A 224213-nucleotide genomic window follows, 5' to 3' on the forward strand; every position below is an offset into this window, starting at 1 on the left:
ATACAAAATGTGCATGAAAAATCATACATCCTTCCTCATTAACATTTGAAACCATACTGAAATATGAATTTGAAATTTTTTTTCATTTTTTCTTTCCTCCTACCTTTCTTTCTTTTTCGTGCAATAGAATTTAAATGGGAAGCTTTTTAAAAAATGTGTATAATATCCTGAGATTTTTTAAAATATTAATCTCTTTTTTACGTAAAAAAAAGAAAAAAATAATAAAAAATATGACACGATCAGTGGCATTTAAAGAAAAAACCAACAACGAGACCAAAAATTCGTAACATTTCGTAAAAAAAATTGAGTATTGGGACTTGTTAGATATAAAGACATTACCCTGAGATTTTTTAAAATATTAAACTCTTTTTTACTTAAAAAAAAGAAAAAAATAATAAAAAATATGACACGATCAGTGGCATTTAAAGAAAAAACCAGCAACGAAGCCAAAAATTCGTAATATTTCGAAAAAAAAATTGAGTATTGGGACTTGTTAGATATAAAGACATTATAAAGACATTAATTGAAGTAAGAAACCTAGATGAAAAAATGGAAGAATGTAAATAAGAAATGAAATATTCTATGTTGAATGATTTTTTTTTCTTCCGTGGAGTGAAGAACTGAAAGAAAAAATTGGATTTAATTTTTAAACGAAACTAAAAAATCGGAGCAGGAATTAAATACATTGGTTAAATCGGTTTGTAAAATTTAATCGATTTAACAAATTTTTTGCTTCTTGCTTATAGAATTAGATCGATAATTTATTAATTTTATTTAATATTACAGGAAAATTTACGTAATTATTTACTTAGTTTATAAATGCATACACGAAAACATGTAAACAAAACAATATTTTAAAACTAGATAATTAATTAATTCCGATTTCAAATAGTAACGTTTTAGGAATATTAAAATTATATTAAAACACCAAATACTTTAAGTGGTTTATTTTATAACAAATTGCATGTATGAATTTACTTAAATATGCAGGCTATAACAAAATTTGATTTTTTTCTGATAACTCTAAATTAATAGATTTTAAGGCAGTTAAATTAGAGTAGAGAAAAAGTTCCCTAGAAAATTTTATTAAGTTTTTCTTTTTGGTTTAAGATAGTAAATTTTCTTTTTATGTTTAAAAATTGTTAATAAAGGTTCTTGAACTAAGAAAAAAATAAATATTCAAGTAAAAATATTGATGTGAATTTAAAAACTGATAAGTTACATTGACAGGACTTTGAAATCTTTTAGAACTTAATTTTTGTACATATTTTTGTGACTAATTTAGCCGCAGATCGTCATGCCTTATTATTAATTGTACAAATTGAAATAAGATCCCTTTTTCAAATCAAATTATCTTACTTCTGAACTTACATTAAGCTCTAAACCATTATACAATAAATCTTAACATAATTAAAAATAAATTCCATATTTCGTTTTCCTTTTACTCTTTCGTTACATATTTACTTTACTTGGTTATGTGGTTTTATAGGTTAGAGTTTTTACTAAATATTTGGATTTCTCATAAATTTAAATATTTCGATAAATTTAATAAATTTTCAAAATAACACGAGCACACATTTCTAATAAAATATTTGTATTTTGAATAATCTAATTTTAATATTTTAAAATTTCAAAAGCAAGAAAAGGATTAAATCCTTTATTATAGTATTTTGGTGTAGTAATTTAACAATATTTTAAAAGAGCATAAAATACATTAAAACATATTAAGGTCGTTAAATAGAAAATTTCGTGATTACCATTCAGTATGATTATTGGTTTGCTTGCAAATAAAACACAGTTGAATAAATAAATTTTTAAACGTTACTCCTACTATTATTGTTTTATTCGAATCTATAGGTGTATAAGACAATCGAACTCCAAAGAGATTTTGGTTAACATTTATGACAAAACCAATCAAAATTAAATAAGTAATTATAATATTCCTTTAGTTTCAGGCTTCCACAATTAAATTTTTATAAAATGTAATAAAACGCATATATCTGTGAAGGGTTTATTTTCGGTCGTTGCTGTATAATATTATAAACTGTAATATTATGACTAATGAAAGACCTACATGTAGGAAATATTTTGTTTATGTACATTATTTAGGTACATAACAAATATATTACAAAACTTACCACAGTTATATGAAAATTTAATCGTAATAGAATAAAAAGGAATACAGAATTTGTATTGAAATTTAAAAAAAATTTACAAATTGTTGAATTCTTAACAAAAACGTGTTGTTTTAAAATTTGCGAAAATTGATATGTGACACTTTACACTATAGATCATATTCTCTTTTTGGCATCACTTGAGGCTTCAAATACAAATATTGTTTAAAACTTTTTAAGCTTTAAAACAAAATTAAATTCTAAATTTGATTTTATACAATAATAAGGTGGGTCAAGTGAAAATACAGCTTTTAAAAACAATCTAGTACACAGAATACTATTAAAATTAGTTGCATTCGCGTACAAGTGTATTTAAAAGATTGGATACATTTAGGACGAGAAACGCATGCAATCTTTGAAATACAAAAAAAAAATTTAAAGATGCGTTAATAGTTCGAATTTAACGTCATGGAATTTAGGGTTAGCTTTCCGTATTAATAAAAATTTGGAAAAGCTTGCAGTTTCGGAGAAATAAGGTGTAAAAAAATCCAAATTTTACAATTGTTGAGTGGCGATAACTTAAGAGGGGTTTAGGTAGAAAAAAATATTCTTCTAGTGAAATGAAGTATTTATGAATATCTTAGAGCTATTAAAATTTTAGACTTCTACAACCTGGAGGCCTTCTATGTAGTGCTACTTTCGCTAAATGATCCTCGCATTTTAAATTTTGACGCTATGTAAATCGAATACAGCAAATTTGCGTATTCGAAAACAGAAGTGGTACTACAGAATACTACTTTCGCATACTTTTCATTCATTTGCGATTTTGTTTACGAATCTTATTGTGAAAACCTAAGTTTTTGAAAAAATAAAACTGAGCAATGTAAATTTTATTAAAAAACTTTCCAGTTTTATTTTTATGCGACTTAACTTTTTATCTATAGTCTTACAAACTTCGATTATAATAAGTGAAATGGTTTGTTAAGGAAGAGTAATACATAAATCTGAGCCGGCTTAAAAGTCTCTTGCTATCCATATTTTTCTTTTAAAAAATTAACAATAATCGCCTTCTTCATATACATGTATATACTGTATGAATATTTTAAAATAATTCAACTGTTTACTTTGAAAAACTGAGAAATGTCAAAAACAAAAAATTTTAAAAAATGCTTTCAATTTTAAATTTTTTGCGATGCGATTTTTTTACATAGTACCAAACCACTTGCTAATCGCAAATCAACAAACGAAAATTTGCGACTTTCGCATTTTTACTTATAGTAGGCTTCTTGAGGTCTAGAAGAAAAACGATATCGAAAATTTGAAAAAAAACGGATTTTAAATAACGGTATATTTTAACGGCCATTTTGTTTTTTTAAAGTTCCAAAATGGTGCGTTACGGCTGAACTAGGTAGCCGCTATGTCTGGTTTTGCTACAATAAATAGTTAAAAAATGGCATTTTTGGGGTTTTGGGGGGGCTAAAACTTTTATAAGAAGAAAATAAGTAAAAACTATCTTTAATGGTGTAAAACTTTTGTGAACAAGTCCAGTGACGAACAGAATAAAACTAATAAGCACTTTTTCCAAAAAATTTTCTGAAAAGTGCTAAAAAGCACCATATTTAAATAATAACGCATCACCAAGCAACAACTAACGTATTACTCCTACAAGAGAATCTGGGTATAGATAAATATTCCGATATAATATTTACGATATTATTAATTTATTTATGACTTGTTGCATTTTAGGGTATCCTCAATGCGTTGTCTTGATGTCAATTCACTTGTCTTATACACTAGGAATGTGCAATTCAATTGTGGTATTCATTGATACTCGTTACTTTTTACTCGTTACTTTTAACCCATTACTTGACATGTTCAGTATTTCCGTAATAATGGAAAAAAGTAAGATTTTTAATCACAGTGATTAACTCAGTTCAAACCACAGTGAAAAAGAACAGTGATTCCAATGACTACTCTTTTCGTCCTAACTTAATTATAATGACAACCTATATAATATATAATAAGTAAACCTATATGATCAGTGAATATTAATCAATTATATTTGTAACGAATCTAAGATTTGGTAATGAATCTCTGTATCTTAGGAGCAAAACGTTGGACAGACATAATTCAAAAAATATATTTCTGGGTTCTCATAAAGAACTTCAATTTGCGAAAAGAAATTTGAAAAGTCGCAGGCCTCTTCGCAAAAGTAAGGTTCAAAAAAATAATGCCACTTTTATGTTTTTTTTTAAGTTTTTGTTGTTTTTTAGCTTGTATTAAAGGATCGGGGAGCACATTTTTTGAATTAAGTTGATAGAAACTATGGCTCCAGGATGTTAGAACCTCTTTAATAAAAAAAATTGAAGCTCTTTCGAATGTTTACGTTATTTCAATTAATTTTAAATTTACCATTGCATACATAAAAAATTGACAGTATTTAAATGTAGAACAAAAACATTTCTCCGTTTATAGGTACATAAGTACAATGAGCCTTATTCTAGTTGTCGCGCATTTGTCGTTGTCGCTGTCACATCATTTGAAATGTGGTATTCTGGTTGTCGAGTGACGTGAGTGCGAGAAATAATCGAATATAAAACATTTCAAGTGATATTGATACATTTTAAAAAGAAATTTCGGCGAGTAAAGTTTAAACTAAAAAAAATTTTCAGGTTATATATTTATATTTTTAAATAATGAAAAATGTCATTTGCATTATGGTTTACGATGAAATTATGGTAGTGATGCATTATGGTAGTGATGAAATTAAAAAAAGACAACAATTAAGGATCGAAAGATTTAAGATTAGCCATTGGATTTGCCACATTTTTTTTAGTAAATTAGTTGCAAACATTTTATTTTATTCACAGATTTATAAACTATTACAGACTTCCAAAGTAGGCCTTTGTATATTTACTGAATATATTTGAGGGCAAAACGAGTACCCGTGAAAGGCGTTCTCTGTCATGAAATTTCCAATTCTTCAAATTTATAAATACTTTCACTTTAAAAACAAAAATTAAATTATATATTTTATGACTTGATTTATGTATAAAATTAATTTTTTTTTGATTTTGTTAAATTGTTTTGTTTTAACTTGCATTTTTGGTGTATCCTTTTTTCTTGTCACTTGTAAATACTTTTCGACAAAAAACGTCGTTTCACTACGACATATCTCGCATCAGAACGACAACTGGAATATAGCTGAAACACATTTTCCCGCTATTCCCCGATGATTATCACTGCGATCGCCGCTTAGAATATCAAATTGAAGTCCTAACGACAATTGTTGCTCTACTTCGACAACTAGAATAAGGCTCAATGTTTTAATGTAATAAACATTACATTTATTAACCGCTACCATACAACAACACATAAAAAAGTTCTAATTCTGAAAATGAAACACATGAAAAAATTCTAATCAGAATGTGACAGGTCTGTCACATGGGATATTAAGTACATAACAAATACAATACTAGTTAATAGTAGGTACATGATACATGAAAAAATATGTGTGAGCATTAAGTGCGAGTTGGTCTATAAAATGTAACTTCGAATCCTTGAAGTAACGAGTAGTTAGTATTCTAACATCACTATTACACACCTAGAATATAACGTATTTGAAAATGCGGACTAAACTTTTGATTCAAAATTTATATTATATAACTTATGATGAAGTGTAGCAATTGCAACTGTTAAAATAAAAGAGAAAATGAAGTCCTTAAATGAAATTCAATTTTAATTTATTCAATGTCACCGAATATTTAGCAAATATTAATGGTATCCCTCTTTCCGTGCGTCTGTCTGTTCATTTGTTGGTTTACAAAACTTCTACCTTTACAATAGAAAATTTTAATTTTGTTCACAATTAGATCTTGGCTAGAAACTTATTTCTGTTCTCGCTAAATTTAGTTAAAGAAACATTTAAATAATGTTTCAGATTTTCACAACCAAAAGTCGTATTTGTTTCACCTGTATTTTAATAAGAAATTAATATTTTTGTTTCAAAATTAAAAGTTGGAGAACGCATAATTACATTTTTCTTTAAGTAACAACAAAATTTTAGGAATTTTCCTACTTGTAATAACAGTGTTCAAACCGTACAGGTAAAATATTACAAAAATGTTCCTCCGCAACTTTCCTCTGTTACTCCGAGGAACCTGCAAATTTCACTTTTAGTTAAATGTTGTCACATATTTAAGTAAACGTAAACTTTATATTGCATAGTATGTATTAAGCATTTTTTAAAAGAGAAACACATTAATAATTTTTTTTTAATTGTATAATTTTTAAATTTTCTTTCATAGTTTTATTTTTATTTATTTTTTTCTTCTTTATTTTCTTTTAAATATTTCTAGTATATTAAAGAATTAATTAACAAATTTTGCTTTTTAATTTTAAATTCTTATTTTGCTTATCAAAATAATAAAAAACAATTTTTTTTTAATTTCAAAATTAAATATTATCAATATTCATAACAAATTGAATGTTATATTGATAATGAAATTAATAGATGATTATTATTCTAATTGTATAATTTTTTTAGGTATTATGAAATCTTTGTATATAATTTTATTTTTTAATGAAATTAAATCACAATATTTCTTAACTAGAATAAAATATGAAATTCTAATTGAAAACTATAAATTATTTAAAAATTAATAAAAAATATATATAATAATTTAAAATTTAAAAACTAAAAGCAAACATATTCAAAATTTGTTATATTTACTCTAACAAAAAATTATTTTTACATTAATTAAATCTAAGTTTTATTAATTTTTAAAATTATACATATATGTTAAGAATTTCACTTTCTTTGGGGATTCTGTTTTAAAAAGAATTATTAAGAAATTTACAAAGAATTTAAAAAGAAAAATAAACTTTAGCCTATTCATATAGTTAAAACATAAAAACATAGTTAGGAAACTATTTAATAACACTTAAAAGTACACACATTATTATTTAAATAACATTTTTTATTTTATTTTATTACAACATATCTTACGGCGAATTCTAATAATTTAATTTTATCAAATATGTATGAATGTGTTTTAGAGGTGAAAATATTAAAATTTGAGTACTTATATGCAGGTATGTATATTAAATAAGACTCTTATAAAAATGAAACAGAAAGGAAGAGAGAAAATATTATTAAAATTTATCTACAGTTAATTTTGCTTTACTTCTGCAATTCGCCGTATTAATTATGTTTTTTCTATTAATATTTAAAATTAGCTTCAAATAATTAGTTTATTATAATTATAATTAAAATATTAGTTAATTATAATTGAACATTTCAATTTTATTTATTTTACTTAAATGTATGTAAAGTTTTTTCTTTAAATAATGAATTTATTGATAATATTTACAATTGCTTTTTTCATATTACTTAATTAATATATTTTATACGTCCTTATTAGAAATATTATTAAAATTATTAAGTTGTCTATAATAAATTAAACGATTTTTCCTTTTTTTTGTAAATTCTGTTGTAGAATTATTAATTTAAACTAAAATTTATTCAGTCAAGTAAGAAATAGACTGTTATATGATAATTAAAAAGATTATAATTTGTAAGCACATACGTATGACATACATAAAATATACATATGATTTTTTTTGAGACTAGAACAAAAAAAATTTGATAATAACAAACGATATTACAAATAAATTATGTGTAATCTTGAAAACCAATATTAAAAAATATACATTTTATTCCTTAAATATTTGAAATAATTTAATTTTATTTAATTAAATATTTGGATATTAAGAAGTACTATGTATGTTTTTTTTATTAAATTAATTTTAACAACGAATATTACATGCATAAATCAAAAAATTTGGGTTTGACTTTATTTCGACTACTTCAAGGTTTTAGAACGGGACGAGATTTAACTTAAAATTTTAGAAGTTGAAATTACAAGATGCACATACAAATACGATTGAATAATGATATTTGAATTATATAAAATTTTGAAAATAAGTGCTACATAAGAATTATTCTCTAACAAAAGCAGATTTTGATAAAATTTAAATAAAATAATATTTTAAGCAAGATTTCTAGAATTTTCACCCAATTTAAGACTAATTTTCAAAAACAAAACAAGGAAATTCAATAAAAATTTTACTTATTTCTTTATTTTTAATGTACTAACAGTTATCCATTCCGGTGCTTATAATTGCAATTTATTGCATTGACGATAATTCAAATTGGATTCTAAATCTATTATTTGTATAATTATTACAATTAATACAGAGAAAAATAATTTCTGTAATAAAAATGTGATATTAAATTGCTAATATACTCTACCATATGAAAAACAAGAAATAAAAAAAATGTTATTCATACTTTGACATGTAAAATATCAATTCGTAATTTTAAATGCTTTTAATTAATTTTATTTTTCATTTTCAAATTTATCTTAACATTTATATTATATTTTTATGTTTTAATTTAATGTTAATTGTTTAATGTTATAATTGTATATATATACTTATATATATATATATATATACATTTAGAGAATATTTTTAATTTATTTTTAAACTTAATTTTCTTTTCTTGTTTTTTTCGATTAATATGCATTAATATTATCCTTTTTATTGTTTTATTTTTGTTTAATTTGACTAGCACAAATATTTTTTCTTCGGTTTCATCATACGAATACGTCATTTTGAGCCACCAATTGAACCAGTACTACCACTACCAGAATTAACACCATTTTGAATTGAATTATTTGATGCAGATTGTGTTGAATTAACGACTGCATTACGATCACCGCTTGCACTCACAGAATTTTGTGTTACAGTTGTAGTTACATCACGATCTCTGTTTGTTACTACAGGAGGTGACCGTGCGATTTGTCCTTGTCTTACAGCTGCCACAGCTGCAGCAGCAGCTGCCGCAACAGCTACTGCACTTGAATGTTTTGGAGGGCAACCGGCAGTTGTTACATCAGATCTTGTATTACCACAAATCTGTTTGTTTGCAAAAAAAAATAAAATAGAGAGCAAAACAAACGCCGAAAAAATTAGTTTTTTTTTGTTATAGAGAAACCAACAATTTAAACTACACTCATTCCTTGCTTTACGAAACTAATATGTTCTGGAAATGTTGTCCGTAAATCGAATCTTTTTATTTACATTACGTTACAACCACAAAAGTTTTTATCCAAATTATATAGGCGCTTATATTTCTTGTTTATTTTATTATTATTACAAAACTAGACATCAAGAATCAACAAATTTTAATTTTTGGAAAAAAAGCAATTACATACATAAATTATTTGCATTTTTTTGCTCTGATCTCTTTTTCATATAAAACATTAGAGTATATAATATATACTCTATATTATATACGTACATATATAATCACAATGGTTTTTATGTACCTACATAATATTTAACATATATGTATGTACGTTATGTATTTCTTGTACATGGATACATTCAAACAAAAAAATTCCTATGAATAAGATTTTTTTATAAAAATTGTAAATTTTTAGACTACTTTTTTTTTGCATATTAAAAATTTTCCGTAAAGCGTTTTTTTTTCCATAAAAAGCGACTTTGGTTTAATTTTTGAATTCCGTACAACCGAAATTTCGTATAAGGAGCTTACGTTAAGCGAGTGATAAGTGTATAAGAAAAGTTTGTGAAATAACCATTACAAATTATTTACCTGATGATGATGTTCCCAATCTTTGTGTTGACAAAATGCCCCACAATATCTTGCCATATTACAGCCTGAGCATGTTTCGTTAGCTTTACGCCCACAATTCCAGCAAGCCTAGTTAGATGATAAGAAAAAAATTTTATCATATTAAATTTAAATGTGTCGTTCACTCATTAACTAATTCAAAATTTTTACCTTCCAATTATTTTTAATAACAAAATAAAAAGGGAACAAAAATAAAGTGTAATTTAAACAAACTTACACTTTGCCCTGTTGTTATCGATGGAGATTTATTTTCAACATCTCTATTATCACCTGTATGTCTCGTCATATCGACAAAAAATTTTTCCATTTTAAGTCTCTCTTGTGCCATTATATCAGCTGCACGACTTTCAGCAGCTGCAACTGCCCTTTGAATTTCTACAACAGCTTGCCGTTTCACCTGATAACGATGTGATGTTAATAAAAAAATAAAAAGAAGAGAAAAGATAAGAAATTAACAGAAAGAGAAACTTATTGTTCTATTAAACTAATGTTATTGTTCCGACGGGAATTATTCCTAACTAATAAGATTATTATAATAAAATAAAGTAAGGTACAAGTTTACTTAAATAATATATAAAGTATATGAAAATTTGCTTGTAACTTAATATATTCTATTATAATATAACTATTATGCATAAGTATGCACTTTTTCCAAACTAGGCAAATATAAGAAAATGTGGAAATCATTGATAATACCTGATTAACAGCTTCTTCAGCATTTCTTTTTAATTCTGCTACTTTTTCTTCAGTTTGACGACGTATTTCAGCAGCTATTTCTGCTGAATAATTATTATTTATACTACCACCACTATTGCCACTCATTAACGTATTTGATTGTTGAGGATCAACACCGCGTTGTTGCAATATTGTAATAGCACGTTTTGTCTTATCTACCATTGCCGATATACAATTTAACATTGTATGAATATTTTTCCATTCATCTTCACCACTACTGTTACCACCTCCAACGCTATTCCCAACAACACTTCCGCCGCCACTACTGTTTAATCGATTTGCTGCAATTCTTTGCGATTCAGTTAGACTACCAATACCACCAAGACCACCGCTACCACTTAAACTGCTACCACCACCACCAATACGTAAATCTCTTTCATCAGTAATTCTATGACTAGATGACTGCAAGAATACGATAAAACATACAAGAAAAATGTTAAATGACAACGGAGTAAAAAAGATTATTTTAGTACGTTAATATTTATCTCTTTTTTCATGTAGATAAAATGTTGGAAATTTTAACGTATTCTATACAAAAATTGGAAAAATGTTATAAAAAATTTGCATAAAATTCTAGTAAAAAAATGCTTTTTTTGCTCTCTTAATTCTGATTATTTTATTGAAATTGATTGTAATTTCAGATAAAAAAAATTTTACCACAAATATTTACTTTTGAAATTGATTTTTTTACAGGATTTATTTTTGACGACCCTCTCAAATATAAATTTATTTTATATAATATTAAAGAAGGAAAAAAATAAAAAGGATTTTTAATAAACGAGTGTTACAAGCTAGATATTTATAAGCTTAAGCATGAAACATAATAATGAAGGTCACAATTATTTCTAAAGAAATTTAAGCAAATTTCAGTGGTTTTAACAAGGGGATGTCATATACGTATATGAAAACCGCAATCCCTGTGTGGTAAATAATTTTGTTGTGATAATAAATTATAGGGGTAAAAAAAATCCTAGTGATGCCCAATTATGAAACGCATCGATAAAAACATAAAAAAAAAAACAAAATTTTTCTTACTAAAATTCCCAATTTGCTATAATATTTACCTTGTCTAAAAGAGCACCGAAACTTTCATTTTCAGCAACAGAACGTTGAAATGAATTAACCGCCGCAGCAGCTGCGGCTGCAGCATGCTGGTATTCAAATAATGATGAATGCTGACTGCTAAAAATACTATTTACTGTTGGATTTGTTGAGCCTATATGTGTTGTTGGACCATGACCAGGATTTGAAGTATTATTACTCGAGCCACCTCCTCCACCTGCATTTCCACCACCAGGAACAGTGCCTCCACTTGGCCGACCCGCTTCACCGGCATAATGTCGTTTTGCAGTAGGTGGATAAATATAATCGTTCCAATCTTGTATACTTCCGCCACCATTATGTGGGTGATCCAATAATGTATCGGATGGGCGACGTTTAAACACCAAACCGCTAAGTCCACCATTTGATGTATTACTATTACCACCATTTCCAGCACTACCATTCAATGCTAGAGGACTTGGTCCCGTTTCAATTGGTAAAAAGATATCTGGATGATCAGGTGGCCCTTGAGTGAATTCCATTGCACATGTATCATTTGTGGTAACATATTGTAAAGTCGTCTAGAAAAGTTTATTATTAGTAATTTGATGCTTCAACTTTCACTTTTTTTTAATTATTCTTTGTTATTATGATAATTGAAATTATAAAAGTAATTTTAAAAGGAAACCTTTCTTAAATTAATTTTTGTTTTAATGTTTTTATTATACTAACTTGGTTATTTGCTCTTGCTAATGTTGTTATTTCTCTTTGCAATAATGGTAGGTGACTTTTTAAAAACGGAATAACATATGATCTAAATGGATAATTTGTAGCCTCTTGTAATGTTATACGGAACTCATCAATCGAAATCCCTCCACTCTACATTGAAACAGATCAATAAAATTTGATGTTCAAAAATATAGAAGAAATAAACTTACAGCTAACGATAAAACTAGAGCACGTATTCTATCACTGGCTTCTGGGTGGGCTTCTTGCCCAAATTGTATCAATGAACCAAAAAATCTTCGTATTTTACATAATGCTCTTGTTTGTTCTAAATGTGATAATGAAGCTGATGTCAGCGCACTGGCACTTATTGGACCATTACCACCAGCTATAGGACCATTTAAAGCACCTGTATTATTACTACCATTACTATTCGAATTTGTTTGCTGTTGTGTTTGAGACGATGGAGGTGGTGGAGTTGTTGTTGCGCCATTTACAACTGGCGATGAGCTAGAATTACGAGTTGGTCTTTGTGTTGGTAACGGGGGCGCCAATGATGATGACGATGAATGGTGTATTTGTGGTGACATAGGTGAGCGGGGTGCAATAGCACGAGCACTTTCAGGAGAATCTGGTGTTGTACGGCAATTATCTTTGGTACCGTTAGCAGCTGAAACAAAATTTGGGAATTAAATATTATTTTTCTATGTGTGCTATGCAGAGTATTTCAATGTATAAAATCATTATCATAGCTGAAGAATACTGATAACCGTTACATTTATGTATATGTACATAATGTGTATTTTGAAATTTATGTTGCCTATACTAAATGATTTTTTTATATTTTATAAATATTACTAGATATTAGATATGACTATTTAATTATTACATACTTATATATACAGCAAAATAAGAAGCACAAAAAAGAAGAGAAACCATAATCTTCATGGGATTTTTGCCACATGTTTGACATAAATACCTTTTTGATCGGAAACATTTCTAATCTTCCGGCGGATGAAATGAAATATAAAAAAAAACATCGGAATTATAATGGCCCAGCAAAAAAAGGAACAAAATCAATATTGTTTTGTGCTTTGAAAGGATATTGATGAGATCCTGGAATTGTTTTCCGTCATATTTTTTCCCCTTTTTGTTTTACTCAATTCTAGTTCATAGTATAAAAACAAAAGAAATAAACCCCTATTTTGTAATATATTAATGCTTTGGCAGATTGTACAGGTTCCCATCAATTATACGTGATTCTCGAAAAATTAAAAGCAAAGAAAAAGAACAGAACGACAACGAACTAAAACAAAACTAAGATAAAAATTGAGCTGGTTAAATATTTTTGAAAAACTAAAGATTTAATTTATTGATTGAACGATTATCTTTTGTAGATACACACCGATAATATTTTGTTACTTATTTTACCACTGCATTCTAGAAAAGGATATCATTTTGACAATATGGGGTTAATTATAAGTAATTTGTTTAGTTGCTAGTTAAATTTCAATTTATCAGTGCATATTGTCTTTTTTAATACCATTTCTGACTTATTTTTCAGTTCATTTAATGACTGCATTTTTACAACTGCAACTATTTATAAAATTTTTGTTTCATTTATTCTTCATAGTAGAAAATATCTTTTTCAGCAAAGTTTTTATTACTATTACTCAGTGTTTGATTTAAAAGAACAAATTGCTTGAAATATAGGATTAATCGAACATCAAATTCCATGAAATAAAGGATTAATCGAATTTCGATCATTTGAGTTATACAAGTTTTAAAAATATATTCTTTTTATAGAATATATTATTATTTACCAACGACACTTCTATCAAATGCCACTATATGGGAATTATGTAAGACTATTAAAAGGGAAAATGCGATCAAATTGGTTAAGTATGCAATTTAATATGTGTGCATGACGTCCTTTGGCGTTTGAAATCATTGTCATTTTAAATGCTTTGTAAATGATTTTAAATGTTATAGCAAAATTTGAGAACAAATTTTGCTTTAATCGTGTTCAATGTAAAATTTTTAAAGTCATTATTAAAGTTTTACATTATTAAAATTTGAAACCCAAGGCAATATTTTTTTTAAGTTAACTGCAGCTCAACTTAGCTAAACTTGTTGCGTTCAAATATGATTCAATTAAGAAAAATCCAAATTTTAATTTTGTCAACTTTTTTCAGGCTACAATGAGAAAAAAATTCATCATACTCCAGTTTAGATTTCCAATATTTATTAGAAACCAATTCTGATATATTTAAAAATTAATGAATTAAATAAACTTAAGAATAATTTAAATTAATTTCTATTGAATGTGATATAGTTTTGCTTTTACTTTTACAATGTTAACTAATTTTGTTAAATTTAAGACCAAATTTAAATTATTAACTTAATTCGTTCGTAATTAGCTAGTTAAAATACCTAGAAAAATGTAAAATTAGGTCTTAGTAGAGTTTCCGTTTGTGCCATCCGAGTTCCCTGAAATGTTAGGTTTCGGTAACAACCAGAACTCAAATATCAAATTTCAAGAAATTTCATCAGTTAGCTCCATAGATATGATAAAAATGTAAATTCGGCCCCTAGTTCTATTTCTGCACCCTGATCGTTCCAAAAAAATTATATGTTCATTGTTTTAACTTTCTAAATTTTAATTTTAAACTTTAAGGAAATTGGTTATTATTTCTGTTCATATGGACAAAAATCTAAAATTGACCCGCAAAAAAGTCCTGTATTCAAGGTCTGATTACAAAAGTTTGCGCCGTTTGTTTAACAATCATAATTTTTTATTAAAAGTGATTCATTAAGAGACTTTTCCGAAATCCAAATATTCTTGACCATGAAAAATATTCATACTGTTAGTGCATTAGAAACTGGCAAGCGCAAATGAAGTTCTGCAAGTACAATTTTTATTGTAATCATTTAGAAATTTTTGTTAATAAAGGAAAAAAAAATTTTCAATATGTTTTCGAATTCAATATTTTTTTCATTAAAATATCCAAAAATTTCTACCATTTTTTTGTTAATATATTTTCTTTTGCCCACTTTACGATTTTTTCCGCATGTGCATGATTTTTAACATTCGCTACTTCATCACTTATTAATTTTGAAATCATCTCTTAATTCAGTTACGTAAACTAAACTTTTTTCAATACTTTTTTTGAGATAATTGGAAAAAAAATTAATTTATTTCAAAGGCAAGTAAGGCTTAACAACTCAAAATTTTAGGAACTTTGTTGAAAAGTTAGTGGTTTCAACATAATAAAATCATATGAAAACGTTATTTTCACTTTGTACAAACAGAATACAAAATTTTTCAACTTCGAATATAATTATTCAATAGAAACATAAAAAAAAAAACAAATTGAATTCAAAATTTGTGTTACATAACTCTACACATCACATAAATTTAAAATATATCAACATACAAACTTACATTAATACGTGCAATTATGTACATATAAACGATTCTATAAAAAATCTTCTGTTATACAAAAATTTAAAAAATAAAAGAACAAATATTATTTTTAAAAATCCCACAAAACAATTTGTTATCCTCATGATAAAATTTTGTAAAATGTATGTACATATATACAACCGAATCTGTACATAAAAACATTGCATTCATATATGAGAAAAATTATACAAACATACATCATATGCATAGATACATTTATACTGACAAGGATATACGAAAATATTCATCAAATACATCAAACCATTATCATGTCCTGAATTATGGAAATGTTTTTTCTTTTAAAATTTTTTGTTAGTATTTTATTGTCATTATTTTGCGTTTTTTTCTTCTTTTTTCTTCTGTTCTCTAGTAAATGTGTGAATTTTATCCATCTGTTGACGCTTTTCTTTACAAAATTTTTAGTTCGTGATCTTTTGTTATATTTTCGTTTGTGATTTGTAATAACCTTTTAGTTATTTTTGTTGCCTTAAAGGAATAATATTTTCATTAAAAAACATAAATTGAGTTTAGATGTTTTTTTTTTCATTTTGTATGTAATACAAAATAATACAATAGCTGCGTGCAGGTTTAACGCCTACTTTACGCGGTAGGTAACGCTATATTTAAAAGCATAAGCAACTGTGACAATATTGGGCTGTTATTTTAAACAGTTTATTCTAGAACATCAATTTATCTTAATATTAAAATAAAAGAACTTTGAGTTTAGGATTAATCCTAGAATTGTTACAAAGGACATTTAAAAGCTCACTTTTAACAAATCGCCTAGCATATTTGAAAACAAAACTTTTCATATATGCGAGGCGATAGGAGGGACCTTAAATAGAAGGACGTTGATACCACGACTTCATTCCAAATTGCGGAAACTATAGTCCAGCGGGGTACGGTGAGAATCTGCACTGCTGGGGGGGTGACCGCAGGGTAGAGTTCTTTCTCCACTGATGTGGAACCTGGTGGTGGATGTTCTGCTTAAAAAGTTTGGTTGCCGAGGCATCGGCGACCAGGCCTACGCTGATTATGTTGTTATCATCGTTAGGGGAAAGTTTGAGGAGTTTCTTTGCGACATTGTACAAGGGAGCCTGTGGTCAACACAGTTTATCTAAAAGTTAAAATTTGCCAACCGATTTTTTTTAAATTTAAATTTTAAATTAAAAAAAATATGTAGATTCAATAGAGCCAATAATATTGACCAAATTTCCTTCACACAAATAAATTCCGACTCGATATAAATTTGGAATTTATTCTTGATTTGCTCTCTGAGCTTGATGGCCTGATAGATATATATGGCATTAGAAAAATCTATATCGAATGATTGTGAGCACAACGAATGCCATGTTTTATTCAAATTAATGAAAATTATTTACTTTATAAAACAGAAGAAGAAATTCGTTTGGCACTGAGCAAGTCCTAGTAAAAAAAGAAGATTAATTTCGAATACGCCTTTGTGCCACAAAAGTGACTAATGCACTTATAAAGTACTAACTGCTACATCATTAAAATTTTTTACCAAAATTTATACAATTGCATGTAAGTGTTCACTTGATAAAATATTTTAATTCTTTGATATATACATATGTATATCAACTTTCAACATCGTAATAACTTTATATAACATATGTGTTTACAGCAAACACGCATTTTACTTAAAACGTCGGAAACTTTCTCAATAATCATGAAATAATTTACCTTCTGCTACATAAACATAGAGAATTTTCATTTGAAATATAATTTCATGGAATTTTTCTTTTATTCATACATCTATACACACAAACACATCCATGCTAATATAAAACATATAATTGTATTTTCAGTTATCTCACTTAAGCAATTGTTCGCCAGTATTAACATATTATGAACACATGTATGTACCTTACCATATTTATTGAATATTATATGTGTATGCATTCAAGAGATATTTACTGTTAAGTCGTGTATATGAAAATTTTGCTACAAAATGAAAATCATTCTACTATATAAGTGTTGTCATCGCTTTTTATACCCTGCATCTTCGTGGAGGGTATATTCATTTTAGTATGGAGTTTGTAACCACATGAAGTAGTCGTCTCCGGCATGGACATGTATATATTCTTCTTCAACGTAAAATTCTGCGTTGATTTAGTCATGTCCGTCTGTCCTTCCGTTCGTTCGTACGATATCCCAAAAACGAATAATGTTTTCGACACCACGTTGTTTCTTTTCTGCCAAGGACGGCTGCTATTGTATTTGGAACAACTCCGACAACTCTAAAAGCTAATTATAATAATTGGAAAAGTAATAAAGTCAGATTTATGAAAGTCGTGTCTCCAATTAAAGGTTACATATATTCCTGAAGTTTTGCTGGAATGACTTGACAGGTTCAGGTAAGTGCCATACAACTCCAAAAACTAATTTTAAATATTCAGGAAAAAAATAAAGTCAGATTCATAAAACTTGGCAGTCATTTCATGTAACATATGTCTCTGAAGTTTTGGTGGAATGGCTTGGCAGGTTCGGGTAACTACCATACAACTCCAAAAGCTAATTTAAAATATTCAAAAGAATAATAAGATTAGATTCATGAAATTGGGCAGTTGTGTCTGCAATTATAGGTCAGACATATTCATAAATTTTGAAAAATAAATTTTTAAACTAGGTCTAGGTGCATGGTATAATTCGATCGGTTTATATCGCCTGAAACGATTTTTCTTGTTTTTACTCATTCATTTCCATTAGTTTAATAGTCCAGTTTAATTCCATTTAACAGAGTTCAGTCAAAATGTTCTTTATATATGAGCAAGAATAAAAAGAGCAAAAAAGTATAATATAGTAACATAAACAACAAAGTAGAATTATCTAATACGAAATGAAATCTATTTTGTCTACATGTTTGTTATCTAAGGAAAACTTGTAAGGAGTGAAACGATTCAAAATGAAGTGATAAAATTAAACCTTTGAAGAGATTACGTTCAAGGGATATTAGAATAAATGAAGTATTGGATGAATGAATCAATCAAACAGCACAATTGAATGAATTTAAAAATTTTTCTTCTTTTTAAATTTTATATATTGTAAAAATGCAGGTAAGTTTATTCATGTAAAATTTAAAAAAAAAAGTCTATATAAATGAAAGAATTTATTGCTTCAATTTGAATTTTTATTAAACAAAACTAATTCCATGTTTGTAACTAAATTTTTATATGAATTAAGTTTATAAAATCAAGCCTTCGCTATTATAATATTTATAAAAAACAACTTCTTTCTATATTATGTTTGAAAAAAATCACTCCAACTTTCAATAAAAACACATTTTTATATATACAATTTATATCATCACGAGTCTTTCGAAAATTGAATTCTTAAAAGTAGAATAATTTCAAAACTTAGAAAGCTATATGTACAAATATAAAACCTCTAAGGTTATGCGACCTAAAAAATAATGCTAGCAATGAGGAAGATAAAATTTTCGCATTTATTTTTATTTTACTCGCATTTAGATATCACTTAAGTTGCAGTTTTATTTTTATTTTATTCACTTTTATGCAGAAAATCCATCTGGAACTTACACTTCTACATGTATAGTGGAATAAACTTAGAATTAGAACTTTCTATTTATTCCCTGAAGGTTTAAAATCCTTCATATAAAGATTCTAGATGCGTATTTTTTTACAAAGAACATAATATATTCGATCAGTATGTTACTAAAAACTTATTTATAATTAAAATATAAATAAATTTTATAACAGTCAATACATTAAGACTGATTGCCTCTAAAGAAAATATTACCTTTTTAAGTTTCGATGAAAAACAATAATTAAAAATAGACATTATTTTATCAATGCTTTTAATATATTAGTATAAAATTAATTTCAAGTAATATCTTCGCCTCTAGATTTTCTTGACTTAAATGCTGAAAACTAGGTTTCCTAAAAAAAGTTGGCAATTCAATTAAAAAATTTGAAAAAACCAATTTGCTCTAAAAAATTTGTCCAAAGAACAATTATTTAAACTTTATGCGCTTATAAATTACATACATATGTATATGTACTTTATATTTTATCTATTAAAAATTTATTTCATTGTCTCATGTTTAAAATAACAAGTGAAAAATTTCTCATCTGTTCTTATAAAGTACGGAATAAACATATGCGTACGTACAAAGCATTATTTAAATTTTGTATCTCTTAAACAATAAATCCTATTTTCCATCGAATTAATCTATATTCCTACAATCAGAAAAATTCACAACAATTAAAAAGGGCACATATGGTAAATTTTACATGTAAATACATTCATGTACATATAAATACCATAAATTTTTTCTACAATATAGGGTTGAATAAAAAATTCTTCACTCCAATTTTTATATTTTTAGCAGTCTAATACTAAAAATGATAATAAAAAAAAAAACAGTGGGGAAGAACTTGTGTTTGGGAATTTTAAAAATTTTTTATGAATATTTTATAAATTAAGAACTAAGCAATTTTTTATTTATTAAGCTTAAGTATTTAATGATTTTTTCATATTAAAGAATATGGAAAACAATTTTCTTATACATATGGACGATAATTGTTATGGCACGGAGAGTATGAAATAAAAAAAATTATTTATTAATAACGTAAAATTCTCGATTTAATGGACGACACGAAAACCTATCATTATTAAAGAAAAAAAAGTCATTGCGAATGGTGGGATCTATCACAAAAATATCCATGCTAAACTTAGAAATATTACATGATATTCGGGGGTATAAAATAAAAATAACAATCGGCTAACAGTTAAATGGTGTATATTTGATCCCACACTTGTTAAAACTGCTGCCTCTGACTCGTTTAAAGCAAATTTCAATAAAAATTTTGATATCGACAATATGAAGCAACTTATGTTAGCTATCCAAAAATCATTCTCGGTCATCGATAAATAAAACTATATAAACATTTTTTTATTTTTTGTATTGTTCCTTCCTTTGGTACGAGTATTCTTTTAACTTTTTGTAACCTTCAGGTTCTTAACTACAACACATCAAACTAATGTATTATTGTCATATTGGAATTTGGAGTTGTATGGTAACTATTTGAACTTTTCCAAAAGTTTCAAAGAGAAGCGTGACCTTTAATTGGACACATAATTTCTTACTTTTAGAATATAACTTTATTATTTTTTCGAGTATTTAAAACTAGTTTTTGAAGTTATATGGCAACTACCTGAACCAGAGCAGTCATTCCATTAAAAATTTTAGAATATACATATGTATGTTCTAATATTTGTTTAACTAATAAATTTCATATTAATATCATTATTAGTTTTTGAAATATTTAAAATAATCTCTTTGAGTTGTATGAAAGCTATCCAAATGCTTTATCTAAATATTGATCTAATTACAATATGAAGGGCCCTTATTGTCCTTAGCACAAAAGAAAGAAATTGTGAAAGTTTGGTGGTGCTTGCTTCCTTCGTTTTTGAGTTATGGTGCAATCGAACAGACGGGCAGACGGACATGTTCATATCGCAGAAGACTTTTTTAAGTGGTTATGAACTCCGGAATAAATTTAGTTTACACTTCACGAAGGTGCAAGATATAAAAAATCAGCTACGTTATTTTGAATGTGATGCATAAGAAAACCAAATCTCTTAAACGAATTTAAATACCTTTTTATTATTTTAGTACATTATATTGGACAGAACTTTATTTATTATTGCAAAAAAAGTAAAAATTGTTTTACAAGTAGATTAAACGAAAATATTTTTAAAAACAAATTTCGTTTCAGTAAACTTAACGTTTTATACCAGTTAAAATTAAACATTAAAAACACAAAAAAAAATTTAACCCCTATAACGGTTAAAAAAAATTACATTTAAATGAGAAAAAATAGGGTTTCCTGTGTCAACTCGGTGATACCCGCACGAATTTGTTATCTTACCATGAAACTCGGTTTAACGAAATTTCGATATTATAATTCCAATAATTTCTGAGATAATTCCAAATAACTTTTGGAGTTGTATGGTAGCTACCAGAAAGAGCCAAGCAATTTCAACGACTTTTATTAAACACATTGGCCCAACTAATGTATTTCCTTGTGTGAAATTTCAATATCATACCTTTTAGAGTTTCTGAGACTAAGCCAAATAAATTTTGAAGTTCTATGGCAGCTACCCGAAACAGTACCTCAATCATATCCTACTTGAATAGGGTTCTGGCATTTAGTATAATAAAGCTTTTGTGAAAATATGGTGAACTTAGTTCAATTAGTTTTTGAGTTGTCGTTGGGACGGACGACCGGATGGACAGACAGACATACAAAGCAAAATCGACCCAGAATTCGACGCTGATCAAGAACATATACTTGAGTGTATATCTTAAACCATTATTTCTTAGCGTTAAGGTAAATTTATACCCTTTGAACATACGTTCGTACGGGTATGAAAATTGATATATTTCCCATTTTAGTTGCAAATACGTTATGTTATGTAAAGATAATGAAGAAAAAATAAAAAGGAGGAAATAAACAAAATCATACAAAAATAGTTGCACACTTTCACACGCAATCAATATCATATGTACATACATATATGCGGAAACATAAACAAAACTCACCCTCGATGACGTTTTCTCTTCCAAAACTATCGACACATTTTAAACTCATTTTTGCATGTCTATTTAAATGTCAAGTGATGTTTAAATTATCAAAAAATTAAGATTTTTTGTCAACATACAAATTTCATATTTGGTTTTCTCTTCCATACGAACGTATGTTCCAAGGGTATACTAAATTGCCTGACCGTTTGTAACGCTATAATTTTCTGAGATATAGACTCAAGTTTTTGATCAGCGTCGAGTTCTGAGTCGATTTAGCTTTGTCTCTCCGTCCGTCAAAACAATAACTCAAAAACTAATTGAGCTAAGTTCACCAAATTTTCACAAATTATTTATCATAGTAAATGCCAAAATTGGATATGATCGCGGTACTGGTTCGGATAGCTGCCATACAACTTCAAAATTTATTTAGCCATATCTCAGAAACTGTAAAAGCTGTGATATTGAAATTATATCGCACATGTAATTATATAGGTAGAACCGATGTGTTTGATAAAATTCGTTGAAATTGCTTGGCTCTTTCTGGTAGCTGCCATACAACTTCAGTAGTTTGGCCATATCTTAAAAAATATTGAAAACACAGTATTGAAATTTTGCATAAACTAATATGGTAATATGCCAACTAAAGGTCATAGTCTATCAAATAGTCAGCTATGACATATTTATTCACGCATAGGATAACAAATTCGTACGGGTATCACAGAGTTGACACGGTCAACTCTATTTTTTCCCCTTTTTTCTTATTTTCATTTATTCTATTTCTTTTACTGCACTCAAAAAAAAGGCGATTGTACAACAAGGGTTTCTCTTTAAAAAAGAAATTACCACATGACACAAAGTATTTTGTTTAATTTTTTTCACTATCTTTCTTTTCACACAAACAATTTTAAATACATGCGTATACTATGTATGGTTATACACGTTTGTTTAGTTGTTAAATTTCCTAATTTGTGTGCACTTCAAATGATAGGGGTGGAAAATATCAGTAAAAATAATAGTAGTAATAATAATAATCATAATAGTAAGAGGAAAGCAAAAAAAAGTAAACAGAATAACACTATAATAAAAATCCTATTTCTATAATATTTTCATTTCACATTATAATGAAAAAGGACACTATTATAATGTTTGTACGTGACTATGTGTACATTCAAGTATTTTTATAGAGAGTGGTATAACAATTTATTGAACAATTAACGGGATCTTAAATTTTAATATTTATAAGAGTTGCCGGATTGCCATTTTTTAGCCCTTTTCCAAAAATTTTTTGAAAAGTGTTTAATAGTTTCACTCTGTCCATCCGTCCGTCTGCCCTTGGACATGTTTACAAAACTTCTACACCCCTGAAGATAGAGAAATCTTTTCTAGAAACTTATTCCCGTAGAACATTCGTTATTTCTGAAGAAGAAAATTTTTACCTATCCCCCCCCTCCCCACCCCCCCCTCCCCCCCCCCCCCCCCCTCTAGAATTAATACCCCTCCAAAACCGTAAAAATGCCATTTTTTAACTATTTGTTGCAGTGAAACCATAAGCATTTTTCAAATATTGCAAACGCAGAAAGGCAGTGGCTTGCTTCTCTTATCGCGGCATACTATAGTTAAATTTAAAAAAAAAAAAAAAATGGTCTAAAATCTTTTTTTTTCAAATTTTTGATGTCGTTTTTCTTTCAGACCCCAGGTTGTAACAGTCTGAAATTTTAAATCAGCTTTTAAATACTAATAAATAGTTCATTTCGTTAAAAGAAAATTTTTTTCCATCTCCACCAAGTTATTACCTCTTGAAATTTGTAAAATTTGAATTTTTGACGCCTTATATTTCCGAAACCGCAAGCTTTTTCAAATTCTATAAACGCAAAAAGCTAACGATAAATTCCATGCCATTAAAAATATAATTATTTTTCTTAACTAATGCAAATAAACCGTTAAAATCGAGCATTATGTTAACCCCTCTTTGCATTAATTTTTGCTTTATTTCAAAGACTGCATAAATCATTCATCCTAAATATATCCAATCCTAGAACCAATGGTTTGACCCAACTTTATTTATGTAAATTTTTGCACAGACCTTCGCGTACTTATGATATTTGCACCCCAAAAAGAAACTTAAATGAAAAGGAACGAGTGTAAGAAATGTTCAGATGTCCTTTTTTTATAATTTATGAAATAGTATAAAAAATATTTATTTCCGGAACATAAATGTACTGATATTCATTTTCTATTGATCGTATTATTTTTTTGTTATTTAAAATTTGCTTTGCTAATGGTAAACAAGAAACTAAAATTGTTGATTTAATATCAATTTTTAGATTTATACTTCTTATATGACTTACTTTGTAACTCACAAATTACCCATAATTGGTATCTATAATAACTGATACATATTTTAGCTATAGTTGTTCGCGAAAAACAATCTTACTGTTTCTGAATTAAATTATTTATATATTCTTATAATGAATTATTTTCATTTAAAAAATTCATATAACTACCGAAAATCTCATGAAAATTGAGCAATTTCTTTTGTTTTATGTCAGATAATAGTTGTTATAAAAGATGGTGCAAGAACTTTCACAAGACTATTTGTTATTTCCGTAGCTCTTGAATTTTTAAATTCAATTTTTTTAGAATATTTACCAAAAATGAACAAACTCAAAATAGCATAATTTCAGCCTAATTTTAACATTTGTTCTTGCCGCAATAATTTAGTTTTTGATTAGCTTAAATTCTAAATAAGATTTCGCTTAACGACGAAATGTCGTTAAATTTCGTTGGACTATACGAGAAATTGTCATAATTTTTACCTGGAACAAATCAGGTATCAGCAACTGAACTTTTACTGCAGTGCAAATTTTTATTTTTGGGCAGATAAAGAGAGAAAAAGTGGATTTTCTTCAGATTTATTATTTAAATGCAGGGTGTTAAAATAACAACATTTATAACTTTTTTGGGAATAGCAAAAACATTAAAAACCGAACTTTAACCAAGGGTCGATTTCACACTTTTTACTATATCTTGAAATTAATGAAATTTCTTGAAATTTCATGTTTTAATTTTCTTTTTTACCTAAACTAACTGGTGAACTTTTGAGGGGATCCGTATGGCATAAAGTGAGTAGTGGCTTAAGCTTCTATATAAACTAAAAGTTTACTAGCAAAATTTGAAAAAGGTTTTTAAAGAGTATTTTATTTTAATCTTGTGCATCACTTTTGTTAAACTATGCACTAAGCCCTGTGGTCGTAATTCACAAAATTCATGTTAAATGATTAAATTTTAAAGGGAATAAACCTTTTGTTTGTTACAAATACTTTATTACAAATATTTTCGAATTTTAATTTCAATTTACATGAATTTGATCATCTGGTAGCCTTTATATATTTTATACTTTATTAAAATCCTTAAATGCAATTTTCATGCTATTGACTGCCGATTTAATGATTTGTTTGTTATTGTCGTTTATACATACTCTTTTAAAAAATAAAAAAAACAAAATAAATGTACTAATGTAAAGAAAAACAGGGAATTTTTGTTAACAAAAATGTTTACGACACTTTTATGTTAGGGTGTTTTTTTTTACATTTATTTTTTGTTGTCACTTAGTCAATGAGCTTCTATTATTTTTAATGCATGCATTATAATCGTGTTTTTCTGTATACTTATGTACACAAATTTTGAACAAAAGTGTAAATATGGGAAATAATTAGCTTAATCGATTTAATGTTAGAAATAGTAATTAGCGTAATCGCATCAAAGTTTTGCAAGTTTAATAGTTTTATGTTTTATATTATAAAACATAATTGCGTGCAATAAAAATTTTTATGTATTTTATAAAAATTAAAAATTATTGTTTAGGTATATATGAATTAATGACTGAGATTCATAAAGAATATAATATAAATAAATAAATGTTCGTGACAGTAAGATTATTATTAAAAAACAAGTATAAATAAAATGTATAATAATACATTAACTATCAATAATTATGCGTAATTTCGGATTTTTAAGGCAATTCCTATAGAAAATAGGAAAATCGCGATAATTTATAATATTTAAGAATAATTCACGTTATTCCAATAATGAAGGAATTAATTAGAGAGCTCAGAATTAATATTAATGTTAACTATATAAAATTTAATTAATCACGCAATACGAATATAGTAAATAAAGTAATTCTAAAGGGAAAAGTATATCAAAATTAGGTAAGAAATTCCAAAAGAATTAATTTGAAACAGCGGAAAAACAGCGGAAATTGCCTTCCTTGTCGTTCACCACTCTGCTTTCTGTTTTCCCAGGATTAATTAGTTAAGCTATTCGCAAAGACTATCAGTTGCTGAGGCATTACTTTTCAAAACTCAAACATTAATGTTTTATTAAATCTGTCTACAGCAAAAAGTGAAACCTAAGAGCACATGATGAAACCCTTTGCGAATTTAAGATTCCTTTCCCCCCTTTTAAAACTTAGTTTCTTTTTTGCATAATAAGTTTCAGTTTCAATTAATGATTTAAATTCAAGAGAATTATTTAAATTCTCCAAACAATTTAGGAACACTTAATACTTCTACTTATGGCGTAAAAAAATAAAACTAAGTAGAAATTTTATAAATCTCGTTTAGGTATGCTTTTCGCAATTTTTATGAATGAGTGCAACGGGAATTATTTGTCAACAAAATACGAGTAGTTAATAAATCGAATGCAAAGTTCTATATAAACTATCTTAAAAAGTATAGTATAGAACAGTTGAAATCAATCAAATACATAATATCAAAAATAAAAAAGAAATTTTAAATTATACTCCTACTTTTCTTAATACTATGTCTTATTTTGTAATGGCATATTTAGAACGTCGAGATAATTTAAAGAGATTTAAATTTAGAATTTATTATTAACCATCATGGAACTCTTAGCCATTTTTGTTACTGTTCTCATCCGTTTGTTCGTTTTCTTCAGCCACAACTGAGAAACATATTGAAGCCTTATAACAAAAAACATGAAACTATTTCCGCGCGAAATCTATTTAATTTGTATTTAATCAAAGCACAACTCAACTCTAAAAACAACCCTAAAAATATTTTATTTATATCTTAGAAACTATAACTCACAAAAAAATCAAATTTTGCAAAAAGAAGTAAAAGGACCAGTTTTTCACTAAAATTTAGTCGTGATCGTCTAAAATCTTGCAATATCTGCCATAAAGCGCCAAAGACAATTAGGAAATTTTGAAAACTATATGATATATTTATCTGGAATATTGTAACACACTTTTACAAATAATGTGCTCCAAAATGATTTTGTGGTATTTTATAGAAAATGTTAAGAGATTTTAATAGAGATAAATGTTTCGTTAGATGTTGTAATCCTAAGAAAGGCAGGCTTGACAGGGTTAGCTGTATTTTTCCTTATGATATTATTTTAAGTTACTCTTATAATATTATTTTGTATTTCTTATTTTATCAAATAGGTTTTCTCATATGCCTCTGATTAACAGATTCATAATCTTGAAAGCATCTTGCCTACCAAATGTGTATATATTTAAATTTGCTATCATAAATTTCCTAAATGGAGTAAATAAATTTCAATTAGTATGTGAATTGTAAGAGCAACAAAAATTTTAAATAATTATATATCCATAGGCGCTTTAACTATCATTTTATTTACATTTATAAACGAAAATTAGTTATCAAGGACATTCGACACAAATACACATTCGAATTTTAAATGTATATCTTTTTGTTTGTTATTCTATTTATTTTACAAATGATTAATTAAATATAAAGTAACAACGAATAACAATAAAAATAATTATTATTTATGTGTTTATAAAAATAACAAAAAGGAAAAACAACTGTTTTTTCCCTCTGTTTATTTTTTATTTAATTTATTATCTTTCCTTATTTAGTATCCATAGGAAAAATCAAAAATCGCGTTTAATTCATAATAAAAAGCGCAGAGAATTTGTCACATGTTATTTTATTTGAATTTTTCAAAATAAAATAAAAAAACTGTGAACTTTTAGATCTAAAGGCACTTAGAAGAAGGAAAATAAAATAAAGTTGGGTCAAACCAATGGTTTGTATTGTAGCGCTTTTCCCTTCAACAAGTGAAAATACTTCTTTTGAAACTTACTACACTGTTAAAATTTTTTTATTCATATATGGAACCACTAATAGGATTGCATATATTTAGGATGAAAAATTTGTGCAGTCTTTGAAATAAAGTAAAAATAAATTTAAGGACGGCTTAACATAATATTCTCAATTTTAAGGTTAATTGTGGTAGTTAAGAAAAATAATTATTTTTCTAATGACATGGAATTTACCGATAGCTTTCTGCGTTTATAGAAATTTGAAAAAGCTAGCGGTTTCCGAAATATAACGTGCCAAATATTCAAATTTTACAAATTTCAAGAACCGATAACTTGAGAGGGGGTGGAGGTTGAAAAAAATTCTCTTCTAATGAAATGAACTATATATTAGTGTCTAACAGCTGTTACTTAAGTCAATTTCAGACTTTTGCAACCTGTGCTATAGAAATATACGGCCATTTGGTTTTTTAATTTTAAATATAGTATGCCGTTGTAGAAGAAGCCGTCCATTATATTTCTGCGTTGCAAAATTTGAAAAATGCTTATGGTTGCATTATTAAATAGATACAGTCAAATAGTTAAATAGTTAAATTGTTAAGATCTATGTACATATAAAATTTCAACTTTCCATTTTTAGAGGGGTAGAACTTTTGTAGACATGTCCACGGATGATCGGACGAACGGAGAGACGGACAGTGTGAAATTAATAGGCACTTTTTTTCAAATTTTTTGGAAAAATGCTAAAAAGGAAAATTTCAAACTTTTATTCTTTTTTTTGCAGTTGTTGTTTCTTTATTGTTTTTATTATTTGCGAAGTAAATTGTTAAACATGAATTTAGATTTATGTGTAGTTATTTATATTATTTATGTAAGAAAAAGACATTGTTGTTGTTATTTTAACAAATGAATAACAAACGAGAAGAAGTGAAAACCAACCCAATTATAAGAGTTACTCACATTAGTCATTACAGCAATCTCGGTAGTTATTTTTGTTTTTTGTAGACACCGTGGGAATTTCGAAGTTTGGTATTCTGATTTTTATACTAAAGTATAAAAGTTCATTTAGTATGTTCGAAGAGTATACTAAATTTGCCTTACTGTTTGTAACGCTAAAAAACAATGGTCTGAGATATAGACTCAAAAATATGTTTTTGATCAGCGAGTCGATTTACGTTTGCCTGTCCGTCCGTCCATCCGTCCCAACGATAACTCAAAAACTAATTGAGATAAGTTCACCAAATTTTTACAAATTATTTATTATAGTAAATGCCAGAACTCTATTTAAATTGGTTAAGATCGTAGTACTGGTTCGGGTACCTGCCATACAAGTTTCAAACTTATTTGCCATTGAAATTTCGCACAAGCAAATATATTAGTAGGGCCAATGTGTTTGATAAAAGTCGTTGCAATTGTTTGGCTCTTTCTGGTAGTCGCCATACAACTTCAAAAGTAGTTTTGGCAATCAATATTCATTATCTGAATAAAAAAAATACCATAAATTGAATAAATGAATAAAAAAAAACTTTTTTTCTATTTTTATATATAGCTTACAAAATGTAGTTATCTATTAATTAATAGAGTCTGTAACTTGTGTATAAGTAATATGTATATGTATAAATATTTAATACACTTGTAACTTTTTAGCACTTTTTCAAAATATATTAAAACTGTAAACTGGACTAAATTAAGTGAACATACAAATAAAAATTCTAAAAAAATTCAATACCTATAACAATACAATTTCTTTCATGAATGAAAAGCATAATAATAATGTGTAATAGAACACATTTGAAAATTAATAATAAAAGAATAAGATAACCGAAATAAAATTTAAGCGAGAAAGAAAGGCAATCAAAGTCTTTTTTTCTCCTTTCAACCCATTTTTATATATGTACGAACTTTCGTTCGAAACGAATACTAAATTTGCCTTACCGTGTAACGCTAACAAATAATGATTTGAGACATAGACTCAAGAATATGTTTTTGATTACCATCAAATTGTGAGTCGATTTAACGACGTCTCTGCGTCTGTCTGGCCATCATTTTCAGCAAAATTCTTTTAGATTGTATGTGTTTATATGGCAACTACCATATAAAAAGCAAGAGGTTTTTATCAAAATGTATGATAATTATCTCCGATATTTAAAATCATTTATTCGTTCGGCTATCATAGAGTTAAATAAAAACCAGAGAACTAATACGTAATTTGATTTTAGAAGTACGTGTTGAGTAAACAAAAAGTTTCGGTCATAATGTTAATGAAGGATGAAATAACAAGAGCAGAGAAAATAGATTTTAGTAGGTATCATATAAAATAAAAATATTTTTACCATTACTTTTTTTTCTTATGACAAACCAAAATAAAATATTAGAAAAACCTCTTTGAAAACATTGAAAATTAAGATCTATTGTACTTTCTTGAGTCAAACCGAATTGGAACGAAGTAAAATGTACCTATTAGTTTCACTTTGTTTCAATACCTGTATAAACATGCACACCCTTTAATAGAAAACTGAACTTATTTACAAAAACTGCTTATTGGGAAAATTTCAATACTTGGCATCAAAATTCTTGAAAACCATAAATATAGTAAAATTTATTTAGAAGGGAAAACAACGCTACAGTAATATGATTTAAAAATTTATTTAACCGTATAATTCAACGACATTATGTTTTGTTTCAAAATTATAAATTTCGTGCTTTGTACGTGCAATGAAGTTACGCTACTTTACTTCAATAATTAACTACATTTTCTGATTTTAAAGCCTTTATTTCAATCAAGTTAGTAATTATGTAATGTAACATAAAATGTAAAATCAGTTAATTTCTAAAAATAATCTATAATGTTTAATGAAACTCTATGAAATGTCCACTTTATGCCAAACATAACGAAAACTCAGTTAATTCATTTCCCAAAAATAACATTTTTCATTGTTTTCCTAGCAAAAGCAAAAAAGAAGTTTTTTTCGGTTTAAAATGCGCAGAAAATAAAACTGAACAAATTTGCAAAATCTATACTCTCTTTTCTCTCCTCTCTTAATACATAAATGTAGGTATCGCTATAAGAACATTTTGTGCACCATCAGGTGTTCCCTAACAAAAACTTAAATAATTTTAAACAGTTTGGGTTTATTTTCTTTTAACTAATGAACAATAAATACATAAATTTTTGTACATTATACTGTCATTTATGCTTTAATGTTTGTTAATGTAAAGATAACGTATACAAGTTGAATGAATTTGTTGCATGAAAATGAGAACTGAGAGCCAAAAAGAGCAAAAATAGTAATAAGAAAAATTGTTTTTTAATTTTTTTAATATTTTTTCTTTTCCTTTTTTTGTTCCTTTTTCGTTTGCAAAATATTGTGTACATAAAAAATCAAGATGACAGCATACCGCTGGTGCTGCAATAGTGTCATGCTGTTACCGTATCGTGTATTTTTCTTTAATTTTCCATCTGTTGTTCAAACTAATTTTCTTCTCTCAAAACAATTTGTTCTAGTGTCCAATTTTTTATTTTTGTTTTCTTTAGTTTCTTTTATATTATTTTATCAATTTTTCGTACAACATCGGCTCCAAAACAACGCGAAACACGATATGAAAATAAACAAGAGAAAAATGAAGAATTTCTATTTTATCTTTCCTTTTTTAAGAATTAACTGAAAAAATCAAAAATAACAAAAATAATAAGTTTTCCCGGGCTTTTTGCTTTGTTCTTCTTTATTTTGTTTTTGTTTGTCTCGCTTACTTTCTGTGTTTTCTAGATAACAAAAACTGGAAAAAATCATCAGCATCATGCTGAAAATTCAATATATAAACTGATGTTAAATAACAATCTTTGTAGTGTGTTCTAAATGATTCCGTACTATAAAATGTTTGTATGTGCTAGAAAAAACATAAATATATAAAGCAAACAAAATATTTGAAAAGTATATGAGCGAATAAAAAAAATCAAAATGATGGAAACTGCAAAACGGCAATGTAATGTTAGAAATGAAAAGTATCGTAATATTAAAAATACATTTCAGTATATAAAAGTATTAATTATTGAGTTATTCATTAAGGATCAATTTTCTCCTACTTAACTAGAAAATAGACTACAAACTCGTGAGGCACGTATTGCTTAAATCATTACTTATGAAGCAATTCCAGCTGAATTCCAAAATACAAAGTTTAATATTTAATATATATACGTATATAATTATATAATTTTTTAACGGGTAAACCTAAATTTTTCTTTAGTTGAGATTAGAATTTTGGTGCAAATAAGATTTCTTATAGTTCTTATATAAGAACGGCTGAATATATATATTGTGGGAATGTGAATGGTGGATGACTGCCCTCAAGCTAAGATATGCTTTCGAGTCGTTTTTGTAGTAATTATTAATGAAGGCATATTTTCATCTTGTAATGTTAATCTTTATGTAATTATGATTTTTATAACCGTACGAACGAATACTCGAAGGGAATTGCAAATTTACCAATCCAGTTGCAACGCTATGATAGACATCTGAGATATAGATAATTATACGTTTTTGATAAGCATCGGATCATCTGTCGATTTAGTTTTGTCTTTTTTAATATTGGTTTAATATACTTAAATTTTTATCTTTTTATTGAGTAACTCTGTACAAGACAAAGTATTCAATTTTAATTTCAGAATGTTTTATCTATATACACTCTTTTCTACTCATTTTTCTTCCTTTTCTAGACTATCTCTACCTTTAATTCTATATAACAATAAACTATATGTGTTTTTTACCTATGTATGGATATGTATAAATTGTTATCACAAGTGGTAGCGTATGTGTTTATGTATATGTGTATATTTGCATATAATATAGAAAAGCATATTATTCGTGCTTTTTGTTTGCCTTTTTTCTTTCTTTGTGTTTTATTTTATGGTTTTTATATAATTCACCATATTTCTTACATACATACTTTTATAAAAAGGAACCAAATTGAATCATGGCAACAGCAAGAAGCAACATCATTCATCTCAATCTAACATATTTATACACTTTTAATATAAACTATATTTAAATCTATGTATTATAAAAGTAGGTATAAATAATATAAAATGTGAATGTATGTACATATATATAATTTTATGAATGTCTAGTATATTCTTATATAAATAATGTGAATATAACTAAAGAGCATTGACAAACATGCTTTCAACTATGATGTCGCAGCTGGCAACACAAGATATTTCCCATAAATATATTTGTTTTTCATTCTTGCACATGCTGTTATACTACATTACATATATACTATGTATGCATAAAATATTTATATACTATATAGATCTATAAAAATTTAAAAATATTATGCATATTTTATAGGAATATATGAACAAAAGTACATTAAATTCTTTATTCTAACATTCGGAGAAATTGAAAGCAGTACAATTATAGGATATTTTATAAAAAGTTTCTCGAAAATGTAGTTTTAAATTTGACACAATAAAATTAAATCGTGTTGCTGAAAATGCAGTTATATCCCGTTCAATATACTTCTTCATTAAAATATCTGTTCTATTTTACATGGATATTATATTTACAGACTTTTAATAAAAATAGAAATCGTGGTGTATAGGAATAAAATTTACCACTAATACAGAAACTATTTTTAATTTTACAAAAACACAGTAAGAAACTATTCCCAAATTACATAACTCAATAATAAATTTTATTATGTTGATGCTTCTTTCAATTATTTTTTCATCCTAATTATATGGAATCAACTGAAATATTTAAAAAATATGCAATCATTTGAATCGTAAAATTGAGAATTATTTAAATGGTATTTTAAAAAAGAATATTTTCAATTGTTCAAGGGAAAATGCTAGCTTCTTTTGCAAAGTTTTGATTCAAACGTATTGATTCTTATTTTTGTAAGCGTAAGAAAGAATTGAAATTCACTATAACATATTTTGTCAATAAATTGCTAAGCTTTTTTGACTCGAACGCTCGCAAATGCAAAAACTTGTATAAAATAGATAAATAAATAGATAAATAAAAGTTTGATTAAAGCTTATCATATTAATGATTGGTTTATTATTTTCCATATACATTTACTATTTAAAAAACAAGTTTGGAGTGTAACATAATTGTAAGAACTTTTTTGGAACAAAAAGTTCATTTCATTTTTGAGTCTTGTTGCTTAATTTTTTGAAACCCCTTAGTTCATTTTAACCCTACATAACAATTTTACCCCTGTGCATGTTTCATTGAAAATCTGTCTATTATATAACTGAAAAACGACTAAACAAATTAAGAACGCAAAACTAAAAATCGTTTTGTGTTACAATACTTTGTTTAATTTTTCTTTAAATTATGCTAAACTTTAATTTCCTAAAGGACAAATATGTACATACATATATAATAATCTGCTTTTTTTTTCTTTTGCCTTTTGGCCTTAGCTCTCTTAAAAAATTCAATTTTTATATTTTAATATACACGGTGTTTCGTATAAGGTGGCAATTTCCAGCAAAAAATTGTATGGTTGGGGGCTGCAGATATACTCGTTTTCCAGTTACTGCCTCTTGAAAAATGGTTTTATCGCACGTTTTTAAGTACATTCAACACGGTTTACTGGAAAAACTATAAGAGATAGAGAAAAATGTTATATGGGTAAACTTTTAAATCTCTTTGCAGCGCATCAAAAAAAAAAGAATAATAACAAAAATTTTCGAGAAATTTCGAGTTTTGTAAAAAAAAAGTCAAAAAAAAACATTCTGATTGCGACGAGCTGTATGTCGAAAACTTTGACTAAAATCAAATTAATTGTAACACCAAAAATAAAGAACAATCAATCGCCTATAAAACAAGCTTATCATTAGGAGCTATATGTTGTATGGTTCCGAAGTTATTGGCATTTATTTATAACCAGAAAAAGTCCGGTAACTTTGAAATTGATCAAAGAATCATACCTGAAATTAATGAACATTTTTTGTTTAACACATACACTTACATACATATTCGAAAAAAACCACCAATAATTTTATATCCTGATATATTATTTTATATATTTGAATATTATCTCGTATAAAGGAAATGAGATCAAATTAAGGATTATTAAAAGTATGATATATTACATTTTTTACATTTGTTCTATTCTACTATAATTTTCTTTTCTTCTTTTTCTTTACATTTCAATTTTAAAACCACCCAAATAACCAGCAGAAAAAAAAAACAAAGAAACGAAAATAGTCAAAAAGAAAGAAGAAACACAAAAAGAAACATTCAAAAAATAACAAGGATTAAACCTCCCATATAAAATGTTTCAAAATATATTAAAAATCTGAATTTATATGAAATGTTTCCTGTATCCAGTATTTTCGTATATGGAAATTATACATATAACATCATCCACATGCTTACGCATATTTTATAGATCTCTGATTGTATTTTGGAATTTTTTAAGTAAAATTTACATTTTGGAGCATGTATTATTTATAGGAATATTTTTTAATGATGAAATTTAAAATAAAACAATTTAATTAAAGAATTAAAAATAAATTTTAAGTGAATTTTATTGTACCTTACTAAAGTTTAATAAAATACTATAATGCATGCGATGGATAAAAATGAAATTGTAAAAAGAGACAAATACAAGGAAAATTTTCGGCTACTTTATTGTCTAAGTGTTTGACACTTAGCGGTAATCAGTTTTGCATAAAGCTCTGTATTAATCGAATTTTAGCATTTTTTCGTAATTAAAAATTATATCGAAAAAGCTTAACAAGTCAGGTTTCATGACGAAATGAGATTTATGCTCCAGCCATAAGAGAGAAAAGCACAGTTTCAAATGCATGCTCAATTTTCTTACCTTTTCAAGAAGATTAATTATCGCCTTTGAAGAAATTAAAAGGAAATGGCTTTTTATATAGATAATTTATAAAAGTAATTTAATTTAATTTTTGAAATTTTATCGGTGAAGACCTATCATTTTAGCCCTGTCTTTGCCAATGCTAAAAGAAAATTTTATATTTTACTAAAGGTTATAAGACTCTTTCATTGCTTGCTCTTTCAAAGCTTAATTTGGACTAACAAATTTTATAATTCATAGTGTATATCAATTATTCAATCGATGAAATTATACTAAGACTAATATTTGATTTTTAAATTTAATGACTAAGTTTTATTCTTCTTTAAATGAATTAACATATATATATAAAAAAGCTTTTAACAAATTTTACAATTATGACCACGTCCCCAATTTTGCATTTCTTAATGCCTATTACACTTTAGTATTTTATAACCTTCTTATCTTCTTTACATTTTTCTGATATTCGGAAAATGAACAAATTGAAATTAGTTCACAATTAATTAGTAAACAATTTGATTTTATTTTGTATTACATATCATAAAGTATGCTAATTTAACAGTTTTCTTTCACAAAATGTCACAGAAACTATATCATAACAAATTACAACACGCACACATTGGGAAATATTTAAAATTATTTCAAGTGAAATTAAACTCAAATTTTGAATTTAATTTTGTTTTAAAACAAAAAGATAAAATAAAATTTGTAAATTTTAGGTGTTATATATTAAATTATTTAATTTTAAAAATTTAATCAATTAAAAATTATACAATTTTTGTATAAAATATTTTAGTTAAAAGTAAAATAAATATTTACTTTTTAAGTGGAATAATTTAAAAGGGAAATAGAATAAGAATTATATTCATATTAGTGTATAGTGCTATATGCACAAACATACTGAAAATAACTATAATTATAGGAAAAATTTACAGAATTATTTTCAAAAATTTATTATAAGCTCATGAATTTTTATAGAAATTTAATTTAATAGTTATGTAGAAATATTTAATGAAATAAATTTTAAAATTTATTTTTTTTTTATTTTTGTATATACAAGTAATAACAAATATTGTTTCAATATTGAAACACTTAAGTGAAATGAAATGGAAATAAAGTGTTTCTACAGTTTTATCAGTTTATAAAAATATAATTTAAATAAAAATTTAATTTCAAATGAATAAGTATATAAATAAATATATACATATAAGTATACCGTATACTTAATATCATGTTTATGTTACGTATTTCCATACATATGTATGTATATTTAGTACATGAAAAATAAATCTTCAAATAATTTAATATTAAATTTAAACTTAAATTAAATGCAATGAATACATGAAATATTTATTAAAAATAAAATATTAAGCACGACGAATGAAAAACTATATAGGCAACAAATTGTATTGAAAACAAATATTTCAGAAGCAAAAAAATGAAAAATTTAAAAACAAACATGATTTTGATAAATTATATATAAATTTGCAATATACGAAATATATAGAAGATAAATTCAATATTGAGGGTCAAACTTAAAGTATTTTTCTTAAAAATTTCTAAAAATCTAATTTTTCTTTCATTGTGTAAGAGCTGAAACTAAAATCTGCTATGAATTCGAGTATTAAAATAGGTTAATCAATGAAAAATAAAAATTTATGCTAATTCTCAAATTAAGCAAATATTGGAGATATTTTAAATTGGAACGTCAATATCTGAACTTCATTAATCAAGAACTAAATGATTAATTGAGATTATGATTGCAAATAAAAAAATCTGAAGTGGTCAGATGAAATATAAGCGACCGCAATATGTAATACTTACTTCAATGAAAGTTCTACAGAAGATTATGAAAATGCGTTTTAAACACTTCTTTACAACTTTAAGGACACAAGGAAGCTCTTAGTTAACATACCTAGAAAAGTGTAAATTTGGCTTCGTGCCCCTCAGATTCCCTGAAAAATTTACTAGTAACAACCAGAACTTAAATATCAAATTTAATATTTAATATCAAAAATTAAAATCAAATTTTAAATATCAAATTTAATTCAGAACTTAAATATCAAATTCAAATATCGAGAAATGCTATCAATCCGTTCCGTAGATATGGTAAAAAATGTCCAAATAACCAAAATAAATTCACATATGAAATTGCATCAAAATCGGTTCAGCCGAACTTGAGATAGACGATTGCACACACAAACCGACAGACCGATATCTCTCTAAACGTAGTTCATTTACGCTTTCTTACTATGAAGAAGTGCGTTCCCGCTGAAAACTCAATATGCAAAATTGGTTGCTATCACATGACCTACCTATTGTATACACAATACAGCCGGTAAAAAATTATTTGAAATACAAATAATTGATGTAACTAAAAAGATTTATTTCTCCATAAAAAAAATTATTGCGCACGAAAATTCCATCTTGGTTCATACTGGAACAATAGAAAAAATATTATTTTATATGTTAAAATTATAAGATATGCTTAAAAAAATCTGTTGCAATAAAGAATATCTGTCTGCGTTATTTTGTATACAGTCAAAAATTATGCAATATATGAGTTCACCGTATTCAAATAGGCGAAATATGTATCAAATCAGACAATTCTAAGGTAGTCAAGAAAAATCGAATAATTTTAAGGTGATCAAATCGTAACCAGAAGAACAATTCTTGAAAAAATTCACCAAAATTTTGAAAATCCAATGTAACTTTAAATATGCATCTGTTTTTGCCACAGAAGTAAGAAAACTTTAAAAATTTTTTTAAATAATAATTTCTTCTGCTTACATTTTATTCTGCGATTGTTATTATTTGCTGTAATTTCGTAAACTTCCTTATCGGGAATTTCTTCTTTGATAATTGTTTTGCCATCAAGTGCCATCTGTAATATAGATGAAGAAATATAAATAATGATGAAATTAAATTTTTCTTCATTAAAAATTAAAACAAAAAAATTATTTTAAGAATCTTTAAAATTTTCAATGTTAAATTTTTGGTGTGAATTTTTTAAAATTCTATACTCATCTCATTAAAATTTTTGAGTGCTTACTAAAAATGAATTGAAACGCATACTAAAAATGAAAAGTGAAACGCACAAAAATATTTTGTGGGAGACAACTTTTTTTTTTTTGTAATAAAAATAGCAAAAAGGAAAATGTTATTTTTTGCCATTCAATTTCAAATTTTTCAAAATACAATTGATTAAATAACATTTTTGTTAGCATTTCTTTATTGTTCATTTTAAATGTAAATAAAATACTGTCATTTTCAGAAGAACAACGACAGCATTGCAGCACAAGTTTGTACACTAAAATTTGAATGGAAGATAATAACATTTTGTTATTATGCTATTGTTTGGTTCATTATTATATTGTTTCTGTTACTGCTGCTGTTGCTATTTGACTATTGTTTTTGGCGCTTTACTCCATATTATAAGTATAGGTTCTTGTTGCTATTGCTGTTGCAATTCAATTAAAAGGTCATTTAAAAAGTAATACATAATTCAAAATAATAATGGTGGTGCCTAGTGTATCTTTATCTGAAATAATACGGACTTTTATTTTTTGTTAAATATTGGCCCTGTTTCTTACTTTTATGTAGTTTTTTTATTGTATCTAATAATATCTGTATATGTGTTTAAAGTTAGGTTAATTAATTTGTTTGTGATCTATGAGAAATCATTAAGAATCAAGCAGTTAAATTTAGTTATTAAGATCGCCTTGTGTCAAACACATTTTTCTTTATTTTTTTTCATCCTTTCTTACATATTACGTATATGTATGCATGCTTTCCGTTTTGTAAATTGAAAAATATACTTATAAATAAAAGATTTCCCTTTATTTCCTTCAAGTAAATTTAATTAACGATTTCCAACCTTGCGATATAGCTTGGTATGAAAAGTCAAATACAATTCAATACTTTCTTGAAATTATGGTTTTTTAAATGCTTTAATAGAACTAATTGCATATTTAAAATTTTTTTTGTGTAGTCTGGTGTAGGACAAATAAAACAATGTTCTTTAACTTTTCATCAACGTTTAACCAAAAATTTTTAAAAATTTTATTAATTTCATTTATTAGAGCTATTGAGTTAGTAAATTATGTTAAAATCAAATTAAAATTTGTTCAATAACTTAATGTAAATATATATGTACATATAAGAAATGTACTAAATATTGTAAAAACATTATTATCATATAAAATTGTTATTTTAGCCCTGATGAAGATTTAAAATTAAATCGAAACGTTGGTAAAAAGTTAAAGAACCTACACCGGACTACACAAAAAAAAATTTAAATACTAAAAATAAAGGACGTTACAATTAGAACTTCTAATTGCATATATTTAGGATGATTACATGTATTTATAATAGATTATGTTTATTTAAAGTTTCTTAGTGTAGAAGAAATATGTTTACAAAATTTGTCCTTCTCTACAAATGATGGCAAAAAAGGCCCAACAAATTCCTGGTCAATTCAAATTAAACTTAATATAATAATTAATGACTAATTTAGAGAGTTAATACAAGAAAACTTTTACTACATTTCCGAATCTGTGATTGCTTATTACTTTGAAACAATAAACTGTCAAAAAATTTTATTTTCCTGACTTTGCTGACTTTAAATTTAAAGTTAAATATACACATATAAACCAACTGTTTAACTTCAAAAAACCACTTTTTATAATTAGTAGTTATCCTCATTTTTCCTTTTATGTAATAATTATACTAACTTTTATACATATAATAAATATACTTTTTCTAAAATTTTGCTATTGAATTTCACCATTAAAGCTATAAAATTCTACTTTGTGACTAATAATTAATATAGTCCGATTACGTATTATTAATAATCTTGAAAAAAATCTATTGAATGATGAAACTGGAAAAAATTTATTCCCTTAGTTAATGGCTTATACAAAAATAAAAATTAATCAATATTATAATTTACATTTTGATAATTCCCAAAATTACGGTATTATTGAAGAATTTATTAAAAAACTCATTTAAAATTGTTGTTAAAATTATTGAATGTTTAGGTCGTTTCTTTATATTTATTGTTTATTTAACTTTACCGAATTCGTTAAATATTTTTGACTGTTCTACAACCCTGTTTAATTAACATTAAACAAACATTAAAATTAAGTATGCATGTACGAAGAAAAATAGAAAAATTGTTTCTTACGATTTTCGCCACTTTTTAAAGTTTTTTAAAAATATTATTGTTATCAATATCAGTCATATCATAGCAAAAAAAAGGCAAAAAAAAATAAGTTTTGCTCTTTTTTTTGCCATTTGATTAAACACAGATGTTTGCCATATGTTTATTGATCTTATATACAATTCTTACTGTATGGGCACACACTTTTGTTCTACGTAAATTGAGGAATAATTTTATTTTCTTATTTTGCTTTTCACTTTAGTCATGAGGATGGTTATATTCTCGTTTTCCTTTTATTATTAATTGCCTTGTTTTTTTTTCTTTCTTAGAGTTTTATTTCACGAACTCATTTATTTCAAAATTCATTCAATACCTGAGCTACTTACTATACACTTAAGAATAATTAAAACTGTATGTACGTGTAGTTTGTACTGAGCTATAAGTAATATATTACAATAAGCTATGATTATAAGAAAAAGGGAGAAAAAAATAAAATTATGAGCGATTTGTAATAGTTTTCACTTTTTTCTAGCCTCTATCAGAAAATAATTGTTTTTTTTTTTTTTGTGAGAGCGTTTTGGAACAATCATTCCGTTATTTGTATATTAAAAATATGATTTTTAATATATAAATAACGGAATGAAACATTTTGTACGTACATAAGTTCATATACATGTGTCTTTACACATGTGTATGTATCTTGTTAAGTTGTCGGGCGTCGGTTTCTTGTGAGAATTTTAAAATAGCGCAAAATAGTTTTTATTTTCTTTTGAACTTTTTGTTTTTTACGTGTATTTATTATGTGTTATTCTTTTTTAATTATTTATTCTTTATTTTTTTTTATTTTTTGGAATTTTTGGCGGTAATTTTTTTGAAAATCGTGTTTGCCTTTTCAATGTTGATTTTCATATTAGATACTACAATTAAACAACCAAAAACGTTTCAGTCGGTATAAACCGATTGGATTACACCTTGCACCTTTCATTGTTGTACAGCAATTATTCAAACCTTTAAAACCAATTTATACAAATTTCACGAATATATTTGACCTACAATTGGACTACCAAGTTTTATTAATCTCACTTTATTATTTTTCCAAATATTTCAAATTACTTTTTAGACTTCTATGGCAGCTACCCGAACCTGACAAGCAATTCAACCAAAACTTAAAGAATATGTCTGACCTATAATTGGGCATACGACTGCCAAGTTTCGTAAATCTGACTTTATTATTTTGTATTTAAAATTAGCTTTTGAAGCTGTATATATATATATATATATCCATACCGCAAATGACTACTTCAAGTGATTAAAAACTCCATAACAAAGTTAATACATCCTTCACCAAGGTGCAGGGTATAAAAATATAGACTTGTGTTCGACACGAGTATTTTAATACACTTTATAAATTATAAATTTTGTTAAGTTTTACTATGGTTTTTCTGCCTTTTTTATACCCTGCACTTCGTGAAGGTTATATTAACTTTGGTATGGAGTTTGTAACTACTTGAAGGAGTCATCTGCGATATGGACATATATATATATTCTTGCTCAGCGTAAAATTCTGCGCCGATTTAGACATTTCCGTCCGTCCGATCGCACAATAACTCAAAAACGAATAATGCAATCGACACCAAACTTTCACAAGTTTTTTCCTTTGTGCCAAGGACGAACCCTATTGTTATTGGACTAATTCGGACAACGGGTTCGGGTAGCTGCCATACAATTCAAAGAGTTTATTTTAAATATTTCAAAAACTAATAAAGCTATAAATATAAAATTTGATATACAAGTGTACAATTATATTATACATATGTTCTAAAAATTACAATGGGATAGCTGCACCGGTTCGGGTGGCTACCATACAACTCCAACAGCAAATTTTTTATATTCGGCAAAATAATAAAGTCAGATTCATGAAACTTAGCAGTTGTGTGTCCAATTATAGATCAGATATATTTGTGAAGTTTTAGTGGAATTGCTTGACAGGTTCGGGTACTTGCCAAACAACTCCAAAAGCTTATTTTAAATATTTGGAAAAATAATAAAGTCAGATTCATGAAACTTGGCAGATGGATGTCCAATTATTCATCAGACATATCCGTGAAGTTTCTATAGAATGATTTCACAGGTTCGAGTTATTGCTACACAATAACGAAAGGTGCAGGGTATAATTCAATCGGTTTATACCGACTGAAACGTTTTTACTTGTTCTATTTTAAAGATGTTTTGAATAGAACAATAACTAGTAAATTGAAATTATACATACTTTGAAGTAAATACAGGTGTACTTAACTAAAAACTAATTAAATTAGGTTATTTATGTTATTGTGGTTAGATAAATTTTGAAATATTAAATAATTATATTTGTAGAATATACATACATACATATTATTAATTAATATATAATATGAGTTTCAGGTATATTCTTATATACAATGTATGTATATGTAGATACACATATTTGAATATATGTATATGAACATATGTACATATGTATTAACTGATATTATTCATAAATTGTTAAAATTAAAAGTTTTGAGAATTTTAAAAGTTAAGTTTTAAAGACACAGTTTTTTCTAAATCGAATGAAAATATGGCCGTTTTCAGCATCTTTCCCAAATGTTTTTGAAAAAAGTTCTTATTAATTTCACTCTTCTTCCGTGGACTTGTTTAATAAACTTCTACACCCTTAAAAATTTAAATCTAAAATTTCACATGTACATATAGATCTTTGCTAGAAACTTATTTAGAAAGTTATCTGTCTCCCCCTCTTATAAAAGTTATAACCCTAAAAAATCGCTAAAAGTGTCACCGCAGCATAAAATAAATATACAACTAAATATATTAATACGCAGCAATTGATTAATACAACTGCTAATTAGTTACGCAGCATGCAATTAACTTAACAAAAAACTATATGGCCGTTAAAATTTACCATTATCTAAATTCTAAAAACCGTTTTTCCCCAATTTTTGATATCGTTTTCCTTCTAGATTTCACGCTGTAGGAGTCTAAAATTTTACACTAATAAATAATTAGACACTAATAAATAATTTATTTCCTTAAGTTTACAATTAAAATTACTTTTATGCATCTACAAATATATTTCAAAGATTGCATAAATTTAGCATGAGCAATGTAGGCAATTTTTGAAATAAGACAAAAAAACATTGAAAAAGGCATTAACATAATACTAGAATTTTAGAGTTAATTGCATAGTTAAGCGAAATATTTGCCGACAGCATTGCATGCGTTGGTCTGCCCGTCTGTCGGTCTGTGTGTACATCCGTGCGTTTTAAGTTTTTAAGTTTGGATGAACCGATTTTCATTCAATTTTATGTGAGTTTATTTTGGCTATGGCACGGATTGATCAGCTTTTGGGATATATCAGACCTCGGGAATTGAACCGTTTTGCGGCAATATACGGGTGTACATAAAGACCGACTGACCAACATATCAATTTTACATTTTTGCATGCATAAGGAGAAATTATTAACTAATTTCTTTGAAATTTATTATTCGGGGTACGAAAACAATGACTCTATAAACTTTTTTGAAAGATCAGAGAGCGGAAACCGAAATTGGGATCGAATTTAAATTTTTTACCAAATCTACAGGACAAATGGATAGAATTTCGTGAAATTTGATATTTGAGTTTTGGTTCTTACCGAAACTAACTGGAGAATTAGGGTGGCACAAAGCGAAGTTCTACTAAGAACCAAATTTACACTTTTCTGGGTATGGTAGCTTAAAGCTTGTTAAGTTCCTTAAAATTGAAAGGAAGTGTTCCAAAGGCATTTTCATAATCTTCTGTAACACTTTCCTCAAACTAGACAATACACACTGCGGTCAGTCATGTGCTGATCACACTGTTAGCACTCTGCACTTACAAAAATTTGAAAAACCTTGCAGTTTCGGAAATATAAGGTGCCAAAAGTTCAAATTTTACTAATTTCGAACACGATAACTTGAAAGGAGTTGGAGTTTATTTAAGGGTGTGCCAAAATACACGCAAGATTTGAATTTTGCGTCATTTGTGCAGTAAAGTGGTGCCAACCAAAAAAAAAAAATACCACGTGACAGCTGACAGTTCAGGGTTATTAAAAATGAACCGCTGCACAAAAGCACAACGCATTTTTATTGTTGAGCAATATTTTGTAAAAAATGAAAGTTTGGCAGCAACAACTCGCAATTTTTGTACAAAATATGGTAGGAATAGTGATTTAACTTCATGAACTATGAAAAGACTAACGTAATTAAAAAATTTTGAGAGACTGGATCAATTAGTGGTTTTAAAAGGTCTGGCCGTCCTTCAACAAGTTGTTTAAGACAAAACATTGAAGTAGTTCGAAAGAGTATTGTTGAGAGTCCAGGAACATCAATTCGGCGCCGTGGTCAAGAATTGGACATTTCGAGAAGGTCAATACAGCGTATTCTCACGAAAAATTTGAATTTTCATGCTTACAAAGTTCAATTGACTCAAGAACTGAAGCCTATTCACCACGCATAGCGAAGACAGTTCGTTAAAAGTATTATAGAAGAACAAAAAGTGGATGCTGATTTTTCGAACAAAATGAGGCTCATTTTCATCTTGATGGCTTTGTTAATCGACAAATTTTTCGCATTCGGGGTAAAGAGAATCCACAACTGATTGTTGAGAAACAAATGTATCGACAACGTGTTGCTGTTTAGTGCGGGTTTTAGGGTGGAGGCATCATCGGATCATTCTTCTTCGAAAATGTAGCCGATCGGTTAATGGTGTTCGCTATCGCGACAGATTATCCAGTTTTCTTTGTCAAAATTTCAAGATATTGATGTGAACGACATGTGGTTTCAACGAGACGTTACCACGTGCCATACAGCTCGAGAAACAACTCAATTACTGCATAAGTAATTTCCTGGTCGTGTAATTTCCCGTTTTGGTGATGAAAATGGCTGTCTAGATCATGTGATTTAACTCCATTGGATTTTTTCTTTGGGATTTTTTGAAGTCTATGATTTACGTCAACAAGCTTCAACGACCACTTATGCCTTGAAGCAGGAAATTGAGCGCTGTACCAACGAAACATTTATGCAAAAAAGTTAGAGAAAATTTCAACATAAGAGTGCGTATGTGCCAACAAAGTCGTGGAGGCTATTTACCCGATATGCTATTCCATACATAACCCTATACTGTATACTATATAAATTAATTAAAAATCGACAATTTTTAATTATAACCCTGTGTTTTCTATCAAAATTGTTTCTTACGTGAATTTAGGGACACCCCTTATTAGTGTTAAAATATGGGATTATTCCAGACTAAGATTGGACAGAAAAAATTGGATTTTAGATAACGGTTAAATTTTAACTGCTATTTTGTTTTTTTTAAGTTTAAGTATAATATGCCGTTGTAGAACAGGCTATAGACTATATTTCTGCGTATGCAAAATTCCACCAAAGATGTTTTAAAAATGGTATTTTTGGAACCTCAAGGAGCTATAACTTTAAAAAAGGGGAAAATAGGTAAACATTTTCCTTAACAAACTAAGTTTCTTGTGATGAATTTCAGTATTCTATATTAAACTGTATAGAAGTTTTGTAAACATATCCACGAACGGGCGGACGGACGACGGATTTTTGACGATGCTAAAAGTAACTATTTTCTTTTTATTCCTAAAAACTAATTTAAATTTGAGTTCTTTTCCAATTCCACCATATGCATCAATATTTCATAAAGTACAAAAGTATGAAAAGAAGTACAAATAATAAAAAGCTTGAAATTAGCTTAGAAAGTCATAGAACCAAATCAAAGCCACAGATTTAAATAGCTAATTGAAAATTAACAAAAAAAAACTTTAAACTGCTATTTTATTCTTTGACTTTCATCTAACTTAATTTTAGCTTTTTGGTTTAAAAATTTATTTATTTTTTATTTCATATTTGCAAGTATATATGAAGTTTTCTATGTAATGTATTTATTTAGTTGATCTATTTACAAGTTTGACTGACAAATTTTGGGGTTCAATATTTGAATTAATTAATTTTCGAGACTTTTTCGCAAAGCTTTCAGTTATTCATTTTGATGTTGAATTTTTTTCAAATTGTATATGAAATATATTCAGAATAAATAAAATATTTATATATAAATAGCAAATAATATCATTATTTCTTACATACTTATATATTATATAAGTATGTACCTAATTTTCATTTAAAATTATAGAACTAATAAAATTCCTGCAATAATATGTACATATGTACAGTAAATAAACTGAACTTTGTAGGTGGCCCTAGTGATTTCTTTCATATTGAGAGCACCAAACAATTCTTCATAAGTACTGAATAATAAAATAGCTTCGGATTACAAATTAAGCAGACCTTAATGACGCGTGATGGTAAATTATAAAAATATGTAAAATGTTAAAAATGTACACTGTTTTCAAAAATTTTTATATTTTTAGTTCAACTAATTCGATGTTTCTTAATTTTTTCTTAATTGCAATAATAAATTCAAGAATAATCTCTTTAAAATAATCTGTGATATTTCAATAATGAAATGTTGAACTTTTTTACGTTAATATTTTATACGTTCACGAAAATTAAAGAAAATCTTTGTTTTATAATATCTTTTACTTTGTATACAAAATAAGTGATTAAGATAAAATCCAATTTCTTTCAGAATTCTTTTGATGAAAAACATTTAAATTTATAATTTGTATATGAGAAAAAAAAGGAAAAATTAATTTTGAACATTAAACAATTTAACACCCGTTGTTCAGAGTACATACATATATAAATTATGTAGAATAATGTTTTTTCTTTTCAAAAATAAAAATCTGTTATTTTTTTATCTTTTATTTTTAATGAAATAGCGTTTCTCATATGGCATGCAAATATTTGACATACAACATATACCCTATATTTTAGGAAAATGGAAAAAAGAAAAAAACCATTAACAAACAAATTTTTCTAAATTAAGTTCAGTTCAAGTTTTATTTTAAATAATATAAAAATTACAATATTTCAGAAAATGCAGCAGGTTAATTTAAAATAAAATTCCAACAAATTTACACTCAAACATAATTTGTGTATTATTGTAAATGGATGTATAAACAAATATCGTGTGAGAATAGTTGTCAGTGTACATTTATTGTGTACGAATTATCTAAATTTCTTTATGTAATTTATGATTATATTAATAAATGTGTATATAAAAGAGTTTACAACTTTCTATATAATTATATACACAGATCATATAAAGAAAATACTATTTTTATTTTAAATTAAATCCAGAATTCATAGGATCATTTTATTTTATAATAATTTAGACACATAAATATACCTAATTTATATATGTTACGTGTCAAGCAATATGTTGCGTGTCAATCGGTTTTACGTATTTTCAATGTGATTTAATCACTACGATCATCATGATCATTGTTTCATTACAGCACAATAAATAATAAATTTAAGAAGTGAAATACCTGTTTTAAATTGAAGAGGTAAGTGGACAAAGAAGTTAAGTAACATTTTTACGAAAATCGACCTTTTCGGATAGAACATCATTAAATTTCATATATTTTCAACTATGATTACTCTTATAGCTAGAAACTTAATAGAAGGCAAAATTGAGAGTGCACATAGTAAATAGATGCAAATATAAGTTAACCCCTTTGTCCATTCACAGCCTCAATTGTTTTTATAGTTTTAATTATTACACTTTCCTAGATTTCAAATTAACTGGATTTTACTATTATATTTGCAGCGATATAAATTTTTTAGATTTTCATTTTACATCCTTGTGTATTGGATAGCAAGGCACAGTGATTTAAAAATTTAATATATGTTAAGTTAAGTAATATAAGCTAAGTTTTTAATTTATAAATACACAAATGCTGTGTTACAAATATAGGAACATTATTTTTATTAAAATAGTTTTAGCATTCAGTTTTGAAATTTCCATATTTGAAATCGTCTATATTGTAAATAATTTTTATAATATATTTATGTCAACCAATAAACCAAAAAAAATTCAAAAAAATTCAGATTATTAAGAACTTTAACTTCAGCAATAGAACTTACATACCAAGGTATAATTTTGCATGTTGAATTTTCGGTAGGAACGCACTTTTCCATAGTAGGGAAGTTTAAAAAAACTATTTTTAGCAAACTGTTGTCTGAAATTTTATGTATAAACTGCATTTGACAGTACGCGAAACCTCCTAACTTTTGGAAGAAATCAGGTGTCAGCAACTGGACGTTTACTGCGGATCAATTTTTGCGTATATAAAGAGAAATAATCAACCGATTTCATTGAAATTTAATATTCGAATTCAAGATGTCAAAACAATGAACCCATAAATTTTTTTGAAATATCAGGGCTCGGAAACCAAAATGGGGGCGGATTTTACATTTCCTATTATATCTACCGAAAGGAGTGACGGAATTTTTGAAGTTTAATATTTGAGTTCTGGTTGTTACTAAAATGAGACTCTACTAAGAACCAAATTCACCTTTTTTTAGGTATGTTAACTAAAAGCTTATTAGTGTCCTTAAAATTGTTTAAAACGCATAATACTTTTACTAATCTGGACATCAGATTTTTTTTTAATGATTTAGTATTTGTTTTAATGTGGAACATTTTCATTGTGAGCCACTGTATATAGAACATTTTGCATGGGCTTGTTCCAGAAAAATAAGAAACAAAAGAAAATGCATTAAAATACAAAGTGAAACGGCTGTTTTATTTTTTTTTTCCTTTCCAAAAAAAATTTTTTTTTTGTTTATTTATAAAATTTAGCAGCTGATTTTTCTCAGAAAATTTACATTTTATTTTTAGATTTAAAAACAAAAATAAGATATTCGTTTAATGATGTACAATGATTTTTTTATTAAGTAAATGTTATTCACTTTTATTTAATTGGTGGAAAAATCGTACTTTTTTTCATTCAATAATAAATTTAGTAATAAATTACATTTGTACATATAAAAATTTTAAATTTGATACTAAAAATATTTTCAGTTTTGATTAATTTTTTATTTATAGTAAATTTTATGTACGTACACATACATATATACTTATCGAGTACTACATGATAAATTCTTTAAAATCAATTATACGAGTAGACAACAATATTGTCTATATTATAGACAATATAGAACGAAGATTTATTAGAAACGTTCAAAATTTTGTAATATTTAGAATATATATTATTTGCTTATTAAAGTAAGGCATTATTAAAAAAAATATTTCATACCGTTTAAATTTTAATCAATGAGTATTTTGATTTTTAAGGACAAGCAAACATTATCATTAAGATCATACAACCAAATACTATTAAAAACAATTAAATATTAATTTTTTGCATTCGATCTATATTCAGTAACTTTAATAAGGATTGTTCTATCCAATTGTTTCAAAACTTTGACCAACATTATATTAGTTATTGTTGGAAAAAAATTCTTAAAAAAAGCATTTTAATTCAAAACTTATGGCAAAAAACGATACTATCATATTACAATAAATTCTTTAATTTTCAAGTTTAAATTGAACAATAATTGACAGCAGTTGGTTGAATTACATTAAATTAAAATAGTTTTAAAATCCAAATTAAAACACAATCATTTACGATAGAAAAAAAGGAAGGATTTTAGTGTGTAAGTGGTATATTGCTTAAATACATTTTTAAAGCCTATCTTGAAAGGTTCCAATGTTCAAAGGGCTTAACTCGGAAAGATTGTAAAGATTGTATTACAATTTATGATAAAATTTGAAATAATTATTTTAATTCCTCTTGCAGGTACGTGACACAATTTTCGTTAAATAGAAATAAGTACATGCTGACAAACAATCGAGCACAATACAAAAAATCTTGAACATAATGCACACAGGCATAAGTACATCAAAAAAACTATGAAAATACTCCGAGCTGAGTTCTTCATACTACTGCAGAACAGATGGATGACAAAATCAAAGGAGCGAGTTAAAGGCAGAAAAATTAAAAATTTTTTCTCCTTGAACTGGACTCGAACCGAGCGGTCTACCAACTGAGCTACAGAGGCATGAAGAAATTGTCGACAAATTTTTCTTCACAATGTTTTATACTGTAATCCACATGATTAGCAAGTATTGTTTAAATGTGATGCTACGAGTACATGCAATCTTCTATTAGAGACACATCAATCACAACAACGTATTAACAGGTAATTAATAACATTACTGAAATACTAATACAACGTGCAGCTGTTTAGTTAATAGGTATTGTGCAATTGAGTTAATAATAGAAATTTATAAAGATTTAATTATTAATAATTATAAAAATTGTAACAATAACTATTAATTAAATAACTACACGTTGTATTAGTAATTCAGTAATATGAAAATAGCCCTTAAAGTGTACTACCATTTTAATATTAAATTATAATCACATACACCGCTCTCAAAAAAAATATGAACTCTGGTTTTCCAAAATAAAAGAAGAAACCAATTAATTTTAGTAAAGTAGAATTCAACTATTTTTAACCCATTTTTTTAGAGTTTTTAAAAATATTAACAATTTTGAATAATTTATCATTCTATTCTAAAAAAAGTTTTACAAAAACAAAATTTTTCTCTGATTTTGTATTAAAAAATAAATAAAAATTTCATGAAAACTCTCACTGTATTTATGAATTCACGACATATAAATTAATATATTGCTTTTGTTGTGCAATTAAGACTTAGCAAAACACACTCAACAAATTTTATAACATTTGTTAATAATATTCAAGAAATAAGAAATTTAGAAAAAATTACGAAAATTTATAATAATATATATATGTATAAATTTTTGTTGGTGTGGCTACCATATTGTGGTAACTTTCTTCTTACGACTATAAAAGAATTTTCATCTTTTCTTTTTTATTAACTTGATATTGCGCTGAATTAATTTATATTTTTTCCTTAAATATTCTTTTATATTGTTTTACTTAAACGTACTGTAAAAACTTTGTGAGTAAATTCTTTCGAAGGTCATTTTCCAAAAAATATTAGAAATCTGTTGAAAATAAATTTTGTATTTTTGATGTTATTTTGAAAAAGTTTTTTTAACTTTTGCTATTTATTTGTTTAGGTTTTTTTGTTTTCTTAATTACATTCAATTAACTGAACTCCTAAGAAAATCATAAACAAAAAAATAAATAAAAAGTAAAATTTTACTCTTCTTTTACTCTTGAAATGAAAAAAAAATACTTCTTAATTTTTCAATCAAATAGCTTTGCAATGTGTTTTTGTAATTTTATGTACATTAAAAATAACAATAAGTTGCAATTAATATACACATACATCCATTACGTATTTTTCACTAGATATAAGCCATAACAAAAAAATTTTGGAGAGATCTTAGCTTTCTCTTATTTTTATATACATAGGTATATGTACATTACATCTCAAAAACAAAGAATTTAACCTAAGTGTGTAGTCACCCTACTCTAAGTGTATAATTTATAAATCATATAAAATTTTAAAAGCCAAACCATAGCGCTTGCTCAGCTTACAGGTATAATTTAAAAAAAATTAAAGTAAAAGCAAAAATAATAAGCCGTCTGAAAAATCGTTTTATTGCGGTTGTAAGTATAAAAATGTTGTATATTAGCTTAACTCTACGCCAGTAACTCACCTACATGTTTTAAATATAACTAAATTCTCATTTGAAAATAAACATACATATTTAATTATACAATATAACTAAAGATATTTTAAAATTTTTAAGAAAAATTTAAAATCAGATCAAGTTTTCCAAGAGTAGGAAACTCAGCGTGTATAAAGTTTTTCTACACAATTGTTACTCTTACACTCTTACACATTTTCAAACTTCAAAACCTAAAATATAGAAAATTTATTGTAAGAATTAGATTTTAAAAATAGAAAAAAATATGTCTGAATTAATGGCAGAGTTTTTCGTTTACAGATTGTTCAAATCACTTCATAAATACTCCAAAATTATTAAAGTGCGAATAACGAGGACAGCAAGGCCAATTTTTGTATATTTTTCCTTGTATGCTATATATGCATTGTTTTATATGTATGTCTTCATAAATATTTGGTTGTTTTAACAAATTTTAAAACGAAAATAATAATGGAACATAAAAGTTTTTTTTTTATTATTTCCTTTCATTTTCATACCTTCTTCTCTTCTTTCGCCGGCAAAAAAGAATGGTTTTTTTGTCGTTTATAAAATAACATGAAGAGGAAAAATCATAATTTTCCTCTCCTATACTTTTCTGTATGTCATATGTCAACGACAGTTAACATCTGGTTTTTGATTTGGATTTTCATTTTTTTTTGCCCATTATACATATACTCTAATTTTTTTCTATTTACCCCGAAGGAAACTTTTAAAATATGAAACTATGGTAATATATACTATATATATGTTACTATATATGTTACAGATTTAGGACTACACTATAGAATTATTGTGTATGGATGTATATATATGTGAATGCATATGTAAATATAAAAATGAGCTTTTTTTTCGGAACATATGGTGTTTTTGATGAGTAAATTAATAAATAGCATAAATAAGTTCCTCTTTTGTTTTGTTTTCTGTTATAAATTTAACTTTTTATTTCAAAACTAATATTATTAAAAATATTATTAAATTTTATAGGTTACCACTTTATTATAATGAATTTATGCCATATGTATGTACAGTTCATTATAATGCCGTGCTTTTATGAAGTTTTTGTGTATATTTTTCACTTGAATCCAACTTTTAAATGCTTCTACCCCTACACAAGGACAAGTATCAAGAAGCTACATTAAATTATAATAGCCGTTTTATATGTTTTTTAAATTACCTATATATGGATCAAAATAAGGTTACCAAGGAATAAATTAATTTTAACAATGGACAAACAGTATATATACACACACATATGTAGACATGCAGATTGGTTTACATAAAAGAAGATTTGAACAGAAGCTCGATTTTAAGATATTGTAGAGTGCATAAAGATAAGTACAGCTAAAATAATTTGTGAATAATCATATGCAACCGTCATTAATAATAAATTTTCCCAACTTAGAAATTTGCTTTCCGGTTTTTGAAACGAACTAAATAACTAAAATTAGTTTAATCATAAGTGTGCAAAATTGAGAAGCAGCGCTCAATTTTCAGTATGCAAAAATTCCTCATTTAACTTCAAAACCTTAGTTGAAATTTAATTTACATACATTGCAAACTTATTAACTTTTTCGTTTGCATTTTATTTAATCCTTATTATTCTTCCAGATATTTAAAATTAGCTTTAGAGTTGTATGACCAATAATTGGGTACACAACTGTCAAGTTTCATTAGACTGAATTTGTTATTTTTCTAAATATTTAAAATTAGCTTTTGGAGTTGTATGGCAGATACCCGAACCTGTCAAGCAATTCCACTAAAACTTCAGAAATATATCTGACCTAAAATTTGACATACGACTGCCAAGTTTCATGAATCTGAATTTATTATTTGTCTAAACATAAAAAATTATTTTTTGGAGTTGTATGGCAGCCATCCGAAACGGTGTCGTCATCCCATTAAAACTTTTAGAGCATATATATTTATATTTTTCATATTTATACGTTTATTAGTTTATATTATAAAATATGAAATATTTAAAATAAATTCTTTGACTTGTATGGCAGCTACCCGAACCCGTTGTTCGAATTAGTCCAATTACAATAGGGTTCGTCCTTGGCACAAAAGAAGCAACTTGTGAAAGTTTGGTGTCGAATGCATTATTCGTTTTTGAGTTATCGTGCGAATTTTAAGCTAAGTAAGAATATAACGTATATATATATGTCCATATCGCAGATGACTCCTTCAAGTAGGTACAAAATCCATACCAAAGTTAATATACCCTTCACGAAGTGCAGGGTATAAAAAGATATCAAAAATTTCTAAAAAAACGGATTTTAGATAACGATAAATTTTAACGGCCATTTTGTTTTTGTAAAATTCAGATGTAATATTTCATGGTAAAAGAAGCTAGCCACTACTTTTCTGCGTTTGCAGAATTTAAAAAATGTTTCTGATTTTTCTACAATTATTTCTTAAAAAATATCATTTTGAAGGTTTAAGAGGGAGGTATATCTTTTAGAAGAAGGAGAAGGTAAAAATTTTCTTCGACGGAAGTAGGTTTCTAGCACAGATCTATGTTTATTAAAGTAGATCACGGGCGGACGGACAGAGTGAAACTAATATGCACTTTTTTCAAATTTTTTTTGGAAAAGTACTAAAAAAGGAAAGAACAAAATGTTTTACTGCGTAAAAATGGCGGGGACAGGTAAATTTATTTTATAAGTTCGTCAGTTTTAATTAAATTTCACTTTTTACTTGTAAAATGTTCTAAAAATCAAAAATATTTAATATTTTAATAGGAAGGATAATTTAAAAAAAAAGGTTGTCAGTCTAAAATTAAAACCGTACAATAGTGTTTCTGGCCTGTTTTTGACAGAATTTCCTTTATATAGAAGCAATCCAGCAAAAAATATTAAAATATTTTTATTTTAAGGCTAAAAATTTTAAAAGAAAAAAAAACATTCATGAAATAGCATTAATTAATTTTATGGTTTTGACACTACAAGAATTTTTGAAGTACGTAAAAAATAGAGAAATGCTCTTTAAATATTTTTAGCTGAAATAAATTTCTTTAGCATTCTTAACAAAATTTTTAATTTTATTAGTTTGTAAGAAAGTTTTATTTAACTTTTTTGCTTTTGAGGCTAATAATATTTTCACCAGGATCAATTATAGAACAAAACGTTTTGATATATTGTACTGTTTGCTAACTGTAATCAATGCAAATCATTACAAATTTGCTTATTTGTAATAATTTGTAATGATTATGATGGTTTAATCTTTTTGGTCTTATATCCAGAATTGATGTGAACACAGAGTGACACAAAATTAATTTTATTATTTTAACTTATTTTAATTCTTAAATTTTAACATTGATTGTTTAAATTTTTTTTTTAAATAAATAAAAATGTTTTATTTCACGCTTCTGTAAATGTTTTGTTTTTTTTTTTTTGCTCATCCTGAAAGTATGCAATAATTTGATATAAATCACTTCACTTGTTCTGCTTTACAAACCTTTGGTTTCATCCAACTTTATTAGTAAATTTTTAAATCTTTCCAATATTTAAAAATTTAATACAATTTTTACAAAATAATTTAACATTCAAATTCAACGTTATTTGCAAAAGGTTTGGAAAATATATAGAATGGTAGATAAGGTGCTTAAATATATATTTTCAATCAATTTCATAATTTTTTAATATATTTTGTTAAAGCCTAATTAAACATATAAACTTAAAATTTTAAGTTACGTATGCATTAGTACAATATATAAGTATGTAACCATTCGTAAACACGAAATGTGTATCTTGTTATACGTTTATGAATACATTTATGAATATGTATTTGTACCAAAGTTAAAAATTCAAGACAAATGCTATGCTACACTATTTAACATATTTTCATTTTCAATATTTTTTTTATATTCCATATTTTTACTACGTTTTTCTAAAAATAAAACGAAAAAAAAGAGACGAAAACAGGTGTTTTCAAATTGTTTTTCGAATATAAGAAAACGAAAAAATAAAAATTAAATAAAACTTATATTTTAAATACAGATGCTGTACCAATATATTTACATACACATAAACATGTATATTTATGTAAATTATATAATTGTTTTTCCTCTAAAGCTTATATACAATCATTTAGCACGCATTTACATATTAAAACATTTTATGTAGAATAAAAACAAAACATTTGGAGCGAAGCTATTTGTAAAGAAAACAAAAACAAAGGAGTAAAAATTCATAATTTCCCATAAACTTTCCAATAGAATTTTAAATGAATAGTCCAAAAAATAAAAAGAAACACGTTTCAATTTAATTCAATTTTATATAAAATCGAAAATTTAAGGCGAAATTATTGAAATTTCATGTTCAATACATGCGCAAATGTTTATATTTTATAATTTAATGTAAGCCAAATTTTTCGATAAATTTACTTGGAATTTACGATTTGCAAAAATTTACTTAGAATTTAGATTAGACATTTTTATATTCAGAACAAACTGCATTGGCAGAACAAAAGGAGCTGTAATGTTATTCATCTATATTCTACAAAAAACACAAAACTGGAATCGAAATTCAAAAAAAAAAACATATCTATATCTACCAACATTTCTAATTTGGTAGATATTTAACATTCAATTTGAATACAGAATTAAGTTTGTGTTAAAATTGAGAAAAATTACCGACAACTAGTAACTTTGCTTTACAATCAATGTGATTTCACAATGCATTTTTAAAATCTTAAGTTTAACGTTACTTACCATAAACAATTAAGATTCACACTGCGAGCTCTTCATGGAGAATAACGTTCTATTTTCAGTTAATTTACTTCGTAATTTATTAAAAAAAAAATTCCAAATTTTTTTTCTCTTCGGGATTTTTACTGCAATAGTTTTTGTTTTCAGCGATTGAAAAGGAACAATATTAATTAAAAGTCCTAATTTTAATTGCTTGTTGTACATTTTTATTAAAAGTCAGAAAAACGTTTGATTTTTTTCGTTTATTCAAATTAGCTATAATTTAAAATAAATTGTAAGAAGATGCAATGTGCATAAAAACGAAAATCGCACAATCAGTCTTATTCTATGGCATTATTACTCGTTTTTGTTTTTTGTTATTTGTCTTCATTTTTATTTCATTATGGCAATGTGTTACTCCTTTATCATTTTCTTCACCGAAAACCCCATCAAAACAGTTGTCATCGACGAATAATAGTAGAAATAATAAAATATAAGAAAGAAGTATAGAGAATAAGAAAATATTTAATAGTTTAAATAATAAATAATGTATAGATATGTAAAATCAATAATAAATAAGATTTTTACAATTTAAATTTCAATTTAAAGTCAAACAGGAAGAATAAACGAGGAAAAATTTACCATAATTTACCAAAGTTTGTTAAAGAAAATTATATTCAACGTTTTAATATAGTAAAGCTTCACAAATTCGAAGAAGATATCTGAAAGTTGTAATTTGAAACAGGGTAACACAATTGACCCAAATAAGAAATAAAAAAAAAAGGTATAATAAGGAACCTTTTCTTCTCTTTTTATTTCATTCTCAAATAATTGGTCTTCCTCAAAGCTACCCTCTTTTTAGATCAATTTTGAAAACGACATGTCAATGAAGTTTGAATTAGCCTGAAACCGAACAGAATTTTAAAATTTTAATATAAATTGGTGGTTGTGAGGGTGTTCGGAAAATTATTGAAAATATACCACTAAAAGAAGTGACTCTTTTGTATCAATTATTTATCCCTCCTACTTCTTTTCTAATTTTTTCAAAAAAAAAATGATGGTGATTTGATTACAAGCAATTAAGAGAATTTTATTTTCAAATTGGTCTTTGAATTTTTTCTTATAGAAATATCCTACAAAAATTATTTCTTTCTTCTTTAATAAATGCTTTGTTAAGTAAATTGGCACAAACTGTTCTTTTGGATAACTATAGTATGGATCACGTATAGACGTGTGTCTGGCTACCAAGAATATAAAGAATGTAAATTAGATGCATAGTAGAGAAGAGTATGAATAAAAGTATTTACCAATGTATGAGTATACAACTCATAGCAAAAAAACTTAAAAAAATTTCTGACCTGAAAGAATCTTACAAAATATAATATAAGTATGTAGATTCCCAATTTTTTTTGGACATTTTACAAGTTTTTTAAGTGTTTAGCTAAGATACTTTACATTGTGATTAAATTTACATAAATGTTAACAGAAGTAATGTGCATTATACAGAGAAGTTAACAACAGGAAGTACATAAGACGGGAAGTAACGCACACCCGACACCACAAGTGCTAATCGATGAATTCTGCGTGGAAATTTACTTCGATAAATTTCCAAAAATGAATTTATTATTTAGAACTTAAATTTGCTTGATTCTTGATAAATATTAAGTTCAATATTATAATATACATCCATTAGATAAAAATCCAAAAATTATTTTTTAAACCTCTATACGATTAATTACATTTAGGGGACGTGCTCTAAAATCTACTACACCCACAGGACCGTAGGAAAGATTCTAAAGCAGATGACATTCACCGTACCACAAAAAGGCCAGAAATGATTATTAAAACTTCCGGTTATAAGGACACTCATCCAGTCAAATCACCACAAACAAGAGCCGAACCTTCGACGTCGGAGAAAACGTCAATCCAAGGAAAACACTTTAACTTCTAGAAAACGTTATCTAAGAAGAACAAACTTTGCACCAGAATCAAAGAGGCAACCGATGAAAAATTGAGCCTGCATTTTGTAAGTGCAAAAAAATAATCAAAATTAAAATGATCCAGCAAGCTTTAACACAATTAATTGGGTGTGTTAATGTCTTAGAAATGATAAGAAAAATAGACTTTAGATTACTTAAGACTAAAGTTGAACAAGATAAAAAAACTATTGAAACTACAGATAAAAACGTTTCACCAAAGAAGCTACATGGGGCTTAAGACAAAAAAAAAATTACAGGAAATTAGTAAGCTCTACGACATAGTCAAAAGTACCTAAACCGTTCGATGCAAACTCGACAGAGTATGTCCGTGGATCCATACTGATGAGAGTTTGTTAAAGATGAGAGTTTGCCTGCTCTTACATAGCCTTGCAGAGAACGTGAACTCCGTACCGTATCCAATCTATAGGAAGGTATCCAATCTTATACAAAGAAGACGCGGTATTGATAAATTTCTTGCTAATGTAAATCACCAATACCTTTAATAATCAACAAAATAAAGCGAGAGAAAGTTTTACAGCAGATACACTAAACGCCCTTAGTGTCACATAGAGAAATAGGGCACTGGATGTATTTATAAGGGACTGAATGGAGATGTATCACATATGCTAATGATCCAAAGAACGACTACACTACCTGAAGCCCATTCTCCATTCATGGAGATTCAAAACCTGAATTTTAGAAACATACCTTATAGAATTTTAGAATAACAGAAGACAAGCAATACCTACAACAATAGCGCAACGAAGCAACAATTTTTTTCAAAAAACAAATGTAAATTGTTCATTACCAATAAGACAAACAGAATCAAAACCGCTGCACCAATAACCCGTTATACGATAGACGGTCCCGTTAATGTAAATTAAATGAATAAGTCAAAGGGAGATCCAGATCAGCTATTGGCCATATTTATGGCCAATGCAATAAAAAACTGCACCTGCAATTGTCACAATTCCAACATTAACAAATACGGCATTAATTTGAGTCAGAAAAAAAAACTAGAAAGAGAAAGATGAAAACCTAGAACAAATCAAATTTGGCGGTTTATGCCAAAATAAAACAGATAAAGGGAAAAACCAAGCCTCTTTTTAAAACTAAATTGATGTAAGACATAATCGAGTGAAAATTAATTAATATTTTTTTCCCTTCAGAACAGGAATGTTTGTATTAGCAACATCCTCTTATATTTTCCAACATTGCACGCAGCATTTTTTCAGAAAATGCAAACAGAAATTTTCTTCTGGCAAATAAAATAAATCTACACAACTACTAAACAGTCTTGGAAATAATTTTGAAGAAGTCCATCAAATTAACAAAAAATAAACTCAACTCAATATCAGATACACCAAATTAAAAACACCAAACTGGTTAGGCCATGCATGGAAACGGCCAACCATCTTCCATCATAAAGGATGGGAAGAAATCAGAAAAAGCTAAAATACCATAATCGAAAATAATAATTAACAATATAAGATTAATGACGTTTTAATAAACATTACACTGGAGATAATAAAGAACTGCAACCAAATATCGAAAAAACTAAAAAAAAAAAATATCAATTAATTCTCCTAATCAATTTTCTTTGCTAAATTTCCACAAACAAATTTATTATTTAGTAGTTAATTCTGCTTATTAATCATTTTTATGTATAAATAATCTGAAATTAAGTTCTTGAACTTAATGTATTTTTAAGACTTCTTATGTATAAATAATCTTGTAACTTGAATTAAGTACAATAAAATTTTCGATAAAAATCCAAAAATTATTTTTTAAAAACTTCGATACAATTTATCTGGTTAACTTACATATGCAAAAACAAAAAATAAAAAAAAAATTTAAAATACTTAATGATTGTGTAGCATCCATTACGATATTTTTAAAAGACATCAACATTATACTAAGTAATTATATGAACTATATGTTACATAATTTAAAGGGTTAACTCTTTTTGGAAAAATTATGTCGAAAGTTTTGCTTGTAACATGTGTTAGAATTGAAAGGGCATTCTTTTTGTTTTGAAAAAATCAACAAAAAAAAAACTAAGAGCACAATGAGCTTATAAAATGTGCAGTTAAACAATTGAATTCAATTAGTCATATTTTATATAAATAGTTCAGGATGACTTTGATGAAATAAAGATAAAAAGAATAATTTTATACATGCAAAACGAAAATATAGGAAATACTAGCGAAAGTGTGAAAAAAGTAAGCAAACCAAAACTTTCAACAAGAACTGGTGACATTTGCTTTGAACATGGACCAAGTATTAAAAAATCTGATGTGGTCAGCACATAAGCGACCGCAATGTGTATTGTCTAGATAAGTGAAAATGTTACAGAACATTATAAAAATGTCTGTTAAATACTTCTTTTCAATTTTTAGAACATTAGTAATATACCTAGAAAAATGTAAATTTGGCTCAAATTTTTAGAACATTTGAAATTCTTGTAGCTTAGAATTTTGCTTTGTGCTACCCGAATTCCCTGAAATGCTCGCCAGTTAGTTTCGGTAACAACCAGAACTCAAATATCAAATTTCGAGAAATTCTATCAACTCGTTCCGTAGATATAGTGGAAAATGTAAAATAGGCCCGCAAATGATCAATCCGTGCCATGGTCGAATTAAATTTACATATAAAATTTCATCAAAATCGGTTCAACCGAACTTGAGATACACGCGTGCACACACAGACCGACAGACCGACGGACCGACAGGTGGCTAAAAATAGTTTACTTACACTTCCTTACTATGGAGAAGTACGTTCCCACCGAAAACTCGATATGCATAATTTGTTGCCATCACATAAGCTATACCTACACAACACAGTCGGTAAAAAGAAAAGAATAAAAAAACACAAGATAAACGAAACACAAAAGTGATAGAAGACCAACCATTTCATTTTAAAGTGAATTAAAACTTTTACTGTTGCATTTTCGTTAATTTGTTTTGATTTATCCTTTATGCGCCTTCACGGAATACTACTCAATAAATCTATTTTTCCGGTTTCTCGTCTGCTCAAAAAGAATTTAAGTTTGTTATCTAAAAATACCAAACAATTTTAACAAACTTCTAGTAATTCTTTTAGTATTTTTAAATTTTAAATATTTTTAAACAATCAAATTATTTTGCTAGTTGTTTGGTAATAAGCAATAGCAAATATTAATATTTAATAAATTTTATAAAATCATATAAAATTTTGGCACATTTATAAGACAGAAAGATTGAGATTTATTCTGAATTAAATTTTTCTCAATCAATTAATATGTTTATATTTTACTTAAATTTTGTTCTTTTTAAAAACTTTTGAAATACTAAATTTATTGCTGAAAAGTGAAAAATTTTTGAACAGTTATGTGAGCCCTGTCGTGAACGAAAATTTTTCACGTCTTACAAAATTGTTATACATTCAAATTTTTTTAGAAATCAATAATGCTATAATACTTGGAAGGAAAATAAAAAACGCTCATTAAGATGAAAAAAATTAATTTATTTAGCATTGCGATTAAGAAACTCCTAATATGACAAAATTGTGGTTATCAGATCAAAAACATTTATAACTTTCATACTTTAATGAAAATTAATACTCAAATGTATCATTATAAAAAATGGCAAGCGGATCTGTTCAAAACTTGACCAAGTTTACATGAAAATAAAAGAATAAAACCAAAATATGAATTTAAGAATTTTATGGATTTTTGTTCTTTAAATAATTAGTTGCTTTATTTTTCTTATTTATTTCACAAATTCATTGACAGATGATGCACACTTTTCGGCAATTAGTGCTAATGAAAACTAATGTTTTACTCTGTCCGTCCATCCGTCCTGTGTCCATCTGTTCCTGTGTCTGTTTACAAAACTTCTACAACCTTGAAAATAGAAAGCTGAAATTTCATACGTACATGGTTCTTTACCAGAAACTTATTTCCGTAGGAGAAACTTTTTATTTCTTTCCCCCTTCTGAAAACTATATCCCCTCAAAGACCTAATAATGGCATTTTTTGACTATTTTTTTAAAGAAACTATAACCAGAAAAATAGTGACTGGCTTCTTCTTCCGCGTCATACCATTTTTGAACTTTAAAGAACAAAATGACCGTTGAGATTTACCGTTATCAAAAATCTGTTTTTTCCAATTTTTTTATATCGTTTTTCTTTAGCAGCTTTTAGACACTGATAAATTGTTAATTTCGTTGGGAGAACATTTTTCTCCAACTCCTATCCCGCTCAAAAGATCGTCTTCAAAATTTGTAAAAATTGACTTTTCGGCACTTTATATTTCTGAAACTGCAAGTTTTTTAAATTTCTTTAAATGCACAAACGTTAGCTTTTTCAAAAAATTATTCCAATATAATATTCCAACATATTTTAAAATTATTTCAGCATATCATAAAATTATTTTTCTTAACACTTAACGGACGGGTCGAACCTGCTCTGTCTTTTCTAGTTTCCGGGCATTTTTCAAGGGAATTTAATAAACATGCATGTATGGATTTAAAGCGTTGTAACTACATTAAAACTTTATTAAATCAAATATATTTCTTATAATATTTCATAGCAGTATTGGGTATTTGTTGTACCCCAGTAGAACCAAGAAAAGGTTCTAGAGACATTAACTTGTCTTCAGATGTCCATTCCTTTCTATTTAATTCACTCTTTTAGAGTGAATTAAAGAGATAAAAATTCGCTTTCATTACTTGAAACATCACTTTCTTCATCAAGGTTTTTAAACTCAACATCACTTCCCGATAAGTTTTCTAAAAACTCTTTGCTGCTTGCCATTTTTACCGTTATACAATTATTTAGAAATATTTCCTAAAATCAATACTACGCTGTAGGAACAACAGACGGATGGTACTTTAAATAAATGTATCAAGAAAAGATAATGTAAATCTACGTGGCCCGTAAATCTACGGGATCCGTGCGTTAAATGTTAACCCACCTAATAAACTCTTAAATTTGTGCATTGTCCTAACGCCTCTTTCAATTTTTCTTTCGTTTTATTTTAAAGATTGCATACATTGCTCATCCTAAAGGTATACAACCTTTGAAATATACACGTATATGAACGATAGTAGTTTTAATAATGTATTACATAGCCTAGATTGTTTTAAAAGCAGTATTTTTTCTTGTTGAAGGGAAACGTGCTACATTACAAACCATTGATTCGACCCAACTTTATTATAATAAAAAACTTTATCATGGTAAAAAAAACTTAATTCAAGTGGAACATAAGTGGATACAAATCTTTCCTTAGGGATTTATTTAATACAAAAATCAAAATTATCTAAGGGGAACTAAACAACCGCAAAATAAAATAAAGGGAAAAGACAAAAATAAAATACAAATTGGAAATAAAAAACAATTGATGTTTTTTTATATTGACGTTTTTAATGTAAAAAAGGTCCCACCATAATCACCAAACATACATGACGCAGATTTTTTATAGGTAAACTATTCTATAGGTATACTACTCCTAGGTAAACTCTGTATATTTATTGTGCGTGTTTATGTTGTTACAAACATAAAATTGCAAAATATTCTCTGATTATAATATTGTATTATTTTTTTTTTATTTTGAAAAAAAAATAAATAAATATAAAAACTAATAAAAAGGTGTCATACCAATAAAATAAATTTTATATTTATGGCTCCCAAATGGATTTACCCTGTTATAGTTAGTGCCCTGTGTAAATTACAACTATACACATTTATGCAATCACTTGTGTATGCGAGGGTCCATAAGATAGTACCATCTACCTCTAAATAGCATACACACATCCACACAGACGTGCTAACATACATACGTACGTACATACATATATGCATACATAATGTGTCCTTATTCAAATAATAACAAAAAGAAAAATGAAATAACCAAAATATACAAACATAACATAATAATAGAATCAAAATGGTAAGAAAAAAAACGTCATAGTGTATTGTATGTAATACGTATAATGTACGTAGATGTGCAAATAAAAAAATATCTCACTTTAAACACATTCATACATATATACATCAATATATTTTCAATACACACATTTACAACGATTTAGCGAATACAATATATTGGATTGGAACAAAATTTACACGATTTTTTCAATTAGAGTTATCGTATACGCATTTGGGAAGAAATGCTTAATAAATGCGTTTTAAGTATCCTTTTCAAAGAAAAGAATATTAAAGACAAGTTTAAAGAACAGGAGGAAAATTCCCAGTTTAGTTACTGAAAAAGACATTTAATTTTTCCATTACAAAGAGCTTAAAAAACTAGATTATATATAACTGCAAAAATTTTACTTAACACAATTCGATTGCATAATAGAAATTACAGCTTTATTACGGTCACATCGCCATACATATGAAACATACACGTTCACATAAATAATTTTGAGATCAGATATATCAAACAGAATTCTTCTTTATCAAACAGAATTTTTCGAAAGTTTATGAGGTCCTAAACTTATTTGGATATAACATAGCGGCAGCTCTAATGAAATAATATTAATTTATTTGCAATGATTTGGTGAATACCGACATAAAGCTCACATGATTTTTATATGTGTCGAATTATTTTTTTTATATTTTTTTGTTATTTTCTTGTGCTATTCACTATTTAATAGCCTTATATTGTAGTTTACACGAAAAAAGTGTCCCATGTTGTGGTTGCCATCAATTGTGGTATTAATGGAAATTTTGCTATCCAATATTCATTTCCCTTGGTTTTCTTTTGCTGTTTTGAAAAGTTATTTTCCTAATGTATATATGTATGTATATATGCATGTATATATGGATGTATATGAAACAACATTAATATTTTTTTAGATTAGTTTTTTTTTTTTCTTGGTAAAAATTATACCTACACACTTAAAATAAAATGTGTGTAGATAATATATTATTTTTTATATATAGGTACACGAATAGTTTTTTTAATTCTTTTTGGTGTTATATATAGTGGTACATAAAATTTTATTTATTTTCATTTCATTTTTAGACATACATAGTTAGATATATTGTGTAATATCTGCATATGTTCCCATTCACAATATAGATAAGTACTTGGAGCAAAACTGAAAGGAAAACGGTACAACACGACAACAACTTTGGGCATATACATACATACATATTATGTATACATACAAGTATATTATGTAGATCCACCAATTTAGGATCAAATTTTATTATTACTTTTTACAGACAACTAACTAACATAATATTTTAGTTATAACTGAAATGTTATATTTATTTATTTATTGGTATAACGGTAACAGAAGAAAGTCACAAGAATAAAAGAGGTTTATTATATTTTCGTGCACAAAAATATGGTATACCACTTGATGTACATGTATATATATATATACAAAAACCAATACCCTCAAAGGAATAAAACTAAAACTATTAAATACGAATGGTACACAAATAGAAGTAAGAAAAAAATATATTTTATGATAAGCCATTGGCGTTTTATGATGTTATGCAGTTTGGCATTAATTTCGATATATTGATATCTGGGAATTTGTAATATCAAATTTTTGAAAGGCAAAAATAATTTTTTTTATTCCTTGTTGTTTTACGATAAATTTTCTCCAATACGCGTTAATTTATGAATTATGTTAAATATAATTACATAATTGCACATTTTACGGATATTATAAATTATACTTTTGATAATTTATATACGAGTATAAGTTCGAAAGAGCTGACAGTGCAAAAAAATAAAACGAAAAATTTTGCAAAGCATTGAGAAATATACACATATAGTTCCGAAGGTGAAAGAATAAAAAGGAACTTTATTTTAATAAAAAACAAAAAATTTATTAAATATTCTAAAATTTCAAAAAAAACATGGATTGCAGTGTAGGCCAGAAATCGCCACAAAATTAGTAAAAGCCCGTTTGAGATAACAATAAATTTTTAGGGTTAATTGAAGAGCCTAATATACCATTCCTATTTTTATGATAGATGGAATGATTCGTATTCTTTTTCCTGTACAATATTAACAAATTACTTTTGTTTTGAAATTTAGTTTGTTAAAAATATAATTTTGAAGAGAAATAACTTGAAGGAGAGATGGACAAAAAAAATTAATTCTGAAGAAATAATGCTTTCACACAGATTTATTTATGTACAAATTTTCGTATAGAAGTATTGCAATTCGTCCGAAAAACATATGGATTTTTTGGAAATTTTCAAAAAATCAATAAACATAGACCACAATGAATTTTGCAAAAAAGAGTGAGCAATAACCATTACGGAAAAGGTCTTGCTTTCCTCAATCCGTTGTTATTTTGCTTATACCGTTTCAACAAAAAACGTAATATATTCAATAAAAAACGTAATGCTTAACGTAAAAAAACGTAACAAGACCTAATGCCATCCACATCACAGGGAAAAAAAAAACTTAAAATTTAACCCATCTTCTCGTTCTACAGTGTACTAAAACTCTACTATGTTTGCCATAACTAATTAACAAATAAAATTTGATTACATATAAAAAAATCTTATGTGGTCAGAACATAACCGATCGAAATGTGTATTGTCTAGTTAAGTGAAAGTGTTACAGAATATTATAAAATTGTCTGCTAAATATGTACTTCTTTCCAATTTTGAGGACGTTAGTAAGCTTATAGTTAACATACCTAGAAAAATGTAAATTTGGCTCTTAGTAGAGTTTCGCTTTGTGCTAACCGAATTTCATGAAATGCTCGCCAGTTAGTTTCGATAACAACCTGAACTCAAATATCAAATTTCAAGAAATTCCATCAATTCGTTCTGTAGATATGGTGAAAAATGTAAAATCGGCCCGCAGATCAGTTTTCGAGCCTTTTCGAGTTTTAATACGAAGAATTTAAATATTAAATTTCAGTGAAATCGGTCGATTATTTCTCTTTATATACACAAAAATGTATATTTGGCCTGTAGTAAACGTCCAGTTGCTGACGCCTGATTTCTTCCAAAAGTTAGGAGGTTTCGCGGACCGGGTCGAGCTTATATATGAAATTTCAAGTAAATCGGTTGAATATTTTCTTCAAAATGTTTAAAAACCTGATATATCCCAAAAGAAGATCAATCCGTGCCATGGTGGAAATAAACTTACATATAAAATTTCACCAAAATCGGTTCGTCAGAACTTGAGTACACGCGTGCACACACAGACCAACAGACCGACAGATTGCTAAAAATAGTTTATTTACACTTCCCTACTATAGAGAAGGGCATTCCCACCGAAAACTCGATATGCAAAATTTGTCGGTAAACGGTCGGTAAAAATATAAAAGCTATAGCGTGGTGCATTTTAGGTTGCATCACACGTATACTTTAACAAATATAATAAACAAACTACTACACCTGTGAACATACTCTAAAAAATTAAATAATTAAAAAACACCAATACATTGTATATTGCAGCATCTTAAAAAGTTAGAAAACCAAAAAAAAATTACAAATTCCTGTATCACAGGTGAAATTCTTGAATTTAAGGAAACTAAATAATTAACGAGTTAAAACGTTTCCGTCGGTGTAAACGACCGAATTATACCCTACACTTTGCCGATCTGACTTTAAAACATATGTTTGAGTTTACAAAGTTCATATGCAAGTTCTATTCCATATTATGTGAGTATAAGAACAAAACCAAAGCGTTGAACTACAACGCGGGCGGTTTCTGTAGCTAGCGCAGAACAACAATAGAACGGCAAAATCAAGTTTTCAATATTTTGCATATAAATGAAGTTTTCGCTTAATTCTAGGCAGTCCCATGCATATATAAATGTATATTTTATAAGAATTTGGACATTTTGCCGCGGAAAATCTATTTTACTTGAATCTTACAAACTTGTTGTGACATCGTACTTCGCAAGCTTATACTAAAAGAAAAAGTAAAATGCAACACAATATTATAACAGATTACGGTATGTGAATAATAATAAGTTCTGCAGAAAATCGGTATACATTTCCTGAAAATCGGTATACGAATTCGATATAATAATATATGTATGTACCTATATGTATTCATGTACATCCAGGTATGTATTCATGGGCCAGGTGCGGAAGCTCCAGATCATTGGGCGTGCGGATACTTCCCGTCTATCATCAGGTGGATATATAATACGAGGATGGTGCTGCACCTCGCATGTGGGGCTAACTTGGGGCAGAAGTTACATTTAAAACAGCAAAAAGACACCTGGAACCTTGGAAGAGAGTAGCATGCGTCTGCATGACAGGGACTTTAAGGACGTGAACATGGACTATGAGTTCGTGACTATGATGACAGGGACTATGAGGCATGGGAGGTGATTTTGGAACAAAGCCCACTGCATCTTGTTGTCGAGATGGCGGCGAAGTCGGCCGCTCTGAGCTTATTTAAGAATAGGGGGAACGTCTCACCGGCAAGGTTCCGCTCCTTGAACTTCCTAGGGATGATATGATGAGAAGATTTAGCTTGGGGAAAAACTTCACCTCGTTTCTGAGTGGCAGAAAGAAATGGAAGAAAGATTTTCGCGGGATACCCAGTCCGATCTCCCAGCAGATGTTAACATTTTTAGGCCAAGAACCAAGTCTTCGAACCCATGCGAACGTATTTTAGCGTCTTTCTAGTGGAGGTGCATGCCAGGAGCAAGAAATATTGTTTCTCAACAAACCCCGTCAGACTGTGCTGGGCATGTGAGCGCGGCAACAAACGAGGCGGCGGACGCATTGGCAAGGAAGTGCGCAAGCCTTCTTCTTCTTATGCCGGAGCCTTTTTGCGGGAATGGAGAATGAAATGGAGAAGCGGTGTTCGGAGCGGTAAAGAGGTGGCCGTGGTGCACTGTTACCCCTTCTTTGCAATCTACAATTTCTAGTCATATTCTTTAAAAATATAGTTTTTTGATAATTAAATTCCCATTTTTAAAATTTCAGAAAACAGGTAATTACCGCATATTTAAAATAATAAAAAAAATATATTGGGTTTAACACATAACCGACAATAGGGTTAATTGTCTAGTTCAAACTGACAATAAACTTGAGGCACTGTTTTTAATTTAAAACTTTCAGATAACATACCTAGAAAAAAGTAAATTTGGTACCCAGGTGCAGAAATGTTTGTCAGTTAGTTCTGGTAGCAAACCGAACTTAAATATAACATTTCAAGAAATTCCGTCAATTAGTTACCCAGTTATGGTAAAAAATGTACCTCTATATGGAGTGTTTAATTTTCAAAGGGGGTAATATCTCAAAAAATTTTCTAGTTATTTTTCTCATTATTTTATAAACCTAAGTAAACGTCAAGTGGTTGACACCTGATTTCTTCGATATGTTAGCCAGCCTTTCATATAAAATTTCAAGTTAATTTGTTGAATATTTTCTCCAAAATGATGAAAAACGCAAAATTGGTCTATGACACAGCCAAAGCAAGCCTATATTTGAAGTTTTTTCAAGATTGCTGGAGCCGAAAAGTAATTTATTTACGCTTGCGTACAATCGAAAAGTGCATTTATTCAAAAGCTCTACATGTGAAATTTATCACATAACCTTCCTTATATTTTGCATCTTCATGAGGGGTATATTAACTTTGGTATGGAGTTTGTAACCACTTGAAGGAGTCTATAGTATAAACATACGTATATATTTTTGTTCATCGTAACATTTAACGTTGCTTTAGACGTGCCCGTTCGTCCGTTCTCCCGATCGCATAATAACTCAAAATGAATAGCACAATCGATATCAAATTTACACAGATTGTTTGCTTTCTGCCAAGGGCAAATGCTATTGTAATTGGACCAATTCGGACAACGGGTTCGTGTAGCTGCCATACAACTTAAAAAGCTAAAGTTAAATTTTTGAAAAAACAATAAAGTCAAATTCATGAAGCTTGTCAGTCGTGTGTTCAATTTCAAGTCACATATATCCCAGAAGTTTTGATGAAATGGCTTGACAAGTTCGAACTCCAAAAGCTAATTTTAAATATTTGGAAAAGCTTATATTTATATATATAAAGTTTTAGTTAAAGTACTTGACAGGTTTGGATACCTGCCATACAACTATAAAAGCTAATTTTAAATATTTGAAAAAATAATAAAGTCAAATTCATGAAACTTGGCACCCTTGTGTCGAAATATAGGCTAGATATATTCCTCAAATCTTGGTGGAATTGCTTGAAAGTTTCGGTCAGCTACCATATAATTCCAAAAGCTAATTTTAAATGTTAGGAAATATAATAAAGTTAGATTCACAAAACTTGGCAGTTATGTGGCCAATTACAGTTCAGATATATCCGAGAAGTTACCAAAGAATGGTGTCAAAGGTTCGGGTAATGGCTACAATGAAGGTGCAGAATATAATTGAAACGTTTCTGACTGAAACGTTTTTACTTGTTTTACGATTCGGTCGATACAAAGTTACTTCTTAAGTCTGGAATAAAGGTTCAAAAAGAGGAACCAAACAAATTGGCGAATTAACATTAAACCACACACAGAATAGAAAAGAAAATGTATCCTCAAACACTGATCGAATTAAAAACAAATCTTGCATCGAATATTAAACATATTCCCAATTTCTTATATTCCCAAAAAAAAGGAAAATGGATGTTTAAGGACTCTAATATGCTAACGAAAATAAAATATTTTTTTTGGAGTTCATTAATTGAAATAATCTTTGTTCCACTCTTTTAAACATCTATGTATGTAACAATAAAGAAATTTTCTTTTAAGGATAAAATATAGTAAGATGCTTTACGGAATAATATAATGTGTATTAATCAATAGAAAATATAGACAAGATCATGGCAGTTTTAAATATGAAATAAAATTGAAAGCACTAGATAATTTCTACTTACAACCATAAAAAGTTAAAAGCCTGGACAATTACATATTATGAATCATTAATCAAAATAGTATATGAACTTCACATACTTTTTATATAGTCACGTTGTATATTTTATAATAATAAATGCATGGCAACGCTGTTTTAATATTTGCTAACATCCTTGCTTTTCTCTTTTCTATCCTATTTCTTTTTATTATTCTTTTTTTGCTTTATTTTGCGTTCATCAATGACACCTGTTTTTAATTGAAATTTGACTATGACACGTGCTACCATTTCGCCCAAAAAAGCAAAAATAGAAAAGAACAGAAGGTACTTGCAAAAGAAAAAAAAATCATTATTTCTTTATTTGGTTCTTTTTTCTGCTTTACACATAGTATCACTAATATATATATACATACACATATATGACTTATGAACATTTGGCAACACATTATGATACATATGATCGTCGAATTTATTTTTTGTTCATGTCACACATACTTATATGTACTGTTGTGCATAAGTACATACTTATGTTGTAAATTATTATATAAACGCTATAATGTCGTCAGTCGGTGCGAATAAAATTTTTAAAAATGAGAAAAAAAATGAAATTATGCTGAAAAATAGAAAAGCAAATAATTTAAAGGAGCAAAACAATACTTTTTACCGACCGTATTGTGTATACGAGTACAATAGGTAGATTATGTAATGGCAACAAATGTTGCATACCGAGTTTTCGGTAGGAACGCACTCCTCCATGGTAGGGAAGTGCAAATAAACAATTTTTAACAACCTGTCTGTCGGTCTGTCATTTTGTGTGTGCACGCGTATGTATTTAGCGGGCATGTTTTACATTTTTGATCATTATTAAGAAAATATTTTACAGATTTACTTGAAATTTCATATATCAGTTTTGCTAGTCCGTCCGCGCAACCTCCTTTTCTTTTGGAAGAAATTAGGCGTCAGCAACTGGACATTTACTATACGAGACAAATATACATTTTTACATAATATATAAAGAGAAATAATCAACCGATTTCATTGAAATTTAATATTTAAATTATTCGTATTAAAACAATGAAACTGATCTGAGGGCCGATATTACATTTTTTACTGTATCTATGGAACGGATTGATGGAATTTCTTGAAATTTGATATTTGAGTTCTAGTTGTTACCGAAACTAACTGGCGAGCATTTCAGGGAAATTGGGTATCACAAAGCGAAACTCTACTAAGAGCCAAATTTACATTTTTCTAGGTATGATAACTATAAGCTTACAAATACCCTAAAAATTGGAAAGAAGTATTTAACAAGCATTTTTAAAATATTCTGTAACACTTTCACTGAACTAGACAATACACATTGCGGTTACTTATGTGCTGACCACTTCAGATTGTTTTTTTAATTTGACTTACAAATACCCTAAAAATTGGAAAGAAGTATTTAACAAGCCTTTTTAAAATATTCTGTAACACTTTCACTGAACTAGACAATACACATTGCGGTCACTTATGTGCTGACCACTTCAGACTTTTTTTTTAATTTGACGAAATGAAGATAAAACTGAAACCGACTAAATAATACCCTGCACTTTGCCAATCTGAGTTTCAAAATTTGTTTTTGAAATATTTAGAAATTCACGGATATTATGTCTGACCTAAAATTGGACACACGTTTACCGAGTTTCATGAATCTAGCTTTATTATTTTTCCAAATATTTAAAATTAACTTTCAGAGTTTTATGGCAGCTACCCAAACCAGAGAAGAGACTCCATTCAAATTTTCAGAACATGTCTAAAATGATAAACACATCCTCGCAAAATTTGATATTAATATCTCTATTACTTTTTGAAATATTTTAAAAAAACCTCTTTGAGTTATATGGCAGGTCCCTGAACCCGTCGTCCGAATTGGTCCAATTACAATAGCAGCTATCCTTGGCGGAAAAGAAACAACTTGTGAAAGTTTGTCGTTGATTTCATTATTCGTTTTTGAGTTATCGTGCGATCGGACAGACGGACGGGCATGGCTAAATCAACACAGCATTTTATGCTGAGCAAGAATATATACATACATATGTCCTTATCGGAGACGACTCCTTCATACCAAAGTGAACTCCATATCAAAGTGAATATACCCTTCACGAAGGCGTACAAGAATGGAAAGAACGTAGGAAAAAGAACGTCATGTGCATTTAAACATTTCCTTCTAAATGCTTGCATATATACTCGTACATGTAGAATATAAATAAAAATGAATTTGCTAACATATGCAGTTTTAACGTATATAGATTAAAACTATAAAGAAATGTTTTTATACATAGATATTTTAATTTGCATGTGCTCTAAATTTTATAAGGCGAAAAAATTAGGTACTTAATAAAATATGTTACAACTTTCATCCAAGACTTATGATTATTTTTTGTTATTTTTTTACTACTTTGGATATTTGTGAGAAATTCGTTAGTTAGAGTTACCATTATCATCATGGACATTATTTAAGTATAAACAATAATGTAAAATGAAAATGATAAAAAATCAGTGTTTTTGTTCTTTTTCGTTGTCAAAAAAGGGATAACAATTTGTAACAAATGGTTGGCTTTTATGTAAATAAAGTAACACGTAAACATAAAACCTCAGCCTATTAACTAAAATTTTTTTGGAAAAATGCTAAAAAGTTGGGTCAAACCAATGGTTTGTAATGTAGTACTTTTCCCTTCAACAAGTAAAAATATGTTCTACTTTCAAAAATAATCTAGCTATATATTACATTATTAATTTCATTCATTCTATACTTTCATTCATTTCTTTCATTCAAATACGAAACTATTTCAAGGATCTTATTCATTTAGGATGAACAATTTATGTACTCTTTGAAATAAAGCAAAGGAAAAATTTAAAGAGGCGTTTACATAATGCTCGAACTTAAGAGTTAAGAAAAATAATTATATTTTTTAATAGCACGGCATTTACTGTTAGCCTTAAGTTTTTACAGAAGTTTAAAGTGCCAAAAATTCAAATTTAAAATTTCGAGGGGCAATAACTTTAGAAGGTGGAGATGAAAAAAAAATTTTCTTTTAACGAAATAAACTGTTTATTAGTGTCTAAAAGCTTTAATTTTAGACTTATACAACCTGGAGTCTGGAAGAAAAACTACATCAAAAATTTGGAAAATCGAATTTTAGATAACGGTAAATTTTAGCGGCCATTTTGTTTTTTTAAAGTTTAAGTATGGTATGCCGTGGTAGAATAAGCAATGCACTGCTTTTTTGTGTTTGCAAAATTTGAAAAATGCTAATGGTTCTATTGCAATAAATTGTTAAAAAATGCCATTAATTGTTAGGGTTTTGGAGAGAGGGGGGGGGGGGGGAGTATAACTTTTAGAGGGGGGAAGATAGATTTACAATTTAAGCTTTCCATGTAAGTTTCTTAAGTTTTGTAAACACACACACGGACGGAGAGAGTTAAACTAATAAGCACTTTTTTCAAAAACTTTTTTGAAAAGTCCTAAAAATGTGCGAAAAAAATAATGTGCATTAATACCAAAAATAATAAGTATTATAAAATTACAATTATAGAACATTGGGTCACAAATAATTTTTAATTGAAATCTTTATTTTCCAATTTGTTATAAATAATTTTAATAAAGTTTAGTTAGAACAACAATGCTTCAAATAATATATTGATTTTGATTAATATTTCGAAATAACATTTATTTAAAATTAATGAGATATAGATAAATTAATTTATGTACCGTTTATATTTAACACGTCACATGTTCCATGCGAACAGCTATTGGAATTTGAACTTATTTGATAAACTTTTTTAATTAATAGTCTTTCTTCAATTATACCTTGTTAATATAAAAAGACAATTTCTAAGATTCGATTAAATTTATATCGAATTTATATGACAACTAGTATAAAAAAGCTGTCTTAAGAACGATGACTACATTGCTAAACATTCTTGCCATGAAATATTTATTCCCAATGTTGTTTTTCCTTTTACGAAATGTATATAATAAAATTTTTCTTTATATAAAGATTATGTAACACAAAAGAGAAAATTCATTCGTTGTCCTTCAACTTGAGAAGAAGACCTACCACAGCCAGGGCTGTCGTTTTTGTTTTAGTGGCATGTTTCAGCTCATTAAAGTCATTTACTAGAGCATAGCAATTTATTTCCACTTGCTGCAAATTTTCCATTTAAAAAAAATATTTATTGACCTTTTGTCTTGTTGAGCTAAAGTTTCCATTTAAAATTTTCTTAAAAATTACTCAAAAAAACTTACGCATCTATTCTAAGTTCGTTAATGAATTTAGTGTGAATGCATAAGTTACATATAAGTAATATGATTCGACTCTTCAAAAACTATTTGTTTGAAACTTCTACCGTTTTTACTATCTTTTTTGTATACATTAATTTAAATAAAGTTGGGTCAAACCAATGGTTTGTGTTGTAACACTTTTCCCTTCAACAGTTCGTGAAAATACTGCTTTTAAACACAGTCTTAAAATTTAACACTATTAAAAATATTTTCATTCATATACGAAACGATTTATGCAATCTTTGAAATAAAGCAAAAATTAATTTAAAGAGGGGTTGACATAATGCTCGATTTTAAGGGTTAATTGCAAGAGTTAAGAAAAATAATTATATTTTTTAATGTCATGGAATTCACCGTTAGCTTTCTACGTTTATATATGAAAAACTTGCGGTTTCGGAAATAAAAGGCGTCAAAAATTCAAATTTTACAAGTTTCGTACGTATGAAATTTCAGCTTTCTATCTTCAAAGGTGAAGAAGTTTTATAAACAGGTTGACGAACAGATGAAGGAACAAGCATAGTCAAACTAATAGGTACATTTTTTCAAAATTTTTTTTCAAAATTGCTAAAAAACTATATTAACTATTGTATAAATTTACAATAGTAGTATTTATTTTTAAAATACCGCCCTAGGGGAAGCAAGTCGCTGCCTTTCGGCGTTCGCAAAATTTCAACAATGCTTATGGTTTCATTGCAACAAATAGTTAAAAAAGGCCATTTTTAGGGTTTTGGGGTGGTATAACTTCTAGAGGGGGGGAGATAGGTAAAAATTTTGTTCTACGGAAATAAGTTTCTAGTAAAGATCTATGTACATATAAAGTTTCAGCTTTCTATCTTCAAGGGTGTAGAAGTTTTGTAAACAAAAAAAGTGTCCACGGACGGACGGACGGACAGAGTGAAACTAATAAGCACTGTTTTTCAAAAATTTTTGGAAAAGTGCTAAAAAAGGAAAAAAGTAAAACGAATGAAACTTATATTTCCGTTTGATTTGAATTTTTCGTCAAAAATTGTTTTTCGTTTAATTTGAATGTCTGGTTCATAGATAAAATAACGTATTGTCTTTCTAAAAGGTAATTTTTCATTAAATATACCCCCAATTTCATTTAATAGACCCCAAATTTTTTTTTACGGCCAAGTATAATAAAATACAAAGAAGTATAGACCAGCTATTTTTTTAATGGATTTTAATAATGGATCAAATTTTAGCAATACGGAAAATCTACTTTAACATATTAATCAAGACACAATACGCATCCGATTCATTGAATTTACAATATTTTTTCAAGATTAAAAAAAATATTTCAAATTCATTACATACTTTTAGAATCGAAAAGGTAAAATATTAAATTTTAGAAATTACCACGCTTGTATAACTTGTTTTTAATTAACCATATAGAAACCAAATTTTTTTGTTCGTTCCTGGCTAATTTTTATTATCCTTATTATTAAAAGCATTCCCTTCTTAAAGCAATCAGTTTATAAAAATCAGTATATTTAACTATCACCATATAAAATTCTTAAATATTGTAGAAATGCAATACTATTACAAACTCCACCTACAATAATCTTAATAAGAAGTGTAAACACAATCAATCAATCACATGATTAGTACTCAAAGAAGACTAATGACATGACATTCCCAGAGACTCAGGTGATTTAAACATAAGCACATGGGGTCCTTAACATACATAAAATCTCACTCATTCTCAAAATTTCCCGTAACTTTTTCTTTTTTGCTATTATTTCTTTTTTATGGTCTACTTATATTTTTTTCGTTTTGATGTATTTTTCTTTGCTTTTTTTGTGGTTGATGTTTCCGTTTTCGTTCTTATCATGCTCTAGTCCTTATGGTTTATGCTAAAATTTTGTATAGAATTTGTGAGAGAAGATATAAAAAAAAGTAAGTATTTTTTCTTGTTTTTCTTATTACTGGTTATTATTAAACCAGTTTTTTTGTTGCTCTTATTCCTGTCTTTCAAGGATTTTTTTAGACATACAATAAAATGAAAAAATGGTTTTTCAATTTCTGTTTTTGGCTGATGCCAAGAAAATGCTGAAAATTTTCTGTACTCTCAAATATATGTACATAACATGTAGATATAAATAATAAATTAAGTAGGTATAGAGTTAGTTAGACTCCTGTTTGTATAGGTAAAAATTTTAATCATTTAAGCTTTATTACGGGATTATTTTGATAAATTTTTCAAAATGATTCCTTTTTAAAATATTAGGAGGATATAAATTTGTTAAAAAATTAATAAGATGGTAATTTAAAAAAATTTTTTTTGATGATATTTTAAAAAGTTTGTCAAAATTAAATTTTGACACATTCTTTTAAAGTACATACATATATATATATACATATATTAATCTTTTTTGATTTGACTTGCAGAGAAGGGAGAACGGAATTGAAACCTGATGCTATATCTAAAAGTAAAAAATTTATTATTGTTAGAAAAATTTGTTAATTACAATTTGGTAATGGTATAAAAAAATTATTTTTATATAATTTTTATATAATTTATTTGGTAATAATTAAAGCGTATAATAACTAAATCAATTGGTATATTTTATACATTTTAAAAAGTTGAGGCTTTTCTGATACATAACGATCAATACCGCAGACCACAGCATAACTTTGTTACTAAAAAAGACATGTTGCCTTACAAGCTGTTGTTTACGTGAATCAATTCACGAATTAGAAGATACTTACTATGAAGGTATTTTTAGAGTTTCACTTCTTTGCTAAGCAGAATACACCAAATACTTTTAAGAATTTACCGTAAGGAAATTCGAATCTAATTCGAAAATAAATAAATATGAATTAAATTTAAAATAAATAAAGTTGGGTCAAACGAATGGTTTATATTCTAGCACTTTTCCCTTCAACAAGTGAAAGTACTGCTCTTAAAAACAATCTATGTATACCTACTACACTATTAAAATTCTTTTCATTCATATACTAAACTACTTCTTCTGCATATATTTAGGATGAGCGATTTATGCAGCCCTTGAAATAAAGCAAAAATAAATTTTAAGAGAGTTTAACATAATGCTCGATTTTAAGAGTTAATTGCGTGAGTTAAGAAAACAATCATATGTTTAAATGTCATGGAATTCACCGTTAGCTTTCTACGTTTAGAGAAATTTGAAATTTTAATTTCAAATTACGGTTTCGGAAATACAAGATGCCAAATATTCAAATTTTACAAATTTCAAGATGCGATAACTTGAGAGGGGATGGAGATGGGAAAAAATTTTCATCTAATGAACTATTTATTAGTGTCTTACATCTGTTACAATTTCAGATTTTTGCAACCCATGGTATAGAAGAAAAACGACATAAAAAATTGGAAAAACCGTATTTTAAATAACGGTAAATTTAAACGGCCATTTTTGACGCCTTTTATTTCCGAAACCGTAAGCTTTTTCAAATTTCTATAAACGTAAAAAGCTAACGGTAAATTCTATTACATTAAAAAATATAAATATTTTTCTTAACTCAATCATTAATTAAACTTAAAATCGAGCATTATGTTAACCCCTTTTTAAATTAATTTTGCTTTATTTCAAAGATTTCATATAGCGTTCATCCTAAATATATGCAATCTTAGAAATAGTTTCGTTTATGAATGAAAATAATTTAAATAGTGTGGTGGGTATACACAGATTGTTTTTAGAGGCAGTATTTTCACTTGTTGAAGGGAAAACTGCTACAATACAAACCATTCGTTTGACCCAACTTTATTTTTTTTAACACTCATTTTTTTTTAATCGTTTCGCTTTTACAATATGAATATACCACTTTTGGTATATTCATGTTCATATTTCGAAAATGGTTATATGCGCCTTTAAAATGCGTATGCGAAAATACTTTTGTGCCCTTTTAAAAATGCATTATAAAAAAATAGGTAGACATCTGTTGGGTATACTTTCCCTCTCCCAATAATTACTATGCGTATAAAAATGAAAATAAGAAGATATACTGCTTAATTCTTTTGGCTAAGGGAATTTTTTATTTTGGTGAGTATTTGCATTAGTGTGATGTAAATGGAGATTTAATTACTTATAAAATAGATATACTTTAGTTTTATATCCTCATATAAATTTGAACGGCCATTTAGTTTTTTAAAAGCTTAACTATAGTATGCCGCAATAGCAGAAGCAAGCCACTGCCTTTTTGTGTTTGCAAAATTTATGGAATTTTAGGGTTTTGGGGAATATATTTTGTTATTTTGATATAATCTTTATTTTATAAATATAATATTTAGAGTTTAATTGCAATCAAGTTACAAACACTGAAATTAATCAGTATTAATTTGATATTTTATAGAGCATATGTAGGCACTCATGATAAAAACATTATATTACTCGCTAAAAACCAACTGAGATAATAATATTTTTACTTGTATAGGTAGGTAATTGATAATATTGTATATCCTCAAAAGACAATGATTATAATACCTACAAAAGTTATTAAATTTTATGAAACAAGAATAATTAAACAAAAAAGTTCAACGAACTTTTAAATTTATACTTCTTTTAAACCTTCTTATGCACAAAAATAACTACGAACATATCGACAAATACGCTTAAATAATTATAAAACATGATAAATTTGATTTTAATACCAATAAAAATTTGACAACTTAAAATTCTTGCATACATTTTTATTTATTAAGTATTCATTTTTATTCTTATTATGTATGACAATTTTAAAATAATATTCTTGTTTAGGTTTTTGTAAACATTGTTATACTCGTATGCATTATATGTATATTATTATGTACATTGTATATACATATATGTATAGGCTTTGTTGTTATTGAATTTTTAATTTTATTCCATTAAATTATTTTTTCTTTTTTGCTAAAGTTTTATTAAACAAAAATTTTTTTCTAACTATAAAATGCCGTTAAGAATTTAGTACAAAGTAATTTTAAACCTATTGATTCATGTTGATTATTCATAAGTGTGAACAAAGCAAGAGATACGACTACAAAAAATTTATAGAATTATATTATTACATTTATGTTTTCTAACACAAATGTTTATTTGCATGTTTCACTTGTACTATACATACATATATTTACTAATTATAATGTATGGTACAAGTGTACTATACACACTCGTTACACTCAAATACAAATACGCAAATACACTCGTTTTCGAGCTGAAGCCTGTTGAAAAAAAAGGTCTCAAATTTTTACTGCATATTAATAAAGGCTTATAACTTCCGAACCATGCGACATAGAGTAACCATAAGGTGCTGGTTACACAGGCGGTTGATTGCTCTTTATTTTTGGCCTTACAATCAACTTGATTTGAGTTATACTTTTCCAAATAAAGCTCGTCAGAGTCAGAATTTTTGATTTTTTTTAAATACTTTAAAAAAAAAACGCGAAACTTTGAAAAATTTGTATTATTATTTTTTTTTTCGATACGCTACAATAAGAGCTAAGAGTTAACCTGTCATAGTTTTGTTAGTTAAATTTGTTAAATGTCTTTCAAAAATATGCAAAAAATACAAATTTCACACATTTACTAATTTTAGTTTCTGCTCCCTCACACGGGCTCGATTTTTTGCTCTAAGTTTATCGAAGAATCATGAAATTTTTCGTAACCTTTGGCGAAACACCCTGTATATATCAAGATTTGGCAAATTTGATTGAGTTTTGTATCAATAATTGAGTGCTTTTTTTTTACAGCGAGTCAAAATACCTAGAAATAGAAACCTAATGTAATTTTTTTAGACACATCATCATTTTCAAATGGTTTATTTGTAGAAAAAAGTTCCACAAAAATAAAACAATAGAAATTTTTCTCAAAAATTTATTTTATGTTAATAAAAATCTAAAAATTTCTATTTGACTATTTTGATCAAAAATTAATAATAATTGATAATTATAGTATTTTAAATAAATAAAAATCAAAACTAATGATAATTTTGGGAGTTCATACATTTTATTAAGATCTTTAGAATCTTAAAAAACAAAAGTTCTTTTTTGTTACATCTCCTTTACCTTTACGTTTAAAGACTTAAATAAAAGCTTAAAAAACTTGATCAAAATTCTATAAAAAAAATTTTAAAGTTTCTAAAAATCTCATTCCTAATAGCGGAAGAAATCGCAATTTTTCTAGAGTTTAAATGCTTATGCTTCCAAAAGTACATAAAATCCAAAAGAGAGTAATATGTTGATATCACGCCCTTTACTAAATCTTTCAAAAACTCTTATTTATAAGCCGCTATATATTTCGAAGCTATAAGCAAAAAACGTGAGCAAGCAGGAATTTCATAAAAATTCGTTAAAATCCCTGTATCTCGGTGACCTTCGAAGTAATAGTATATGTTGTTGTATAAGTATCTTTCTGAATCACTCTGCGTAGAGAATAAATGTGGCAGGTGAAAATAACTTTAAAAAATATTTAAAATTTTAACAAATTAATGTAAATCTTTCAATTAGAATTTGAATATAAAACATCCCTTACTGTACGCCATACGATCGGTAATAATTAGTTTTCTTTCGTGAGCATTTACTTTTAATCAAAAATTATTTCATTTTTTTACAAGTCGTATTAATTTCAAGATATACTTTGACGTGGTCAAAAAATAACTCAGTTATTTTAATAAGTTTTTTTAAAATTAAACACGAGGTTTATTATTTATCACAATTTAACTGGGTTATCTTTTTATTTTCGTCTCGTGAAGGGGCCTATCAATTACATATTACATTTTGTATCCAACTTTGAACTTTGAATCGATTTTATTAAAACATTTTATTCAACACTTGTTCACTTGAAGCTAAATGTGGCAAAACAATATTCATAAATTTTAAATATTAAGATTTTGTTATTTTCTGATGTTGTAAATGGATAGGTTGTATTTTTTTTCTACTTCAAAATTTTGCAAAGAAATTGCATATCGATAACATTAAATAAATAATTATATTGCAATATGCAGCTTCTCTTTTTGTAACAAAATAGTTCGCCACCCCTGAACTTGAAAAGTAACTCTATTATTAATATTCATTATTACATGTTTATCTTTTGTATGAACAACACTTTGATCAAATTTTTTTCGAAAGTATTTAAAATTGTTAATTTTAAATTAAATTTGACACAAATAAAACATTTTGTTGCCGCCATATCGTTAGTTCATTGTCTTGCAAATGTAAAACAGTTTGATTGGTTTATAGTGAAAAAGTTTAAGTAAATTTGTTGAAATTGAATTATCAACAAAATTATTTAATTTAATTGATCAAAGTTCACGTAAGAATAATTTCTTTTTTATATTTAATTAACAATGCATTCAGTGTTGTTAGGAAAAACCAGTATTACGTTTGGTTATAAAATTAAATATAAAACTACTATGTAATTTTATTTGTATTATATTTACATATTATGTATGTAAAATATGTTAATTCTTTACAATATTGTGCTAGGTTAATTTCTCTGAATTTTTATGCATTTTCATGACAAAATATTAACAACTAATCAATTAATTGCAGTAAGATCACCAAAAAAAATGAATTTAATTTAAATTAGTGAAAATTATTTCGTGTTTATAACCATCAAGTTTATTGCTGAAAATATATTTTAACTTTATTCTAACAATTGTATTTTATAACATATTATTAATCGTTTCAAATACAAAGTAATTAACCAAAGTTTTTTCTACTGTATTGACATTGGCATACAGATTTTCCAGTTGCATCGAATACAATTGTTTTATCAAATAAAATTATTTTAGTTACACATATTTCAAGATTGCATCGAACAAAATCAATCCAAATAACAATTATTCTATGTCTTGATAAAATTTAAGAGTCTTGATAATTATGGGCACGCACTGGGAAAAAGTCGGTTGGTTTCATAATACTATAACAAAAAGTTAATTTTAATACAGGGTTACAACTTATACATAAAGGATTGAAATTTATGCAGTAAGTATGTTTATTGCACAGATTTAGTCATTTAAACTGTTTGAAAACCTACTAGCTACTTAAAATTGCTTTATTGGTTCAATAATTATTAAGCTATAGTTTCAATTCTTTTAGGTTGATTAAAAATACTTATGCGGTTTATATTCAAATGGTAATTAATAGAATATGTTTAAAATTTGCAAAATTGTATAAGTTGCAAATTTTGTAATTACAAATTTTTGGTACGAAAAAAAAAACAAATTGTCGATAAATTATTAGTAAATTTTGAAGTTATCAATTAACTGACGCTACAAGTAAATTTATTTTAAAGATATTTTAATATGTACATACATTTATTTGGATCTTTATCAAAACCAAAATTCAACTGTTTTATCAGCTCATTTTTTTTCTTCTCTTTTATATTATTCATGTATTTCATTTCATATACATATGTACGTATGTACATTTGCCTAATATTGTACTCAATTCGAACTGTTTGTGTGACGTTAGAATTGCACACACGTTAAAATTACACAAAATTAAAAATTTATCGCTAATTTAAAACTCCTTCATAAATTAAATATTTCGCTTACATTTGACTTAAAAAGAAACAATAATTTTGCTTTAATTTACATTTTAGATAATTTTAATATTAAAGCGTCAAAGTTCAACAATTCAAAAACCATAAATTTAAAACGTCACGCTTGAAAATTCAATCAAACGTAATATCACAAATTATAATAAAATTAAGTACAGATTTTTTTCATATAAAATTTAATTAATATGTGGTAAAAACTTTCTCTTCACACTAAAAAAGATTAGCGCTAGTACTTGAACTAATCCCATTTGAAGTGATTTTAAAGTAAAAAAAAAATGAAAAACACACACAGATTTATAAATAATTCGGTTTTTTTTAATTATGTATGTGTGAAGGTACATATTTAAATAATAACAGTAACAGTCTTTATCATAAATTTAAATTTCATTCTATTGTCAAAATCTAATACTTGAGATTTGGGTTACATAATCTCAATGCTTTTATTTAATATATAAAATATTTTATAAATTAGTAATCTTCAATTGAATTTCTATATATATTATATGATATATATAGAAATCCAATTGAAGTTGCATTAAATAAAACATCTTTTAATATGTACAGGTAAGTAAGTTATTCGATTTATTCGAGACAAAACAATAACAAGTTGAAACCGACTATGATTAACATAATATAGTGTTATGCTGTTCAAGATGCCTGAATTTCAGAGTAAAAATTTTTAATGTTAAAACAAAATTTTTATAATGTAGATTACCCAAAATTCCGAAACAAAGTATACAAATCACATTTTACAAGAGGTTATTTTAATAGGTAAACGAATGCTACAAAAATATCATTGATATATAAATTAATAATATACCCAAACACCTGAATTTAAGTGCTTTTAAATTAATTCCTTTTCGAGTTTTTCGAGTTCTTTCTTCTCAATTTTTATTATTTTTTATTATGTCTGCTATTTTGAAAATAAAAAGAAAACGTGTTGGTTGATTTTTTTAAATTAAAAAGGTGGATAAGTACAATAATAAAGTTATTCTTTTGTTTAATTGCCGCGAAAGTACAGGTAGAATATTGGCCTCATTTCTACTTTAAATGTTTGGAATAATAAAATTGATTTTAGCGAATTTCAAGTTACGCAAAATAAATTTTATAAAAATGTACAATTATAAAGGAGTGGATTATTTTGAGTGGATAAGAAATAAAATAGAATTATAATAACATGTATACCTTCAGTTGTAAATTGTTTAAAAGAACTCATTTTGAATAATTGGAAATAAATTTAATTATTCGTGTATTGAACTGGGCGAATATATTTGTTATGAAATTTTCAATATTTTTCATTATTTACCATATAAATTATCTTTTTTATAAATTTTTAAACGAGCATTACGCCAGATCATTCTTATCCAAATAAAAACTATATTATTCCAGGTTTGATTCTTTTATAACAATAGAATTACTACCCATTACGAAAACCACAAAAACCCTGTTATTTTACTTATGCATACATCTATAAACTTGGATAACATTAATCAATTTAAGAAAGAAACTGTCAAATAATTTGGCAGTAGTAGCAAAATGAGTTAACGCAATGAAAACGTAAACTATCGAAAATTATTGACATCATTTAGAGTGATTTTGTCAAATTTTTTAACAAGGCAACATGGCATACAAGGCAAATTGTAACAAGACGATTCAATAATATTTTCAAAGCTATCGAAGAAAATATGTATGAAAAACGTAACATAGAATTTTTAAATAATGTATGCACAAGATTACAAATCTCAAATTTTTAAATGAATAAATTTCCCTTAGAGTTCCATGTTTACTCAGACCAACGTATATCTAAAAAAAGTCGGATGTGGTCAGCACATATCCGACTGCATTGTATATTGCCTAGTTAAGTGAAATTGCTACGGAATATTATAAAAATGTCTGTTACATACTTCTTTCCAATTTTCGAGGCATTAGTACGCTTATAGTTAACGTACATAGAAAAATGTAAATTTGGCTGTTAGTAGAGTTTCGCTTTGTGCTACCCGATTTCACTGAAATGGTCGCAAGTTAGTTTCGGTACCAACCAGAACTCAAATATCAAATTTCAAGAAATTCCATCAATTCGTTCTGTAGATATGGTGAAAAATGTAAAATCGGCCCGCAGATCAGTTTTCGACCTCTGATCTTTCCAAAAAAATTATATGTTCATTGTTTTAATACGAGGAATTCAAATATTAAATTTCAATAAAATCGGTTGATTATTTCCCTTTATATACGCAAAAATGTATATTTGGCCCGTAGTAAACGTCCAGTTGCTGATGCCTGATTTCTTCCAAGAGTTAGGAATTTTCGCAGACGGTCGAGCAAAGCTCATATATATGAAATTTCACGTAAATCGGTTGAAGAATTCTTTCAAAATGATAAAAAATGTAAAACAGGCCCGCTAAAATGTGCAGTTCCCGAGGCGTGATATATCCCAAAATTGGACCAATCCGTGCCACAGTCAAAATAAACTTACATATAAAATTTCATCAAAATCGGTTCAGCCGAACTTGAGATACACGCGTGCACACACAGACCGACAGGTTGCTAAAAATAGTTTATTTACACTTTCCTACTATGGAGAAGTGCATTCCTACCTAAAACTCGTTATGCAAAATTTGATACCATAACATAACCTACCTATTGTATACACAATACTGTCGGTAAAAAGTGTTTAAAGAAAAACATCTGTGGTGGAACTGATGTTGCAGCAACAGGTAGATAAATTAATTAGGTAAAATTTTGAAACATTAGGTAAAAAAATTGAAACATTTAAGAGGTCTTTTACCTTGAGTTAAATTTAATTTAATTATTTCCAAAATCCATTTTAAGTGACAAACCGAGATATAGTATTATCCAACACTTTAACGAAATATTTCACACAATAAGTTAAAATATTAACAGGGTATACATGTAACTCAAATCGATAGCGCCCGTATATTCAATGTTGAAGTGCAAAATTTTTAGCTAAAAGTTTAGACAAATGCTTTATCAATTCGTCAAAAAAATTGACTCTTTGCCATATAAGAGTCAGAATAAGCCGCGAATAACTGTAATTGTAAAATCAATTGTCTAATACGAAATTTTAATTTACCAATCTTATATTTTGGGCTATAAAATATCAATTTTTGGGCATTTATTGTATTGAAATTAGAAACTTTATCAAAATTGGTATAATTAGGCGGAAACTAATTAACATTGTATATTCGAAAAACATGTGTAAGTGATTACAACATGCATTACGAACTCAATTCAATGCTACAAAAATTCTTTTACTCTTCATTTCAATTTTGAATTTCTAATATTCTTCTTAAAAAGTTGTCACACAAGAATTGGTCACTGGAGAATAGTTTTATATAAATAAAACTTCCACTCAAAATACCGCAGAAATCTGCTATGTATTTCACAAGCTACAAACTAGGTTTGTAGTTACCTGTACCTTGGCAATCTGAGTTTAAAATTTGTTTTTGAAATACCTAGCTTTAGTTATTGTATACTAATTACCCGAACCTGTCCACTCTATAGAAATTGCACGGATATGTCTGATCTATAATTGGACACACAACTGCCAAGTTTCATGAATCTAACTTTATTACTTTCCCAAATATTTAAAATTAGCTTTTTGGGTTGTATGGCAGCTACGCGAACTTGTCAAGTCATTTCACCAAGAATTCAGGAATACATGTGACCTGTAATTGGACACATGATTGCCAAGTTTCATGAATCTGACTTTATTATTTTTCCGAACATTTAAAATTAGCTTTTGGAGTTGTATGTCAGTTACTCAAACCTGACAAGCGATTCCACCAAAACTTCAGGAATACATGTGACCTACAATTCGACACATGACTGTCAAGCTTCATGAGTCTAGCTTTAATTTCTTTCCAAATATTTAAAATTAGCATTTAGAGTTGTATGGCAGCTACCCGAAACTGTTAAGTCATTTCACCAAAACTTCAGGAATATGTGTGACCTGTAATTGGACACTCGACTGCCAAGTTTTATGAATCTAACTTTATTATTTTTCCAAATATTTAAAATTAGCTTTTGGAGTTGTATGGCAGCTATCCGAACCAGTGCAGCCATTCCATTAAAATTTTCAGAATATATATGAAGTTTAATTGGACACATCTTTACAAAAAGCTATTTAATATCTATTAGTTTTTGAAATTAAAAAAAAAAAAACTTTTTGAGTTGTACGGCAAGTTTGGTCGTATTTGCTTTATTCGTTTTTGAGGCATTAGTCGTGTAAAAAAGGGGTAAAGTTCTGTATACCAGCTCGATACATGGCTTATTGGTTATCCCAAAGTATATTTATATTAAAATTAAAGGTTGAAATTTGGTGTGCCCGACTTTTAAATGTTTGTGATTTTCCAAGTTAGCTGGCAACACTGCTTACAAGCGCTTTTTCAAACTAAACAAGCCCATTAAAATTACGCAAAGTCTTCTTCTACATCCATATGCATATATAATATAGATTTGTATTTAATTTAAAACTTGGAACCGAGTTTAAAATTAAACGCACATTAATAGTATTTTAATTTTACTTTTAGTTTGCAAACTTGGAAGCGAGTTTCTCTATTAAACGGAATTTATTACAAAAAAATTTTACCACATCCATCCGTATAATTTTTCATATTTTATTTTAACATAGAAAAGGTGTAACAGTTTAAAATCGAACCGTGGAGATTCAAATACTAATATATATACATTCGTACATATTATATACATATATATGAAGAAAACGTATACTTTTATTTATCTACAGTGGTCCCCGGATAAATGGGTTGCTTGATTTTTTGTTAAAGTTATAAAGGGATTAAAGGGAAAACATTAAAAACGTTTTAATTTTACTAAATGTGGCTTATATTACTTTTATTTTTCATAATTCGGTTGATTATAGAATTGGGAAATTTAAACATTCAACTTAACTCTGTCTCCGAGCAGTTTTGGCTTTATTTATAATTTTGATAATGTTAAGTTTTACATTACAACTTAATTAATAAACTAATAAACTTATAATTTTATATTTTTTAGATTTAAGGTTACTCACTATTTTACATGCAATCTAAAAGATTTGTAGTAATTTCAATGTAAGTTAATTAAAATCAAAAAGTCTTTGATTTTCTATAGATACAATCCTAAAAAGCGTTTGCAAGAGAATAAACATTTAATTTTTTGTCATAAGCTGCTGTCAAATTTGATTATTGAATGAAAACATTCAATCGAAATAACAAATCAATAAAGTTGAGTCAAACCAATGGTTTGTATTGTAGCACTTTTCCATTAAAAAAGTGAAAATATTGCTTTTAAATACAGTCTATGCATATACATATTTCGGATGAACGATTTATTTATGCAGTCTTTGAAATAACGCAAAAATTAATATAAAGAGAGGTTATAATGCCATGGAATTTACCGTTAGCTTTTTGGGTTTATAGAAATTTTAAAAAACTTGCGGTTTCGAAAATATAAGGCGTCAAAAATTCGAATTTTACAAATTTCAAGAGGCGATAACTTGAGAGGGAGTGCAGATGGAAAAAAAATTTCTTCTAACGAAATGAACTATTTGTTAATGTCTAAAAGCCCCTAAAATTCAAGCTTCTACAGGCTGGGGTCTAGAAGAAAAACGAAATCAAAAATTTGGAAAAAAAAGACTTTAGATAACGATAAATTTGAACGGCCATTTTTAGGTTTTTGGGGGGTATAACTTCTAGAGAGGGGATGATAGGTAAAAAAATTTTTCTATGGAAATAAGTTTCTAGTAAACATCTATGTACATATAAAATTTCAGCTTTCTATCTTCAATGGTGTAGAAGTTTTGTAAACAGGCACACGGAGAGAGTGAAACTAATAAGCACTTTTTTTCAAAAATTTTTTGGAAAAGTGCTAAAAATGCGCCTTTTTTAATTTCAATCAATTAACCGTAAAAATTTACATTTATTTTTGATTTAGAGTACTAAAATTTTGACACAAAAAGATGGAAAACTCAATCAACCAGAACGCATTAATTAAATGATTAAAATATTTAAATTTATTTTAATTTATTATATATAATTATATAATATTCATATTTTATTTATTTAATAAAAAAATCTAAAATGTATTTTATATACAGATAAATATTTGCTCTACTTTTAGTAACATTACAACGAAAACAGAAAGTAAGCGCAGTTCATAAGTCAGAGGATGACTGTAAATGTACATATATACATACATATATGAGTATTAATAATAAGTACTCAATACTCACTGACAAGTTATGGTTTTTTTGATTTTTGAAAATTTTAAAGTTTCGGATTTAATTTTGCTTTGTTCAAAGTTATCATTAAGAAACTATAAATAAATCGGAAAAAATAAAGCTTAACAAGCTTAGTTCAATTTTATAATAACAGCGTGTTTTTTTTTCTACATTTTCTTTTTTTTTCTTCTCTCTCACTTTTAATAAAAATCATAATAGAACATGCTTTTGCGTTCAGTAGTTATTTTTTCTTTGACGAATCAAGAGCAAATAATATTGCTAGGTATATACATATATATAAATAAATTTTGAAAAAGAAAAAAGAGGGGAAAACTTGTTTTAATTAATTTCTTTAAATACTCAGTTTTTTTTAACATTTATTTTGTTTTTATTGTGCACTTTCTTTTATTTATGTTATTTTATAGATTGAATCCGGCAACAATGAAGCTCTTAATTTTTATTTCAATTACGTTATTTCTTGGATTAGCTGATAGCGCCGATTTTGAGTAAGTAAAAAATTTATTTAAAAACATAATGAACTAAAAGTTAGTATTACTTTATTTATTTGGAATTTTAAACTTTTCGCTCTACAATATAAAATTGTCATTCAAATAGCAAACAATGTTCTTAAACTTAAATTTTGTAACGTTAAACTAAGGTCATAATTCAAGCGGAATACTTCATTTGTTATAGTATTTGTAAGCAATTTACTTTAAGTATTTCTCTAACGCAAAGAAACTGAATAGGATTTTTAAATTTTTTATTTCGGCATTGGCAAACTTTTATTTAACATTCGGCATTGGACAAATCTATCAGAGCGTTGCAAACAAAGCAGCAAACATGATAATGACTTCGAAGATAGTTCGCAAAAATATATGTATTTAACAGACGACGAATTATTAAAAACTGAAATGTTTCCGCAAGTAAATTAAATGTAATGTTAACTAACGAAAACAAAATTGAACCATATTTTATAATTAAAAATTATAACAATGCAATGTTATAATGGTATACAAATGAACAATCAAATAATTTTTCAGTCAATTTTATTTTTACTTCCAAAATTAACTCAACGATTTTAATTCTACGGAAAGTAATTTAATCAATTTCAGAAAAACATAAATATGTGGAGCAATTATTAATGTCGGTGTTAAATATTCTGCGGTTTAGGCAAACAATTTACTGTTGCATGTCATTGCCCACTATCAATTTTTGAAATATTATATTGAAATATTTTAAAATGTTTTTTTTTATAAACATTTTATATTATACAATATAATATCAAAATCTATAGCGAAAGGTAAATCACGATAAGTTCACCTTTTTTATAAATATACTAACAGAAACTAAAAGATATTTTTTTGTGTATATAAGTACATTCGATTAGTGTTATCGAAAAAAACCGATACCGGTCTGATGATACGAACACATTATTGTAAAATGTAATTATCGTAAACCGCTCGATTGGTATTGATATCAATGTTGATTTCATAAGAAATACTGTAGAAAAAATAAAAACAAGTAATTTGTAATTATAATAAAATAAATTCATTCTTAACACGTTTGCAACGAAATCGGAAAAAATTGTGTTTATTAACCTTTCCGCTCCTTGGCAGTGTGTCTGTTTACAAAACCTTTGCATCCTTTGATATGGAAAGTTGAAATTTTGTATTCAAATGGATCTTGCCTAAGAACCTATTTCATTAGAAGAAGATTTATGCCTCTCTTACAAAATTGTGGTTCTTCAAAGTCCAAAATGAGGTTTTTGACAAATTATTTTGTCGCAACAAAAAAAATATCAACTGGATTCTCCTATTTCAACATATTATAAATTGACGTCACAATAACCTCTTTGAAATTGTGTTTTATTTTAAATCCGGTTGTTTTCCTTTTAGTCATCTAAATTGTAATATTTTAAAGTATAAAATTTCTATAGACGGTAATAAATGGTTTAATTGAATAGAAGCAAATACTTTTCTTCTTGCTGCCCCTTCCAAATTTTTGTCTCTTAAAATTAAAAAACTTTCAATTTTTTGCACCTTATTTTACTGAAACGTTTACGTTCAAAGCAACGAAAAACTAACTTAAAGTTCTTTTCATCATGAAATATAGTTATTTATCTTACCTTATCTAATCAACTACAAAATTTAACAACAACGCTCCTTTAATTTTTTCTTTACTCATCTTAAACTATTTAATTATTATAATTTGGTATTTTTATGAGAATAGTTTAAATAATAACTCATACTTTTTGAAAGGGGGTTTTTCTGGCGGAATATGCTTCTTCAAAAAGCATAGGTTTTATGCGAACTTATATATCTATCGTTTTCTCACCTATTGGTTAATTATACGAAAATAGAACAATACAAATAATTTTTTGCTGTCATTTACGGCATTACGGTCAAAGGACCAACGTATTATTATTATTATTATTATTATTATTATTATTATTATTATTATTATTATTATTATTATTATTATTATTATCATTATTATCATTATTATTGAAATAAGTAATATATAATCATATAAGATTCATAATAATTTCATAAGATTTTATTAAATAAAAATATTTCTACATATATATATACATGTAGCTAAATATTTTATCTTCTTAAATATTGCGCTAATTTATGTACAGATTCCATAAGTGCCGGAAATACTGCACTAACTGATATATTAAGTAATTTATCAAATTCTTCAATAACTTGTTCATCCGTCAAATATAATTTAAAATTTTCAGCCAAAATCAATACACTTTTTTTACGTTCTCTTAATGGGAAATTTGATAAAAACGATTCTGATAATTGATCAAAAGTATTTAAAATATTATTTGCATGACGTCTTAAACACAGCAAGCATATAAAACAATAGTTTCGAAATTTCATATAATATTTTGATTCAATACCACCCATTGCTTCAATCATTTCTTTTGTAAATTTAATTGGTGGTGCCATAGGTTTAGGATCTTTACCCAAAATATAACTAAAATCAATATGAAATAATTTACCATCTTTAGTTAACAATAAATTATCAAAATGACGATCACCCAAACCCAATAGATATGTTATAACACAATAACCAGCACAACTTTTAACAAAATTCTTTATAACATTAGCTTGTATTCCAAATGGTCCAGATTTTGATGGATTATAATAACGTAAATAAGTTCGAATTGTATTATTATAAGCTAATACTTCTGCAATTGTAGATGCATCAATAAATTCTAAAAATCCAAAATTAGTACCAGTTACTAAAATTTCATATGGTGTTAGCTTTAAATCAATATTATTGTTTAATAAAATAAAATTAATGAATTTTATTAAATGTGATATTAATTGATTTTGTCTTAAATCTTCTGCTTTCTTAAATATTGTCATATATTTACCACTTTGAACTGATTTTGTATTAAAAATTAATTTAATTGGCATAGATACACTTTTATAAATTTCAATATTTTCATCAATTCCATGAATTAAAATCTCTGGATTCAACGGATGTGGTGTTTCAGGAAATATTTTCAAATCATAATAATTTAACAAATACCTGAATATTTCAATTTTTTTATTTCGACTGCCATTTTCTCTAATAAGAGTTTTACAAATTATTTGTAAATTTGTTATTAATTTTTGTTGCATAATTATATTTTTAAATATTAAATTTTGATGTAATTTATCGGATTCAAGATGCATTAAAAAATTTTCTAAAACGAATTTGTATATACGGTTGTGCTTATTGTGAACATTTCCTGTTTCAACTATTAAATGCCAATAAAAATAATTTGCTAATATATAATTGCCACATGCTCTTTGAATTAAGAAATTAATTAATCCAAGATACACTCTTTTTTCGTAAATATCATACTTAATTGATTGGATTAATTGTGGTAAATATAGTAGAAGTTGTTTATCTGTAAATTTTTTCAATTTTTTTAACAAATATAATTTTATTTCAGAACTTTTAAAATTATGATTGAGAAGCTCAACACATTCATCTAAATTTAAAGATTTCCAATGGTATAATATTCTTAAAGCTTCGATACTATCCGATTTATTTTCCCAATCGACTGATTTTAAAAGTTTTGTAATTGAATTTTTTTTATATTTCAAATAATTTCTAAATTTCCATATTAAAACTTTTTCGCTTTCAACAAGAACGAAAATTGATGGACGCCTTAATATTAAATTTAATTTATTTTGAATGTCGTTTGAAGGAAATTCTACAAAATCATTATTGTGAGGACTATCTCTTTCAAATTGCTGTGATTTATACTGAATATTATATAAATCTAAATTTTTTCTCTTTAACAGCAACTTTGTATTCCATTCTTTTAGTTTTTTTATCCAATTGCAATTTAATGAAAAATAGCAACAACATATTTTGAATGTTATTTTTAAACATTTGGAATTTCGAATTATATTTATTTTTATTGGAAAACAATCCATAAAGAGCACCAAGTTCGGATATTTTAATTAATTAAAATGTTATTTTGAAAATTCCTAAAAAGCAAAGATTAGTATAAAGAATTTGAATTTAAAAATATTTATTAAATTTTTTTTTTGTTTTTTAAAATACTGACCGACAAATTTTATTTCCATTTCATTCGAAAAAATTAATGTGACTAATTTATTTATATTTTTTGTCATTTCCCAAACAAAAAAAAGTATAAAATAAAAAGGTAAACGGAAACAAAAATGTAGAAAGTAGGAAATATCGAATGATAGTTTCCCTTTTTCCTAAAATTCGTAAATAAAAAACAAGAACACTCGTTTTAAATTAGTTAACAGAATTTCGAGAGAATTTTAAATTAAAATTAATTTAATCGAAACTTTCAGATCTAATGACTTTTGAAGTTATATGCAGCATAATATCAGCTTCAATTACAAGATAACCAAAACTAAGATAACGAACCAAAACTCATTTTCTTTAATTTCATGCATTGTAACATATTCTCTTAACAACACTTGATTCTGTGTGCAAAACTATGTTTGAATAACAAACATGAATCGTTTTCTTTTATAATTATAATTTGATAAATCAAAACCTAACTATTGTACAGTAATCCCCCCTATAACGCGGTACTCTTACAACGCATTTTCGTAGTACGCGATTTCAGTCACTCGTATAACGTGTGTTTTCCCTCATATAACGCGAGATAGCTCCGACACCGAATAAACATGTACTAAAACAGTTTTTGGATTTATTTAATTCACATATGCACAAGTTTTTTTAATGAAATGTTCTTAGTTTGATTTTAATAAAACGCACATACATATTTCGTTCATACCATAGTTTTTTCTTAAGATTCGATTTAAACCCCCTTTAACGAGAAAAGTTAAACGTGAATCATTTGTACATAACGCGTTATACGGGGTCATACAAGCGCGTTATACGAGAATACTCCTACAACGCGTTTTCCTATAACGCGGAACGAATCTACCGCGTTATAGGGGGGATTACTGTATTTACACACCAAAAATTGTCATGGAGATTGTAATCAAAATTTTTAAAATGAAAAACAATCGAATAAAATTACGTTTGAAAAGAAAAAAAGTGTCTACTTCGACTGAATAAAATGTTCTAACTAATACAAATGATATCATGGTTTTCAAACACACAATTACGAAACTAAGCTGTTCAAGCTTACTATTATTTTCTTTCTCATTTCTTTGTTTTTTTTTTCAATTATGTTTTGTTTTTAAGTTGAATGCCAAAACGAATATAAACAAACTTGAACTAGATTTTCGTTCAAGCATACATATGTACGTATATCCCATACATGTATGAAGGTAAACTGAAAAAAATCTATAATTCTAAGTCAAAGAAAATAAAAATAATCTAATTTTTTCAGATTTTCCTTTGGAATGTAAATTTCTAAATCTTAAGAACGTGCATTGTTCTATAAATTTGATTTAAGATTTGAGATAGATTCATTTAGAGTAATTTTCTACCTAAAATTTTATCTTTTCGCTTTAAAATATTGTACCTTTAACCTTTTTAGAACTTTTCCAAAAAATTAAAAACAAAGTGCTTATTAGTTTCACTCTGTCCGTGTACATATTTGCAAAATTTCTAGACCCTTGAAAAAAGAAAGTTGAAATTTTATATGTACATAGATCTTCACCAGAAACTTATTTTCATAGAAGAAAATTTTTACCTATCTCCCACTCCACTAAAAGTTATGCATAAATCAAAAACGGCATAATCGTTCATCCTAAATATATGCAATCCTAGAAATAGTTCCGTACATGAATGAAAATAATTTTATATCATAGATTGTTTTTAAAAGAAGTATTTTCACTTCTTTAAGGGAAAAGTGCTACAATACAAACCATTGGTTTGACCCAACTTTATTATTAAAGGTTTTTAAAAGTATTATATTCATAGAGATTTAATTCATGTAGTGATCCCTTTTATTGTCTGCATTATGTTATGTATGTAGCTTAAATTTACCAAGGGTTATCACTAAGCAAATAAAGTAGTATAGTTTGCATTTAATAAAATTATTTCTAAATAAGTAATGAATTACTTTATACATAATGTTATCGTATGTTGAAAACTGTCTGCAAATTATTAAATATTTTGATAATTTTTATTTTAGCTCATATTTTATCACAATTTTTTTTTCAGAGTATTTCTTTATCCAAAACAATATTCGATTGTGTTACAGTACTTGTTTAGTACTGTACATAGATATATAAAATCGATGTGTATTTTTCTCAGGGACGTATGGCTTTCTTTGATTGTAGGTTTCTTTTTTAAAAAATTCTAAAAGTAATTTTCCATCTTTGGTTTATTACTTATTTGATATTTTTTGTTATCATAATTAGAGCTTCTACCAAAGTTGAACTTAGTTATGTGCTGTGTCAATAATAATTTTATTCATTCCTGTATAATGAATAAATTCAACGCTGCACGTTATTTTAAATTACCTATAATGTTAATGTCATTATAATGTTATGTGCACGAATTAAACTTACTCTACGAAAAATATGTATGATAGCCGCCGTATACATGTTTTTGATTATATTGCGTTAAGCGGAAAAAATTTTTTATAACACTTTTACAACAGGAGAAAAAATTTAAACTAACTTTATTTGTTAAAATCTTAAATACATATGAATATACATATGCACCTATTTGTAATAAAATTATATGTTGAAATATAATTTATTAAATTAAATATGAATTAAATTAAATTAAATTTGTACTGCAGATTTTTGAAGTAATAACGACGATATTTAGTTTATATATTTACATTAATTCCGGTATAAAAAGACTTAATTTCAGGCGAGCGAGCAATATATAATTCATAATATCCAATATTTACTTTTTATTCAGGACACAAATTGTTTGGCTGAATCATGTGCACGGAAATTCGCGTTAATGCCCAAATCAATAGAGAAGACGAATCTAAATTCTTCCAATATTGCATTTTAATAATATATTCTTTTAATTCCTTGCTTTTATATACATTTAATATTAAATGTTGCTAAATATTCATGTAGTTTTGTTATTGAATACAATTAGTTTTCGTATTCTGCTCAAACATAATATTTAAATATTAATAGTGGCAAAATATTCTAATTTAAATTTCTAATGCTTAATTATTGTTGTAAAATCAATTAGACGCTTTGTCATTGACAATTTTCATATTTACATTTATTTAATTGCATTTTTCTTACACACGAATGGTAAACAAATAAAATGACTATTATCGATATTTTTATTTATATGTCTTAAGTCAATTACATAAACAATTTGAAAAGAAAAGCCGTGATATGAAAGGGAAATTGAATATTGTCCATTCAAAATTTATGGAATATTTAAAATTGAAATAAAAGTTGTCTGTGCTTTTGATACCGAGAGACCTGAATTTGAAATAAATTTTTATTGACCAGGATAATAAACAGCTTGTTATTCAAGTTGGAATCAAATTTTTCTCGATTTTTCAAATAAAGGAAACAAAATTAATATCGCATGAATAATTTCATGTGAATTAGAGAAAGTTTAATAAAAAATTTATCATTTTATTTCTTGTCAAAATCTTCATTCTTATCTTTATTGCATTTCCGTTGATTCCTGAATACTGATACACCTGATTCATATCTAATATATTTATATATATTATGATATTGTACGTAAACAGAAAATATAGATAAACATCGTAATTTTTAAAACTTTTGAAAAAACACTAAAATAGCAAACTTGACGTAAAATTCAAAAGTTCTCTTTCATTTATTTCAAGCTCATCTAGTAGGAAACAAAATGGGAAATAAAACAAAATTAAATATATTTTGTTTTTTTTTAATTGTTATTACAAAATAGTACTTACATGTACATAGGTGTACAATAATATTACGGGAATCTATACCAAGTCTATACTACGTCAATTTTTGTGAAAATTTTATACTGTTTACACAGTGAGAAAAACAAAATATAAATTTTATTAGTAAAATGGAATCGAAGACATTAAAAAGTATTTTTAGTTTAAGTTGTTTCATGACAATTTTAATAATAATTTTAATAACGGTGAACATAATTTTAATACATTACATACGTAAACCTGCTCATGAATTGTAAATAATTAAATATATGCACTTGAAATTAAATAATTTATTATTGAGTTAACTACGAAATGAATAAAATTTTGTTTTTTTTTTTACATCTTTTCAAATAGCATCGTGTATGGATATGAATGTAAGCAAAACAAATGCGTTAAAATTGAATTGGATGAAACGAATTTCGAGAAAGCTGTAAGTCTTTCTGTATGTAGAATATTTTGTGGAGAAAATATTGGTACACTATGGCCTAAACCTTCAGGAGAAGTGAAATTGGATACCTATATGGCTCACATAAATTCAAAAAGGATAGATTTTGATTTTCCAAGAATTGAAGGACATTTAGAAATGTGGAAAGAAAGCAAAGAGCGTTTGATGAACCAAATTCATGCACAAGTTCCAGATTTAACCTTATTAAAAGATGAAGGCAGATTATTAAATATCAAACTATTGGTTGAAGATGACGCAACACAATTAACAATGAATACAGATGAAAGCTATACTTTAAAATTAAGTGTAGGAAATAATGAAGTTTTTGCAGAAATTAGTGCTAAAACATATTTTGGTGCTAGACATGGATTAGAAACATTGTCTCAATTAATTGTTTATGATGACATTCGTAGACAAATACAAGTTCCTGCTGAAGCTGAAATTCATGATAAACCTGCATACCCGCATCGTGGATTGTTATTGGATACTTCTAGAAATTATTTTTCTGTTGATTCAATCAAAAAAACTATTGGTAACTTAATTAATTTGAATATTTTAGTACATTATTTTATTTTTCATCAAAAACTTTCCATATTTTCGGCTTACCACAGAAGCTTTAACAATAATCTTAATTATTTTATTTTTAGATGGCATGGCTATGACAAAATTGAATACATTCCACTGGCATATAACAGATTCACACAGTTTTCCATTAGTTATTAAATCAAGACCAGATCTTTATAAATTGGGAGCATATTCTTCACGTCAAATATATACACCTGAAGATGTCAAAGAAATTGTTAATTTTGCTCGTGTTCGTGGAGTTCGTGTTATTCCTGAATTTGATGCTCCAGCCCATGTTGGTGAAGGTTGGCAGAAAACGAATATGACTGTGTGTTTTGGAATACAACCATGGAATCAATATTGCGTTGAACCACCATGCGGCCAATTGAATCCAACTATCAGTGAGTTATATGATGTTCTTCAAGATATTTATAGAGAAATGTTAGAAATGTTCCAACATCCTGACATATTCCATATGGGAGGAGACGAAGTATCAAATACCTGTTGGAATACAAGTGAACAAATTCAAAATTGGATGAAAGAACGTCACTGGGAATTGAATAATGATGGCTTTGTTCAGTTATGGGGTCATTTTCAAGATAACGCTTTAGAACGTGTTGATCGAGTATCCGAAAGTAAATTACCAATTATAATGTGGACTAGTCATTTAACTGAAAAAGAATATATTGAAAAGTATTTGGATAAAAATCGTTACATTATACAAGTTTGGACCACAGGACAAGATGTTAAAGTTAAAACATTATTACAACTCGGTTACAGATTAATTTTAAGTAACTATGACGCTTTATACTTTGATTGTGGGGGTGCTGGTTGGGTCAATGATGGAAATAATTGGTGTTCACCATATATTGGATGGCAAAAAGTATATGAAAACCGCCCTAAAAAAATAGCTGGGGAATATCTTAATCAAATATTGGGTAGCGAAGCAGCAATTTGGTCAGAACAAATTGATGACACAACTTTAGACGCTAGATTTTGGCCAAGAGCTAGTGCTCTTGCTGAACGTTTATGGAGTGACCCAGATGAAAGTTGGAGAAAGGCTGAATCCCGTTTATTATTGAACCGAAAACGGCTAGTCGAAAATGGTATTCAAGCCGAAGCCATGCAACCACAATGGTGTTTACAAAACGAAGGAGAATGCCCTATTGTAAGAAATTAATTATTTGAAATAAATTTTTTTTGGATTTTCTAACATTTGTATTTTATTATTACAATGAAGAAATATCAGAGAAAACCTCGAGGCCAACTAGAATGTTGTTATTTAAAACGTTTATAAGATTAAGTTTAATTTTAAGATTTGAGCTTTTTTTTGTTGAAGATTTGACAATGCTAGAGTTTTTTCTAGATTCTCGAAATCATAAATTTTGATACATTGTATTCATTTTTCATTTGGTACTTCGAGTACGAAAAAGTTGAGATTAATTAAATTTGAAATATAAGCACTTATTTATAAAGGTATCGAAAAAGTTCCGATTTTTTACGCTGCTAATTCAACGTTATAACAACATAACGTTCGAAGCATATTCAATATTTTTTATTCACATTCCCAAATAGTTGAAGCTATCGATACAGTCATTTCCAAAAAGATGAATATTGTAACAATAACTTCCTTTCGAAAGTAACTCCGATAATGTAAAAAAAAAATTTTTTAATTTTTATTGAACATTCAAATAATAAAGTTGGGTCAAACCAATGGTTTGTAATGTAGCACTTTTCCCTTAAACAAGTGAAAATACTGCTTTTACATACAATCTATGTAAACCTAAAGCACTATTAAATTTATTTTCATTCATGAACGAAACTATTTCTAGGATTGCATATATTAAGGATGAACGATTTATGAAATCTTTGAAATAAAGTAAAAATTAATTTAAGGAGGAGTTAACATAATGCTCGATTTTAAGGATAATTAAGAATTGAGCTAAGAAAAATATTTATATATTTTAATGTAATAGAATTTACCGTTAGCTTTTTGCGTTTATAGAATTTTGAAAATACTTCCGGTTTTGAAAATATAAGGTGCCCAAAAGCAAGTTTTACAACTTTCGATGGGCGATAGCTAGAAAGGGGGTGGAGATAGAAAAAAATATTCCTCTAACGAAATGAACTATTTATCAGTGTCTAAAAACTGTTAAAATTTTAAACTACTGCAACTTTCTAGCCTAGAAAGTTGCAACAGTTTAAAATTTTTATGTCTAGAAAAACGACATCCAAAATTTGGGAAAAGCTGATTTGAAAGATGCTTACAGTTTCAATGCTATAAGTAGTTATAAATTCCATTTTAGGGTTTAAGGGTTGTATAACCTTCAGAGGAAGGGGAGGTAAAAATTTTGTTCTACGGGAATAAGTTTCTAGTAAAAATCTACGTACATATAAATTTTCAGCTTTCTATCTTCAAGGGTGTACAAATTTTGTAAACACGTCCACGGGCGGATGACGTACGGACATAGTGAAACTAATAAGCACTTTTTTCAAAAAATTTTTGAATTTTGTAAATGTATTTTGTAAGAAAAATGTATGAAAAATGCATTTTTCGAATGTTTTTAAATACATTTAACACGTTTTACTAGCAAAACTGTGAGAGGTACAAGAAAATGTTATATGGGTTAACTTTTATATCTCGTCGTAGCGCACCAAAAAAAATTTTTTTTTGAGAAATTTTCGAGTTTTGTAAAAAAAAAACAAAAAAAATAACAAAAATTTTTGAGAAATTTTTGTGAAAAAAAAACAAAAATTCTGACTCTCAAAAACGGTGGCTTAAATCAAATTAATTCTAAGACCAAAAATAAAGAACACACGATAAGTTTATGTTATCGTTCACTAATGATAAGTTGATGTTGTATAGTTCCGAAGTTATAAACACTTATTTATATGCAGGAAATATTACATACAATTTTTTGCTAAAAATTGATCAAAGAATCATGCTTGAAATTATTTGCCACCTTATGTGATTATATGTATGTATATTATGTAGGTGAGTACGTATAAATTACTTTTATTATTTCCAATCAACATACACCGACATTTCAATCTCTTTCTCTGAGAACAACTGAAAATGTTTTTACTTATAATAAAGCAACAGTAAATATAGTAGTCCAGGGGGCGATAAAACAATTTTCTTTCATATGTGGACCCTACATAGTAAATAATTTTTTATTTTTTGGTTTTTTTTATTTTCTATTCTCCTTTAAAGAAATTTTGGCAGTAACAATACAAAGAAACACTGGGACAGGAAATGAAACAAAGAAAATGAACGTTAAATTAACTTATCGGGAGAAATCAAAAGCAAAGGAGGAAACACAAAAATTTTGTTTCCTTTTTATACACTGCACTTCGTGAAGGGTATATTAACTTTGGTATGGAGTTTGTAACTACTTGAAGGAGTCATCTGCGGTATGGACATATATATATATTCTTGCTCGATTCGATTTAGACATGTCCGTCTGTCCATCCGTCCGTCCGTCCCTCCGTCCGATCGCACGATAACTCAAAAACGAATAATGCAATCGACACCAAACTTTCACAAGCTTTTTCTTTTGTGTCAAGGAAGAGCCCTATTGTTATTGGACTAATTCGGACAACGGGTTCGGGTAGCTGCCATACAACTTAAAGAGTTTATTTTAAATATTTCAAAAACTAATAAAGCTATAAATATAAAATTTTGTATACATGTGTCCAATTATATTCTACACATGCTCTAAAAATTATAATTGGATAGCTGCACCGGTTCGGGTGGCTGCCATACAATTCCAACAGCAAATTTTTTATATTCGGAAAAATAATAAAGTCAGATTCATGAAACTTGGCAGTCATGTGTCCAATTATAGGTCAAATATATTTCTGAAGTTTTAGAGGAATTTCTTGACAGGTTCGGGTACCTGCCATACAACTCCAGAAGCTAATTTTAAATATTGGGAAAATAATATAGTCAGATACATGAAACTTGGCAGTTGTGTGTCGAGTTATAGGCCAGATATATTTCTGAAGTTTTGGTGGAATTGCAACGAAAGGTGCAAGGTATAATTCAATCGGTTTATACCGACTGAAACGTTTTTACTTGTTTCTTTTTTATTTTTTTAAAATTTTATTATTATTTTTCCGAATTTATGATGAACTATCACTTGCAGTAATTTTTTCATATAAAGAAATAAAATAGTAAAAAAAATGGAGACCAAAAAATTGTAGTGAAAAAATTAAAGAGAAAAGAAAAATCGCATACACGTGTCTACTTATGTATATATATAATATATAAGTATGTGTGCTTGTAAAATAATTTTGTTATGTGCTAAAATACCATTTATAGTACCTTTGGCAATACAAAAAATTTTTCTGTATACGGAAAGAAAAAAAAAATGGTTTGTGTGCTTTTTGTTCAAAAATATTTTTCTCATGTTTCGTTTTCTATTTATTTTGATTGTTTTCACAGCCAATTGTTAAATGATTTAATTTGGTCAATCGTTAAATTGTTTAATCGAACTTGTTATTTCTTTTATACATCAATATTTCCAATGATACTTACCTATTGTTGCTATATTACTTAACTGTTAAATTAACCCGTTAAAAAAAAGTTTGTCATAATAGTATGTTGAAATTAAGAAATTGAAACATTCAGCCCCGCATTTTAAAACTGAGTTTTTTAAAAGCGAATTTAATTTAGTTTTACTTTGATTCATCAAGGCTTAACATAAACGTAGTATTTCACACTACTTACAAGCTACTATCTCATAAGTTTTACACTACAGAATTCGACACTGATCAAAAACATACAATTGAGTCTATATCTCAGACCATAATTTCTTACCGGTAAGGCAAATTTAGTATACTCTTCGAACATACGTTCGTACGGTTATAAAGAGTGGAATTAAACACTTATATATACTTAAATTTCATCATCAATATTTTCTTATTAGAATTGTATTTATTTTACAAAAATAAAAATTAATTACATTTCAGATTCTTTAAATTTGATGTTCCGAAAGTTTATTCACAAGTGCATAATTTTTATATTATGCATAATTTTCGTCACTTTTGGTTGCACTTTTCATAAAAGAGGCATTATTGCAACAAATTATGTCATTTTAGTTATTATAAAAATAGCTACAACTTTTGCTTTTAGAAATAGGCCATGCAACTGTGAGTTCTTCATTACGTCAGATCTAATTACATTCCATTCATCCAAGGGTCTCATTTATTGGAGCGATTATAATTCTAAATCGAGAAGGAGAAATTATATTTGCATTTGTGTTCTGTTAATTCTCTTTCGTTATTTTCACTTTTCTTCAAAAAAAAAGAAAAAAATCCACGAGCACGAGAATTGCGAATGAAAATTTGTTAGTTACTCGTACAACTAAAAACATGATTGTATTAAAATCCATGCACACATCCACACAAAAGTGTGTACTTATCGTGTATGAACGATTTTCCATACATCTTTCTTGTTATTTTTTCACTGTACAAATTACTTACTTTTTTATTTTTCGAAAAATAAAAAATTTATTTTTAAGTAAAGGAATATGAATAAAGAAAATTATTTTATATGAATGTGAAAATATAAAGAAAGAGAAGAAGAAGGATAAAAACAAGGATATGCTGTGTACTGTTATGACATGTATATAAATTGGATTTGAATTCTGCTCGTAATGGAGAAATAATGAGGTTCTAAAAAATAAATAATTTTTTTATAAAAAAAATTGGAAAATTATTATTTTTTTTTTATTTTTTGTTAGAATGTTGTATGAAAGTGGCAGTTCCAGAGATTTCAACTTGATGATTTTCGTATATTCGTAGTGTTATAGTGTTTATATACTATATGTTTATGTAAGTTTGAATTATTGTTAATGCACATATGTATGTATTTAGAAACTTGAACTTTAATTGGAAAATTAACAGTTGTATAAGTGCGATATGGGATATTTCTGTAAAAAGTAAAACTGGTTTTTCTGGTATCGTTCTCTTGCTCATTTACTCAAGATCGAGCCATATATCTATCTAGTTACACTTCAATGGGGACTCTTCAGGCCTTAAAGATAAACAAACAAATTATCAACTGCTTCAATAATTGTCGTAATTTATTTATATGTACAACAAAACGATTGTATAAGTGTATTTTCGAAATCATATTCAGGAGTTTAGGAAAAGAGATTTTATTTTTCAAACAAATAGTTATATTTAGACAAAAATCTTTTGTTATTATTAAATCTAATTAAATCTTTTTATTATTTTTAAAAATTTTGTGAATATGTACATATATGTACAAATATAAAAAGTAGTTTTATAAGAATTGTATGTACACAAATTAAAAAAAATCTGATGTGATCAGGACATAACCGACCCCAATTTATATTGCCTAGTTTAGTGAAAGTGTTACAGAAGATTATAAAAATGTATTTTGAACACTTTCAATTTTAAGGAAGTTAACAAGCTTTTAGTTAACATACGTAGAAAAGTGTAAAATTGGCTCTTGATAGAATTTCGCTTTGTGCCACCAGAAGCCAAATATCAAATTTCAAGAAATCCCATCAATCCGTTCCGCAGGTATTGTAAAAAATGTACGGCTCCCCATTTGGTTTCCAGGCCGTAATCCTTTCAAAAAATTATAGATTCATTGTTTTAACACTCTGAATTTAAATATTAAATTTAAAGGAAATTGATTGATTATTTCTCCTTACATACGCAAAAATGTAAAATTGGCCGGCAAAAGGTCCAGCTCTAGAGGTTTGATATATCCCAAAAGTTGATCAATCTATGCCATAAGCAAAATAAACTTACATATCAAAATTCATCAAAATCAGTTCCGTCGAACCCGACATACACCCGTGCACACATAGACCGACAGATCGACATTTCTCTAAAAGTAGATTATATACGCCTATTATGGAGAAATGCGTTCCCACCGAAAACTCAACATCCAAAATTTGGTACCATCACATGACTTACCTCATTGTACACAATGCGGTCGTTAAATAATGTCCCGCAAAAAAGTTTTTTAGCCATAGCACAAAAATCAGTTGACGAAATGTTATACGAAATTATAACTATTATGAAAATAAAAAACCACAAACTTTTAACTATATATGGAGGTTAAATAAAAGGAATCCTTTATGAATGGTTAAAGAGCACATTCTTTAAGTTTGTCTTATTTTTAGTTTTCTTAAATAAACAAAAAAATTATTAAAAATCTTTTGAGTACCTTTTTCCCAAATTGCTACAAAACTTTTTTCTGTTTTAAAATCTTTTAAATTAAACCAATAAATATTTCTTTTTATAAAGCTTTTATTTTGATGATGCTATAAATCGAACTACAAATTCATTACATTTCTCGAAATGTAGGTACAAGATCATGGTAAGCATACATATTCTATAAAATCACAAAATGAGAAATATTTCAAAAGAAAAAAAATTAAATTATAATTTCAAATTACTAGAAAAATTCAATGGGGAAATCTGGACAAAAAATATTATTTTTGAATTACAAATAACATTATAATATAGCAATCGGTATGCACAGTTTATGAAGTAAATTAATCAAAGATGTACGAAAAGCTGTTTAAAAGTAGGTCAAAATGGTATGGATATAAGACATTTTTTTAAAAATTGTTTTTTTTTTTAATTTGAATTCATAGTAATTGATATTAAACCTTTCCGTATATTTGGTTTTCTTTAAATTATGAGTTTTCGATGTCGTAAAAATGCAAGCTTTTTCCCATTTTAATGTGTCCATAAAATGCAAAAAGGTAACGACTTATTTCTTCTATGTAGAAAAATCATTAAAAGTTTTCTTAATTTTCTTAATAAAGTTTTCTTAATTACGTTTTCTGCAAACGTAAATTCAGAGTAGTGTCATATTTTCTTAGCTTCTAAACATGACAATCTCACCTTCACAAATTATCGTCACTCAAAATTAACAATTCAAATTATACCAGATTTTTGCAAATGTAAAGGTACTAGACTTTAACTAAATTTATTATAATGTTTAACAATCAGGACGTTTTAAAAAGAATCTAAAAAGAGTATCACGGAAACATCAAATCAATATATTAAGAAAACCGTATTTTTTTGTGTTCGCAACAGCGTCTGACCAAAAACAATTCAGAATGTCACTTTCATAACGAAAACATTAAATTAGTACTTATTTTTCTACACTATATGTACTCAATTTGTAAGTATATATGTTATTACTTGTGCCACCCGTATATGTATACATATACACTCGTAATTTTCTATTTCATATATTTCTATACACTATTCAAATATTACAAGTATAAGAATAAGTGAATTTTCAATTTATTATTGTTATTGATATAAAAAAAAAGACTTATAGTCCCATACTACCATTTTATTATAGGGGTACAAAATATCCTTCGAAAATTTACCAATTATACCATATGGTTTGCCAATTATGTCATACCAATCTATGTATATGTATGAATGTATGTTGATACTTAACATTTCGTGTAACCAAAAACTTCCGATAATATTCCATAAAGATGTCTCTGCCATAAGTCTTTATACTTTATTAAAGCAAAAGATTCAACATTTTTTAATAATGGTTTGGAAAAGGAAAAGGAGATGCGAATGCAAGAGAAAGCAATAATATAGTGTCAAATAACAATTTTTTTTACTCCCTCAGTTATATACATACATATGCATAGGTATGTATGCATAAGGTAAATTATCTGTGTGTTTGTACATAAATTACTAAAATTGTGTTGTACATGCTTTATAATGTCATTAACATTCCTTGTCTCTCGGAGATTTTCAATATTTTTTTTATTTTCATTTTCTTCTTTTTTTGAGGAAAAATCATTCAAAATAAAACTTTCTCTTTCCTTTAAATCACTTTTTTCTCCGTAAAATTTCTTGAATATTTTGTTATTATTATTGTTTTTTTTTGTTATTTTCATTATTTTTGGTTTGATGTTTTATTATACAGCTTTTGAATTGTAATCATTTCTTTTTGCTTATTTTCTTGGGTAAGAGAGAAAAAGGAAAAATAAGTAAAATTCTCGTTTGAAGGTGAAAACTGAATTTAATAAAATTAAATTCTTTTTTTTTTAATAAAATGTGTCCTTTACAACAAGAATAGAATAAAACATAAAAACATCGGAAACGAAAATTTAAGGGGAAAACAAAAAAAAATTAAGTTTTTGTGGCAACAACATTTCATCAGTAAAAATCTTTCAAAGCCAAAACTTAGAAAAATAATGTTTTTTTTTAATTTTGTCTTGTACCCCGACGTTTGTGTATATGTATACCTTCTTATGAATTCTGTTCTTATTTTTTATAATCACTTTCTTCTGTATTATTTTTGTTTTTTTTATTGCTTCTTAAAGGAAAAACTTTTTTTAAATTTTTTTATACGTTTTTCCTGTTTGTGACATTTTTAATATTACCTTTGTCGATTTTAAGTTTTCCATACTTATTTTTGGTTGTTTTTCCTTTCTTTGCTTCCCTATTTTTTGCCGACGACATTGCATACAATAACGGAGGTTATGTGATGGTACAAAATTTTAAATGCCGAACTTTCGGCGGAATTGCACTTCCCTCTGGTAGAAAGGCGGGAATATATTTAAATATTTTTTGTGAGATGTTGATCTGTCAGTCTATGTGTGGGCACGAGTGTATTTCAATCTTTGCTGAACCCATTTTCATGGAAATTTTTATCCCAGTTTACTTTGGCTATGTCACAGAATGATCAACTTTTGGCATATGTCGGATCTCGGGGAATCAAACCGATGCTACAGTTTTTACCATAACTTGAGAACTATTTGGCGGATTTTCTTGAAATTTAGTATTTATAATTTTGTTTAATTTACTTACATACTTTTCAGGAAATTCCTATAGAAAAAAGGAACTCCTTCAAAAAGCCAAACTTTCATTTTTCTAGGTAATTGTTAACTAAAGGCTTTGTGGTGTCATTAGAATTTGAAAGACGTTTTTATAATTTTGTGCTGAAATTTCTCCGAATTTGAAATTACACTTTTCTATCGGTTGTGCGCTGATCACATCAGATTGGTTTTTATTTTCAAGTTTTTTTAAGTGATTCTAAAAATATGAATTAAAAACAAACATTAAGAAAAACAAAATAGAGACGGGAAAGGCAATTTATGTGAGAGGGCGGGCATTAGGCAAAGTATACACTGGCGATACGACTTTTTTTTAAATTAGTTTGCTAAAAGTTTGTATAAATTGAATTGTGTGGTCGTTATTTTTATGGAATTTCATATTTTTTTCTATAATAAGGACATACATCTACATATACTTATAAATACAGGTTTAATGAGTTTTTTTTTTTTCAATTATCAGTTTTCATACATGCATAAATTTGTTATAAAGAGACGTGTTCGCTGAGAGTGTGTAGCTTATTTTAAATATTTTAATTAAATTTTATTTAATCTATTAGGATACTTTTAATTATAAATGTTCATCATTAATATTATTATTTCAAATTTAAAATAAAAGTTATCCATAATATGGGATGGTAGATGTGGAAGTATTAAATTAGTCTAAAAAAATTTTAAAACTCCAAAGTATTATGATAATTTGCAAATTTCCATCAGGAATGAAAACTCAACTGTTTTTAAAATAAAACTCTTAGTAAAATTAGTTTCTTGAATTAAATGTAACAATAATAAATTTTTCAAATCCGATATAAGTTTATATGTGAATTTCTGCATTGCATTAATTTAAAAACAGGATTGCTGGTATTTTAAAACTCAAGGGTTGTCATTTTGGATATGAAACTTACTAAACGCGTCTGAGACTCTATAATACGAATTAAATTATCCATAAAATATATAATAATTTCTACAACTAACTTAATTTTTTAATAACAAGTACTCACCGTGATAAATTTTCAATTTAACATTGACGTTTGAAACCTTTTATTAAATATGTTTTTTGAAAGTTTAAATAACATTCTCTTCTAAATAGCGTTATCATATAATTTGATACAAATATGATTACATTTGCATCAAATTACACAGTATTATAACATATATATGAAAAATATTTGAGCATTATTCACGTGGTTTTTTAAATATTTCTCCACAAATTTCAGTTCAAGTTTAATTATCAAAACATTTAAGTATAACAAATTAGGAATATCGATTTCATTATTTCTGCTGCACAGATTTCATTATTTGAAATTGCTGCACTTTGTTGAAATATCAATTTATAATAATCCTAAAAAACATATTCAAATTATCAATTTTTAAGCAAAAAAATTATATATATTCTTTAATGTACAAAATAAATATTCCAAATAAAATATTTTCAATAAATCGTCCTTTCTGTGGTACATGATGGTATCTACGTTTATATATGCATTGACACCTTTTTCAATAAACATTTTATTATAAGTTCTCTTCTTTATTTATATCTTTTAAATGTGTATATGAACATATATATACATACTAAAAATTTCATTTAAATATTATTTAACAAATAACATAACTCTTCGAAAGTAATGCAATATAAATACCCAGAAAAAAGAACAGAAACAAATACAAATAAATTTAATAAATTCGAAATGAAATAAAAATAATAAAAAACACGTAGAATTTTCATATTAACCAAATATATTTTTTGGAAAACAATATTTCTCAGCATAAAAATATACAACGTTAAAAAATACAGGGAAAACTATACAAGACAGCAGCAAAAACAACTACAAGAGGAATGTAGCAAAGAAACAACAACAACCAAAAAAATAAAACCAAATTTATTGAAATTAAAACAAAAATATAATGATGAAACAATCTGTTGTAGACATTTTCAACATCTGTGTGATATGTTTAATGTTAAAAATGTTCACCCTTGAAAACCCAATCAAATTTATTTCAGAACAGAAATCGACGTACATTATACTAATATTGATGTACACACACATATTTAAATGTTCATTGAATATACATACATATAATATATATTACATGTATACAGAGTAAGCATTGATATAAACACCATATTAGCTACCCTAAAACCCTCCCTCCTTTAGCAATTATTTTTCTCATATATTTTTGTTTTTCATTGATTTCTATATACTCGTATTTCCAAAAGTTTACATATTTTATGTTGGTTACATTGAAGTCAAAAACATAAACTGACTTTCTATGTACATACATATATATTATATGTTTTTTTTTGTTTTAAATTTTTTATTAGAAGCTTTATGGAAAAAGAAATCGGATTCAATTTAAAAAAAAATATATATTGAGAAAAAATATAAAATGAACTGTTAACTCAAAAATTTCTTCGAAACGAAAGCTTACACGCAGTTTAACACCATTTCAAGTAAGACCACATAGTACATTTTTTTCAGGGTAAAATAAATCTTCGCTAAACTGAAAAATGAATGTAGCTTTCGGGTAGATGTGTAGTGTTTTCCTGACACATTCACCTAAGTTCAAGTTAGTAATATCGATTAAATATAGTTAAAAATTTTAAAACATTTTTTGAAAAATTTTAAAACTTTTGAATTTGAAATTTAATCAATATCTTGTAAATTAATTGTAGACCAAAAAAGAAGAGCAATCAATCGGCTGGGAAAGCAGCCCCGGTGGTTACCTTATGTCGCATGGTTTCGAAGTTATAAGCATTTATTTATTTGTATGCAAGAAAAATGGGATACTTTCTTTTTCAACAGCCTGTAGCTCGAAAACGAGTATATCGACATATTATGTAAATCCCCTTACATATGATATAAAATATTATTATTTATGTCTTGTAAGCAACGAACCTCCAGCAGCAATGAAAAGTATATACTTATTTGATACAGAGATATTTGGCAAACATAAAACACAAGTAATAAAATTTTTGCTACAAATGAAAAATCAGTTAACCAATGTGAAATTTACATTTGAATATGGTCTCTAATACATTCTGATTTTACCGAAAATTTCGAGAGGAATTCGAAAAATAAAATATATACTTGAATGGTTACAATCTTCGAATCCTGAAACTCAAATCAATCGAAACAACAAAAAAAAATTTAAAATACGTCCGTAACAAATATTAGATTAAAGTGAAGTTTCGAAATAAAAGAAATATAGGTACTTATATAACGAAAAAAACATTATTGATCTTTTAGTGAAAATATGTATGTATACATTGTATGTTGTATGAACAGGATATTTAAATTTTAAGTGAAAGATGACTTGAAAAGTCATCCATCCAAGATAAGATGAAGGCATGCAAGATAAGATGAGACATCTTTAAGGCATCCAAGATAAGATGAATGTAGAATCATGTGGAAGAAGTGAAAAAGTGAACCATTGTAGGTCTCTTTAACACTTTTTTCACATAAGTTCGAACATTTTTACAGTTTCAATCTTAATTTTAAACTTTCTACTACAGCCAAATTTTAGTTTATGTATGAATAGAAATACAAAATTAAAAGAATAAAAATCTAAAGTTTTGCTAACGAGAAGAAAACAAGTGGGCGGATGCGTTTTTATAGGAAGCGTAGCTCTCTTGAGCTTTTGTTAGTTGTTACATTCGATTGTAGGCACGATTTTAATTTGATGGTTAATAGGGTGAATTTTACTTAGAAATTCTTGGTCATGAGTTGGGGTAGGAAATTTAATGATTCTTTGTGGCGAAACACCTTTAAGTTTCTTTCGTGAGACACATTTTAGAGCACGTATGTCAGGTACGGTTTCCTTTTCGTAACGTTGATATACATACATTGTATTGAGACTGTATAAAAGTGCTTCCTCCGTTTTGTTTCCAGTGGTATGAATTGATTAAATCCATTTAGGCTCTTATAAAAGTAGGCTTCGGCTTTTGGACTTAAGGTAGCCTAGCTTTCGTAGGGTATGTTCTGATATAGTTTCCATTCATTAAATTTTTTGTTTGTAACGTAGTTGCACACGTTTTAGTTGGCCGAATTTCTTACAGTCAAAATTCCAATAACCTAATATCGGTCGAGCTTTTTAATGTTCCGCGTCAGAGTACTATGGGATTCATGAGACATTGAAAAGTCTGTTAACGTTAAATTAACTTGTATTTTTTGTACGAATACAAGTAAGAGGGAGCTTAAGGCCGGACTTTACAGTGGCATTGATTTTATTTAATTTTTCTTGCTTTATGCTGTTAACTTGCCGTGCAGTAGTTCGAACATCTGTTTTGTTTTGGTTGTATAGTTTTTAATTTATAACATTTTAGATATTAATATAAGATTAATACTACTAATATTATCCTTCCTCCTCCTTTCTCTTTCCATCCGTAGATGATGACATCATTAGTCATAGTAATTGATAGGCACGTTTGTTGACTAAGTGACGTTTGTTGCTATATTTACATAAATTTCACATAAAACGGCGGTGATGTGTGTGTAATGTAAAAACTATAAATTTTATCAAGAGGAATAACACCCTATATATATTTTTTTTACATTTAAATAACATATGCCACACTATTCAGAACAATTTCTGAAATTAAAAAAAAGTTTTTTTATATGTTTAGTATTCAATATTCAATACTACTACATGAACATGAATTAAATACTATTCAATACAACAAATAAATAAAAATATGTACATATAAACACATGTATGTATTGTATACAATATTTTGTACTCTATACGCACATATAAGTACAATTAACGATTAAAATGAATATTTAATAAAAAGCAAAATCTGTTTAGTTTTAAGTATTATCCGTTTCATACCCCAGACTTTTTCAATTGTGAACATTAATGGAACTTTATTCTCGTTATATTTATAAAACCAAAATAACGATAACTGCGACTTCATTAATACAAAGCAGAACCAAAAATCTGGTTTCATATTAAAAAACAAGAAATAGAAAACTCCTAAATAATTGCTGTTTTCCTTTTATTTTATTTAACATTTGGTTTTCGTTATTCTTAACATGAATTTGAGCAGATTGTTTCAAGGTTGATGCCATTTGTGGAAGATACTGTTTGTGATATTTCTAACCAGATATTGAAATATTTCTAAGCAGATATTGTAATAATTTGTAAGTTTATATGCATAAATATCTTTATGTTTATAAGAAAACATTTTATGAGATGGAAATTTTAAATTTTTATTGATGAAAAATATTATTGAGTATATAAAAATTTTTTAGATCGAAGATCATAGTCATTATTGATTCGAAAAATATTAGAAAATGTATTTGAACAACTTCTATATTGCATACAGAACTTTCCTGGCGCATAGTGCGAATTAAAAAAATTTGTGTGGAAAAAAAACTATTGGTTACATATTAAAACCAAAGTATATCTACTAATAAGAAGTTCGACTCGTTCCATTCCGTTAGTTTTCGTTTGCATCTTGCTTCCAAATTCTTAAAATATTCCATTTTTTTGTAGAAATAGATGGTAATAAGAATTGTGTAGACAAGAAAGAAACAAAATATTGTAAACAAACGAGTGTATAAATTGAACTAAAATAAAATTAAATTAAGTTAGGTAAAAATTTTGTTATTTCTATTTTGATAATAACAAAATTTATTTTTTATTTTATAAAACTTAGGTAAAAAATTCGAATGTATGAAAGCAAAAGAGTTTGAAATTTTATGTATGAATGTGCACATGCATGTACCTGGTACAGTAGATACACAGTATCAGGTAGTGACATAGAAATAAAGTAATTTATAAAGAAAAAAAGGTACTGATTACTTTATGAAATATAATTATTACCGGGAAATACTATATTATTCATGGCAAATATGTTCTAAATTTATTAAGATGGAAATAAAAAAAAAAACATTTAAAGATAATTTATTTATTTTATTTATTAATTACAAATGCCTAACACTAAATATTTAAAATATTTTCAAAAGTACATATTTACCTCTTCACATCTTTTGGCAACAAATGAAATTTTCGTGTCGGCTTTTTTTCATCCCAAACACTTTAAATAATGTTTACCCATTTTTATAAAAAAAATATTTTTTTCACAACTATTTAAATTTTTTTTTACTATTGTATGTCTTTTCAAAATTTATTTTTATTATTTGTAAAAATTATATTATATAAATTATAATAATTTTTTTAAACACTTTTTTTCTTCTTCGCTTTTATAATATAATACACATTTTTTGCCACCTATACTGGAATGAATTACAGAAATTATTGTGTCGCTTTTAAAATTCTTAATATTTTTCCCTATACTTTTTGTAGGAACAAATAATAAAGTGTCGCCTTTCAAAATTACATTATAAAAAAACAGATTGACATCTATTGCGTACTCTTTCCCTCTCCCAAAAATTCTTATGTGTATAAAAATGAAAATAAGAAAGTATGCTGCTTAACTCTTTTAACTAAGGGAATTTTTTGTATACAAATATTGGTGAGTGATTGCATTAGTGTGATGTAAACGGAGAGTCGAACTACTTGTTAGTAGATATACTTTGATTAAGACAACAAAACAAATATAATCCTTTCAGATCTAAGATATTTTCTCTAACATGAAAAAGGCGTTAAAAGAAAGGCAAATATGCTCGACAATATTTCTGGACGTCGCACAGGCGTTCGATAAGGTTTATTGTTTAAACTTAAGAAATTGATACCTTTGCAGTTCGTTTAATTATTTCAATCACAGTATTCTATGCTCTGTTAGAGGGCACAGAATACTGCCTTAAGGCATCTGATTTAGACTGTATAACTGTGGCTACATTTGTCGACGATACGGCAATATTAATTACGGATCTAATGTTGAAGAATCGATAAAAAATTACAGAAAGTAAGTAAAACTGTAAGTAAATGAACAAATACATGGAAAATAAAGCTAAATAAAAGTAAATAAGTATGTACATGTAAATTTCACAAACAAAAATTTAGTAAACCCACAACAATTAAATTTGAATGATATTACAGTATCAATTCAAAACACAGCGAATACCTGGCTCAGACAGGTGACATCAAGCTCAGATTGAAAGAACATGTAAAGAAAAAAGAGAAACAACAGAATTAGAAAACAAATATAGCAAAATATTGGCTCCTAAAGCAAACATCAAACAAATACAAATTTTCCAGAACAGGATCCTACATGATATGGTGGGTGTTCCCTGGTATGTATGAAATGATGATATTCATAGAGATCTGGGTGTCTCTTAAGTAAGTGAGAAAATCGAGAGCTGTGCCATGGAACATCAGGGCTCGTTGGGAGCAGTATTTAGATGTCGTGGTCCTTCGACATTCTGTGACAACACCTCCTTTCCGTCCCTTCTTTCAAGGAATGTAGATACAAAACACGATAGAGCAAAACTAATGGTAAGTCAGTTTGACTAGTTTTGGGAGTTCATGACTATCCAGAAGCTTTTTAGGTTTGGTTAAAGTCTCCCTCTATTGATAGACCCAATGACAGTTTGCGTCCGTCTGTCTGTCTTTGTCTTTCGATGATTTTTAACCCCTTTATTAAAAAAAAAACTTTTGTAATTTTTAACAAATATATGTATGTATATACTTAATTGAATTTAACATTATTTTTCCTTAGATATTCAATCGAGCCTATAGACAAGGGAATTTCTCAAATGATCAAAATTATAATTCTACTTATAACTTTATCCCACACATACATATTTTACCTGTGGTATAAAAACAAATTTTCCAAAAGCATCTAAAATTTCACTTCAAATCCCATAACTTTTTCAAATCAATGAAAAGGCAATTAAAGTTATTTCATATTTTTAGTAACACAATCATTAATCGATCACAATATGATGAAGAATATCAATGTGCATTTAATCGAAAATACCAAGAATCATTTTAAAGCTTCTACTTCTAACAAAGAATATTTACATGCGCAATATAAATACATACATACATATATCTACAGTTGAAATAAAATAAATTTATACTCCCATTACATCATTGTTTAGTTTTGAAATACATATTTAGGCCGTTTATTGTGCAATTTGAATTATTCATATGGCTTCGCTTCAAATCATAATAATTGCATATTTTTCAAAAAATATTGCTTTTGTTTTTAATAATTTAAAAATATTATTTTAATAAAAACGGAAAAAAAAATCAAAATAGTTTTCTTATAGCTTATGGCGTATTTAAAAATAATCTGAAAATAGAATTTTACTTAATATTTTTAAAAAATTCATACACATGTTGTGTGTTCGTATGTAGGTGCTTACTAATTTTAATTTTCATCTATTATTTAAGTACATGTATAGTTAATTTTCGTCGATATTAAACAGATTTTATAAGTAACATACATATGTACATATATGTACGTTTTCCTTTCTCCTTTAGTTCTTGAAATAAAATTAATTTTTTGACATCCATATAAATTGTTTCAAGACGTCTCAAAATATGCAACACTTCTCTTATTTTTCTTTTGGCTCTTTTTATACCCTGCACTTCGTGAAGGGTATATTAACTTTGGTATGGAGTTTGTAACTACTTGAAGAAGTCATCTGCGGTATGGACATGTATATATATTCTTGCTCAGCTTAAAATTCTGTGTCGATTTAGACATGTCCGTCTGTCCGTCCGTCCGTCCGTCCGTCCGATCGCACGATAACTTAAAAACGAATAATGCAATCGACACCAAACTTTTATAAGTTTTTTCTTTTGCGCCAAGGACGAGCCCTATTGTTATTGGACTAATTCGGACAACGGGTTCGGGTAGCTGCCATACAACTCAAAAAGTTTATTTTAAATATTTCAAAAACTAATAAAGCTATAAATATAAAATTTTGTATACATGTGTCCAATTATATTCTACACATGCTCTAAAAATTATAATTGGATAGCTGCACCGGTTCGGGTGGCTGCCATACAACTCCAACAGCAAATTTTTTATATTCGGAAAAATAATAAAGTCAGATTCATGAAACTTGGCAGTCATGTGTCCAATTATAGGTCAGACATATTTCTAAAGTTTTAATGGGATTGCTTGACAGGTTCGAGTAGCTCCCATACAAGTCTAAAAGTTTATTCTTAATATTTGGAAAAATAATAAAGTCAGATCCATAAAACTTGGCAGTTGTGTGTCCGATTATAAATCAGATATATTTGTGAAGTTTTAGTGGAATTGCTTGACAGGTTCGGGGACTTGCCAAACAACTCCAAAAGCTTATTTTAAATATTTGGAAAAATAATATAGTCAGATACAGGAAACTTGACAGTTGTGTGACGAGTTGCAGGCCAGATATATTTCTGAAATTTTGGTGGAATTGCTTGGCAGGTTCGAGTAGCTCCCATACAAGTCTAAAAGCTTATTTTAAATATTTGGAAAAATAATAAAGTCAGATTCATGAGCTTTGGCAGTCGTGTGTCCAATTAGAGGTCAGACATATTTCTGAAGTTTTGATGAAATTGCTTGACAGGTTCAGGTACTTGTCATACAACTCCAAAAACTTATTTTAAATATTTGGAAAAATAATAAAGTCAGATTCATGAAACTTGGCAGTTGTGTGTTAAGTTATAAATCAGACATATCCGTGAAATTTCTATAGAATGGTTTCATGGGTTTAAGTAATTGCTATACAACAACGAAAGGTGCAGGGTATAATTCAATCGGTTTATACCGACTGAAACGTTTTTACTTGTTATTATTAAAAATAACTAGAAAAGTATTTTATACATATGTATCATTTCATGTATGTAATATTATACATACATTGTGTACAAATTACACAAAATTTCAATTGCACATTCCGCATGGTTTTTATATAAATATCTAATTAGTTAGGGGGAAAAATAGCAACGGAAAAAGTGAATAACAATAAAAACACCACATAATAAAAAGCAAAAAAAAAAATCAAACGAAACACATTTCTTTGCTTTCTTCCTTCCTCTTTAAAATATTCTGTTTTAGTTCTATATTTCACGCTATTTTCTTTCACAACTGCTAGAGATGTTTCGTACTACTACATTATCATTATTTCTTCACACTGACGTCTTTTCTTCTTAATCTCGAATAAATTTCAAAGGTTTGTTTTTTTGCTCTAGAACAATTTTTTTTGGAAAAAGTGTTTTTGCTCTTTTATTTTCGATTTTTTAAATTAAAAATTTTTCATTGAACGTAAGTATTGCATACTTATGATCCATTAAAGTAAAAGCAAAACAAATTCCTAAACAACAAAAAATACAACCAAAATCAAAACAAAAACCGGCCAAAATGCTTTCACATGTGTTGCACAGACTCGTCGCTTGTTTCGCGCTTTGTTTAATTTTAGCTGTTCTAAAAAAACAATATGTATCTCACAACACATTATGTATCTCTCGCTCTATAGTTATAATCAATCGCTTGGTTATTATTGGAATAAATATCTGAGATTTTAACAGATTGTGCGAATGATTAAATGTTGCTTTTGAATACTTGTAGGTCTTTTAAATATATGATATGTTAATGCGCATAATATACGTTTGTAGATCCCTTAATCTTAAGCATATGTGTCTGCATATATATTATATTATATATAAATTTAAAATATATTTCTCATTAAAAACCCAACGATATTTTACTTATACACTGCTTAAAGTGACATTATAGTTATAAAAATTTGTACTATAGAATTTCTGAAATTTTATGTAGTTGTACTTGCCTTTACAATTATAGAATTTATAATATAAGAGTAATATAATGTGTGTATAAATTGTATCATGTAAGTAGTTGAAGAATTTAGAAAAAATGAATATTGTCTAACAAACCATTAAAGCACTGTACACATTTGTATTATATTTCGTTACTTTGCATACTTTTATGAATTCGAAAACAATTTGTAGTACACATTGAATGTTGAGCTACATTGACATATAAGTGCACATTCAATGTAAAATATAACTTACTTATGTAAAACTTACTCTATATAAATCATTCTATATTTAAAAATGTGTAATAATTTATAAAAGTATCAAACAACTTAGTATGTACATATATACAAAAGTACTTTTACATATATACAGTAATACTTTTGAAACTTTCACCTATAATATTGCTTTATTCCTTTATCCTTAAGTTACATGTCTCACAACTATACACTATATTTCTTGACGAAAAAATGTTCAATGTTGTAGCAACAAATACCGAATTTTATGTAAGTACATATTTCTGTAGATGTAAGCAAGAAAATTGGGCTATTTTTTGCGATTGTTACATTATTTATTTAGAAATTTTTGAGGATTGAAAAAAAAATTAGAAAGGAAATGAGAAATTGAATTCAGTTTAAAAATATTGTATTCTTCATCTTCTTAGTTCTTCTATTAAATGGAGAAAGGGCTTTCTGCTGAAGATTTTTTCAAAAAATGATAGACTTAATCTTTGATATTGCTCTTAATGCTAAACATCTTATAAATGAACGATATATATTGGGAAAAATAGCTAAATGCAAAGACCAACTGAATTTAGTTCGCAATTGTAATTATTGAAACAGCGCTTAAGACGTCAGTCGCCTTAAAACACGCATATTTTAAATATGTATATGCCGTAAACAAATAAAAATCATAATCATTTCTAAGTTTTCACAAACATTCCATATTTTATAATATGGAAAAACAAAAGTTCTTGTTCTCGATTCGAGATTTCTGAAAACGTTGCTATAAAAGTTATTAAGATTTAGATAGATTTAAGATTAGTACAAATAGATTGAATGATTAGCAAGCGTTATTCAGTTTGTGTTCTTGAATATCTTGATATAAAAAAATCCAAATTTTTTAATTCCTCCAAATATTCTTCTATTTGCTGACTTAAATGTACTTAAGAGTCTAAATATCCAAAATTCCCCAATACGTTGAGTAACGGCAAAACAAAAATAAAAGTTAAAGGTAAAGTAAAAAATTTATTATAAAATAAAATATAAATTTTATTCAGATTTTTCTACATAAAAACTAACTTAGAGAAGAACTTTCAATAACAAGAAAGAGAGAGATAAAAATAACCGAGAAGGGAAATTTGTAAACATAAAAAAATGTAATTTTTTTTTCTTCAAATTTTTCTAATAACTTTGTATCAGAAAACAGAAAAAATTCACTAACATCAGATCAAAATAAGGAACATACAAAAAAAAATATCATGGAACAGCATCATACAACAGATGAAATAAGCTCAAAACAAGTAGCAATAAAAGCATAAAGAACAGCATTCAGAAAATTTAAAGTAGAGATGGAAAAAACTGGCAATATGACGACCTTCCGAAAAATGTTCCACATTATTTTTGTCGTTTTTTTTCTCTCTTTATTATTCTTATATTTTTTTGTTGCACCATTTGGTTTGAGTTAAACTAAATTATTTTAGATTGTTTTTAAATGTGCATGCCATACGCGTAGATAGGTACTTATACATATTTTATACGCTATGTACGTTTATGTATTGTGATAACGTTTAGTGTTGTCATAATTTTGTATGGTTGTTTGCACGTACCCAGTTGTACAAATATTTATAAGTAGAATGTACCTATACATTTTCCATCGTCTATTTTGCTCTAAATTTTTAGTTCTTATAACATGTTGACTTTTAGAGTTGTCTGTATTCTTAAATTTTAAGGCTAAAAAGTCAATGAAAATATTATACGCAATGTTTCCATAATAAGTGAATCTTATGAGATATACATCGGTACTTTTGAAAACACTATTTTTTAAATATAAGGACATGTGTATTAAAGTAAATAGTTGAAATTTTTCTCTAAAACTGTGAAGCTATTAGAATAACTTTAATAATTCAATTTTAACTGTAAGTACACTATTTTATGCTTTCCACTTCAAAATTTAGGATTTTTGCTTTGATATATAATCTTCCGCGGGAAAAATAGCATACAATCGAATTCTCATAAACCACATTTAACATTGTTTGATGGTTAAATATTGTCTTACATTAAATGTTACTCTTCTTTTTCTATAAGCCAGAGATTACAAATTGTCTGATATTACTAAAAGTGTTTTTAAAATTTTCGTTAATCCGAGTTTTTTGTTTTTGATTCAAAATAATATCAATATTGGTGAATCGAATAACCTGCAGCCACATAATTTATTTTTTTAACGTCAAAAATTTTGGATTGAAGCTTTTTTTATTTTCTATGTTCTTCTCAATATTTAGTTTAAAAATAAAAACACTCATGGTAAGTTTATTCAATTGTTTTAATTTCAGACGACAAGTGGCAACTCATTCATTTTTATTTTTTAGTAATGTTATTTTGACTAGTGTAACAATATGTAGCTCAACATTTTTTCATAATTTTAGGTGTCGCTCGCGTCTTTGGTCACATATGCGACCGATTCAAAACAAAACAAAAGTATAATAATAATAATTCAATATAAGAAAACAAGCAGCAAAACCAAAAATTTATAAATTTTTCCCAGAAAAATATTGTTTTCTTTTAGGAACACAAAATAAGAACGTGTTGCAGAATAGTCTATTTCTCTTCCTCTTTTTTCATTTTATTCCTTGTAGTACCAATTTATTTGTTTTAATTTTTTTTGCATCCTTTTTAACAGTAAGCCAACAACAGTTTAATATAATAGATAAAGTTGGGTCGAACCAATGGTTTGTAATGTAGAACTTTTCTCTTGGCACTCACTCATAGACACTTATATGAATACATTTCAAAGATTACATACATTTAAGATGACAATGTATGCAGTCTTTGAAATAAAACAAAAAAAAATTTAAAGAGACGTTAACGTAATGCTTGAATTTAAGCATTAATTCAGCATGATTTAAGAAAAATAATCATTTTTTAAAGGCATGGCGGTTACCGTTTTCTGCATTTATCGAAAAATCTACAGTTTCGCAAAAAAAGGTGCCAAAGATTCGAATTTTACAAAATTTTGAAAGGCTTTAACTTCTAACGAAGCGAACAGTTTATTAGGGTCCACAAGCCAATAAAATTTCAGACTCCTACAACCCGTAGTCCAGAAGAAAAACAATATGGAAAACGGCAAATTTCAACGGACATCTTGCTTTTTTAAAATTCAAATATGATACACCGTGGTAGAAAAAGCCCGTCACCATTTTTCTGCGTATTGAAAATTAAATGCTTATGGCTTCGCTGCAATGAATAGTTGCAAAATGACATTTTTGAGTTTTGAGGAAACACGTATGAAATTTCAACTCTTTATCTGCAAGGGTGTAGACAGGCACACGGACAGAGTGATACTGTTAAGCATTGATATTTACATTTTCATTAGAAGAATAAAAATCATTTTATATAAAGTGCCTAAAAACAATATTTGGCACAAAAGCAATGCTTACATAAGTGTTCGTATATATTTACTCTAAATTTAAACGTATGAAAAGGATTGAAATCTTAATTTAAGAATTGTGCATTAAAGATAAACAAAAGATCATATAAAATATAAGGGACAAATTACAATCACATTACATTTACATACATATATCTGTAGTTAAGGTATGTATATTGTTTCAATGTTGGTTGCGAGCTCATTTTATAAAAACATCATGTGCGCGATTTTTTTGATTTTTTGTTGTTTCTTTTTAGAGAATTCAATACGATACCCATTTATGGTTGACAAACTTTGCGAACATTTGTGGCATAAGTTAAAGTGTGGTTCTTTAAGTAATAAATTGGAAAATCCGTCTGTTTGTATCCTTTTCTTTTCCTATATATCTTTAAATAAGTAATTTTATATAGTCGTACATAATACTCACATGTACCTTATAAAATTAAGTTACAATAATTTGGTACTAAATTTTATAAGTACGAATGAAAAAATTTTTTATATGTATAGAAAAATTAACATCTGTACTGCACATTTTAGAATTATAATTTTATTATATTTAGATAATGGTAATAATTCTAAAAATAGAAAAAAAACGATTATTTCCCAAAAAGAGTTACCTAATGAAATTTGAAATTCTTAAATTTAAATTTTACCATATAAAATTAATCAAATTTCTTTTTAAATTCATGTACTGAAAAATTAATGTAAAAAAAAGTAATGTAGGATATATTATTTTTAAATTTAAAAAAACTTAAAATGTCTGTATAAAAATCAATTAAAAACCTGCTCATGCACTACTAAGCAATTGCATTCAATATAAAATAATTACTTATGCCTGGTATGCTGTTTCTCTATATGAAAGAGAGATTTAGTTGAAATTTCAGACACTGCCGCATATGTTTTACAAAATACACATATTTTAAAAAAAATTCATAAACTATTTTATTTAATTCTTAAAATAGATAATTATTTTCTTATTAATCTAATCGATTTACCTTATTAATTATGTTAAGGAAACAGATTATTCGAAATCAACCCAATACTAATTATTGTTACCTTATTATATATATAAATACTTATGCTTATACCTAACATAATATAATTATACGTAATACACTTGTACCTAACAATTTCCTTTTCCTTTTTTCCATTCAATAATCAAAATTCGTCACTTATTCTGATTAATAATCCAACAACCTCGTGTAGTTAAGTAGCACAATATATTATAGTTATTATTTGATGTTAAATTAAATAAGGAAAAGAAGAATTTTCGACAAAAAACATTTGGAAATGACTTATAAATCAATTATAAATTAACAATAGGTACATATGTATATACTATGTAGTTTCAAAATAAAACTCTAAATTGCTTTACCTACTTGAAAGTAAATATAGTAAACAGCAGTCAGGAATGTTATAAATGTATAAACAGCCCCACATATGGACGGTTACAAGTTTGAGAAAAAATATTAATGTCAGCATATTTTCTTGATAACTTTTAATTTGATTTGAATATTACAACTATTAAACTAATATTTTTTAATGCATTATGACTTGAACAAGTAGCAGAATGACATTTTAAGTATAACACTAGTAACGAGTAAATATGTGTAAAAAATTAATTTAAATGCTTTAATTTAAATCGTAATGAATATTATTATTATAAAATTTTTTTAAATTTCTAGTATTAACGTTGATAAACTTACTTAAAATAAAACGATTGTTATTAATTTTAATTCAAATATTTCAAAATAAATAATAATAAATTAAGGTTCTAAGAAATATAGATTATATAAGGCAAGCTCCATATGTATCGTTGTAGCAATGACAGAGCAAGTTGAAGTCAATAAGTCTTAAATAAGTAAGTACAGTTTTAAATAATGTTAAATAGTAACTGTTGTAGGTCAAAGCAATGATATTCTAACTTTTATTTATAAATAAAAGTTTTGTAAACGTTTTGATCGAACTACCTATGCAGTATTCATTTTTAAAGTTTTTGATTGCAAATCAAAACAAATTTCTCCAGTAAATATAAAAACCAAATTTACATTTTCCTGGATACATTTAAGTAATGGCTATTTTCTATCTTTCATAAAATTTGAAATAAAATTTTCATAATTAAAAGAAATTTTTATAATTTTATGCAATCGGCAGGTTATGTGCTGTTCACATCACATTTTTATATCCGTAAGAACGTATGTTCGAAGGGTATACTAAATTTGCCTTACCGTTTGTAATGCTAAGAAATAATGGTCAAGTCAGTCAAGTGTATGTTTCTGATCAGCGTCAAATTCTGAGTTGATTTAGCTTTATCTGTCCCCCTGTCTGTACAAGCGATAACTCAAAAAATAATTGAGCTAAGCTCACCAAATTTTCACAAATGATTTAATATAGTAAGTGCCAGAACCCTATTTAAATTAGGCACGACTGGGGAACTGGTTCGGTTCGTATAAGTAAATATATTAGTAGGGCCAATGTGTTTAATAAAAATCGTTGAAATTGCTTGGCTCTTTCTGGAAGCAGCCATATAAGTCCAAAAGTTATTTGGAATTATCTCAGAAATTATTGGAATTATAATATAGAAATTTCGTGAAAACAAGTGTATATTATTAGGGCTGGTATGTGTGATAAAAATAGTTGAAATTTTTTGACTCGTTGTGGTAGCAGCCATACAACTTCAATAGTAGTTTGGCCATTTTTTAGAAAACATTGAAAACACAGTACTGAAATTTTTTATAATTTGATATGGTAATACGACAACTTAAATGACATATTCAGATGAAAGTCAGCTATGACATATTTATTCGCACATAGGATAACAAATTCGTACGGGTATCACAGAGTTTACACGGCCAACTCTTCTTTTCTCGTTTTAATGTATTTTTACGCTACGAACTCAATTCGAAAGTTTTTTTTCTAATTTGTTTCTTGCGCATTTTATTCTGTCAATTGTAGTAATGATTTTGATTTTAAAAATTTATAATAATTGACATAAATATGAACTATTACAATATTCTTTGTACGAATATATTACTTGCATGTTAGTTAATTTATAATTTAAATACAAATTTCTTTTTTAACAACTTGCAAGTAATTGTAGTTTTATTTGATTTAAGTCAATCAATATTATAAAATAAAATTAAAATAATTTATTGTTATTTCCTCATTTTTTCCTTATATCAATGATTCATGACGTACTGTAACAGTCATTGTCTAATTAAATAATACACGTATTTAAATTTGAATTTATATATAAAATAGATATAGGAGACAGACGTTTACAATTTGGCAACATTCTATTTCTAATAATTTATTCTAAAAAATCAAGTAAATTAGAACACTTAACATCAAAAATTACTAAAGATTTATTATAATTTTTATCAAAACAAACTTTTATTCGGACTTTTAACTTTTTAACTTTTGGAACATGGTAATTTGTGATTTGTATGAAAAAAAATAAAATGAATAAATGATGTCCTGCTTTGGCTTAAGGAAGATTGGCAGTACTTAAATTTTATTATGTCATTGCTGCAAGCCTTCAACGTTCTACGCTGTGTCGGTGTGTTATATACTATAACAAAAAAGTTTTAAAATACAGATTTACATATTTAGACCAACATGTACATTTACATACGTTTAATAATTTTGTATCAAATTACAATAATGATACAAAGTTATGCATGTTTTCATATTATTCATTAAACAATCACTTTTTGTTTGAAATCAATTTCCAAAGTAAAAACGGGATCAAACCATACTAATTATTATTTTTCACGCTTATATAAAATAATTTTGCTTTCTGTAGAAGCATATGTAGTTAAAAATAGATACAAAATTTATTTTTTTTTTGAGAACATTAAATATAATTAAGGATTACAAAAATTTCAGCAAATTCAAATCGATTTCGTTATTAAATTATTTTCTTTAAATAACAATAGAGAATTAAAAAAATAGGTCAATTCAATTATTTCTTCAAATTGAACTATAATGCCAGTATTTTTACCACACAAAACAATCAAAAACTTTAATTTTCCATAAATTTGTAATGCAAAATGTAAGCAACATGAATAAGTAGTTTCAATGAAAATGATTTTTTTAAATAAAATTGTTTTTTTTTTTTGTTATTTTTCGAGCACAGGGGGTTCCTAAATTAAAAACTGTGTTTATTGTTGTTTTAAGAAGAAACAATTTCAAGATAGAGCTTGATATTTAATTTATGATATTACTACAAATGACTTAAAATGCATTAACATTAGTTCGTTTTCATTTTTGTGAAACATTAACAAAGTTTTTGTTAAACAAAAAAAAATTTGCTTTAGGTAGCTCACCAAATAAAAAATTTCAATTTTTATTATTCAAATTTAAAACTGCAGAAAAATTTAAAAAATGCAGACGGAATGAAAAAATTGCTCATTGACGATGATACTCGATGATCAAAATTAATTTAGACGGTAGAAGTTTCAGAAAACAAATTATTGTTAATGTGTTTTATACTGATTGGGTAGTTTGTTAGACGAATTAGTACTAACAGTTAAGTAATAAAAGTTTCAACATAAAAATAAAAAAGAACGGATTGTACATTTCTTCATATCGTTGATCTGAAAGATGCCATCAGTTTAATATAGTCAGAAAGAAGACAAACTAAGAATTTTTATACTTAAAAAAAAATAGTAAAAAAAAATTATAAACTTTAAGTTTGAAAACAATTTACGAATGACAAAAATCTTTTATTTATTTTGAATTTTTTATTTATTCAATTATATTACAAAATAATAATTTGTTTGATATAATTTATTTAATTTAAAAATAAAATTTTTACTTACCATTTTTTTATGATTTTATTATAAAAAGAATTTCCGAATGTAATCTTTCTTAAAAATTTCTTATTTTAGAATGCTAATTTAATATTCTTATTTTGTAATGTAAGTTAAAATAATTATTAAATTTTTGCACGTTCGTCACAATATTTTCTTCGTTTTTGTTTTTTTATATTTGTTTACCCAAAAAGCATCATATGGAATTAAAAAGAAATTTTTATGCAATGAATTTGGCTCCAATAAATTTACAATATGCAAATTGCTCGATTTTATTGTTTTTTTGTTTATTTGAATTATAAAAGAGACAAAAGTATCCTTTTTTGAATAAAATATCCTTATTTACATTTTTGTAAATATAATATTATGGTTTGTTCTTCAAGCAAAATTAAATAATATATATACATACATAAGTTCTTTGCTTTCAATTATAAATTTTATTAAAAATAATTTATTAATGTTTCCTGTATTCTCTTTTTAAATTACTTTTTTATTCTTTTTTGTTTCTTAAAAAGAGTATGAAGTGTAATAAGTGCTTATAATTATGTTTACAATTTATTATTATAAAATGAAATGTAAAAAAAATTAAAACTGTTTTTTTTTCTGCTTTTTTTTTACACTCACAAATGGTTTTCCTTTTTTATTTCATAATTGCTCTATAATAATAATAATAATAATTATAATTATAATAATTACAATTATAACAATAAATTATTATAATGTTACAATATTATGAATAGGGAGAACATAATATACACATGTTAAACAAACATATGGTGTTACAAGCGGAAATTATGATACAAAAATGTCTATGTAAAGAGAAATTCATATGTCAACTTATTATAATAACAGAACACTGTTAAATAATCTTTATTACAATTTATAACTGTTAATGACCAAATTTATTATAGCAAATATTGATGATAATTTAATAATTTGGAATTTTAAAAATTTATTTTAAATTTTCACTTTGATAAACCAAAAATTCACCATATAAAACAATTTAAAACTTTCACAGGTGAAAGTTTTTCAAATAATATTCTCACAAATCAGAATAAATATGAATTTTTTAACATTTACATTCTCTCCTCTAAAAATTTTCAAATGAGATTTTACAATAATTTTGATACTTCCCACTAAAAAACAGAATAATTTTAAATTTTTATTTTTATCACAATACCTCAAAAAAACACGACTTAATTGTCCGACGTTTAATCAACGACTGATTTAAAATTAATTTAACATTTCATTAACAGCAAGCAAACGATGCCTAACATATACACACAACAGCTTTTTTTTATTATAAAATGAGTAAAATAAAATAATGAATTAAAAATAAAAAACAATTTTAACAGTCCTTTTCGGAAATTCTGGAATTCTGGAATTGTTTTCATAATCTAATATATTGAACTAATTTATATGTGTGTGTTAATATTGAATGTATACATATGATACACATGCATACAAACACAATTATATTTTTACCCACTATGTTCATATAAGAAAATTCGGCTTTTTCATTTCCATCTATAAAATATAAATACCGTAATTTTGTAATATTTAAGTGTATGTACATACATCCATATGCATTACATTATTTCTCTCTTTTTATTTTTTTAATACATGTTCACGCAATCGCGTGGATAAGTACAATATATTATAATGTTTATAGATTTTTATTTGTGTAAATGTATAATTGGAAATTGCTCCTCACTCGGAACTCAATCATCAAATTTCGTTGTTTTTTATTTTTGTTATTCTGCACATATTATCATCATTATTTTTATTTTTGTTTAGTGTCAGATGTTTCAGTACCCACATGTTGTTTTTAAAAAAATGCAATAAGAATATGTATATGCATATGTAGTACATAGTATAGAAACATGTTTACAAATGTTCTTTATATTTATGTGTGTATATTATTATGTTCACATGAAAAAAATTATGGAAATAACAATAGTGTATAAGCATGGAATTTAAGAGGGCGAAAAAATAGAAAAAATCGTTTCAGCTTTTTGTGAAGATCAGAAGCGACCATTCTTTAGTTTTATAAACCTGGAAACTCTCAATTTTTCCTACATTATATTAAAGCTCCTATGATGATACACAATTATTTTTTCACGTTATTACTGCCAGATTTTGGGCTTCACGACATTTTGCTCAGTTTCATAAGATGACATATGTAAGAATATCGTATTATTGCAATTTCGATCGAAGTCAAAACACTTGCCCTTCAGAAAACAAAGAGACTGAATTTGAAAATTTGCATTCAATTATATCTTTGAAAAAAAATTATAAATCATATAAAAAAGTGACAACTTGACTTAAAAATAGCAATGCTAGTAGTAACACTTTTTAAGCTTCTATACTGTAATACAAACGGCAAATTATAACTATTAAGGTAACATCGTATTGTTTTAATACTGCGTTAATACAATTTTGAAGAAGTCAGGAATAATTAATTACGTCCAATAACTAATAACACGTCCAAGCCTTGATTTGCTTAAGTCGCGTCAATTACAAAACACAGATATTTAGAAAATTGTATAAAAGCCAAACCACAAAACTATATATGTACATATTTTAAAAATATTCAACAATCAACATTCACAGTCCAACCCATAAACGCACTTTTGTACTACACATACATTGATTAAACACATTTCATAAATTCCAGTAGGTACAGATGTGCATGTGAAGAGAAATCCTAACCGGCTTTTATCTCTCGTTTTATATTTTGAATAGGAATGGAGCGAAAGGAAAAAGGAAGTTTACCACGAACATTTACAGATTATTTTTAAGCATAGGAATTTTGTCTAATTGAAATTTACAAGAGAAAACCAGATACAACACGGACAACATTAAAATATTTCGAATGTCTATGCAACAACATGAATTATATATACATATACGTATGACATTCATACTTATGTATATACAAATGTATTATGTAAAACATATGTGTATATAAATGTGACATATACATGGCGTAATAGTATAGAATCTGAAGAATGTAAAATGTGTTATTTTGATTATAAAATAAGATATATTAAACGGGAAATTCTTGGCGCAATTTTCGTTTTCATGGTTGTATTTTTCTTTCTCTCTTTCAAACAAAATTTTTTTTATTCTCCTTTATTTATTCCCAATATTCTTTCACAAGAATTTGTAATTATTTCCTTTTTCGAAAGAATAAGGTGGGAAGAAATAAAAGGATTTCATTCAGAAAAGCAGACAGTTAATGTAGTTTTGAAATTCAAACCAAAGAATGAAAAGAAGTAGTTCGACTCGTTCCATTCCGTTAATTTTCGTTTACATTTTGCTTCCGAATTCTTAAAATATCGGCAAGAAAGAAACAAAATATTGTAAACAAACGAGTACGTCAAAAACATTGAACTGAAATAAAATTATTATATAATAGTTATAAATACATACCTATACAAGGTAGATACACAATATGATGTAGTAATATGTATGTACCCCGTTTATGTGGCTGTTTCAAGCTTATTATTGTCTATATAAGCGTTACTTGACCTGAATCCTGAAATGTTAATAATGATTTGAAATTTAATAGCTAAACGTCGTTTTTGGGCTTTTAAGCTAACATAGTAAAAACGAAGCTTGAGTTTCAAGCTAATTTCACGCCAAGCCGCAATATAGGTGAGGCATAGAAATCGAGCAATTTATAAAAAAAAACCCTATTACCAATATGCGTTTATATATGTATATTCATATATATTCATAAGAAATATTTATTTTAAATTTTTTTAACAAAATTAAAATAAAAACAAAAAATTCATAGTTTATATAACAATAAATTAACAATAAATTTAGTTTATATAACAATAAATTAGTTTATATAACAATGACAATTACTAATTACAAATTTTAAGTTTTTTGTTAAAATTTTTTGTCTTTTTCAAATTACATATATATAATATGTAAATTATATATTTTTTTATTTTAATATTCATATTTTGTTTTTCTCAGCTTTTATAATGTGGATACACCATTTCTGCCACCATGTACTGGAATAAGTTACAGAAATAAAACTTCCGCTTTTAAAATTCTTAATATTTTTCCTTATACCTTATACTCGTATACAAAAAAAATAAATAACTCCAGCTTTTCAAACAAAGTTTACAAAAAAACAGGTAAACATCTATTGCGTACTTTTTCTCTCTCCCAAAAATTCTTATGTGTATAAAAATGAAAATAAGAAGTATACTGCTTAACTCTTTTAGCTAAGGGAATTTTTTGTATACAAATATTGGTGAGTGATTGCAGTAGTGTGATGTAAACGGAGAGTCGAACTACTTATTAATAGATATACTTTGATCCAAACATATAAATTACATTGTGAAAAATAACGAGAAATGTAAACCAAGATTTTGTAATTCTTAAAATTACTTTTGTTTTTTGATCATCTATTATTCAGTGCATCAAACCGATGTTACAGAATAACAGAATAACAGTAAGACTTCCGATATTATAATATCTTAAGTTTCATAATTTAAGTTTAACATAATAAGTTTCTTTATTTTTAATATTAGGCATTTATTAATGACAAGTGTCAAAAAGATTTTTTCACGAGATGTAATCGACTATCTGTTTCAAGCAGTGATGAGATATTTGGTCGAGAAATTTATGCTGAATTGGGGAATATATGTATGTACATTCCATTTTATGCCAAATTTTAGAAGCTTAGTACTCGTAGTTCAAATGTACATAGTTAAATTAAAAGAGCGAACTTATTATTTTACGTATAAAAATGTAGATAAATTTAACCATCTAACCATTTTAATCTTAATATTAAAAATAAGAAACAATTCAAATCACTAACAATTGATAAATAATTGATAATAAATGTAGTACATCACACATTATCATAAAATTACAATACATTGTCATTTACAATATAAAACAAATAGCAACATCAAAGCAACAAAACAAAATCATTTTGTTTCTCAATTTTGAAGGTAAATTATTCAACATCTGCAAGTTTGACATTAAACACAATATACAAAGATTATTCACTTAGCATAATCTTTAAAAAACTCAATGCAAAATTAAGATCCATTACGCCAAATTTGGCATTAAAAACGCCAATATTCCAACACTTTACAGTATAATTTATACTTTATAATTAGTAGCACGACATATTATGTACATACATACATATTATTACAAAATTTAGTATTAAGCCCTTTTTGCAAAAATTTGATTATATTTATTACTTTATTATTATATATCATGCATTATATATTATATAATGCATGATATATTATTATTATTATATTATATACTTAGATATTCGTAAAATTCTGCCCTTTCTGTATTGAAAGGCGATGAATTAGTTCGATATTTCAAAAGCTTCAATGGTTAGCTTCCAAGTAACAAAAATAAATTTCATCAAAACACGATTTATTTCAAAGCTTCAGATGTAAAGCAGCATTAAATTATTAGTCTGATTGGTAATTTGAAAGATATAGTTATGATTTCTAATAAGAAGCATCAGCTTTATTCCCTTATGCGATAAAATCTAAGATTTACTCCAAGTTCAATGAAAGTCGTATGCATATGTACTTTAAAAACTGTTTGACATTAGACTTTGTCAGATTTTTTAAAAGTAAAATAGCAAGAATTCGTTTTTTGCCACTGAAAGAAATCTATGGTTTGTCTACATTGTAAAAATCAAGCTCAACTTTTCATTAAGAATTATAACAGAAATTAATTTGCTTCTAATATTCCCAAGGATATTTCTAGGAGAAATTAAAAAGAAAATTCAAGTTGGATCTACAAGATATTAAAAACAAAAACCTACGTACCTACATACATATGTATATTCGAGTTATTGAGAAATAATATTTTGAACTTAAAATGAATTTAATTTCTACCAATTGCCGTATAAAAATTTTCAACCATACAAAACAAAAAAATTCCTATGTACATTACATACATATGCACATACATAAAATTTTGCAGTATACCCCGAAATGTAATCCTACACAAGCACGCCACCACCAACGCCATTTACACAAAATAATAAAGTTTATAAAAAATAAAAGAGAGAAAATTGTATTTAGTGCGCTTGTGCAATTATAAAACAAAAATGAAAAAACAGAAGACAAAATATTAAAAACCACATGTTTTTTGTTTTGTTTTGATTTTCATAGCAATTTAGTTCTGATTTTAACAAGTATTCGCAATAAAATTTATCGTAACATTATTAACATCAATAGAACTTGCATATTATATAATATTATATATGTATACATGTTTACATTATCTGTTAGGCTACGTACGTACTTATTACATATTCTAGTCGAAAATATCCATAAAATTTTTTATTTGTTATAACACCTTATCGTTATAGAATAATACAAACTTGTATTACAAATTTGAATGCTATACAAAATTTATGGTCCAAATTGAACAATATTTTGGAATTTTGAATTTATAAGTTTACGTATTATATGTTCATATATAAGTATGAAGAACATGAATACTTGCATACATATATTATGTAATTCATTGATATTGTTTTTAACGTTGCATTTCAATTTAGAAACAATTTAAAATGTTTTATTTTTTAAAATTACATATGTATGCAAATGTTTTATTTAAAATTTAAAATTTGAAAATTGATTTTTATATTTCAACATAAAAAACAAATTGACAACTTCATGACTTGAGTTACATAGTAGGTGAATGCAATAAATCAATGATTTTTACTGACCGTATTGTGTATACAATAGGTAGGTTATGTGATGGCAACAAATTCTGTATATCCAGTTTTCGGTGAGAACACACTTTTCCATGGTAGAGAAGTTAAAATAAACTATTTTTAGAAACCTGTCGATCTGTTTTACATATTTGATCATTATGATCTTTTAAGAAAATATTCAACAGGTTTACTTAAAATTTCATATATAAGCTTCGCTCCGCGAAACCTCCTAACTTTTGGAAGAAATCTGGCGTCAGCAACTGAACGTTTACTACGGGCCAAATATACATTTTTGTGTATATAAAGAGAAATAAACAACCGATTTCATTGAAATTTAATATATGAATTCCTCATATTAAAGCAATGAACATATAAATTTTTTTGGAAAGATCAAGGCTCGAAAACTGATTTGAGGGTCGATTTTATATTTTTTACAACATCTACGGAAAGAATTGATGAAATTTCTTGAAATTTGATAATGGAGTTCTAGTTGTTACCGAAACTATATGGCGAGCATTTCAGGAAATTCGAGGAGCACAAAGCAAGACACTACTAAGAGCCAAATTTACATATTTCTAGATATGTTAACAATCTGCTTTTTAATGCCCTAAGATTGGAAAGAAGTATTAAACAGGCATTTTTATAATATTCTGTAACACTTTAACTTGACTAGAAAAAACATTGCTGTAGGTTATGTGCTGACCACATCAGGTTTTTTTTTTATGTTTTATTCATTGTACTTTATTTTATAGTTACAATATTTCAAATAAAACTAAATAAATTCATTTATAATTAATTACAGAGTGTTACAATTACAACGCTCCAACTCCAATTTGTTAATTTATTCATCAATAATTAGATTATGTTTTTTTCTTTTGTTCTGTCAGAATTTTTTTAATTTTATACTTACAAAATTAATATTATAAAATAAGTTTGAATTAATGGTAACAGTTTAAAAAAAAAAGCATCTTGGCTAAAAAAACTAAATTTAATATATATTTTAAAATTAAAATAAAAATACCTATCCTACTTATATATACTTAAACTAAATCTAAACTACTTAACCCACGATATTTCTTCAAATATATGATTTTCTATTTACTAATTTATTTACATTAGGTTCTCCTTAATAGCAGTTTTTCAAAAAACTTAGACATTGGTAACAGTGAAATGTGCCTGTGATACTTTGTTTCCCTCAAGGATTTGCTGAGTTTGGACACCATAATTATTCCTGTCACTTTCCAAGCACAAGGAAGATATTCAAAATCTATAGCTGCATTCATTATTTTCAACAAATGTTTCAATGACACGTCTGGTAGCCCTTTCAGTACTTCTACAGTAATAAAATTAAAACCTAGCGATTTTTTCAACTTTAGAGATCTTACCTCTTCCGCAATTTCTAATTGAGTGAGTGGAGTTATGCTGCCTGCTTCATTTGCGATAGATTCTACTTAACTTATACCTGATGCTATTCCGTTTGGCGAGAATATGCTTTCTAAGTGATCAGTAAATAATTCGGCTTTCTATGTATTGCTCCTCGCCAAATTTCCATTTTCTTTTATCAGTGGCGGAGCGTGCTTAATCGGTCTCGTTTTGCTCTTTGCCGCCTCCCGTAAGGAATAATTCGTTTCCTTCGTAGCTGACAAATTCTTTATATAAAATTTTTATATAAAGAATGTAAAATCCAAGAATTTAAATCGGCAACATACGAAAAATTTTTTTCATATGTTGCGGATTTAAATTCTTGGATTTTTCTTTTAAGCACCTGGAAAAGTCTGTTAAAAACAGTTTTGTGGTCATAGGGTGACGAGAACGCTGCCATCTACGTCTAACCCTTCTCTTTTCACCTTTTAAATCAGTTATTTCTTTAGGATAGCTATTTGCTCTCGGTTTGAACAATAAATTTTTCTAACTTAAGATATAATTGTTCTTTTCATTATATATTAATACTTAAGTCAATATTGTTTATTATTTCGTATTTAAAGCTCACCCAATCTGTAGTGCTATTTGTCAAAGTGGGTTTATATAATGTTCCAGTTATTTTTTCACTTAGTTCTAATATGACAGCAGAGTGATCTGAATTAAAATCATAATTACCTTTAAGATTTTGAAGGTTTTCTAATATTTTCAATAGAAGCTGACTTTTCTGCACATTTCATACCGTCAAGCAAACCGAAACAATTTATTGATGTACTTGGATATTCATTTGTTCTTCTAGCATATTCAATATTTTGAAATTAATATTCTCTAGGGTAAAATGATGTATTTTTCTTATTCCTTTCAACCCATAGTCTATCTGCATATGATGGTCTAGATCGCTTTTCAGATGGCATGGCCTTATATAATATGTTGATTATTTTTTAAGATAAATTTTGTATTTTTTGCAATAATACATAGTATTATAAAATATATCTTCTTTATTAATACTCGTATTAGTCCAAGTAAGATATCCAGCGCTTACAGAATAAATAACACATAAAAAGAAAACCAAAAAACAACACGCACAACAATACGAAAAAAAACAACATTTTTTTATGGTATACACTATTTCATTTTTATGTGTTAATTTTAAAACTTTTTTAGCACTTTTCCAAAAAATTTTTGAAAAAAATGCTTATTATTTCACTATGTCCGTCCGTGGACACTTTTTTTTGTTAACAAAACTTCTACACCCTTGAAGATACAAAGCTGAAATTATACGTACATAGATCTTTTCTAGAAACTTATTTCCATAGAAAAAAATTTTTACCTATCTCCCCCCCCCCCCCCTCTAGAAGTTATACCACCCCAAAACCCTGAAAATTGCCTTTTTTAATTATTTGTTGCAATGAAACCATGGAGCATTTTTGAAATTTTGCAAACGCAGAAAGGCACTGGCTTGCTTGCCCTGGTGCGGTATACTATAGTTAAACTTTAGAAAAATAAAATGGATGTTCAAATTTACCGTTATCTAGAGTCCTTTTTTTTCCAAATTTTTTATGTCGTTTTTCTTCTAGACTCCAGCCTTTAGAAGCTTGAAATTTTAAGGGCTTTTAGGCATTAACAAATAGTTCATTTTGTTAGAAAAAAACTTTTTTCCATCTTCACCCCCTCTCAAGTTATCGCCTCTTGAAATTTGTAACATTTGAATTTTTGACACCTTATATTTTCGAAACCGCAAGCTTTTTCAAATTTATATAAACACAAAAAGCTAACGATAAATTCCATGACATTGAAAAATATAATTATTTTTCTTAACTCACACAATTAATCCTTAAAATCGAGCATTATGTTAACCCAACTTTATATTAATTTTTGCTTTATTTCAAAGACTGAATAAATCGTTCATCCTAAATATATGCAATCCTAGAAATAGCTTTATATATGAATGAAAATAATTTTAATAGTGTGATAGATACACTAAAAGGGATGGCAAACCACTGCGTGCCAAAAATAATTATTTTAGAAAAATGAAAATACTCGCGTACCTTAAAATAAACAAAGTATATTTGTCATTTACACAAATATGTCGATTGACATAATCTTATTTATACATCAATTATAGATATAGAATTAATGAAATTTTTGTTGTTGAGTTACTGCCGCTAAGTCATCAATATCAGGATGATAATTAGTTGTTTTTAAAGAAATACAGGCTTCACAGGCTTTACTTAAAAAATTTTTGAAAACAATTTTTAGCAAATATAATTTTTATATTTTAAGGAAATATAATGCCGGAAATATAAAAAATTTTGCACTAAAGTATTTATTAGCGCGTGCCAGGGAAAGTGGAGACGAGTGCCACCTTGGGCACGCGTGCCTTAGGTTCGCCATCCCTGACTAGACTGTATTTAAAAGCAGTATTTTCACTTGTTGAAGGGAAAAGTGCTACAATACAAACCATTGGTTTGACCCAACTTTATTTATTCAATGTTTTACCAATATTAAACTTCACAATAACAATTTTTATGTAAAGGAAAAACAAAACAAAAAAAAAGTTTCAATCTAATGTTTAACTTGAATATTAAGTATTGCATTCGTCCCTGAATAATTAGGCCATCTAGTAAACTTCTTTGAATTTCCTTTTGTAGATTTTCGTTGAATTTGTATGCTGTTCTTCAGTTGCAGGAAAGAAGTATCAAATTTTCTTTTTTTTATTTTGAGAAGATCGATTTTCGAATAATTCTTTGCTTTCTAATCAGTTTTTAATGATATTTAACATTGAAGCATTTTACTTTAAACCAAATGATTTTTACCGCGCTAAAGTTATGGTGCAAATCGTGGTTTAATCCTTTTAATAAGAATTTTAAATCATGGTTAGAATTCAGAAAAGTTTTTATTATTTTTATGTCTTGCTTTCATAAAATCGTCGGTGATTCCTTTGAAAATATATGAAAATGCCTTTCTTGGACCTGAAATGAAGTGATTTATTGCTGTATGTAAGAAGAATTGCTATCTATTGGAAAATATAAATATGCACGTATTTTAAATTTTTTCATTAATAACCTTAAATTACTTATTTAAATTTTGACCGCTCTGATGGTTCTACGCTAATTACATGCACTTGTATTTATATTATGTTAGAATAGAAAAAAAATTATTAATATGATGTGCATGTTTATGCTTACATGTGTACAGTGAATAGCATATAATTCGTTTGAAGAACAGGTGAACATATACACATTATGTGATATCATATACACATTCTTATACACATCATGTAAATAAAGTAAGTTTTACCATTTCTTTTCTCCACAAATGAAGTCAACGAAGAACAATATATTTTTACATGAACAGAACTCCTTCCTGCATAGTGTGCTGTATAGTTGATAGTGTGCTGTAACTACATATTAGGCTATAACTTATTCATCTGTTACAATTATCATGTTCATTATCATTTTCCGGGAATTTTTGCGAAATACGATATTATAACATATGTTGGTAAGATTTAACTTAAAAACAGAACAAGAGCAATTTTCCGCGCCGAAATTTCAAAATTTACATATAATATGCATAACACATAAATGGGACTGTCTAAATTGAAACGAAGTTACCGCCTCGGAGTTTACCGTTACCTAAAATCCCGTTTTACCCCTGCTACTTTTTTGACATCATCTGTTTCCATGAGTGCGCGGTTTGATATGCAAAATACTGACACTTGATTTTGCCAGTTCGTTGTAGTTAGACGCTGACAACGGAAATCGTCCGCCGCTATCGTTCACCGTATTGGTTTGGTTTTTAGACTTATATAGAATATTACGCACATATGACGAGTATTTTACTTCAATCGTCATCCTCACCTTTACAATCCAGTGTGGGTCCTGGCTTTCTCTACCAACTTTCTTAATTTATATCTGTCTGGTGCAACAGATTTCCAGTTTCGTGTGCTCATTTTATTTAGATTTGCTTCTAGTCCATCAACCCATCTTCTTCTTGGTCTACTTGAGACTCTATTACCTTCCGGAATGATATTTAACATTTTTTCTTGAATACGATTTTCTTTCGTACGTATTATATGATCAGCCCATCTGATTCTGGTGGGCTTTATGAATCAGCATTTTCAATTAGGCTGTAATTCTCCAGATGTTTTCATCTAATTAGATTGGCCCATATATATTATTAGCATTATTTGTCTTTCGAAAATCCGAAGACTGTTCTCATCACTTGCTATTATAGTCCAGCTCTCTGAGCCATATGCAACTACAGGTCTAATTAGTGTTTTATAAAGCCTGATGGTATCGTTATGGTGTTGATGTGGTCAATCGTAGACGTATTTGGTCGAAATCCAGCTTGATATTCTCCTAGTGGTTCTTCGGAATATATTTTAATTTTTTCATTTAGGATGCAATTATTCTTCTCCGCCACGTTTGAATAACTCCGCTTGCTGGTTATCCGCCACCGGTGCTTTCACATTTATTAAGTGCTTAATTGCTTCTTTTATACATTCAATTCTAGGTTCTTCCATTAGAGCTGGCGTTGTCTGGTAAATTTGTCCTCTGTATTTTACTTCAATGAGAAAGCGTTAATATGTTCATACAAATATATTATACAGGTGTTAGAGCAAAACTACATGATTCAAATTATTACTCATTGATTGATTGCTGTTGATATATGGATGCAATTTTTTATATTTTGCAACTTTCTTCATTATTTTTAATTTTCCATTCTTCATTAAATTGCATATTTATGCACACAATTTTAGCCCAATGAGTCAGTCCATGCTCAATGGTGAGCACAAAAATTTTTTAATTCTTATTTGAACATTTTTAAATCATCAAATTTTTTTTAAAGATGAATAACTAGGATGATAAGTCTTATTTCTTCGGTAGAAGAAAATATCTAATATTTAAAAGATTTTTTCTTATCGAGTTTCTTCACATTTAAAGATTGTGATACAGGGACTTGTGGTAAGTTTTTTATTTGCTAACTTTTTAAGATGCTGCAACATACAATGTTTTTTGTTTTTTAAATTATTTCATTTTTAAAAGTGTACATGTTCAGCAGCATAGGAAAATCGATTAAATAATCAGAAAAAATTATTACAAAAATTCGTCGTTCGTTACCATGAACCGAAGATGGGTGTCTGGCAAATTGTTAATATTTTTACAATTGCAATGAATTGCAAATTGGTAAATATTTTTACAATAATTACTATTCAACTTTTATTTGAAAATTTTTGTTAATTATTTTTTAATGCATACAGTTGATTTTTTTATTTTTATTATATTTAAGGTTTTGCAATTGAGAGTAATTAACACCAATCACTAGACACGTCTTGATAGCTTGACCCTGAAACTCGGACTTTAATAAATCAAAGATTATAGAAATAATTTTTTTATTTATTCCATTAATTTTCCAAAAATTTGGAAAAAAGTGCGATCAAAAATTTATTTCTGTAGAAAAAAATTTTTATTTACATCCCTTCCTCTAAAAGTTATGACCGCTCAAAATACTAAAATAGCAATTTTTTGACAACTTATTTTGACAAAATTCCAAACATTTTTCTTATTTTGACAAAATTATTCAACTTATTTTGAAAAAGCTCCAGACAAATTGTTTTCAAGAGAATTTTATATGCATAGTTACATTTTAAGTTCATGTTTTACACATGTAAATAGACAACAAGCAGATTAATTTAACATTAAAAAAAACAGAACAAAATGTACCTACCGTGCCCAAAATCAAAATAATAAATAGGTTGAGTTAGCATGTACGAATGTAAGAACTTTTTGACACAAGCACTTCCCACTACGTGTCTATTTAGTTAGATTCTTTAATTTTTGTTTGATGTTAATGATAAACCCGAATTACTACGCCAAAGCTCTCCTAACCACTTTTTTTTTTAACAAAATGCTGCTGTAAAACAAGTTGAAATTAACAAGACTGCACTGAACATTTAGAGGACAAAATGGTCGTTAAAACTAACCATTACATAAATCACGAATTTTTCAAATTTTTACCACCTTTCCAAAAAAAATTTGAAAAAGGCTTTTTAGTTTCACTCTGTCAATCCGTCCGTGTGTCTGACGGACTGACAGACAGAGTTACAAACTTATTTCCGTAGAACAAAATTTTTACCTATTTCCTCCTCGCTAAAATTAATACTCCTTTAGGATTTTTGCCATTTGTTCGCTATTTATTACAGTGAAACCTTAACCATTTTTCAAACTTTGCAAACGCAGAAATATAGTGGCTGCCTTCTTCTATCATGGGACACTATATTTGTACTTTAAAAAAACAAAATGGTCGTTAAAATTTAAAGTTATCTAAAATCCGTTTTTCCCAAATGTTTGATGTCGTTTATTTTCCAGACCCCAGATTGTAAAAGTTTGAAAATTTAATAGCTTTTAAACGCTAATAAAAAGTTCATTTCGTTAGAAGAAAATATTTTTCCACCATCATCCCCTCTCCAGCTACCGCCTCTCTAAATTTGTAAAATTTGAATTTTTGACACCTTAAATTTCCGAAACTGCAAGCTTTTGCAAATTTCTATAAACCATGCCATGCCATTAAAAGATACAATTATTTTTCTTAACTCATGCAATTAGCCCTTAAAATCTAGCATTTAACGCCTCTTTAAATTAATTTTTACTTTATTTCAAAAACTGCATAAATCGTTCATCCGAAATATATGCAATACTTAATGAAATAGTTTCGTATATGAATTAAAGTAATTTTAATAGTGTAATAGGTATACCTACAGTCTGATTTTATAGGCAGTATTTTCACGTATTGAAGGGAAAAGTGCTACAATACAAACCATTGGTTTGACCGAACTTTATTTATATCGTTTTTCTAGACGGCAAACCTTAGAAATCTAATATTTTAGCAGATTCAATCATTTTAAACATCAATAAATAATTCATATTCTAACGAATAGAATGAAAATAAATGTATGCAGCAATAAAAAAATTAAAAGTAATTTAAACAAATTGTTTTTTAAAAAAGTTCTTCTTTACAAAAACTTGGTTTGAATCAATTTTGGTTTGTATTTTAATATTTAAGAAGAAATTTTATTAATTTTGTAAATTGTAGTTAACATTCACACTAAATAACATTTAAAGAATTTCAAAGAAAATTTTAAAGAAAAAAAAATTAAAGTTGAACTAATTTATACTTTAATTAGTCATATTATTTATATTATTAAATTGAAATATTTAATAATTTGTGAACATAAATGCAGTATTCTTGTGCATTGATTTACCACAGAACTATAATAAAAAGCATAAGATAAAAAATCCTAAATCTAAACAAAATGGAATATCTAAATTGAGATTAAATAACAAAATTTAAGCAAATTATTATGATTACAATGACATTCACAAAAATATCGTAAAATATATGATATATTTTATATGCCTACATCTATGTGTATGTAATCACATAAATGATTAAGTATATGAATAAATGAATGTATTCATATACATATGTACATATCTAATCAGTAATCACATAGAATATGGATATAGATATATATATTTAAGTAAGAGTGAATATCAGAAACAGATATGGTAAGCCATCATAACCACACATCTTGTTTTATATAAATCATTAACAGACATATTAAAGTATGTATAGAGAACATTAAAGTGAGTGCGGTACAAAATATGCAACATAATATACAACACACATTCATCCTACACATACATATTTATTCACTGAATATACATATATTATGATATATTAATATATAAAAATGTTATTAATAAAAGACAAATATATGCTAGCAAATTCGTTTATATACAGAGTGTTTCGCATAAGGTGGCAAATAATTTCAGGGATGATTCTTTGATAAATTTCCAAGAACTATACTCGTTTTTGAACTACATTGCAAAAATGCAAAAAAAAAAAAATTAATAAAAATTTTCGAGAAATTTCAAGTATTTTAAAATTGAATTCAATAAAAGAACCATAATTCTGAATTTGGGGATCTGTGTTTTGAAAACTATGGCTTAAAATAAATTAATTCTAAGACCAAAAAATAAAGACGATTCTATCGCCTGTAAAACAAGTTCCTTATGATAATTCTATTTTGTATGGTTTCGAAGTTATAAGCATTTATATAAATGCAAGAAAAGCCCGATACATTTTTTTTCAACAGATTGCAGCTCGAAAATGAATGTATCTGCACCCATAACCACTTATACAATTTTTTGCTTGAAATTGATCAAAGTATCATCCCTGAAATTATTTGCCACCTTATGTGAAACACCCTCTATACATATATATAAAAATATTCAAATTTTGTTTTTCCAATTTGTTCTTCAAATTTAGGTTCTTTTATTAGTTTTCCATATTATTTTTTATACAGTTCCCTTATTTTTTTTACATTGTTATGTAAAAATAAAAAAATGCTTTTCCTGACCATAATATAATATCTAATATACCACTACGTGGAAAATTATTTCCAGAAAATTTCAATGATTTTCACGTGGCAATTACTTAATTTTTACAGTTTTCCTGAAAAATTTGAGTTTTCTTTCAAAATTTAAGCGACCGCTGAGTGCTATTTTGATACATACGTCGCTTTCACGATTTTTGACTTAAGACTGGTTTTATAAGTTTTGGAGGATGATCTTACATTATATGTAATAATTTTTTTGGCTATCTAATATAATTTCATAGATATGTAGATGTCATTTCAATCCACCTTCACTTATAATTCGATTTGGAACGCATTTCGATTCATATCCAAAATGGATATGCGTCTACTATGTACTTATAAAATTTCATATGTACGAAGAATATTTTTACTTATCTCCCCCCCTATAAAAGTTATTAAAGTCCCCCCCATAGCGCCCCAAAAACGCTAGCTTCTCCTGCCGCGGTATAGTATACTTGGACTTTAAAAAAAAACAAAATGGACGTTAAAATTTACCGTTGTCTAAAATTCGTTATTTCCCAATTTTCAATTTCATGTTTCTTCTACAACGCAGGATGTTGAAGTCTGAAATTTTAGAAGCTTTAATACACTAATAAACAGTTCATTTCGTTTTCAATTTCAAACAGTTCAATTAACAAATGAATCCAAGGATTATGTTATCGCCTCTTTCAATATTGTATTTGTTTTATTTCAAAGAATGCATACATTGCTCTTTCTAAATTTTTGCTATCTTTGAAATATTTTGGTATATGAATGCAAGTAATTTTAATAATGGATTGCTATAAGGTTGTTTTTAAAAGCGCTATTTTCACTTACTGATGGGAAAAATGCTACATTTCAAACCATTGGTTTGGCCCAACTTTGTTTTGCTTTCGTCGTATGTATTTACTCAGTGTTACTTATTACACAGTGTTACTTATTTGCGTTACTTACAGTGTTACTTATTTGCGTTTCTAGAAACTCAATAGAGCTTACAGTTTTAAAGAAAGCAGTTGCCAAAAATAGATGTTTTGCTTATTTTAATTGGAATGTTTATAAGATTCGAATTTTTATTCTAACAAATTTCATACTCCTGCAGTTTACCAGTTTATTGCAAAAATTTTAATACCATTTATATAACTATTATTTATATTAATTATTTATAAAGGTTTATTTTATTATTACTTTTGCTTATGCGTGCAACTTAAAATACGAGAATCATTTACTTCAAACTTGTAAAACTCAAATTAGTAACAGCGTCTGATGCTTCAAAACCCTCACCGAATTTTGTTTAACTTAAATTGTCTTAATCTAATATATTTTCAGTTTAACCACCAAGGTATTTTGTTGAAGAAAATATTTAATTGAAAATTTTCGTGTTACATAATTGCTCTAATTTTAGTAAAAAGCTCTACAAATTAGAACTAGGAAAAATAGTAGTTTCAAATATGAAAATTATCAATTTTCATTTTGGATCAATTTTCTAAAAAAAAGAAAACGAAGAAAATTAAATTTTTTCTTTTAAAGTCTTTTCTTTACTAAATAAAATTTGAAAATTTTTTTGAACTAAAAGGTCCAGTAGAAATTGTATTGTACTCTTTCATTCTGTGTTTCGTTACTAAATTATTATTTTATACTTTTTTTACAGACTTTTTAAGTTATTTTGTCAGAACACCAAACATTTAAAATTAGATAAAAAATTTGAAGAAAATCAGCTTATTAAATCGACCTTGAAAATTAAACTTTATCTCAACCCTGTACGCGACAACTAGGACTAATCGCAGATTCTATATAAGTACTATTTCACAAATCATAGTTTAAATTGTCAATAAAAACCATGGGTTAATTTAAATGTTTCCACGGCATATTCTAAAAATGTGATATATTCCAAATAGTTTTTTCTGTTTCTGTGGGTTTATAAGCAACTAACGCCTGAGTCAAGTTTGTTAGTTCTTCATTTTCCAATCTTATATTTTTATTCTATACAAAAGAAAGGGTTCAAAAAATCAATTTTGAGCATAATTTACTCGAAAAACTTATTAGGAATTACACAATTTTTCTTTGAAATAGCAAACGTATGTTTACCATACTTCGCATGTCCATGAAGTATTCAGATTTAGCGATCAAATCAAGATTAATTGTAATTTTACTTCAAAGAACCATTTTATGACAGCATTTTCACTGCAACGGCTACAAAATTATTACGTTGAACGTTACAAACTGAACGCCATCACAATTACTAATTTGAATTTTATTCTCTCCAAAAAAATGATTGCGCAATGAATAGCCTTTGATCTGTAATATAAGTATGAAATTATGTATTTGGTATTAATTCACAAAAGAAATTTTCGTAGAAAAGCAAATAACTGTCGCCTATAAAATTTTTAAAAGAAACCATATTGTAATTATTTCTTCGCCGTTCACATTTAGAATTTTCATTCATTATAATAGCTATACGTTCTACTCGTAATTTAAAAAGCCACCTCAAACAACTTTATCGTCAAGTTTAATATAAAATTGCTCAAAAGAGTTTTCAGAAGAAAAGCAAAAAAAAACAATAATTTTCCATTATTCCCATGTGTTCTTAATTGCAATATATTGCATTATTTAACACATTCCTAGTGGTTTGGCCTCTGTATTGAAACCCAATTGAATATAAAAACTGAGCATATTGTATTTCTAGTTTTAGAGTAGTAGGTGGATGGTTGGCATTATATGACGAATAAGTCTATTAATACAACAAAGAATAACAAATAATAAAAAGAAAACGAACCTTATAGAACTTTCAATTTGTGTGGCGCACATTTTTTTTAATTTCATTACTTTCCAACATCTGGTGTGCAGGTGTGTTTGATTTTATTAAAATAAAAATAGTGTGTTTTTATACCCTGCACTTCGTGAAGGGTATATTAACTTTGGTATGGAGTTTGTAACTACTTGAAGGAGTCATCTGCGGTATGGACATATATATATATTCTTGCTCAGCGTAAAATTCTGCGTCGATTTAGACATGTCCGTCCGTCCGTCCGTCCGTCCGTCCGTCCGTCCGTCCGTCCGTCCGTCCGTCCGATCGCACGATAACTCAAAAACGAATAATGCAATCGACACCAAACTTTCACAAGTTTTTTCTTTTGTGCCAAGGACGAACCCTATTGTTATTGGACTAAGTCGGACAACGGGTTCGGGTAGCTGCCATACAACTCCAAGAGTTTATTTTAAATATTTCAAAAACTAATAAAGCTTTAAATATAAAATTTAGTATACATGTGTCCAATTATATTCTACACATGCTCTAAAAATTATAATGGGATAGCTGCACCGGTTCGGGTGGCTGCCATACAACTCCAACAGCAAATTTTTTATATTCGGCAAAATAATAAAGTCAGATTCATGGAACTTGGCAGTCATGTGTCCAATTATAGGTCAAATATATTTCTGAAGTTTTGGAGGAATAGCTTGACAGGTTCGGGTACCTGCCATACAACTCCATAAGCTAATTTTAAATATTTGGAAAAATAATAAAGTCAGATTCATGAAACTTGGCAGTTGTGTGTCCGATTATAGATCAGATATATTTGTGAAGTTTTAGTGGAATTGCTTGACAGGTTCGGGTACTTGCCATACAACCCCAAAAGCTTATTTTAAATATTTGGAAAAATAATAAAGTCAAATTCATGAGACTTGGCAGTCGTATGTCCAATTATGGGTGAGACATATTTCTAAAGTTTTGGTGCGATTGCTTGACAGGTTAGAGTAGCTCCCATACAAGTCTAAAAGCTTATTCTTAATATTTGGAAAAATAATAAAGTCAGATTCATGAAACTTGGCAGTCATGTGTCCAATTATGGGTCAGACATATTTCTGAAGTTGTGGTGGAATTGCTTAACAGGTTCGAGTAGATCCCATACAAGTCTAAAAGCTTATTCTTAATATTTGGAAAAATAATAAAGTCAGATTCATGAAACTTGGCAGTTGGATGTCCGATTATAGATCAGATATATTTGTGAAGTTTTGATGGAATTGCTTGACAGGTTTAGGTACTTACCATACAACTCCAAAAGCTAATTTTAAATATTTTGAAAAATTATAAGGTCAGATTGATGAAACTTGGCAGTCGGATGTCCAATTATGGGTCAGACATGTCCGTGAAGTTTCTATAGAATGGTTTCACAGGTTAGAGTAATTGCTACACAATAACGAAAGGTGCAGGGTATAATTCAATCGGTTTATACCGACTGAAACGTTTTTACTTGTTTTTTTTGTTATTTTCTTATCAACGACTTTTTAGTATTTTTAATTTTTATTAAAAAAAACAATACAAGAAAGATTTGATATTTTTGTGAGTTTTTCCTAATATACATTTTTCTTAATATACATTTAATATTGCACATTAAAAATTTATTCATAAAGCATTCAGATTTTTTAAATAAAAATATATTTTTTTTTGAAAATTAAAAATCTAGATTTCACTTTGTTAGCAAATGCTAAAGAAAAATTAAATAGAACGCTGTTTTTTTGTTTTTAATAGTTGTTATAAATATTTGCTTTAATTTTTTTACCGCAATTGCCTTTTAATAGAACGTGAGAACCAGATCGAAAAATTACATCGCCAAAATAAATTTTGAAGTGTGTCTCTTGATCATATTACTTTAAGGGAAATTACGAAACTTTCACTCTTAAAATTGCTCATTTACATATATATTTTAAAGCTTCAGTCAGACGCTGATTTAAATTTTTTTTCGGTACAGAAAATTTTATTTATATTTATTTACCATAGTATCGATGTACGTGGTGTAGTGATATTTTTTATTTTAAAAGATCTCACATTAAAAATAACAATAAACACTGCTTTTATTAAAAATTATAATAACATTTTTTATAAAAACATTTAAAATATTTCACAAAATATTATTAATATTAGTTTTTAAAATTTGAAAAATAATATGTATATAAAGATAATGAAGACAATTCCAAACACGCTTTTTCATAACATATTTTATTTATACATTTTTGATTTTTCATTTCGTACACAGATTTCTTTGTGAACAAACCATAGCTGATAGATTTTTGCTGTAGATTTGTCATCAATGACTCTAGTATAAAAACATAAACGTGTATCGTTTTTAAAACATCACTTGACGCAATTTGAAATAGCCTTTCAGGTTTCCCATATATGCCTAGTTTTAATATACAAATAAAAATTTACTACGTACTTTCTACAAAACACATTGAATTTCTAAAGATATAATTTTATTTTGTGTGAATATATCTATAAACTGCAGCCTATATGTGTAAGTAAACTTCTATTAAAATCAAAAACATTATTGCTTCAGATAAATTGTTCGTGAAAACTGTACAAAATTTTGTGTAAGATAGGATGTCCATATTGAAATTATATAATAACCTTTAAGCGAGCTTCTAATGTACATAAACAAAATATAATAAACTTGAATTAAATAGAGAAAAATTAAGTCAACCACAGCTCTGATGTCCTCCGCCTGTCAGCCATCCTAAAAGTATGGAACTATAGATTCTATTATAGAACAAAGAAAAAACCATAAATACAACACCTTTTTACCAAAAAAAAAATTTAAAAATGCTTATTAGCAGTCTGTCCGTCCATCTGCCCGAGGACATGTTTACAAAATTTCTATACTCTTAGAAATCGCAAATAGAAATCTGAAATTTCGTATGTGAATAGATCTTTATCTGGAACTTATTTTCATAGAAGTTTCTCTATCTTCCAAAAATGCAATTTTTTGAAGATTTATTTTAACGAAACCACAATCCTTTTTTAAATTCCGAAACGCAAAGGAAACGACATGCTTCTACCACGACACAGTAATTGAGCATTAAAAAGACAAAATCACCATTAAAATTAACCGACACCCGTTCTTTTCCAAATTATTGATATCATTTCTCTTCTAGACCGCAGGTTGTAGGAGTCTGAAATTTTAGATGTTGATAAATAGTTTATTTCATTGAAAGAAAATTTTTTTCCAAGTCTACCCTCTCTCAAGCTTTCGCATCTCCAGAAATTGTAAAATTTGAAGGAAATCGTAAAATTTCCGAAAACTCGCCGTGCGAAATTTGGTGGTAACGCGCTTCTTCGTTATTAGGGAAGCGTAAATAAACTATTTTTAAAGAGATCTCGGTCTGTGTTTACACGCATGTATCTCAATTTCAGCTGTACCGATATTATTGGAAATTTATTTGTGAGCTTATTTCGTGTATGTCCCGAATTGATCATCTTTTGGGATATGTCAGGCCTAGGAAACTAAACCTTTTTTCGGGCCGATTTTACATTTTTGGACATGTAAAGCCAAATAATCAACCAATTTCATTGAAAAAATATATATTTCAATTCTGGGTGTTAAAATAATGACGCTACAAAATTTTTGGAAAAATCAAAGCTCGGAAACCGAGCTGGGGGTCGAATTTATATTATTTACCATATCTACGGAATTTCTGGAAATTTAATATTTGAGTTCTGTCTATTACTGCAATTTACTAGTAATTTTTTCAGGAAATTTGAATGAAAGAAGCGAAACTTTACTAAGAGCCAAATTTACATTTTTCGAGGAATGTTAACTGAAAGCTTAATAGAAATAGAAAAATGTTGCTTTGGTGTGATAATTCTTGTAAAGTTGTTAATAATTGTTGAAAGTTTAATACAATTTTAATTTAAATTTGGTTTTAATTTAAATTTGGTCTGCTCCCTCAATTTTTAAAGGATCAAGTAAAATATAAAAACTTCTACATTCACAATTGGGGATATATTCATAAGTTCAAGAACTAGTCCAGAAATCTAATCAGTATTTAAAGTAGTAGTATCTATGTAGTATCTAGAAGTTTTTACTTTGAATTTCTGTTTTGTTAATACGAGTACAGGTATAAGTACGAAGAAAAACTGCTAATCATTTTCATAATTTAATTTTTTATTCTACAAATTTTTAACATATATGTATGTAAATTTGTAGAATAAAAAATTAAAATAAATCCTAATACATTATTATGTGTATATTTGCAGGCGCACATTCTAACAAAATTTCAGTTTTTGACTTTTAATTGCCTTTCTCTAATTATCTTAAAAAAATAATTCCAACAACTTAGTGAAATTGAATAATTCGCTCTCGTACTAAGAATGCCAGTAACGAATCAAACATGAACAAATATGATGTGTTGTGCATTCTTTACATATACATGTAAATATTTGTAGATTATTGAATCAGCACACAAATACACAAACTAAACAACAAAGTTTGATCAATAAATATGGTAAAAAGAATAACAATATAATAAAATAAATTTTCAAATCCATTGCAGTTATTTCAATTCCCACGTTCTTAATTCAAACATTTTTTATTTTCATTTAAAAAGAAGTACAGTAGAAAAAATTCTTTTCATTGAAAGTTTTTGAAAAATAAAATTAAAGGAAAAACAAAATCATAAAAAAATCACATAATAAAAAATGGATGCCAGCGAAATTCCAGGTAAATAAAAATTGTTTTTCGATTAAAAAGAATATTTTCCTAAAACTTTTTGTTCCTGTTAAAGTTTCAATCAATAATGACTTAGAGAAGAGAATTGCTGATGCTTTTTTAATATTTGATCATCAGGGTAATAAAACAATTGACATTCGTGAGGTTGGAACTGTTATAAGATATTTGGGATGTGCTCCAACTGAACAGGAAATTAATGAAATAATTGCTGCAACCGAAATGGAAGATGCAAGTGGTCAAATTCATCTATCAAAATTTTTACCTTATATTGTTAGTCTATTAAATGAAAGAAAGTAAGTTAATGTCTTTTAAAATTTAAGATTATCACAATTATTTTTACGAGTATATATATATATATTATGTATATATATATATGTATATATATATATATATACAATAAGTAAACCACTAACTTTTTAAGTTTAAAGAAAAGAGTCCTACACGTCTCCGCTGAAATTATTATAAAAAAGCCAGAAATTGTATTTAATTTTATCTTGTTACTATTTCTTATGAATTTCTCTTAACCACATTATTAGACCCTACATTTTAGAGTTTACATAAATGTAAGTTATTTACGTTGATTTCCATCATAGAACATAAATTAATTAGAGCAGAAACATTGTAAACCGCTTGATTTGTTTAAATTACCAAATTTGCCTTACCGTTTGTAACGCTAAGAAATAATGCTCTGAGATATAGACTCAAGTGAATGTTTTTAATCAGCGTCGAATTCTGAGTTGATTTAGCTTTGCCTGTCCCTCTGTCCGTCCGTCCGTCCCAACGAAAACTTAAAAACTTATTGAGCTAAGTTCACCAAATTTTCACAAATGATTTATTGTAGTAAGCTCCCAGAACCCTATTTAAATTGGACATGATCAGGATACCGGTTTGGGTAGCTGCCATACAACTTCAAAATTTATTTCGCTATATCTGAAAAACTTTAAAAGCTATTGTATTGAAATTTCACACAAACGAATATATTAGTAGGGCCAATGTGTCTAATAAAAGTTGTTGAAATTATTTGGCTCCTTCTGTTAGCTGCCATACAACTTCAAAAGTTATTTGGTTATATCTTAGAAACTATAAAAGCTATTTCACAGAGGCCAATACATAAGTAGGGCCAATGTGTTTGATAAAAATCCTTAAATTTGCTTGACTCTTTTTGGTATAGCTGCCATACAACTTCAATAGTAGTTTGGCACACACAGTATTTTGAAAAAAACAGTACTGAATTTTGCATAAATTAATATGGTAACAAGGCAATTTAAAGTCATAGTTTGTCCCATAATCAGTTATGGCATATTTATTCGCACATAGGATAACAAATTGACAAGGTCAACTCTATTTTTTCCTCCTTTTCCTTAATTTGCTTTTGCATCGTGAGAAAATGCCGCTTTTAAGTGTCTTCAATTTTAATACTAGCCCGATGAAGTTTTAATAAAAAAAATCAAGTAATAATTAAATTTTTCCCTAAACATTTCTAACAAGAGTGCTGAAGTGGTGTCAAGAAAATCGAAAAATTTTAAAGTAGTTTTTGAAAACATTAGAGCTTTATAAGTGATATCGTATTCCGTGAAGAGTCATTTGATGTATGGGTTGATCGCATGAATGCTTCTAAATATTTTTAATAATAACTTGGGGTTTTCAGTCGTGGGACGAGGGAAGTCATTATATACATGATCGTACAAAACAATTCTTTTTCTAAATAACAAAAATCTTATCACAAATTTGACACACAACACTGATATCACTTCTAGTTCTCTTTCAAACTTAAATAATTTTTTATATTTGGCCTCATAAAATATTACTTTGCAATACAAAAAGTTAATTTTCTTTTTCTTTTTTTGCTACGATTTTAAGAAGTGCTTTTAATAACGGTTATAAAAATGGTTAAAAACAAATATGTATAATTTTTCCATGTTCTTAATAAAGTAATGGCAAACAAAAAAAAAACTTTATTTTGTTATAAAAATTATGCTACACCGAACTCTCTTTATGTTATTATCGTTAAACATTAGAATGGAACCAGCTGCACCTGAAAAACTTCTTGAAGCTTTTAAACTTTTAGATATTGATGGAAAAGGTGTTTTAACAAAAGAATACGTTACGAAAATAATGAGAGATGAAGGTGAACCATTTACACAAGTAAGTAAATAAAATATTGAAAGAGTATTAATTTATATATAATTATATACATGGTAAACAAATTAAATATATATAGAGGGTTCAAAACAGTATTGCATAAATAATTTTTATGTTATATTCAGTTGTGTCTTTAATCTTTATAAAAACTTAAGTTAAAATTTTCAAGATCAAAAATACTAAAGATCGAATATAGCTCAACTGAAATAATATTAAATGTTAATTTAATTGTAGGTACATAAATATATAAAGCGCTCTTTTGTTATTTCGTAATTTCAAATAAATAATATTAAAAATAACATAAATAATTAAGTATAACCATTACAAAATTTACATTATTGAAGTTGCCTAGTAACTTTCACCATAAAGTTCTTAAAATATAATTGTCTGATATTATATAGTTTCTACATTAAAACAGAACATGAAAACTCAAAATTTTTATTATACAACAGAAAGCAAAATAATTTTTTTTATTCAAAATATTTAGGAAGAATTGGATGAAATGTTACAAGTCGCAGTTGATGTTCATTCTGGGCTTATAAATTATGAACACTATTTAAATCACTTAATGGTAAGTTTGATTGAAAATCACATAAAAAATATTATAATCGTTGAATAGATTTATAAAGTTTACTTATATAGAGTGTTTCGCATAAGATGGCAAGCAATTTCAGGGATAATGTTTTTAATCAATTTCCAACAAAAAAATGTATGGGTGAGGAGGTGAAGACCGTTACTTGTTTCCCAGTTTAAGAAAACATCTTAATTTGTGTTTAGAAAACATGCGAAAAATGCAAATTTAATTTTCGTACAAATTTCTTATTGTACATACTAAGTTAAAAAATGGTATATGTTATGTTTGCATGAAATGTATGCAATTTTTTGCATGTTTTTAAACACAACAAATTCTTAATTTTACAAGTTTTATCTCGAAAAGTATGACTCAAATCAAATTGATTGTAACCTGAAAAATAACAATCACCTGCAAAACAAGACCCCAATCGTTACCTTATGTCGCAAGATCTTGAAATTATAAGCATTTATTTATATGCATGGAAAGTCTGGTACCTTTTTTTCAACAAACTGTAGGTTGAAAAAAAATATTGAAGCACCCCCCCTCCCCCCAGTACAATATTTTGCTGGAAATTGATCAAAAAATTATCACTGAAATTATTTGCCACCTTACGCGACACACCCTGTACATGTACATATGAATGTACATATGCATGTGTATATATAGTGAGCAAGTAATTATCTTCGTTTTGCTCAGCTCAATCATTATGAATGTCATGTACATATATAAAATTCTATGATAAAATTAAGTTAATTAGTTCACACTAGAAATTAAATACAATTCAATAATATAAATATTCGATATAATGTACGACCACATCAAATATTAGACTTTTGTATAAAAATCTCTAAAAATCTCAGCTACCCAAACCAGTACCCCGATCATGTCCAATTTAAATAAGGTTCTGGCACCTACTACAATAAATCATTTGTGAAAATTTGGTGAAGTTAGCTCAATTAGTTTTTGAGTTATCGCTGGGACGAACGGACGGACAGACAAAGTAAAATCAACTCAGAATTCGACGCTGATCAAAAACATACGTTCGTACGGGAATAATGATTGTACAGCGTTTTTTTCCAAATACTTGGTAAAAATTACCAAGTTCCATAGTTCCATAGTGTAACCCATGAACAAGCCTTCGTAGAGTCTCTGTACCACAAGTTTAATCCTACAATTTAGAGAAACTAAGCATATGTATAAGTAAAAGACCCACATATACAGTGTGATTCACCAATAAGTTAGGAGCCGCATACCACCGGGTACAGGGTCGAAAATGAGTAAAATGTTTGTTGGAAACAAAGTGTTAAATCGGAAGCGTTTCCGAGCTACAGGGATTTTAAGAAAATTTGGCGAAATTTTAACATACTTAAGTGTTTTTGCTTAAAACTTCCTTTCCAAAAAAATAGAAGTTTCAAACAAATTAATTTTAAGAGACCTTGAGGAGGATTTACATATTTTTTTCGGAAATACAAACATAAAAAGGTGAGGAAAATTTCAATTTTCCTCATCTTTATTTTTTTACTTTTTTATCCAGCTGCTTAAACTTTAATTTAAGTCGTTAGGCGTTAAAATATCTTTTGCGAAAAAAACCATTTGTATTTCAAGATTTTAAGGACCCTTATAAAATATGTATACTTAAAAATTTGACTATTTTTTATTTTTATTGATATTAAGTCCTGTAATTATTAACTATTATTATTTTTTAGCACAAATACCCTGAGTCCTTCATATTTTTGAGAACCTTATTTTGCTAAAAAACTAAATTTTAAGAATTTTATTAAAATCTAATGTATTTTAGAGAAAAAAATCCTTTTGTTAATTTTTTTTAAGTTTTTGCCACAAATTAATCATTTTCGGGATTCTGAGAGGCAAATAAGTTACCGAAGATGGCCGAACTACTGAAAGGACCAATTGCTTGTATCTCACTAACCTTTTCTAGGGGTGAGTGAGATGACTCTGCTAATCTCTTGGCCACCAAGTTCCGTATATTCTATTCCATCCAGATTAACGCGTTTGGAATTCCTGAAGAGCTTAAGCAATTGAGCATTTGTAGTAAAAAGTTAGAAAAAAGAACAACTTTTGGGATTTTCCTTTGCAATTTATGTATTTGAATAAATATATTAAGATTAATTTTTTTTCTCAAAATTTTAACTGCTTTTAAGAATGATTTTTTTATTCAAAAATAAAATTAGTTGAGATTTATGCTACTTAAATCCATAAAAATTAAAATAATTCATAATTTTTTGAGTTTACACATTTTATTAAGACCTTTGGACATAGGAATGGTTTTGCTATAACTCCATTATCATAAAAGATATTTTAAGGTAATGGCTTAAATTAAAGCTTAAGCAGCTGGCCAAAATTCTGTAAAGAAAATTTTGGAAATTTCAAAAAAAAATCCACGAGAAATTATCGGGACAAAAAAATAAAAAATAAAAGATGAGGAAAATTAGACCTTTCCTAAAGTTCGAATGCTTGTATTTCCGAAAAAAAACATGTAAGACCAAATAACCTGCTGTTATTTATTTAAACCAATTTTAAATCTCTTTCAAAAACTACTTGTGTGAAACTTCTATCTTTTTTGAAAAGGAAGTTATAGGCAAAAACACTTAAGTATGTGAAAATTTCACTAAATTTCTTAAAATCCCGGTAGCTCGAAAACGGTTTCGATTTAACACTATGTTCCGAGCAAAAATTTTAACCAGGCTAATTGAAATTATGAGAACACAAACATAACACAAAAATTAAAAAGTTCTGCAACAAATCTGTGTACAATTTTTAGAATATGATATACATACCATTTTTTTTTCGTTTTCTTTTTCTATATGCTATTCTTCCGAAGGTGAAGAATATAAGCGAAAATATACGGTGGTTGTGCCATCGGATTTGTTTTGTTTAATATAATATATATCACAGCTGACAGAAATACAGGCCTGGGCCGTAGGAGACAGTTCACAGCTGACGAGTTTACACGTATTCTTATGGAAGCTTTAGAGGGCCTTTTTTAAAATCTAAATTTCCCACAAAATGAACTTTTTTTAAATTTTTGATTAGAAAAATTAAAATTCATCCTTTTTCTACTTTACTAATGGTTACATTTTTAAAATGTAGTGTTAATAACATTAAAAAATTAATTTCAAAAAAACCTTCCGAGCTCTGATCTTTTCTTTAAGATTAAAATTTTTTCTATACTGTACAATTTTTTATAATTTCTATATTTCTATACTGTATAATTTCGCTATATTGTATAAATTTTTTCTCGAAGTAACGTAAATAGGTTGCATTTTGTGCCTTTTTTCAAATTGAGAAAATGTACATTTGATATTAACAACTTTGCTAATTATTTATGCTTATAATTACTTCAGAAATGTCATTTCACCAAAAACGCATATACAATTTTAACAAATACATTCACAAATAAGCAGAGTTGCTTTGATTTAAGCCTTGATTTTTTGTACTGTCAAGTGTAATATAAAATAGGTATAACAAATAACAATTATATATAACATACAAATATTTGTGGAACCAACGAACTAATGTATGAAATGTTTCTTTTTTAAAAATCAATAGGCTTCCATTACATAAATAGTGAACTAATTTATATAAAATAGTGCATAATCATATGTATGTAATGTATATATATATACATATTTGTAAATGTAAACTAAAATCAGAATACATAAAATTAGAATACATTTTACTTTACATAAAATTTTGTATATAAATGCTTTAAAATTTCTTATTTTCAGGTTTACCTATGAATTTTGCGAACTCCTACACTCTAAATTTAAGCAATCAAACATACATATAAAAACTTGCATGAATTAGCAGTATACATTAATAATTCAATCAATGTGTAAAGAAAATATGAATTTTTTTTAAACATACTACGGTTACCAAAAAAAACGAATTCCACAATTTGCATTCTTAACGTTAAAAATTTGAATTGGAAAAATTTCTTTATTAAATTATGTTAAACTTAAATACTTATGTGAAGATTAAGTGAACTTTAGGTGTGGCTCAGATAAGAAGAGTTCTTAAAATTAAAGATTTTGATTAGAATATTTCATTTTTTTAAGATAAATTTTTTAGTAAGATTTCTTGATTATAGCGTGGCTAGAGTTGCGATGTATAAAAATATTCATTGTTTTATACTGTATATTATACACCACTTACTATAGTTGTCATAGTCGTCACATGTAAATTTTATCTTAACTGCGAGGAAAAGTTTATAAGCAAAATAAAAATAAAACGAAAAAGAATAAATTTTTAAAATTAAAATTTTTGGACTAGAACATGGATGAATTTGAAAAATTCTTTAAAAAAATTTGCATTCTATATACAATTTATATATAAAATATGTATATCACACATAGAACTATAATCGAATAAGGAAATGTAAATATTATTAAACATACATCACATGATTCATCTCCCACAAAAAAATTTGTCAATCAACACAGCAATTACAAAGATATTATCGATCTCGAAGAATGCATATCATCAGTATAAATTCATTTTAATATTGGGTCAAAAGCAAATGGGCTCTGAATTTTCCTCATCCTCGATTTTTGGCCATTTCTGTACAAATTTATGAGTTTAGCACAACATGAACGAATAAATAAAATTGCAATTAAGTCATAAAATTGTAAGTAAATATAACTCTAGGTATATGAATATAAGAAACCACCTATGGAATTGATATTCAAAACAAAATTGTAAAAAGAATAAAAATAGAATGCACATTATATAGAATTTATTAATGCAGATTTTAAATTAAACAAATTATTGTATAATGATTTTTGTTATATGAGTATGTAACAAAATCAATAATTCATTTTGTAAAACATAAACTTTTATAAAAGATAAATTCCTTGATTTTAATATTTTTATTATTTAATTGCATTAGATGAATGAAGAAAATGGGATATATGCATACAAGGATAAGATGTCAAGAAGAATATAAAATTTGAATTTAATAAAATTAAAACTATATTAGTAAAAATTCTTTCAACAAAGAAGTTTTATTTATTACAAAAATTATGAAAAACCTATATAATTTGATACAAACCACGTGTGTTTTCATCGTGTAAATTCTTTATCTTCGGAAGAATCTTCTTTTTAATATTAGCCCAAGTAAGAACTTCAACGCTTGCAGAAGAAATAACACACTGAAAGAAAACGAAGATCAATATGCAGAAAAAGACAAAAAGAAAGCGAAAAATATATTATGTATTATCAATTCTGTACATATTATATCGTATTCATATCGTGTAAGATCATACCCGCATGCCGCCCAAGTAAGTAAAATTTGCGGCCCAATCAACAATTTTAAATGGTTAAGGTTTGCGGCCCTAACTATATTTCTTTTCCACTGGTTTTTTCCTTCTTTCCATCGCATCGAATATTTCAAATTCTTCGACCATCTCATTTCGTAATATAATTTTTATTATTGCTTTTTCTCTTTGTTTCAAATGGAACAGATTGAATTAAAAATAAAATTTCAATTAAAGTAGTTTCAAGGGTAGTTATTTTATAAGTATCAAACAATGTGTCAAAAAGAAAAATCGGTGAAGAAAATAGAAAATTTAATAAACAGTGGGAAATTGAATACTTTTGTTGTGAAATCAATGAAAAAATTATGTGTGTACCTCGTAATTGGTAATTCCCTAATTGGCTCGACAAAAGTATATAATATAAAAAGGCATTATGAAAAACATGAGGAAACATTTCGTGAATATGAAGGAAAAATTAGAGAAGATAAGTTCAAAAGTTTGAGTTTATCATTACGCAATCAGCAACAGTTTTTCAATAAATTTAATGACCAGAAAGAAAAATTTGTTAAAGCAAGTTATATGTATATTATATCTGAAATGATTGCAAAAAAGTCAAAGGCGTCTGCATAAGAAATCATCTCATTCAATTTTAAAATCTTTTCATTGTATAATTCACCAAGAAGTCCTATGTACAAATATTATTAAAATGGACCATGTCCTTAAAAATGTGGCACATATAGTTAATTTCATCCGATCTCGAGCACTGAATACTCGCCTTTTTTCAAGTCTTTTGGCTGAAATAGGTTATCATTATCAAACATTACCCTATTACACGAAAGTAAGATGATTGTCATGCACAAAAGTTTTAAAAAGATTCGTCGAATTAAAGGAGGAAATAGTTTTATTTTTAGAAATGAAAATGAAAGATGTTTCAATAATTAAAACAGAGGCGTGGCACATGGATCTATTGTTTCTTACTGATATTACGGAACATCTTGCTGAATTAAATTTAAAGCTGCAAGGAAAAAACCAAATAATTACTGATATGTATGATCATATCCGTTGTTTTCAATCGAAACTAATTTTACTTGAAACACAGTTGACAGAAAATATCACTACACATTTTGCAGATTTAAAAAAAACCCAAGATAAACATCAGAATATTGATATAAAAAAATATGCCAAATATATATCAGGATTGAAAACTGAGTTTCAAGACAGATTTTTAGATTTTAAATCATCTGCTGAAGACTTCGAGTAATTTATGGCACCGTTTTCATATAATGTTGCCAAAGCTGATAAACAGCTATTCAATAATGAATAATGACAGAAATGAAAAAAGAACCAGTTTAACCGATGAACATTTGATTTCAATATTAAAAGTTTCAACTGCCCAAAACATCAAACCAAATATTGATAATTTAGTTTCCAGAAAAAGAATTCAAACATCTTCATCCAAAATTAATTACATAAAATATATTTCATTAATAAAAATAAATAAAGATATAAAGAAAGATACTTATATTTTATAAATAAACATGAATTAAATTCTACATAAGTCTTTTTATTACTTTTTTATTGATATTTTATTACTTTATTTTTTTAACTTTTTGCGGGCCATAGTTCTTACCTAACTTAAAAATTGGCCCCAACATCCATTTGAGTTTGACAGGCCTGCATAAGATGGATACCGATTTTCTGCACAACTTATTCATTTTTTTCGTTTTATTTTCGTACTCTCATGAGATGAATAAGCTTCAGCTTAATGCGCAGCGTAGACAATAGCATGTGGATGTGATATAATTATTCTTCATATTAGTATTGACTGTTGTAATCACGGCTAATTTTTGTAATGTGAATGTTAAAATGTATTGTTACACTTTATGTAGTAGATATTTGCAGACTAAATTAAATTAACAGGAAAATTAGTACATCAATCATGAAATTAACACATAAAGAAAAGCGTAGAGTGAAACTCTGTTACTTCCTTTCATTGTTGTTTTTATTTATGAACTTTAACTGGCAAAATGGTTGTGCTCTAATTACATTCGCTTATATTCATATTGTGTTAGAATAGAAAAAAAATTATCTAAGTGATGTATTTATGTGAAATGTGTATAGTAAATAGTATTCAATTCGTTTGCCGAATAGGAGAACATAAAATTTTTTAACATTCTTATACACATTATGTGAATAAATAAGTATTACTTCCTATATACCGTTAAATGTGTATTCAAACATATTAGGCAATAACTTATTTATCTGTTACAATTATCATGTCCCGAGAATTTTTGCGAAAGACGATATTATAACATGTTGGTAAAATTATACGTTGAAAACAGAACAAGAGCAATTTTCCGCACAGAAATTTCAAAATTTACATATAATATGCATAACAAACATATAAATGAGACTGTCAAGAATGAAGCGAAATTACTGGCATGAAGTTTACTGCTGGCGTTGACATAGCCTTAAATACTGTTTTACCCCCGCCCGTTTTTTTTGACGTCATGTGGTTCCATGAGTGTGCAGTTTTATATGAAAAATATTATGGTTCGTTGTAGTTATGGGCTAACAACGGATATTATATATATATAGCTACTTCTCAGGTTTAAAAAAGTACGGGTACTTCTAGAAAGGCTAGAGACATAGGACAAAAGGCATTAGATAGGGTTTTGTCTCTAGGAACCCAGAAAAATCTGACATTGCAACTTTTTAGCTCCGAAATAGCACAATTTTCAGATTTTCTGAAAAAATTTTTGTATAACAAAAGCACCTTTTTCTTTTATACTTTATATTACTAGAAGCACAAACCAAGAAATAAATACGATACCTTTTATTATAAGAAACACAAACCGAGAACGAGAAATAAATAATATTCGAAAATATAACGTAATGATTTCACATATTTGTAGTTCGAAAAATCGAAATAAATTTAAATAAATGTCAGCTTTTGTCAAGAATATCAGATGTCTTGTGGCCACTGAATATTAATGCTTCATTTGTTATTGTTTTGAATATTATTTAAAAAAATGTACATACACTATTTATGTACGTATGAAAATTTTATTTTTATTGTACGAGCGAAAAACTGTTAAATGCTAAATTCTTATACATTCATATGCACATACATATATTTGAATAAAATTATTATTTTGTCTTTGCCTAATCCTTCTCTTTATTTAAAAAATTTATTTCTGTATGTTTACCCACATGATTTAATAATTATGTGTTTAAAATTTATTTCTATATGCCAAACCACAGTTTTGAATATTATTCAATTCATATTGAAATCTTAAAAAAAAAATTAGTTAGGAAGCTTTAAAAAAAATGTACATACATATTTATGTACTTTAAAATTTTTCCGAATTTTCCCAAACTATAATAACAATATTTTTTTGCAAATTTTCTTCAAATTTTTATTATAATATTTATCTGTTTTATATTAAAAAACATAAAACAAAAAATTTAAACAAAATAAAAAAAAAATTTAAAATAATCCAAAAAACCAAAAATATAACAATATCCAGGCAAGCATTGATCCAATAACGTTCTGGTTATCAGACTACCACGCTACCCACCAGGCGACGCAGTACTCAGAATTTGCCTTTATAATTCTACATTTTATTCATATTTCGTATAACTCCTCAAAAACCATCCTATTTTAAATTATATATATATAGCTACTTCTCAGGTGTCAAAAAGTACGGGTACTTCTAGAAGAGCTAGAGACATGGGACAAAAGGTATTAGATAGGGTTTTGCCTCTAAAGTCCCAGCAAGGATTCCACCTATCCTCCCCTTCACCCCCTGCCAAGATGCTTTGTGACTGCTTTTTACAAAATGATACTATATCCTGTAGGGGTAAATTTTTTATAAATTTTGGTGGTATAAATATTGTATGTAAATTCATATTTGGAAGTGTGAGTTAATAACAAAAAGTGAACACTTTCTTAAGAAATTTGTAAAGATTTAATAAAATCTACATTGTTTTATAATAAGCATTTACGTACGCATTTAGTTATGTATTCTTTTCGTGATCTGCTGCAAAATGTATTAGTAAGCAAAACATATTAGTGTAAATTAAATTTTTTATTAATAGTTATTCTATTGCATTAAACTTTTTTCAAATAGGGTGTTTCGAAAAAAATATTTAGAACGGAAATTCGCTGATATTGATTTGTAAGGATAAAGCTTTTTTTATTTCATTTTAAAAAATAAAATTATCAATAAAAAAAAAGTTCACCTGGCAAATCGCATTTTCCAGGGTTAGAACCTGGGACTTTTTGCAAAGAAACGGTGTACTATACGCATTACCATAATAATATTAATATTAACTAATTATACATTCAAGCATTTTATTCGATTATAAAATCCAAATACATATCATATGTATGTGCATGAATTTAAGTAGCGAATTATGTTATGCGCAAACAGTAATTGATCGTTTAAAGTGCTTATTGCCAAAGGTATTTTACAATTTTATGCGACATAACTCAGAGCGAAGTTCTAAAATAAATTACTCACAAGATATTAGATCTCAAAGCAACTAATTATTTGTTTAATTATGTACTTTTTCGTAATTATTTTTAAGAGCTTGTCTTATAAAATATTAGGGAAAAAACATATCTATATGTATATTACGGGTGTGTTTTTGAAGAAAAAAAGTAAACTTAAAATATCTCACACAGAATGGAACACAATTTCAAAACTACAGACATAATAGTTGCAATGCAAGCACAGACGACTAGTTGTACATACACCTATATAGAATATAACGTACGTATGACGAACATTTTACTTCAATAAGAATTTATTTTTGCAGAGCGTTAATATATTCATATCAAATATGTTATACAGTTGTTATACGAGTAGTAAAACGACGTGACATAGAGAACTGCAAGAACTTCATAAAATTTAAGTTCATGTTCATATCCAATTATTACTCATTGATTGATTACTGTTAGTATATTCATGCAATTTTCTACATTTTGCAACTCAACGGATTATTACCTAATCTAATTTTTAATTTTCCTTTATTCACTAAATTGTATATTTATGCACATAATTTTGACACGGTGAGTGTCACTGAATCAGCCCAGAAAGTCTATTGAATTGGATTTAAGAATTTCACCTGTGATACAGGGATTTGTGGTAAGTTTTTTTATTTGCTAACTTTTTAGGATGCTGCATCAAACAATGTATTGTTGTTTTTTAAATTATTTAATTTTTTATAGTAGTGTAAGAAAACCGACTATATAATCAAAAAAAATTACCAAAGATGGATGCCTCTGGCGCTTTCAAATATGTTAGTAACATAGAAAAAGAAAATAAAAAAAAATTATTCTGAATTCCCCTGCAGGATTTTACGCAACGAATTACAAATACTAAAGAAAGGAACCTCTTTGTTTTTAGCTTGCTTACACTCCCTAAAAAATCGTATCTTAAAAAAAAACATAGTGAAGCTAAAAACTTTAGGTAAGTCTCTTTGTTTGCTCTGAGCATTGTGAAACTGAAATTAACATTAAATGCTAGATGTTGTTTTTTTTTCTTGGGAAAATACATGGCGCTTAAATTGTAAACAAAAAAAAAATGTCATTTCAGTTGTAAAATTTCCGTGAATTGTAAATGAACTTTAAAAATAAAAACAAGTAAAAACGTTTCAGTCGGTATAAACCGATTGAATTATACCCTGCACCTTTCGTTATTGTGTAGCAATTACTCGAACCCGTGAAGTCATTCTATAGAAACTTCACGGATATGTCTGGGATCTACTAGAACCTGTCAAGCAATTCCACCAAAACTTCAGAAATATATCTGACCTATAACTCGACATACAACTGCCAAGTTTCATGAATCTGACTTTATTATTTTTACAAATATTTAAAATTAGCTTCTGGAGTTGTATGGCAGGTACCCGAACCCGTCAAGCAATTCCTCTAAGACTTCAGAAATATATTTGACCTATAATTGGACACATAACTGCCAAGTTTCATGAATCTGACTTTATTATTTTGCCGAATATAAAAAAATTGCTGTTGGAGTTGTATGGCGATTGCATTATTCGTTTATGAGTTATCGTGCGATCTTACGGATGGACGGACATGTCTAAATCGACGCAGAATTTTACGCTGAGCAAGAATATATATGTATATACATATATCCATACCGCAGATGACTCCTTCAAGTAGTTACAAACTCCATACCAAAGTTAATATACTATTCATGAAGTGCAGGGTATAAAAATTAAAATGGAAAAAGAGGAAAGAAGACTTTGTAAGGAGAAAGAAGTGTATAACTCCAAATTGTTGCCCTGATTTAAAAGAACAAATGAAAGTTTCCCACCATATGTATGTAAATATAATTCATATTAATAATTTGAAGAAATATTTATTTAATAGTGTTAAATTTAATTTGAAATTTTAATTATGATTCGTAAATTATAATTAATTCGCAAATTTCTCAAGTTTTTAATGTTTGAAAGAAAACATTTGTTTTTATTTTTTTTTATACTAAAATTACTTCGAATGACATAATTTTATCAGGACCGAATTTTTTTCTAAGCAAAATTAGTTTGTGTTTGATAAAATATAGCATACATACAATATTTCAAATTGGTCTTGATTTATATAATTACAGTTATATACTTAATTATAGGCGGAAGATTCTGTTGAAGATTATATTGAACCACTTTCACAACTTTCAGAGGCAATTACGATATACATTGCAGTTTGCGTCGAAGAAATAATTTAATACGAAAATAATTTAAATAATAACATATTAGACCAACAGCCTGAACTGAGTCATTTACATTTATATGTGACACATATTTTGACTTTACGTTAGAATAAAACGTAAAGTAAAACTTTTAAATAAAACTGATAAATATGTTCATTTTCAAGCGAATTAAATTATTGTGATATTAAAATGCTTATATGTTGTTATTTGCAATTTATAAAATAAATTTGTTCAAAGAGTTTTTCTCTTTTACGAAAATAATAAATTTTGTTTAACTTTGATTTTTTTACAGATATTTAAAAATAAGAAATATTTTGAAATATTTTTTAGTTTTCACTTTAATAAGAAAAATTTAACTTATCCTTCTTACAAATTACACATATTTTATAGTAAAGGCCAGTTAAGAAAATAAAATAAATACGCTCCTGTTACGACTTGGACAATGTCCGGAGCAAAGAAAGAGACAACTAAAAAAAATTGGCTTCATCGATTTTTTATTAGGTTCCTTCCTTTAGTTTTTCTAATTCCTTGATTTTATGTAACGTACATAGGTATGTTATATTATAAATTGTACACAGATTTATTGCAGAATACTTTTATTTTTCGTGTTATGTTATTATATATTATTTTCTCATAAGTTTCAATAACATACATTTATATATAATTTATTCTTAATAATATTATTTTTTTTATACATTTTCTGCAAAACGAATAAAATTAGCAAAGAAGTATGGTTCGTGGATAAATCATAATAACGCATATGAAATAAAGTAATGTGAAATTTAATGTTGAATTCAGGGTGTTACCATGAACTTATAAGTTTTTTAAGAATGTCAGGACTCGGAAACCGAATCATAGGCCCGAAATTGGATTTGTTATCATATCTATGGAACTAATTAATGGAATTTCTTGAAATTAAAATTTTGCTGCCAAAACTAGCTAGCGATTTTTTCAAGGAATTTGGTTAGCATAAAGTGAGCCTCTAATAAAAGTTAAATTTATATTTTTCTAGATATGTTAATTAAAAACGTACAAGTCTCTCAAAATTTTTTGGAGAAAAGGCATTAGCTAAACTGGACAATGTAATGCGGTCGGTTATGTGTTGACCATATCAGATATTGTCTTGATGTAAATCAACATAGTGCTTGCAAAGCATATTATAACATATTGTGTGAGGTAATATGTTGAGTTTATATGGAACCTAATGTGTTTGTGACATCTGTATTTAATATGAATTTATTCTTGCAGGAACGTTACTATATTCATACTAAACATTTGATCAATGCACATTGTACAGGGGCTACAGCATGCAACAATGCATAGAGTGGTGAACTTTGTATTTTTTGTTTTAAAATTTAAGTTTCTATTCATTTCAAATCATTACTCATCGATTGACTGTAATGAGAACTGCGGATATATGGATGCAATCTTTTATATTTTGTGACGCGACTTACCTTATCTAAGTTTAAATTTTCCTTCCTTCATTAAATTGATTACTAATATGTGCATAACGTAAATTCATATTTTAACACGTCGAGTCTCAATGTATTACCGATGAACAAATCTAAAATGCCAAAACGGTGAACATTAGAATAATATGTGATAAATCATTCCAGAACGCACGAATAACTAAGAGATAAATTTAATTTCTACGGAGATTTTATATACATAGCTCTTTTATTTATACATACATATACTCAGCTTCTCTAAATTGTAGGATTACACCTGTGATACGGGGACTTAAAGTAAGTCGCTCACAGGTGAGCTCGGCCTCTACGAAGCCTTTTAGATTTGCTCATAGGTTACACAATGGACCTCAATGTAAGTATTTTTTTTACACTTTTTGTAGTTATGAAGCTCAACGGGTTAATTTCGTTTTAATGTTTTCAAAAATATTTGAAATTAATGCAATTCGCACTAAGGGCTTCTAGTTAAATTATATAAGTGAAACACAAAATTATAAAAGTAAGTAGCTAATAAGTCGTTTATTTGAACTAGATGAATACATAATTAATATAAAAAAAAACTACTTTTTGGATCAAAGAAATTGGCAGCGAATTCTATTACCTTTGATATATTTTGTTTTTCGGTAACGTCAATTTTATTTGCCTTTTGTACTGAAAATTGTTATTTAATTTGTTCTTACAATTTTTTTTTTAAATTTATGAAATATTTTTCCAAAGGATATCATGGTAATTCTTATTCAATAGGTGTTAGACTCACTTTAATTTAACCACCTTTTTGATTTTTGAAGTACAATATCAGCAAATTACATGTTAAATAGCTAAGCATCGTTCAATAAATTTGTGTTATTCCTTTTATAATTATTGTGAACGTATGCAAATCATAAATGAAATTCACCACCACAATATTATATACCTAGGTACAAATAGAAAACAAAATTGCATATAAAATAATATTTAATACTATTATGATCAGCAAATTTAACTTTTATAATTATCGTTACATTTTATTACGTACATATGGATGTACTGAAGAACGGTGAAGTTAAGGATATGCGTTCATTAACAAAATATTAAATAAACATGATGTAATAAGTTCTGCTTATGATATCCTTTAATTGATTTTCACCTGCTTTTATAACAAGAATTCTTTGAATCGGGTATACATATATACATATATATATATATATTTACGCGTGGATATGAAGACATACGCATTATATATAATGAACATCAATAAGTTTTTTTTTGAATATTGGGAAATATTAAAGGCAGTAAAACGGCAATAGCAAGCAATAGCGCATAGGAGTATTAAAATGAGTAATTTAAAAAATGAACGCCACTGAAAGTTTTTTTTTTCTTTTTTTTATATTTATATTTTAAATGAACACCTTTTTCACCTTATTGCTTTTTTATTTTTGGTTATTTTGTTCTTCAGCTGATGTAAAAACTTCAAATATTTTAATATTATCAATATAGGAAAGAAATCGTTGAAAAAGTAAAATAAGAGAAGTAAGAGAAAAAATAAATTTTTCTTACTTTTATAATTTCACATGCCAAATGCAGATTCAGCTGCTTTCATATTCTTGCATACGGTTTTACTTTGGTAAACTAACATACATATATGTATGCACTAATAGTTATGGTCAAAAGAAACCAAAATTTATTTAAAAATAAGAAATAAAAGACCCTTTAAAAACAAAAAAAAACACTTTTTGACAAAAGCACCAAGTTATGTACGTATATATGTATTTACACACGTAAATACATATAAACATCTATTTTGGCGTATAACGTATTAAAAATAAAATATTTTTTGTATTTAGTAATATGATTGTGGATATTATAATAACAAACAATAAACACCAGCTGGTGTGGTAAATTTCCAATATACAATACATTACATATGTATGACATATTAGAGAGAAAAATAGAAATTTTGTTGAATAAAAAATGAGAGTCCTCCAAATTTGTAAAATGTGATTAAAGAAAGTAAAGAATGAAAAATATGTTAAGCATCTGAAACATTCCATAACCATATTAATAACAAGTAAAAACGTTTCAGTCGGTTTAAGCTGAATGAATTATACCCTGCATCTAAATTTTAAATCTGAGCATAAAAACTTATTTTTAAAATATTTAGAATAAGCATGTAGAGTCGTATGGCAATTATGGGAACCAATGCATCTTTAAGTTGCTTAAGTGGCAACTACCCGAACCCGTTATCTGAATTGATCTAAATCAACGAATACATCTAAATCAACGCAGAATATTACGCTAAGCAAGTATCGTACCTAACCGCACAAAGGTGCAAGGTATAAAAACGCGTATAAGATTAAGAATGCGTTTTTGATCTACCACATACGTAACAAGTGGCTCACGTTGATGCTTATACAAGTCAATATATGTGCTTAGATTTATGTATTATATATTTTATAGAATATATGAGGATGAGAACTTGCATCTGTAAGTGAGGACTAAACTTTTAAAAATAAATTCTTCATTGACCCTGTTCTTCATAGCATTATTATTTATTGCGGTTTTTTTATCATTAGGCGTGCGACGTTGGTGTCATTGTTTTTTTTTTTTTATTACAGAGCATGACACGAAAAGAATATCTGACCTTTAATGTGGCGTGTGCGATGTATAGGTTTTTTATTTCTCAAATTTTATATCATGAAATCAAAAACACAAATAATTCCACAATCACCTTTTTTAAACCATTAAAAATATCAAAGATTTTACTTTTAAAAGAATAATTCTTAAGCACAATTTTAAAATGCAAAGAATCAGAGAATCATTATTCGTAAATTTACTTGAACCTCAAGAGAAGGTTTGAGTAAATAATCGTTTTGAAAGTAAATAATCTTCTAATCCTCTAAGTTTTATATTGCCTTTAACAATGCTACTAAAACTTAAAAACCTCACGAAAAATTGTTACTACAATTAAGTTAATTATGTAATAAAGCTTAATATGATCTACTTACAATCAAATTCTGTCTTTTTTTATTAGACATTTTTATTTTAAAATATTACCTTGAGTTCCTTTATACACAAAAATCCCTTTCAAATATAATACGCCATTTAGTGAATTACTTAATTCAACTTTAACATAATTTTCAGAAATTAATTTAAAAGCCGCTTCCATATTTTAATTTCAACTGGAAACCATCATACTTTTCACTATATAAGTAAGTTACAATATTTATTGTTATATAATTTTTAATCTGACCATTGATGCAGTGGTTATGGCACCGGCCCTTTAACCGAAGGGTCTCGGGTTCAAACCCCGGTCTGTACACTATAAAAATTATATTCAATATTATATAACTTAATATGCAATACTAATAAATATTATACAAGTAATTTTCAAATATTCATAATATTCGATACTAAAGACTAAGAAAAATAAACAGTAAATATTAATAACCTCAAATAAATTAATATAAATAAAACTACGGCAGGCTAGTCACCTACCTAGTTAAACTCTATGACGCTATGAAACTAGTGCATGAGAAATCGTGCACTAGCCCTATGCTCCTTCCAGGAGTGAAGAAGGAAAAAAAAAAAAAATTTTTAATCTCATATACATATTACTTATTTACACAAAATGAATGGATTTGTATGGCATATTTCAAAATTCCATTACTTCGAAATTACAATAAAGGGTATTGTGTTAATTGAAAAGTAATTCAGCGAAATGATACAAATCATAGGCTGAGATTTTTAATTGCTGTAATTTTGTTTTGGGAGAATTTGTTTGTGATTGTATAATGCATAATTCACTAAGCTCTTTGTGTAGCAGCACTGTCTGACGTTAATTTAAAATTAAACAATGTTTCTTAGTTTTTCCTTTTTAATTGTTTTTCCAGAAACGAGTATTTAATTAAGATGTTTTAGTTGATAAGTTCATATTGTCTGGTTTAGTGATAGTAATACAAGACTAGGAAAATACGTTTTAAACACTTCTTTACAACTTTAAAGGCTATAGTAAGCTTTTAATTAACATATCTAGAAAAATGCAAATTTTTCTCTTACTAAAATTCCGCTTTGTGCAACTCGAAGTCCCTGAAGTTAGTTTTGGTAGATCTAGGATTCAAATTTTAAATATCAAGAAATTCTATCAATCCACTCCATAGATATGGTAAAAATAGCAAAATCGGCTCCTAGTTCGGTTTCTAAACCCTGATCTCTCCAAAAAAATTATAGGCTCTTCATTTTAATATCTCGAATTTAAATATTAAATTTCAAGGAAATTGGTTGATTATTTCTATTTATATGCGCAAAAATGTAAAATAGAAGCGCAAAAAAGTCCAGTTCCCGATGTCTGATTATCCCAAAAGTTGATCGTGTCATAACTAAAATAAAGTCACACACAAAACCTTATCAAAATTGATTCTGCCGATCTTGAGATACACGCGTGCACACATAGACATCTCTTTAAAAATAGTTTATTTATGCATCCCTACCGTGAAGAAGTACGTTACCGAAAAATTGATATGTAAAATTTGTTACCATCATATAACCTCAATTATTGTATGTCGGTATAAATTACTGATAATTATGAAGTTTTCGATTTTTATATAATATCTATGTATGTACGTACCTATTTTAATATACTCATACATATTAAAGTAGAGAAAATATTATGAATGTACATATACTATTTTCAGCAATTAATTGCAATTAAAGGAGACTCATTAACAAAAGTGAGTCTTATTATTTACATATGTATGTACAAAAATTTGAACTGATCTTGCGGTATAATAAGAATGAAGTTGAGGAAATGATGGAAGAAGCTATAGAACCCTAATAAACCATGAATTCTATTTGAACAAATTCTTGGTAAAGCAATGAAAAAAATTTTAACAATTATTTGGTATCAATTTGATTAATACATAATATTATATGACTGTTTGTTTCTAAACCGTAAAAAAAGAAGAATATGAAATATTTGAGATACAGAAATAACGAGAAGTAATTAAAGCTAATAGAGCTTCAACAAGGCAAACACTTTAATTTTCAAAAAAATGTAAGCTCTATGATTTCAAACTTTTCATTAAGGTTCTAAGTTTGCAAATCTAAAATGATAATAAAATTATAAAATAATCAAGAATTATTTATTTAGATTTATGTAGATTATTTTTTTGTCTTTATTGATTTTAGAACAGTTCCCTCAAATAGCCCTTATAGTAACAGCGTTGAGGATATATTCTTAATAATAACTTTGTAATATTTTGTTTAAGTATTCTTTAATTTTTCAAATTACATTCGCAATTTAAAAGAATATAATAAATAAAAATTGGTGAAACAAAATAAAATTTCTTATAAAAATTAAAAAAAACATCTTCAACAGGTGGCGAAATGGCAATTGATTCAAAATCGGTTAGATTCTTCCGTTATAAATAACAAAATTCAAAGGTCGTCGAAAGAAATTTAAGTGCAACAGCTGACTGTTTGTGTATATTTTTGTATGTCTGTCCGACTTCTGCTTCTCAAAATACAGAGCTTTATTACATAACAGATTCGAGCGGGAATGTTTTTCTATTTTCCACCAAAATGTGAGGGGCCTCCACACCTTTGCCGCAATCAATACTTTAGAAGATTTGAAACCGCAAAGCAATTATTCAGTTTTACAAGGAAAAAAAATAAAAATGTTGTTACAGGCCCACTATTTTGTGAATCTAAAAATTAATACGATTTTAAAATAGAAACATCGATAATATCATATACGTACCACAAAGACAACAATCCTTATGCAAGAAATTCAAGATAATCAATAAAAGAACTCGATCCCATTTCGGGATTACGATTCTTAAATAGAGAATCATTGTTGTATTACCTACACAAGTTGATAACATATTTTTGCAAATGATATGTTTTTTATTACACATTATAGTTAGAATATTTGTAACTTTTAATTTGTATTATAATTACAAATATTTGTAAATAAATATTATAAAAAAATAGTTTCCGTTTAAAAACAAATTTGTTTCATTTAAGAAAAATTTGAGTTCAATCAAATAAAATTTTGCTTTTTTCCAACTAAGAACAGTTTTGTTGCATCGAAAAAGGATTCATTAAATGCTATAGCACAAAATTTTTGATTTTCTCTATAAACATGCAACTTAAATATATTCCAGGATGTTAATCTAGGATAACCCATAAAAGTTGAAAAAAATACTTTAGATTATATTAGAAAAAAATTGATTAATTTTCAGTTCTAATTAACTTTAACTGGCGCTATAAAAAACAATATAAATTTTTCTTCTAAATAATGTAAATGGTAAAAATATATATTTAATTTAAAAACTGGATTTTATAAAATTTTACTATTTCAGCATAATATAGTTCAAAAACTGCAAGTCATATTCAGATTTGCAAATGTTAATGACATTTTTATATTCATTATTTTATTATTCATCGGTGGAATTTGCTGAAAATTCAAAAGAGTCCTTATAAATTAAAATAAATGCATACATGATCATACATGTAGTAAATTTTTATGTATATGTATATTGAAATTTTGAAGAAACAAAGATACTAATTTTGTTTCGCTGTTGGAAAGTAATTCACAATTTTATTCACTGGAAACAAAACTAAAAATAACAAAAAGAGAAAAATTTACTTATATTTTATTTTATACTTAATGAACTTTCATACATATAAATAAAAAAAATAACATCGTCTGTATAGAACTTTACTTAATGTTCGGGCAAATAGCTATTATACATGCAGCATAATCATAGTTTGGTATTTTGTTAAATTTTGAATAGTTTTTAATTATGAACAATTCATAACTGAATGAATTTTTAAAAATTGAAGAATTCCAGTATTGCAACTTCTTTTGCGGTAAATTTTTATTTCAAAATAGAATTAAAATGTACCTAGTGTAATTAAGAATATAATGGAATCTACAAAAAGGTGAGCAAAATAGGTGGAAATAATTTAAACAAATTATAAAAAACATTTCCCGAAAAAAATAATAATATCATATAAACTTTATAGTGGTGAAGATATGGATTTGTCATTGAATACATGTTTAATATAAGCACCAGCATCGGAAAAGAAATTATCTTAATTTTGACGCACTAGAACGACTTTCTACTTCTAAAACAATGCATTATAACTTCAGTGAACACCACATAATTCTCGAACATTGATGCATTTACAAAGAAACCCATGGTTGGCGAATTTTTATTTTTTTTAAAGGTTAAAGATTTAAGCGGTGTTTGAATAAAAAAGATTTTGTATTATTAATTTACTGTTAAAAATAAATCTTAAATTCCAGCTATGGTTTTTAAAAACAAAATAAAAAATTCTTGTAAATTTAAAATAAACAGCAATTTGCTATAACTTCTTCCTTCCTAACTTTTTTTGCAGTATAAAATAATCTGCTTGAAGCGTTCCTCTACGTACTCTTTATAATATGCATTTGTGTATATACAAACTTACATTTATACATAAATACATATTATTTGTGCAAGTGGACTACGTACACAGCATAATATGTTATATGATGACTGAAATATTTTTTGCAAAAAAAAGTAAAAAAAAAAAAGAAAAAAGAAACAATTTTTTTTCTCTCCTTTCAGAGAATATTAAAGATTTTGAATACCTAATTATGAACCTGTCAAAATCATAAGTTTTTGGGCATGATTAAGTAAACTCCATTTTAATCACATTGAATGAATTGCGATGGGAATTAACTTTATATATTTATATGTATATGTTTTTACCATTAAAATTAAATATGTTAAACCTATTTTTGATATTAAACTACAACGTTGCACCTATCTAACCACAGGAACTTGACTATACTGCAATAATGCAGTATATTTATAACGTAGATATAATATAAATCTCATATTGCCTTAAAATGAAAAGCAATAATAATGTAGGTATGCTTATAACAGACTACCTATATACTCGTATGTATGTGTACACATGCTATAGAAAAAAAAAAAAAAAACTTCATAGAAGCAGCAGTAATAGTAAAAAATTTTAAATTAAGCTTAAATATATTTTATTTTTATTATATTATATTATTGTGTAATATTAACACCTATACATACATTTTTATTAGTAGAAAATACAAATATGTATACTTATATACATACATACGCATACTCCAAAGGTATTCAACTACAATGCAATAAAACAGAACAATTTTTTAACAATTATAACAGTTTTATTATAAATGTGTTAGTTACAGTTAGTTAGTCATGATCACAGTATTGCTTAATGTTATTATTTTGTTTTTTGTATATAAAAATTTTGTAATATCCTTATTCGAGGTTTTTAGGAATGTTAGAAGTTCTGTTTTTGAAATTTTCATTTTATTCTTTTGTAAATTATATATTAAAAAGAAAAATGAAAATGATTTTTCATAAAATTAATATTAAAAACATATCACTATTTTTTATTGAATAAAAGAAAATTCAAAGGAAAATTTTCTAAGCAACTTGTTTTATATGCAAGAATTCTAACAAGAATAAAAAAAAGAAGAAATTTTGTATAAAACATTAAGTTGAAATTTTTTTTCTTTAAACAGAAAGCACTTAAAATGTTGACGGGGTTTTATTGAAACTTAACAATAAATTAAGAATTACACTAATAGTTATTAAGTTAAATAGTTCAGGTACTTATAGTAAATCTACAAAAATAAGCAAAAAAATTGATTGGAAAATTTGTATTTGATATATTAAATTTGTACGCTATTAAAATAACTTACATCTTTGACACAATGTAAGATTAATCCGAATCAAATCAATGGTTTGTCATGTATAATAGATTTTGCTCAAAGTAATCCACTTTTCAAAAAAAAAAAAACAATTAAATCACATTATGTCCTAATACAATTTAATTTTCTTTTATTGTATAAAGCGAAAACTAAAATTAAAATAACAGATTAATAGCATTAGCATAGGGGTCGATCTGACAGTAAATTAAATCTGTTAAAATATATAATTATATTTTTGAATAACTTCATTATTATATTTGATTTATAGGAATCAAAAAAGTAAAAATTTTATTCAATGAAACAAATCATTTATTAAGGTTTACAATATCAAAGTTTTATTTCGACAGTCATCCAAGAGACAATTTATGTCATCAATTTGAAAAATAAACAAATTCGAGATAGCAGTTGGATTCTCATAATAAGATTTGCCTATGACATTGGGTAGTAGGATTGAAACCGCACATTATGTGGCTTAGCTTTCAAAAATTACAACGTATTTTTGGTACTACCATCGTAAACTAGTAACAGTGTAAACTTGTAAACAGTTTTGGACAGGTGGACAGACAAATAGTGTTCAACTAATAAACACTTTTTTTAAATTATTCTAATAATATTTAAAATTTCTTTTGAATTTCTCATATACATTTGCAATATTGAACAATTTTTTGATTATATAAAGGAATTTAATAAGCATTAAATATCAATATATATTATGTGAACTTTAGCATAAATTACATATGCGTATTATTTTTTATATAATATTTGTGTTTGATTATGATTAGGTGTGATAACATTTCTGTTATATCAACAATATCTCCTGAAAAATATTTTGCTTATTGCTGACTCCAATTAATTGGAACAAAACTAATTTAACTCTCCTCACAAAACATTATAGCGTTAAAATTGCAAATTTCGTTGTTAAAGTTGCAAATTTACACGGCTCTCAGCGTTCATTGGCAGAGAAGGAAAAGTATATGGGTCTAGTTTCAGATCGAAAGCTTAACTGAACGCCTAATGCTTGAGTGTGAACTTAAAGGGTAAACATTAAGTGTAATAAAATTTCCAATAAGACGTAAAATTACGGCTTATCGGCAATTATAAGGTCAATTCTAGCGTACGGTTCCTGGTTTAGTGGTATATCTCAGGAAAACCTATATTACCGTCCGGAGTCGAACGCAGAAATTAAGGGTTCCCCAAAACTATTGCGCTCAATGCAATACTTTATCTCCAATAAATATTAGCACTTGGGGTATAAAATCTTTTTGTTTTGTTCATTGCATTGATTTTGTTTAATTTCGGAGTTTACTTCTTCTAGCCTTTGGCAATAAATACCTCATGCATTTCTGCCGTCCCTCAGGGATCAGTTACAGACCAGACAGCCGTCCATTCTGGATAAGACTCTTAGACTAGAATTTAGTAGACTCTAGATACTAGATTTTAGTAGATTCCAACTGCGGGCATTTCGCGCCCCCATCCGCCGGGAAGTAAAATGAAATGGTGCATAATTTATTTCATTCTTTTATCTCCAAAATTAAGCTCATGTACGTTAAAAATATAATGAAAAATATAAAAACTTATACTTAACTGCTTAGTTTTTGAACCACAAATTTTAATATGTATAAAATGCAAAATTTCACAAATTTAAAATTACAAATAAAAGTTTGAGTTTTCTTTAAAAAATATAGAATTTTTCAATGTACAATAATTTGAGTATATAAGTAAATAAATTTTTACTTTCTTTTATATTCAAATAAGTTTTGAAAAAGTTAGTTTATTGATATCATTTTTTTAGAACCGTTTATTGTTTAGTTTCACTTACGACAAAAGTGAATTTTTGATTGTTAAAACCAAAAAATCAAGTTTAAATGATTGAAATAAATCTGATCATAACTACTTAAAATATAGTTAATTAAATTACCTTGTTGTTGAATTTATAAAACAAAGCGTTGAAAGTTTAGTTTCAGGCTCCAGTTCTATAATTAATCCTGCATTCAACATAATAAGGTTACAAGAGAGTGATTTATGATGCACATTGTGCTGTGCTAATTACATTTTGTTCTTAGTATTAAAAGAGGTGGAACGATGCAAACGTTACAAACGGGCGGGGGGCGTACTTTTTAGAAACCGCTTAGGACGACGAATAAACTAGGACCGTGCCTGATTACTGCATAACAAATGAAAAGTTTTTGGTCAGTGCAAGAAATTTTATTTTAGTAGTTACAATTTTGTACGCATGCACAATTTTTAAAAGAACCTATATTTTGTTAAACGATAACAATTCAAAATAGGAATTGGGATTTACTTTTGATAGTGTTGATTACGGAACATTTTTAGTATCCTTCCAAATATGTAAATAAGAACTTTTGATAATATTAAGATATCATTAAGCACTACACACACAAGAAAAAGATATCTAATGAAGACGCATTTTCATATAAGCGTAATGCAAAATTAAAATGAAAAACTAAAACAAAAAAATGTATTTTGAAAAGAATGACTACAAAACCAAAAAAAAAAAACGAATTTACCCAGAACCCATGTATTTGCCATGTGAACAGAAATATCACGAATGAAAATAACAACCAATTCTATTATTTATTCTAACATTTTTTCTATATATTTCGCGCAAATTTAAAAAAAAACTATAACAACCCAAATACAGAACAAAGAAAAGCAGTTTTCTCATTTTTCTGTTTGTTTTTTAGAAAAAGAAATAAAATATTCATTTTGTTTTTATCGGCTTTATAAATAATAGCCGTCAGTTTCAGAAAATTATTTTGTTTCCGTCTCTATTTTTGGAAAATGTTAATATCAATAGTTGATAGTGATTGCACATTTATACATAATGTAGAAATCATACCGAAAATAGAAAAATTGTGAAAACTAAGTAATTAAATGAAAATGATATCAATAAGCCTATATACAGGGTCCACAAGTTGAAAAGCTAAGGCTTCTTAGTTAATACAATTACATTTACAAATGTAATTTTTTTAACCAAAGACCTCTTTACGTATTATAGAAAAAATAAATAAATAAATTAGCCTATAACTATGCAATAAAAATATTTATATCCTCTATAAAAATATTTATATTTAGATCGAAAAGTTAAAATAAATATTAATTTTTTTAAAATAATTTAACACATAGCTTAATGTGTCAAAGTATTTTAAATATTACAAAAAAGTGCAGTAAAAAATAGTAAACTAAGCCGATTTCAAATTTATGTAACATAAAACACAATATCAAATATACAGGGTTATTCGGCAATCAGTTCTCAACAAATGGTTCTCAAAACAATCAACTGATTTTTAGAGTAACTTTTGTGATTAAAAATTAATAAAAGTTGATAATTACAGCACTTAAACTCAATAAAAATCAAAAATAGTGGTAATTTTTTGATATTTTACATTTTATTATTCAAGTAATAAGTTGATTTCAAACCCTATAATAACCCTTTCAAAAACTGTTTATTTGAAGCTTCTATCTTTTTCGGAAAAGAATTTATAAGCATAAAAACTTGGGTAAGTAAAAATTTGTAAAAATTCTTGAAAATTCCTGTACCGCGAAAACCGTTGAGATTTGACACCTCGTTCTGAACAAAAGTTTTTTACTCCTTGAATCATCCTGTATATGATTTTGCTACTGCGATAATTCTTTGAGAAACGTTTTTGTTTATAGCAGTTTACCTTCTCCACACTGGTTCATATTATCTTTAATTATAGTATAACGCAAATATAGGTAGGAAAATTTTTAAAAATAAGTGAAATCGGGTTTATAACATGGTTAAATAGAGTAGACCTTCAAAGTGAGTGTTATATCTCTCGCAATCTGTTCGGTCTCATTTCAAACGTTGTGTGTTAGCCGAATAATTGATTTGTATAATTTAGGTGGAAAAAAACAAATCTTAAAAATTGTATGTTTGTCTAAATTTGATTTGTTCAGTAATCAAAAATTCTTGTCCTACTATTGTTCATTTCCATTTTAATATAAAATTGAGAATTTATTAAAATTTTAGAGATTTAAATGATTCTTATAATTTAGATTTCCATTCCATATGTATTTCATTATTACAACTAGTTCTTATTCTATGACATACTATAGAGCTACATCAAATATGTAAATCATATTAACTTCTTTTCTAGCAATCAAAAGAAACTTCTTTTCTACATGTATAATAACTAATTAACTAAAATACAAATCCAAATTTTGAGTTAACTATAGTACCCCAATTTAACATAAAGAACTACTATGCGTACCCCAATTTAACACAAAAACTACTACTATACAAAATACATCTCGATTAGAAAATTATAATTAATCGATAAGTATGGTAAGGCAATTTATCGCAATTAAGTCGTCGATCGCAAATATTGATTTTAAATGTACCTTGAAAATTTTTTAGAAAAGTTCTGCTGGCAAGTTTGAATTAACTTATCGCATATATAGAATTTATAACCTTTAAACAATCCTACAAACTCGAAGATTGTGGAAAGATTATAAATTTTCATAGAATACAATTAAAACTCAATATATTCTTACATTTTAATACTTCGTTAGCTATAAAATTTTATTTAAAGGACATTTGCAAAATTATTTCTAATAAAATAGTAATTTATTTTTCTAATAAAATAAAAAAAAAACAGGATTTTTTTTAATTTTTGTTATTTCCATTTTATGTGCTTGCTTTATTTTTTATGTATTAAGTTTTAAAATATTTCAAGCACATACTCTCAATGAAAATTAATTGTGCTTAATTAAATAGAGATTTTTTAGCATTTGTTCAAATTTGAACAAAAATTTAAACCAAATTATTTATTAAAACAAGAATATTGATTAAAGTATGTTATTTGGTAATTTTTGGAAAATTAATTTCTAAGGCACATTTCCTCATATAAATTATACTTATAAAACGTAAATACAAACACATATTTTCATGTACAAAATATACAGGGTGTTTTGAATAAGGTGACAAATAAATTCAGGGATGACTCTTTAATCAATTTTTAGCAAAAAATTGTATTGCTGGGACTTTTATTGCATACAAATAAATGCCTATAACTTCGAAACAATACATCATAGAATTATCAATAGAAGGCGATTATTGTTTTACAGACGATACAATTTGATTTGAGAATAAGTTTTCGAGATACAGCTTGTCAAAGTCAAAATTTTTGTTTTTTTTTAATTTTTTTTACAATACTCGCAATTTCTCGAAAATTTTTGTCATCTTTTTTTTTAGTTTTATTCGATGCGCTACGATAAGATCTATAAGTTAACCCATATAACATTTTTCTCTATCTCTCATATTTTATACATTTCATAAAAATTCCAATTATACATACTAAACTAAAAAAATAATTGTAAATGTTGTTTGTATGAAAAATGCTGGAAAATTATGAAAGAATCAACTTCGAAATTATTTGCCACCTTTTGTGAAACACCCTGTATAAAAAATTTATAATTGCAATAATATATATTAATATATGCTCATATATTTATATATTTCAATATATTTATTTTGCATTATTATGCATCATGCACAAATATATACTATGAATTTTATATACATATGTATTATTATTTAATGAATGTGAATAGTAAATATATGTGGTGGCATCTTAAGGGTATTTTTCGAACCACAAAATGCTTTCGCGGTAAACAATTTTATGGAGATTAATAATATTTGTTTAGTTATTTTATTTTGTATATGAAATTCATTTGTTATTCTTATATATAATTATTATTATAGTTATTATTGTTATAATTATAATGTGCATATATCTATTTAAACTTGATAATGCCTGATGGTATTGCCAAATTGTATATTTATATATTTATATATGCATGCATTTATATATACATGCAGATACCTTTTTTTGTTTTGCCAAAAATCTATAACTTGGCATAATTTTGTTTATTCATTTTAATGCTTATACCAACATTCATTTAATATTATTATTATTATTATTATTATTATTATTATTATTATTATTATTATTATTCATAATGTATACCTTTGTTATACATACATTTACGGATATAGATACATTTTGTCGATTGCAAGGTGTCGTCAACTAAAATTAATTTTATATTCGATAATCATGTTGGAGGTTTTTATTATACATGTCTAGATGCATACATATCTCTATTAAATTTAACATTTATATTAATTGCAATAATAATGTGATATGAATAAATATATGTACACGTATGTAATTGCATACCTACATTCATAATTAGAACCACGTGCTATAGAAAATGTATATTAAAAATCGAGATAAACAAAGATTTTAAAACCATAAACACCGCAATGAGAGCCTGTAAGTATCAGAAATTTTGTTCAAATATATATAATTATTAATATAAATTTAACTTAAATTGATCATTATATTAACAGTTTTTTTCAATAAAGACAATGTTTTAAAATAGCTATTCTACAATTATTGGAAAACGGAATCAATATTGATGAAAGAACTTGCAATGTTACATAATTTTAAAATAATTTCTCAGTTTTTTATATTCTCAATTTGTGATAACTTTAAAATGTAATCGAACATAAATTATTATAGTGTGCGTTTATTAATCAAAACATAACTTTTAAAATCAGAACTATTCAAAGAGAAAAAACTTTATGTTCTATTAGAAACGAAAAACACAATTATTTGGTCGCCTTATAAAAATATTTTGTGTTTTATTCAAGAGAATGGGGAAAGAATGAAAGTAAAAACATAATTTCAAATTGATACACTTTGATACATATACAAAATTGGTGAATTTTTTATGGAGAAAATAACAGAGGCAAAGGCTGTGCTCATGGAATGAAAAAGACTTTCGTTTAAAGTATAAATGGAAGAGAAAGGAGCATGATATTCACCCTCTATTATGAAGATCAATGAAAAAAAGAAGGACTTTTTAAAATTCTTTTTAGCAATAAATGAAACAATATTCGGTTATGAATCAACTATAGAGAATTTTAGGAAATTTTCATTCTTTTCATTACAATTTAGATTCAAATTATATGGTTACAAAATTATTACAAACACGCTCTCTAAATATTTATTTTCCATTTTTCCTCTAATTTCATGAACTTAACAAATAATATAATAGACGTATAACGGTAAAAAATTATGTTCTTGAAAAAAAGCAACAAAAGGAATAAAGTATGTGTACCAGGTTTTTTAACAAATTTTTGGACTTGATACAACAAAATTATACATATAACGTATACACAGGTTATAACATAACTTTTGTGTAACATTTATTTTAATATCGAAAACATAATTTTGGCAAATATTTGAGTTTGCACATATTGAGCTTTAATTGAACAGTAATTTCTATATGCAATATTTATATATAAAGTATAAGTTAGCCGAAAATAATAATACAGCGTTAAAAAATTTTTATATAATTAACATAATATCAATTTTTTTTTTAATGAATGTAATGATTTTTTTATATTAATTAACAATTCAAAATATAATATTTCATTTTATAAAAACAAAATTTCATATGAATATGGGACAATGACTGCGTACAGCATATGAGTTTTTCAACCAATGTTGGGCTAATGTTGGGCCAATGTTGGGCTCTTTTGCTAAAATTTCTCGTAGCCACTTGTTGTCAAGTTTTAAGAGCGGCAACTTGAGGAGAAGTTATAGTATAAGAATAAAACTTCAAAGGTTGTATTCAGTTGTCTGCCTGTTTCTATTTTAACTTTGAGGTTATAACACTGAATTTTCTAAAGAATTTTGTACACAATATGTACAAATAATATCCACTTACCTTTTCATGTTTTAGCTTTATAAGTTACTAGGTTAACTTAGCTAGTGCCTGCCGTAGCTTTCACTTTTTACATTCATTAATTATGGAAAAATAAATTTGTCATTTATACTTATTGCTTTATAGAAAATTATATAAATGTGGATAATAATTTTTAGCACTTTTCCAAAAAAATTTTGAAAAGAAGTGCTTATTAGTTCGTCCGTCCGTCTGTCCGTGTGTCTGTTTACAAACCTTCTACACCCTTTAAGATAGAAAGCTGAAATTTTGTACGTACATAAATCTTTACTAGAAACTTATTTTCGTAGAACAAAATTTTTACCTATCTCCCCCCCCCAAAGTTAGAAGTTATACCCCCCCAAAACCCTAAAAATGGCTTTTTTTAACTATTTATTGCAATGAAACCATAACCATTTTTGAAATTTTGTAAACGCAGAAAGGCAGCGGCTTGCTTTACCTAGTGCGGTATACTACAGCTAAACTTTAGAAAAACAAAATGACCGTTCACATTTACCGTTATTTAAGTATTTTTTCCCAAATTTTTGATTTGGTTTTTCTTCTAGACCCCAGTCATTAGAAGCTTCAATTTAGGGGCTTTTAGACATTAACAAATTGTTCATTTCGTTAGAGAAAAATTTTTTTCCATCTCCACCCCCTCTCAGGATATCGCCTCTTGAAATTTGTAATATTTGAATTTTTGATACCTTATATTTCCGAAACCGCAAGCTTTTTCAAATTTCTATAAATACAAAAAGCTAACGGTAAATTCCATGACATTAAAACATATAATTATTTTCCTTAACTCACACAATTAACCCTTACAATCGAGCATTATCTTAACACCACTTTATATTAATTTTGCTTTAATTCAAAGACTGCATAAATTGTTCATCCTAAGTATATGCAATCCTAGAAATAGTTTTATATATGAATGAAAATAATTTTAATAGTATGATTGGTATACATAGACTGTATTTAAAAGCAGAATTTTCACTTGTTGAAGGGAAAAGTGCTACATTACAAACCATTGGTTTGACTCAACTTCATTATAATAACATTTTCAAGAGTATCATTCGAAAGCCGAACCCTACACTAGATAATGTGTGTCTGGCACTTTAAAATTGATTTTCGTCAAATTAAAATTGATTTTGATTACATAAACGCTGGGAAAATAACGTAATCCCAATATATACCGAATGGACTTAAAGGAACACTTGCTTACTTTCCCAATAATTGCTAACACAGCTTTGCACTTTTCTACATGCCTGTACATTTATTTTCTTCCACGAGATTATCTAAGTTGTCGTGGTGTAGAAACTGAGAAAGCTCAAGGATTCCCAAAACTTGTCTTCAGATAGGATCTGAAACCAAAAGATGATCAGTTCCTTTCATAACCTTCCTTTCCTATATATCCCATCATTTCATGCTCCCTTAGACGGTTTATGGTGTTATATGATCCGTGCCGATAATAAGCTTAGCTGGGGGCCCAAATAAATAGCCATCCGGACTTGTCTAAGCATGGTGGATTTTTGCTTAGGTGGACATAATTTCTCCGCAACTTATGTAAAGAGCAATGGTAAAGTTAAATTTTGTAAGAAAACCAAATGAGTCCGTTATTCATTAAAAACTGAAAATGAGTATAATTAAACCAATTCCGCATGCGACAAATGGAACATCGCGAAAAGAGAGCAGACCAGTATCAGAATGATGGCAGGATCTCGGCTGAAAACTGGTTGAAAATTGAAAGCCAACCTATGGCAAAATTCCTTCAAGCCATGGTTGACATCAGGGATACGTGAAGCTAGGCGCATGTACTGACGAAAGATCGGTCGATCTTCATACAAAGCGAACAAGAATATGGATGGCATCTGGCTGGAGCAAGATTTGCAGGTCTTTGCCATCAACTATGGATTTAATTCCATTAAAATTAGCTTTTGAAGTTGTATCCCAGCTACACGAACTTATCAAGCCATTCCACGAAAACTGCAGGAATATATGCAACCTGCAATTGGATACACGACTGCCACGTTTTATTTATTTGACTTTATTATTTTGCCAAGTATTTAAAATTAGCTTTTGGAGTTGTATGACCATTACCCGAACCAGTGATTAATATCTTTATTAGTTTTTGAAATATTCAAATAACCTGTTTGAGTTGTATGGCAGCTACCCGAACCTGTTGGCCGAATCAAAGTGTATTAAAGTAAGCTGAGGAGAGCTCTCCTGGAAGGAGTCCTTTTTAAACCGATTCGGCTCGTTCGCGTGAAGGTAGGACGTGTAGATGTAGCGGTATCACAACAGGCCTACTAGCCGCGTCAACCTAAGCTTAAACTTAAATCCTATACATATATTTATTAAAATATTTTTAGTTTGAACTAATATAGCATTCGTAATTTATTACATTAACATCTTAAACAATTTTATTGCATTTGGAACTAATTTCACTAATTATTTTTATTCGTCATAGTAGGTATGAGAACTTCATATTTCTGGGATGCTTAACTGTTCCAAATAATTTGAGTTGGCAAAGAAGGGAGCAAAAATCTATAAATATTATTTTCTAATTTTTATAGATTTTTGCTCCCTTATTTTCTAATTAAATCCATTTCAGAAAATATTCACATACGTTGTACACTTTAAACTAAAAAAAAAAGAAAATACTAAAATTATTTAAATATTTGTACATGTCCATTAATATTTAAATTACATATTACAGGTATCCCTCGCTTAACGACGTTTTTGTGACTGAACATTAACGACGTAAAATATCGTTATTCGAGGTACATATATATAAAAAAATTATATTAAACACCTACATACACATTCTTTTTTATATATGAAATAATAAACAACAATTATGTATGTCCTATAAACTTCAAAATTTATTTCAATTTTTTTGTAAACACATTTATGTAACAAAACTTAATTAGTTAATTCAACTTCTTTTTAAATATTTTTCAAATTGTTATACATTTATTATACATATGATATATTTATGTACATAAAAAAAAATTAATGGGATTAAAAAATTCGATTTTCAGGGTCAGAAAAAAATTTAATTGTCAAAATGAAAAAAAAAATGTTTGTTGGTAGGAATTTACTTCGGAAAAAAAAGCTCAAAACAGGGGAAACGACATTTTATTAAAAATGAAAAGAGCGTAAATCGAACTTTCGTATATGGAGGGGGCGGGGCGTAAATCAAGGGATTCCTGTATTATATTTTAATTTACTATTTTTATTATGTTTTTTCCCGTAATGTGAAATTGTTATGTATTATGTGTAACCAACTTTTTTTAATTATTGAATAGCAGGAGAAAAAACACCAATTCTGCCTGGATGATGGTTTTATTTTGTATTAGGTCGATAGGATAATGGTTAACCTTTTAAAAATTTGGTAATCAGAGGTGATGATGTATTCACAAGCACATCTGATGTGAATTTGAAACAACAAAAAGCAAATATCCTGTCTATGGAATACAAACAAATTAAAATAAAAAATCTGTTTTTACTTTATCAAAAATGCTATTAAATTGGGAAGCCACCAGATTGAATTTATTGAAATTAATAATTCATTCATCAAATTTGGGCTTACACAAAAAGGTGCATGTACACACATAGAAATATTTGAAAAATTATAAATAATTTGAATAAACACGTTCACTAATAATTTTTTTAATTTTTTTTAGAAAAATAAAATATGTATGTATATTTTTTTCCAAATTTACACATACATACATATGACGTATATATGTGTACATAGATCATTTGTGGCTTTTTCTATAGCGCACACCACAATTTTAAATTTAGAATATTTAAATAATTTTTTTCGTGAAATTTTCAAATTGAAAAAAACAATCAGACATTAATTAAAAATTTATAATTTTTTTTTTAAATTTATATAATATAAATTGTAGTAAAGTTGAGAACAAAAAAGAAGAGAAAACCAAAAAGGATATATTAAAATTACACAGATAAATTCTTCTCTAAAAGGTTTGGTAATTTTGTTGAATTTATTTTGTATATGTAAATATATAAAAATTAAAATTACTATAGGATTAGAAGTTGATAATATTAAAATTTTTCTCATAAAACTATAATATAAAAAAATAAATGGTCTTGATAAAGGATCTTAATCTATAATTGACATTAGAAAAAAATATTTAAAGACAAAAAATATTTCTGATTTGGTTTTCCTGTTTATCATTTTGTTTTTTTTTTTGCAATATCCTTGTTAAAGTGTATTTTACTATGCGTAGCATACAGTATTGAGTTATTCCAGTGCGTTTAATAATAATAATGTCAACTAATTTATTTTAATTTTGTTCTGTTTAAGTCCATTTAAAGTTTTCATGGTCTAATTACCTAAGTTTAAGTAATTATTTTAAGTATTATAAGTACCATTTATATTTCGATCGCAAATAAACCTTAAAAGAAGTTTGTTGGATACTTTTTGCCGATTTAGTGTTTAATCAGTTCTCAGAAGATTCTTTTACACTACTCTTTTTACCCTGATTACACTACTCTGAAATAATGGTGGTTTTTAAAACTCTTAAGGTTCAAAATATTTAAAAAAGAAAAAACATTCGTAGGTAAAATATTAAAAATCTTAATCTATCACATTAATGAAATTCCTGCATGCGATAATAGGGACATGCACTTAAAGCTGCAATTTCCAAGTCAAATTTTTGATAGCAAAGATTAATCAAAAGTACTAATATATGTCTAAGTTGCTTTATATGCAAAGATCCAAGTTCCTGAATTATAAAAAATTCCAGTTTTTTGAAAATGATAGGCCATACCGACTGTACGTTAATTATTTGAAATTTGATAATCCATTTAACAGGTATGGTAAATAATTATTCAGTAAATTTAAATTAAAATTAAATTTTAATTAGCAAATAAATTATTTTACCGCTCAGCGACACAGCCTTCCTGTACGAAATTTAATACTAAAGAAATGCTATAGTTTCTTTATTTGTCCTATATACACAAATTCAAAAATATTAACATGTGTTTTATATAATAGGAATTTATGGTATTGCGGAATAAAGATGCCTGTATATTTGCATTAGCATTTCATTATACTTTATTTTATTTCTTTTTACACCTACTTAGTTCTGTTAACGTTGTTTAGAAAGATATTGAGTTAAATTTTGTTATTCATTAATATATAAATATATATAAATATTTACACACATATCCACGCAACATAATTACATACAAAAAATAGCATTACGTTGAAAATGAATTATTTCAATTTATTTCAGTTTGGAAAATAAATTCTTTAATACCTGTTAGAAGAATAGAGAATGTACGACTGCCCGATTTTTGCATATGTTACTACGGATGGATTCTAAGTTGTAATATTTTAAATAATTTATGTAAACCAATTTAATACCCGTTTAAGGATTTAAAATACAAAACAGTTATTCAATAAAAAATTACAAATTTGAAAAAAATTTCTAGAAAAATTTTAAACAGATCAACTCTGTACAAAATTTTATTTAACAGTTTTAAGAAATTTTCAATTCTCCATATTATTTTTTATTTGCATCTATATAGGTATAATAAACTAGTTTATCTGAATCGTTATCTCTTTAACTGAACCGTTGCTTTTTACAAATAAATTTTGAGTTACCTGCAAAATAAAACTTTGAAAATATAGTGCTTAAAAGAAAGTGTAGAATTTGCATAATATTATTTGCTAAAATATAATTAACAATGAGTTAACAATGAGAATTAAGTAGTTAAATAAATCATTTTAATATCAGAAATATGACACAACGTTTACAAGAGATGAACTAAAAGCTAGTAATATTATCTTAAGTCGCTAAGAAATTCGATGAAATTCTGATAACTGCACAAGGCGAAAGATCTTGAGTCGATTTATGATGTTTTACCTTATGGGAAGCGATTTATCAAAATAACTCAAATAGAAAAAAAGCAAAAACTGATTTTTTGATAATAACAAATTTGCCAATTCTTCAAAATATCCAATTTTGAGTTAGCAACAATGTTTAAGTTTAATTCAGCACCAGTTTTTAATGGAAGACTTTTTAAGGCTTCGTTATCCAATAGTAGTTCTTCCAAAATAATGTCAGGATCATAAAATCCAAAACCAAATTTCTGTAAACGAAGTATGTATGTATTTTCTGGATTTAACCGTTCTGGATAAAGTTTACTGGTCTTAACATTACTTCCAATTGTCGTGCAATCCTCTAATCGTAAAAGTGCGAATGTAGGTACCCGGTTCAATACTTCTATCGTCATCACCATAGTCCGCAAAACCATCTTTTTCCGCAACCATAGTCCACAAAACCATTTACTTTGTCAGTGCATTTATTAGCTTCTTTATGAATTTTAATTTCGTCAAATAAAAGAGCTACTTCCTTACCATTTAAATTCAATTCAAAGCTTCCGGATATTCACTTACGTAACCTAATTCGTCAATTTTTTTGTTTATTTTGAAATATCTGAATTCTTTGTAACATTGTTGCAAGTGACACCATATATTTTATAAATTAAAGTGATGTTTTTAATAAATTAAAGTAACCTTTCACAGTTTTTGCTACTAACTTCTTGATTTAGTTTACGGCAGTTGAGTTTCCATATACCTCAGATCCGAGAAATTTAATTCGCTGTGCTCAGAATGTGTAATTCCAGGATAATTTGATTTAGAAAAATTCAAACTGTTACAATTTAAAACTTCATGGTTATCTGGAAAACTTTTTTGTACGTTTTCGTTTTCCTTTTTCCAAAAAGAAGGGCTTATTATTAGGAACCTTATGTGAAAAAAGTGTTGGTATAGAAAATTTTTTAAATTTTGTTTTCTAGAGCCGTCAAAATGTTTTTCACAAATAATCACGTATCAATTTTTCTTGTTACATTACAATTTTCCTTCCATTTTTTCAAAATATTATTTTCTTTGGGGAATCTGAAGAATCTTATGTTTTCATTTTTTTTTTCGTTGAGTTGCGATTTCCTACGCAACAATTTACTAATTTTCCAAAATGAAGCTCTTTTAATATAATTTTTATAAACGCTTTCAATTTCTCTTAATTCGCTTTACAAAGAACTACGAATAACTATTAATATTATTTCATGTTAAAATGTGGATAATTGAATACATTCACACATACCCAAATAAAACAAAAAAGCCAAACAAACTGAATCAAAAATTATTAAAAATATGAAAAAGGAAAGAGAGTAGTGGTAATAGCAAAATAAACACATAAGACTAGAAAAATACTTATGTTCAGCCAAAGGTATTTCCGAATTTATTTTTTAAGCAGAAATTTATCTTCTTTGTTTAATGTATAATGTATTATGTTTCATTATACATAATCGGTTTTAAACTTTCAATCAAATATGTTAATATCTAAAAAATGGTATTAAGTACGAAAAAATAGCAAAAAGAATGATCCAATTTATGTAGAAAATATGACGCGATTTCAAATATAGTTTCAAATAATTCATTTAAAAAATACCATAATATAAAAAAAAATACTATAGTACTAAATATAAAACCCATAAAAATAAAAAAGGAAAAGTATAAAATGAAATAAAGTGATAAAAAATAACAAAATATTTTAGTGCTTCAATCCAGTTTATCAAAATGTTTCTTGTATGCAACAATAAAAAAATAAAAAAAAACGAAAACAGAAAATGTAATAATAACAATAATAATGACGGTAATTGTTATTTTTGCAAGTGTTGAACTCCCATAGAATATTTTTTATCTTTTTCCCTTTTCTTCTCTTCAATAATTCTTTCTCTTCCTCAGTTAAGTAGATAAAAGCACAAGGATAAAAAAATTCCAAAAATGAAAAGGCTAAAAATTTTCCCACACATTTCATCGTCCTTATTTTCTTTTCTTCTTCTTATTTGTATTTCCTGTATTTTTTTAACTAAAGGAGGATAAATGGCGAGTCAACTTTAAATTTACTCCTTCATATGAAAAAACGTTTTGAATATTGAATAATATTCGAGTTTTTGGTTCCCGTGCTCTATTGGATGGTGTAGGTAGTTTGTTTCATTTTATTATTAATAATTCTTTGTGAACAAATGAGAAAAACTGAAATATACAAATTTAAATTTATATGTGCACTAAAATTTGGACACCAATGACACTTAAAAACTTAAAATACACAATTTATTTTTACAACAATTCAATTTAAAAATTAAACTTTCTTTAAGAATGCGAGAAACGCATAGAAATTTATTGACTTTTCTAACGCAAATTTTATTCCTCCTGAAACTGCAATGTGGTTCAAATTTTTTTTGGGACAACTACCAAAAACTTAACGCGATATAGAGCTTTAACAATTTTAGTGTGGTATAATCAACATAGAGCCAATCGAATATGTGAACTTAGTATTTTCTGAGAACACAATAATAAAAAAATCGGTAAAAGTTTAATAAACCGTTTCGTTCTTTGAGTCTTTTTTTTTAAAGATTGAAAATTGTTCTTATTATTTTCTTTTTTTATTTTTCCTAAATATTGAAAAAAAATTCTTTTCCGCATGAAAAGTAAAGATATAAAAGCAAAAAATGAAAATTATATAGGAAAAACATTGGTTAAACTCCTGTTTTAAGAACGAAGAACAATTCAAAATAGAAATAAATAAAGTTGGGTCAAACCAGTTGGGTTTGTATAGTAGCACTTTTTCTTTGAACAAGTGAAAATACTGATTTCGAAAACAATTGATTATATTTTAATTTATATTATGTATATATAAAACTATTGCATATATTAAGGATGAAAAAAAATTTAAAGAAGTATTAACATAATGGTTGAATCGGACTGTTAAACAAGTCAGAATGCTAACAGTAAAAATCATATTTTTTGATGCTATGACTTTTACTGTTAGCATTCTGCATTAATAGACATTTGCAAAATTTTCAGTGTCGGAAATATAGGGTGTGCAAAATTCAAATATTTTAAATTTCGAGAGACGATAACTTGAGAGGGGATCATTTGCAAGCTTTTCTGTTTCGAAAATATAGGGTGCGGAAAATTCAAATTTTTCAAATTTCGAGAGACGATAACTTGATTACGGGTGGCGCAGCCCTGGTGCGATGCTGTAGGACTCAGATTTAACCATAGCAAGGCAACCTGGTGCTCTTCACTAAGAGAAGGAAGCTTGAGTATCTGCGCACAATTCATGTGAGCTGTAGAGAGAAAATCGGATATCAAATACGTAAGAATGGTATTCGATTCCAAGTTGTCACGATTAAATTGTAAGTATACGGGCAACCTGGTCGTTTGTAGTTTGCAGTATCATCTCGAATGACGTCACGTTGTGGATGTATAGGTGATGGTCGTTCGCGATATACGTTTGCGTCACCGTAGCTATGAGTATTTTGTCCAACTGCAACAATGGAGCTGAATTTGGGACTAACCCCTTTGCGATTCATTATTTAAAGCTCTCAGTTTTAAGTTTGGAAGAAATGGAGTCGGAGCGATCATGATCTTCTTATCTGGGAGATCCCGCTCCTGTCGATGCCTAGGGACAACATGGTAAAGAGAAAAACTTTGCCTCATTGCAATAGAAGGGACTGGGAGTGTAACTTTTCAGGTTACCCAGTGGGATTACACACCATCAGATGGTACACTCAAGAATCAAATTCTCAGAACTTATGGGAACTTTTCCGAGCGTGTTTTAGGTGAAGGTGCGCGCCATTCAATTGTGTGTGCGGCTCAACCTGGAACGGAAGTATCGGGGACAGGGAATCATTATTAGGCCGGATAGCCGGGTTGCCTACAAAGTGCTGAACTCGTTTTGGGTATCCTCCACGACAGTATAAGGCTGTCTCCAGAAGCTCAATGAATTCGGCGTGGAAGGAAATGACGCAGCTGATGAGCTGGTGAGGATGTCTAAACACACCTCCTTTTGAGCTGAGTGACCTTTCTACGGAATCGGACCACATACTATTAGTTAGAAACTAAGAATGGAATCAGAAAAGAGTCGCCTGAAGCGTTGGAGAAGTCTAACGAGGCTGTGGCAGGCTAAGAATCTCCTGGGAGATTATGACCAGAGGCGATTTCAGAAAATCATAGTGATGGACAAGAATCAGGTAAGAATTCTCACCGGGGTCTTGTAGGGTCATTACAGACTTAGGAGGCACCTCGGTCGGCTCAATGGGTCTCAAACGTGTGTTGTAGGGCATGCCCCGCACTAAAGTGGTGCACAGTTGATCCTTATACTTGGTCGCGGTGCACTGTTATCCAAGATTGTACAAATCTATACAGTCTACAAAAACATCTATTTTTATATCAACTTTCGGCATTCTATCTTGACGAGTGTAGAAGTTTTGCAAACAGACACACGCGGACAGAGTTAAACCAATAAGATTTTTTTTATCAAAACTTTTTTGAAAACGTGCTAAAAAGAAAAAATCTGATGTGGTCAGCACATAACCGACCGCATTGTGTATTGTCTAGTTAAATGAAAGTAGAATATTATAAAAATGTCTGTTAAATACTTCTTTCCAATTTTTAGGACATTAGTAAGCTTATAGTTAACATACTTAGAAAAATGTAAATTTCGCTCTTAGTAGAGTTTCGCTTTGTGCTACCCGAATTCCCTGAAATGCTCGCCAGTTATTTTTGGTAACAACCAGAACTCAAATATCAAATTTTAAGAAATTCCATCAATTCGTTCCGTAGATATGGTGAAAAATGTAAAATCGGCCCGCAGATCAGTTTTCGAGCCCTGATCTTTCCAAAAAATTTATATGTTCATTGTTTCAATACGAAGAAGTTAAATATTAAATTTCAATGAAATCGGTTGATTATTTCTCTTTATATACACAAAAGTGTATGTTTGGCCCGTAGTAAACGTCTAGTTGCCGATGCCTGATCTTTCCAAAAAATTTACATGTTCATTGTTTTAATACGAGGAATTCAAATATTAAATTTCAATGAAATCGGTTGATTATTTCTCTTTATATACATAAAAATGTATATTTGGCCCGTAGTAAACATCCAGTTGCTGATGCTGATTTGTTCCAAAAGTTAAGAATTTTCCCGGACGGTCGAGCAAAGCTCGTATATGAAATTTCAAGTAAATCGGTTGAATATTTTCTTCAAAATGGTGAAAAATGTAAAATCGGCCCGCAGATCAGTTTTCGAGTCCTGATCTTTCCAAAAAATTTATATGTTCATTGTTTTAATACGAGGAATTCATATATTAAATTTCAATGAAATCGGTTGATTATTTATCTTTATATACACAAAAATGTATATTTGGCCCGTAGTAAACGTCTAGTTGCCGATGCCTGATTTGTTCCAAAACATAAGAATTTTCGCCGACGGTTGAGCTGGGCTTATATATAAAATTTCAAGTAAATCGGTTGAATATTTTCTTCAAAATGTTCAAAAATGTAAAACAGGCCCGCTAAAAAGTGCCGTTCCCGAGGCCTGATATATTCCAAAAGTTGATCAATCCGTGCCATGGTGGAAATAAACTTACATATAAAATTTCATCAAAATCGGTTCAGCAGAACTTGAGATACACGAGTGCACACACAGACCGACAGACCGACAGTTTGCTAAAAATAGTTTATTTACACTTCCCTACTATGGAGAAGTACGTTCCCACCGAATACTCGATATGCAAAATTTGTTGCCAACACATAACCTACCTATTGTTTACACAATACGGTCGGTAAAAAGCAACCCAATTTCAATTTATAAAATGTTTATGGTTTAAATATTCAGTAAGCAGAACATTTTTTAACAGAAAAGGATTAAGCGTTAATAGTCGATTGTTTAACTTGATAATTTTCAAGATCAATAATTTTTATGTAACAATGAACAATATGTATTTATTTCGTGTTATTTTACTATAAGTACTTTATTATATCATTCTTACTATTGGTTGGTGTATAATTGTACGTTGTGTATGTAGTCTAACAATAATTTTTTAGTTATTTAGCAAATATTAATATGTTTCGAATTTCTATAACCAAAATTACTTTAAAATTTCTTATAATGAATATTATAAATAATTATGAGACACAATAAACTTTTATAAAAATGTAAGTCATTAAAAATTTATTGAGTTTCATAATATAAGCGATAATTATTTATTATTATATTATGTATCTATCATGTATCAATGTAGTATAAATAAATATATAATAGTTAAAATAGTTACATTTATTTCCCCACACTAAATTTAAACACGTTAAACTAAATCACAACATACTTCCCTATAAAAGAGCATTTATTTGACTTACTGAGGCAAACTTTTCTTTATTTTATATTAAAATCATAAGCAAACCACTAACTCTATCCTAACAGCCATTTATGAACCTTTATATATACAGGTATACATGCATACTTAAACATGCAAACTTTGTAAATTTTTGAATTTGTTGTTTGAGATATTGAAAATAAAGATAAACTTCTTACTTTTAAACTGATTTAAAAAACAAAAAAAAAATAACTTCTGTGAATTCCTACATTATAAATTTTTAATGCAAATCATATATTTTACAGCTATACGATATTCATTTATTTATTGTATACACGCAACTAAATTGGATACAATGGACAGAACACCGAAACTATGGTCTGCGTTAAAACAAAAATTTTCAATAAATAGAATAGAGATTTAAAAAAAAAATATTCTTAAAATCAATTTTATATAAAATTTATTATTTAAGTTCAAATACATTTTATATAAAATTTATTGCATAAAGTACATATAAGTGTAACGTACATATAAGTGTAAAAATAAAAATTCGCATGAATGATGAAAAGATTAGCGATCTTGACTACTTAAATAATTTAAAACAACCAGAACTTGAAGCTTTAAGCTCTTTAATTAAGTGTTATTTACCCCAAATTCAGAATGAATCAGCAATAAAAATGAAAATATTTACTATAGATGACGAACCCGTGTGCCGACAACCACGAAGGTTCCCTCCCAAAGAACAAAAAATCATCGAAGATCAAATTCACCAACGTATTATCCTTCATACGTTCCAAGAGATCTAATAAGGCAAGGTATAGTTGTTGTGTATATCGAAAATATAATTATACCATCATCCACAGAAGAGAGAATCAATAAATTGGAAATAGCATGTACTAGAAATGAATGCTAAGAATGGCTTGCAAATAAAGTGCAAAAAATGTCAATTCTTAAGGGAGTATATTGAATATTTAGGCTCTCGTATCCATCATGGCTGTATTTCACCGTTCCTGTTAGAAACAAAAGGAGTACAGAATTTCGCAGTTCCAACTACAGTGAAACAACTACAAAGTTTTTTTGGATTGGCCAACTATTTTCGAAAATATATACAAAATTTTGCACAACCGTTGACTGAATTGCTGAAAAAGACAATACATTTTAGAATAAGTAGAAAAGAACTAGCAGCTTTTAATAATTTGAAAGAACCCTTAGTGAATGAACTCGTTTTGGACATTTTTGAGTATGGCGTACATACAGTACTACGGACAGATCCGTAGAAGGCTACGGTATACACGGACAGATCTGTAGAAGGCTACGGGGCTGGAATACTACAGAAAGACAATAAAGATTCTTCTTTGCACCCAGTATATTATTATAGCAGGAAAACGAATGATGTAGAATGCAATTATAGTGCCTACGAGTTAGAAGTTCACGCTATAATCAGTGTCCTGAAAAAATTCCAAGTTTACCTTTTAGGTCAGAAATCCAATTGTATACCTTGTAACCGGCTGAAAAGCTTTTGAAGCTACAATGCGAAAAAAAGATTTAGCAGTCAAAGTTGCAAGATTATCATTATTACTAGAGGAGTACGACTTAATATTAGAACATCGAGCTGGAAATAAAATAAGACATGTTGACGCTTTTAATCGGAATTCAAATATTATGTGCATCTGATCCCTGGCTTTCCTGGTTTTCTACTTTCTGTCTTGACAGAAATGTAAACAGAAATAAAGACAGAAGTTTGACATTTGCTTTGTCATTTCGAATATTTTATTTTGTTTTTCAGTTCGTTGTGTGTAATATGAATATAAATAAAATAAACATTTTGAAAATGAGTGAAATAAAATTAAGGAAGGATAAAGTAATATTATTAATATACCTATATAAAGAACAAGAATGCCTATGGAATTACGAAAGTCCTTGCTATAAAAGGAATGATTTAAAAAACAAGGCATGGAAAGATATTTCCTCAAATTTAAGATTAAATGTTGAAGACGCGAAACAAAAATAAAATCATTATGTTCATAATGTGTTGCAGAGAAGAAAAAAAGAGATGATTTAATTAAATCTGGTGTTAGTGAAGATATATTATATGAGCCAAATTTATTTAATTTTGCTGATTTTCAATTTTTAGATGAAGCAATTGTTTTAAGAAAAAGTTCCCTAATATAAAAGAGTTTTGTATTAATTTGGTTAATACCAGGCTTAAAGAAGAATATTTGCAAAAAACTCTTGTTTGTTTGTTTAGAAAGAAAGGTTTAAATATTAAAAAAGAAGAAGAGGCAAAACAAATAACGAATGCGTTTAGACTGCTTTGAAATATGATGAAACCATAGAATCTATAGTAAACTTCGCAAAACAAAATGTGGAAATCAACAGGTTTACCATCTTCGTAAAAGCTGTCGCCTCGCAGTTAAGGACTAACAGAAATTAATGTCTCTACAGCAATGATGGAGATTCAACAAGTGTACGTATTTCTTAAAATAATAACCAATTGTAAAATAATTTGCATTTACATAAATCTACCATAGATTTTATTAAATAGGAAGAAATAGAATCACAGCAAAATATTTTATCCAATGAAGTAATTAATCCAAATTTTTTATCAAGGAAAGGAAAGCTTAGACTATAATTGTAAAAACTTTTGAAGATATGCTTTAAGTTATATATTAGTTACTGCTTTTAAGTTATTAGCTTATACTTTTTTCTTGTTAATTTTGAAATGTATTTGTAAATTTTAAAGTATTTTCGTAACAAATATTTTGTTTTTGTTCACTTGGATGTGTATATTTTTGGTTTTTTATTTAACTTGAAGAATTTTTTTTTGTACTAATTTAGATTGAATTCAAATGTGAAATTCGACATTTGAATTTAGCCTGACTTACCTTTCCTATTATTTGATTCTAAGTAACACATATAATTTTGCAATATGTATAACTCTGTAATAAGACTGAGAATAAAATAAAATGCAAAACAACAGGTAACTATAATAACTTAAACGTACTTTTTTTCCATTGATACTCAACATTTACCTCATTAATGCATAATTGACTTACATTTTCTCTATATATTGAGGCATACTTATAGTTATTTGTATCTTGAGCCTGTATTGTTGTTATTGTTTCAGGTAAGCTGGCATCAACTGATTCATTTAGAAGACCCATGCATATAGACGTATTCTGTGCTAAATAATTATGTAACACCCAACATACCTTTGCTATAAAGTCGCATGAATTTAATGATGATTCCATTGGGCGATGTAAAATTCTAAAACGTGCAGCTAATTTCCCAGAAGTTGTCCCTACAACCATACGAGCCCGACTTAATCTATAACCGAAAATTTCGCACGAAGTTGTTAAACTTATATTTCGATTACAAATTTTCATCATGTTTGTGCCAAGCGCGAAAATATCATCATCAATAAAAAAATATTCTAAAGAGTGAAAAGAGTCTTCTAATGCGATATGTCGCAAAGATATTTCTATACGTACTCTAGCTACAATTGTGTATCTCATAAGTGTATCCTGCTTCATTTTTAGAGGTTCCACCAAAAAAAAATTTAACAAAATTTAATAGTAATATAAAATTAAAATCAATTTTATTTACGAAAACAAGAAGAGCTTCAAATTTGTCGATAACCATTCTGCAATTTTTGAAATCTCCAGAATTTTTCCATAGGATGTCTTTTAACAAATAAGCCTCCATATTATACAAGCATCTTTTTAGCACTTTTCCAAAAAAAATTTAAAAAAAAAAGTGCTTATTAGTTTCACTCTGTCCGTCCGTCCGTCTGTCCGTGTCTCTGTTTACAAAATTTCTACACCCTTGAAGATAGAAAGCTTAAATTTTATATGTACATATGTAGATCTTTACTAGAAACTTATTCTATAGAACAAAATTTTTACCTATCTCCCCCCCTCTAGAAGTTATACACCCCAAAAACCCGAAAAATGCCATTTTTTAACTATTTATTGCAGTGAAACCATTAGCATTTTTGAAATTTTAAAAACGCAAAAAGGCAGTGGCTTGCTTCTCCTATCGCGACATACTATAGCCAAACTTTAAAAAAATAAAATGGCCGTTTAAATTAACCGTTATCTAAAATCCGTTTTTTCCAAATTTTTGATGTCGTTTTTCTTCTAGACACCAGGTTTTAGGAGGATGAAATTTTAGCAACTCTTAGGCACCAATAAATACTTTATTTCATTAGAAGAAAATTTTTTTCCATCTCCATCCTCTCTCAAGTTATCGCCTCTTGAAATTTCTAAAATTTGAATTTTTGACGCCTTATATTTCCGAAACCGAAATTTTTTTCAAATTTTTATAAACGCAAAAAGCTAACAGTAAACTCCATGACATTAAAAAATATAATTATTTTTCTTAACTCACGTAATTAAGGGTTAATTAAGGTAAAATCGAGCATTATGTTTCATTTCAAAGCTGCATAAATCGTTCATCCTAAATATAGCAATCATAGAAATAGTTTCGTTTTTGTTATATATTAATACGTAGAATAATTATTACGAGTAAAAATATCAATTAGTGTGGTAGGTATACATAGAGTGTATTTTGCAGTATTTTCACTTGCTTGAGGGAAAAGTTCTACAATACAAACCATTGGTTTGATCCAACTTTATTTATAAGAATGGATTTATCCAAAATTTTGGCGATTTTTTTTTTGCTTCTTGCTATCTATCACTTTCAATTTTTTTAACGCATTTAATGCGAGAATACTGGTCTTTACTCTTCCATTCATTTTTCTTAATGAAACTAGTCGTGTGTACTTGCATTGCAAGCCTTCCAAGTATTATGCCTGTAGTTTTGAAATTGTGTTCCATTCTGTGGCTGAGATATTTTAAGTTTTCTTTATTTCTTCAAAAACACTCCCGTAATATACATATAGCTATGTTTTTTCCTAATAAATAATAAGATAAAACTTTAATTGAAAAACAATTACCAAAAAATACATAATTAAACAAATAATTAGTTCCTTTGAGATCTAATACCTTTTGAGTAATTTATTTTAGAACCTCGCTTTGAGTTATGTCACAAAAAATCGTAAAATAAATTTTGCAATAAACACTTTAAGCGATAACTTACTGTACGAGTATACGCATGAAATAATTCGCTACTCAAATTCATGCACGTATGTATTTGGAGTTTATAATATACAAATAAAACGCGTGACTGTAAAATGAGTTAACACCAAAACTAACGTACATAGGGTAATACATATAGCAGACGATTTCTATGCAAAAAGTCTCAGGTTCGAACCCTGAAAAATGCGATCTGCCAGATGAACTTTTTTTTAATGATAATTTTATTTTACCGACCGTATTGTGTAAACAATAGGTAGGTTATGTGATGGCAACAAATTTTGCATATCGAGTTTTCGGTGGGAACATACTTCTCCATACTAGGGAAGTGTGAATAAACTATTTTTAGCAACCTGTCGGTCTGTGTGTGCGCGCATGTATCTCAAGTTCTGCTGAACCGATTTTGATGAAATTTTATATGTAAGTTTATTTAAACCATGGCACGGATTGATCAACTTTTGGTATATAGCAGGCCTCGGAAACTGCACTTTTTAGCGGGCCTGTTTTACATTTTTGAACATTTTGAAGAAAATTCAACCGATTTACTTGAAATTTTATATATAAGCCCAGCTCAACCGTCCGCGAGAATTCCTATGTTTTGGAACAAATCAGGCATCAGCAACTGGACGTTTACTACGGACCAAATACATATACATCTTTACGTATATAAAGAGAAATAATCAACCGATTTCGTTGAAATTTAATATTTGAATTCTTCGTATTGAAACAATGAACATATAAATTTTTTGGAAAGATCAAGGCTCGATAACTGATCTGCGGGCCGATTTTACATTTTTTACCATATCTACGGAACGAATTGATGGAATTTCTTAAAATTTGATATTTGAGTTCTGGTTGTTACCGAAACTAGCTGGCGAGCATTTCAGGGAATTCGGGTAGCACAAAGCGAAACTCTACTAAGAGCCAAATTTACATTTTTCTAGGTATGTTAACTATAAGCTTACTAATGTCCTAAAAATTGAACAGAAGTATTTAACAGACATTTTTATAATATTCTGTAACACTTTCATTTAACTAAACAATACACAATGCGGTCGGTTATGTGCTGGCCACATCAGATTTTGTTTAACTGAAATTAAAAAAGCTTCACCCTGACAAATCAATAACAGCGAGATTCCGTTCTGAATGTTTTTTTCAAAATACCCTACTTGTAAAAAGTTTAATGCAATAGAATAACATTTTCTTATAAAATTTTGCCCTAAAAATATATTGCCAAGAAGTTTAACGCAACTTATGTTTTGCTTTCTAATACATTTTGCAACAGATCGCGAAAAGAATACATAACTAAATGTGTACGTACATACTCATTATAAAACAATGTAGATTTTATTAAAACATTACAATTTTCTTAAGGAAGTGATCACTTTTTGTTATAACTCACACTTCCAAATATAAATTTACATTCAATATTTATACCACCAAAAATCTGTAATTTTAAATAAGTATCATACGACAATATAAAAGGCTTATCGGCAACTAAAGAAACGAATTATTCGTTGTGGAAAGCAACGAGGAGTACCAAGAAACCGATAAAGCGAATTTCTCACAAAAAAAGCCGATGAATCATGGCCAAAAAGCAACGTTGATAAAGCTGAACTATTTACTGGTCACTTGAAAGGAATTTTTCAACCAAATGAACTGAATTCTTGTGTTTGTTTAGTAGAAGATTTTGATATGGATGAAAGCACTATGGCTTTATTTAACGAAAAAGAAATTTGCCGAGCGATAAAGTCGCTTAAACCGAATAAAGCTCCAGGTTTTCATCTCACTGAGATTTAAAGACAATTACCGTAAAAGACTGTGACATTTTTGAAAAAAATTCAGCAGTTAACCTGAAATATATTCCTAGTGCTTGGAAAGTAGCGGAAGTTATTATGATAGGAAAAACGCGAAAACCCTTGAATGAAGCAAAGTTATATTGACCGATTTCCTTACTACCAAATTAAAAAATTTTTGTAAAAATTGTTGTGAACAAGGCTGATGACGATAACAGAAAATAAGAAATTGATTCCAAACCATTCGTTTGGTTTTAGAACTAAGCATGCAACCGGGGAAGCGTTATACGATAAGCGAACTAAGCAGCCCGAAAAATGGTGAATTTTTTTTAGGTTTTTATTTTTAAACACATTTTTTAAATATTTTGAATTTGCATTTGCAAAGCAAGCCTATTTTTGTATTTTGTTTTTTTAAATGTTTTTTTTTAACATTTGTAATTTTGCATATTTATATTTTTTAATAACATAATAGAAAATACAAATATTTTGTAAATCTTTTAATTTTCAGTAAATAAATTTTTAAAAATTAAGTTAAAAAAAATCACAATAAATTTTTACTTTCTGTAAGTACATAACGTAGAATGAACTGTAAGTACATGACGTAAAAATCTAGTGTCGCAGGGTTAAAAAGGGTAATATAAATATTATTTTAAATTTGATACTGTAAATATTGAGGTATACAATAAATATTACTTTAAATTAGGCTTCGAATAATATTAAGTTTTAATGAAATACATATATGTATTTGAAATATTTTACAAAAAATTTAAAATATTATTGGTACAGCAGGCAAACATGGAAAGACATCAAAGTTCTGTCCTGTAACTTGTCAAAAATTACCTAAAAAATACTATGGGAAAAGACAGATTGAATGATATGGCGATTTTATACATAGTAAAAATATTCTAAGTCAAATTAATAGTGATAAAATATTTGATGAATACGCTAAAACTAAAGCGAGAAGGAAGTTTATATAAATAAAGTTGGGTCAAACCAATGGTTTGTATTGTAGCACTTTTCCCTTCAACAACTGAAAATTCTGCTTTTAAATACAGTCTATGTATACCTATCACACTATTAAAATTATTTTCATTCATATACAAAACTATTTCTCGGATTGCATATATTTAGGATGACGCATGCATAGTCTTTGAAATAAAGCAAAAATTAATATAAAAGGGGGTTAACATAATGCTCGATTTTAAGGATTAATTGTGTGAGTTAAGAAAAATAATTATATTTTTTAATTTTATGGAATTTACCGTTAGCTTCTTGCATTTATAAAAATTTGAAAAAGCTTGCGGTTTCGGAAATATAGGGTGTCAAAAATTCAAATTTTACGAATTTGAAGAGGCGATAACTTGAGGGGGGGTGGAGATGGAAAAAAATTTTTGGAACTATTTGTTAATGTCTAAAGGCTCCTAAAATTTCAAAGTTCTACAGTATGGGGTCTCGAAGAAAAACGAGATCAAAAATTTGGAAAAAAAGGGCTTTAGATAACGGTAAATTTTAACGGCCATTTTGTTTTTCTAAAGTTGAACTATAGTATACCGCGCTAGGGGAAGCAAGCCACTACCTTTATGCGATTGCAAAATTTCAAGAATGCTTATGGTTTCATTACAACAAATAGTTAAAAAAGGCCATTTTTAGGGTTTTGGGGGGTATAACTTCTAGAGGGGGGGAGATAGGTAAAAATTTTGTTCTACGGAAATAGGTTTCTAGTGAAGATCTATGTATGTATAAAATTTCAGCTTTCTATCTTCAAAAGTGTAGAAGTTTTGTAAATCGAAAAAATATCCACGGACGGACGGACGGACGGACGGACAGAGTGAAACTAATAAGCACTTTTTCAAAAAAATTTTTGGAAAAGTGCTAAAAACTGGTATTTCATTTATTTCCCATTTCCTTTAGTTCAACTCTCTATAGGTATGTTTAAACCGTAAATGAAATAAAATTGAAGTAAATTGGTTTGTCAAGTTGTTTTCAATTTTTCAATAATTTTACTAGGTGAAATAACTTTTAATAAATTTTATGCAAAATACAGTAGTCACGCGTTTATATGAACATCGCTTTATGTGAACATCGGGATTATATGAACAGCGATTTTTTAACATTAACAACTCTATTATATGAACACTTAAAAAATTCACACCCTTTTATATGTACATTTTTTTTTTCTCTATTCAAAATCGTAATCACATAAATACAAATAAAATATTACGGTACCAAAAATATAAAGAATATGAAATTGATACCCAGATAGCATGCAAATCTTTCAGAGCCATGTGTATTTTGCTTTATGCTTTGGTAAAATCGCCGAATTTTTGCTATCAGGGAAACTGCATGTTGATTCTTGAACGGGTTTTTTGTGTACATACATGATCTTAAAAATACATAAACATTTCAATTTTTGGTTTTGTTTTAAGCAATATTGTTGTAGGTCAGTATTATTTTCGCTATGGTTCGTAAAATACGCAAAGTTTTAAGGCTTAATGACAAACAGTGTATAATAGAAAAATTAAAAAAAGGTGCAACTGTAACTAATTTAGCAAATGAATATAATGTGGCAAAATCGACTATATGTAACATTAATAAAAATAAAATTGGAATTATAAAAGCAATTAGCTGCACTTTTTTGGGGCTTGGTACACGAAAAACTCTTAGAAAATCGGAGTTACCGGTTATGGAAAGGGCTTTGTATCGTTGGTTTTTAAAACAAAGAAAAAAAAAATCTTCCAATAAAATCAGTTTAACTTTGTTTTTTGAATGTTTTTATTTATGAAATTATGAATTGTGTTTTTTTTTTTATTTGAGATTAAACATAACACATTCAATTAGCGTAAAAATAATGTCTTTTATTTACCCCCACTTATATGAAAACTTCGTTTATATGAATTGGCTTTGCTTTAATTAGTTCATATAAACGCGTGGCTACTGTAATTTGATATCAAAGTAAATTTTGTATTTAAAAAGACTAAAATTTGAATAAACACTTTTTAAATAAACCTGGGAACATAGACTTTTTATTCATAAGTTTTGAAATCTCCAAATATGAGATAATAAATCCGTAAAATAATTATGTTTACCTGATTCACGAAAACTTTTTCATTTTTTATGTAATTTCATTTTAAGGGTCAAGACATTTTTATCACTTAGCGTCCCCACTTCATTTGATCCGCCGCTTGAGCAAAAGGCGTTAGAAGAAACGCAAATATGTTCGACAATATTTCTGGACGAGGCCCAGGCATTCGATAAAGTTTGGCACGGCGATTCATTATTTAAGTTTAAGAAATTAATATTTTTCAAATTTGTGTTAGTTGAACTAATTGAATCATGCTTATCTGACAAGCTTTTCTGAATCAAACAGAACGGCGAGTACTCCAAGCTTAGGGAAATTAGGGCTGATGTGCCTCAAGGCAGTATTCTGGGTCGTATATTATACATGCTTTATACAAGCGATTTGGCAGATTTAGGGGCTGTAATTTTCGCTACATTTGCCCCGACGATACAGCAATATTGACATTGGGATCAAATGTTGAAGAAGCGACAAATAAATTACAGGAAGCAAATAACAATATAAGTAAATGAACAAATACATGGAAAATAAAGCTAAATGAAATCAAATCTGTACATGTGAATTTCACAAACAAAAATTTAGTGAACCCACAACAATTTAGTGAGGAGATATAGGGAACTGTGCCATGAAACATAGGGCGCTTTTGGAGCAGAATTTAAATGTCGAGGCCTCCCAATTTATAGGGAAGACGGTTTGGAGAAAAAGACTGAGACGAACGAGACCTCTCGAATTAAGTGCTGTGATAGCACTTCCATGCCTTCCTTCACGGAATATAAACATAAAAACACGATAGAGCAAAACTAATGGTTAGTCAGTTTGACTAGTTTTAGGAGTTTATCACCATCTAGTTTCGTTTTAGGTTTAGTTAATCTCCCGCATCATTGATGCCATCAGACCACGTTAGGTTATCTTTGTCTTTCAAAACTTTCCAAGACTATTGTAAAGAACGGAGCATCAAGTTGCATTTTATTACCGCTGGTGTACCCCGAGGTAACGGGATAATTGAAAGGACACATTCAACCGTAATATTAACTTTTTTTGGTAGAAATTTACTTCGAAAAAAAAAGTTTAAAACGAGGGTAACGACGTTATGTACGTAAATTGTATTGAAAATTAAATTGTATTAGTGGTATTGAAAATTAAAAGAGCGTAAATCGAAATGCCGTATATCGAGGGGGCGTAAATCAAGAGATACCCGTATTTGTCAAATTGAGTATCCACAATTTTTTTCGATATACATATATGGTTTTTCATACACTTATTTCAGTTATAAAAAAATTTTCTTATTAAAGTAAGCAATGGAATGAAATAATACAAAGCATGAAGATTATTAAGTCTTCAAATGTAAAATAATACAATGTGTTTAAAAAAAGGATACATTGAAATTTTATTTTTTTTCGATTTCAACAAAATCGTACAACTTTTATTTGATGATTCCGAACAAACCCTTACATTTTTTGTGGATCTTTAAATTTTTGTTTAGAAAATTTTTTTATAATTTATGTTTTTAAAGTTACATATGTATGTTATTATTTTTAATTATAATCTAAAAAAAGAAAATAGAAAACATGGCATATCTTGTGTTCTCGTTTACGATTTTATTTTATTGATTTCATTAATGTTTTCACGATGATTTTCATTCATCATTTCAAAAAAATACTTTTGTTATATTAGTTTTCTGTAAAAGTTAGTTTGTGTTAAAATGGGGATAATAATTTATAACTAACCGCTTCTGAGGTAAAATTTCCCTCATTTATTCTAACCGTTAAATTATGAAATTTAATTAAATTTGGCAAATGGTTGAAAACTGGTTTGCTAAAATCGAGGCAAATGGTTGAAAACATCAAAATTAGAGAAGGGCTGGAATAACTGTATTACCTTAAAGGGACTATGTTGTTGTTTTATCAGCTATCCTACAGACTTATTGAGTGGTGCGTTATATTACCTCTGTAGTTGTTCAACAAAATTATTCTAGGAATTATCTTTTCTTCAGGACATGATGATTTTTAATTCTTCTACTTTCGGGATATGATGATTTTTAATTATATTACAGACGGATTTTACACCACTTAAAAAATTTGTAATACATTTATTATTCATTAATTTTACTATATCTCTTTTATAAACAAATTTAAATTTCTTTGTTTATTTTACAATTTTGATTTATTTTATTACATATATCCTTTTCTAGATTTTAATATATTTTAAAAATATAAGTATTCTTATTCATTAAACCCTATATTAAACCAGTACAACGGGTTATAAATTCTACAAACTACCGTGCAATAAAAACGACACCATTTGAATTACTAGTAGGATGTGAGATGAAAACTCAAAAAGATCTGAAAATTCTAGAAATAATTGAGTATGAAACCAGAAGAAATTTGAAGATTCACTCAACAAACAACGGCAACAAGCTAAATAAGAAATTAAAAAAATTCAACAAGAAAATAGACAAAATTTTAATAAGAAACGGAAAAAGGCAAGAAAGTATCATGTCGGTGAAATGGTTGCAATACAGAGTTCAGTTTGGTACTGACTTAAAAATCTGGCCTAAATTTTGAGGCCCATATCGTATCATCGCAATTAAAGAGTTCGATAGATCAGAAAGAAGATCACGAGATCGCAACGTAACTGACACAAGCGCAGACAAAATTAAAATGTAGTGTAACTTAGACACAGATGATAACGAATCGCACGACGCCGACGAAGAAGAGCCTCAAGATGTATTAGCACCTGTAGAATCCAAGCAGCAAAATTTGCAAAAATAACATGTTTGAAAATTACAATTGTCCTTAAGGTTCTAAAGGATTTTATAAATATTTTTATAGCTACTGCAGTGGTCGAAGTGGGATACTCAAAGTGGTGGGATGGTAAAAAAAAAATAAAAAAAAAAAGTATTATTTTAGTTATTTTTTAAAAAAATAACTAAACAAAATTTACAAAACTTTGGAAGTAAACTAACGAGAATATTTATATTCAAAATTAAATCAACTAAAATTTGAATCAAAAACTGCAAATTGTTACCAAAGAAATGCATAGACTACTATGTAGTAACCAAAATTTCATTAATAGAAAAAAATTATACGTTACTATTTGAAATTGGTCTTATTTAAAATTACATATATTTAATTTTTTTTAAAAAAAATTTTAAAATTAATTAGAAAATTTTCTTAAATTTTAAAAAACATGTTCCGGAACGCATTTTTCTTTCCTATTAAGTAGTAGGATTGATTTCCAATTATTTAAAAGTACTGGGATGGCACCCCACTCCATCCCGCCTCACTTCGAGCACTGAGCTACTGCCAAAATATTGTAAATTAGAGGAGCATAATAGAAAAATGTTGAAATATTGAAGAATTACTCGAGTATGTTACAAATCCGCAGAAGTAAAATATTCTGTTTTTATAGATTTGTATGTGTGAAAAAACATTTGAGATTTATTTTAGAACTTTCATTGCATATCTAAATTGTCGAATATCATCCACTTACTTAATGTACACTTTTTCAAATTTGAAAAAACACAAAAAAGTCAACTAACACTTCACAAAAATAAATCTGATTTGTTTGCTTTTTTGTACTAGTGTAGCATTTAAAAATCAATGTTTTGATGTTTCTATTACAAAAAACCATAATAATGTTAGCACTACTGCATAGAAAAACTTTGAGTTTGACAGATTTAACATAAGAAATAAACCTCTACAACCTCCATAAAAATATGTACGTGTACATAAGCACACGAATCCGAGATATTGAAAAAAAATATTCGTAAGCCATACTTGTGTACGTTTCAGTAATGCGTTCCAAAATTTACTATAATTTTTGAAAGCATTAAATATTTGAATGGTATGTATGTATGTACACATATAATAATATTATGTACCTACCCACATAAAGGGAATGAATTTTCAAAAGTAAAGTCAAAATTAAATGAATTACATATTATAGTTTCATTTCCAAACAAGGTACCTAGGTATATTTGAGGTTCAAGATTTAGTTTACGGCATATATTCTTGATAAATAGATATTTTGATTAAAATTTAAAAATCACAAACATTTGCATATTTAAATGATAAAATAATATAGAACTAAGTTTTTATTTTTTTTGGTGATATTTCTTCATCACTGCTACTTTCCTCTTCGGAAACTTCTAACTGTTTCTGTAATCTCAGAATTTTTCTTTCATAGCTATTTTTTAAGTCTTCAATCTGAAAATTTTATAAAATATTTTAAATGTATTTTGACACTATATTATTCATATACATACTTTCCTTTCGTATATCTTCCTCAGCATATTTTCCTTATGCTCAATTTTTTCTTCCCATTTAATCCTTCTTTTTTCCATTTCACTTTCAAATTGTGTAACAAGGTCCTTTCTCAGTTGTTTTTCGAAATCATCCTTGAGATTAGCAAGTCTTTCATTTTCCTTGCGAAGCCTGTTACAAAACATAGAAAAATTTAAAGTTGCTAATATAACCTTACGCAAATATTTCTTTAAGACTTACGCAAAAATCTCTTCTTGCATTTTCTCGAGTTCTTCGTTTGTATATGACTGTTCATTAGCATGAGTTAATAAAGAAAACCTAACAGGTTTGCATTTTTCGACAAATGGCTTATAAACTATATTTCTTGCTATTGAGGAAAACGTCAGAACATTTATATTTTCTTCAAAATATTCTTCAGTTGGTGCTATATTCACAATAAGTAAAATTTTTTCTTTTCCACGTAAAGCTGTTTGCAACAACATGGTAAGTTTCGAATCGCGATATGGCACGATTACTGAATTTTTCTTACTTTGATTATTGTATGCAGACTCTAAACATCTTCCTAAAACCAGCAAGGATTTATTAATTTGCTGAGCTTCTTTTAAGCGGGCCCCCTTATTTTCAGTTTTGCCAAGACGTTCGGAACCGGCCAAATCACAAAACTTATAACTTACACAAGAAAACATATCTGGAGCATTAAATTTTATTATATCCACCATAAATATACAATGCGAACGACTTGAGTTATTATTAATAGCTGTTGAGGCATACGTAACCTGTAATTGAAAATTAGTTTGCAATCAAAAATTTAAAATTCTAAATCCATTCTTCTTATTTCAAATCTTATTTGCTAAAAATTTTTAATTTAAATTTTTACCCTTTTTAATCCTTTCCATAACAACTGATAAGCCTCGAAACTATTTTTAACAAAAACAGAGGTCACATTTTTTACGAAAACTCTGCCATCGTTCATGATTATCTTAAGTGAATGTTTTTTACTCGGTTCCTTATTTAAAATGTTAAGATTTTCTTTAGGATTAAGTAAATCATGTACATTCTCATTGTAAATTTCTATGAAAGAACAATAAATTAGAACTGATTCATTTTCCCTAGGATGCTCTTCAAAGTGACTTTCTTGCTTAATCTTTTGTTGAATCATTTCATAATCTTTTTTAATTTCAGCTTTATTATCCAAAAACACCTTTCTTAAATATGTACATTCTTTAAGGTCTTTATCACTTGAAATCATAATTTCGCCATTTCTTATTAGAGCTGCCGGTAACGAATATAAATTTTGAGAATATTTCGTAAAGATATTTTCTAAAGACCTTGAAATAATGCCAGGCTTATCAGGGGTTCCCAACAAAGTATAGGTTTTTCCTGAACCTGATGTGCCATATGTCATGATGGTAAAATTATTCTCTGCTTCGATCCTATCTTGTATACAATTATTATATATATCACTTTGCGAAACATTCTCATCAAATATGTGACTAAACGTAAAATTTCTTTCAATTGTGTTTTGAATGTTAACCGAATTTGTTGTTAAAGTCTGACCAGAAACAATATAATTAGCTTGGACTGTATTTTCAACCGGCTTAATTCTTAAATAAACAAAAGCACTTTCTGTACTTTCACTCTTATTGCTGCTAGTCTCAGAAGAAGTTTCATACGTGGAGTTTGCACTTTCATCAGTTTCTTCATAATTTGTATCGCCATCACATTCATCTATTAGATTTAAAAGATTTACTTGCCGGATTGGTTTCGGGCGAAAGCGTCGGTCAATACTCGGAGGTCTAGGTACAAAAAATGATCTAGTTTCCTTAATCTCATTCATTTTATAAAGTAAATATAGCGCGAAAATTAATAAAAATTTTTAATTCTAAAAAATACAAATTTATCGCGCAAACTAAATAGTAAACTGAAAAAAAAATTTCAAATTTTTTGTAGAGTTACCACATATACAGAGTCTTAAAAGAAGCGTTATCAGGGAAGATGAATCGAAATCAGAGTACCCAGGTGTGTTAATAGAAAAATTGCCACTTTTTACAAAAAAAGTAGCCGAAAATCGCAACAAAAGTAAAACATATAGGTACATTTTTGAAAAATTTTGCACACTTTGTCGCTCCATAAAAGGTATACAGAATGTAAAATCGTGTAAAGCATGTAAAGCATACATTATGCCATTGCCTTTATAATTTTTGATACTTTATATAAAAATTTCTGTCAGAAGCCAACTGAGCCGCTGTTGTTCTTTGTCTACACTAAATATCATGTTCCATTTCCTACTACATTTACAAATGTCCATGTAAAAATAAAAATAAAATATTTATAAAAAATATATATGTGTATTTATAAATGTCTATATACAATTTGTACTTAAATTCAAGACCCCATATTTAGTTTCAAAAACGCCACCAGACCTCGAATTTCTCTTTTAACTTTCTTAATGGAATGAAATATTTAAGCAAAATTGAAAAGAATTGTTGGTAATACCGAAAATAATGAATTTTAGAAGAGCCTGTATAACAAGACATGTGACTTGATTTACATACTTTAATGTCAGTTATATTTTATTTAATATAAAACATGCTTGCGTTCATGCTTAAAGTTATGTTTGACGGATTAACTTGTACCCCAAAAATCCCAATTTTTGAATTTTTGTGGCCCAATTTGTCGCGAACTGCTTTTTTAAAATTCGTAGAGCGAATTTTTAGAAAGCATAGCCCGAAAGAAAAAAGAGATTCCCAATCTGGGCACTCTGATCGGAATTGAACTGTTAGTCTGGTTTTACATATCAATTAAAGATTGATAATCGTGTTTGAGATTGGGGAAGGTTGAGCATGTAAACATTATCAATTTCATAATTTCATTAAAATTTTATATTAACGAAAAAATAGATTTGGTTCTATTTTGATAGACTGATATAAACGTAAGTTTTTTAATAAAATCAGTTGTTTAAATTGTTTTTTGTTTCGCTGCAATTTTTTATTTGATAGTGGAGTTGTATTTTTTTAAGTTTTTAAATTTAGATTGCATATAGAAAGATTAACAAAGATTGACATAATAACATCAAATGCATGTCAAAGAATGAGAAACACTAAAGGAAGGAACATCTTTGTTTCTATTTCGCTACACTCCCAAAAAAATCGTATCTTGAAAAAAAAACATTGTGAAGCCAAAAACTTCAGGTAAGTCTCTCTCTTTGCTCCAAGCATTGTCAAACTGAGATCAACATTAAATGCCAAATGTTGTGGTTTTTTTTTTTAAAAAACGCACAGCAACATAAAAAGTAAACAAAAAAGATTTTGTTATTTTAGTTATAAAATTAGTGCAGTTTGTAAATGAAAAATCTTAAAATATTTAATAATAAGTGTTAAAAAAGGATATGGTTTTATAAAAACTTCTAAAAAAGTTATAACAAGTAAAAAAAAAAAAAATTTCTTGAAAAAGAAAAAGTTGTATAGTTCCAAATCCCATTTATGTTATTCCCATTTGCAAAAAACAAATTGCTTTTTTGCACCATATACATGTGAATATTATTCATTTCAATAATTAAAAGAAATATTTATTCAAAAGTGCTTTGATTTATTCATAATTTCTAATTTCATTAATTTCGCGCTTTATGTTTTTGTTTGGATTATTAATTTGGATGCCATAATTTTACCCGAACCGTTTTTTTTTTTTGAAAGCAAAAAGAGTTTGTGTTTTATAAAATGTAGCATACAAACAAATATTTAAAATTGATTTTTTTTGTATAATTAAAGTTTTCCTAAAAATAATGAAATGAAATAACGAAATGAGATATATTTCCCTTTATAGAGTGAAGTTTTGGTCACCAAAAAAATAAATTATTGAATTCAGTAAGTAAAATACAATATTAGCGTGTATTATTTATGCTATAAGATATTTTGTTTTAGAATGAATTAGTATGTAAAGCTTAATCAATGAATAAGGAAGAATATGACAACATACCATCTACTTCAGTGAGTAATGACCATCATATTAAAATTTGTTAAAAATTATGCTGTTTTAGAGTCATTAAGAATTACATGTATTTATATTTACTCTTATTAATATTGTTTAAATTTGTTCAGTAAAATTATCAAACAAAACTGATAATGTAAGAAATTTTTTAACAAAATATGTTAATTTTCGAGAGTCATATGTTCATTCTCAATTTATAAAATAAATTTTTCCAACGAAAAGAAAATATAACGAGTTTTGTTTAAATTTCTTTTTTTTTTTACAGATATCAAAAATGAAAAAATATTTTGAAATATGTATTAGTTTTTACTTATCCTTCCTACAAATTACACATATGTATTTTATAGTAGAGGTCAGAGAAAATAAAATAAATACGCTCCTGTTATTTTGACAATGCTCAGAGCAAAGAAAGAGACAACTAGAAAAAATTTGGCATCATCGTGTTTTCAAAGATACTCCTTCCTTTAGTATTTCTAATTCATTGTGCATAGTAACTATGTTTACAAAATGTCTTCTTGATCTGCACTTTGATCTGCACTTCTCCATGTTTGTGTAAAAATATTTCGAAACAAAATACGTAAATATAAAAAAGGTAATTATCATATTTAAAAAACCGAAAAAAAAAATGCATTCCAAATTTTTTTAACGAAAATTGATTTATTGTGATTATTCGTTCAAACTCCATTCATTGAGTTATTCATTTTAAATTTTTTTGAAAAATAAGTTTATAAAGTTTAATTTCAAATCAAGCAAGTCACTAAATTCCAGAAACTTTTTCAAATAAATACTTTAGGTCCCTTCACGAGATACAAATTAAAAAAATAACTCAGTTGAATATTAATTCCAGATATAAATAAACAATGGAGTGAAAATTATTATTTAATAATAATTTAATAAAATTAAATTAATATTAAAAAAACGCATTTCAGATATAAGTATGTACCTCAATTATAAAAAAAATAATAAGCCTGGAGTTGGTATGTTAAAATGAATATGTACCATTCGTCAAAAAAATTAATTTTTATTAAAAAAACAAAGCCTTTTCACGTGACCAAACCTATTATTTTTCAATAACAAGATAACTGAAGTAAAATTTATTTATTTCTCGTGCAGGGTTTAATTTGGTTGAGCCTTTTGTGAACATGATTCATTTGGATGAAAAATTTAATCGTATTTTGAGTTGATATGTTACTTTTATGATATGTTAGTTTCAAAATAAAAATGAAGTCGTATTTTGAAATAAACGAAAAATTTAATTTTTATTTCGAATTCAAATGAAAGAAAACTAATTTTTTTATTATTTTCAACATGTATGCACAGTACTATATTAATAGACTGGCACTGGAATCTATTTTTCTCTCTAATTTGATTTAAGTTCCGTAATTCTTTATTTTTTACGTATATTTCAAATGAGAATATTAAAGTAGATTCTCTTTAAAATATAATTTATTAATAAAATTTAAAACTGAAATAAAACTGTTAATTTTTAGTGAAAGTTGAAATAAAAACAAACGAAAAAGCCCATGTTCTGCAACTCATGTGGAATGAATTTGAATATTTGATATGAAATTTCAATTCCACTCTAAATTTAATTTTATGCTTTAATTCCATCTATGTTTATTTCATGACACAAATTTGTAATATACTTATGTATGAAACTATGCTTACTAAATTTTAAAAAGAACTTATTCAGATTCACTTCAAAATAAAAAGTGAATTCATTTCGTTCAAAAACAAGGAAATCATGTAACTCAGAACATCAAATTCTCATTTTCGAAATTCCACCTGACAAATTACATTTCTACCTGTTAGAATACTTGATACGAAGTTTCACTTTACGTAAAAAGCGAAGTCCAAAACGTAGGTAATCGTATGGAAATTAAAAATTTTACATAGTTTATTATGAATTGTTCATATTTTTTTCATTCATACCCAGCATTTACACGTACAAGTTACTTGCAAGAAAGTTGCAATACATACAAAAATTTTACTAACACATTGAAATATTTCTACTTGCTTGTTTACTTGCAGTTCAACTTGCAAGAAAATTTTGCTGCCAGTAATTTGAGCAAGTAATTTGACATATTGAGAAATTCACAAAAAAAAATTTGTTGTTTTGATTTTTTTTTTTTTTAATTTAAAATTTTTGAATTTTGTTTTGAAAAAATTAAACTTAGCAAACTTATGGTTTCTAAAATTTATAAACAATTATATATATTGCTAGTTGTTTTCTTCTCAAAGACATTTTCAAAAATTAACTTGCTAAACGCCTACGTCATAATAGCAAGTAATTTGACATTTCGAAAAACTAATTGACAATTAATATTATACAAACTTGCATGCAAGTAACTTGTATGTGTAAATGCTGGGTTAGCTACATATTTTTCTTTTGTATTTCTTTTTGTTCTAATGTCAAATTTATATTAATTCACAAACATATGTAAAGCGCGAACTTAAAATTTAAAAAAATAAAATTCTTTGGAAAAATAAGTTTAAATTTTAAAAGCTACAGGCTAGCTTTGCTTGGAACATATCAATATCAGCAAATCGTCTATCGTATCAAATTTTTCATCTATTATTTAAATTTGTAAAAACTTTTTTTTTAGCTGTTTATAGCAAAAAATTTTATGCACACATAAAATAACATAAAACAAATTTTTGACATAAATGTCAGACTACGCGATGCGTTCGCTTCGATTACCTTATGCGTATGTGCATACGTATCTTACACACTATAAACTACGAACACATTTTGCCTAAACCCTAGCAAAAATTGTTAAAATACTCCAATTTACTTTTTTTGCACATCATAAAAATCCGGAATAAATTTTTTAGCGGTAAAAGTTTTTTAGACTGTAAAATATTCATACTGTAAGAAATGCAATCAGCTCAACCATCCAAGATTCAAAACATTATTACTTTGTGTTCGATAACTAACGTATCTAATAGAATTTAAAACCATTCAAACAGTTATAACTAATCTGAGACTTGTTGCAAGTATATCTATTTTAACTGTTGTCAAATTCTTTTTACTACAGAACTTTTTAAATTGATTAATTTTAAATGTCTTTTTGGGAACTATAACTGATTGCTTAAAACAATATTATATTACAAGAAAAAATTTTTAAACTATTGTTTTAAAACTATTATTTGTTAGGAAGTAGAAATAAAAACAAACATTTTGTATTAAAATTTAACTTGTATTGAACTGTATTGAATAGTATTTTGTAATGAATGTTTTTAATTTCGCGGTAAGCGGCGCAAAGTTGTCGTTAACTCCACTTTTCTTGAAATTAATTAAAGTGACTGAACAATGTTTTAAATTCTATTACTGACTTATTAAAAAAATTCATTATTCAAATTTTCCTTATTTTCATCACCATACAATATTTCATGATTGCATTTAAAAAAAAAAAAGTTTTATTTATAATATTTAACTTAGTTTTATATATAATATTTAAACTTAAAGAAACATTCCAAATCTGCGCACATGAAATGAAATAAATATAATAATATAACGTGCTAATATACACCCTTATTGTAAATCTCACCTGTAGCACTGAAATTCGGAGAAATAACGAATTTCATATTGTGAACTTCGAAGTAGTAGAATTGTATTTCGAAATTTGTAAGAGAGTAAATATGAATCACACTCGTTATCAAAATGCCAAAAATCCAATAATGAAATTTTCAAACATAAAAAGCCACTAGCCAGTATTCAAGAGTGGTTTGTTAGTTTTTTAAGTTTTTGTTTATTTGTCTCAAATATTTGATTCCGTGACTTCAATAATGCGCTTAATACTTAAACTTTACAAAGTATCACATTCCAAAAAGTTTAGTAAAAGCTGTTGACATTGTACACTTTTCCTAAATGCGCTAAATACGTTGTGGATACGTAAAATAAAAGTAAATTGGGTATCGAAAAATTCGAGCGCGCTTTTCTTATACATATCATGTAAATATTGTCAAAAATAACCAACTAAATAACAGATTAATTAGTGGTTAAAAATTAACATTTGCACAGAGTTTTAAATTGAAATTTTCAAGCAAACGTCAAAGTACGTATTAATATTGTAAAATTGTATTCCAAAATGTATCAAAAGCTCTAGCAGTTTTTTGTACAACGTCTTTACATCTATCAAGTCCCAATACTCAATTTTTTTACGAAAAATTACGAATTTTTGGCTTCGTCCCTGTTTTTTTTTTTAAATGCCAATGATCGTGTCATATTTCTTATTATTTTTTCTTTTTTTTTACGTAAAAAAAGAGTTTAATATTTTAAAAAATCTCAGGGTATTATACACATTTTTTAAAAAGCTTCCCATTTAAATTCTATTGCACGAAAAAGAAAGAAAGGTAGGAGGAAAGAAAAAATGAAAAAAAATTTCAAATTCATATTTCAGTATGGTTTCAAATGTTAATGAGGGAGGATGTATGATTTTTCATGCACATTTTGTATTTCCCAATAAGGTAAGTTCAGTAGTGTCGGCTAACAAACATGTTAGGTTGACACATTTCAACAATTTGAATTATCTCATTTCCGTTATTTATACCTTACTTATAAAATTGTTTCAAATAATTTCAGTTAGTTCTTAAGTTATTAAAAATAAATATGTATCTACCTACTTCCAATAAATTTTTTTTTAAATAATTATTTTAAAATTATTTCAAACATGTTATATTGAGTGCTTCAAAAATTTTGTTGTGCACTTCTTTCATATTTTATTAGCAGGTAAACAAGAGCAATCTATTTATAAAATGGCCCTGCCTGTGTATGAATCTTAATAGTAAACGCAAACGGACAAAAATTTACATCAGTACCTACTACATGTCATTTTACAATCGGAGTTTTTGAGTCATTTGCTACTTGTAAGATACTATTTATTTCAAAAATTAAAAAGACATACGAATCCCGTCATAAAATATATCATTGTCTTTTCCAAAACCTTTTAAATATTTTTTTACTTAGGTATTAATATATTAAGTTTTAAAAAATTTTGTCACAAATAGAGGTAAAATTTAGAAGTGTATATAAAATTTGTATTTAAAAAATAATATTTGATTGTATTTTAGATATTATTTTCTAATTCCCTCTTCAAATTTTTTCTTTACTATGTATTTATATCAATATTTAAGAATTATATTACTGAAATGCTTTCAGTAACATATAAAACGTTGAAGGCGAAGGTTGTGCTTGTTGTTTTTTCGCAGTTTCAAGAATTTTAAAATAATTATGAATGAAAATATTAATATATTTTCTCGATTTTTGCAAATATATTTTTAGAATTTTACCTGCTTTATAATAAGTGTGAATTTATTTTAATATTTCTTCTCAAAAAATAGCCAGTTCGATTTAAAAGAAACCCATATAAAATAAGGTCGTGCTTTCAAGTTTCTCTCTGAGCATTGGGACTTGTTAGATATAAAGACATTAGTAAAAGTATTGAAAGCTCACTTAAATTTAAACTTTTTATAAAGCATTATTGAAGTCACGGATTTTTATCCAAATCAAAAGGATTAAAAATCATCTATAAGACGTTTTCTTTCCAATCGCAGATTTCTTTCTTGGTTTTGTTTTTCTTCTAAAACAATTACAGCAAAGCAAAACGAGTTTAATTTAATTAAACTTTTTTTTTATTGTCTATTATTTTTTGAAATATCTATTATCTATGAAATTTGAAAAAAATAAATGTTGACACTTGACAGCTAAAATATACAATAAAATATCGATTTTGACACTCCGAAAAATAATGTTGCCATTGCAGCTTCTAAATACCTACGAGTGAGATTTATAATTACTCAAAGGTCTAAGTGTGTAACTTAGTTTGAAATTCGCAATAGACTTTGCAGTTTTCAGCGCAACATTTCCTTTTTATGTGCTAATAATATTTCATTTTTTTAAATTTTAATTTGCAATTGCTTTAGTTAATTATTTTAATTATAGCTTTTTTTATATTAATTTTTATTTTAAGAAAAGAATTTATTCGTCACAAAAATAAGATATATTGCTAATGGTGAGAAAGAAATATAATAAAAATACAAATTGGGAGCAGCAAAAATTTTTTTCGTTGGCTAAGTATCAAGGAGAATCTGAAAAGGAAACATAGCTGATCCCCAATTTTAGGCTGAAAAACTTGGCATTGTCATGGTATTGCCAATCTATTTAGTACTGTTAAGAAGTTAGTTGTCACTTTCAATATATGAGGTTTTCAAATGTAATAAATTGCACTCAAATTTTGACACGCAGCAATGTATTAATGTTTAATTTAAGGTTAAAGTGTTTTCGATTCTTATTTTTTGGTTAATAATTGCATCAGAAAGCAGAACTGTACTTGAAAATTGAATAAATTTTTTTTGAAGAATATGTTATAATTTGAAATATACATTATGGTGAAGACATTGTCGAAAGAAAATATTTGCCGTGTCCCGGAACACATAAACTTTCCATTGGAGGAAGAAAATATTTTAAGCTATTGGAAATCCGAACAAATATTCGAAAATTGTTTGAAATTATCAAAAGGAAAACCAAGGTTGGTAACTGTGAAAAATGTATTAATCACTTATTTGTATGAATGTCTGTAGATATACATTTTATGATGGGCCGCCCTTTGCCACCGGTTTGCCACATTACGGTCATATATTAGCTGGGACAATAAAAGACGTAGTAACCCGTTACGCTTATCAACAAGGATACCATGTAGATAGGCGTTTCGGTTGGGATTGCCATGGTTTACCTGTGGAATATGAAATCGATAAAACTTTGGGAATTAAAGGACCTGAAGATGTTGCTAAAATGGGGATTGCAGCCTATAACGGCGAATGTCGCAAAATAGTCATGAGATATGCGAAGGAATGGGAAGAAATAATTGGTAGAATGGGAAGGTGGATTGATTTTAAAAATGATTATAAAACATTATACCCCTGGTATATGGAAACGATTTGGTGGGTATTTAAGCAACTGTACGAAAAAGGGTTTGTTTACCAAGGTGTTAAAGTTATGCCATATTC

At 27.2% G+C, this 224213-nt stretch overlaps 6 protein-coding genes across 10 annotated transcripts in view; 3 read left to right on the forward strand and 3 right to left on the reverse strand.

Annotated features, from left to right (window-relative positions):
* Positions 1-7896: 7896 nt before the first annotated feature.
* LOC129606230 (protein CBFA2T1) lies at positions 7897-130266 on the reverse strand. Of its 2 annotated transcripts, XM_055516422.1 has the most exons (9): positions 130011-130266; positions 39091-39184; positions 12552-13009; positions 12346-12492; positions 11637-12194; positions 10534-10974; positions 10055-10234; positions 9799-9906; positions 7897-9095 (listed from the first exon to the last, which is right to left on the reverse strand). In XM_055516422.1, the coding sequence occupies exons 1-9, from the start codon at positions 130011-130013 to the stop codon at positions 8787-8789; spliced, it is 2298 nt and encodes a 765-aa protein (XP_055372397.1). In that variant the 5' UTR covers positions 130014-130266; the 3' UTR covers positions 7897-8786. The 2 variants fall into 2 exon arrangements, with proteins under 2 accessions (XP_055372397.1, XP_055372398.1); XM_055516423.1 differs by lacking the exons at positions 39091-39184; positions 130011-130266 and adding an exon at positions 38125-38185.
* Positions 91830-102212, forward strand: LOC129606231 (chitooligosaccharidolytic beta-N-acetylglucosaminidase-like). 2 transcript variants are annotated; one of them, XM_055516426.1, is made up of 4 exons: positions 91830-91947; positions 92090-92170; positions 100345-100967; positions 101083-102212. In XM_055516426.1, exons 2-4 carry the CDS (start codon positions 92106-92108, stop codon positions 102177-102179), a joined length of 1785 nt encoding a protein of 594 aa, XP_055372401.1. In that variant the 5' UTR covers positions 91830-91947; positions 92090-92105; the 3' UTR covers positions 102180-102212. The 2 variants fall into 2 exon arrangements, with proteins under 2 accessions (XP_055372401.1, XP_055372399.1); XM_055516424.1 differs by lacking the exons at positions 91830-91947; positions 92090-92170 and adding an exon at positions 99987-100243.
* On the reverse strand, positions 94194-96261 carry LOC129606232 (phosphatidylinositol 3-kinase catalytic subunit type 3-like). The gene is made up of 2 exons (XM_055516427.1): positions 96244-96261; positions 94194-96163 (listed from the first exon to the last, which is right to left on the reverse strand). Exon 2 carries the CDS (start codon positions 96107-96109, stop codon positions 94271-94273), a length of 1839 nt encoding a protein of 612 aa, XP_055372402.1. The 5' UTR covers positions 96110-96163; positions 96244-96261; the 3' UTR covers positions 94194-94270.
* A 23693-nt stretch (positions 130267-153959) lies between the features above and the next one.
* Positions 153960-161507, forward strand: LOC129606418 (dynein regulatory complex protein 8-like). Its single transcript, XM_055516742.1, has 5 exons — positions 153960-154062; positions 154127-154364; positions 156090-156216; positions 156701-156784; positions 160537-161507. Exons 1-5 carry the CDS (start codon positions 154041-154043, stop codon positions 160546-160548), a joined length of 483 nt encoding a protein of 160 aa, XP_055372717.1. The 5' UTR covers positions 153960-154040; the 3' UTR covers positions 160549-161507.
* A 51414-nt stretch (positions 161508-212921) lies between these two features.
* LOC129606399 (kinesin-like protein subito) lies at positions 212922-215112 on the reverse strand. The gene is made up of 4 exons (XM_055516716.1): positions 214096-215112; positions 213459-213994; positions 213221-213389; positions 212922-213161 (listed from the first exon to the last, which is right to left on the reverse strand). Exons 1-4 carry the CDS (start codon positions 215053-215055, stop codon positions 213042-213044), a joined length of 1785 nt encoding a protein of 594 aa, XP_055372691.1. The 5' UTR covers positions 215056-215112; the 3' UTR covers positions 212922-213041.
* A 7997-nt stretch (positions 215113-223109) lies between these two features.
* LOC129606257 (isoleucine--tRNA ligase, cytoplasmic) overlaps positions 223110-224213 on the forward strand; it is a 4511-nt gene continuing 3407 nt past the window's right edge. Inside the window, exons 1-3 of one of the 3 annotated variants that reach the window (XM_055516469.1) lie at positions 223110-223420; positions 223477-223735; positions 223788-224213. The exon at positions 223788-224213 is cut by the window's right edge and continues 829 nt beyond it. In XM_055516469.1, coding sequence (XP_055372444.1) covers positions 223593-223735; positions 223788-224213 — 569 coding nt within the window. In that variant the 5' untranslated portion in view covers positions 223110-223420; positions 223477-223592. The other 2 variants (XM_055516472.1, XM_055516470.1) reach the window with 2 other exon arrangements.

This window comes from Condylostylus longicornis, unplaced genomic scaffold, assembly GCF_029603195.1.
Source record: "Condylostylus longicornis isolate FDR11 unplaced genomic scaffold, ASM2960319v2 ptg000018l, whole genome shotgun sequence".
Classification (NCBI taxonomy): Eukaryota; Metazoa; Arthropoda; class Insecta; order Diptera; family Dolichopodidae; genus Condylostylus; species Condylostylus longicornis.

Excerpts from the sequence above, each read along its gene's own strand:
- LOC129606418 (XM_055516742.1), top strand. The coding sequence starts at position 154,041 with ATGGATGCCAGCGAAATTCCAG. Across the intron at positions 154,063-154,126 it reads GGATGCCAGCGAAATTCCAG|TTTCAATCAATAATGACTTA; the intron begins GTAAATAAAAAT and ends TTCCTGTTAAAG. Across the intron at positions 156,217-156,700 it reads AAGGTGAACCATTTACACAA|GAAGAATTGGATGAAATGTT; the intron begins GTAAGTAAATAA and ends CAAAATATTTAG.
- LOC129606399 (XM_055516716.1), bottom strand. The coding sequence starts at position 215,055 with ATGAATGAGATTAAGGAAACTAGATCATTTTTTGTACCTAGACCTCCG. Across the intron at positions 213,390-213,458 it reads ATGCAAGAAGAGATTTTTGC|GCTTCGCAAGGAAAATGAAA; the intron begins GTAAGTCTTAAA and ends GTTTTGTAACAG. Across the intron at positions 213,162-213,220 it reads GGAAGATATACGAAAGGAAA|ATTGAAGACTTAAAAAATAG; the intron begins GTATGTATATGA and ends TAAAATTTTCAG.
- LOC129606231 (XM_055516424.1), top strand. The coding sequence starts at position 100,122 with ATGGAATCGAAGACATTAAAAAGTATTTTTAGTTTAAGTTGTTTCATG. Across the intron at positions 100,244-100,344 it reads CGTAAACCTGCTCATGAATT|CATCGTGTATGGATATGAAT; the intron begins GTAAATAATTAA and ends CTTTTCAAATAG. Across the intron at positions 100,968-101,082 it reads TTCAATCAAAAAAACTATTG|ATGGCATGGCTATGACAAAA; the intron begins GTAACTTAATTA and ends TTTTATTTTTAG.
- LOC129606230 (XM_055516422.1), bottom strand. Across the intron at positions 12,493-12,551 it reads CTCTAGTTTTATCGTTAGCT|AGTGGAGGGATTTCGATTGA; the intron begins GTAAGTTTATTT and ends GTTTCAATGTAG. Across the intron at positions 9,907-10,054 it reads CGATAACAACAGGGCAAAGT|GCTTGCTGGAATTGTGGGCG; the intron begins GTAAGTTTGTTT and ends TCATCTAACTAG.
- LOC129606232 (XM_055516427.1), bottom strand. The coding sequence starts at position 96,109 with ATGGATTGTTTTCCAATAAAAATAAATATAATTCGAAATTCCAAATGT.